Source organism: Halichoerus grypus, chromosome 15, assembly GCF_964656455.1.
Source record: "Halichoerus grypus chromosome 15, mHalGry1.hap1.1, whole genome shotgun sequence".
NCBI lineage: Eukaryota > Metazoa > Chordata > Mammalia > Carnivora > Phocidae > Halichoerus > Halichoerus grypus.
The window spans coordinates 25,925,528-26,156,834 of NC_135726.1; the positions used below are offsets into that span (position 1 = coordinate 25,925,528).

General features: G+C 53.0%; 6 protein-coding genes across 13 annotated transcripts in view; 3 read left to right on the forward strand and 3 right to left on the reverse strand.

Annotated features, from left to right (window-relative positions):
• Positions 1–9,551, forward strand: part of CFAP20 (cilia and flagella associated protein 20) — a 12,937-nt gene extending 3,386 nt beyond the window's left edge. Inside the window, exons 2-6 of the mRNA XM_036124278.2 lie at positions 6,249–6,328; positions 7,057–7,168; positions 7,964–8,152; positions 8,503–8,613; positions 9,112–9,551. Coding sequence (XP_035980171.1) covers positions 6,249–6,328; positions 7,057–7,168; positions 7,964–8,152; positions 8,503–8,613; positions 9,112–9,117 — 498 coding nt within the window. The 3' untranslated portion in view covers positions 9,118–9,551. The remainder of the gene's footprint in view (positions 1–6,248; positions 6,329–7,056; positions 7,169–7,963; positions 8,153–8,502; positions 8,614–9,111) is intronic.
• Positions 9,552–44,639: 35,088 nt separating this feature from the next.
• Positions 44,640–70,142, reverse strand: MMP15 (matrix metallopeptidase 15). Its single transcript, XM_036124271.2, has 10 exons — positions 69,438–70,142; positions 58,883–59,031; positions 58,069–58,197; positions 56,469–56,776; positions 55,952–56,113; positions 54,690–54,943; positions 54,179–54,317; positions 53,138–53,288; positions 52,936–53,051; positions 44,640–51,776 (listed from the first exon to the last, which is right to left on the reverse strand). The coding sequence occupies exons 1-10, from the start codon at positions 69,597–69,599 to the stop codon at positions 51,325–51,327; spliced, it is 2,022 nt and encodes a 673-aa protein (XP_035980164.1). The 5' UTR covers positions 69,600–70,142; the 3' UTR covers positions 44,640–51,324.
• A 10,475-nt stretch (positions 70,143–80,617) lies between these two features.
• On the reverse strand, positions 80,618–94,957 carry USB1 (U6 snRNA biogenesis phosphodiesterase 1). 2 transcript variants are annotated; one of them, XM_036124275.2, is made up of 7 exons: positions 94,748–94,957; positions 93,712–93,878; positions 91,293–91,476; positions 85,119–85,172; positions 84,094–84,199; positions 82,780–82,863; positions 80,618–81,783 (listed from the first exon to the last, which is right to left on the reverse strand). In XM_036124275.2, the coding sequence occupies exons 1-7, from the start codon at positions 94,849–94,851 to the stop codon at positions 81,766–81,768; spliced, it is 717 nt and encodes a 238-aa protein (XP_035980168.1). In that variant the 5' UTR covers positions 94,852–94,957; the 3' UTR covers positions 80,618–81,765. The 2 variants fall into 2 exon arrangements, with proteins under 2 accessions (XP_035980168.1, XP_035980166.1); XM_036124273.2 differs by having other exon boundaries at positions 80,618–81,724; positions 94,748–94,954.
• A 676-nt stretch (positions 94,958–95,633) lies between these two features.
• ZNF319 (zinc finger protein 319) lies at positions 95,634–101,807 on the forward strand. The gene is made up of 2 exons (XM_078062859.1): positions 95,634–95,934; positions 97,941–101,807. Exon 2 carries the CDS (start codon positions 98,196–98,198, stop codon positions 99,966–99,968), a length of 1,773 nt encoding a protein of 590 aa, XP_077918985.1. The 5' UTR covers positions 95,634–95,934; positions 97,941–98,195; the 3' UTR covers positions 99,969–101,807.
• Positions 101,808–101,939: 132 nt separating this feature from the next.
• On the forward strand, positions 101,940–184,641 carry CNGB1 (cyclic nucleotide gated channel subunit beta 1). Of its 6 annotated transcripts, XM_078062856.1 has the most exons (38): positions 101,940–103,443; positions 103,574–103,676; positions 104,727–104,796; positions 109,079–109,158; positions 110,601–110,771; positions 111,478–111,551; positions 120,455–120,630; positions 122,615–122,672; positions 122,966–123,038; positions 123,847–123,967; positions 124,057–124,099; positions 124,298–124,334; positions 125,941–126,016; positions 126,303–126,342; positions 126,732–126,891; positions 127,692–127,767; positions 129,225–129,261; positions 134,781–134,940; positions 135,722–135,802; positions 141,707–141,794; positions 142,398–143,217; positions 148,216–148,375; positions 151,161–151,268; positions 153,543–153,700; positions 154,771–154,929; positions 156,460–156,668; positions 157,696–157,746; positions 158,015–158,101; positions 159,914–159,978; positions 160,798–160,920; positions 165,466–165,607; positions 166,343–166,502; positions 168,466–168,563; positions 168,663–168,746; positions 172,105–172,223; positions 172,488–172,634; positions 178,994–179,213; positions 181,811–184,641. In XM_078062856.1, exons 7-38 carry the CDS (start codon positions 120,463–120,465, stop codon positions 182,051–182,053), a joined length of 4,371 nt encoding a protein of 1,456 aa, XP_077918982.1. In that variant the 5' UTR covers positions 101,940–103,443; positions 103,574–103,676; positions 104,727–104,796; positions 109,079–109,158; positions 110,601–110,771; positions 111,478–111,551; positions 120,455–120,462; the 3' UTR covers positions 182,054–184,641. The 6 variants fall into 6 exon arrangements, with proteins under 6 accessions (XP_077918982.1, XP_077918979.1, XP_077918980.1 ...); XM_078062853.1 differs by having other exon boundaries at positions 104,727–109,158; positions 110,070–110,771; XM_078062854.1 differs by having other exon boundaries at positions 104,727–109,158.
• On the reverse strand, positions 108,193–114,895 carry SPMIP8 (sperm microtubule inner protein 8). Of its 2 annotated transcripts, none has more exons than XM_036124276.2 (7): positions 114,606–114,895; positions 111,026–111,087; positions 110,584–110,758; positions 110,098–110,159; positions 109,815–109,879; positions 109,429–109,461; positions 108,193–108,325 (listed from the first exon to the last, which is right to left on the reverse strand). In XM_036124276.2, exons 1-7 carry the CDS (start codon positions 114,826–114,828, stop codon positions 108,295–108,297), a joined length of 651 nt encoding a protein of 216 aa, XP_035980169.1. In that variant the 5' UTR covers positions 114,829–114,895; the 3' UTR covers positions 108,193–108,294. The 2 variants fall into 2 exon arrangements, with proteins under 2 accessions (XP_035980169.1, XP_077918986.1); XM_078062860.1 differs by having other exon boundaries at positions 109,815–109,960; positions 110,089–110,159.
• Positions 184,642–231,307: the final 46,666 nt, after the last annotated feature.

A 231,307-nucleotide genomic window follows, 5' to 3' on the forward strand; every position in this document is an offset into this window, starting at 1 on the left:
AAGTATTTTACCTTAAAACCCCAGGGCTAGAGTTGGGACAGTGTGGATTTGTGTCCTGGCTCTGCCCTCTGTCCTCTGCCGTGTAACCTTGGGCAAGTACTTACCTCCTCAGTTTTCTCATTTTGTAATGATGCCACCTCCTCCCATGGTTATGGAGATTAAATGAAGATGTATATAAAATGCTTGGCAACAGAGTTATGGCGTACAGTATTAAATAGGGTAGGAAACTGAGGAATTTGCTCAAGAGTAAATAAGTCTATACCTGATGCCTAGGAATAGGAAGTGCAGTAAAGTCAGACTTCGGAAATTAGAATAATTTTGTCATTTACCAGGGCTTTCCCAGTCCAGAAACCTTAACATGGCTCTCAGGCCACACAGCACATGGTCTGGTGCCCGCTTCACTGGTTCTCCAGGCTCACCTCCCCCAGGTTCCCCCCTCAGCAGTGACCTCCCGCTCAAGTGAAAGAGGTCATGTTCTCGAACCTTCAGCCTGCTATACCTGACGGTCCCTCTGCTGGGACTCACCCTGCCACCTCTTCTTTAGTCTCTAGGTCACAGCGCAAAGGCACTTCCTCAGTTTATGTTAGTTTATATCCACTTGCCCCTCCAGGTTAAGTTCATTTATATCCCCTTATAGAATCTCTACTTCCTTTTCATCATACTCCTCATACTTGAAATTAGCTTCTGAAAATCTCTATGCCTGGCTACACTGTAAACTTCCTGATAAAGACCTCTGTGATTTTTTTTTTAAAGACTTTATTTATTTATTTATTTGACAGAGAAATAGCAAGAACAGGAACACAAACGGGGAGTGGGAGAGGGAGAAGCAGGCTTTCTGCTGAGCAGGGAGCCTGAGGCAGGGCTCGATCCCAGGACCCTGGGATCATGACCTGAGCCAAAGGCACCCCAACTGAGCCACCCAGGCACCCCAAGACCTCTGCAATTTTTAAAAAAAATTTATTTGAGAGCACAAGAGAGGGAGGGTGGGTGGTGGGGGGAGGGACAGAGAGAGAGGGAGAGAAAGTCTCAAGCAGACTCCCCACTGAGCCAGAGGCCAAGGTGGGACTTGATTCCATGACCCTAAGATCATGACCTGAGCCAAAACCAAGAGTCAGACCTTAACCAACTGTGCCACCCAGGAGCCCCAAGGCGGCTAATTTTTCAAACCAACAGCTTAGGAGAAATTAGGGGTTTCTTGATGTTCCCTTAACTTCTGGGACCAGCAGATAATACATTTACTAAAGGACTTTTATGTTTAATACAGACATTACTTCTGGTTTGTAAAGAAAATACCAGATGGTTCTCTTCCCATCTATGCCTGTATAAAGCATAGTTTTCGTATTTCAACGTATAAGTCTAATATACTAAAAGTCTACTAGATGAGAATGTTAATTCCTACCAGCCTCTCTGCCTTTCTCGCCTCTCACCTTGTCTTTCAGCTGCTGCTGATCTTCGCCTGTTCCAAAGCTAAATATTAGAACCAGACTTTTTGTGGTTGTTGCTGGATAGTATTAGATTCCCATTCCCCCGTTCCTAATTTTATTTACTTTCCCTGTTCCCAATTTTAAAAATGAATTGTCTCCAGAAAAGTCGTTTCCACACCCTAGTTTTTAATTAGCAAACCTTATTGGTACGTTGTTAAACTGCTGTGGTTTCCAGTAGCAGAGTCGAGGGCATTTGGATGGGAAGGTAGTACAACTGTTGGTTGTTTTTTTTTTTTTTTTCCCCAGACGTTCCCTGGATCAGTCTGATGATGTTTATTATTCTGAGTAACAGCTTTTACTATAATTGGGTGAAGGCATGGGTTTTAGTTATACTTGCCCTTGCAAGGCATTGCTAGGAAGACTGGTTAGCAATGCACTTAATTGACTCGTTGGAGCCTGCAAAGCCCTAGCCTTGAGACCGAGCTATGCCCAGCTCTCCCCACAGAGGTCTCCCTCTGCTTGTTTTCAGACTTAGATCCCAGCCCCTAGCTGCGGGCAGAAACTTTCCTGCTGAAATGGACAGCTCTAATGGCTTAATGTAAATTGGAACATGTGTCATTAAGACTAGGATGCCAGATGGCTGAGGGCTCAGCTGTCTGCCAGGGTAAGTGGGTGGAGCCAGAGAAATGAAAGGTGGGGGTAGGGAATGCATACAACTCATGTGTTATTTTTAAAACACTTGAAGAAATATGGAGCATTGGCCAGCTTCCTCCCTATCCCAGGAGTACTTTTTTCCCCTCAGCTTGACCCTCCTCCCTGGAGCTTACATTGAAAAAAAAAAAAAAAAAAAAAATCAGTGTTCTTTATTAGTTGCCCCAGCAACCATGGAAAGCCTGGGAGAGTGATTGCAAGAAGGGCTTGAAGGTTCCCTTCCTGGTGTCTGCAGAGGCTGAGAACTGTTCTCATTTGTAATAGCTAGCAGCCTGGGTTCTGCAGCTCATAGCTTGGGGACGGCAGTTGGGGGGGGCGGTAGCGGGTAGGTGGGGATAGTGAGTTCATGAAAAAAAAATATAAGATTGGCTTTGTTTATTTTTTTTGTGGGAATTAAACATTTGTAACCCACACCTTGATAGTGGGAATGTGTCATGAAATAAAAAAGAATTGAAAAGTCAAAAACAATTGGCACTTTCTCATTCAGAGAGGGAAGTAAAATAAAACCCACTTCTACCATAAGCAATAAATGCTGACCAGTTCATTTTTTTCTTCATTTCAAAGCCAGGCCTGCTTAACAACCTCTGAACTAGAAGGAGCTAAGGAAAGGAAGTCCATGCTTTCTGAGGCCATGTATCTTGTTATATGTGTTTGTCAGAAGCTGGACTGAGGAGGGGGTGGCTTCCTGGAAGACCTTTACAATTTAAGGCGGTGACAGCCAGATTGCCAGGGCAGTTGGGAGGCCTTGCCCCAAATTGTCCACCCCCCTTTTCCCTTTGATCCTAGTTTTAGAGCCTAGAGAGGTTTTGGGAGGTTTCCTTTAAGTGCTCATATCTCTGGTTGATTGCGCCCCCACCCCACCCCGCTTTTCCAATGAGTTTGTAGCCCTGTGAACTTAATAAAGGAGAAAAATCATACTTCACTAACAAATCAACTTAATTTGATTTCAAAGCTCTGGCAGCTGGTGATATGAGAATACTTAAAACTCCAGACACTGGGGGGCATTCCTTTGAAAAAGCTGCCTTTTTTCCTGAGTTCTATTGTTTTATGGACTACGTTAATTAATTTTGTAGGAATTAAGTCTGAGTGTGGTGGTTGATGTGTTGTTGAGAGAAATTTCTCTTTAAGAAGTTATTGAAAGTCTAGCTAAAAATGAGCTTGCCTCTGGGGCAGAAGCAGAGGAGAATATACCAAGTCTGTTTTGGCTTCCAGTCTGTTGGCTTCTGCGTGCAGTGTAAGGCATTGTTTTCTTCTGTAAAGACTTGAATAATCGCATTTGCTGGAGTGAAGTCATCTGCTATAAACTTTGAGATGGGCAGAAGCAAGTTTCCTAACATTTCCTCCCTATGAAATCTGGCTGGGCTTTCTGGAGCTGAGAGAGAATTCTCACTGTGCTGGGAGAGACATAAGATTTGAGGCCATGCTTTCAAGCAGTGTTGGGTAAATTGCAACAAGTTGCCTTTTAGTTGTCCTTAAGCCCTTAATCTTTTCAAGTTAACCATCTGTTTGATAGTTGCATTATGTATCTTTTATTTTTATTTTATTTTTTTAAAGATTTTATTTATTTGACAGAGACAGCGAGAGAGGGAACACAAGCAGGGGGAGTGGGAGAGGGAGAAGCAGGCTTCCCACTGAGCAGGGAGCCTGATGCAGGGCTTGATCCCAGGACCCTGGGATCATGACCTGAGCCGAAGGCAGACGCTTAACGACTGAGCCACCCAGGCGCCAGCATTATGTACCTTTTAAAGAAAGAATGAAGTTTTATTAGGTATAACTATAATTATATTAGCATTATTAGCAGTATGTCATAAAATTAGTGTTTGCATCTTGTTGGAATACTGGCGGCTCTTAGCAATGTGACTGCATCCTGTTACTTGGAAATGGAAATAATTTCTCATTTGATTCCTCCTTCACCAACAAGTCTGATTTTCCCCAGCAGCTGTGGGCTAGCAAACAGAGGAGGAATATTGCCACTTCGGTCCAGAGTGTTTATATGGGGGATGAGGTGGGCAGTGTTGGCATGTGCTACACAGACCCAAAGCTTTGTGCTCTTAATCTCCCTGGGAAAGCGGCCCAGAATTCGAAGCAGGAGGGCATTGGGTATCACCAGCTTTGTTTGAGAAGCACTTCAATGTGACATTTGTGTCTTAAGAACCTAAGAAATGCTGCATTGGCAGAGATCTGGGGCCCATCCACCATGCATTCTGTCTCTGATAATGGGCACCAAAGGCTGATTTGTGGGAAAGCATTCTTCACACTGGCAGCCTCCTTGGCTTTGTGATATACCCCAGGCTCTCTGGCTTCCTATAATAGTCCATGGTGGATATGTTATCCAGGAATTTTTTAAAAATCCTCCTTGAATCTATTCATCCTTGCCAACTCTCAGGGTGACAAATTCCAGAAGTCAGCAAATATTTGAATGCTTAGTTTATGCCTAGCATAGTACCAAGCATTGTGGAAGATACAAATGATGCTTAATACTTGATCCCTACCTTTGAGCTTAAAATTTTTTTGAGGAGACAGGACTCAGTTGCATCTTGCAGAAAAAGATGGGCAGTGATATTACATATCCCATGGGAACACCAAGCACACCACAAGTGGATCAAATTCATAGTAACAGAGGTCACAGAGACTGAGGTCTAAACACAAAATGCCATATTATTAATAATCCGTTTTGAAAAATACAACTATCTGTCAGACTTGGCACTGTGCTCTCTCTTTATATGCAAGCCCAGTGGAAGGCCAAAGGATTGAGTCATTGACTATGACAGGCCGATACAGCCATTTTCACTATACCTGGAAAAAGACTGCATGCTTTTGGTGCATACTGTTCTAAAGCTGCTTGATCTTTTTCATGTGTGAATATATTCAGCCCTAATAGGCCAGCCCCGTGTCGAAAATGCCTGTGCCTATCTCTGCTCTATCCATATTAGGTGCTTCAGAGTTTAGAGCTTGAAGGTAATTCTGCTTTCCCGAATTATTTTGAGAAGGGAAATCCGTATTGAGTATTGATCCCTCCCCATATTGTACCTCCTACATAGGCAGCAGACAATACAAAACAATGTGGGATGAAGTGCTAAATTATGTCCTCTAGGCTACATGAGCCAGACAAACAAATCAGAAAGAAGAGAGGTCGGTGTGGGATGAAATGCTAAAGAAGGGCTTCTGTGTATGGCAAAGATGAGACTTGAATTCTTACTTTAGAAAGTTGAAATTTAAGAGAGTCTTAACAATAGAGAACAAACTGAGGGTTCCTAGAGGGGAGATGGGTGGGGGAGGAGCTAGATGGGTGATGGGCATTAAGGAGGGCACTTGTGATGAGCGCTGGGTGTTGTATCCCACCAATTCAGTGATTCACTGAATTCTCCTGAAACTAGTATTACACTGTGTTAACTAACTAGAATTTAATTAAAAAAAAAAAAAGAAAACTTCAAAAAACGGAAATTTAGGGAACAGAAGGTAGGGAAGCAGGAAGTAGGAGCACAGTGTGAGAAGCATTGTGGAAGATAGAAATGATGCTTCATACTCAGGGCGTTATGCTTTCATGTTTTGGTTGCCCACCTCCTCCTCAGTGGCATCCAGCGTTCAGGCTTTCTGGCCGGAGTGCATGTGGCAGCGCGGGCCATGGAAAGCCTGGTCCTTAACCCTGACTCTCAGGATCCCCATTTGCATTACCCTGGGGCAGAAGCAGAGGAGAAAAATACCACCTACATCTGAAAAATACCACCTACATCTGTAAAATACCACCTACCTTGAAGATTTTTGTTGTTGCTAGGATTAGTCAGAGAACGTATAAGAATGTCCCTGGTGAAATAAATAAAACCTTTAAAAAAAAAAAAAAAAGAATGTCTGTGGTGCACAGTGCGTACAACGTTATCCTGACGTACAGATTGCCAGGTCACCTGCAATTCCTGTTCTGGTTGATGGGACCCCGTAGAGAGGTAACATCGTGGCTTACTTCCATACAAGCTCAGTCTCCCATGTCGCAGAGATCTGTGTAATGCCCCAATGGCTACTGTGGTCTTCTTTAAATGGTCCTTTCGGCCTTCACAATCTTAACAAAGTTATTGCCAAATATTTCAGTACTGATCAGTTTCATTTTCTTCATTGTAGGTGCGGAATGGCCACATCAAAAGAATCACTGATAATGACATCCAGTCCCTGGTGCTAGAGATTGAAGGAACAAATGTCAGGTAGGCAGCCTGCCTGTTCACCCGGAGACCCCCGCACCGGCGAGGCAGTACGTTGTGGAGGCTAATAGCAGGGACTGCGGGGCCGACCACCCACTGGGGATCCAGCTCTGCTGCTCACACCTTGCCCCGGGCAAGTTGCTTAATCCCCCAGGCCTTAGTTTCCTCATCTGTAAAATAAGGATAACAGGACACCTTCCTTACGGAGTTATTGTGAAGATTGAGTAAGTGAATTGTGTATAAACACACTTAGCGCCTGCTCAGCCCATAGTAAATGCTGTGTGTTAGTTATGTTATTATACGTAACCAAGGCTTGTGGACGTGCGTGGGGGGGCGGCACTAATCATCCAGTGGGTGGCCTGGGCCACAGTGTGGTTTTCCGGGCCACAGTGGTCTTAGTTGGGGTTTTCTATCACTTGATGGCTCTCTTAGACCAGAGGGAGTCTTCTCTCACTGCAGGAAATTGCTCAGCTCACCAGCCTGGCTTTGTTTTTCAGGTATTTTCTTGTTGATATATAGTTCTGTGTGAAGCTTGTGTTTCAGAGTCCACCATTGTTTGTTTGTTGTTTTTTTTTTTTTTTTAAAGCATCCGGATTGAGGGATTATTGGATGATGTATCTGGATCTTTTAGATCTACTCTCCAATTTACCTCTTGGACCGAGTGTTTTCATGGTGTATACCACAGAGGAAAAGGCAACTGGTGTGTTTACTAGTGTCCCCTCTCTCTGCAGCACCACATATATCACGTGTCCTGCAGACCCAAAGAAGACGTTGGGGATTAAACTTCCCTTCCTCGTCATGATTATCAAAAATCTGAAGAAATATTTTACCTTTGAAGTACAGGTTAGTAGATGCACATGAATGTGTATACTCTTAGCTCTCCCAGAGGGATAGCCTGTCAACTTGCAGGAGAAAAGTAGCTCTAGGAAAGTATCCTTATCCTTTTGTGTGTCTTCTTTTCTGCCTCTGCTAGACACTTGATACGGCCATTATTATGACAACATAAATTTGGTATTAGTAATCAGACTTTCATGCCAAGTCTTTTTTTTTTTAATGTTTTATTTATTTATTCATGAGAGTCAGAGAGAGAGAGAGAGAGAGAGGCAGAGGGAGAAGCAGGCTCCCTGCTGAGCAGGGAGCCCGATGCGGTACTCGATCCCAGGACCCTGGGACCATGACCTGAGCCGAAGGCAGACGCTTAACCATCTGAGCCACCCAGGAACCCCTCATGCCAGGTCTTTAAAGCAGCAGCAAGCACCTAGGAAATCTGAATGATAGGTATCAGATTTCAAAGCTTAAAGGTTAGAGTAGTGTCCATTCAATACTGGTTATTGTTGGTCTCTGTTCTAATATTTGTGATTTTTCAAATGGGAGAACGTTTATGAAATCTTTCTATGGTCTCTGGGCCCTCGGCTGTGTCATGTGCCCTAAGAAGCTGGTGTTGTCTCAGCAACGGACAAGATAAACTTGCTACTTCCGGGCCATCTGCATCTAGTGTGACCTGTATCTGGTCTGTTTATTCTCCCTTGGGCCTCAGCCTTGGGAAACCGGGCTGTGGGAGTTCAGGCCCTTGCCTCACCAAGGTTGTTTGCTTCTTCCAAGGTAGAGTTAATGTGGCTCTTTTTCTGTGTTTCATAGGTACTAGATGACAAGAATGTGCGTCGGCGGTTTCGGGCGAGTAACTACCAGAGCACCACCCGAGTCAAACCCTTCATCTGTACCATGCCCATGAGGCTGGATGATGGCTGGAACCAGATTCAGTTCAATCTGTCAGACTTCACTAGGCGGGCATATGGCACAAATTACATCGAGACCCTGAGAGTGCAGGTACTGGCTGGCTCCTTTCCTGATGGAGCCCCCAACGGGAGAGGGAAGTCTGCTCTGCCTGTTACTGGCTTGTGGCCCTTGTGACAGAACAGTGGGGCTTTCTGGCTGAGTGCCCAGGTGACTGTCTAGAGGGCTCAGAGAGGTCCAGGCCACATCAGGTGTGTGCTCAGGTACAGTGGGAGAACATAGCCAGCAAAATATCCCTGTTGCCAGAACCCACCCCTAAGCCATGCTGAGGAGATGCCAAAGAGATGAAGCTTTGACAGCATCATGGGAGGGGCTTCATGAGAAGCAGGACAAGAGGAAGGCCAATCATATTTTGTTTCTTAAAAGAAGTCTTGCACCCACAGATCCATGCAAACTGTCGCATCCGACGGGTTTACTTCTCAGACAGACTCTACTCAGAAGATGAACTGCCAGCAGAGTTCAAACTGTATCTCCCAGTTCAGAACAAAGCAAAGGTAAGCCGGCCTTCCTCAGAGGAGTCCAGACGGTGGGTTGGGGCAGCCGGCAAGTGCGCTGTGCTGAGGCCAGCTGCGGAGCATCTCCATGTTGACCGAGGGCCGGGGTACCTTTCAGCCTAAGATCTTCCTAAGGTCTTCTTCCACCATCAGCACTGAATCAGGATTAGTCCTGTGAAATGTTCTGTTACTGCTGTCTCCACCTCCACAAGGTGGTCCTGCCCCTGCCTGCCTCCTGCTCACAGGCCTTCCTTGGAGAACGTCTTCCATCCTCTTCCATCCTCTTTAGCAGCCCCAAATTACTAGCAGCCCATCGGTCTCCTCTGACAAGATGGCGGCCGCTTACGTGCCTGACTGCTGCTGACATTACACATTTCCGCACAGCCCAGCGTCCCCTCCGGTGTCACCAGAGGTGGGAGGGGGGCGGTTAGTGGCACTGACCATCTATTTTCTGATAACTTAAACTGATACCTCTTCTGTTTGTTTCTTTTTCTCCAGCAATAACTGGAATGCAACTCAAGGGATAGCCACCGGACGTGGCTCTTAGATTAAAAAGGAAACTATCTGGAGGACAATGCAAAAAACAAATATTTCTATTAGTTTACTGTGCTGTGGTTCTTTTATCTATTACTCGGTGTCCCCTGTTGTGGACACCAGTGACCATGCCATAATGCCATAATTGCATTGTAAGTGCAGTGGGAATAAGCTGTCCTTTGGAACATGAATGCTGGAATTTATCCTGCTGCCTGCCTCAGTGTGTGGGGAGATACACTTAACCACGAACTTAACAGATTTAAAGATGTCCCATATGGCAACTTCAGACCAATATTTCTTTCTACGGTTTGTGCATTGTTTTATATATTATCTAAATATATGTATATGCTGTGTAATACTCATAATCTGGAAATGAATAAAATACTATATTCTTGGTTTGTAAATTTGTTCTTAGTTTATTTCTTTCCTTTGTGATGTGAACATAGAGCTCTTTCCAGAGAACATCCCATAAACTTACGCTATGGAATAGCTTGCAGTAAGCACTTAAAGAGCAAGACAGATCTATAGATACTGATTTAGAACAATTCCCAAGATCAACTAAATGGAAAAAAATTTGAACAGCGTTATGACCAGTAGAATCATCTTATTAGGGGTTGGGGCCCATGTTAAGCTTAAGACAAAGTGGCATCTAGTCCACTTTTTATTATTATTATTATTATTATTTATTTATTTACTTATTTAGAGAAAGTGAGAGTGGGGGGAGGGGCAGAAGGGAGAGGGTGAGAGAATCTGAAGCAGACTGAGCTGAGTGTGGGGCCCGACCTGGGGCTCGATCTCATGACCCTGAGATCACGACCTGAGCCAAAATCAGGAGTCAGATGCTCAGCCGACTGAGCCACCCAGGTACCCCCAGAATGCTCTTAAATACCTCAGGAAGTTATCCTACTGGAGCCCCACATGCCCTTCTGTAACGGCATACCCGGGGTCCCTCAGCATGGCAGCCGATCCCCATGTCCCTGTTTGAGCTCCAGATGAAGTGCTTGCCTTGAATTTAAGGACTTAGAGGAAAAGTGTTTCTTTAAACACCTAAAGCACATGAGAACTGAAACCGTACCCCGCTTTCCCTGCTCACGCTTCTTGGGCATATTCTTGGTTAGTGGAATGACCCACCCTGGCACAAATAGTTAACTTTACAAAAGTGAAACACATGATGCAACTCTCCCATATGTAACGTTTCTGGGGGAAAGCGGTCCCGGGGCAGAGAAGAGCATATGCAGATCTACCTAGGGCTTGAAGGATACAGAAGAACGAACACAGTGACGTCTAGAGAGAATGGTTATTGTATAGACTTTTTGTACGGTAAAATTTTTTTGAAAAGTAATATTTATGGGGGCGCCTGGGTGGCTCAGTCGCTGAGCGTCTGCCTTTGGCTCGGGTCATGGTCCCAGGGTCCTGGGATCGAGCCCCGCATCGGGCTCCCTGCTCGGCGGGGGGCCTGCTTCTCCCTCTCCCACTCCCCCTGCTTGTGTTCCCTCTCTCGCTGTCTCTCTCTCTCTCTCTCAAATAAATAAATAAAATCTTAGAAAAGAAAAGTAGTATTTATGTAATAAGAATTTCCAAGTCCAGGAAAGGACAAAAGGCCATCTTAGATCCCGTGCTCGCCCCAGGGAACTCCCCCGGATCTGGTTCCGTCCCACAGGGATGGCGCTGGAAATGTGCGCCCGGGCCATTTTGAACGTCGATGAGAGGTGAAAACAGCGCTGCCTTCGACGTTGCCCTTGCCGCTTTCTGTGAAGTTAAATGGCAAGAAGCAGTGTTGTCGGCCGTGGTCGTCCCCCAGAGCGCGCCGCGGGTAAGCACCGGGGCTCGGAGGCGGCCGGGGGCTGCGCGGGGGGCGGGCCGTCTGCAGGGAACCGGGCTCCCCCACTGCGTCGCGCGCCTCTCGGAGCCTCATTTCTCCCCACGGCTGCTGAGTGCCTGACACTTAGGCGGCCTCAGTCAGGACAGCTCTGCCCTTTCTTTCCCTGCTAAAGACTAGACCGGGGCCGCCTTTCTCATGGATGCTGCGCCCCCGACAGGCACCGTCCGCCCAGGTGACAGTGCCGCTTCTTTCAGGGCCGACGCCAGTCCCGGCTGAGTGTCGTCCCGCTTCTCCATCCTCAAACCTCCTGGCATTGCCGTTGTTAGACTCTACGTGCCTGTCTCCTGAGCCTTCGGGGTCACAGTACGGTCGGAATCCTCGGAAGTGGGTGGCGGTGGGGTGGCCAGGGACCTCACCAGAGCTTCCTGTCTCTGGTCACTGTACAGTGAAATCTTCCTTCCAATATGGGGTCTACTGTGGGATGAAAGATGCTTTTGTGGAGACGAGAAAACCCGGTTAACTTCCCGTCGCTCCTCAGCGCCAGGCCATCAGTGAAGTGCTCCTGGAAGTCCAGAGAAATACAGTAACACACTCTCCTCCACACAGAGCCCCTTTCACCCCGAGGCACTTGTCCGACTATGTATGGGGATTACCTCACCTCCCTCTTTGGGGTGGAAGGCGCAGCTGTTGACTTCCCAGATGCTTTACATATCCTTCCAAGCGGAAGTGAGGGGGCGTTGAGGGTGATGGGATGTATTATCTACACTGGCCCCAGGCCAGTGTGAGTTGTGGCACCAATGACTACATGGCCCCTTGCCCTCAGCCTTCCAGCTCACCAGCAAGATGGCGACAACAAGTTATGAGGCCGAGGGAAGGAGGAAGGGACAGGCCATGAGGGTTAGCGGCCTCCTTCATGGTGCTGGGGCCAGAGTGACCTTAGATTATAGAACTCGAAGCAGCCAGAGTTGCATTGTGAGGCTCCCTGCAAGGTGTGTTTTAGAAGGAATTGCCTTCCAACTGAGAGTGCTAGTTAATTGTCATGGACTCGATGGGATAGGTGTGCAACCATTCCCAGCAGGACTCATCTTGGGGGACAGTGGATCCACTATGGCCCTTATTCGCCACTGGCCCACTGAATGCTTTCCCTGTAGCCAGGCCAGCCCCCTCCTGGGGCATTTCTCAGGAAGACAGGTATGCCAGAGAACCACCTCCAAGCTGATTTCCCCAGCACCTCAGCGGCTTTAGCCCAAAGCCTCAAGGGTCAAAGAATTCACTGAGAAAGATCTTGGCACTCTCCTCGTCTAGCCCTCTGTCCCTCCATTTTACTGCTCAGGACATTGCAGCTCCAAGAGACGCGGGCTAGCCCCTCAGATAGTGGCAGGGGTGGAACAAGGACCCGGATCGCCTGACTGGAGTCCTGTGCCATCCCCATCCTCCTGGTGTCGGTGGCCTCCTGCCTCCTGTGTGGCTGGCTGTGCCCTTTTGGTAGAGGGCAGTGAGAAGTTGGAGAATCCCTCTGGGTGGCTGAACCAGGTCAGACGTTGCTGCTGGAGAGAGCTCGAGGACCAGACTCAGCTCGCCCTTGGCGGTGAGCGCTGGCCTGGTTGTCACTTCATGGTTGCATGTTAGTGGACCTTCAGCAACTGAGGCTAAAGGTACAAAGCAGTAGGGGCAAAGGTTTGTGTTTCACTAGCAGTTCACAAAAGTAACCCATGCTCACGGGGAGTTTAAACCACACAAAGAATACGAAGTAAGATGGAAGTCCCAGTTCCCATTTATGAACTGAAAGTATTTGAAGGGGCAAAGTTTTAACTGCTTCACATGCATTCGTGGTACTGCATTTTCACAGCACGGAAACAGGCCCTATTACTCTCATTTTACAGACGAGGAAACCAAGGCACAGAAATGAACGTGCCTGAGCTCACACAGTGATCCCCCCGCCGGCAGAGGCAGATTTCAAACTCAGGCTGTCGAACCGCCACGCCGGCCGGGCTCTTAAATCACTCAACATCTTTGACCCGCTGTTTCCTCCTCAACAAAAGCAGCCAGATGAGGAGACTTACCTCAGTGTTGGGCTGCAAGAGACGCCCACGAACAAGGGATCTGATCAGTTGTGTGGTTTTCACACGGCGGAATACAATACAGCCCTGAAGAGGGACACCGTGCCGCTAGGTGCAGCAAGAGTGGAAGCGTGCAAACAGCAAGGAAGCAAGGTACAGCGTGTTAGGAATGATTCCACTTCTCTCTGATTTCTAGATAAGCCAAACAGTGCACTGTTCTGGACGCACTGATGAACAACAGTCCCTAGTGACAGGCCGGGGACTCAGTATCTGTGAACTCAGGAGACTGCTTTATAGGGGTGGGGCAGGGGGACAGGAGTGATGGGAGAGGTGCTGCTAGGGACTTCTGAGGGCCACTGGGGCTTTATTTCCTAACCTGGGCAGTATTGACACACAGATGTTTGCTTCAGTACAATTTGAATTACACACACTGTTGAATATATTCTTCTGATTATACTTCTCATTTTTAAAAAGGTCAAATTTAGATTACTTAGCCCTGGCCTATTAAAATGCAGGCTCTTGGGGCCCAGCTCATTAAGATGCAGATTCTCTGGCAATAGATCTAAATCTGGCCCAGAAATCTCCATGTTAACACTTTCCCCTGGTGATTTTTGGTGTTTCTGTCACTGGAGAAGCTGCTCCAAGTTGGAGTGAGCAAGAGTTGAGTGCAGAGAGGCCAGATGCTGGGAAGAAAGGAAAGCCTAAAGCAAAGCACCCCTCGAGCTTTAAGTTCCTTTTATACAAAATTCTAGTATGTCACTTACATCTCTAACCCCTTTTCCAAAACCTGAAATATGGAGTCCTATAATGCAAACCACCAGGGCCTCTGGGCTGTGGCATGAGGCACTCCAGATCGTAAATCCACAAGGCACTGAACATCTGGATGGAACATGAGCCTTGGAAAAATTGTGCTTCTTGGTATCCATGGTGTCTGAAGCAAAGCAAAACAGTGTGCAAGGGGTGGGATATGGAAGCACACTTACGTGGATGGATCCCCTTACGAAGGGCTGGAGAATGCCACCAAGAGCTTATGCTGTTTCACCACATGAGGGGAATAAGGATGAACAGGGACTTTCATGAGTTCTCTCGTCACTTGGGTCTCCCCCAGCTCTCTTCCATCAAGTCTTCAGTTGTGAACCCTCCCGGTAGTTGGGAGGGAATAGAGTCAGTTAGGGAAATACAGGAGAATCAGTCCATTCGCACAATAGCATTTGGGTTCCAAGGAGCCCTCCGAAGCGGTCTCCCTTCCAAGACTGCTGTCATGTTCACTTGAACTCTGAAGAATAGAATCCTTTCAAGCCTCTTTTCTTGGTATTGGAAACCTACCGAAGTCAGCATGTCAGGGTCCTGGGGACTGTCAGGAGCCACCACCCGCGAGAGGTAGCGCAGAGCTGTAGTTCTCTGTCCCTCGCAGCTGGCTACCAGGCGGGGTGCCGTTCTGAAAGCACAGCCCGGACCACGGGTAGGACATTGCCCAGTAAGCAGGTGAGGAAGATTCCTGCCACCTGTTCCGAAAGCTTGGCCAAGAGTCTCTGCTCTTTTTGGGTGCATTTCCTCGGGGCGTGGGAGGATGTGTGGCAGGGGATCAAATGGGAAAGCAGGGTCACAGGGGAATCCTCTGCAGGTCTCAGGTGGCTGGGCCTGCCAAATTCTTAGGCCCCATTTTACTGGGGACGCAGGTACCTGGATAACATTTCTAGCCAGTCACGTATTTGGACTCATTTCCCCAATGAATAGGTATTTCTGAGATTCCTATATAATCACAGGGAGTAGAGATTCATTCCCAGAGTTTGTGCTCACATTGGTTGGTGTGCTGGCACAGGGGTATGGGAGGGGAGATGCTCCTTAGTAGCCCCTGCCCTGGCCCCAGGAAATCCCAGCAACCTCAAATAAGGGAATTGAAGAACCTTGAGCTTCCTTAGGCAGCAGAACCCTAGAGGGGCCATTAGCCTTTGCTGTGGGAAGTGAGCATCAGCTGTCCCATTGTGCCCCACTTGCCTGAGGAAGTCACTGGGACCTGAAGGGCACTTCGGGGCACCTCCCGTCCCCCAGAAGGCTGAGCTCACATGGTATGGGGAACCCATGGTGGCGGCCACACTCCCCTCCCACTGGGGGCTCCGTGAACCTCAGAGGCACAAACAACTGGAAGCTCTCCAAACCCCGTACTTTAGAGATTTTTATGGAGGCCTTATCATGGAGGTTAACTCAATCTCCAGGCCCTCTCCCCTCCCCAAGGGGATGGGTGTTGGCCGCTGAAAGTTCCAAGCTTCTGACCATGCTCGGTTGTTCAGGGCACCTGCCCAGGAGCCTGCCAAGAGTCACTTCATTAGAACAAAAGACACTCCTGTCACCCAGGAGACGCCAAGGGATTTAGGAGCTCTGTGTCAGGAACCAAGGTCAAAGAGCAAGTATCAGAAAAGATGCTCCTTAGCACCTTTATGGCATAGGAAATTACAAAGGTTTTAGGAGTTCTGGCCAGGAACTGGGGTCAAGCACCAAAATATATATTTCCTCTGACATCACAACATCACATTGTAACAAGGAGCTCACAGCTGTGCAAATCCCTTGGACATGAAGGGAGCCCGGCTGCAATTTTCTAGGTGTATAGACCTTTAAAAAAACGAAGTAGATTTAAAATGCGTGCTAATACAGTAACCATTAGTGACCTGTGGCCATTTAAATTAAATCTTAATTAATTTAAACGTAACTTAAAATTCAGTTCTTTTGTCATACTAGCCACATTCCCAGTGCTCTGTAGCTGGCTAATGGCTACCATATTGGGCAGTGCAGATAGATAAAGGAAATTTTAATTGGACAATGCTGTTTTAGATATTGCATTAAAATGAAATAAGACTTTATCACCGCCAAAAAAAAGGCGGGTGGGTTCAATGTAGTATAATCATGTTTTTAAGAACAGGTTCAAACAGGTTTCCCAAATGTAATTGTGCATAAGAATCATCTGGGGATCTTGTTAAAATTCAAGTTCTGATTCAGCAGGTCTGGGGTGAGACCCTAAAATCTGCATTTCTAATAAGCCCACAGGTCGTGCTAATGCTGCTGATCTTTGGGCCACCCTTGGAGCAATGAAGGATCGCTGGATTAATTAAAAACACTCAGGGTGCATTTTAAGTGAAGAGCCTTGGGAATGAGACGCATGTTCAGAATTGCATGGTGAGTGATGAGCATTATCTTCTTTCACTCCTGGCTGGATACTTCGGCCACTGTGAACCTCATTCAGACATGATGTCTCAAGCCTAAATTTCAGGCCTGTTGTAAATGTAAGGCCCAGCACATTTTCCAATGAAGGCTCATTTCCCAGAGGGCTGGGGCCTGGCATCAGCAACAGCTTCCCTACCCTCTCAGGGCCCCATCAGGCAGAAGGCCCCAACTCCCCGGGAATCAAGGAGACTTGCCATGACAGCTGCCTGGGACGGCTCCACCCAGAAGAGTAAACTGGATGCCTCCTCTCAGCCTCCCCTTTATTTCTTGTCTTTTTTCAAATGTAAAAATAGAGACGTTCAAAGCCCCCATAGTCCCACCACCCCAGATTACCACTGTTACAATCTTTCACGTACTGCTTCCAGTGTGTCCCACGTATGTTGTGACAGCCTGTGAATGCAGTGGCCTGCAATGAACGTTGCCTCCTGGTATTGACGCCTTGTGTGGTGCCGGCCCTGTGACTTGCTTTAACTACGGGGTGTTCGCAGAGGTGACGCTGTGTCCGTTCCGAGCCAAAGCCTTAAGGAGGCCTAGCAGCTTCTGCGTTTTTACTGTTGGAAACACTCTTGGCTCTCAGCTGCTCTGCTGGAGCAATCATCTCCGCGACTGTGTGGAGAGGCCCCTGGACGAGGACGGACTGGGAGGCCCAAACTATGTGCAGAAGCATGGCCTCAGTTTCCAGCTGAGTGAGGCTACGCAGGTGGCTCCCAGCAAGACCAGCCAGGGAACTGCCCAGAGAGCTCAGCGAAGGTGCAGGAACCAGGAGCAAATAAAACAGTGGTGGTTTTAAGCCAGGAAGTTCTGGGGTGGTTCCCTAGGTAGCAACGGATTACCAAAACCTAAGTGACACAGGACACAGGTAACAGAAGCACAGAACAGAAGCTGGCCCGTCCCCTTTAGTACCTATCCCTTCCCTGGGCTGCCCCCTTCTAAGACACCAAGGGCCTTCAGGCAAGGGTAGGAAAGGATAAATTAATGCACGGCACGGGGCAGATATTTATTTACTTGCTAACATATATCTCTCATCTCATTTAGTTAGGGGGTTGGGGGCAGGAGGAGGGCTTTCTGGAGGAGGACTTTGAGGGGTCAGGAGGCATGGACACCAGGCCGTTCCAAAAAGTATGAGGTGGTTTACCAAAAATACATGTAATGTAAGATTGTCTTCAAAGTTGGACGAGTATGAGGGAGAAACAGGGCAGGGGTGGAAGGGAGAAACAGGGCAGGAGGAAAAGTGCCGCCCACCAGGTGAAGGTCCGTGAGGATATGCCCGCTCTCGTGTTTGTGTGGGGTGCGGGCTCTGAACGTGGCCTTGACAACCCTTGTGACCAAGACCTGGAGGAAGAAAGCAAGGATCAGGCTGCCCTAGGAAAGGGACGGCTGGGAAGGGGTGCGCGGCAGGTGGGAGGAGCCGGCAGGTGGGAGGAGCCGGCAGGTGGGAGGAGCCGGCAGGTGGGAGGAGCCGGCAGGTGGGAGGAGCCGGCAGGTGGGAGGAGCCGGCAGGTGGGAGGAGCCGGCAGGTGGGAGGAGCCGGCAGGTGGGAGGAGCCGGCAGGTGGGAGGAGCCGGCAGGTGGGAGGAGCCGGCAGGTGGGAGGAGCCGGCAGGTGGGAGTGGGCAGAGAGAGTGGCCCCTGGGCAAGATGGCGAGTCCCGGCCAGACTCCATGTCCGGCACAGAGGCCCCACCCTGAGAGAAAGGCAGCACCCTGGAAGGTAGGGAGCTCCCTATTCCTGGTAAGGCGTGCCTGGGGCGGGCACTGCGGTGATAGAGCCCTGCCTTGGGGACTCAGCTCCCAGCTGACTCGGGGCCCACCTCAGCCCAGTCATGTCTCCCCTTGTCCTTCCGCCTGAGCTAGCCCGGGGTGAGAGGTCATTGCTCAGAGTGAGGCCTGGCCGGTCCATTTCAACAGTGGGGTCCAAAAGAGCTCCCCATCTCCTCCAGTGAAGGTGGTTCTGCCATTTCAGTGTTGTGTCAAACTTGCCAGGCATCTGTTCCTGTGAGAAATAAATACTATTAGAGACGGTGTGTGGTCAGGTAAAGGCTGTAATTTCCAGTCTTTGAATTTAGTTAGGGGGTTGGGGGCAGGAGGAGGGCTTTCTGGAGGAGGACTTTGAGGGGTCAGGAGGCATGGACACCAGGCCGTAAAGGGAAGGGCAATCCGGAGGGAACAGCAGGAGCAAAGGCCCAGAAGTGGGCACTGGGCTTCCTGTTGTAGAAAGAGCATGCAGTTCCTTCTTCCTGACTTCTGGGCAGCAACCTCAGGCTTGGAGGTCGGCCCAGTGGCCACAGGTGGGCCTGGCTGGGGTCCCGGGCTCGGGGAGGCTGCGGCCCTCCAGCTCCCTTCGTGCTTCCTGCTGGGGGGGGAGGAGGACTTTCTTCCACGGGGTAAGGCAGCCCCGGACACTGGAGTAGGCAGCCTCCTCGGCCCCACATCCACTGCCTCAGCCTCCAGCTGTGTGGGTTTGGGCCTGGGTGTAGGGCTGAGGGTGGGGGGCTCTCTGGTTCTGTTCCCCACCCCTAATCCCTTGCAGCTGTTGTCCTCCCCAGCAAAGACAGTTGTGTTGGAGGGAAGGGAAATAGTTATTTTGAGTTGGTCACTGGCTTCTGACCAGGAGACACGGCTGGCTGTGTTGGGGCCTGGCCGCAGGGTGGGCTGGAGGGGCCGGAGCTGGGCCTGACTGGAAGGGCAGCCCGCATGATTAATTACAGGGGCTGTTGGGGAGCAGGACATGGTCCTCCCTGAGACCAGGGCTGTAGAGGACCACGACAGGCCAGGAAACAGGCTGGAGATGGGGGATGCAGAACATGAAGCTAGTGTCCTGAGTGTAGTCTGGATTGGCTGGAGGGGGTGGGGAAGATGGACATAACCTCCCCATATTGGCCCCTGTGCCACTGGCAACAGTGGGGATGGAAAGGAGGTCCCTGTGACAGAGACAGGGGCTGCAGGGGAGCCGCCTGAAAGGGACTCAGCTGGCTGGGCAGCCTGTGGTCACTGCCCAGACCCCCCTCCTTCTAGTCAGACCTCCTCAGCACCTCCCTCCCAGCAGAAAGCAAGTTTGGTGGAGACAGTGCTCTCTGGTGGCACCTGCCCTTCTTGCCTATGGGGTCACTGCAGGGCAATGAGACGAACAGATGAGAGCACTCTGGGCAGGGAAGAGCCAAGTGGCCAGAGGTTACGCCCTTCCCTCTAGGACATGCCAATGCGGGCTTGAATCCTGGCTCTTACCCGCCCTGTGAACTCAGGCCATAAAGTTGACCTCCTGAGCCTTCCCATTTTACAGAAACAAGAATTACAATAGTGATAGGCACCTCATAGGACTGTGGGGATCCACTGAGAATGGATGGACTGTGCTTAGGGCAGGACCCACCGGGGTCATCAGGATTGGCCTCCCTCGAGGGCCCCAGCAGCATGTCTGCCTTCATAGAGGGTGCCAGGAGGGGTTTCATGAAGAGGAGAAAGGAAGAAATCTTCACCAGGGAGGAAGGCGGAGGTTCCCAGAAGCACAGGGAGGAGGGAGGAGCCCACTGGCCTGTAAGCCCTGAGAGGCAGGGCCCGTGTCCATTTTTCACTGCTGTATCCCTAGCACCTAGGATAGGGCCTGGCACAGATCTGGGGCTCAAAGCACATCTTTTGAATGAATGAATAGACTTTTGAGTGAGTCACTGGCTCCCTGTAGTGTCGACCAGTCTGGGCTTCTGGTGGGACTCAGCCTTCAAATCCTTGTGCCTGGAATCTGAACACGGAAATACAGAGAGGAGGGGACAATTAGCAGCAGGGGCTCAGGAAGCCAAAGTGCGAAATGGGGCCAACAGAGCAGGGGTGGAGTGGGTCCTTCTAAGGGCTAGGCAACCGAGACAGCATGGGGGAGAGTGGCCCCTGCCCCTTGCAGGCGCCCCCCAATCGCCCCAGCTACCTAAGTGGTCAGAGGAGGGAAGTGAGAGAGGGAGGAGCAAAGTGCTCCAAAGAGACCCTCCAGCATGGGGAGCTCATTCCCCTTCATCTGCAGGCCCCTCACCAAGTAAACCCTGAGTCCTGCTGTGTACAGGCCTTGGACTGGGAGCTGGAGCTGAACGACAGCCCTTCAGCGTGGCCTCTAGGGTGGGTAGGAATCCAGAGAGGGCAGGAGGAGAGGGAGCACTCCTTGGGGGAGTCCATGTCTACTGTCGGCACTGAGAATGGAAGGGTGGGACAGGGAAAAAAAAGGGCAATGACTTTCCAGGCAGGAGGAACAGCGTGGGCAAAGACCTGGAGGCTGGAGAGGGCCTGGCCAGTTTGGGGAGCTGCAGGACATTCCGTGTGGCTGGATTGTGAGTGGGGTGGGGGGTGGAGAGAGATGGGGTGAGAGGGGGCACTGGACGGGATCCCCACTCCGGATTCAGAGGCTGCCTGTGCCAGAGCATCCGACCCAGCACCAGCAGGGGCAGCCGCACTTGAACGACTTGTCCTCAGAGCAGAGCCCAGTGCCAGGCCTTGGGGCTCAGCTCTGCCGCTGGCTGGTTGTGGTGGGACCCCTTCCTGGGATGACTCCCCCATCTGCACAGGGAAGGGGCTGCCTTGCTGTTCCCTAAGGCCCTGTCCCTGGCTCAGAGGGGCCTGGGCGGGGGGGTGCACTGTGGGCTTGCGGGCCTGGGGCAGCGGGATGCAGAGGGGCATGAAGGCAGTCTGCGGGGAGGGTGCAGGCTGCCCCGTGTGGCCTTTGTCAGGAAGCTCCTTCCCAGGGACCAGCGTGGTCCAGCAGGTGCTGCCAGCGTCACTCCAGGTCGTTGGATCAGGCTCAGAAGAGACAGATTCCGACGGCTCCTGGCTGGGTGGCTTTGCTCTTCCCTGGAGAGACCCTCTCCACCTTCCCCACCCACAGAGGAGGTCTGGGTTCCATGGTGCCGGGCCCTGGGCTGCCTGGCTTTTCAGGGACGGCTCACTCACAGCTTTGGCAGTCCTGGCTCAGCCTTTTCCTCCAGCTGAGGGCTGAGGGGGACTGAGCCTTTCTCTGGCGTCCTTCCCACCCCTAGCTTCCTGTCAGCTTCAGGCCTTTGTAGATGGGGTGAGGGTCACATTTTTATCTGGGGCTTTGCTCTCCAGGAGCCCTTTCCTGCAGATTTTCACCTGTGCTCTTCATAGATGCACCTGCCAGGCAGGTGTTCCCGTCCCACCTGGGGTGTGTGTGGGGGGCACTAACGTCCCAGAGGGATCAGGAGCCCTGCCTGATGCTATATAACCGGGCAGGGTCAGACTCGCAGCTGTGAGGTGTAGAGAGCAGTCGAGCCACTCCCCGTTCTCACAGGGAGGGCGCTCTGCTGGAGGACCCCACATTGGATCCCATCCAACCTGCAGGGGAGGGATGGGGCCACTGGAACTCCAGAGCCGCTTCCCAAGGGCATCCTCAAGAACATTCCCTAAGGGCTAAGCCCTTCTGTCCTTGGGATCCCGCCAGGCAGGGGGCCTGGTGTGTGCGGGGTGCCCGCCACAGGGAAGCAGGGAGCACAGCGGTTAAAGGCATGGCTTTGGGGCTCAGCCAGCCTTGACTCTAAATCCTAATTCTACCTCTTTCTTAGTGCCTGGCTTGAGAAAGATGCCTCAGTCCCGGGCCAGAGAACCCCTGTGCCTCCCTCTCTGGGTAGGAGGAAGGGTAAATGAAAGGAAATGATCAGTTCATTCCCTCCTAGAAATATGCAGCCTGCACCCACCGTGGGTCAGGCTCGGGGGCAAGATAAAGGAAAGAAATGAACGGAAGTGCTCTCACGGAGCTTACCTTCTAGCTGGGGAGACTAACAGAAATTGCACCACGACAGAGGATAAGGGACAAGGGACGAGGCCAGCTAGAGGGCGAGCAGGTGGGGAAGGGCAGGTAGAGTGGGGAGCCGTGAGAGCAGGCTCCTGGGGAAGAACATTCTAGCTCCCCCGGGGGGATGGCCAGAAGTTCTGAAGCCTTGAAGGCTGGCTGAGTGGCTGAGGGGTAGAGCAGGTGCGAAAGCCACCAGCGAGGAGGCGGGGAGGCCGGCCCTCCCCTGTGACAGGTCCTCAGGAAGTTGCCCCTCGGCAGCTGTGGAAGGTCAGGGCCTGTGTGGACACAGAACGTGGCAGCCTTGAGACCACTTCCTAGTGCTGAGGTGGGAGTGTGTCCTTTCTCCTTTCCTGCCACCACTCGCCTCTTCCTCAGGTCCTTGGGCCCGGCGGCCTCCCCCACTGTGGCCTGTGACCCCCCCCAGGGCCGAGCACCCCCCAGCTGCCTGCCACCACCTCATGCTTGGGGCGGGCTGTGTGTCTGCTCCGGTCAGTCTCGGGGGCTCCACAAAGGCGCCTTTCACCAGAGGGCACCGTGGGGGGACTGGGCGGGGATGTGATGCCCTTCTGCCCGTGGGCATAAAGACCCCCTTTCTCTTCTGCGCCAGCCTCTCGACTAGCGGGCGGAGGGGCCAGTGCGGGGAGATTCTTGTCCTTCCCTTTTAAAGTATGGGCGAGACTGGGGCCGGGTAGACAATGGTGGTGATTTACAGTCTGCTGGGCCCCAGGGCCGCCTGCTGGGGTGGCACTGATCAGCCAGCAGCACCCCGAGAGCAAAGAACCGTGCACTGCCGGCTCTGGGGGTGCCTGCCTGGGACCCCACAGAGGGAGCCCTGACTCACCAGCTGTCAAGTGAAAGGTCTGGGCTTGTGATTTCAGAACCCCCTCCCCCAGCTGTGTTATTCTGGAGTTCTGCCTCAACTGGCCTCCCCTTGGGTCGGTGAGGGATTCCTCCTGGCTAGTGTTTCCCTGGATCTCCCACCCTTAACCCAGGTCTCTCCATGGTGGCTTTGGCCTTCTCTGCTGGGCACGTACCTGCCTTCAGAGGGAGCTGAGCTGTGAAAGCCCAGGGGGTGGGGAGGGCTCCCAGTCAGGAAGTGAGTTGGGCGGGCACATGGCTTTCCAGGTGGAGGGGACAAGTGCAAAGGCCCAGAGGAAGGACGAGCCCGTGGCCCGAGATGTGCCAGGAGTGAGTGGAGGTGCTTGGCAAGGGGGGGCAGGGCCAGCGAGTCTGGCACCAGAGAAGGGACTTGGAAGGAAGGGAAGGTAATGGGCCCTCCTCAGGGGTCTGGGACGGAGGGGAAAGAGAGAAGCCAAGAGAGGGGTCCAGGAGCAGGGGAGGTGGGAGAGAAGCCAGCAGGGACCTGCGGGTGGTGAAGAGGTGGCCAGGCCACTGCCCCGACAGAGAAATGCGAGGGAGAAAGGGGCAAGAAAGCTAAGGAGAACACAGGGAAAGGGAAAGTGAGATCTGGTGATGGAGGGAGAAGGGAGAGGAAAGAGGAAGAGCACACGCGGACCAGAAAGCAGGAGGCAGGGAGGGAGGGAGGGGCCATAGCCACTCGGAGGAGCCAGAAGCCAGAGGATGTACCCCAGTCCCTCCTGGCCTAGAGCTTCCACCGCCTCCACGCCAGGCGCCTCCAGCCCAGCCTCGCTGGCCAGGGAGGGGGGCAGGGACAAGGCAGGGCCCGGTCTGGTCTCCAACTCACAGAGGAGGAAACGGGGATGATCCAGTTGGAAATAAGCAGCAACTTCTTGATTACACAACAGAGCAGGCCCGCAAGGGAAGTGGCCCCGCTTCGGACCCCTGGCATTCCCAAGGCAGGGGACTGGTCGCCATGACCCGTCGAAGGTCATGGACTGAACCGTGTTCCTCTGGGTTGACAGGACTCAGTCATGGAGGGAGGTGGTTTTCGGCTGTCTGCCTCGGTTTCCCTCCATGAGGCAGAGATGTACTTAGGAGCCTGGGTTCGCTGATGGGGTGGGGGCAGGGGCTTTGGAGCCCACACTGGGCCGGTGGTGTGACTGCCTGTGCAGCCAGGTGGGCCTTGGGACCTTCATTCCAGGAAAAGGAGAGGGGTGGAGGGCAGGCCTCCATGGAGTGTTTCCAGGGAAAAACTGATCCTTCCATAGAATAGGCAGCCAGTGCCGCCTACCCCCACTTCACCCGTCCACCCCCATCCCACTCCCCTCCCATTCCTTCCTCCCTCACTTTCTGGCAGAAGGAGCCCAGCAGCTGGAAAAACCATGCTCTGCTCCCGGCTCCCACCCTTAGCTCTGCTGAGCCCAGGGCAGCCCTGCAGAGGGGGCAGGGGCGTGTGTGTGTGTGTGTGTGTGTGGTGCAGCCCGAGTGCAGGTGGGAAATGGAGGCGCCTGGCCATCCCCATGCGTAGCCATGGGTGTGCGAGAGGCAGGGTGCATCAGTGCGGGAAAGAGGCAAGCCTGAGCTCACCACCCAGAGCGTCAGTCTTGTCATCTGAGACATGGGCATGACACCTGCTCTGCTTTCCTAACAGGGCTGATGTGAGGATCACAGAAGCCAAGGTGGGAAGGGCAGGAACATGTCCCTGAGCTCCCTGGATTATTGGCTGTCCTCAGACCAACCCTTGAGGCAGGTGCTGTTCCTGTCCTCGTTTGCCAGTGAGGATGCCACATTGGAACAAGATTGCAAGGCACACCTGGGGCAGCGCTGGGATTCCAGTTTCCTGCCTGGTGGTCTGTGTGGTGGCCTGTTTTTCTCTCTTCCTTCCTCCAAGCATGAACTGAGCCGATTCCTGGAGGAGCTGTCAACACAGGCACACTTCCCTTCCTCTCTGTCTTCTACCTGGCCCAAACCCTACCGCTATTTCCCTGCCATCCGCAAATAGGTTGCTCAGTGAGCTAGGAATGCTGAGTGAGGCTTCTGGACACCCCTCCAGCCCCTACCCTTTTTATGGGCATGGGCCCCTCCTCCTGTAGGTTGCTCAAAGGGACCCAGCCCTTCCCCAGACGCCCCTCTCTGCACCCTGACCCCCTCATCCCAGTGTAAATACCATTGCCACGTGGCTGGATGACCTAGGTCCTTGAGATCAGCCCCTGGGTTGGTCAGGCTGGAGACCTGACCACCACCAACAGGGGGCAGGAAGCAGCAAGACCAGTATCACCTTTTTCCTGACCAGTTCACCTCTCCCCTTCTCCAGAGATCTGTGAATCCTTATCTCCTCCTCCCTCCATACTGATATGCCTCCCAAATTGTGGGCTTGGGGTGCCCTAAGAATAAGTAAGGAATCCCAATTCTGCCATTTATTTGTGACCATGAGCAGGTAGCACTACCTCTTGGAACCCCATTTTCTCTATTTGTAAAGCAGGTACTTACCCATTCACTCACATCTACCCATTCAGCCATCCACCCACCCACCTACCCATCTACCCAGCTACTCAGCCACCCAACTACCCAGCCAGCTACCCAACTATCCACCCATCCATCCGTCTACCCACCCACCCACCCTCCCATCTACCTAACTACCCAACTACCCATCCATCCACTGATACGTACTCAGTGCCAGGTCCTGGTGCAGGTTGTGGGGTGTTAAGTGAGCACATGAAGTATAGATTTGTTATCATTTAGTCCCCATTTCCATAATTAACCTTATTTCTGAATGTTGGAGACCTTGATTTCAAATAAGCACAATGAGCATAGAAAGGCGAAGCTGAGGCCAATACATATACTCACTTCACGTCATGCAGCCTGTCAACAGTCGGCCACCCGCGCAAGCCCATGATAACCAACCAGCACCACACTGAGGGTATCAGAGGACTGTGGGGACACTGCTGCCACCCCCTGACACAGGTCATCATGGGCCGGCACGGCCACCACAACCCAGGCAGGCTGGCTTCACAAGCTTGCACCACTACAGCAGGTCTGTCTCTGTGGAGGCATGATTGGAGAACTGGGTGATGTAAAAAAAAAAAACTCCTTTTAGAAAGGCCATTTTGGAGCTTCTAATATTTAGGCTCTTGCACAAACCATCTTCTATCATGTAAATCCCAAAGTTGTCTTTAGGGTGGGGAGTGGAGCTGAGAGGCCCCTTGGCTGGGCTGGGCAAGTCTGGGGAGGCTTCCAGGAGGAGGCAGCATTTGGGATCCTACTTGCCAGGCTAGAGGTGACCTGTGTAGGGATGATGCCTGGGCCTGAGAGAGGAGTAGAAGGTGGACAAGGCTGGGGACAAGCCCAGAACATCCTCTACACAGAGGCTTATGGCCTTCCCGAGAGCCTCCTCAACATATAGCCAGGCTGAGTAACACAACCAAGGGGAGGGAAGTGGGACACAACCAGAAGGAGATGGGGCCCAGGGGCATAGACACTAGTCCTGCTGAGAAGGCACTGGGGCTCAGGCCGTGGACTCAGCCAGTATCAGCCCTAAGCTGCTGCCCTTTCTGGGCTCAGCTTTGTCTATTGGATGCTAAGTGCTCTCAGGTGCCCAGTTCTGAGCTCCACGGTGCCCCCGACACCATGCTATGGGCAGCTCACGCATGGTGGGGGCGCTGGACACTCCCAGAGGCAGGTGCTGTTCATGGCCACCCAGATCCCAAGGCTGGTGCCCCTTCCCTCGGCCGCCCTGCTGTAGGCTGCTCTCTGCCCACCCCCATCCGAGGCTGCCCTTGGCTGATGGGCGCTGCATTCCCTGGAGATGGCCTGGAGGTTATGAGCAATGACAGACGCGGGCATAGAGCAGTCCAGTCCCCATGCCTCCGGGGTCCACACATTCTTTGGTGCCGTTCATGCTCTGGAGTTCCCGGGGCATCCGGTTGATGCAAGATTTCTCCTGAAACCACATCTTGCTCAGCTTCTGCCTCTGCCCTAGTCTGTTTCCCTCACTTTCCTATGGATTGAGGCTTTCAGTAAACCTCTTGCACAAGAATTCCCACCTTAGACTCTGCTTCTAGGGAGCTTGACCTAAGATGCCCACAAAATTGATCTGGTGATCTCTCCTTTAGAATGGTCTCAGGGCTGGGTGGGTTATGTGGCCCCATCTTGGGGGCATAGGAGAGCCTTCCAGAAGAAGCAACCTTTGAATTGGGGTCTTGAAGGTTGAGTAAGAACTGTTGAACTAAACAGCTAACTGGGGCTGAAAGTTCCATTTGATAAATCTTGCCTGATTTAATTGCTCGGGGTGAGGGAGGATGCAAGAGGCCAGAGGAGCAATACGAGCAAAGGCCCTGGGGCAGGAAAAGGCAGGGCATGTTCAAAGGAGAGCAGACCTGGGGCTGGAGGGGAGGAGCATGGAAGGGAGGTAGGAGATGAGACTCGAAGGGAAGTTGGGCCAGAGCAGAGGGTTGCTGTCACCAGGCTATAAGCTCATGTCACTCAGCACCACATAGTGGTCATGATGGATGGACTGTCATACTCTCTCTTGCTGAGTCCAGATAGAGCCTCAGAATCCTCACCCTGCGCCTGGCAGTCTCCATCAATCTACTGAATCTGCATCTGAGGTGACACCCGTTTACTGTCCTTGCCCCAGGGCAAGCCCAGGCTGGGTCTGGGTTGTGACACGTTGGCCAAGTCCAGAGGCTCGAGGAGGATGGGCCCAAGTACAGTAGGGGCCTCCCCAGGGAAGCAGCCATTGTGGCCCATAAATAGGTTAGGCGGTCAGGAAACGGGACATCCTGACAACACAATGAGGCCTAGGGCACAGGGGTTTCCTCCAGGCTGAGGGCTGGACAGAGGCTGCATCTTGGGCCAAGAGCCCTGCTGAAGCAAGACTCCTTGATGGCTGGCCCCCATACCCGGCTCTTCCCACAGTCCTCAGGGGGACTCAGGGCCCTGCCAGGGCAGCTCAGGACAGGGAGGACAAGCCAGGACAGGCAGCAGAACCCTGAGGGGACAGCAATTATGGGCTCGGCTCCCAGTGGAGCCTGGCAGCAGGCAGCGGGGGCTGCTGGGGCAGCCAGGCCAGGGGCCAGGGGAATGGGTTGCCCCCCCCAGAATTAGTGGGTGCTTGTGCCAGGCTCTCTGACCCCAGGAGCCTGCACACCTCTAACATCTGGGGCGGCCGGCCTGTCCCTGCCCAGGGCTCCCCAAGGGCGTAGCAAGTAGCAGGCTGACCCTACCTGGACCCCAACTATGGAAAAATCATGTGGTTCCTCATTAAAGAAGAACCCGACAGCCTGGAAAGCCACATCCCAGAAGAATTTTAAGAAAATCGAATAATAAAACACGATGTCCTATAGGATCCCAATTTTGTTCAAATGCACACAAACATAAAAATCTGTGAATGTGTGCATGTGTGCCCAGATATATGCACAGAAGAGGCAGGGAGGGGGCCGACAAAACGTCCGAGTGGGAGGTTTTCGGGGGATTTTTATTTTCTTCTTTGTTCTTTTATGTATATTCTAATTTTTCTACAGTGAACTTTGTCATCATCAAAAACCAAACAAAACAAACCCAAACACCCAAATCCTGCAATGCCTCTTTTCTTTTAAGTACAGTGTTTACAAAGATTGTTTAAAGAAGTTGGGGAATGTTGATAATCTAATGCTGAGAAAACAGGATACGACACTGTATACATTGTATGTAAAGGACCAGCGACTCAGGGAAGGAAGGGGACAGGAAGGAAGCACGTGAGGCATCAAGGCCAATGGCTTTGGCAGGGGTTCTGTGACAGACCCATCCATCTAGAGTATATGAGAATCCCCACACCCTCGCAGACACTGAGTATCACTAGTCTTGAACGTTTTTGGCAATCCAGTGCTTGGAAGATAGAGTCTCATTGTATTTTGATCCAATAGGTGGAAGATAGAGTCTCATAATTTGCACCTCCCTGATCACTGATCCTCTTTGCCCCCAGAACCATTTAATTATGACAATTTCAGCATACGGAAAAGTAGAAAGAATTGTACAAGGAGCACCCATTTACCCACCACGTAGATTCTGCGATTAACATTTTACCAGACTTGCTTTAGCACATATTGATCTATCCATCCATCGATTCTTATTTTTTTGACACATTTCAGAGTAAGTTACAGACATCAGTACACTTCATCTCTAAACACTGGAACATGCATATCATTAACTGGAGTTCAATATTTGCTTATGATTCTTTTTTTTTTGCTTTATATAAAATTTACACATGGTAATGCAAAAATCTTTTTTTTTTTTTTTTTAAGATTTTATTTATTAGAGAGAGAGCACACAGGAGAAGGACAAGCAGATTCCATCCTGAGCGCAGAGCCTGACACGGTGCTCCATCCCAGGACCCTGAGATCATCACCTGAGCCGAAATCAAGAGGTGGATGCTTAACCGACTGAGCCACCCAGGCGCCCCGGTAAGGCAAAAATCTTAAGTGTATCATTTGATTAGTTGTGACTTTGCATACATTTGTGTAACCCAGATCTCTATCATGATACAGAACATGACCCCCAGAAGATTCCTTCTTGTCCCTACCTAGTCAATCTCTGCCTCATCCTTCAGCGGCAATCACGGTTCTTATGTTTTCCTCACGGATTAGTTTTGTCTGTTCTGGAACTTCCTATAAATGGGGTCAGACAGTTTGTACTTGTTTGTGTCTGGCTTCTTTCATTCCATATTTCTGTGAGACTGATTTACGTCATGGCAATAGTTAATTGTGATGTTGAGGAGTGTGGAATAAATCCAACATCCATTGCTTTATCTTTAGTGTATTGAATATCCATTGTATGGTATCCATTGTATGGATACACAAATATACATTCTCTTGGTGATGAAAACCTGGGCTGCTTAAGTTTTTATTTATGAATAAAGCTGCTGTGAACATTCATAGGCAAGTCTTTTTTGTGAACCCATGCTTTCATTTCTCTTGGATGAATACCAAGGAATGCAACTGAGCCAGTCTCTTTCTATGTTGGCTAAACTTGAATTTTCCTTTTGCCTATCTTTTGGTCTTTTTCTTACTGATTTGTAGGCCAAGAAAAGCCAGGACAGGCATTAAGGTTGAACCCTTGGGATGCAAAAAAATGTTAAGACACAGAACCTATCCTCAGGTTGCCCACGGTTTAGCAGCATAGACAGACATAGACATAACTGGGATGGGATAGAGTGGCTGCTGTGCATTCATTTATTCCTTCGTGCATTTAAGCTGTAAGTCAATCATGTCACTCCTCTGCTCAAACCCTCTCTTGGCTCCAACAAGGCCCTACATGATCTCATGATCGAGTCCCCTAAACCTCTGACCTCATCTCCCACCGAGCTGCCCCATTCAATGTGCTCCAGCTGCTCTGGCCCCTTGGTCTTCTATAAACCCAAGTCTGGTCCCTGCCTCAGAGTCTTTGTCCTTGAGATTCTCTCTTCCTGGAACATTCTTCCCCAGATTCCCACATGATTTATATCCTGTATTCATTTCCTAGGGCTGCTATAACAAGTTGCCACAAACTTGGTGGTCCAACAACAGAAATTCCTTCTCTAACACTTCTGCAAAAACCCTCTTCCCAAATAAGGTTACATCCATAAGTGCTGGGGCCTAGGACGTGGACATATATTCTGGGGGCCACCAATCTACTATACTTCCCAGTCCCCCTTCAGGCCTTTGCTCAAATGCTATGTTCTCAGAAAGACTTTCTCTGGCCACATTCCAGCTCTCTCTATCCTCTTTCCCTGCTTGATTTTTCTTTCTAGTACTTACTCAGATATACCACGTGTGGTTTCCTGATTCATTGATTTTTATTGTCTGTTCCCCTATTAGATTGTAAGCTCCAGGAAGATTGATTTTTGTCTGTATTGTCCTTTGCTATATTCCTAATGCACAAAAGCACAGAAGATGCTCGGAAAATAACTGTTGTAAAAATGAGTGAATGAATGATCATACTGAGCACCATGCTCTGCTTTAAATAGGACAGAAACAGTAGGAGCACAGGAGGAGGAAAAAAAGGCATTCTCTTTGGAGTCTGGTCCAGGCCAGCCTTACAAAGAGGGTATTTTTGAGCCGGCTGGGGTGGCAATGGGGAGGTATGGGGATCCCCAGAGGCAGGAAGGACAGGACCAAGATCCAGAGTGTGAGTGAGAAAGGGTGAGGAGCCTGGTGTGGCCAGGGTGTGGAGAAGGAAGGAGAGAGCAGCGAAAGCATGGTGCACGTGAGGCTGGAGCCTCTTTAGCCTCTATCTCCCACCTTTGCTGCCCTGGTTTCCATGATGAGGAAAATATCCCCTGTCTCCCACAGGGAGACCCAGACTAATGGTCTGCCCCCAAAATGTATGGGCAAGGGAAGCCCCACAATTATTCTCAATGACCACATTTGTCAAGGTGCTTTGGTGCACTGGTTAGCGCTCCATCGGCTGTAAGCAACAGAAGCCCATCTCAAGCTGGCTTAAGCTAAAAAGGACACTTAATTTGCCCTGGTATCTGAACGGTCGGAGGTGGACCTCGCTTTAGGCTTGACTGCATCCAGGGTCAAGGGGTCGCCAATAATCAGTCTCCACTTCCCTGCTGGGTTTTCCCTGAGTGGCTCTCAGGCAGCAACCACCAACACGCAGACACCTCCTGATGACACGAGAGTGGCCCGCAGCTCCACACCCAACAAGCCCAGGCGGAGAAGAGCCCCGTCTTCCCAGTAGCAGTGGCCGAAGTCTAGGGAAGACCTTAGATGGGGCTACTTGGATTATTTGATTATCTCTGAACCAATCACAATGCCCAGCAGCATGATGGTATCTCCTGATTGGTCAGGTCAGAATCCTGTGACCAGCCCATATCTGTGGGGCGGGGCCAACTCCACCCCAACTCCAGGGACAGAGGATGGGACATCGGCTGTGATTCCTCCAAGGAAAATCCAGAAGCTGGTATGAGGAGAAGGCAGAATGAGTTCTGGAAAGCCACAAGGCCTGTGGCTACAGCGAGATGAGCTGCTGGGGTGCAGATTTTCCTGCACCAGTTGCAGCTCTTCCTTTGTCTTACTCACTCAAGAAGACACAACAGGGAGACACAATTATAGGGTGTAGCAGAGGCTCTCAGCCCCCAGGCCTTTACTGGTCTAGGCAGGCTTGTTCAACTTGCAGCTGCCACCTCTGCGTTTCTGGTACTGCCCATGCACATAGTCAGCCAAAGGTGCCAGAGAATGAACATCCCAGAGCAGCCCCCAACCAGTTGATGGGTGTTGGTGCATAGCGCCCCAGCTCCCCACCTCTCAGGCGGGATGGCGGATGCGTGTGCTACCCCACCCTCCAGAGTCCTCCAGGGGGATAAGGTCTGGTTTCCCACGTTGGTAACAAGTTTGATAACATGCCGTTTATTCTGTCTTCCTTTCCCCTATCACTTTCTTGCTCTTGTTCCTGGATCACCAGTGATAAACTACAGTATTTCCCTGGAATCCCTGTCTCAGGCTCATTTCTGGGGGAACCCAAAGTGAGACACAGGGGTCCCCTTGCAGCTGCTTTCATTGGTTTTCAAAAGCAAATCGCTGGCAAATTCCTGTTGAGACACCACACAACTACGTGTGACGTGGAGCCCCCAGAGAGTTCCAAGCTTGGGGAGTGACTGTTTGAGAAAAATCCTTTGGGCTGCCTCTGTGGAGGGTAGGAGAGGATACTCGGGAGGGGAGTACTCTCTCCCGATACTCTCCCAATACACTCTCTTTCTGTGTCAAATAAATAAATACATAAAATCTTAAAAAAAAAAAAAAAGCACACATCCTCTGATCCAGAAATTTCACGTTTGGGAATTTAACCCTGAGATAGGCATGCTTGCACATGTATATTAATAACAGCATATTGCCCTTATATATGACGATCTTCTATTTCCCAAAGAGATCAAAAACAGAAACAAAAGCAATGGAACATCTATTAGGCTATCATCAAAACCCAGAAAATGACACGTGTTGGAGAAGATGTGGAGAAATCAGAACCCTGTGCCTTGTTGGTGGGAATGTAAATTGGTGCTGCCGACGTGAAAACAGGGTGGGGTTCCTCCATAAGTTAACGATGGAGTTACCATATGACCCAGCAATTCCACTTCTGGGTAGGCACCCCAAATAATTGAAAGCAGGGTCTCAAAGAGAACACCCATGTTCATAGCAGCATTGATCATAATAGCTAAAATGTGGAAGCAACTCAAGTGTCCATTAATGGATGAATGCATAAGCAAGATGCAATATATCCATACAATGGAATGTAATTCAGCTTTTCAAAAGAAGGGGATTTGGACACATGCTACAATATGGTTGAAAGTTGAGAACATAAGTGAACTAAGCTAGTCACAAAAAGACGTTGACTATATGGTTACAATCAAATCCATAGAGACAGAAGGTACAATGGTGGTGGCCAGGGGCTGGGGGGAGGGGGAGTTACTGGGTAATGGACATAGAGTTTCAGTTTTGCAAGGGGAACAGAGTTCTGGGGATAGATGGCAGCGACGGTTGCACAACAGTGTGAATGTACTTAATACCACTGCACTGCACACTTAAAATGGTTACGGTGGTCAATTTTATGCTATGTGTATTTTACTGCAATTTAAAATCATAAAAAAACAAAAACAAGCCAACAACACATTTGTGGGCCAGCTTGGCTCTAGAACTTTCAGGTACCTCGGTTAAATATTCAGATACTTCAGATATTTAATGTATTGACTTAGCTACACACAGATATTTTAAAATCACATATTAGCTAAAACAATACACCACTTTAGAAGTGTAGCTTTGTCTGCTTTGTCATATTTCATTAAATAATGATGTTCTGGGGCGCCTGGGTGGCTCAGTGGTTAAGCGTCCTCCTTTGGCTCAGGTCATGATCCCAGGGTCCTGGGATCGAGCCCCGCATCGGGCTCCCGGCTCAGCGGGAAGCCTGCTTCTCCCTCTCCCACTCCCCCTGCTTGTGTTCCCTCTCTCTCTGTCTCTCTGTCAAAAAAAAAAAGTGGTGTTCTACTTTCTGCATTACACTCCGCCCACACGCCTCTTCATCACTGTCACTGTGATCACTCTCTGAGTGTCCCCCTCCACTTTCCAGTGTGACTACCATCTAAAAGTGTTTGCAACAGGCACCTAAGACGCTGTCCCCGAAATTTAACCCAGGTCCCAATTAGCCATCTGCCAAATACTAGATGGTGCAGGTCCGTTTCATCTCTTCATATGCATGCAGAAAAACACACAAATATTTTGATGAATTTTTCACAAACAGAACCCATCCATGTAACCAGCATCTAGATCAGGAGAAAGAACATGCCCAGCTCGCCAGAATCCACCCTCACTCCAGATTCCCTCCTGGCCACTATCCCTCACCCAAGTGGAACCACTGGCCTGATTTCTAACACCACAGGTTGGTTTGACCTGGGTTTGTTTGTTTTTTTTTTTAATCCCTCCTCTTGACTTCATTTCTTTATTTGCAATATAGGGATCTTTTTTAAAAATGTTATTTATTGTGGTAACTCATATATTATTAAAAAGTTGCCACCGAAACCATTTTTAGTTTTACATTTAGTGACATTAATTATATTCACAACATTGTGCGACCGTCATCACTGTTTCCAAAGCTTTTCCATCACCCCAGATGGACCCTTTAAGCATAAAGCAATAATTCCTTATTTCCCCATCACCCGGACCCTGGTAACCTCTAATCTACTCTGTCTCCAGATATTTCATATAAATGGAATCATCCAGTGTTTGTCCTTTTGTGACTGGCTTATTTCACTTGGCATCATGGTTTCAAAATTTATCCACATTGCAGCAGGGGTCAGAACTCCATTTCCTTTTATGGCAAATAATATTCCATATAAGGATAGATATATGGATATACCGCATTTTGTTTATCTGTTCCTCTATTGTTCCCACCTGTTGGCTAGCTTAGCCTGCTTTTGAATTTTATATAAATGCAGTCATAGGGCGCCTGGGTGGCTCAGTCGGTTAAGCAACTGCCTTCGCCTCAGGTCATGATCCTGGAGTCCCGGGATCGAGTCCCGCATCGGGCTCCCTGCTCGGCGGGGAGTCTGCTTCTCCCTCTGACCCTCCTCCCTCTCATGCTCTCTGTCTCTCATTCTCTCTCTCAAATAAATAAATAAAATCTTTAAAAATAAATAAATAAATAAATAAATAAATAAATAAATAAATGCAGTCATACAGCCTTTACTCCTTTATGTCCCTTCCTTGACTCATGTTTTTGAGATTCTTCTGTGCCATTACCGGCAGTTATAGTCTGTTCATTTCCAATACTCTGTAGTATGTGTATGTTTATACCACAGTTATCCATTGTCCTGTTGAGGGACACTTGGTTTGTTTGGCTATCACAGGTAGCACTTAAAAGAGTACTTAATAGTACTAATGCTGCTATGTGTTTTGTCCCACATCGCAAAGCAATTAACTCAATTCTGACATCATCTACCTGGAGATAACATTGGAGCCCACAGGTTAAGGGCTCGGTCCTGCACGACTGCCCTCCCCCACCCGCTCAGATGCCCGTAGCAAGTCCAGGCTGTTACCTGTGCTTTGGATCCACAGGCCGTAGATCAGAGGTTCTAACGGCCCCTTCCTTGGGTTGGATTATTTTGCTAGAGTCACTTAACAGACCTCAGAGAAACATTTTCCTTCCTAGATTCTCAGTTTATTATAAAAGGATCTAACTCTGAAACTGATGGAAGAGATGCACAGGGCAAGGCATGGGGAAGGGGTGAACCTTTACAGGTTCAACAACCAGGAAGCTCTCAGAACCCTGTCCTTCTGGGGTTTTATGGAGACTTCATTACACAGGTGTGGTCCATTAAATCATGGGCAGGGGGTGATTGAACGCAATCGCTAGCCCCTCTTCCTTTCTGGAGGTGTGGGGTGGGTGGGGGACTAAACTTTCCAAGTCTCTAATCACTGATTGGTATCCCTGGCAACAAGCCCCCATCCATAGGTAACCTGGGGGTTTGCCAAACATCACCTTGTTAACATAACAAAAGACACCTTATAGCTCCCATCACTTAGGAAATTCCAAGGGTCTTAGAAGTCATGTGCCAGGAACCTTGAAGAAGACCAAATTTTTATTTCTTATTAGAAATCACAATAACACAGTGCTGCTATGAATATTCATACACATGCCTTTTCGTGAACAGGTGTATGCATATTTGCCGAGTCTACATCGAGGAGTGAAGCTGCTGGGTCAGGGAGTGTGGGTATGTTCAGCTCTCACAGATGATACCAGACAGTTTTCCAAAGTTTTGCCCTTTGTATTCCCATCAACAGGGTGTGAGAGTTCTGGTTGCTCCACATCCTTGTCAGCGCTTGATAGTGGTTTTCTTCTTTTCTTTTCTTTTTCATTTCAGCCCTTCTGGTGGGTTAATAGTGGTATTGCATTGTTCTAATCTGAATTTCCGTAACGGTTAATGGAGTGTATTTTCATACGTTTGTTGGTCATTGGGGTATCCTTTTTTAATGAAGTGCTGACCAAGTCATGTATCCATTTTCCTTTTGGATCATCTGCTTTTTTGTCTCATTGTTCTGTGGGATGTCTTTGTATATTTTGGATACAAGTCTTTAGTTGGACGTGTGGATTGCAAGTATCTTCCACTCTGTGGCTTCCTGTTTATTCTCTTAATGGTGTCTGGTGAATGGGTGCTCTTAATTTTTAAAGCATTGCTTTCTAAGGTAATTTTTGAAAGGTTTGTTTACAGTGTTCTTTAACACTTGAAATTGTGAAGTCATATCCCCAGGAAAAATACTTAATCTGTGTTAAATGTCTTTGCCTCCTTTTCTCCCCCCAACTTGTTCTGCTGGGTGTCCGCCATAAACATCCAAAATTAGAATTCACTGAGGTCATTTCAGGCTATTGTGTCTTCTGCAAATAGTACTTCCTTGTTTAAAATAAAGGAATCAGAAAGCTTCAGGTAATGGGAGAGACTTTATCACAACTTGTATAGAAAGAGACTCCTTTTCGGAGAGATTTGTTTGGAAGGAAGGAAAAAATGTATTCTAGCATGGCTGGTCTGTACAGAAGTGTTCATGGTTCCATGGTTGGAATAGAATACTGAAAATACCCAAATGTCCTAATTATGGTATCTTCATTCAGTGGAATACCAAAGAGCTATTCAACAAAGACAAGCTGCATTTATGCATAAGAATATAGACTTAAGGGGCGCCTGGGTGGCTCAGTTGGTTTAACGTCTGCTTCTGGCTCAGGTCATGATCCTGGGGTCCTGGGATCCAGCCCTGCGTCTTCCCAGCCCTGCGTCTTCCCAGCCCTGCGTCTTCCTCTCCCTCTGACCCTCCTCCCCGCTCCTGCTCTTGCTCTCTTGCTCTCTCTCTCTCTGAACAAATAAAAAATCTTAAAAAAATTAAAAAAGAATATAGACGTAAGGAGGGAGAGGCCGGGAGTGGGACAGTGTGTGTGATAAACCCTGTGCATGCGTCCCTTCTTGTATATGCAGTCTGCTGGGAAAGAAATCACACCGGTGGCAGCAAGGGGGTGGGGATGCAGAGGTGGAAGGGAGAGTCACATTCCTTTGCAAATTATTTGGGACATTCAAAATATTTTTTAACCCACGGCCATCTATTATTTAGTCCAAAAAAAAAAAAACTATTTAAAAATTTGAAAAATACAAAATATGGAAACTTGAAAAGAAATAAATACTTTTTTTCAAAGATTTTATTTATTTATTAGAGAGAGACAGCGCACAAGGAGGGGGGAGGGGGCAAAGGGAGAGGGAGAAGCAGGAGCAGGGAGCCCGATGAAGGGCTTGATTCCAGGACCCTGAGATCATGGCCTGAGCCAAAGGCAGACGCTTAACTGACTGAGCCACCCAGGTGTCCCATGAAATACTTTCATCCTAAGAAATATATGCAGTCATTTTCTCTGAGCCCTGAATGGTTCCCTTCCAACCCATCAAACTTCTCCCTGCCCCCTTACTATTGGAGTAAGGACCAAGGTGAGGGCTAACCATAGGGATGTCTCCCTTTGGGACTTTACTCTGAGCAACAGGGGACCCAAAGTGTGGCAAACTCAGGGCCGATTTCTCCATGAGGCAGAATGGGTGCAGTGCCTAGGATCCACAGTTGTTCTACAGGCCCATGGAAATGTTTTAATTAATTTAAAATCACAAGAAAGGAGCACCTGGGTGGCTCAGTCGGTTAAGCGTCTGCCTTCAGCTCAGGTCATGATCACGGGGTCCTGGGATTGAGCCCCACATCGGGCTCCCTGCTCAGAGGAAAGTCTGCTTCTCCCTCTGTTCCTCCCCTCACTCGTGCTCTCTCTCTCTCTCAAATAAATAAATAAATAAATAAATAATCTTTAAAAAATAAATAAATAAAATCACTAGAAAAAAAGAGAATACAATCCAGCCTGGATTATATTTGTCTTCATACCAATTCAGTCATAAAATACAATTTTATACAACTATGGGTATATATATTTTTTTACAAGGAAGGGGCTTGTGATGGCATAAACATGCCTAGAAAGTCATAACGTGGCCCTAGCTACATAGTAAATACTTTAGGTTTGGGGACCATGTGGTCTCTGATGTGACTGAACCCTGCACAGTAATACCCCCACCCCTTATCTGCGGGGGGATGCATGAAATCACGGATAGAAGTGAACCTGTATCTACTGTGTTTTTTCCTATAAATACATGCCTACAATAACATTGCTGTTGTTGTCGTTGTTAAAGATTTTATTTGACAGAAAGAGCACAAGCAGGGGGAGCGGCAGGCAGAGGGAGAAGCAGGCTCCCTGCTGAGCAAGGAGCCCGATGCGGGGCTCGATCCCAGGACTTAAAGTTTTGTTTTGTTTTTTTTTTAAGATTTAAAAAAAAATTTTTTAAGTAATCTCTACACCCAGTGTGGGGCTCGAACTCACCATGCCGAGATCAAGAGAAGCATTCCATCGACTTAGCCAGCCAGGCGCCCCCAAGTTTAATTTATACATCGGGCACAGTAAGAGATGAACAACAATAACTGATGATAAAATAGAGCAATTATAACAAGATACTGTAGTACAAGTTAGGTGACTGTGGTGTCGTCTCTCTCTCTCTCTCTCGTCTTACTGGGCTGTGCGCACCCTTCTTCTTGCAATGATGCTGGGTGATAAAACACCTGTGTGAGGAGATGGGGTGAGGCCAATGACACAGGCATTGAGACGCCGCAGCATCGGGCTGCCGTTGACCTTCTAACAAGTCCAGAGGGAGGATCATGTACTTCCGGACCGCGGTTGACCTCGGGTAACTGAGGCTGCGGAAAGCGAACCGCGGATAAGGGGGGACGGCTGTGCACAGCCGGTGTGGAATGGCGGCGATCCAACAAAACTTTATTTACAAAAACAGGTGGGGGCAGGGTTTGGTCAAGGGCCAACCCTCTGCTGTGAGGGCCGGTCCGTTTCTGCACTTGTTAATGAGTAAAAGGACTGGGAGAGGGGGATTGCCACGAGGCCTGGTCCCTCTGGTGGTTGAGTTGGGGTGGGTGGGTGGGGTAGGGTCCTGGGCTGGGGGGCACTTTGCATGTCACCCCAGCCCCTAACCTGTGTAGGGGCCTTGAGCCAGCTGCCGTCCCCTGCCGGGCGTCGGCTCCCTGTCTGTCAGATGGAGGCAGTCCCTTCCATTTGCTGGACTATGAGGAGACAGTGAAATGGCACAGGGTACATGGAAGGGCCTGGAATAGGAACAGGAGATTCCCACCGAGCAGCTCAGGGCAGGAGCGGCCAGCTTCCCGGAGGCCTGGAAGCCCAGGGAACACACTTTGGCAGAGGAAAGAAAGAGGTGAGGGCAGCCAACAACGTGACCCGAAACACAAACAGTCCCCAAAGAGGGGCCGAAACTCTTAGGTTGGTGAAAACACGCTTGTCAGGTTTTTGTCCTGCCTTGGAGCAGGATGGGAGGGTGTGGGGGGGAAGGTGCGGCAGGCCGGTCTCCGTCGGCAGGGGCCTGGGCACGGGTCCAGACGGGTTCCCCGGGCGCACCCGTGTGCAGTGGGTGGTCAGCCAGGACGCCGGCTCCGAAACTGCAGCTTGCACCTCAGGAGCCAGACGCCCAGCCTCAGGGAGGGAGCCCCACGTTCCTGTCTCTCCCAGGGCTGCGCCGCGGTCTGGTCAGGCCGTTCAGGTCAGGTGGTCTACCGTGACCTGGAAGGGCGGTTTGGAAGCGTGTATTAAGATAGACAAGACGCATTTCCAGGGGTCTGGGGATTTGACCTTCTCTCTAGTGTAACGAACGGAGCCCTGGCAGGATACTGAATTCACTCCAGGCAGGCCAAGTAAAACATGGAGTTTTCATGACTTACACGGGTGTCGTCAGGGGTCACTGGACGCCACGAGGGAAGCTGAGAGACTAGACTAGCCCAGAGGTCAAGGCGAGGGAGAGCATCACCTGAGCCCATTTCGAGGGTCTGCCTGCGGGGAACTGTTTACCACTGCCAGAGACTCTGTGAGGTGAAGCCAAGTGGGGCTAGGGTGAGGTGGGGAAGGTGCCCAGCCCTCCTCCTCTTCTGCCCTACAGACAACGGCAGGCACCTTCTATTAGTGGGACAGAGGCCGGAGGGCGAGCGAGCCTGCCGGGAAGTGTAGTTGCAGGGCCAGGCTCCCAGGGCAGGTGGAGCAGAGCAGAGATGCATGGTCGGGGGCGCATGGAGAAACGCCTGGAGAAGTGCTCTCCAGCATGCACAGGGAGGTGGGTACGGGAACAGCAAACTGCACCGGGGTCTGTAATATGAACACGTTGGGAGCAGCCTATCGGTGGAGGGAATTGTTTTGAAAATCGATTACACCCAGACTGCGTGGGTCAGCCAGGCCCCGGGCGCCCTTAAGCTGCAGAGCTGACTTTACCCTGACATCGGCATGATTTAACACACACAGTTGTGTTTTGCTTCGCCTACGTGTCCAGTGCAGGTGAGGGTTGGGGGAAGGCGAGTCTTCTGCTCCACGCAGTCACTCGAGGAGGGACTCAGGCTGAGGCAGTCTCTGCCGTCGTAGAGGGCACCCCCTTCTCCACAAGAGGCTTCAGGGATCAGCCCTCCAGGGGGAGGGAAAGAGGGTTGAAACTGTTCTGTGTGAGCTGCCTCTCACCAAAAGTCCCACCTGCCGCTTCTACTGACAGCCCTATGTACGAAGGAGGTGGGGCCGCCTTCCTGTACACTCAGGACGGGGAACTTGCCATACTTATCCCTAGTGATCTCTTCTACACAAAATGTAGAGCAATGAAAAGGAACGAGGTCGATCTGTCTGTGCTGACATGGAAAGGTGTCCAGGACATAATATTGGGTGAAAACACATGCTGCAGAACACTGCACACAATATGGTAACATTTATGTTAAGCGAACAAATCGGTCATAAAACAAATACTACCTCAATGATGAATATATAGATATCGTCTATAAATGCACGGAAGTGTTCGGAAATGACCAACACCACACTGAAGGCGCAGTTACCTCTGAGCAGTAAGAAGGTTCTGGATTGTAGCCTTACCTGCAGTGTTTTCACTTTCTACATAGAGAATGGATGCCTATAGTGCAGGCGAGTAATTGAGTGAGGGCTGGGACCACCTTCCTCCAGGGACCAGGTCTGAGTCCAAATCTGCCACCAACTTTCTCTGGGACCCTGGGCAAACCATGGTGCCTTTTTGGACCTCAGTTTCCCCAATAGGAAATAGACCAGATGCACTTGAAGGCCCCTTTATGATACACTATGGTGCTAATTTCCCTTCTCCTCTGGCCTCTGTCCCCTGTGGTCCCCAGCAGAGCCCTCCCCCACTGCCCCTCCCCCACACACACTGCCCCTCCGTGGCCGGATTCCATGCTGCCGCATGGACAATTTCCAGAATCACCATCTATGTAAACATGCTTGCATGCTGTTCCATCAAAGAATATGCTGCATCTTACTTAACAAATGTCCTGTTATTGGATCCTTTGGTTGCTTCCAGTTACTCCCACTGCAAATAAAGGTGAATGAACATTTTTGCACACAAAGGTCTTCTCATGTTTTGAAAATAGACTTCCTTCGTATTGGTTCCCAAACGGCTCGATGCATTTATGAAACTGAACAAGATCATGTGTTTGCAAAGCCTTCTGTTAACTTGCAAGTTCACCTGGCCGTGAGGGAAAGTGAGTGGGGCTGTGCGTCGTGCGACCTAGCAGACCTTGGTGAGCAGGGCACTGTTGCTGGGGACGGTGTGTCTGGGCTTCTAGAGCTGTCACTCTGCTCCCAAGTTGTATGTGACCTGAAGCAAGTCTGTTCTCACTGAGCCCCAGACTGGTGAAGAAGAACTGGATTAAGTGATGGTTGTGTTTGGCTGTATTTTTCTCAGTTACAAATCACAGAAATTCCAACTTAAATGATTGACTGAAGACAGTATTTATTGGCTCCTGCAAAAAAGTAAGGGTATTGACGTCAGGTCTGGCTATATCCAGGGGCTCAAACAATGTCATCTTTCTGTCTCGTGTGTCTGTTCCTTTATATGCTGCTCGCTTTCCATGCAGGCTCTTCCCACGTATGGGCAAAGGCCAGAGATGCCTTGCATCACTGCCCAACCCTAGAAGGAATGCAGGAAGGGCTAGGGGACTCACTCCACCTGGTTCTCACCTGTCCTTACAGCTGTGGTGGGGGGGAAGGGCAGCCTTTCTGCAGGTCATCAAATGAGAGTGGGAGAGGGCTGGCTCTCTAGAGGAAAATCAAGGTGTGCAGCCAAGAAACAGGTGGATGGGTGCTGGGTGGGCAACACCACTGACGCCGCTGCAGTAAGTGGGGCCTCGTATTTGCCCAAATTTAAGTCCGCTGTTTAACTGAATCCCCATCTTACGGCAAGGGCTGATTGCTCATGGAAGGGGCCAGAGCTGGGCTCTAACCCTGAATTTCTGAGCCCTGATCCAGGACTTTTTCTGATTCATCCCACTACCCCTTCTCTGATGCCCCTTGCAAATGTTCTAAAGTCTGCTCCTGTCGTGTGGGGTGTGGGGTGTCTGTGTGGCCAGCCTCCCAATCAAATGGTGTGTCCCCTCCTGGTATCTGGGGACAAGGGGAGGACAGGAGCACAGCCCCCTCCCCCCCACACCCCACTCCACCCAGGAAACTAAATTCTGTTCTCTGGGACCCATTCTTTCGTGGGTGACATCACCTGCACACACAGCCCCTTGTCTACAGAATGGTTTCCTCTCCATTAGGAACTGAGTCAGAGGCTCCAGTGGGGAGTTGGGGGTGGAGACAGGGAAAGAACCTTATACACATCAGGAGGGGCTGGAGGGGGATTCTCACTGGGCAATGAACACAGCTGGCATGGACGTCCTCCTGGAACTAGCATGGCTCCAGAGAACTCAGAGCACTGACTAGGGCCAGTACCCAGTTTTGTTTAGGCCTCACTTTGCCCATCTGTACACAAGGGGCTTGGGCTGAGAACTTTGTAGCTCTAAAACTCATTGCTTAACAAAAGGCCAATTTCCACACAATAAAAAGAGTTCCTACAAATCAATAAGAAGAAACACCCTGAAAGAAAACTGGGCAGTGGGCATGAGCAGGCAATCCTCTCTTCCCTAAAAAATTCCCAAATTCTGCAAATTCAGCAGCAATCAAAGGACTGTAGGTAAAACCAACAAAGCAACATTACTTTCACCAATCATGTTGATAAAAATGATCTCATGGGGCGCCTGGGTGGCTCAGTTGGTTAAGCATCTGCCTTCGGCTCAGATCATGATCCCAGGACCCTGGGATCGAGCCCTGTGTCGGGCTCCCTGCTCAGTGGGGAGCTTCCTTCTCCCTCTCCCTCTGCTCTTCTCTCTCTCTCAAATAAATGAATAAAATCTTTAAAAAAACAAACAACAAAAAAGTGACCTCATACCTAGTGTGTGTTGTGGGGGTGGAGATGGGGATGGGCACTTAGTCACTAGAGAGAAGTGCTACTTTCTTTCTGGAGAGTAATTTGTCAGTATGTAATAAAAGTCTTAGAACATCCTGGGCTGGTGATTTCACTTCTAGGACTCTCTCTGAAGGCAGGAGTCCTGGATGTTTGCAAAGGGAGCTTATCAAAATATATAGTAGCCAGAGAAATATTTTGAAATCAGAGATCATGCCACCTCCCTCCTAACTCCTTAAAATTCTCTAAAGCCTTCTTGTCAGGCTTAGAATAAATCCAACACTTGACTCCATTGCTTGGACCTGCCCCCACTCACTCTATCCTCACCACCTCCCCTTTGTCATGCTGCTTGTCTCCTTTCTTCCTTAAACACTCCAGGCCTGGTCCAGCCTCAGGATCTTTGCACAGCCTATTCCCTCTGCCTGGGATGCCTGTCTCCTTCAAATGTGAGCCCCGTGAGGGAAGGTCTCTGTGTTATTCACTGCTGGATCCTTGGTCTGACTCCTGACATCAGCAGATGTTTATTGAATAAATGAACAGTCAAGAGCATGAGCTTTGGGGTCAGAAGCAGATGTGGGCTTGAGTTCGCCACTGATTAGCTGTGTGACCTTGAGCAAATTCCTTCACCTCTCTGAGCCTTGTGCTCTTCTGGTATGAAGTGGAAACAGAAGAACTACCCTGTGAAGTTCTTATCAAGATCAACTATAGTAAAGCATATAATGGCTGGTGCAGAGTGAGCCCTTGAGAACTATTAGCAATAATTATGGATGTTTCTAAAATATTATCTGTAATTGCCGTGGGTTGAGGAAACTCCTCTGGGACATCCATAGAATGCATTCATCAAAAGGATGTTGTAGAAAATAACCTGTGGACACAAAAAGGGGTTAAAGGTTTACCATTTACTCACTTCTTTCATCATTATGGGCATATAATGCATGCTCAAAAAAATGCAAGCAACTGATAAAGTGAAAGTTTTCTCCATCGTATGTTTCTCATCCAAAGCTCATGCTATATTAAATGGGAAAGACAGGTAAAAAAACAACATGCCTGGTATGAACTCACTTTTTAAACATAAACTATGTTAATATATACTCATAAGGGGAAGCCTGTGGGTTTACATTCAAATGTTAGGGCTGTTTGGCGGGAGAGTAGAAGTTGTTGGCATAGTTCGTCGTCATCTTTGCCTTTTCTATGGTTTCCTGATTGTCCTCGATGGCTTTGTATTACCTTTTGCAACCTGGAAAAGCCAGGGAACAGTTAACTGAGCCTCCCCAACTCCCCACACCTGCCACCATCTGGCTCCTTGATTTCCAGGGCCTCGTGGGAAGACTCAGGTGTCCCATGTTGTCTTAGGCAGCATTACTGAGGCTGGGGGGTTGTGTCAGGGACCCGAGAGAGAGGCCTGGTTCTCAGTAAACATTCAAGGGTTGAAGAGATGCGTGCCTTGTGGTCATGGGGTTTGGCGTTATCCTGTGAAGAGTCCTAGGTGGGCAAAAAGAAAGCGTTAAGCTAAGCACAAGTTTGGAACCCTGGGCATCAGTCAGGACAAAAATCTAAGAAGCCAAGACCCAAACCAATAACAGCCCACACTGGCTTAGGAAATAAAGGGAGTTTATTGGTACATGACACTGAAAGCCTAGGGCCCTAGAGCTTCAGGCATTGCTGGATCCAGGTACTCCAGTGGTGCCTTCCAGAATCTTCAAGGCTCTGTGTTTCCCTCTGTGCTGTCTCTGCTCTGAGGCAGGCTGTCTACACGTGATGTCAGGATAACCCACTGGCTCCTGCTCCAGTAGCTCAGCAGTCTTTGCAGGCACAGGGCTTCTCTCTCCCAGGGACTCCAGAAGAAGTCCTAGGGAGGCCCTGATTGGCCCGGCATGGGTTTTCGGCCCACCTCTGAACCATGAGCTGGGGTGCTGATTGGCTAGTCCTGGGTCACAAGATCATCTGGCCACCAAAGGAATGGGGTCAGCTCTACCAGAATCCGAGGCCTGAGAGGGAGGGAGGGGTTGTTCCCACAGGACAATGGGGGGCTATTTGCAGAGGGCAGAGCTCCTCTCCACGATCTGTGCTCTGTGAAACACAGACATGCCCTTTATCAGGAGGGCAGGATTAATCACAGCACCCTGCCCTCAGCTCTCCAAAGAGCAGAAGAGGGAGGTTCCCATGTGGGGATGGGGGTGGGGAGGGGAGTAAAAGACTTCGGGGAGGGGGGGTGGGGGGTGGGAGGGGAGAAGGGGGGTGGAAGAGAGTCCTGCCTAAGACCAGAAGACTGTTTCAGGGTCAGCAAGGGACTGACCTCAGTCAGTCAGACTGACCCTTCCAGACCTCAGTATCCCCATCTGTACAGAGAGGTTGATCTGACTGGAGCCGGCGGGTTTTAGGATGGTGCTGTGTGTTTTTGATGAAATGATTGGGGTATAGCTGCCTCTCCCTTTCCAGTGACTCGGAATGATTTCTTAATGGAATCCAGTTTATTGCTGTGATCCATGCTGACAGGGGACTGATACCGTTTTTTCCAGGAGGGGCCTTTTAGCCTGGCTGGAAATGAAGGGGGGTTTGGAGGCTATTTCTGGCAGATGGAGGTGGGTGAACAGTGTGGGGGTGGGAGGTATCAGGGGCCCCTGGGGGGAAACCTGAGTCAGGGTCTGGGAAGAAGGGCTGGTGCCGAGGGCGAGGGCGAGGAGGGGCTCGGCAGCTGGGAGGGGAGCTGGTGGGACAGGAATGTCCCTCCTCCTGGCACCTGTCCCCAGGCTCCTCGACCTTTGACCACATCCCACAAACACTCCCGGGGAGAAAGGCCAGGAGGTAAGCTTCAGTGCAGTCAGGTACACCCACACCTAAAATAGAGGTATTAGTAACAAACTGTTTAGAGTCTGACACGGGCCAGGGACTGTTCCAAGTGTTCACAAGGCTTCACTCGGTCAAGCCTCCCAAGCGTATGAGCTATGCATGCTCTTAGCCCCATTCGACAGATGGGGAATCTGGGCTCAGAGACATGAAGTGCCCTGCTCAAGGACACACAGCTCCTGAGCAGTGGGGCCCCTGGGTGCCTGTAAGGATGGGCGGGCTACCACTTGCAATGACATGGGTGGCGATAGGGTGTATTACGCTAAGTGAAATAAGTCAGTCAGAGAAAGACAAATACCATATGATCTCACTCATATGTGGACTTTGAGAAAGAAAACAGATGAACATATGGGAAGGGGGAAAAGAAAAAAAGGAGAGAGGGAAACAAGCCATAAGAGACTCTTAACAACAGAGAACAAACTGAGGGTTGCTGGAGGAGAGGGAGGTGGGGGATGGGCTAGATGGGTGACGGGCATTAAGGAGGGCACTTGTTGGGATGAGCACTGGGTGTTGTGTGTAAGTGATAAATCACTGAGTTCTACTCCTGAAACCAATATTGCACTGTATGTTAACTAACTAGAATTTAAATTAAAAAAGAAAAAAAAAGGATGGGTAGGCTAGGCTTGGAGACAAGGAATGGTCAGGACACGAGTGCTGGGTGAGCCAGAGGAGGAAGGAAACTCAACTATCTTGAGGAGGGAGGGTGGGAATCTGGAAAAGGCAAGCCTTCATCTGGGCCTTGAAGGATCGACACAATTGAGACAGCATGAAATGTGCAGGGAAGGGTTTTCCGGTAGGAGGGAACAGCATAAACCGAGGCATAGAGGCAAGCCAGGGCAGGGGACAGTTGGGACAGGGCAAGCAGCCTGGCAGGGGTCTCTACCAGTGCTTTGTGGGTCACAAGGCACTTTCTGCCCTGAAAGTGCCTTGAGGCCTGGAATCTCCGGCATTTTCTGGGAGGGCCGAGGGGTGGCTGACCCCTACCCTCTCTTGTGGTTTCACGAGGTGGAAGGTAAAGCCTGGCAGCCTTGGGCCCCAGATGCAGGACTGGACATTGTGGAGGCACAGAGAGCCCTGTTCCTCTCGGACCTACGTGGAGGAGTCCACTGCAGTCTGGGACGCTGTGGATGGACAGGAAGCTGGCCATTCCTTCCCGTGAGCCAGAGAATGGCCTCTGTGTGAGCCACAACAAAAAGGCTTTTCTGCCAAGTCGGAGGGGGAGGAAGCGGCCAGCTTGGCCCCTGCCCCAGCCTGAAAGGGGGCTCTGTTGGTGGCCCTGGGGTCTTCAGCGCCTAGAATGTGTGGGGAGGGAAGACCAGGGTGTGCAGGGGCCTCCTCATCGCTGTCTCTATTCTCCAGCAGCACCAGGGTAAGCTGGGGCTAAGCTGCTGTGCAAGTCAGTCTGTCTGGGTTCTTCTCCCAGCGTGGCCGTGTCCTGGCTGTGTGACCTTGGCCAAGTCACTTGACCTCGCTGAGCCCCACTTTTCTCATGAATAAAATGTAAGTGGAGGAGTGTGCAAGTCGTCACTGAGCACCTGCCATGTGCCCGGCACCGTGACGGCTGGCGCTGTACAGCCGCCCATCCTCCGTTCACCCCCCAGGGGCCCGTGCAGAGGTCGCGTTACCCCCTCCGTGGAGATGTAAGCACCCAGGGTGTCGGGCCGAAGCCCAGGATGTTTTAGACTCTAAAACTCCAAGCTGTGCAAATGCGAGGGAAAAAAGGCTGGAAGAAACACACCAAACTGTCAACACTGGCCTGGGGAGAGATGACTTAGATTTTGCTGCTTTTTGTGTATCTATTAAGTCTTAATTATCTTACTTAGGAATTAGCAAGACAGGTGCTGTGGGGCCCATGGTGAATTTAGGTGCAGCCACAATAAACAAAACCAATTTAAAGATGCAGGTTCCTGTTAATCCTGGGGGAGGGGGAGGGGGAGGGGGTGGGGGAGGGGGTGTCAAGTTGTGAGGCACGGCTGAGGCCTGACACCATACCTCAGAGACCTTCACACCCATGGGCTCACCAGATGACCTGTTCCTTCAGCCACGGGGTGGTTTTGAGATTTTACCAGAGAGTTTGGGGGTAGAAGTCTCCTCAGGAGATTTCCTGAGAAGCCGAGGCCTCCTCTGCCAAGTCTCTTCCCTGGCCTGGGTTCTAAGGAAGAGCTCGGTGAGAGGTCTCGCGTCCTCTCCTTTTTCGTCCCTGTGCCCCCACTTGCCTGGTGACCTCTGGGCTTCAGGCAGAAGGCAGACCTGGGGGGGGCCCTGTGGCTTCTGCCACAAGAAAGCTGATAAGATGGTGTCTGCCCTGGACCCCCATGCTGCCCGCCAAGGCCCCTGTGGTGGGGGTGGTTCACGGGCCATTTCCTAGCTGAGCCTGAGAGGCCTTTGGGGCTTCCTCAGCCAGTTTTCAACACAAAGAGAGGAAAGGGTGGGATCAAGGGGGGCTGGGAGGAGGTGTGCAGCCGAGGGGAGGGTGGGGCCTGGAACAGGTTGAAGGACCCTGCCCCAGCTATTGTGGAGGCCTGGCCTGGTCCATGGTTGGGGTGGAACCCCACTACAGCAGACCATTGCATTTCTGGGGGTGCAGGCCAGTGCCCAGTAGCTTGGCCCAGAGGATGGATGTGGGGTCCAAGGCTTGCCAGCCATGCCCAGACCCCAGGGGCGGTAAAGCTTCAGTCTCGTACTCTCTTGGGCCTCGTCTGCAGGCTGCCCAGGGTGAGTATCTCCTGCTTTTTCAAAGATGACAAGGCAGATCTTGGGTGCCCCACCCCACCCCCAGCCTTTGAGCAGAGCATGTGGTAAGGAGAACTTTCTAGATCCAAAGCGGTACCACTTCCCATCTCTTGCCTCCAAGCTGGGTCTTCAGGCTGCCCAGAACCCAGTCTGGATGGGTGGAAGAAAGGCGGGGGGGCGTGGCCTGGCATTCCCACCCCTCCTAGACACACACTGCGTGTGGGAAGCTGGGACGCCCTTTCTCACTGTGAATGAATGTCCAGTAAATTCTGCACTCTTTCTCTGCACCACCCCAGCAGGGCCAACCCCAGTCCCCTGCCCCACCTGCTTCTGGTGCCCTCACTCTTCCTCTGAGCTCTGCCCCTCCCAGGGCTACTGGGAAGGAACCCCGGAGAACTGGGAACAAGGTGTCTTCCGCATGGAGGGCAAGTGCCCTAATCGCGGCCTGGACTCCTGTCACCCACAGCCCCACTGGCCCGGGGCCTCTTACGATGAGGCCACACTTGCCGGCCGTACAATTTAATCAGTGCAGAGTATTTACAGAAAGAAATGTATGGGGGTGGACACTGCCCTCCACCCCCCATCCCTTGGCTGGCTCTCTGGTTCTGAGGATGGAGGGGGGAGTAAGCTGCCAGACCCGACCTCCAGGCCAGTCCATGAGGTGCGTCTCCCTCCAGGGGCCTCAGGGGTCTGGGTGGCAGACCCGCTTGCTCAGGGCTGAGGGGAAGCAGAGGGAATGGAGCCGGCGTACAGTACCATTTCCACAGCAGCCTTGCCTCCTGCTTACTTGGGGAAGGAAAAGGAGGAGGAAGCGTCCCTGCCCTTAGGGCTGAGCCTAGGAGAAGGGGAGTCTCCGGGCCACAGTGGGCTCCTTTGGGGGCTCCACAGCCGCATCCCGCAAGTCTGTGTGAGGGCCTGAGCTGCTGGCCTCTCTCCACCAGTGTCCCTCCTCCCAGTGCCCTGGGGGACAGGGAGCTGGAGGGGAGGAACCCCCAAGCCGGGTGCATGGTGGGCTGTGGGCGCCCATCAGCCCCCTATCTTCCTGGGACAGCTGGGAGCCTGGCAGCTGGTGCCTGAGGCTGGTGGGGTTCCGAGACCCCTGAGGACGGTGGTGTGGGTGAGGGAGAGTGGAAGCCCAGGGAAGGAGCCCAGATGGGTCATAGCTCAGAGAGGAGTGGACAGGGGCTGGAAGCCCAGCCTGGGGGGGGTGAGGCCCCTGGGTGGAGGGGCCTTGGCAGACCCCCTTTGGTCCGTGGTAAGGCAGGCCCAGGGCCTCTTCTGCAGAGAGGGGAGGAGGTGTAGGCTCAAGGGGTATGTGGGAGCTGGGGAGTATGGGCCCCTCGGCTGGCCAGGGCCAGGGTAGGTGTTGGTAACGGGTTGACAGGGGTAGGCGGGGAAGGAATCAAAACTCCACAGGACTCAGGGCCAGTAGGCCACCTCACCCTTCTGTCCCCTGTGGCCAGGGGCTGCCCCTGGGTGAAAACTCTTCTAAGGCAGAGATTCAGGTGGGTGGAGACCAGTCAGGCCCCAGTCAGGCCCCACCCGTCTCCAAAGCGAGCCCAGGCTGAGGAGGGCCCAGGGCGGGAAGGAGCCTCAGAAACCCTTTAGCCACTTTCCAGCTGGCCTTCTGACCCTCTGCTCCCCTGGCTGTGGCCAAGCCAGAGGTCGGGGGTGGGGGGGCCGAGGGGCTCACTCCCTGTCCGGAGCAGGACTCCATTTAGAAAGCTCTAACCCCTGCCCGGAGGGACCGCTGCCCCTGGTCAGCAAAGTAGAAACAAATACTCAATTAGTGTGCAAAAAAAAAAAAAATCACAAACCACCACCACCAAAACCCGGGCATAAATAAACAACGGGGCGGGGCCGGCAGGGACGGCGGAGGGCCTGGAGGACCCCCCAGGGGCTGAGGGAGCCCTGGAAGGCTGCGGGCTCGGTGCCCAGCAGCCCCGCCCCCGCAGCGCGGAGAGGGGCAGGGGGGCGGGGCGCGGCGCGTCAGACCCACTCCTGCAGGGAGCGCTTGCAGTAGAGGAGCGCGCGCGGCGCGCCCTTGCGCTGCATCCGCACCAGGGCGTAGCTGAGGCCCAGGACAGACAGGAGCAGCAGCAGCGGCGGCACCAGCACCAGCGCCACGCTCCCCGTCCGCGGGACGTCCTCCATCTGCACCACCACGCGGCTGCCCCCGTCCTCGCCTGTCCCCTCCCCGCCGCCCGCGCCGGCCTCGCGGCCCTCCTCGCCCTCCTCGTCGTCCCCGCCCGCCCCGGGCTCTGCACCCCCGTCGGGGTTGAAGGGCGGACGGGCCACATCGGGCCATCGGGGTCCCGGCTCCACGTGCTCTTGGCAGCCCATGAAGTCCCGCAGGATGGATTTGGGGTAGCCCGGCTCCATCCGCAGGCGCTCGTTGTCGAACTTCCAGTACTTGGTGCCCTTGTAGAAGTATGTGTAGGCTGCGGGGGGGGGGGGGGGGGGCAAGCGGGGATGAGTGGTGTCAGGCCGCGCCCCACCCACCCGAGACCCTCAAAGAAGACCAGGACATGCTGAAGGCGCCCCAGCTTTAAAGTACCCCCCCCACTTGCTGGCCTGACTACTTTCAAATCTGCCCCTTCCCAACATACAGAAGCCAGACCGGGCTCAGAGACCCGCGGGTTTGGGTCAAGGGCCTGACTATGCTTCGGTGCTTCCTGGCTGGGCTGACATTGACCGGGGTGGGACCCGGAAGGGTCTTGCAGCCCGCTGCGTCCGGGGCTACAGTCAGGCGGCCCTGCTACCCTGTCCCAGGACTGGCTCCAGCCCACACCTGAGAGGCCAGTGTCTTGCTCAGGGCCACACAGCCAGCCTGCAGCTTGGGCTGGAACAGAGCCCAACGCTGCCTTGGACAAGCTCTGCAGCCTTGGGCACCTTGCCCACATGCCTTCAGCCCCAGGAAGGGTCAAGTCTGAACTGTGGGTGAGTCTATATTCTGCTGGACACAATGAGATCAGAGCGGCTGCAGAGTGATGCCATCATACACAGACGCCATGTGACCTGCCTAAGCACCGGCAAAGCCAGCAGGGTCTCCCCTGAGCTCAAGAACCGGGAACCTGAGAACCAAGACTAACGGTTTTTCTTAAGGTCGCCGGAGACCCCGCTGGAGAAATAAAAGCCACAGCTCCCTGTTGCTCAGTTATAGTGACAGAGGTCAAGCTTCCTTTCCAGGTGGGAAAGTGGGCACCCTGGGAGGACCCTTGCCCCCCATTGACCTGAGCCAAGCTCACCCCCCTCAGGATTCAGGCTCCCAGTGGGCTGCCCAGGCCCCGCTGGACTCTGCAGGGAGCAAGGCCATCCCGAGTGCCAGCTCTGGACACAGGCAGACCTGGGTTGGACTCTTGACTCCCCAACTCCCTTGTGGTAGGACTTGGGGCCCTTTACTCAAACTCGCTGGTTCAGTTTGACTGTCTGTAAAAAGGGGATGGAGACAATGCAGGAAGGATCAGGAGAGTCATGCTTTGGAAGCCCCTGGCCCAGGGCCTGACATAGTGTCCCCCATACCTGCCATCGCAATGCTGGGTGAATCCTGGGTGTGGAGGAGGGGGGATGGTGAGTGCTAGGCGGACTGCAGGGGGTTACCTGCATCATTGCTCAGGAAGGCCCCTTTGGGAGAGGTAGGGATCCCTTGCCAGACACTAATGGGCTTGGGGTAGCCGGGGTCTCCACGCTGCGTCTCCTCATTGAAGCGCCAGTACCTGTGACCAAAAGCACCGGGCTGTGGGTTTTCTTTGGGGGGGGGCTTGGACTGGGGCCTTCTCGCTTTGGGGAAGGGGGTGCTCACCTGTCCTCCTGGAAGAAGAAGGTGTGACCTGTGGGTTCCCACCAGATGGCCGTGTCGATGTGGTCATAGGGGATGCCCAGGCCATAGCTGGTCAGTGGCTGTGGGTAGCCAGGCTCCAGGTTCGCTTCTCGGAAGAGCCAGTAGCGGTCACCTGCAGGAGTGGGGGATGGGCGAGGACAGGCCTGGGGCTGAGGGGGCTGTGTGGGGAGGGGACTCGGGGAATGCGATCCTGGGCCCACAAATCCATTCACATCCATGGCCACACTCACACACACACTCTCTCTCTCTCTCTCACCACACATACACATACACACAATCATACCCCTACACATACCCAAGACAACACACAGTGCAACTCACTTGCATGTCACACGCACTTGGCACTCATGGGCACCTGCGACATACTCATACACATACAAGTCACTCACTCACACCTACACACACCACACATCACACTATAAATGGCCTGCATTACTGCGTGAACATCTGCCCCACCCCCAGACACAGTTCTGGTACAGAGAGAGGAAAGAGGGGGAGCCCTGCTTGGCCTCTGCGCCCGGGGGCTTTTAGCATGAGCTGAGGCCGGCAGGGGGCTGGGGACACAGCTAGTCCCTCGGGGGGTAGTGCCCTTGAGGCCCTCCCAAGGGGGGTAAGGCCCTGAGGGAGAGCTGGTGGTAGGGAGCTCCGTTGTCGCTGCTGGCAGACCCCGGAAATCCTGCCCGAGTGGGCTTGGGGGATCTGTTCTTACGAGGAGGGGCTGCGGAGGCACAAGAGGCCAGGAAGGAGGGAACTGATGCGGAGCCCCCATGATGCGGAGGAGGGACTCTCACCTCTAATAGGAGCAGCCTCTGGCCCTCAGGGGCTCGGGTGTCTCCTGGTTTCCGTCTACCTCCCCCACCCCTGCCTTGACTTGTCTCCCCCCACAGTGGACAACAGGATGACACATGCAATGTAGCCCTTTGCTCTCTTCCTCCCTCAGGCCCGCTGGGTCAGAGGCCAGGGCAGGAAGGCTGCCCAGGCCTCCCACCTGCCCCAACTTACCTTTAAAGAAGACAAAACGCCCATCTTGGCGCTCGTAGGCAGCACTGATGTCACTGGGCAGACCACGCCAGAAGTGCCCGATGGGCATGGGATAGTTGTCCAGGACACGGTTGTGTCGAACCCGCCAGAACCAGCGGCCCTGGGGAAGGCGTGTGTGTGAGTGGGCAGAGCAAGCCTCCTGCTGGGAGAGGCATCTGCTTGATCCACCCCTTCCCAGGTCAGGGAGATCTGGAGGGGTAGCTCGGAAGGCCAGGGCGGCCCCGGGGAGGGAGCCCTGGGTGGGGCATAGGCCCCTGCAGGTCTATGTCACCCTGGTCAAGCCCCTTGTCCCTCAGGCTGGTTTCTTCTTGGTCTAGGGTCTGATGGCTCCCCATAGGCTGCTCAGTGAAGGAGGGGTGGGGTTGCCTGGGCAGCCAGGTGGGGAAAGGCTCCAGGGAGTGGGATGTGGGGCTTGCTCTCCTGCTCTGAGACGGGGCCAAGGGGCTAGGGGAGGCATGGGCAGGGGCCAGACCTTGAACACGAACATCTCCCCACGCAGCATGGCTACTGTGTCAAAGTCCCCGTCGCAGATGTTGGGGCCATACTGGTCAGGCCGTTCCGTGGCTCGGGGCTGGGCTGGGGGGCCTGGCTTTGGGGGCCGCTCCGGCTTCCCACCTGGGGGTGGTGCCTGGGGGGGCCTGGGGGGCCGATGATCTGGCCGGCCTGGTCGCCGGGGAGTCACGGTGGGGAGAGGCTGGGTGGGCTGTGGCTGGCCATCCGGGGTGCCTGCAGAGTGGGGTGGGGGGAGTGGGAAGTCAGCAGGTAGCCCCAGAACCCAGCCAGAATGCCAGGTTCTCCTACTCAGAACCAGGGGACCCTGGGGCCCCCAGCCCGGAGGGACATTTGCCTCGGTGGTAGGCCTAGCCAGGTGCAAGTCCCTGTTTGTCCACAGTAGACCCCTCCCCCATACCAGCTATCACCCTCAGGACCTCCATCCTCCCCCATACAGCCCCCTCCTCGACCTCCCCACACTGGACGTGGGTCACTGTGCCCCTGAGGCTGCCCCTGACTCCACGTTCCCTTGGGGACAGTCCCCTCAGGACACTAGCCTGCTTCAGTGGACCAGGAAGTAGGGACACATGCAGAGGAGACAACACGGCCCTGTGACCTCTGCCGAGGGCCCATCTCATTGCCAGGTTGCCAGGGTGTCTGGAGGGGACTGTCTGCCATGTGCCCCGCAGGGCAGGTACCGCCAGCCCTAACAAGGGGCTCAGTGGGGCACCGGGCACAGGCCCTGACCCACAGTCCTGGTCCTCAGGAGACCTTCCCACTGGAGGCCTTCTTGGGTGGGGCCTGAGTGGGGGGTACCACCTGCCTCAAAGCCACTGGGCAGTGCTAAGCCAACAACACTCACTGGAGAGCCTGGGACAGGCTGGGCTTGGGAGCGAGAGTGGGAGGAACGGGGTCTGGGACCCCAGGGGCATTCCCAGTCTAATAAGAATACCACTGACCCTGAGGAGGAAAGGAGGGGTCAGTGAGGGGCTTTGGGGACCCCAGCCTGGAGCCCCCATGAAGGCCCTGGGGGAGGGCCAGGCCCTAGAGTCGGTCAGCCCTGGGTGTGATTTCTAGCCCCATCAGTTACTCACTGAGTGATGTGGACAAGTCACTAATCCTCTCTGGACCCGTTTCCTCATCTACGAAACAGGGTTAGCGGGGCTACCTATGCCTCGTCGGGCTGGGAGTTGAGAGCCGGCGTGCAGAGCCCCCCCAGCCGTACGCACGCTGCCCGCTCACCGTAGAGCTGCTGGATGCCCCGGAGGTCGTCCTCGGGCAGCTGGAAGGTGTCGGTGTCCATCCACTGGTAGAACGGCGCCATGATGGCACTGGGGTTGCTAGAGTGCTCCAGCCCTAGTGCGTGGCCCAGCTCATGCACTGCCACCAGGAAGAGGCTGTTCCCTGCGGTGGGGGCGGGCAGCACAGTCAGGCCTGGCCTAGGACCCGGCCACCACAGGCCCTGTGGGCTGACGCTATCAGAGAGCTGGCCCTTCTGCCAATCTTAGGAGAGGCTGAGCTGCTCTTGACTGCTGGGCCTCAAGCTTCCCCACCTGGGAAATGGGTACGATGATCCCTTCCCTTCTCTACCACCCTTTAGAGATCATGGGACGATAGACTGAGATGGAGGGTCAGTGTTCCAGAGAAATGCACAAGGGAAGCTCTCCCCTCCCAACCCTGTAACTGCTGAACCGGCTCAGAGGGCAATGCCCAGGGCCGGCTGTGCCTCCCCTCCCCTGCCCTGGCCAGGTGTCCTCACCATGCAGGTCAGTGCTGGAGAAGGTCCAGGGCTCATCTGCATCAAAATGGGTATCCCCGCCCAGACCAGGGCCAGGGAAGTAGGCGTGAGCCAGAAAGCCCCCCGTGCCATCAAATGGTGAGCTGTCGCCGTGGAAACCAGAGGCAAAGAGTACCATGATGTCAGCCTCCTTCTGCCGCCGCAGTCGGATGTCCTCGTAGGGCACCTCCTGGAAGACCAGGGGTGTGGCCTGCTCCCACACACGGAAGGCCCTTCGCACCGCCTCCAGTGAGTGGTACCATCCCAGCTTCTCTGTGTAGTTCTGGATGCTGCAGGTGGGCAGGGAGACAACGAGTGAACCCAGGGCCTACTGGGTTCCACTGTCCACTGCTAGCACCCACTGGGTGGGGGTGAAGACACATGGTCCCAAGAGACATGCCTAAGATCTGAGCTGGTTCACCGACAGTGCCCATCAATACCAACCATTAGTTTATTCTGATGTGAATTTGAGAAGGAGAACTAACACTTCAAACAAACCCGGGAGTTCATGAGGATATCACTAAATAAGGTTGCATGGCGCCCAATTAGCTTAAATAAGAAAACCATGAAGCAAATAAAAGAACGGGTGCTATGTAGCTAAGAGAAAGAACTAGATGGTTTGGAGACAAACGGCTGAGGTTTAGGAAACACGGGCCAAGCGGTTCTGATTATTGGACTGTAGGGTCAGGCTGTCCCGAGTTCAAGGCCGGGCTCTGACATGATTTATATGACCTTGGGCAAGCGACTTCGTCTTTCTGTATTTCAGTTTCTGCATCTGTAAAATGGGAAAAGGAGAGTCCTGCTCTCATCTTGGGGAGCTGGGAGGATGACGTGAATGAGCTCATGGAGAACACGGGCCCCGAGTCTGCACGTGATAAAGGCAGGAGGAGGCCTGGTATTACCCACATAAATCAGATTAAGCTTCTGTGTGCTGGACAGATCTCCTCCATTAAAAGCTGGTTGGGCCATGACTTCGCTCTGGGGGCCTGGGGTCTAAGTGGCCGCAGGAGCCGCTCTTCCTCGGGAGATAGAGCTGCGGGTGGGGCCGTGGCTGGACTAAAACAGGAAGGGGATCCCTTGGGGACTGCCACGTGGCTGGGCAGCAGAGGGGGGGGATTCTTGCCAAAGGAGGAGGGTGCCTGGACCAGGGTTTTTGCAGGGGACTTGCTGTCTGCCCACTTGACAGATGCCTGGATTCCAACACCTTGCCACCCCCCCACCCCTTAGATGCCTGAAGCCCCGTGTGCCAGGCACTGCGGAGGCCCCCATCTGTGCGGCCAGCCCCCCAGCTGCTGGCGGGTGGGGCGGGGAGCCGGGAGGGAAGGAGGACAGAGCGGAAGCAGCTCCAAGGGTCCTGACCTTCGCTGGGGGAAGACTGCCTAGGATATGCGGCTGATCTTGTCAGCGTGGGAGCGGGTCGGGCGGTCTATGCTGGGCACCCTGGGGTGGGCTTCTGGGAAAGGAAGCCTTCCAGACAAGCCCCCTGGGAAGCCCAAGGCCTCGGCCCAGGTGGGGAGGGGAGCGGGCAGTGTCCGGCCGATGCCGTGGGAGGGCTGCTGCCCTGGACAGCCGAGGTCCCTACCTGAAGGTCAGCTGGTAGCTGCTCCACCTCCTCCCCGTGAGGGCATAGCGTTTCCGCCGCCGTCGCAGGTTGGCTTTCACACGCACCCCAAACTGGTCTGGCACCCCGCAGCGGGGTCGCTTCATCCACCTGCATCACGGGCACAGGGCGTTAAGCCCAGACCCTCCCTCCCGATGCCTGCCTGCTTTGGCTCTGCCTCTTCCAGGCAGTCCACCTTCTTCCATCCTTTTGCCTTTGGCCTCCAGCTGCCCTTTGTATGGGTGTCGTGGGGGTGGGACTCGCTCTGCCCTTCAGTTTCGTCATCGGAGAAACAGGCACGTTGACTCAGACTGGAAGACCGAGTGCCCAGCAGGGGCTCCACGAAGGTGAGCCCCCTTTCACCGGTATCACCCAGGAATGGGAGAGTTACTCCTGAGGCCCTCCGTCCGTGATACGTTATGCTCAGCGCGTGCTCAAGGATGCAATTTTGGGTCCCGTCACCTCGGTCAGACTCAGCGCGGCGCCAAATGTCCCAGCCGGGGCCCAGGGCCCGCGTGCTGCTTCCCCCCATCCCCCGTGCCTGTGGCAGACATCACTAATCAATCCCATGCTCCTTGCTGCCCAGCCCGATTCGCCTCAGGAGCTTCCTCCACACAAAGCTTCAGGCCGCCTCTCCCAGCCAGTGAGAACGAGCACGGGGAAGACCCAGCCATCTGCCATTTCTTATCTAAGCCTCTCTGTTCTGGAAACTCCACCTGCCAAACCCCTGTCCAAGCAGGCCAGGAGGAGGGCAGGTGCCACTGGGGCCTGGGAAGGGCCCGACGGAGGGACTCACGCCTTGGTTTCTTCGTCGAGCACGCCCGTGACGGGAATCCCATAGAAGCGCTGCATCTCGGCCAGGGCTGAGGCCAGGATCTGGGCGGAGCGCATGGTGGACATGTGACGGCTCGGCTGGGGCAGGTAGCCGTAGAGCCTCAGCCAGTTCTGCAAAGGAGAGGCCAGCCCTGGCTCAGCATGACTGGCCCCGCTACCTCTGAACACACGCAGCCTGCACCCGACGACCGCCTGCCACGGCCACCATCGCCCTGCCAGGGCTGCCACCCCCTCCTGCTGCTGGTGACCGTGTGAGCCTTTGTACTGCTCTCCCCGTGTCCACTCCTACGGTCTGTTCTCACACAAGAGCCAGAACAAAAGGCCTTTACAAGTCAGGTCTGGTCAATCTTCCGCTTCTGCTGAGAATCCTCCAAAGCCTTCCCAGCTCAGAGAAAAAGCCAGTTCTTACAGGAGCTGCCAGGCCCTCCTTACCTGCCCCCTGCCTCAGCCCTCAGCCCTCACTCCTACCCGCCTCCCCGATGGTCACACTCCTGCCTCAGGGCCTTTGCACTTGCTGTTCCTGCTGCCCAAATACTCTCTCTCAGGCATCTGTATGCCTCCCACCCCCATTTTCCTCGGTCTCTGCTTTCACCTCACCTTGTTGGAGGGGTCTTCTCTGACAACACAATGTTAAAAGAAGACCCCCATGTGCATACTCTGCATTCTCTCTTGTCCTTCCCTGTACTTGTGGTCTAACACATTATATATTTCACTTTGCTGTTTATTGTTTGTCTTCCCCCATTAGGATGGGAACTGTGTCCGTGAGGACAGTCCACAGTAGCTGTCCTTATTATTGTACTGGCCGCTCCAGGGCGGGCCCCCTACCATTCCTGGCAGACTGCTGGGGACCCTGAAGGGTTCAGAACCTCTTGAGGTCTCACCAAGTAGGAAAACCAGCCCTTTGGTGCTGCTCCCCTGCAGACTGTAAGTCTCTCGGAAGAAGAGCAGATGGATTAGGCCAGCCCACCCAGGCCCAATAGAGTGGGACAGGAGACCTGAAGTTCAGTCCCTGCTTTGCCACAAACGCTTTGTTCTCACAGGACCTGAGTTTTCTCAGGGAACAATGGGGCAGCCCTGGGAAAAGCGGCTGGCACACAACGGGGGTGCCGTCCCCTTCCAGAGCTTGCTGGGCAAGTCTCCTCCTCCATCTATCCATCTGTCCATGCATCCACCGCCCCCCCACCTCCTGCCAAGTGTTTCTGTGGCGCCCTCTCCGTGCCAGACGCCGTATCAGCTGGAGGCTGTGGAGGACCATGGGAGAGGTGTGCTGACCTCCAGGGGCTTCCAGGCCCCCTGGGGAGACCAGGTGTTCCCGCAGAGGGAGGGCTTCACGCCTGCGAGTCTGCAAGCAGACATGACTGTCACAGTCGCAACTGGAGGATGGGATCCCCGATGAGCCAAGCTGAATTGTGCTAAGAATCCATCCTGGCCGTGACAGCATGGTGACAGCCACGCGAGGCTGCTGGTGAGCACAGAGGCCGGGGACTGCTATGGGCTCTGGCCACATGGAAGTGTCCTTTGTACCTTTCCTGGCCCACCCTGGGTCTCTGGGGGCCCCCCAGGGTGAGGGCACCTGAGGCCTGCTCTCTGGGAGGCTCTGGAAGGTTAAGGCTGCACATCAAAGTCCTATAAGGCAGGGTGATGGCCAGATATGGTGGTTGCTGTGGACCAAAAGCCCTGTGTCAGCTGGCCAGGGCCACGCCCATGTCTGCCACCAGCATCACATCCAAGTCCTCAAGGACTTGCTCCCTGAGTGCCACCTGCCAGCCTCCCGGCATGGCTCGGCGGCCCACCCAGCCGGCTCAGCAGTGCCCAGGTGGCCGCTGGAGGGCGTGGCTGCTGAGCGAAAGAGGGTGACATGGACAGGTGCCCGGCCGTAGCTTCCAGGCCTCTCAGGCCCTGGGAAACAGCCATCAGCTCTGGTGACAGAGCTGGGGACAGATTCTGGCCCAGCCACTTCTGAGGTGTGGCTGCATGCCTCCTGTGTTTTAGGCTGTCGTCAGACTAAAGACCGCCACGTTTTTATTTATTTCCAGGTGCACAAGTTAGTGCTGTTAAAAAAAAAAAAAATCAGACATCTACTCATCAAGTGCTGTATTTACTGAAAACCATGTCAGGCCGAAAAGGAGGCAGGAGAGGACCACAGAGCCCCGGCCATTCAGAGGGGAGCTTCTGTCGCCAAGCAGCTCCCCTGCCCTGGGACGGTGGCTGGAGCAGCGGAGCTGGGGGCACCGGGAGGGGTCAGCAGGCCGGCTGGCCCCGGGCACTGCCCTCCAGGAGGCACTGGGGAGGAACTTGCAGAGGTAAAAAAAAAGCCCACTTACGGGGCGGGCCAGACCAGGACCTGCCTCATCGCACAGGTTTCTTTCTTTTTTTTTTTTTTAAGATTTTATTTATTTATTTGACAGAGAGAGACACAGAGAGAGGGAACACAAGCAGGGGGAGTGGGAGAGGGAGAAGCAGGCTTCCCGCGGAGCAGGGATCCAGATGTGGGGCTCGATCCCAGGACCCTGGGATCATGACCTGAGCCGAAGGCAGACGCTTAAAGACTGAGCCACCCAGGTGCCCCTCGCACAGGTTTCTGTGAGGATTCGATGGGGGGTCCTCACCACTGCATGGCAATGTGCCGCGTAGGGAAAGGTGCTCAGTAAATGTATTATTAATGACAAAGGCCTATCTGGTTGTCCCTGGAACGGCAGCCTTTTGCCTCTCCTGAGAGTTGAAGGGTTTGGTCTCCCACAGGGCCTGAGCGCCAGGTGGCCTCAGGTGAGGGCAAAGCAGCAGGGAGAGGCCCTGAGGCACCCCCCCCCAACTGACCCTGCACGCCCCTCTGGCCCAGGGCTCCTTCCCTGTTCTTCCCAAGCACGGGAAACCTCTCCTGAGGCTCTGTGTGTATGGGAGGGGCAGAGTGGGAAGTCCACTGCCCGTAATGGGCAGTTTCCCAAAGAAGCCGGGGCGGACACAGAAGGCAAGGCGGAGATGCGAGGCCAGCTCTGACAGTGAGAGGGGGTGGCGGGAGAGGTGGGGCTGCCTGCTGACAGAGGAGGGCGCCTCTACATCACCTATTTGCATAAGGTAAAAATATCTCAGGGAGCGCAATCACAGGCCACCAAGGGGCTGATTAGTGGTGTCTGCAGTGACAGGGGGAGGCTCAGGCTGGGGCCCTGGGGAGGGAAAGGGAGGGGAGCTGGGCCTGTCTGCAGTGAAGAGCTCCAGAGCCCAGCAGGGCCGACGGGAATGAGAGGCCCTTCGCTCCTAGGGGCAGCTCAGGGGCTGCCAGGAAGGTCCCATGGGTGCCTGTGGACCCTCCTTCCCACAGACAAGCACCGTTGGGGTCTTAGGGAGGCCAAGAGCTTCCATCTCAGCATCAGCCAAGCCTTGAGCCCTCAGTCTCCTGGTGACCAATGCCCTTGGCCACCGCCAGGATGAGAAGCCAGGCCGGGGAGCAATGGCACGTGAGGGAGGAGAGCAGATACGCGGCCTGGGCCGAGCAGCCGAGCCCCAGAGCAAGGGCGGAGAAGCTGCCGGAGCCTGCCTGACTCTGGCAAACTTGTGCTCAGGGCTGACTGCCAAGTGCCCATGAGTCTACAACACCCGTAGGGCTGTGTGGGCTTTTCCTGTCCCGTGTGTCTGGGAGGATGTTTCTCTCCAACCTACTGCTGGACTGAGTGTGACAAACCCAGAAGGTGAGGACGCGGAGGGAAAAGAGCATGGGATCGGGGTGCACAGGTGTGTGACGGGCTGCTTGTACCCCTAAAGTCCCAGCTTGCTGAAATGCTCTGCTTCCATGGGCCAAAAGGGGGTCGTGATTCCCAAGGTCATGACCAACCTCCTAGTCTCAAACTTGAGGAGGAGCTCCTGCTCCTATTGGTGACTGTAAAGTCTGTCCTTTACAAAAGTAGCCTCCTTTTCTTCCTTGTTACCTAGAGTCCCATAGGTGGGGTAATGCTAAGCAGGTGAAACTTTGTTTCTCAGGTGGGGAAACTGAGGCACAGATGGGTCAGGAAGCAGCAAAGTAGGGAGGAGCTCCTCTATGAGAGCCACTGTCCAGGGGGAGGCAGGGAAGGTTGAAAAGAGCTCTAGGGCCCATGCAAAGAGAACCTACTCACCTGGCTTCTTCCAGCCATTTCTTTCCTGAGCTCTAGAGCCCATCCCATAAGTATGTATAGATGTGGGGCACCTGGGTGGCTCGGTAGGTTAAGCGGCTGCTTTCAGCTCAGGTCATGATCTCAAGGTCCTGGGATCGAGCCCCAGGCGTCAGGCTCCCTGCTCAGTCGGGAATCTGCTTCTCCCTCTGCCTCTGCCCCTCACCCCGCTCATGGTTTCTCTCAAATAAGTAAATAAAATCTAAAAAAAAAAAGTATGTATAAATGCTTCAGGTGAGTGGCTAACCCCAGGTAAGGAAACGTGGGGCCATCAGGAGTCTGAGGAGAGATTCCTGGCCCCCCGGCCCCTGGGAGAGGCCACGAACACCGTAGCAGAAGGCTGAGAACCTGCCGCGGGCCAGGCAGTTTACCCTCATCCCATTTAACGCTCACAAGTACCCCGTCCCCATTATACAGACAGTGAGGTTCAGAGAGGGCGAGTGGCCCACCCAGGATCACACAGCTGTCTGGCTAGAACTGGAGCCTACAAGCAGCGCTCCTGGGCCAGGCCGCTTGTGAAGTAGCACCAGCTCCCGAGGAGCAGAGCCAGCACAGCACTGGGGGAGGGCATCTAGTCCTCCCCACGCCCCACCTCTCCGGCTGGGTCTGGGCGCTGGGCCGTGTCAGCAGGGCTGCCCCCCAGAATTGCTGAGACAATGCCAAGGCAGGCCCACGGGCAGGGTATGTCTGAGAAGGAGCTGCGGATCGATACTGTGCATGAAGCGGCTGTGGGGGGCGGGGGGAGGGGAGCACCCCTGCTGCCACCACCGCCAGCTCCCCAGCTGCCGGCCTCAGAGTGCGGGGGCCCCTCCCACCGCCTTATCGGACCAGCTCTCTGCAGTCCAAGCACGCCCTGGCAGGGTTGCCGGTCAGGCATAAAAGGCATCTGGTCAGGGCTGCCGGTGACGGACCCGGACCTTCCATGGTGTGAAGTCCCTGTTGTGCTGTCTCCCTTACTCTGTATCTTGGTCCGTGGGCTCTTGGGAGCAGGCCAAGGCCTTGCCTGCCTCTGCACTCCCAGTCTTGGCCGGCACAGAGCCGGTGCGAAAGAGATTAGTAATCCCGGGAAGCCACAGACCTGCAGATGCAGAGCATGCACCCCGGGGCCACTGGGCCCACCCTCTCCAGGGGATCTGAGCCAGGAGCCCATTCACCAGCGAGGTGACCCGACCTAGCCCTAGACTCATCCAGCCTCAGTCTGCAGAAGACCTCAAGGCCGTCGAATCCAGCTACCTCGCTGAAGCCTCTATGGACCATTGCGGGGCCCAGGACTCTTCCAGCTGCACCCCTGCAGAGATGGGGTGCCCACTGCCACCAAGGTAGCCCATTCTGTCTTTGGGCATCAATGACTGTTGGAAAGCTGCTCCTCAGGCTGAGCAGAAACCTGCCTCCCAGGGACACCTGCCCCTGGGTCCCGACTGCTTGTCTGCCAAACAGGCCTTCGAGTGATGGAGGGGGGCTAATTAAGCTTCTTTGAGCCCCCTGTTCCTTCCTTGCAAAGCAGAGTCAGTATTATCACTCCCTTCCCACCACACAGGGATGATAGCACAGATGACCTAGATCAAGGCCAGTGAGGAGAGGGGGCATCAAGCCAGGCCCCCTGTCCTTGGTGGATCCTTTACCTTTCGAGGCAGCACGGTCCATATTTTAGCAGTTCCAGAAGAACGCACTTGCTTATTTGGGGCTCAAGCTGCCCTCCCCCACTATGTTACAGTTGCAGCTAGGGAAGGGGCTCTGGGTGGCAGGGGGAGTAGGACGGGTGGGGGATGTCCAGCCAGGGAAGCAGGAAGGAGGTGGTTGCCTGAGTTCCTGGGTTTCTTTACCCTGCCCCCTACCAGCCTGCTCCTGCAATCCTTAACCTGGAGGGGAAAACAGATGGGTCCTTTGGCCAGTGGGGCGGGGTGAAAGTGTCCTGTTTGCTAGTGGTTTCAGGCTGAGAGCCAGGCCTTGAGGCCTCACCTGGAAACTCTCCTGTAGGTGTTATCATTGTTGATAGGGCTACTCACGGGGCAAAGCCTGGGTGGCTGGATAGGTTGGGGGACGGCCAAGGGCAGCTCTGCCCCACCCCTACAACCTCCTTCCCACCTGGCTCCAGCCCCGCAGGCTCCCCACAGGTTGGCACCCTGCAGCCTTTTGCCCAGCATGCAACAGCAAATGCTACTTGCTGCTCATTGTCACTGTGCTTGGCCACCATTTGCAGGTGCTTCCTGTGTACCCAGTGCCATGCTCCAAAATGCTCAACGTGAAGCTGGGCTCTCACCCCTCCAGGGCGGCAGTCAGTCCTGGGAGGACAAGGTAGTTCTCAGGGCTAAGGGCCAGCCCTGGAAAGCTGCTCCACACCCTGGCCTCCCGGCTCTGGCAGCTCGACCATCAGATGGCAGTAGGATGGGAAGCATCTCTACAGGCTGGATGATGGCTGGCACCTAGGTCCTCATCTGTCTGTCCAGCTGTCAATTGAGTTGGGTCTTCTTATTACCTGCTGTTCCCACCAGGGTCGTAGGATCTGGTAAGAGGCGCCCTTCTTTGTCTCTCTGATCCAAGCCCAGCTTGTGTACCTATGCTGTTCTTGCCTGGGGATGCAGCATCTGGGCTACCTCCCCCAAAGGGCCCAGTCCACAGCCACTGGTCTCCAGGCATCCCCGGAACTGGTGTCCTTCTGGGGAGGAGCCTCACAGGAGCCCTGACTCAGGGGGGCTCCTCCAGCTCGAAGGCACCTATGGGCTGCCGCAGGCTCGGGGTGTTCTACCACCTGCACGGCCCAGGTCCTCACATTCATCTGTGGGGTCCTGCCAGGACCTTGTGTGGTGGAGGGCATCTGAGCAGACAGCCCCCGACCCCTCTCTGCTTGTGCTGCCTCAGAGACCACATCTCCAGGTCGGAAAGCAGAGCTGGCCATGGGGCTCGGCCCCGGCCTGAGTGGTCAGCTGTGTGGGCCACATCAACCTTGGGATGACATGGGAGATGCCAAATGTCTTAAGTCTGTCCGGGCCGCAATAACAAAAATACCATAAACTGGGCAGCTTATAACATGCGTTGCACACAGTTCTAGAGGCCCCGGCTGTCCAAGATGAGGGTGGCAGCATGGCTGGGTTCTGGGGAGGGCTCTCTTCTGGGGTGCAGACTACCTACTTCTTGCTGTGCCCTCACATGGCGGAAGGGGCAAGGGAGCTTTCTCGGGCAGCTTTTATAAGGGCACCAATCTCATTCAAGAGGGCTCCATCCTCATGACCTAATCACCTCTCAAAGGCCCACCTCCTAATACCATTGCCTCGGGAGTCAGGTTTCAACCTATGAATTTGGGAGAGTATGCCAAATTCAGTCTTATAATCCGAGGTGGGGGGCAGTGGTGACCACAGCAACCCCCATAGCTGGCCTCAGGCAGAAGTCCAAATCCCAGCTGGGCAGAGGTGAGGATAGCAGGGAGCATCTGGTCAAGGCCCAAAGGGGCCGGAACCGGGCGCTCGGCAGGGCGGGGCTCTCCCAGGGCTGCGGTGTTGCCATTCTGAGTTGGCCTCAGAGCACAGGCCATGAGTGCTGGGGGGTCTGGAGAAAGTCTCCTGTGGGGGATCTGGGTGTGTTTCTGGGTCGTTTCTTCTGCTCCTTGGGGTGGGACAAAGGAAGGCATTTTCATCCAGGGGTCAGAATGGGCAGGTCAGGCAGATAGGCTGTTCAAACAAGCACACGCCTCTGGGCTGTTCTCTGCGTGGAGGCAGCTGACCGCCTGGAGCTTGGACCTTGGGGCAGCCCCAGCACTGGGACCTGGCAGAGGACTGAGCGGGAAGGGCAGGACCCAATGGGACGCCAGGTCCCTGGCTGCGCCAATCAGCCCAGTTCTCTCTGGGTTTTGAAACAGACTATGGAGAGGAGTGGTCTGTGAGTAGAGAAGAGAATGAAAAGTGGAGCGAAGACGAAACTTATGCAGGTTCCGGGTGACCTGATTCCTTAGTCTGGTGAAACTGTCCTGGGAGGAGGAAGAGGGAAGGGAGAGGGGCTGGCCTTGACTCAGTTGTCGGGCCACTCAGAGAAGGTCCCAGCCATGGCCCGACCTTAAGTCTGGAGCTATGGGGTTTCGGGGGTGAGGGCCAGGCCTAGGGGTCTCTGATGCTGGTCCTTGGCTAGCACGGGCCTGGGGACAGTTCTCCCATGGCCTCCTGGCTGGTTGCTAAAGCTGTTTGACTTTTTGGGCCCAAATCTGGACAGACTTGACAGACTCCAAAGAACAGCCTGTGCCCCAAAGCCAACTGTAGTTGCTGGGATAGTCCACCTGTCTCTACTCCTCTGTCTACCTTGGCTTCCAACATCAAGGGTCCTTCTACCTTCCAGAGTCTCCTCCAGCAATGCCCCAACCCAGGATTTCCCCCAGGAGACAGCCTGCAGGCCAGTCACAAATCTCTAGCCAGATCCACCACAGCCTTAGGGCCCTGGTCTGTGGGTACTCAGGGCTGACGGTGCAGGCCCTGGGCTATGGGTACTCCCTCAGCTGGGAGAGGAGGGGAGTGATGGAGGAACAGAAGCAAAGGAAAGAGAGTAAAGCCCCTCCAACTATAGGTCCCAGCGCCCCATCCATCCAGGATGCCAGTTCACAGGCATGGCCACCAAATTCCAGCTTGATCCATAATTGCTTCCTGTGCAGAGATGCCATTCTTTTTTTTTTAATAAAGATTTTATTTATTTGAGAGACAAAACGAGAGAGAGCACAAGCATGGGGGGGGGGGTCAGAGGGAGAAGCAGACTCCCTGCTCAGCTGGGAGTCTGATAAGGATGCGATCCTGTGACTCCAGGATCATCACCTGAGCCGAAGGCCTTCACTTAACGAACTGAGTCACCCAGGTGCCCCCAGAGATGCCATTCTTAAATAGATTGTAAACTCCTCAAGGGTGGGTCTATGACTTGCAGCCCTTGGCTCCGCCTCTCCAGAGTAGCAGGTGGGCCTAATAAGCACTCTCTACCCAGTACCTGGATAGGAGTCCCCACCAGCAGGAGCTCCCTATAAGCCCCTGCCTGACCGCTGGTGTGAAATGAGGGGGCAGCTGGACTGGGCATGGGCTGGGCTCCCACTCCACCTCCTGCCAAGGCCTGGCTCCCCGCAGCTTTCCCTGGCCAGGCCAGGGAGGGAGGGCAGAGCAGGTGGGGAACTGGCTGGGAGGTGTAACTTGAGCCGGGAGGAATTCCCTGCCCTTCCTCCATGCTTTTATTAAAGTAGGGCGGGGAAGGGCAGGCTTCCATCGGAAAAATCTCCCAGGCTGCCGGGGGAGGTGGGGAAGCCGCCGGGGGGCTGGGAGGGAGCACCGGCCCGGCTGCAAATAGAAGGCACTGAGGCCCACAGCCCGGGCTGCGGGAGGCTCCAGGCCGGCCAAGGGCACCGAGGCCCGAGCCTACCGCGGTTGGCACAGAGGCGCGTCTCTCCTCCCACCCCCTCACTCCTGCCCAGTCCCACCCCTCTCCTAGTCCGGGGCAGGGAGTCGGGTCTTAGAAGTCTGGACAGAAGGGATCCAGCTTTTACTGGGGCAACGAAGCTAGCGTCCTCACTGTCCGTGCTCGGGAGGACCGCGCTGGGCGACCCCGTGGGAGGCGGCGTGTGGTGGTGGGGATGCTGGTTGGACCCCACTCTGCGCCCAGGAGGCCGCGCCTGGTCACCAGCGGGACCCATCCGGAGATGGGGCTCCGGAGGGACGTCAGGCGGGCTCCTGATAACACGTTCGGAGTGTGCTCTCTCCGACCCAGGCCTCGCGTAGGGGCGCTAGTGGAAGAAAGCGCCGGGGGGAGACAGGATCTTTCTCGGACCCACCTGGCCATGGGGCGGCTTCCGCGCAAGAGCCCAAGGAAGTCGCCAAAGCGCCCCGCAACCCGAGACTGCTCTCTCGGAGGTCCGCACCCCTTCCCCCGCTCCCGGCCCGCCGCGCGCGGCTCGCTGTCACCCAGACCAGAGGCTACCGAGGCGGGAGAGCTGCCCGCTCCGCCCGTGGTCCCCCCAGGGCAGCCCCCTCCCCACTCGCAGAGAACGTCACGGCGCGCCCGCAGGACTCTCGAGGAATCAGCCGCGCAGGGAGAGGGAAGGAGGGGAGCGAGGGCTGGGGGCAGAGAAGCGACTCCCGGGACCCGGGCTGGGGCGGATCACTGACCGGGGCAGGGCCGTAGGGGTCGAGTGGGCGCGAGTCCTACACCCTCCAGGATTTGGGATGAGGTGCGCCGCAGAGGGCGAGCTGGGGAGGGCAGCTAGGTGGCCCCTTTCTTCCCTGCCCCCCATCTCTCGGACAGGGGCTCGTCTCCGCGCCCTCCACCCCTCGCCCTAGGCCGCGGGCGTGGCTCCCTCCCGCCCCCCCGCCTCAAGCCCCCAGCCCGCCGCGGAGGAGCCGGGCGGGGGGTCCTTACCTCGGCATTGACTTCTGCGTCCTCCGCCGCCGCGCCGCGGCCCAGGAAGCCCAGAAGCACCAGGAGCAGCGGCAGCAGTCGCGGCCGCGCCGCCGCCTCCCGGCCGCCGAGGAGTCTGCCCACCCAGCCGGGCCGTCCGGGCGCGCTCGGGTCGCTGCCCATGCTCTCGGCGCCTAGCCCGGCCGGGCGCGCTACACGCAGGGCTCGCCCGCGGGCCGGCGCCGGGGCCCCGCACGCGGCTCGGAAACTTGCGACGCTCCCTGGCTCCCTGCTGGGCGGGCGCGCGGCAGACCTCTCGGTCCTTGTCCCCGCCCGAGCCGCTTAGGTCCCCTCGGCAAATTCCCACGCCCGAGGAGAAGCCGGCAGGGCAGGTCCGGGCGCGCGGAGCCGGCCCGCGGGGGGAGGTGGCCGGCCGGAGCCGCCCGCCGCGGGGTCCCGCAGCCTCGGCGCCCGGGGCCCGGCTCCCGAAAGCTAGCGCAACTCCTGAGCCTTTGTCTGGCTCAGCGCTCCGGCCGCCCGGTCCCGCGGCGCCCCCTGCGCGCCCAGCTCCCTCTGTCCATGCCCGGGGCCGGGTGCTGCCCAGAGCGCGCACCTCCCGCCCGGGGACTCTGCTCGCCCCGCGCCCGCCCGGGGCCGGGTCCCCGCGCAGTCCCGGGAGGAGGCGCAGGGAGCCGGTCGGAGCGAGTGAGCGAGCCAGGGAGCCGGCGCCCGACCTCCCCCGCGAGTTCGGCGCAGCTCAGGGCGCTCCCAGCCCTCCTCCCCGCGCGCCGCTCTTAAAGGGCCAGTGCTCGCTCCGCGCGCCGGCCCGGCCGGGGGCCAGCGGCGGTACCTCAGCGGGAGGGCTTCTCGGTAGCAGGTGCCGGCGGTGCCTTCCGACTGAGCGGCCCTTTTACTCTTCCCAGAAGGAGGGCATCCTTGCCAGCTCGCCCCCGTCACTCCCACGGTGCTTGTGGAGAGAAGGTTTGACTCCCGCCCCTTCCTAGCAACCCCCTAGAGAGGGAGGGAGCAAGGAGGAAGAAAGACTCTGCTTTCTCCCACCTGGGGGGTGTGTAGGGATACTAAGGCAGCGGAGGGCAGGAAGGGAAGCTGAGGGAAGAGGGACCCAAGTGTCCGTCTTGGGGGAAAAAAAGATAAAAATCTAGCGGCTTGTTGGCCCCAGGGGCCTTTTCCAAAGCCTCGGGATGTCACTGGTCCTTGAGTGACTCTCCTCAGTTGCCCAGTGAGGTTGGGCACCTTGCACGGGCAAGAGCACAGGTTTCAGAGGGAGGCCGTTGCACTTTTTGCCACTTACCTGCCGCCTCCAGTATGCTTCTGCTGTCTCGACACTTTGGCTGTCCAAGCAGAGGACATTGTTTTGTGCAAGTGAAATGTAACAGTGCAGTTCCACAAGGTGATGAGCCAGTGGGCAAAACTTCCACAGAGCTGAGCTGAAAGTGCTAGATTTAACCCTATTACAGCAGCAGCTTAAGATCCCTCTGTGTGGATGCAGACGGCCTGGGGTGGTGGTGGTGGGGGGGTCGGTCTAAAGTCCGCAGAGGCTGTGAATCCAGATGGACAGCAGTCCTGGCCCCACAGACTGGCCCCAGGGTTGCAAGGTGAAGACCCGGTGGGGAGGGCAGGAGGGTGGAGACCTTTCCTTTCCTCTGCCACTTCCCAGCACTGGGAATGGGAACTTTCCCTACCTGAGGGCAGTTTCTCTAGAGTAAGCCCTGGGGTGGCCCAGCCAGCCTCACCTCCTGGAAGTCAGCAGAGATCTGGCTGAGCTTGGAAATGGCATGTTCAGAGACCTGGCAGGTAAGGAAAAAGACCACTGCGAAAGAAAACAGAAGTTAGACTTTATTCAAAAAAACTATTGCAGTAGGGGAAGACAGATTCCACTATAGAACTGGACCCAATTCCAAATACGACCTGAACAGGGGTGATTTATAGCCAAGAAGCAAGTGGAGTGGGAGGTGGGGATGGGGGGGTTGGTTCTGGCTGAAGGTGGACCAGGGAGATCAGATATCACCTGTGGGGGCTGGGGGTTGTAGGGATGCCTAGCGTGATAAGATCTCAGGGTGGGAAATTCTGAATAAACTGATTTAGCAGGATTCTTATTAAACTGGATTCTAGAAGGAAGTACACAGAAGGGCCTCCTTGGGGAGAAGGTTCAGGGGGATCCTGACTAAAGTTTGGTCAAGCAAAGAATCTTTGTCAGTCTCCCCCCTTGCTCAAGTGAAGAAAAGAAATTCTTCTTTCCTCTGAACAACATAAGTCTATTCCTTATGTGGTTGGTGACAATAGATAATTGCTGTTCTGTGTGACACACAAGACCTTTAATGAGAGGAATACCTTGAAGAAAAGTAGACGAACACTTAGAGATGGAATCAATATGTGTACCCAACTTCACAGACCTTCAGAGATCTACCAAAAGTCCTGGGACCTGTTATCCTTCCTTGGCGGTGTGAGTTAGAACGGCAGTGAAATGTTTTCTTCATTCACCTCTCGAACCTTCCTGGTTATGGCAAAGATGTCTGGGAGATTGTTGGGGTTGAAGATGCACTAGTTACTTCTGACCACTGGGCAAGTGCCCCCTTCTGTAACCAGGGTCATATGGAGAATGGCTCGCTGGGTTTCTTGTAGTTGGCTAGTCACTGATTCGAAGCCCATGGTGATATTATCCAGGGACAAGGTGAATGGCTTCAGCAATGAATAGATAATTCTGTTGTGGAATCTAACTTCTTGAGCCAGGTGATAAATTCCTAGGGATGGTACCCAAAAAAGTGGCAAACTTTTCCCCCAAAAGTCGAGAGGTCCTGGATGGAACGCAGGCCCAGTTCTGTGGCTGTTTTTTCTACCTCACCTTCCCAGGAACAGAGATCACCATTCGGAGGATCTGGGATGTCGTGGATACCTCTTGTTCTTACAGTGAGAGCGAGGTGACCCTGAGGGAGGGGGGAGGTTGTTTTAGAGAGAATTTAAGAATGCAAGAAGATTACAGGAAATAGAGTAAGATGAAGAGATTTGGTAAGATTGACGAGGTAGCAAGAGCTGGTCCAGTTGGCAGGGGACAGCCAAGAAGCGTGGGTTCCCCAGACAAAGTCAGAACCATCGGGAATTAGCCAGGGGTCATAGAAATAACCATCTGATGGCTGAGGATAACCAGAGAATGCTAATTTTGAGGATGGGGGAGAAGCTGTGTCTGGAGGTGGTTTCTGTGTGGTTGGGCTGGGTCTGAGAAACCAGGTAGGAGGTGCCGTGGGGACATTTTCGTTCCCATGAGGGATCTCCAGGGAACCCTGTCGTGGCTTGGGGCTTTTATGTTGGATTTAGTGCCAGTTAGGTAAGTGTGACGATAAATGCTCATTCTCAGAAAAGGGCCTGTGGTAAAATTACAATGGAAAAGACGAGACCCTTGTGAGGATGGACTGGAATAGTGCGGGGTTTTCTCGCAAGGGGTAAGTATCTGGGTTGACATGGTGGAGGCCGAGCTGATTTCCTTCCTTGCTGCACCTTTATGGTTTTTCCAGCCTTCTGTTTCTGGTCGTTGAGGCAAGGGGCAACCGCTTGGTCCAAATAAAAGCCAAAGAGTCCAAACTACCGTTTGTCTCCTATATCCTGCATTTTGTCCTTTTCCATGGGAGTCGTGTTGAATAAGCCCCACACTCTAGAGATGAACTTGGGGACTGTGGAGCAGCCATCTTGGTGTTTCCAAAGTCTATCTGAATGGCTTAAACCTCCAGCTTTCCCCATCCAGTTCTTCCTGAGTCTGAAGCTACCATTTGGGCCATGTGGATTTCTTTTATGATTGCCTGAGGAGTCGTCCTAAAATAGTGCTCTCTCAGGGGCAGGTGAATAATCTCACCAGGGGTCTAGGCCCTGAAAGCAGGATGCAAGGGCGTAGTCCTAAGGCTTGTAAACCCTTGGATTTCTGGGGTGGGCAGGGAGGAGGCTGCCGATGTAGCATACTTACCAGTCAGTTTGTTTCTTTAGGTCGCGTCTGAATTTGTTGTGCCGTGTCCCTCAGTTTTTACCATAGTAGTCTACTGGGATAATAACAGTGCCTCTAGAAGTTCTGCGATTTGGGGTCTGTTTTTGACTGGGGGGACTGGCTGCTGTCAGAATCCTCTCTGTTTTACGTGCCCGAGTCACGTTCTACCCCAAAGGCATAGCAGCTTCAGTATATACGTTAACCTTTATTCCTTCTGCTCTTACCGGAAGCCCAAGTAAGAGCAATCAACTCAGCAACCAGGGCTGATTTGACATTTGGCAGGGCTCAGTATTCTAGAGGTTTGTGTCGATCAGTGGTGGCATACCCATCCTAGAAGGCTCCATCCTCCTTTCAGAGGTAGGAGCCGTGGACATGAAGAGTGAGGTCAGTGTGTGGGGGGGTGAGGTGAGGTGAGGGGTGGGGGGTTCTGATGAATCTAGCCTAAGACAGGATCGTGGACTAGTGTTAGGGACACAATGGTGGGGCATCCCATTAGTGGGTAAGGGAAGCAAGGTGGCAGGGTTTTGACAGTGACATACGGCGATGTGAGGGGGGAGAGTAGTAAGATTTCATGAGACGTAAGTCAAGATGCAGAAAAGTACTATGTGTTTCCATCAAGCAATAGGGTCTGTAGAGCAGATAACCTAATGCTAAAGCAGAGGCGGCTGGGACAAGTTCGGTGGTTGTAGCCATGGCTCATGCGCAAGGGGGATCATGCCTTAGCCACGGGGCTGAGATCTCCGGTGACCAATAAGCTTCTGAGAGCATGACCCTTGTGTTCATGCACAAAGAAAAAGGCAGGGGGTAATTGGTCAGTCTAAGTGTGGGAAGTGAAAGTGGAGAGAGAGCCCTTAAGGTTCTCAAAAGCATCTTCGGATAGGGGGCCCCAGATTCCCGCATCTGGGGAGGCCTCCTTAGTCATGGCACAGAGGGGTGAGGCAATCAGAGAGAATGTAGGTCTAGCCACATCCTACAATATCCTCCAAGACCCCAAATGCCTATCGGTCATCCTCTTCTTTCAGGGAGGGAAAAATGTCAAACAGGGGAGCCTTGGTCTGTGAAGATAGTTTTACGTGCAGCCGAAGTACCGTGACCCAGATATCAGACACACAGCTTAGCTGAATTTTGTCTTCGGCCACTTTGTGGCCCTTTCTTGCTAAAAAGCCTTAGGAAGGTAGTCCGTGTCCAAGAGAAGTTGCCATAACTGTCAGAACATAGAAGAAGGTCATCTACGCATCAGATTAAAGTGGAGTCTCCTGGGAATTTTAAGCCCCTCAAGCTGACATTTAGGGTGTGTGGGAAGTGCCTCAGTGAAGCCTGGGGGTAGGGCAGTGCAGATGTGTTGGTGGTTATCCCAGGGGAGGAGGACACGTACTGGGATTCCTTATGAAGGGGAATTCTACACAAGGTGAAACACAGATGGAGGACTGGGAAGTACTGGGGTTGGAAGGAGTGGCAGACAAGATAGTGTTAGGATTAGGTGCCAAGGCAAGTCTGGATTTAATAATTTTGTTAACAGATTCTCAGATCTTGGGCTGATGTTTTTGCCCGTTTGGTTTTTTTAATGGCCAAAATGGGAGTATTGCATGGATTAGAAGTCTAATGTCTAATCCATGTCTAATAAACCTTGGATTATCGGGTGGGGCCCCTCCAGTCCTTCTGGCTTTAAATGATCCTGAGAAATCCTGGGGAGGCGCATGGAAACATCTATTTATACCTTAAGGGGTTCTGTATCTCTGTGTGTCCATATTAGTGGAGGTTTTTTTGTCCGTAAAGAAGAGGGAATCCTGTCTAATAGTTGATTTAAATATTCAGTGAGGAAGGTGTTAATTGAAGGGGGCAGAGGACCCCAGGGAAGTCAGAGCCGTTAGGGGAGGTAGATGTGGAGGGGAGGAGTCAGGGACCTGGAGAAGGAGACTTTCCAGGGCATGATAAACTTTTATCTCCTACTCATGGGAAGATTCCTTCCAAACAGGCTTCTGGATCAGCAGAACTGGCAAGGAAGTTGCGCTGAGCTTCAAGAGGTCCCATGGAAATATTAAGGGGTGGAAACAGAGGCAGGCAGATCATGAAGTAAATTATCAAAACTCACCACTGGTAAAGTTCAGTGATTCGAGGAAGGGGGCCAGGAAACAAGGTGGGGCTAAGGGTAGAACACATTGCCCTGGAGTCAGTGAGAAGCGTGGTGGGGTGCCCTTGAAAAGTGTAAGGTTATTTCCCCTTGAGAATTTGGCGGCAGTTGAGGGCACTGGACACTTATTCCTAGGAGGAGAGTCAAGAATTTTCTGGTGAGGACGCGACTCAGGTTTTTTCCCTCCTCTTGAGGCCTGGCACTCCCAGGCCCAACATCCTTCTTTCTTCAATTTCAGCAAGTGTCTCGATTGATGGAAGACGGTGATTTTGGAATTTGCCATAGATGAAAATTCTCAGGTCCTCCTAGCTGTTTTAATTGCAATGCCATTAGCTTGCATTCTTTATTCCCAATGGTTTTGAAATACCATCTTCGTAACGCTGGGCTAATGCCTGGCGCTTAAACATGTCTGCGTTTTGCCAGTTAATATTATTTCTCTGGAATGTGTCAGGAAGCTCTGCTCTGAGACCATTTCCAAAGCTTGTGGCCAGAGCTGCGGCTGTTTGGAAGGTCAGTTCCAGCCCCGAGAGCTCCTTCCTGTTGTCTCTAATTGATGGTGATCATTAGACACATTTCATCTTTGTTTTTAATTTTGAATCCATGAGCAATCAGTTTTGGTGAGAGAGACCTAAAGAGTGGCTTCTAGTCATTTTTCTTTTTTTCCTTATTTCCCTCATTTTCTAATGGGAGTTAGACGTAGTCTGATACCCTTGAGGGTCTTAAGGTATGGTGATCCTTTGACCTTTCCAAACCGAAGGGACGCATCCCCAAGGCCAAACCATAGGTGGAGAAGTTGATCTAAATCAGGGAATCTGGAGAGCATGCTCCCAGAACAATCCTAGAGTATCTAATAAATCTTTTCCTTTTCTTTCAGGAGTCAGGAAAGTCCTCGATGGTGACATGTTAATTCTGACTGAGACCAGGGTTTAAATGGCATCTCTTCTGTCAGCCTGGCTTGAGAACGGGTAGGGGTCACACCCTGGGCTTCATCTGCAAGAGATGGGGGTCTGGTGCACCTTCTAGTTGCAGGGAGTTGAGGGGCTGGGCGTGGTGTTGGTGCAGGACATTTTGGGAGAGAGAGATGGATATGAAGGAGAACTGCGAGGGGAAAATGGGGTGCTATGAAGGGTTCTAGGGGGCTTACTGAGTCAGAACAGTTTCTCTGAAGACATTGTTTAAGAACTTCTATAGTTTGAATGAGGTTTGAATCATTTAGTTGCTTTTTGGTTTCTTCATACCGAGTGAACAAAGCAGAGCATTGTGCATCAGAGAATTTTGTTCCTTTTGGCCCGAGGGCTCCCCTTAGGTGGACTAATTTGGGCATATCCCAAGAGCCCCCCAGAGGGCCCACTGTAAAGAGAGTTTTTAGTAAAGTTTTGCTAATGAGAAAGAAAGTGGACAGCATTTGACCTTAGAAGGATATAGTCAGCAGGAGTTTGAGGAGAGCTTTCAGTGGGTTGAAAAGCTCCCATGTTCTTGACTAACAGTACCTTTATACTTATGAATAGAAATATCTGGGACTCTAACCGAGCCTCTCTTCCTTACAGAGACTAGCCTCTTTGAATCAGAAAAGCCTAAGACTCACCTGGCCTCTGTTTACCCAGGACTCTAACACAGCTTCTTAAAAACAGCTGCTTGCTTGGGGCTCTGACCCAGCTTCTAGAGTATACTTAGAATCCTAAGGATCGAAATCCTCACTGTGTTTCAGGGGACATTTATTCAGAGCAATGGGCTCTGGAGTCGGATTCATCATCGGATACCCAAGCCCCAGCAAAGAGACTGGAGACAGAAGGTCTAGGTGCACACCGCGAAGCCTGGTTGTCATGTCGCTGAGTCCGATGGTGGTTCCGGTTCAGCTCTGGGTCACAGCACCAAAAACCATTAAGGAGAAACAGAGTCAGAGAGAAGTTAAAGCAGTGAGGATAGATTTTACCGAAAACAAACAAACAAAAAAACCCCACCAAAAAACAAAACAAAAAACCCCCCAAAACCCACACAAACTATTGCAATAGGGAAAGAGACTCCAGTAGAGACCTGGGCTCAATACCCAATACAACCAGAGCAAGGGGGAATTTGTAGCCAAGGAGCCGGCTAGGGGGTGGGGTGGGGGAGGCAGGCCAGGGCAGTTGGGTATCACCTGGGGGGTAGTGGGGATGGGGAGTTTGATCAGATTTATCAGGGGTGGGGATTTCTCGCTAAACTGATTTAGCAGGTTTCTTGCTAAAACTAGATTCTAGCAGCAAGTATGCAGAGGGGCCTCAGCTCTTCAGGGAAAAGGTTGGGACAATTTTATCCATTTCCACTACCTTTTCTGTGGGACCCCTCATTTGAGAAATGGATTTCTAAAATTTTTTAAAAAAGGGAAGTGTAGATGACAACACAGTGTTATATTAGCCTAGGGTGTAGAGCGCAGGGATTCAACAATTCCATGCATTCACTGGTGCTCACTGTGATGAGCGGGGTAGACTTCTAAAGTTTTTACTCTGAAATGTATACTGGGTGTCAGAAATGGACAACAGGCTCGTCTTGGCTTAACTGAACACACTGCAATATTTCACGATATTTAGCGCCAATTGGTCAATTTAAAAAGAAGGATTTGAGGGGTGCCTGGCTGGCCTGGGACTCAGGGTTGTTAGTTCCAGCCCCACGTTGCATGTAGAGATTACTTTAAAAAAAAAAATCTTAAAAAAAAAAAAAGAAGAGTTTGAGTTTAGGAGGTTTCTAGTCAAGAGAGGGACCCAGGAACCATGAGTAATGCTCTTAGAGGCCTGTGGTCAGCTTGGTAATTATTTTCTCTCTGTTAGAGGTTCCTCTTCTGGGGTAAATCCTACTTAAAGAGGAGGCATCCCTTGTGACCTGAACTTGAAGCTCCCAATATTTGGGTTCTGGCCCCTGCAGGCACCTCTGGGCTCCCAGGTGGGTTTGTACACCCATCCATCACGGGGGTCTGTGGCTCTGGGGGTCTGGCCAGCACCCAAGGCCTCAGGGTACTGGCAGGACAGCTGCTGTGGGCCCTAGCCTTCAGCCACCCTGCATTAAACCTTACCCAGTTTCGCTAATATCATTTCATCTAGAACCTCCCCCAACCCCGCCCCTCTTGTTTTCTTGGAGCCTTTTTGAATCAAAGCACAGATGCGTGGTTGCATAGCCCAGCTTCGCTCTGAGCCCCTGAGGTGTTGTGAGGGGTTGTAGAAACAGGTGGGGATTAGAAGCAGGCCTGGAGAGGGGGAGGGGGCCTGCCTCAGCACTGACTTACAGGACAATCTGGAGCAAATTGTTTGCCCTCTTTGGGTTTGCCTCTTCGTTGGTAAAAGGAGGGTTCTGGCTCAGGTAGGGGCCGAGGTCCCTCATAAAGGCCAGGCGCTGTGAGTTGGAACCAGGCCCAGGGCCCCCACCCCCATCCTTGGCTGCCACCCACCCACCCACCCCACCCCCATGGGCCCCTCAGGCTCCTGGTACCAAGACAAGGAATAAACAAACAAGCCTAGGGAATGTCCCTCTTCACTGGAAACAAAGCTGGGGTGGTCTGGAGAGGCGTGTGGAGAGTCAAGAGTGCCAGGTGGAAAGGGGCCAAGGCGGCCTCGAAGATCACTTCCCTGCCCTGCCGGGAACATCTGAGGACACCCGGGCCACAAGTGTGGATTTTGTGCTCTCTTTGGTGTGATAAAATCCCCATCAGGAGCATCTCTCTCTTCCAAGCCAAGCCTGCCAAGGGGTGGACCCCGGCCTGTGCTGGGCTTGTCTTCTGTCTTCCGATCACATCTCCTCTTATGGAAGAGTCCCAGCTGCTTCTGCTCTGTCAGCGGAGCGCTGGGGAGCGGGCGGCCCGGCTCCGGCTGCACACTCAGGGTCTGGGCTCCCGCCAGGCCCCCGCCGCCCAGCCTGCCCAGCCTGCCCAGCCTGCCCAGCCTCCCCCCTCAGCAACTCTCCGGCTTCCCTCCTCTGTCGCCACCTGCCATTCCCCACTGATGAGCCCCTTATTGATCTTGGCCCATTTCTTAAAGTTGCCACACTGTAATTCCATCCGGGCCACATCCTCCGCTGGGACTGGCCTGGCCAGTCCGCCTAGGTCTGTTCATGGTGGTGCTGCCCTCCTGGGGAGAGCCAGTGCCCCTGATGAGGAAAATCGGGTGGTCTGGGCCGACAGAGCGGGCCTTGGTGGAGGCTGGCTTCCCTGCTGAGGTTGGAACCTGCAGGAGATTGGGTGACATTTTCTTGAGTTGGGGATGGGGATCCTTCTCTGCACGCCCTGCCTGCCTCCCCCGCCCCGTCCCCAAGCATCCCGACACAGAGCTGGTGGCCCTCAGTGCTGGCTGCACGGCACATTTGCTGTGTTCCTTGCATGCTAGGAAGGAGGCCAGGCTTCCTTTCCCTTTCCAGCGTGACCTCAAAATCCATAGGCACCGCCGACTGCCCGGTTGGAGTTGAATCAGCAGATGCGTGCAGTGGGGCTGGGGAACCAGGTACGAACGTGATTTCCTGTGTCTTTGGGCGGTGACTGGGAGCTTGCCTCGGAGAGCGCAGAGGTGCGGGAAGCAGAAGTGGGAGCCAGAGTGACAGGTCCCCTTTCCTCAGGCCTGGGGTGAGGCGGGGGATGGCTGTCCTGACCGGGAGCCCCAGGGCAGGACTGAGGTCAGGGTGGACCAGAGAGAGAAGGCATTTAAGCTGTTCTTCTGCACAAGTGGAATACTCATTCCTCCCCAGTTTACTTTTCAGGGGGGGTTACTGGGAGGACAGATGAGATGGTTCTAGAAAGTGCTCTGGACGTGTTATAGCAATGTCAGGTCTGAATGTCTGCGCTTACACCGATGAGGAGTCAGGGTTCCCCCCCACCCCCCGCCACAGGCCCTGCCCTGGGCTAGATGTGGTCTGTGCCACTTGTCTGGGGTGCAGGCCTGGCAGGCCGGTGACCCCACCGTCATTTTGCTGAGGCACCATTAATGCCGCTCAAGGCCTCAGAAGCCATAACGGGGACTCCCAAGAGTCCCCCCCTCCCCCCACTGTGAGGTACGCGGGAGAAGGTGCGGGCAGAGGACAGTCATCTTGTCACCTAGCTGAACAGCAGTCCCAAACAAAATCCAAAATTAAAACCACAATTTTTATTTGAACATAATTGAAACCTGTAACATAAAAATATCTTTCTGTCACTAGAGATGCAGATGACAACTGGAGGGGACTGGTCTTTTGCTCTGGTGAAGGCCTGACGGAAAATAAAAGCCCTGGGCACCCCCTGGCCCGTCCTCCGAGCCCCGCTCAGAATGCCCACGGCAGGTGGCTGGAGGCGGAGGAAAGAGAAGTGGGGGGAAGGCCTTGCCTCTCCGCCTCTTTGGGAAAGCCGATGAGAAGCCAGAGGTCACAGAGCATTGGAGGGCTGCCTTAGAGCCGCCACCAGCCAGGCCAAAATGAAACATCTGCTCCCGGCTCCCCAGGCACATGGCTGGGTGTGAGTGGGAGGCAGGGGTGGAGAAAACTGAGGCAGAAACACAAATGAGCACTCTGCACCTTGGCCCTGAGATGGCCTCTGTTGGTACTGGAGGGGGAGACCAAAAAGAAATAAATAAAAGCGATGCGCTTCAGGGAGGGAGGGCGACAGACCCATTAAAACACCGTATGTCCAGCGCGAGTGGGGAAGAGCCAGGGCATGAGGGTTTAAAGAACCCTGATGGAGGCCAATGGCCTCCAAATGTAAATAGCTGATGGGGGGAGGGTGTGGGGGAGGGGCAGTTTGTTGGAGGGGCTACAGTGGGGGTGCTGGCTGAGTCTGGGTGGGCTCGCTGGGGTGACCCTGACGTTCTTTTGTGTGTGGCATGACCACAGACCACAGATCTAGAACTAGGAAGCCCAGGCCGCCCTCTACTGGTGATTCCTGACAATGACCACACACCGCAGGGCCGGACCTGCAGCCCAAACCGGCCAGGAGCGAACCAGCCTGAACCAGCCCCCAGGGAGGACGGGCAGTGGCTGCGCTCCAGACCAGGCCTCCCAGTGCACTGGGAGGCTGAGAGCCTCCCCAGGGCTTGGGGCAGGCTTCTCCATCTCTGCCTCGCCTGCAGAGGGGCCTGGGCTGAGAGTCTCTGGTGCTCACTTCAAAGGCATCGAGAAGAACTTGTTCCCGGACTTGCAGCGGACCAGCTCGGCGTGCGCGCGCAGCACCATCTCGGGGTCTTCAAACTCATCCACGATGTTCTTCCACCGGGAGCCGAGAAAGGACAGTCGCATTAGGGGAATCAGGGACCCAGAGGGCACTGCGAACCAGACCAGCCTACTAAAATCCTTCAGGGGTTAGGCCCCATGCAGGGAGGCTGAGGGCCCTGCAGGCCCTAGACTCTGCACTTCGGTGTCTTGTCCCATCAGCTCTGCCATCTGGGCAGGTGGGTCCTATCATCCCAACTTTGCAGAGGAGGAAATGGACACTCAGAACCCGATAAAACTGGGATGGGGTCTGCTGGAGCCCGAAACCAGGGCTCTTTGCCCCCATAGCATGATTAGGCCAAGAGCAGAAGTGGCTGCTTGCTGATGGCCCAGGGCCTCTATCCTCCTGCACACACTTTGCTTGGCTTGCAACATGTTTTAAAAAAAAATTCACATTAGTGCTAACATTTGAAAATGAGAGACTGCACATAAAAATCTGGATTTCTGGTCTCCCTTGAAAAACAGAAGTGCTAGCAACACTTGGTCCACAGTCCTACACGGCAACATTCCCCATGCTAAACTCCCAGCGGTGGAGGAGTATCAGCTCCTCGGAAGGCACTGACGGGAAAGTGAACCGTCTCATCTGCTTATCAGAACAGGAAGGCTACGGGGTGGATGCGCCTTACGCCTGGCATGTTTCACTCATTTCCAACACCTGCCGGGCCCTGCTGGGCACCCGAGCCTTCGACCTCTGGGCGAAGGGCTAGGACTTCAAGAGAAGCCTACAGCATTCTCTCAGATCAGTGGTGTAGGGCAGTGCTTCTCAAATTTTAACGTGCACACAAATCCCTAGAGATCTTGTTAAAATGCAATTTTGATTTCTTAGGTCTGGGTTGGGGCCAAAGAGTCTGGATTGCTAATAGGCTCCCGGGGGCTGTGGCCATGGGCCTGCCCTTTGAGTAGCAAGGTAAGGCGATCGGGGTCTCCTCCCCCAGATTCTGGTTTGCATGCATAATCCTCAGGGCCTGCCGGCATCCCTCCCCCTCCGCAACATGTGGCCCATCACTCCAGGCGTTGGGCACCCTCCGTGCTCCCGCCTGGGAATTTACCTGTAGTTCCCGTAGGCACCGCCCTTCTAGGGGGAGACGCGCGTCACCCACACACCAGGCCAGACTGACGTGGAATGAAGGGTCCTGTGGAGGAACAGCAGGGAGGCAGGCGGTCACCTGGATGCCTTGGCCCGTCCAGACGTGACAGGAGGTCTGTGATCCTTGTCACGGTATCCCTGCTGGAGCCCTGGCCTGCTCCAGGAGAGACTAGACCCTCAGTGCTGATCAGTGTCGATCCCAGGCGCCCTCCGCAGATAGAATAGCTCTGGGTTGGCACCGACTATGGACTGAATTGTGTCCATAACCTGTCCCCCTCCCCACCTGCCAGATGCCTATGTTGAAGCCTCAATTCCCAATGCAGTGGTATTTGGAGACGGGGCCTCTGGGAGATAATTAGGGTTAGAGGAGCTTATCAAAGCGGGGGCCCTCGTGTTGGGATTCATGGCTGTATAAGAGATGGCAGAAAGCTGGCTTCCTCTCTTTCCACCATGAGGACACAGTCAGGAAGGGAGTCCGAGCCAGAAACGGACCATGATGGCACCTTGATCTTGGATTTCTAGGCTCCAGAATTGTGAGAAAAGAAATTTCTGCTGTTTAAAGCACTCCATCTAGGGTATTTCGTTATGGTGGACTCAGATGACTAAGACAGTCCTGCTTCCAGAGGCTTTCCCTTAACAGTCATTAAATCTGGGACGTGGATGAGAACGCAGGCTCTATTTTCTGATCTAGAACATTTCAACAGATGACATACTTTCTAAGATGAAATGAACAAAACCAAAATGTCTAAAATTATGAGTAATAATTTCCACTGAAACTCACACTCCTATGCCTCAGCAAGGCTTTAAAAGAATGTATCAAGCAAAACCAAGGGCCCTTTAAGGACCTGATACTCAGTTTGGAGTCAAATACCCCCGGAGGGCATGGGGGGGGCGAGGTGCAGGAAGGTTTGGGAAGCTACCGCTCCTCTTGGTGTGTCAATTTTACTAAAAAAAATTTGGGAGAACTACTACTTCTTAAAAAAGAGATGAACATGGATCCATATGGAGCAGAATGAGTCAATCTTGTGCATACTGAAGATGAAATGAGATTTCTATGAAGCGTCGGACTTCCGATGGGCTGCACCTGACTCCGCCACGGGCCCCTCTACTCCCCTCTCTCCTGGAGGCGTGTGTCCTCCGAAGGCTGGTGTTCGGGACACTTCACGGGGGCAAGTTCTGGAGGGCTCTTCAGTTTGTCTCTAACAAAGGGCTCCTTCGAGGATGGTTTGATTCCACTTTTAGGCGGGCCAATGGAGAGGAAGAGGCTGTTTGTTACCTGGTAGAAAGTGGTGAGGTCAAATTCCTCCATGACTCTGTCTACCTCCGAGACCAGGTCCAGGAACTGGGCGTGCCCAGAGGTGACCTCGAGCCCAACAAAGGTCCTGGGGAAGGCAGAAGTGGAGACAAGGTGAGCATGAGATGCAGCCCCTGAGAACCTAAACCATCTGCCCTGAGGGCAGGGGAGGACAAAGGAAGCAGTCAGGTCAGGGGGCCTTGGTTCTCCCCGCTCTCCTGGTTGCCTCGCTTGCCTGCCCTCTGAGCTAGCTCTTTCCTCTGTCCCTAAACCTTCCTTCCCCAGTCCTAACCACACATCTCTCCTCCTTCCCGGGGGGCTCATGACCCTTGAGGAACTTCTTCATGTGCCCCTGCCACGTGTCTACAACCCCCAAGCTTCTGCGGCCCTGCTCTCCAGGGTCGCATGACTCCTGAGTCTGGACCGTTTCTCTCGGGGACGTGGCTCCTGGGCACCGGCCACCCTCCCCTCAGCTCTCAAACACACTCCCTCATCTTTAAAAACCCTCCTGTGAGCCCACATCTTCAGCCAGACACCCTCCTGGTCTCAGTGAAACTTATCAGATGACTTGCCCACTGTCACTATCTCTAATCCCTCACCTCCCAGCTTCAGCCCACTCCACTACTTCTGGAACATGCTGGGCTCATTGGCGCCTCACGACTGCCCAGTGATGGACCTATCAAGGGCAGGTGTGTGACAGCGTGTAAATGAGAGGTCACGGAGGGGACAGAGCTGGGCAGGGGCCCATGGTTTCTTCCAGTGGCAGGCTTTTGTTCACTTCACTGGGATGTTTTTCTCTACCTCTGCCCCCCTCGCCCCATCTTCCTCTAGTTATTTTTCTTAACGAAAGGTTCAGATTTGGGAATAGCTGCTTTTGTAGCCATAGAGTTGGTTAAAACACAAACAAAGAAAAAAATGCGGCAGACAAGGCTGGAAGCAAAGCACCCTTTCAGTCTTTACTCCAGAGAATCTTCTGGAAGCAACTGGGGGCAGATGGGGAGACTCACCTGGTTTTCTCTTGATTGGTATAAATCTTTACCCGGTTGGCAGTAAAGAAGAATCTGGAATTTAGAAGAGGAAAGACCACGTTTCAGGAAGAGTAATAAGAGGAAAAAAATCCAAAAAAAGTTTATATTAAAAAGGAGGATTTTGAAAATACAGTTAACTCACTGCACACTTCGTTACCCTATTATACAGGTGGTATAACTGAACCCTAAAATATTGGAGCTGGACAAGGCCTGACATAATCACCCAGTTGCAGTAACACATAGCTTCATTCAGATGCTAGCAAAATTTTTATTAATAGCAGTTCATCCCAATGAACAATTTGAGACTATTTCAATTTTACTGATGGGAACTGAGAAAGTCTTCTTCATCAAGGAGGTGATAACAGATGAACATTTCCCATGTGCCAGGGGCTGAGCTGAGGGCATCCTCACGTGACTCTGTGATGCAGACACTTTAACTATGCCCATTTTACAGACACGGAAGCTGAGGTTAGGTGAAGTTGAATTTGGTGAGCCACAATCTTAACCTCAGTCTGTCTGATTCCAAAGCCCTTGCTGTCACCTATGATGCTTTAATGAGGGGAAGTGGGTCTCTGTTGGTGTGGAAATGGGGCAGAAACACCTGCCCACCCATGTACCCACCCATCCTCAGATCAGTTACACAGGGCCCATCAAGTTCAGTCAGGTAACTGCTTTCATTCTGGCTGGTTCCGGTTTGTGTCTGTCTCTGAGACACTAGGAGATCTCAGAGGGACCAACTCGGCAAATCCCATTGCAGGAAATGATCACTGACGGTCTCCGGGCCAAGGTTCCGTATGATGGAACACAACACCCAGCATGCTGGGTAGAATCTCACAACTTGTCCAGGGGCTCAGACTCAGTCAAATTGGGCTTCCCTGTCAGTCTTCGGCCTCCTAATGCATCCCTTTTGGGGAAAATGTAAGGGATGACAGAACCAGCAGGAGCTTGGTCAAGTGTCGAGTTTACCCAGAGTTCTGTAAGGGACCTGACAAACATCCTGAAGTGGACATTGGAGGTTTGTGCCCAACTGTGAGGGTTAATTTTATGTGTCAACTTGACTGGGCTGAAGGATGCCCAAAGGGCTGGTAAAACATTATCTCTGTTTGTGAGGATGTTTCTGGAAAAGATTGGCATTTGAATTGGTGAACGGCATAAAGCAAATGGCCCTCCCCAATTTGGGTGGGCATCATTCAATCCATTGAGGGCCTGGACAGAACAAAAAGGCAAAGAAAGGGCAAATTGGCACTCCTACTCTCTGCTTGAGTGGAGACATTCATCTTCTCCTGCCCTTGGACACTGGACGTTGACTTTCCTGGTTCTTAGGCTTTTAGGCTCTATCGGGACTTACACCATCAGTCATCTCCCCCCCCACCCCCATTCTCAGGCTTTTGGACTCAGACTGAATGATACCACCGGCTTTCCTGGTTCCCCAGCTTGAGGATGGCAGATTGTAGGATTTCTCGACTTTCATTACTGTGTGAGCCAATTCCTATAATAAATCTCTCTGTATCTCTATCTCTGTCTCTATTTCTATCCTATTGGTTCTGTTTCTCTGGAGAACCCCAACACAGATTTTGGTACCGAGAGTGGTTCTAAACCAGGATTTTAAGATTGAGTCTTCTGAACTGGTTCTGGAAGCTTCCGGAATTGGCTCTCTGATTAGATTCAAAGATACTACTGACTCTGTTTCTAGTAGTAAAGTGAGCACTGGTAGTGCCCGTGGGAACCGATTATAGAGATGCACTGCATAATCCCAGTCAACCATTTATTAGAAGGAGCTAAGTGACTGCATGATACTTTCAAACAATTTGGGGGAAACTATGGAATATAATGACATTGGTTGGTTGCTCTTGATGTCGCTGGACAAAGTGGTAAAAGAAAAACATGAGCTCGGGGATTCGAATTCCCAACTCAAGCAGCATCAAGGACCTAGGAACCTCTAGATGTGCCCTAAGGGAGCGCCTCCTGCCCTGTAGCCTCAGGGCTGTAACTGCAGAAACTCAAAGGCAGAGGCGCATCCTGTGATCCGCTGAATTAAACCAGTTGAACTAGCTGAGCAGCTGCTGCAGCTCAAGGAAGGACACTGCCTGGGAAAGACTGGGATCCTTTGGGACGGGGACGCGTGGGAAGCCCGGATGAAGCTGGGACACTGAGCCCCTCAATTCTCACGAGCTTTCTTTCCCAGTGGTTTGGGCCTTTCCACCTCCACCCGAGGGGACTCACCTGGCACTGAGGCAGCTGCCCGGCAGGAGGATGGTGAGTCTCCTCAGGAGCCACCCCCACTACCCCTCTTTGCTTCTATTTTTCTTTAAAAGCTGTTTTATTTTATTTTATTATTATTTTTATTTTATTTTATTTTTTAAAGATTTTATTTATTTGACAGAGAGAGAGCGCACGTGCAAGCAGGAGCAGGGGGAAGGGACAGAGGCAGAGGGAGAGGCAGGCTCCTGGCTGAACAGAGAGCCCGACGCTGGACTCGATCCCAGGACCCCAGGATCATGACCTGAGCCCAAGACAGACGCTTAACGGACTGAGCCACCCAGGCGCGCACCCTGCTTTTGCTTCTAGACCTATAAAGTCCCGGCAGACCCCTTAAGGTGAGGTACAAAGTGTGACTCGTGAGGAGATGTGCCATGCTCCGAACTACTACCTGAGTTTTCTAATCTACATGAGCAGAAATCCACGGAACGTGTGTGGGGATGGATTTTAAAGGTGTGTTGCAAGCATCGTAGAGTTGGATCAGGCCGAATTTCATGATATGGGCTCACTAAGTAGAGATCCAGCGTGAATGCCACAGCTCGGGGAGTTAGGAAGGGGATCTCACAGTTTGCTGGGTTAGTTGCCTGAAACGTGGACCAAGAGGTGGCTCCGGTGAGGGAGCTGGAAACACCCGAGCTGAGACGTGGGTGTAGTTACCATGGTAGACAGCAGAGTCTCGGGCAGGCCTAGGGCACTGGCTAATTGTCGCAGTGTTTCTAGAAGTGAACTAGACAGGAAGCCTACTAAACTCTTACTTCATCTGTACAAGCAGAAACGTTCTAGGCCAAGTGAACAAAGTCTAACCCGAATCATAAAAAGAAAGTCATGGACCCTCAATTTCCAGACTTGAGCCAGTTTATGGACCTAAGACCCCTTGAATGAAGGGGAGGGTGGGTCCCTTTGAGGAAGGACCCTGGTACACTACTAAAATTTTATAGTTCATCTTTCTCCTAGCCTTCTCAAAAGGGATCTTCGGCCTTTTGCCGGGTAATTGTGCATTAGAGAAAAGGAAATAATCAGGCCTGTTGGGAACTAGCAGATAATGGCTGTGAACTAATTCCAGGAGGCCAAAACGTGACTGTGGCCCTCTAGTCAGGGTGGGGGCTCATGGAGGCCAGGTGACCAACGGAGTTTCAGCTTAGTCTCGGTGGGCCCCCACCCTGTGGTTATTTCTCCAGCTCTGAGTGTGTAACTGGGATACGCACCCAGCTGCTGGCAGAACCCCCACATTGCTTCCAACCCGTGCAGCGAGGGTGATTATGGTAGGAGAGCCCACCAGAAGCCACCAGAACTGCCGCCACCTAGGAAAGTAGTGAATCAGAAGCAGTACTCTGTCCCTGGAGGGATCGCAGAGATCAGTGTCACCACCGAGGACTCGAAAGACGCAGGGGTGGGGATTCCCACATCTCCACTCTACTCTCGTATCTGGCCTTTGCGGAAGGCAGACGGTCTTGGAGAACGACGGCAGGTTAGAAGCAGTTTAACCAAGAGGTGACTCCCATTGCAGCTGGTGTTCTAGATGTGGTTTTATTGCTCAAGCGGGATCAACATAGCCCCTGGTTCCTGGAATGTGGCTACTGGCCTGGCAAATTCATTTTTCTCCAGCCCCGTCCACGAGGCCCAGGGTTAGTGGGCTTTCAGCAGGCAAGGCCAGCGACACGCTTCACTGCCCTGCCGCTTGGGTAGATCATCTCCAGCCCTACGCCATCATTTATTTTGCAGGGTCTCATCACCTTTTGCTTACACAAGACACTACACTGGTCCATGACACTGATGTTGACACTGTTGATCGGACCTAGTGAGAGGGATGTAGCCACTACTCGAGACTTCACAGAACCCTGGCTAAGACACCAACCAACCCCCTTCTCCCAGGAATCTTGTATTGGAGGGCTGCTCCCCCCATTTTGTGCTGGGGGAGGGGTCTCTACCCCGCTGCCCCGGGGAGGGGGGGCACACCTGACCCAGGCCTGGCCAATCAGAACACAGCATTCCCTCGGCTGCAGCAACAGAATCGAAGGTGTGCTGCTGCCCACTCTTGGTCACGGGCTCAACCAAACAAACCTGAAGAGGCCACCTAGTCCGGCTTCCTCCAGGACACAGGGGAGGAGACACGTGCACTAGCAGGGGAACATCAAGAAAGCCAGCTTGGTGATCTAGGCGCTGCTCTCTGGTCCCACAGAGAGCAAGAGCATGAGCTACATCTGCGCTCCCCAGGGACCATTATCTCTAGCAATGGCCCGTGGGCAAAGTTTACAGAGGTCCCAGCAAGGGACTTGTCCAGTCAAAGGACCACTGCACGCCGAGGAGACCAGAGCCATGGCTTCCCGCCAGAGGTTTCGTTCTCGCGTGGTCTTTGCAGCCCAGATGCATGCAGTGCGATGATAAGTCATTTTTACCAAAGTCAGGTGGCCCCCCACACAGCTGACACCCCACCTTTACCCAGAGAACAGAGCTGGAAGCCGGTAACTGAAACATCCTCAAGGAAAGGGTTCTGCCAACTGGACTCACAGACGGGAGCACATTAGCCAAGTCAGACCGATCGAAGTCGTTCCTGTGACTTTTGCTGAAGCTATGAGAAAAGAGGGCTGGCTTCCCAGGCTGGTGGACCGGCAGCCCCAAGTTGCCGGTGGCCTTCTTTGTCTTTGTGAGAAGGAAGCCCACACAGAGGGGCACCGAGCTAAGAGACGGTGAGAGTCAGGTGCCATCTTCTGGTCACCCCAATCCACTCATGCAGGAAGCCAGCGTGACTTCTGAACTTTTAGTTATACCAGCCTATGAATTCCCCCTCAGTTTAAGCCACTTTGGGTTGGATCTCTGGTATCTGTGACCAAGGGAGTCCTGACTAATATACATATTGCTCAGTCAATTTGGTAGCAATGATAAAAAAACGGGAGTGGTGGGGCGGGATGGGCACTGAATGAGGTGCAGAGATAAGTGTTAGTCCTGATTCTCCAACTGACTGAACTGGAGCAAATCCCTTCCTCTACTGGCCCCCAGAAAGGGCTGAACCGAATGGGCAGTTCCCTACCTGGGCAGAGTGCGTCTATGGAATTCTTGGGCCTGAGGCCTCCTGCACTGTGGGAGTGGGGCTTGTGCTCTGGAAGACTTCCGTTTTTCTCCTACACATCTACACATCCAGGCTTTTGGGTAACACCTCATTTGAAGCACGGGCTCTGCAAATAAAACCACCACCTGGATGGCTTCTTGGGCTCCTTCTGGAACTAACACTCAGAGGATCCCTCTCTCCTGCTCAATTGTTCAACAAACATCCATTTGATGCCTATAGTCAGCAAAGCATCTGGAGAAGACACGTGGGGTGTTCAGAGAGAAGTCACATTCCTGGGCCTGCGGGCGCTTGGCTCCAAAGGGGCCAAGGACTGGATATGAATGAAATGAGCACGAGGGTATAAACTGCCCCAGCATGGGATGATCCCCAGGACTGAGGAACTCTGGGGGAGATGCCAAATCGGAGAGCCTCAAGGAAGGGGCAGGGCTTCGATCTGGCCAAGTGTAGGAGGAAAGGCACTCTGGTAGGAAGAAGAAGTCCTAGGCTGGCAGACCAAACCAGAGGCAGGGTCCAGTTCCCATCCTTCGCCAAGCAGGGGCCTGCATGACCTCATTTCACTCTCCATAGGTCCCCTTGGAGGCGGCTACCATGACCTGCCCGCAGGTAAGGACGCAAGGTTTCCAGAGCTTCTGTGGCCTGTCCAAAGTCGCCCAAGATGGGGTATATGGCAGGCAGGTCCAGGACATGTTCAGTGTTCTAACCTCCAGGTCTGGCCTGCTGGCTGGGGAAGCACACCCCACACCTACACCCCCACAGTAGCTTAGGACAGGAAGAGGAGCCAAGGGGAGGAGAAGAGGGGCGAGGCAGAGGAAGAGCCGGGCACTCACCGCGGGAAGGAGGCCATGCGGTCTTTCAGAGCCTGCACGAACGGGAGGATCCAGTGATGCCGCAGCACCACGCTCTGGGACAGGCTGACGTGGAACGCCTCCATCTGCACCAGCCGGGGGACACAGGTCTGGGCGTGGGACAGCAGCATGTCCAGCAGGTCCAGGAACTCCTCCCTGGTCTCATCTGGAGGGGGAGTGGAGAGGGCGGGCCATTCTCTTAGCCAGGGCCGTGTGGCTGAATGAAGAACCCCAGACGGCCGAGAAAGGCCTTCGCTACTCGGGATTTTGGGGGAAAATTACTTTGAGAGCAGCCTAGCTCTATCTATTTTAACATGATTTTGTGGTTATAGAAGTAACACACATATGCTCATTGTAAAGAATTCAAGTAAAAAAAGGAAATATGCCAAGGAGAGAGCAGGGCCCCCCAAAATCCTATCACCTAGAGCATTGAGCAGTCTCCAAACTATTGTGATCACCTGGGCCATTAGTCAAACAAACTTGCACGCATATGTGCAACTAACGTGTATTTATTTATAAGTTACAAATGTGCATGTTACAAAATTATGTCCATTGTAAAAGGTATACTCTCGAGAATGGAAATTTTATTTTATTTAATTAATTTATTTAAAGTCTATTTATTTTTTGGTAATCTCCACACCCAATGTGGGGCTCGCACTCATCACCCCGAGATAGAGTCGCATGCCCTTCCGACTGAGCCAGCCAGGTACCCCAAGAACAGAAACTTTAAAAAGATGAGATGGGGCGCCTGGGTGGCTCAGTCGTTAAGCGTCTGCCTTCGGCTCAGGTCATGATCCCAGGTCCTGGGATCGAGCCCCCGCATCGGGCTCCCTGCTCCGAGGGAAGCCTGCTTCTCCCTCTCCCACTCCGCCTGCTTGTGTTCCCTCTCTCGCTGTGTCTCTCTCTGTCAAACAAATAAATAAAATCTCTAAAAAATAAAAAAATAAAAAATAAATTAAAAGATGAGATAAAAAGGGATATATAAAGAAGTTCTAATACTTTTCTTCCAGATGGATCATCTTGACCTCTCCCCTAGGGGGCATACACCCTACTTCCAAGACTGTCAGAGATGGATGCCTATCTCCCCAGCCTCTTCTCGGTGCATATCCTCGTGTATACATTTTATTTGTTGAAAAAATGAGAGTGTACCATTCAAACTGTTCTTCCACTGGCTTTTTTCTTTCTTTCTTTCTTTCTTTTTTTTAAAGATTTTATTTATTTATTGGTCAGAGACAGAGAGAGAGCATGAGCAGGGGGAGCAGCAAGCAGAGGGAGAAGCAGACTCCCCGTGGAGCAGGGAGCCCGATGCGGGGCTCAATCCCAGGACCCTGGGATCATGACCTGAGTCGAAGGCAGACGCTTAACCAACTGAGCCACCCAGGTGTCCCTTCCACTGGCTTTCTTTATGTAACACTACATGTTGGATAGCTTCCTCTCAGTGCAGGGGACAAGCTGATCACAGGTTCACAGTAATCCATAATCACCAACAGCACTTCCTTTATCAGTCACCTATGAGACGTTTAGAATCTCCTGATAAATGTTTAGAATGCTCCTAATTTTTCACAAAGACGAAGAACACTACAATGACCACCACTGTATGTTCACATATTCTTCTTCTTTTTTTTTTAACCAAATGTGGGACTGGAGCTGCATGGGTAACGGTCTGCTCACACCCAGTCTGTTAGTCAATTTGTTCCAATGCCCTGGCGGATAGGCAGTATAGAGAATCATTCTCATTCTGTGGATGGGGAAATGGAGGCTCTAAGAGTTGACCTGATCGAACACAAAATACTAAGAGCCACCACCTACTCTGTGTATTGTGTTAAGAGCCTGACATAAATGATCTGATTTAATCTTCACAACAGTCCTAGGAGATAGGATTTCTATAATCCCCATTTTAGAGATAAGGAAACTGGAGCTCTGGGAAGTCCAGTAACTTACTAAAGGGTGCCCAGAGTACTGGGTAGTGAAGGGAGGTCTGACTCCGACGCCTGGGCATTTTTTGCCTGCCACTTACTCATGGGGGCTGGTGGGGGCGGGAGGGGGACCTGCCCCAGCACATCCAGGGCCCTCTCAGCAATAAACTGCCAGCTGCAGCCGCACTCCGGGATGGCCCTGACACTGCCCTAGACCCTCCCTTGGGCACCTCCTCATGAGTGGGAAAACATTATACCCAGGGTTAATTAAAAAAATATTTCAGGCAACGAATTCGAAACTTTTTGAAAACAGGTTTACAGAAAAACTCCCCAATTCTTGAAACTCATTCTGTCTCTGCTAAGTCCATCTCTCTCCTACCATCCATGTCAGAGGTTTCTGGCTTGTTCCTCCTGGTTGGGGCCAGCTTCCTCCCATCAAGAGGCACCTATCAGTCTCAGTCACTCGCCCTTTACATGTTACTCACATGGCACATAGACGTGCGTGGCCCAGTTGCCCCGCTCGTGGGGGAAGGTGCGCACCCGGCCCCCATGTTTTTCCCGGTCATCCTCGGGCTCCTCCTCGGTGTCTAGGAACATGTGTAGCACACTGTCGGGGACCGGCAACCGCTGGCTGGGAAGGGGGCTCTGGGCACTGCAAGAGAGAAAGGAAACGAGCACACTTAGCCTCCTGGCATTCTCCACCTCTGCACCCACAGCAAAAGTCGTAACCCCTTATCCAGGGTGACTGAGCGCATCAATTTCCCACCAGGGGCTGGAAGCAGCTTTTAGATAACCACAAAGCTCTTTCCCCAGTACTGTCTCACTGGGGTCTCCCCACAGCCCCAGGAGGCCGACTTTAGCTGGGAGCATGGGAAACAACTGGGCAGGCAGCAGTGTGTGGTTCAGAGGTCACATTCCCTGAACAGTGGACAAGCCTGAACTGGAGTAGTGCTTCCTAGCTTTGGGGTCTTGAGCAGGTCATGTGTACGCTGTGGGCCTCAGTCTCCTCATCTGTAAAGTGTACTTCTACCTGACAGAGCTATTGTGAGATCAGCAGAGATACTACTGCTTGAAAGGCACTCTTCAAAGCACCAGGGGTGACACTTGAGAACTGAAGCTCCACGAAGTCAGACTTCGACCGTTTCGTTCATTGCCGAGTGTCCCAGCCTGGCGCAGAGCGGGTGCTCCATGAGCATTTACTGGATGGATGGAAACACTCTCCGTATGTGGAAACAGACCTAGGGTGGTGCTGTGGTGCGCGCCAGTAGATCCCGGCGGCGGCCAGCGCTGGAGGCTGGACCCGAGCCCACGTTTCCTGCCTCCTAACCTTGGCCTAGCCAGGTGGGGGCACTCTGGGGCTGTGTCCAGGGCTGTCCTCCGGGCCCTCCTTTTCCGTTGTGCCCCTCTTCCTTCCCTGGAGAGCCGCTCCGCACCATCGCCCCTTTCCCCCCAGACGCTCGGGTCCCGTCGGGGTGTCGCGCGAACCAGCACCCTCCCCAGAAAGATCTCCTCGCTCCTTACCGCCGGCAGCCTCCAGTCTCCGGCCGCGCCTGGGCCCCGGCCTCGGCCTCATCCTCATCCTCCGAACCGCTGCTGCTGTAGCCCACCAGGGGCGCCGAACTCATGGGGCCTCCTCCACGACTGCAGTCGGTATCCGCGAGCGATCGCACCCGGAATTCCGCCGCGCCGGAAGTGCCCTCCCGGGGGCGGGGCCCGGAGAAGTACCGCCTCGGGGCGGGGCCTGAAGGGGCGGGGCCCCGCCGGACTCGGGCGGGACTCTACACCCAGACCACGCTGCCTGCCAGCTCGCAGCGCCTTGACGGCTACCTGGAGCCTCCCGGAACCCCACCCCTAGCCTCTGTGTGCCCATTTCACAGATCGCTCTGGGCCCTGACCTCTCTGTTCCCTCCTCTGTCAGCAGCCATCCGAGACCAGACCTCCTAGCCACGGACGGTCCCTGGGTCAGCGGTCAGCGCCCTAGACCCAGCGGAGATCCCTGCCCTCGAGGCCCGGACGGGATCAGAGGTCCGGGAGCCCCCTCCTCAAGCCGGTCCAGAGCCCGAGCTCCAGGGGTCCGTCTCCTAAGAGCAAGCTGAGCAGTCAGAAGCGGGTCAGTTCCAGATCAGAGGGTCTAGGAGGCCCCTCCTCTCAAGCGCGGGCGTCGGGTCGCAGGTCGGGTCGCGGGAGCCCCCTCCCCCAAGGCCGAGCAGGTTGGTCGGAAGCCGGGCGCCCTCCCTGGGTCCGCTGAGGCGTGCAGGTCAGGCAACTGGAGAGCCACCCCGCACGCCCGACTGTCCGACCCGGCCCGGCCGCGGGGTCCCCGGCAGGGGGCGGCCTCGCTCCGTGCCGCCCGCTCCTCCCGCAGCCGCCGCCGCCCCGGCTGCCGCTCCTCCCCCGGCCCCGCCTCCCTGGCCCCCGCGCCGCCCGCCTGTCCGCCGGTCTCTGCAAGGCCGTCGGTCCGTCCGCCCGCCCTCCCGGCGCTCCTCCGCCCTGGCCCCGCTATCCCGGCCACGCACGTCGCTTCCTCGGTTCCGGCCGCCGCTAGCCCGTTCCCCGCCCCCGGGCCGGCCGCCGCCGCTACTCGAGGCCGGGGATTGGCAGTGCGCGTAGGCCGCGCCGCCGCCGCTGGAGCCGGAATAAAGGGGCGGCCGAGAGAGCAGCCGGTCGCCACTCGCCCGGCGCCTGACCCCGCGGGCGGCCTGGAGCAGGTGAGCGGCGGGGCGCCCGGGGCTGCGTCTGGGGGCCACTCCCGCGCCCGCCGCACCCCTTCCCCAGCCGGCCCGCCCGCCACCACCACCACCTCCCCCCCCTTCCACCTCCGGCCCGACCCGGCGGCCTCCTGAGCTCTGGGGCGGCCCCAGGCCAGCCGGGGCGCGTAGCTACTAACCGGGCCCAGCCTGCGGCCCTGGGGCCTTCCTCGGGCCCAATCGCCCGCGGGGCCGGCGCTCCGGCCCGTAGCGGCCTGGCCGTTCCTGGTGAGGGCTGACAGGAGGCAGCCCAGCCGGGCTGGCGGGCAGTGCCGGCGGGGAGGTGATCGCCTTTCATTCGGGTTCCCAGGGAGGAGGAAGGGCTGGCGTGGGGCGCAGGTGGGGGCCTCCCTTTGCCTCCGTTACCCAAGTCTCTCCTCTTTGCGGAATGATCAGAGAGGCCTCCGGGTCGCACCTTCCTGGAAGTGGGCAGGGGTGGGCAGCTGAGCTGGGGGCCCAGGATCCGGGACCCTGGTTCTGGCAGCCATTCATGCCGGAAAAAAAAAAAAAATTCATCTGGGTTGGCTCATCCGGACCTAGACTGCGCTCAGAGTAGCCCCTCTTCCCTCTTTCCTGGGGAGGCTTCCTACCTGCTTGTTCATGCAACCTGCTGCGTCCACCACGAGCAGCGGCTCCTTTCCTTCTTTCCTACCCGGAAGATGCTGTGGGTGACAGTTTTTCGCCTGACTCTTAGGTTTCTTTGGCAGAACAGTTAGAGGCAGGGCTGGCCTGTGAAGGCATCCCCTTTTTTTCTCCTCTTTCCCTCAGGAGAAAACTTAGAAACTTTTCAATGTTTGAGGCAGAGGAGCTGGAAACCTGAAAGTGGGTTGCATGTAATTCTAAAAGTTCCTCCCTCTCGCTCTCATTACCTTCTGCTGCCACAAAGTGGTGAGTTAGAGATTTGCCTGGGCTGGGTGGTCTTTCCCTTCCATGGATTACCCAAAATGTTAGAGACTTGGAGCAAGGGAATGGAGTTGCCTCTGGAAAGGTTGTCTTTTCCAGGTTGTCCTGGGAAGAGGAGAAATGCTCTGTGCTTAGCATGCTACTTCCCACATTGCCGAGGCAAACTCCCGATTGCCCACTTTTTCCTGCGGGCCTTGGCACTGTCAGATTCAGAGGATTTAGGAGTTTTGGGTGCTCTGGGAGATAACTAGAGCGGGGATGTTCTGCTGTGGAGCCCTCTAGGCTGGCTGGGTCTATGGACCTATCATCGTTACCCCATCATATATTGGCTCAGGTCTCTGCAAGGCCATCCTAACTGTTGGGTGGAGGAAGAACAGGCACGTGGTCAGGATAGAGGGCCTAGCGGATAGTTGAGAGGGATGTGGGTCAGCCCCTCACAAAATCAGTTTTTTGAGATGGTCCTCGGTTGCTGTAGTTGTTTTAAATATTGGCTGCCTGAGGCCATTTGCTCTTGGGCCCTCAGGTCTGGGAGGCCTGGCTCTCGGTCTCAGCAGGCTGTTGTTACCCTGAGCAGGGATGTCCTGGGTTGAGATTCAGGGCAGCCAGGGGAAAAGAGCTCGAAGGCCTCGGGGCATCCTCCACCAGTGCCTCTCTGCTTCTATCTAATAACATATTGGGCTTCCAAGTAAGAATTTTGTTTACAAAAAAAGTTACGCTGCTGAAATCGGTTTGGACGCCATGGGCCTCCCTCTTCCTTTGGAGCATGAGCAGAATTTATGACTTCTTTGTATTATGCGCAGATCATCCCAGACCCTTATCTGTGAGACAGCTGGCTACAGAGGGCTGGCGGTAGGCTGGGGAGCCCGGAGGCTCTCTTTGCTGGAGGGGCTGAGCCGCCAGCAGACTTCTTTGGTCCTGTGTGAAGAGAGCGGGTCTTCCAGCCCTGAACCCCTCTCTTCCCTGATGTGGCAGCAGTGTGGCGAGTGTGGGCCGAACGGGGAGAGGGGCCCAGGGACCAGCCGCGGATCTCGGCGTCAAGCTGACCCTTTTTCTCTTCCCTCCAGAACCAGTCATCGGGGAAGGCAGAGCCCCTCTGGCCTCGCCCCCCGGCACCCTGCCCTCGAGAGCCCCGCGTCCCGTAGGCAGAGCCTGGCAGTCCGTCTTGGTTAATGCCGCCGGCCGTCTGACCAGTCCCCCTTGTGTGCCTCCTCTGAGGTCTTTGCCCATCCCTGATCCTGGGCAGCTTCTCTCTGGGCTGGATCACCTTCGGCGGGAAACTGAAGCCCTTACTCTCCAAGCCCTGTTTCGTCTTCCCAAGCATGTCAGAAAGCTGGCAGCAGCCCCCGCAGACGCAGCCCCAGCACCACGCCGAGCCACCACCCGCCCTGGCCGAGCACGCGCTGCCCCCGGGCTCGGCCGAGAACCCCCTGGGCTGTGCCGTCTACGGCATCCTCCTGCAGCCGGACCCGGGCCTCCAGCCCCCGCAGCACGCGCCCCTGCAGGCGGCCGGCGAGCCGGGCCCCAAGTGCGGCGTGTGTGGTCACGACCTGGCGCACCTGTCCAGCCCGCACGAGCACCAGTGCCTGGCGGGCCACGACCGCTCCTTCCAGTGCACGCAGTGTCTCAAGATCTTCCATCAGGCCACAGACCTGCTGGAACACCAGTGTGTGCAGGCCGAACAGAAGCCTTTCGTCTGCGGCGTCTGCAAGATGGGCTTCTCGCTGCTCACCTCGCTGGCGCAGCACCACAGCGCGCACAGCGGCGCCAGCGGCCTGGTGAAATGCTCCATCTGCGAGAAGACCTACAAGCCGGCCGAGGCGGCCGAGCCGGCGGCCACCGCCGCCGCCGCTGCGGCCACCTCCCTGCCCCCGGCCCCCGCGCCGCCGCCGCCGCCCCCGCCGCCCCCGCCGCCGGCTGTGGCCCCCGCGGAGCAAGCCGACAAGCCGTACAGCTGCCCCATCTGCCAGAAGCCCTTCAAGCACCTGTCGGAGCTGTCGCGGCACGAGCGCATCCACACCGGGGAGAAGCCGTACAAGTGCACGCTGTGTGACAAGAGCTTCAGCCAGTCCTCGCACCTGGTGCACCACAAGCGCACGCACAGCTCCGAGCGGCCGTACAAGTGCGCCGTGTGCGAGAAGACCTTCAAGCACCGCTCGCACCTGGTGCGCCACATGTACGCGCACTCGGGCGAGCACCACCTCTTCCGCTGCAACGTGTGCGAGCTGCACTTCAAGGAGTCGTCGGAGCTGCTGCAGCACCCGTGCACGCCGAGCGGGGAGCGGCCGTTCCGCTGCGGCGAGTGCCAGAAGGCCTTCAAGCGCCCGTCGGACCTGCGGCAGCACGAGCGCACGCACAGCGCCGAGCGGCCCTTCAAGTGCGACCTGTGCCCCATGGGCTTCAAGCAGCAGTACGCGCTCATGCGGCACCGGCGCACGCACAAGCCCGAGGAGCCCTTCAAGTGCGGCCTCTGCGAGAAGGGCTTCGGGCAGCCCAGCCACCTGCTCTACCACCAGCACGTGCACACCCTCGAGACCCTCTTCAAGTGCCCCGTGTGCCAGAAGGGCTTCGACCAGTCGGCCGAGCTGCTGCGGCACAAGTGCCTGCCGGGCGCGGCCGAGCGGCCCTTCAAGTGCCCCGTGTGCACCAAGGCCTACAAGCGGGCGTCGGCCCTGCAGAAGCACCAGCTGGCGCACTGCTCGGCCGCCGAGAAGCCCCTGCGCTGCACCCTGTGCGAGCGCCGCTTCTTCTCGTCCTCGGAGTTCGTGCAGCACCGCTGCGACCCGGCGCGCGAGAAGCCGCTCAAGTGCCCGGACTGCGAGAAGCGCTTCAAGTACGCGTCAGACCTGCAGCGGCACCGGCGGGTGCACACGGGCGAGAAGCCCTACAAGTGCCCCAGCTGTGACAAGGCCTTCAAGCAGCGCGAGCATCTCAACAAGCACCAGGGCGTGCACGCCCGCGAGCAGCAGTTCAAGTGCGTGTGGTGCGGCGAGCGCTTCCTGGACGTGGCCCTGCTGCAGGAGCACAGCGCCCAGCACAGCGCCGCCGCGGCCGCCGCCGAGGGCGCCTACCAGGTGGCCGCCTGCCTGCCCTGAGTGCGCGCCTCCGAGCGGTCCCCACCGGGCCCTCCCCCGCCCGGCTGGGTGGTCTGAGGACCGAGGGCGCCCGGGCAGCCGGGGGGTGGGGCTGGGGGGGCCTGGCGCTCCCGGTACCGGCCTGGAGGGAGGGGTGGGGGGAGCCAGATCGCTGTGGCTGGCCCTGATCCCACAAACCTCTTTCCCATTACAGGATTCCTTTACTTGAGAGCCATCAGCCTCCCTTGTCTCTGGAGGCCTGGAACCAGGCTGGAAGTCAAGTGGCCTCCCTCCACCCCAAGGAGGGACTGTTGCCAGCTCCACCTTCCCAAACTTTTCAGCCTAATTAGAAACCAGATGGGTTAGGAAAGAGGATGGTCATGGGCGGGCCTGGGAGAAGGGCTGGATCCCACAGGTGGGCTGGATGTAGGGCATCTTCCTTCAGGTCGCCGTCTGAGGGAGCCCGCCAGCTTTGTGATGTAGTCCTGGGGCCCAGGAGGGCAGACGGTGAGCCTGAGCCGCAGGCCTCTCTGTCTGCTCCAGGTGGGGGCCGTGTGGCCCCCCGGGTTCCCCCAGGGAGACATACAGGACGGCTGCACATCTGTGAGCTGGGTGTGTCTGCAGAGAATCGGCCCAGCTAGAGGGGAGGAGGCAGAGAAGCTCTCCCGGGACACACTCAGCCAGGGACAGTGCCCTCCACAGGGAAGGGAGGAACGGCGGCTTTTGTTCTGAGGCCTAATCCTGCTGTTCGGAAAGTGCCCCTCCTACCTTTGCAGCATGGTTCCAAGCTCTGGGGAATGTGTTCTCGGCCAGACCGAACTACTGATGAGAAAGAAGGGGATTGTTAGACCACCTTGGTGCCTGGGAGGAAGCAGGGCCAAGTCCACGGTCTTACCAGTGGATGCAAACAAGTGTCCTCCTCCTTGAATGTGTGAACCAAAGTGTCAAGGGCGTGGCTCCAAACAGCTTGCGCCTGCTCTCCTTCAGGGCCAAGACTGGGCCTGGCACCCAGGGTGGGGGTGGGGTGTGAAAGGACTCTGACTCCACAGTGCTCTCCCAGCCCCTGGGAACCTTCCCCGTCAGTCTGGCTCCTGGGCTGGACCCCGGGGGTCTTGCGCTGCCAAGATGCCCTGGACATTATCCAGTGACTTCCAAGGCCAGAGATTCTGGGGTCCTCCCGGGGTCCCTGTAGGTCTCTGCCTGCCCACCGGGGCTCATGGAGTCAAGGGTGTCCAGGGCAATAGGGAGCAGGCCAGGGCAGAGGGTTGTTAAGGGAGCTGGTAGGTGCCTGGAGTTGACTGAGATCACTGGCCAGTGGGGGCCCTCCTGGGGAAGCCCGAAGGACCTTTATTATCAAAATGATTCTTGTGAACCCAGCTGTGCCCCTGCCCCGCCCTCTTCCAGCCCTCCTTGGGCGTGGGTCTGGAAAGACTTTAATCAGTGCTTGCACCAAGGGCCCAGAGGAGCAGGGAGGCCCGCCTTGTCTCGCTCCCACCTTGAGAAGGCTGAACAGCCCGCATCCGCCTCCTCTATGGGACCAGGCTCCCTTCCTGTGCCTGCAGAGAGGGGCCGGTCCTTCCCCTCGGTGCTGGCTCTCAGTCACAATGCCTCAAAAGACATGGAACCCGGGCCGACAACAGGCCCAACTGCAAAATTTTCCCTTTCCTTTTGCTTTCTAAAAGCAGTTGTTATACTGTTCATAACATTGTATAGTTTAATTTCACGTCATTTTGGATCTTATATAAAAATGTGAAAATTTGGATTTTTAAAAAGAATGACTCCATTTTAGATAGCCCCTTTTGATGTTAATATATAGTGAGTCCAATGTATGCTTTAGAAGTAAAGACATTGACCATCACAGACCAAAGCTCTGCTTGTTCTGGTCATTCTTCCCCTGGGGGATGATGGGGCATGGAGAGAGACAGAGGGGTGCAGCCTCGGGTGGCAGGCTTGGAATCGGGACGTGAGGCTGGGTTCGAATCCTGAGTTTTGAATGTTCTGGTCATGTGACTTTGGGCACGTCACTCAACCTCTTTGGGACTCAGTTGCCTCCCTTGCCTTGCTTAATTGCTGTGAGGATTCATGACGTCCCCTATGGAGGCCCTGGGCTTGGGGGGAAAGCTGCGAAGGTGCTGACAGTCCTCGGGGCCCTAAGGGATAGGCTTGCGGCCTCCTGACCTGCTGGAGGTCTAACTGCAGCCCCAGCGGAGGGAGCTGGGCTGGGAGGGACACGCAGCTTGTGGATGGTAAGAAGCCGGGAGCCCGGCCTGGTAAGCATGAGTGCTTGCTCCGCGCCCGTGGGAAACCAGGGCTTGCCCGAAGCAGCAGTGGCCCCAGCCAGGTGCCCTGCCGCAGAGGGCTGCCTGCTCTCAGCCCACTTGTACTCACCCCATCCTGTGGCCATCCATCTGCGTGTCCAGCCAGCTGCCTCCCTCCTTGGCCTTCCAACCCACCTTTCTGTTCCCTGCCCCAGGCCCCCAGTGGGCCAGCTGTGACTCAGGCTCCTTCCATTTTCTCAAAGGCAGGGGTGGAGGTGGGGAGAGAGGGAGAAACAGCCTCCCCAGGCTAGGGGAGGGTGGTCAGCACCTTGCCCCGGAGGTGGGGGTGGGGAGAGTAGAAAGTCAAGAGGACAAGGAGCTGCCCATGCCACAGGGGGGCTCAAAACTGGGTGCAGACAGCTAGTGGAAAGGCTAAGGAGGACCCCAGAGGTGACCCAGACCCCAAACCCCTTACTTCCTCTGTGTGTGCCCCTGGGAGGTCCTCCCTTGAGGAGCCGTGTGGTCCCTTCCTGCAGGTGTCCACTTGTGAGCCAGAGGACGCCCAGGGCCCCTCGTGTCCGTGCCAGGCTTCACTCCTGCCTTCCTTGCTAGCTGAGTGACCTTAGGCAAAACCCACACACCTTGCAGAGACTCCTGGAAAGCACTGGCATGTGTTTGGTGCTTTATAGCTTCAGGTTGCCCTTCCTGAATGTTCGATGGTCTTCGTGTGCGTGGGCAGGAGGAGCCCTGGCGGGGCTGAGCTCACACAGAGCCTACAGCGAGGTGCTTTTGCTCTGTCTCCATCCTCTTCTTACAAAGCTACGCGCCCCCCCGCCCCTCCGGCCCTCTGCCTCTGGGCTCCAGCCTGCGCCCAAACCAGGGCAGTGAGTGGAGCCTGGATGTTCAGGTTCAAGTCCTAGCCTTTTGATAAAAAGTGACCCCAGGCACTTGTTATCTGCCCCTCTTGGGGGCCTCAGTTCCCCATCTGAAGCAGAGCTCTTGACCCTGATCTCTAAGGGCCCTTAGAGACCTGACACTCTGATTCTGGGAGGGTGACAGGATCAACCTCTGTCCTCTTCCTCTCCCTGCCTCTGCTGGCTTCCAGCCTGCAGTCTTCCTGTGTCAGTCTGGCTTCAGCTGTAAGCGACAGAAACGGCGCAGACAGGCTTGAGCAGCTGACCACACCGCCCACCCACCCGCCCAGGAGCCCCCACAACCTCCTGCGTCCCATGGCTGATGTGAGTCTCCCCCTTGTAGAGCAGAGCATTTTCACCAGGGGACCTGGGACACTGTGATGCGGGGCGTAAACTAATACTCCCTCCTTCAGTCTGGGGAATCATGCGCTTTGCCCCAACCACTGACACGTAGGAAGAAGGTGGTACCTTGGGGTGAGCCGTGACATCGGGACGACAGCCAGAGCTGGGGAGGATCAAGAGACAGAGGCGGACAGAAGCCTCCCGCTTCGGAGCTGGTAATTCGGGAGGATGAGGGTGCAGTGCAATGGCCTTTGTGGAGGGTTGGGCACGTCGTGGCCACTCGGGAGAGCAGAACAGTCGGAGGTCAGAGGCCGGAGGGGGCTGCCCTAACGCTTCCCTCTGAATGTCGGGGCTCTCCCCACCCCCACCCTGACACCCCATTCATAAGCCCTGTCCCCTCTGCCCGCTGGTCAGAGCCTCCTACCAAGAGGGCAGGGCAGGGCAGACGTGAGTATTCCCTTTGGGCTGACGCCTGAGAAGTCCTGGGGCTGCCCAAGGCCACGCATTTGGTGGTGAAGGAGGCCTGGAATCGGGGAGGCTGGCCTGGTGGGGAACAGACAGAGGGGATGGGTCAGCCCTGGGCTCTGAACGTCCCAGGCCCCCAGCTCCGGCCGCTGAGGCCTGGGGCTCTGGTTCCAACCCACTTTTTGCGGGCCAGGAAGCTGGGCACAATGGCTGGGCCCGGTGCCGGCACCCGGTCCAGCCAGGGGACAGGAAAGCCTTTCACCAGCTGGCAGAGGGAGCGGCCAGCCCTCCGGTGGGCCCTCGACTCCTTGAGGGATTAAAGCCGCCAGGCTCTGTCTCCCCATCTGTGCAGAGGCGGCTCCAGGAAGAGCCTAGACCTCCTCAGACGCCTTTGTGGAAGTTTTCTGTCTGTCTCCAGTCCTCCATCCTGACCTCCCGCCTCCCTACCTCATTCCCTCCTCCAGAGCAGGCCTCAGTCAGGCCCGCGGGCTGCTCCGGCCTTGGACGTTGTCCCGGGGCCTCCCAGGCTGGGCCAGGCTGGCCTGTGATAAGCTCCACATCCCATCCTCAAACGGGGGATTTCTTTGTTCCTTGAAGGTCATGCCTCCAGGAAAAGCCTTGGCTGCTATTGATTGTCACAAATGTATAAAGATTCCAGGCCCGGAATGCCCAGTCCTCCTCAGGTCCCTGAAAAGGAGGTCAACAGGAGGGGTGGGAATAGGGGGTGCCCGCGGGGGTCTCCCTCTTGCCTGTGTGTGTTTCCCCAACCTAGGTCTGCATTCCTGCCTTTGTTCATCCAGGAGCTGGTGCGGCGGGGCATGCAGCTAAAACTTCAGAGGAGAGAGGTTTGAGCTTTTCATGTATCAAAAGGTAAGGTCAGAAATGTCAAAGCTTCTGATTTTTAGCACAAAAGGTTACATGTGAGTCCTCCCTGACCCTCACCTCACCCCTGATCCATCCCTGTTGCCAGTCCCAGGCCCTGGGTGAGGATGTATTTGGTGTGTTACTTTGTCATGAACACAACTGTTACTTTGTAGTAGTTGTTTCATTTAGTCTAGATCTGTGTGTGGGTTCTGCGTGGCCCCAGGCCCCATTCCTGAGCCCCTGTGTTCACTCAGAGAGGTAAAGGGAGCCTCCAAGTGCAGTATTTCCTTAGAGCCAACTGTGGGCCAGAGGCTAGGAGTTTGTTCTGTAGGATCGGGGAAGACTGGGGGGCCGGGGGGAGGGAGCACTTGAGAGGGGCCTGCCTGGGAGAAATGGTGGGATTTGGGTTGGAAGTGATGGGAAAGGCATTTCAGGTGGGAGGAAGGCTTTGAAAGGTGAGGAGGCAGACAAGAGCCTGGGTGTTCAGAATAGCAAGGAGGCTGGTGGGGAGGTTTGTGCGGGGCAATGCATTGAGGCCCAGGGCCAGGGATGTGGACTGGGGCACTGACCAGGAAGACCTGTGGGTGAGGCCATGGAGGCTGGACTGTCCCCAAGGTAGTGGCCATAGGGAGGATTTCTAATGATCTATTTATGATGAGTAAAGAGTCCTCCCCTGAGGCTGAGGGGACTTTGAGGCCAGGAGACAGTGGCCCAGGCTAGGTGGGAGTGGGGCTTCTTCCCATCTCTTGGCCTCTGGGTGGGATTATCAGATGTCCCCACCCCCAGGAAGCCCCCTCTGGTTTCCTCCCCACTCTTGGCTTGTATCTCTCTCATAGCAGGAAGGCAGTGGAATGTGGTGGCTATGCAAGCTCAAGGGTCAGGTAGGCTGGCTTCAATTCCCAGCTCTGCCAATCACCAGCAGTGTGACCTTGGGCCAGGCACTTAACCTCCATTTCATCACCCATAAAATGGGCCTAAAATTACCCACCTCATGGTGTCTGCAAAGTGTTTAATACATTATCTTACGCTTAAAAAATAGAAAGTGGTAGGGTGCCTGGCTGTCTCAGTCGGAAGAGCATGGGACTCTTGATCTTGGGGTCCTGAGTTCCAGCCCCGTTTTGGGCGTAGAGATTAATTAAAAATAAATTAATTAATAATAAAAAAAGAAGGTACAAACTGAATCAGGCTTGTTAATGCTCATCCACTCTGCATTTCCTTTATTCTTGGACACACATTTTTAGGTCTATGGAATCAGGATTCAGTGTACAATTGGTGAGCAAGAACCTAATTACATTGCTGGTGTGGGTTACCGTACCTTTCAGTGTCTTGGGCTCGAAGAACGTGGTGTGGTTTAGGTGTGCCCACATTCTCACCTTCTGCTTTCAAGTTTGAATCAGCTGGGCCTGCCTTTCTCCTCCTGTACTGGGAGCACCTCCCAGGCAGGGAGGGCGTCTGGTCTGTGTCCTTCCTGCACCCTGCATGGGGCCGGGTAAGCCTCAAATGTCCCCTGGGCCAAATTCCCGGAGGGCCTTGCCCAGTCATTCAGCGTCAAGGAAGCAGGGCCAGGAAGAAAGCCCCAGGCACTTGATTCCCTCTGGTACATTGAAGCCTGCTCTCTGGCTGTCCCAGGCCCACACAGGCCAGGACTCCAGCATCCCTGCTGTGATGGGAGCCTTGGGCGGATCTATCCCTTTTCTGAGCTGTCGTGTTGGGGGAGGCACTCAGGTTTGCAGAATGTGGCTCTGACGCCCCAAGAGGTTCTGCCAGGGGCTTCCTGAGGTTCAAGCCAGGTGGACTGCCCGCTGGGCTGGGAGGAAAGGGTTTCTTCCTGCATGAAATGGCAGGAAGCTGGGGACCTTCTCGATAGGCCCCCAAGGAAGAAGGGGCTCCGTGATCTGTTTACCACTCCCCGTCTGCTCCTCCCCATGCTCCTGCTCTGTTGTCAGCAGAACCCCACCCTTGAGGACAGACAGACAGACACCATGGTCCCTCACCTCCGTATGAGGATAGTAACCATCACCTCCACCCCTAAAAGAAATTAAAGTCAGCCTAGAGTCTGTAAGGCAGGCTCTGTCTGCATTATCAGATGACAATGACAAAGCTGTCTCGTTTTTTACCCAAGATTGAACAAAAGACCTCCCATTCTGGGACATAATTTATTCTACGACATTGAGCGCAAACTGTATGTGAACACTGTGTCGAGTGCTGGGACTTGCTCTGAGTCCTGAGTTCCGGGTGTGGCCGAAGTGAACTACTTCCTGATCTGGGCCTCAGTTTTCCCATCTGTGATATAGGATAGCATTCGTTCTGGTCACTTTTCAGAGTGTTTATGGGATATGAGGCATGGAGGAGATAATAAGTCACATGACAGTGTGTTCTGAATAGCGTAACATTGAGTCCAGAAATAAGAGCCTGGTATTATTCTTTAAATTCCTTCCACCTGAGACCTAGCTTGTATGCAGTAGGTGCTCAGTAATTATTAGTGGAAGGGGATGGGGAGGGTGTAAGTCAGGGTTTCCTAACCTTTGTGGGCACTGACTCTCCTGAGAATCAGATGAAAACAAGGGGTCTCTCCATGGGAAAATGTATATGGGGGGGCACATACAGTTTTGCTCATGATTTCAGAAGTTTCAAGGATCCCTGAGGCCCCAGACCCTAGCCGCAGCGCTCCTGTTCAGATAGTCTTAGAGCTTGGTGGCTATTTATCCTGGTTGGGATCTGTCCTTGCAGACTGCCCACAAGTGGGATGCGGGTGGGCTATCTGGAAGGGAGCTGGCTCTCCCTAACCATGCCAGAGACACTCTTCCTTAGCCCTTCGAGTGCGGTTATTCCGGACCTGGCCCACGAGAGCCCATGGCTATCCCCAGGACATGCTTTCCTTTCTGTAGTTTGGTGGACAGATGTGAGGGCTAGTCCTGAAGCTACGTGGAGGGAGTAGGTGATTCTTGCTCCACGCCCGGAGGCTGCCTTGAGCCCACCAGAGCCTGCCAGACCCAGGGAAGCCCCCAGAGTATACTGGTATGGTAAAAGCTTCTGAGAGAGGTATCTAAAATTCCTTTTGAACCTCCTCTTTTCTTTTTAGGGCCCAAGTTCAAAGTCTGAGGTGGAGGGGGCCCGGTTGTGGGGCTGCAAGCAGGGGACAGGGGCACAGGGAAAACCCAATTCCCAGGCTAACTCTACACCTCACCCCTGGCTGAGCCTTGGGGCTTAGACCCTGACTCTTTACCTGGGGTCACGAAACATCTTTCTCCAGCCCCCCACCAGTCCTCCAGGAGTTGGCAGGGGGCAGGTAAAGGTAAGACAGCATCCTGAGGTACTGACGTCTCTCCCAGTCCCTGCAACACACACACACACACACAGACCTGGTTTATTATTACGAGATTTATTTCCAGTCAGGCTGACCTCGTAGGGAAATGAGTGGTGCCACCATACACCCCCCTGTCCTGCTGGAGAACCTGAGGTGCCAGAGTCCAGCAGCCTGAGGGTCAGCTTCCTTTTCACAGATTAATGCCAGGGGGTCAGATAGTTGACACGACTGTGGAGAGAAATAGGGTTGAGGCAGGGGCTTCCAGGGTGTCCTGGGGAAAATCAAGCTGTCCTTCTGTAGGCCTGCCCCCCAAACCCAACTTCCTGTCCTCAAAGCTCTGAAAACACAGCTTCCATCCTATCTCTCTATGGCTCAAGAGCCTTCAGTGGCTCCCTATTTCCTTTCAATTATATATTTTCAGAGACTCTGCTTGACTTTCAATCACCCCCTTCCAGTTTGCCTCATCTTTGTTTCTCATTGATCCCCAGTCCTGCCGTGCTTTACTCATTTTTCAAACATTTAGTGCACTTACCCTGGCAGGCATTATATAATAGTATATAATAGTAAAATATCCGAAAGCGTTCCCCTGTGTGTGGACAGGGTGGGTGAGAGAAGGCAAACTTTCCATCAATAATTATAACGCAATAGTCTATGTGCTATCAGATAGGGATGCATCTGTGGTGACCAGCCCGAGGGGGTTTGAGCTGGAGGGGAGAGGCTTCAAGGGAGCCTCAGGGAAGACCAAGGAGGATGGGACATCTAGGCTGGGCTTTCAAGAGTGAGGAGGAATTTTCCAGGCAGAGAAGGAAGGATCACCTAGGCCCTGAAACAGCAAAAGTGTGGCGTGCTTGGTTGTGCTGGTGCTTTGGGGGACACCCAGGAGTGTGGTACTGCTGCGGTGGAGGAAAGGGGGCCTGGTAGTTGGGAGAGGGCTAAAAGATGAAGATGCTTGAATACCTTCCACCTTCCTGCTGGAAACAGGAGCCTCAGCCCTTCCCACCTCTCCGGATCCTGGAAGGCAGACTCTCGGTTCTTTCCATCAGCCCTTGCTCTCCTCCCTGGTAAGCCCCCCTCCTTTTGGCCTAGTCTGAGCCAAATCGGGTGGGACATGCACTCTGCTCCCCCCATCTCCCAGTAGGCTGCGCTTTCTCCTGGCGCGGATCTCTCCAGAGGGAAGCAGATCGGGCCCTGATATCACCCGGAGGGTACCAATCCCTTGGCTCGAGGCGGGGTGGAGAGGGGTCTGAGAGTCGCCTGAGCCCAGAGGTGGCCAGGACACAGCCCCACGGAGGAGTGGCCGGTTGTGGAGCAGGAGGGGGTCATTCCCCTACCTGTAGATTGAGCCGAAGTGTCGGAAGGCGTTCCTGCCAAAAAGGGAGGAGGAAGGTGAGCCCGAGGTGGGGAAGGGTGACCCTCTGGGGGCACCTCACTCCCATCTCGGGAGGCGCTCCCACCAGAAGGATTACATTCCACCCTGGTGCCACCTAATGCCTCCACTCCGAAAGGTGGGGTTGCCAGGGACTGGACGACAGGATGCTCCGTTTGATTAAACATCTGTTCAGTTTGGAACTGCAATTTCCTTGTGGTGTATTGGAACCCAGCAGTTTTCCCGGGTCTCACACTTTCAAGAGTCACTAAAGGTGCTCGGAGGAAAGCGGCCAAGACCCCATCCTCCCTCCTCCGGGTATGGGGTCCCGGGGCCTGTGGCGTCACTTACAAGGAGTCGAAAGGCAGGGGTTTCTGTCCGTAGCGGTCCAGGCTGGGGTTCTGGTTGAGACAGTACTGGCGCGGGCCAGAGGAATGGGGGATCCGTGAGCCGAGGGGGGGACACTGACACCCCCGCCCCCCCGGCCCGCCACAGCGCTCTCTGCCAGAGATCTTGGCCCTGGGGACCGGGAAACCCTGCTCTGGGTGCCCTCTCCCCACCCCGCCCCGCGTATTAGCTTCTCCTCCCCGACCCCCTGGTCCCCAGGGACAGGTCAGCGCGCAGCCCTCCTTACCCGCCAATTCTGGGTCACCTCCGGCTTCAAGTGCCGCACCGCGTAGCCACTGAAACTCTCGACTGCGGAGAGACCGCCCTTCTCCAGCCCCCAGGCCGCCCCGAACAAGCCCCGCCCCCGCCCTTACCTGAGCCCCGCCCCTGGACCGAACCACGCCCACACCCGTTGGGTGAGCCAGTCCCGCCTGCCCCGCCCGGCCAGGACGAGCCCCTCTTCTAGACCCTGCTCCGCCCGTCCCAGAACCCGCCCCGCGCTCAGCCTCCGCCCAATGGCTCCCTCGGGCCGGGACCTGGCCCCTGCCCCCTCCCTAAGACGAGCCCCACGTCTTTGTCCCTCAGCCTGTCTCGGTCCTGCCCGCTCCAAGTGCCCCAGCTGCTCCTCGGTTTCCCCGCCGTCCTTGTCGCAGCCCCCCCGATGCCCCTCGCCCGCAGGTGGCGCTCCGGGTCTCTCCCGCCCTAGGGCATCCTCCGGGCCCAGTAGACTGACCCCTCTTGCTCGGGCAGGGCAGCTTGAACTCGCCGGCGGAAGACACGAAGCGGGACCAGTCCTCAATGGCGCGTGTGAAGCAGGGCCAGTCGACCCGGTTGATGCCCGGCACGATGGGTACCAGCTTTCCCTCGCGGCACCTGTTGCGGAGTCTCTGGCCCGTCGCCGTGACGTCCTGCCAGGGTGATGTGAGTCAGGGCGTAGTGGTAGGTGCAGAAGCCTGGGGGGCCGACCCAGACCAGCCCGTAGCCTGGGCCTGACAACTTGGCCCTTCCGGCCCAGGCGCTTGGCGGAGAGCCTGAAGCCCCCTAAAGGAGATGGGAAGGGGGCAGGGGCCCAAGCAGGCAGCTGAAGAACCCGAGGTACTTGGGGCTGGGAGCAGGCAGGACCTTCACACCCTCTCCCCTGAGCAAACCCGGGGCCAGGAGCAAAGGACACTCACCAAGCACTGCAGGGGTTTGTTGGGGACACCCAAAAGTGTGAAGTGGGCGTTGTCGAAGTCATCTGAAGAAGAGAGGGAGAGAGGGAGAAGAGGTGTCTCCTCCACCAGCCATCATGGGCCCCCTCAGGAGCCCTTTCTCCAAAAGTTCCTGGAAATATTTGACAACTTAAAAAAAACCCAAGATAGAATAGATTTTTACTTTTACAACAGGATGAACTCCAAGTAGATCAAAGATTTCAATGTAAAAAACACAAAACCATAAAAACCCTAGAGGAAAACGTGTAAATTCCCTTATAACCTTAGGGTGGGGAAGGCCATATCAACTCATTCACAATCTGATAGCCATAAAGGGAAGACTGATGACTTTGACTACAAAAAGCAAACTTCTGCTTGGCAAAACTGACAGGAGTCAAAGGGCAAATGGGAAAAAAATATTTCCACTTATTTTACAGATGAGGTGCAATTTCCCTGAAGAGTTCCTAGAAATCAAGACAAGAAAGGAAGAATGAGCCAGCTGTATGCATAGGTAATTCACACACAAACACAAGGAATGCTGGTGGTCCCTAAAACATATGAAAAGACACTCAGCCTCATTCACAATAAGATGAATGCATCTTCAAACTACATTAAGATGCCAATATTTGCCTATCAGATTGGAAACAATCCAAAAGTTAGTGCAGTTATTGGAAACAGGGCCACTGCTGTAATATTGCCGGAGGGGGTATTAATTGGTTCCAGCCTATGGAAAACAATTGGCATTAACTATCAGAAGTATAAATACACATACCTTCGGACCCTCTGGTCCTACTTCTGGGAATTTATCCCACATTACAGGTGTACAACTGGGAAATGATGTGGGTAAAAGATCTACCCATTTCAGCATTGCTGGGAGCAGAGAATGATGGAGCAGCTCAAGTGTCTGTCATTAAAGGACTCGTTAAATACACTGTGATATGTCCTCACTAGGCAGCTACTTAAAATAAATAGAGGCAGTTCTCCATACGAAACCTCCAAGGTGTCCAAGAGTATATGCTGTATGCTCCCTTTTGCTTTAACGCCTAAAACTGAGGCAATTGGAGGCAGAGAAGAAGATACATTCAGGTCACCACCTTAACCAAGTCATCAAACCTCACATCACGAACAGCAGGGTAATGACATTACGTGTCTCCCACTGAAGCATTAGGGCAAACATGGCAACCATCCCCTGTGCAAGATTCTGGCCACCAATGTTTTATCTGGCTAACCAAGCCTCTACACCTAGTTTCTAGTTTACAGAAAACAATCAAGGTAAACAACATTGTAAGGAAATACTCAGATTCACAACGTAGGACTATCTACAACATAAGTATTTTGAACTCTAAAAAGCCAATATTAAAATTGGAAATTTTCCAATTGGAAAATGGAAAGTGGGTGGACTATTTCAGACTAAAACAAGATACATAGCAACCAGTTACAATGTGCAATCCTAGATTGCAGCCTGGTTCTGGAAGGATTTTAAAACTGAGACATCTTTAGGGGTCATTTGGGACATTTCAATATAGACTGAAGAGTAGGTGTTATGGAATTATTGTTAACTTTCCTAGATGTGATCATATAGTATCGTGTCATATAGGAGGTTGTTGTCACTGGGAACTGTTTGCTGAAGTGTGTGTGAGAGTTGTGAGTGTGTGTGTGTGTGTGTATGTGTGTTAGAGAATAATCAAATATGGTAATGGATTAACTGAAGCAGGTGGAAGGCACTGGGTGTCCATAGTATTATCCTTTCAACTTTTTTCTATGTTTGAATATCTTCATAACAAAAAGTTGGGGAGCAAAAGAATTTATGTTTGTATTTGCATTAGTAAACAGTGGAAGGATACATTGGAAACTGGCAGGTTACCTGTAAGTCAGTAGAAGTGGGGGATGGCAGAGGGAGATGTTAAGATCTACATTGTTACAGCATTTGAATTTTGAACCTGTGACTCTATTACTTTTATTAACGGCATAAACTTGCAATAAAAATACATATCTAAATCAAAAGCTGTCCCTAAAAACCTAGATTCCTGGCTTCCAAGAGAACCCAGGAAATTGGGAGAAACGTGCTGAGCCTGCCCACGCAGCAGTTAGCCGGAGCCCCATGGCGGCTGCCCCTTAGAAGGCCAGGTGTGGGGGCCTCCCTCCTCACTGCTTCCCTACCCACCTCCGGCATTTCCCATCTAGGCCCTACAGGGCTCTGCATGGGGCCTCTGGAAATTTCCATGCAGTCTCTGACACCTTCGTCCCACTTGTCACCTGAGCTGGAAACTGGGTATCATTCCAGACTTCCCACTCTTGCCCCTCACCACACTGGTACCAAATCCTGTTACTTCATCTCCTAAATACCTTCCCAACCCCTCTCCAGTGGCTGAAACACTGTTACTCCTTCCTGAAGACTGTGGTCCTTCCCAGTGTCATACCCCCCCCCCAGCCCCCATCCACCTCTGGTCCCTCTGAGCCATCCTCCACCCCCTCCCCACCCCTAGAATGCTCAGACCTCTTTTCTGCTTCAAGTCTTCAGAGGGTCCCCTTTGCCTCCAAAGCTCCCTGAGCTTAGTAACAGTGCCCTGGTCCCCAACCCCAGCTCCTGCTGCTGCCCCAACCTTGTCCTTCAGCCCAACCAAACCCCTCAAGTTCCCCCAACACCTGGGGCAGTTTTTCCCCTCCAGGGCCCTGCACATGCTATCTTCTCTGTTTCCCTCCCTCTGGGGCAGCATCAGGCACAAAGCAAGTGCTTAATACATGTGCTGAAATGAACGTGTATTCATTCATTCATTCATTCATTCATTCACAGGCACCCCCATCTCCACACCCAAGCTTCTCAATCGATGAAGAGCTATTCCTTGGGTGCATGTGGCCTTTTCACCCCAAAGACTCTCCTGTCCACCTCTCATTCATGGGGAGTGTGAGGAGGGTCTTTCTCTTCCTTTTCCACGTGGAGAGCAGATTGGGCAGAAGCTGTCACTGTCGCTTTATGATCACTCCTACTACACGACTTCTGCACACTTCTCTCTCCATTAGTAACCACCGTCATGTTATTGTTGGGCGCGTGCTCTGTGCTAGGCACGACTTTAAGTGCTTCTCTTAGCTTGTTATTTATTTATTTATTTAAATTCAATTAATTAACATAGAGTGTATTATTAGTCTCAGAGGTGGAGTTCAGTGATTCGTGGGTTGTATGTAACACCCAGTGCTCATCACATCAGGTGCCCTCCTCAATGCCCCTCACCCAGGTCCCCCACCCCCCCACCTCCCTCCCCTCCAGCAACCCTCAGTTTATTTCCTGTGATTAAGAGTCTCTTATGTTGTCTCGCTCTCTGATTTCGCCTTGTTTTATTTTTCCCTCCCTTCCCCTATTCTCCCAGCTCGTTTTAATCTCAGCATAATATGAGGCAGGCCCTGTTACCCAATTTTCCTGATAAGGAAGCGGAGGCTGAGACCTGGGCAGGTCCCCACCCCCAACCCCCAACCCCGCCCCCCTCCTGGCTTTTCTCCCCCCCCACCCCCACCTCTGCCCCGCAAGGCCCGGAGCGGCCGGTGGCCAGCGGCAGCCCGGTGGCCGGACCTCTGCGGCAGTAGGTGGTGGACCGGCAGTGCTCGTCGGAAAGGCAGGCCCTGACCGAGTCCATGTCCATGCGGCGCAGGCTGGGCAGGGCCGGGTGGTAGAGCTGCTGCTTCACGCCCGCCAGCTGGTTGCGTGGCGGCTCCAGCGGCAGCAGGATGGCAGGGGATGCGAACGCGTGCGTGGAGCAGTTGTCCCAGGGCACCAGGTCGATGATGCGGGTCATGGCTGGGGGAGCAGAGACACCCCGACCCAACACCCTTTTATGGGGTGACACAACCTTGGCCGGGGCTGATTTCTCTACTCGTCCAACACTACTACCCAGACCTGGGGGCATCGCCTGCGGAGTCAGGGACATTCAGACTCACCCGCGCGCGCGTGCTCAGGGCTCTGACAGGTCAGGAGAGGGTGTGTGTGGCTCAGAACGGTCTAAAAGCGGCCGCATGGGAGTCTGTTTTTAAATCGGGATGGGGAAGCAGCAGCTGCAGATGGGTTCAGAAATGAGCTCCGTTTGCCTCTGGGTAGCTAATTATGGACTTCTGGCCTTAGCTAAAGTATCTGGCATTTACTCAAAATTCTACAGGGAGACACAGGCAAGTTTTAAAGAGGGGGCGAGGCATGAGAGATATGAACTAGAACAGCATTGCTGGTTGCTCGGTGCCTCCTTTTAAAGAGTGGCTATTCCCACGGCTTGTCGGTCATTGAAACTTTCGGGAGAATTTGTTGAGTCTGCTTGCTTTCTGCGTGACCCCGTTAGATGTGCGAGGCGGAGGTGAGTGGGAGGTGCGCAGGAGGAGCGAGGACCTTGGACCGTGGAGGAGCAGGGACAGGCTAAGGGGACTGGCCCTAGGGAAGCTGTCTCAGGCTGTGGGCCTTCCCAGGGAGGACGGGGACGTGGGGCAGGGGGAAGAGGGGAGAAAGGACTCCTTGCTCCTTACCGCCCCCCCCCCCCCACCGACAGCGGCTACCTGGTCTGCAGGTACACAGGCCTGTGAGGGTTTCCTGCTCTTCTGACGGCTCAGTGGGGAGAAGAGGCAGGGAGATGGACTGACCCCAGTGCCTTATACAGTAGGAGAATAAAGGAACATTCTGCAGAGAGACAACGCCCATTGCTGCCTGATTGTGAGGGCGCCCACTCCTCGGCAACCCTGGCAACTGTCGGTTCTGAGGAGAGGAGCCAGCTACCTGGGGTGTTGCTCACTGGCTCCCACTTTTGGCTTTCCTGAAGGTTGCTGTCTCCCGGGCGTTAGCATAAGCCACCCTGGAGGTGGCCATGCCACGGCAAGCCAGGGCATGCTGTGTGATCCTGGGCTAGTCGCTGTCTCTCTCTGGGCCTCAAGGCTCTATGTTAGGCAAGACCCTAGGCCCTGCCATGTAGGGAGACTGTGAGCCGTCCTGCAGACTTGAGAGAAGAGGGCACTACCCTGCCTCCCAGACCTTGGGTCTCCAAGGGTGGCGATTAGCAGTTGGCTAGTATCCAGGGTCAGCATAAAGGGATCAGGGAGAGTGGTGGCCTCAGCAGGCTAGGGATTAGCAGGTGATATTCTAGCCCTGGCCCCCTGCAGGCCTGCAGCCTCCCTCCCTCCCTCCCAGGAAAGAGAGGTCATGAGTGCCTAAGCCCAGCACCCGAAAGCCCTGGGGCCTGCCCGCCACCCCGGTCACAACCACTGGCGTTGGGCCCCACAGGTGAGGCGACCTGGGGAGAGTCTAACTTCTATGTCTGTACTGGGATATGCTCCGCAGACACCTGCCCAGGTGCTGAGACTGCTGGGTCCTGGGAGACCTCCTGGGAGGCTCATGCAGAATCTGGCTCCCTCGCTGTTCCACCTCCGGGGCTCCAGGCAGCCCCCCCAGACAGCACCCCTGAGCCCCGCCCCTTAGAGAAAACTCTCCCAGAGTTGCCTCTACGCACCACCCCACCCCCGATTTGTTTTTAAGTCTTTTAAAGTTATAAAATACAACAAAATACAGCAAGTGCATAAACATATAATGTAACTAATAATTTCTAAGGCGAGAACCCACGTTCTCTTATTCAGGCCAAGACAAGAGGTACTACTTTGCAAAACAGATTAGCAGTTTCTTAAAACACAGCACATAAAATTATCACAGAACGCAGCAATTTTATCCCTAGGAATCTTCCCAAGCATACTGAAAATATATATGTCCACACAAAAGCTGGCGCACAAATCTTCACAGCAGCATGATTTCAAATAGCCGATAGGTGGGAACAACCCAAGTGTCCGACTAGTGAGTAGATTCATAGACTGTGGTATATCCTCCCCCATGGAATATTCAGGAATTTAAAGGAAACGAAGTCCTGATACGTGGTTCCATGTGGGTGATCCTCAAAAACATTATGCTAAATGAAAGAAATCAGACACAAAAACACTCCACATGTTGTATGATCCATTATAGAAAATGTCCAGAAAAGGCCCATTTGGGGGGCCGGAGAGCATACTGGTGGTTGTCCGGAGCTATGGCTGAGGATGGGAGTGATTCCCACCAAGCATGAAGGGTCTCATCGGGGCGATGGCAATGGTCTAAAACTGGGTGGTGCAAATTGCCTAGCTCAGTCACTTTATTAAAAATGGGTGAATTTTATGGCATAGAAATTATACCTCGTAAGTTGTTTTTAAAAATTGATGCCAGCTAAAGAAAGCAAGAAACAGGGAGGGCTCTGCCAGCCCCTAGAAGCTTCCACATACCCCTTCCCCAGCTCAACCCCCTGCAGAGGTAACCGCTCTCTGGCTATAAAACATCACCACTGATTTGCCTGGTCGTTTTACTACGTATGTTTGCAGCCAGACAAGACAGGCTAGTTTTGCCCCTTGTGAGCTTTGTCTATGTGGCTCATCAGGGTCTTTTGAGTCTGGCTTCTTTCTCTCCATATATAAGCACATGAGGGTCATCCCAACTGGTGTATGGCCAAAGTTTGTTCATTTTCCTTGCCCTAGAGCCCCTTCCTCTTCCCCCAGGCACATCTGACTTTGCCCACTCCCCAGGGGCTCTGCTACCTCCAGGCTGCTCAGCCCAGGGAGGGGGGCATAAGCCAAGTCTCACTCATGCAGGGCCCCATGTGATCACTCCCCTGCCAGCACCTCACTCCCCTCACACAGGGACACAAAGCTGTTATTCTCCCACCGGCCACTCTGTGGCTTGGCCAAGGTGTGTGGTACCCTGGGTCCCATGGCAACTCATGCTGCTCCAACCAGGGCCAAGCAGGGCTCCTTCCCTGGGACCTCGATCCCTGCTGGCCCCTGGATGGCCCAGGTTGTCCCTGGCTGCCTGGCCACGGAGCTCCTGTCTTCCACCGTCACCTCCCCACCCCTGTTGGGCACCTTCTAATCCCTTGCACACGGCCCGCTGCTGCCAGCTAATCCCCCCATTGTGTCTGAGAGACCAGCAGCCAGGGGCGGGGAGAAGGTGATTCCTGCCTGGTGGTCAGCATCTGAGCAGGTAAGTCAGGATGACGTGGTGGCTCGGTGGGACCTCTGGTGGGACCCCCATGCTCTCCTTCTAGCAAGGCATTTAGGATAGGGCAAGGCTGGAGCCCTGGAGCCTCCCTCTCCGCCTGTGGGGCTCCAACCCCAGTGAATCCTCAAGGCAGCTTGCGACACGCAGATTCCAGGTCCCGCAGAGGGTTGAGAGGAGCCTAGAAATCTGTTTTCACCAGCTGCCCAGAAGATTCTGAAAGGCTGGTGGTCCCAGCACCATGGTGACCCTGGGCTCTCAGCTCCCCCTTCTTGTCTTCGCCTCCCTTATCCAATGTGGAATCAGCAGGGATGTGCAAATATATCCATGTGGGAGGAAATGATTGGGTCTGGGGGAAGAAGAAAAATTGGGAATGGGAAAGGCTTCCCTGGTCATTTCCAGAAGGTTCAGAACACAAACCAGAAGTGCTGCCCACTGGGAAAGGGTCTGCAGGACTGGCCTGCAGAAGCCAACCCTGAGCACATGTGAATACCATGGGGAGAGATGAGGGACATCTGGAGGTCAGCAGACCTGAGTGTGACTCAGCTTGGCCACTTACCGGCTGTGTGGCGTTGGGCAAGTCTACTGATCTCTCTGTGCCTCTGTTTCCTTAGCTGTAAAGTGGTAGTGCTAATCTTCCTGAGGCTGGTGGGCGGTGGGGAGAATGAGGATGAGTGTGATCTGGGGTGGAGGACACTTAGCTCTGCTTGGGCTCATGGGGCTGCCTGGGGCTGGCCGCGTCGGTGGACTCTGCCTTCCTAAACATATGATCTTGTGCTCTCCCAACCTTGGCAATCACTGTGTCTCTGCCCCCACCCAACAGGGAATGGAAGACCCAAGGGGTTCATGTCTGGCTCAGGTTCACCTTTTTGGACGCTGAGTCAGGGATCTGATTTCCCACCCAGAGCTCTGCCCCTCACCACGGCCTCTCCCAGGAGAGCTGGGCGGCTGAGGCCTGAGCAGGGACGGAAGTCAGGGCTGTGAGTAGAAGGACAGGCAGCATGGCCGGGGGCTGTGGGGAGCTGGGCACTGGGGCAGGGATCCTGGGCCTTCTGCCTATCCTTTTCAGCGTGGGGCCAGGGTCCCTGGCAGAGGAGGGACAGAGAGGCCCTCTGTCATGTTGGGCATCACCTCAGAAGGACCCTTTCGAGGGGGAGAGTTTGCACATACTAACCTGTGTGGTGCCCGCTGGGCCGGGCCAGCCCGCAAGGATTTAGTCAGAAGGGCAGAGGCCCCCCATCCCCAGAAGGGAAATGATGCCAGAAACTGGACCCAAATAAGGTAGGACAATACATCTTGAAAAGGGGATGTGACTGTCATCTTAAATATTTTTAAATCATGAAAATAGGTTAATGTCTTTGTTAAAATATTTTCCATTCATATGCTATTCATAATGTATTTTTTAAAATTTATCTTGGGATCATGCTGAACATGATACATTCTACAATTGGTGTTTTTTGCTTGACACCAAATAATAGTCATAGCCAACATTTATTAAGCTTCCAGTGTGTGCCCGTCACGTTCGTATTGGTTTATTTTTTTTATTTTTTTTTTAAAGATTTTATTTATTTATTTGAGAGAGAGAGAATGAGAGAGAGCACATGAGAGGGGTTAGGGTCAGAGGGAGAAGCAGACTCCCTGCCGAGCAGGGAGCCTGTTGCGGGACTCGATCCAGGGACTCCAGGATCATGACCTGAGCCGAAGGCAGTCGCTTAATCAACTGAGCCACCCAGGCACCCTCGTATTGGTTTATTTTATCCTCACAATCCTCTCCACAAGATAGGTTCTGTAACATCCCCATTTTACAGACAAGCACACTGAGGCACAGAGTTTAACTGATTCGGTCATGACTGGCGTCCAGCGCATGTACATCTTCCTGGACTGGTTCAAATAGAGCCACTTTTTTTTTTTATGGCTCCATAGTATTCCATTATTGGATGTATTGTAATTTAATACATGTCTCTCTTACAGATGAACATTTAGGTATTTTCTAATAACCAGGGTCCTACTGATGAATATTTGGACGCTTTTCATTTTTTGCTATAACACTGTGACGACCAGCCTCTTTATACACGTTTTTGGCTTGAGTATTTCTTTTCTCTCTTTTTTTTCTTTTCTTTTCTTTTCTTTTCTTTTCTTTTCTTTTCTTTTCTTTTCTTTTCTTTTCTTTTCTTTTCTTTTCTTTCCTTTCCTTTCCTTTCCTTTCTTTTCTCTTTTGCCTGAGTATTTCTATCAAGTGAGTTCCTGGAGGTATAATTTGTAGAAATGTTTTGAAAGATGAATGAGAGAAAAGGGAAATGTGTGACCCACAAAAGTGGCCCCCCAGTGGTGGGAGCAAATGTGGGTGCTCTGGGGAGGCCTAAGGACTCTGTGTCCTGCAGGTGTCAGGATGTTGAGCTGGGTTCAGAGGGTGCTGCCTCAGCCCCCGGGGACCCCTCAGAAGACCAAGATGGAGGAGGAGGAGGAGGGGGCAGAACCAGAGCCAGAGGTGGTGCCGGAACCAGAGCCGGAGACTGAAACCGCCCCCAAGGAGGCTGAGCGAGGCGACGAATCCCTGGTAAGAGACTGAGGCTGAGGGAGGGCATGCGGGCCTAGCGGCTCAGGGGATTCCCAGTGTGGGTCAGCTGCCCCCCAGGGACCTTCCACGGGGGGGACTCCAGCTCATCCAAACTTGCCAGTTCTGCATCCCATCCATTCAGGAGCCTGATGACAACTAATCCAGAAGCTCAATTACACAGATTTGATTTAGCTTCTAATTGATGCCAGGCCTGGGTGCTGTGCTGGGAGCATGATGATGAATAAGGCATCGCCCCCAGGGCTTAGCAGACAAGTACCGGCCAGGTCATTCTACCAGCAGACAGGGGCGATGAGGAAATGCAGGGACCTCCAACACTGGGCTCAGCTCTACCCTCCCGGGAGGGCCAAACAAGTGTATCAGACAGAACTATGGGAGCTCAGAGGAGGGAGAGAATCATCCTAAGTTTGGAGAGTGGAAGCTGGTGGGGGAGTGCCTCCCAGACACGGTGGGCTGGGCCCGGTGTTACTGGAGATGAAGCAGTGGGGCGTGCCGGGCAGAGGAAGGGCGAGTCCTGGGCAGCGCGGGGCACGTTCAGGAAACAGTGACTACCCCGGTATGGGGTTTGTGTGCATAGTGTTCGCATGCGCACACATGTGTGCACGTATGTGCATGCCCTGGGTCCTTAGTGGTATGTCTGCGTGTGCATACGCATTAGCAAACTGTGTGCATGCGAACACACACGGTTTGCATGCATGTGCGTGCGTGCATGTACACATACATGTACATGCGTGCGCACACATGCATTGGTGTCCCTGTAGTTCCATGTACATGTGGGGCATGCTGTGTGTAAGTGTGTGTATGCAAATGTTTCTGAGTCTGTGAATGTATTCATGTGTTTGTGCGTGCACATGTTTGTGTATCTGCGCATGTAAGTGTGTATGGACACACTTGTATGTGTCTGCACGTTTGTGTATGTACATATTTTGGACATCCGTGCATGTCTGCTCATCGGTGCATGTTCACATGCAGAACTGCGTGTGCAGGCGTACGTGCATATGTATGTTCGTCTATGTGTGTGCTCGTGTGTTGATGCACACATGAAAGGATGTGCTCGTGAATACGTGTGTCAGTGTGTGTGTACGTGTGTGTATGTCTATGTGAGGGAGCATATATACGCGCGTGTGTGTACACGCAGGCATCTGTATGTATCTGCAAGTGTGTGTGTGCATATGCACACATTTGTGTGTGTCTGATACTTGCAGGTATCTGCACGTGTACGTCTGCATGTGTGCACATGTCCGTATGAATATGTCTGCATGTGCCCGTGTGCACACGCACATGTGGTGGGGTGTGCATGCACAAGCAAGTGTACACGCACGTGTGTTTTGTGTCTTGCACGTACACATGCACGGGTGGGCATACACTTGGTTTCTGTCTGTTTATGTGTGTACACACCATCTCCGGGTTACTGCACATGTGTGCGCATGCATGCACGCGTCTGTGCGTATGCGGAAGTTTACGTGAGCTCGTACACGTCACGCTGAGCGTGCACATACACACACGTGTGCGCACGTGGCAGGAGCGGCAGGTGCTGCGCTGAATGCCCTCCCAGCTGCTGGAGGGGGATGGAAGGTCTGGCCCAGAGGAGAGGGAGAGCTCTGGCGGGGGCTAGGTTGGGGGGTCCTCTCACCTCCCTCTCCCCGTCAGTTTGCTCCAGTCTTCCTCCCTGTTCTCAGCCCACTGGAGTGGGGCAGTTTCCTGGGGGGTGTGATAGGCCCAGGGGCTACCTTGGTGGGGGGGGGCGGTGAGGGCCCAACCCTGGAGGAGGGATCCCTGGGGTCGTGAGGAAGGGAGCGTCCCAAGCCGGAGGTGAGCTGCCGGGATTTACAGGGACGGTTGTGAGAACAGAGCTGCTTGGTCCTGTGGGGTGAGGGGGTCCGTCGCGAGGTGGGTCAGGCGCTGCCCCTGCCTGAACCAGGCTGGGCTCACTGACGGCTTACGTGGTCCTGCTTGAACCTTCCAGCCACCTGAAGAGCCGTTGGAGGGGAAGGAATTGGCTGCAGCTGACCCAGACCCTCAGGGTGAGTGCCGGAAGCCCAGGTTGGCGGGCGGGGTGCCGGGGAGGAGTGTGTTCCCCTCAGGACCTTGCCGCGTCCACAGGCTGGCGGGCCCATTTCACAGACAAGAAACCGAGGCTCAGAGAAGTTGAGGCCTGGGCTCCTGGGGAATTTTTAGCTGAGCTGAGCTGGAACCCTGGCCTTCTGACTTCTTTGGGGCTCTCCCCTTTCCCCTGCCTCTGCCTTGACTTTCCTAGCAGGGTAGAAATGGGCAACTCTGAGGTTCCAGATCTAAAGTATGAGGGACTGTTTTCCAGAAATCCGGGAGGCTGTCCCTACTCTGTCTACATCCCTCCAGGCCCAGGTTGCCGTGGTTCCCGAAGTGAACAGGTACCACACCACCCTCCCCTCTCCTGGGGGCCAGCCCCCCTACCCCCAAAAACTAGGGAGCCACTTGGGGGTGGGGACTAGCCTTGCTCTCAGGTCGCTAGTCGTTCACAGACAACTGCCCAGATGCCCAGAACATCCTGGGAACTGGCTGAAGGGAGCCTCATGCAATGGACAGGGATCTCCTGGGCCAAATGGACAATGGGACCAAGAGAAACAGCGAGTAGGGGCCAGAGTGTTCTCAGTGCTTGGGAGAAATGCAGATCCAGTGTGGCCAGAGCTTCCCATTTTCCTAACTCAGCCAGAAATCCAGACTTTTAGATGACATCTCAAAGTTGGCTCATTTTAGACCATTAGCGCTTATCCAAGTGAGCCTACCTGTGGGGGGCTAGCCTCAGGCAGTGAGTCTGTGACCCTCCCATTGAGGCTGCCCAGCCTCAGCCACAAGGAAACACCCCACAAGAAACCCTCAACCCTTCTGGAGCACAGGATGTGTGCCAAGTATAAGAGGGGACCCCTGGAGCCAGGCTCAGGGGGAAGCAGGATGCTTCCCTGGCTGCTTTATACCCAGCATCTGATGGGGGTGGGCTCAGGATAGCCCTGGGCATACCTGGCCTCTCCAAGGGTCGGTGTTCCCCATTTTCCAGAGTTGGACACAAGACTCGGGGGGAAAGTGGCATATCTGAAGTCTCACAGTGGGGAGATAGACGTTTGGGATTCACACCGATTTCTTTAGGACACTGGGGAGGGCCCCCTTGGACCAGGGAGGGGCTGGGGACCTCGCGGGTGAGTCTGTATCTCTGTCCCTCAGCAGTTCCAGCGGGTGGGTGCTGAGCTGGCTCAAGAAGGGCATGGAGAAGGTCGTCCCACAGCCCGTCCCCAGCAGCGGGCCAGCCCAGAGCACTGCTGCCGGCTCGGAGGCCCCTGCTCAGGTACTTCCGGGGCCGGGAGCCGAGGTGGGCGGGGTGGGAGGCCATCGCATCTGGGCTCTCCGTCCTCATCTGCCCATCTGTCCTGGCAGGCCGGAGCACAGACGTCTGGGCAGTGCAGCACTGGGGGCTCAGGTAAGGCCAGGAGGCAGGACCGCTTTTCGGGGATGGGACTGGGGGAGCTTGGGATGGGCCCTGCCCCTGCAGAGAGCCCACGGGCGGGGGACTCTCATCAGACTGGCCCCGGATTCCAGGCTCGGTTTGAGTGAGGATGACCGGAGGAGGGGGTCCAGGCGGGCTTCTTGCTGCTCACCACCCTCCTCTCTCCTGCAGGTGGACTCGGGGAGGCCCCTGGGGCCCAGGACACCAGGTGAGTCCCCATCCCTGAGCACTGGTTTGGGAACCATGTGTAGTGTGTGAGTTGGGGGGAGCAGTGTGCCCAGAGCTGAGGGTCTTGGGTTCAGAAGCAGGTTCCACTACCACCTCAGTGTGTGACATTGGACTTGCCTCTCATCTCTTCTGGACCTCCCTGTTCTCATCCATAAAATGGAGCCAAAGGGCCCTGTCCGTCCCATGGTTTGTTGTGCTGATTTCTGGGAGATCCCAGAAGCAATAGCTTCGGACTTCTCAGACTTGACCAAGGTGGGCAGCTGCCTTGCCAGGGAGGGAAGCGAGCTGGGTGAGGGCTATGGCAAACAGGGGAGCCCACGTCCTTGTCCAGGAGGGTCCCTGCTCAGCTCCCGCTGCCTCTGCCTCAGAGGAGTCCAGGCCCAAAGTGGCCAATCCTCCAGTTTTTCAAGAGAAGCTAGAAATTTAGGTTTTTATGTAATCCTTGATTTTTAGCTGTTGCCAACTAATTGAAAAGTTTTTTGAACCCTGTGGACCCCCAAAATAAGCCCGAAGCCTCCAGTTTGCAGTCTCTGCATTCATCTTTATTCACCCCATTCATTCCTTCCTTCCCTTATTCATTTGTTAGACTGTTGGGTTCTTGAGGGCAGAGGTTTTTGTCTCGTCGCTGTTGAACCCCTGGCGCCCAGCACCATAAGGAGAGGACTCAGCACGGAAGGGATGAATGAATGAACGTACTCTATTCATTCACTCATTGTTCTAGCTCACAGTCTATTTCTTTTTGTCTCCTGGAGGCAAATCCCCAGAGGATTTGCCAGCTTTCTTTTGGGCCAAACCTGGGGGGATGGGTTCCCCTGGGAACATGGAGCTTCCCTGAAGATGGAGGGGCTGCCTGGAGGCCAGATGGATCTGGGACCCATTTGCCCCAGGACCAGCTATGTAATTTACGGGGCCCAGTGCAAAATTAAAAGGCAGGACTCCTTTAAAAAAATTAATAAGAGTTTGGGGTGTCTGGGTGGCAGAGTCGGTTGAGCGTCTGACTCTTAGTTTTGGCTCAGGTCGTGATCTCAGGGTCGTAGGATCGAGCCCTGCGTCAGGCTCCACACTTAGAGGGGACTTTGCTTGAGAGTCTCTCTCCTTCTGCCTCTGCCCCTCATGCTTATGCTCTCTCTCTCTCTCTCTCTCAAATAAATAAATAAATAATTCTTTTTAAAAAATTTAAGTTTAAGATTGTGATAAGTGCATGATACCCAAACTGGGCCCTTCTAAGTATCGGGCCCTGTGTGACTGCCCTGCTCCCAGACCCATGGAGCCAGACCCTGTCTGGGCCAGACACGGGGAGCCCCCCATGCTGCACTCACGTTCCCAGGCAGCCCCTATTCCTCACCTGCTGCCCAGGTGGCCAGGGCGGGGCCTGTAGTTCTGGGCCTGGTCCAGCCATGGGTCAGAATTTGAGGCTGGCCGAAGTTTCCCCCCTTACCTGAGGCCCTTCCAGAGTATCCAGTACAAGGTCTCCACTATGCACAATGGGACCAGAGGTGAGGAAGGGCTGGTTGAAGCCTGGGACTCCAACAGACGTTCAGGTCAGTGTGACTAGGCTGTTCCACTGACCGCTGGCCCCCTTGCAGGTCTGGGCCCTGGCTGCTCAGGTGGTTTGAGCAGAATCTGGAGAAAGTGCTGCCTCAGCCCCCAGAAACCTCCAAGGTAAGTCAAGGGAAAGGGGAAGCAGGCAGATGACCACCTGGGAGGCTTTCTGGGGCCCCAGGAAGGACCCAGCAGGCTATCCCCACCCCCTGGGACACATAGAGGGGGTATTCTCCTCCCTGGAGGGTTTTTGATGGAGAGGAGTGACTGCAAAAAGTAAGGGGGTTCATAGGGACAGATGAAGCCCCCTGTCACCTGCCCTACCTGCCCTGGGCACAGCCGGCCAGGGGAGAGAATGCACAGGGCTCGCTTTGTTCCATGACCCGACTCCCTGTTTCTGCTCTAGGACTGGAGAGATGAGCCTACAGATGCTGCCTTGGGCCCAGGTACAGGGAGGGGACCTGGGAAGGGCTGCCCGGCATGGTCACAGGCTGGGCTGGGGGTGCAACTGGGGCCTGAGGGATCCTGGGGGAGGACCTTAGCCGTCACCCAGGCTCACTGGGAGTGGGCTGTTGTGGTGGGCCTTGGAACCCCTCCCCAGTCCAGGTTGGAAAGCCAGTGGTGTGGGACGGTCTTGTGAGGTCTTAGATAAGCGCCTTGAGCTTCCTGGGTCTCGATTCCATGTCTGTCTGATGAGAGGGGTTGTTGGAGTGGGCTCAAGGGGCTCCCTACTCAGTCATGTGTTGGTGCCTCGAATCTGGCCCCCAGTGCCCATGAGGGGTCGCATGGAGCCCTGCCTTGTCCTCTTTAGACTCTTGCTCTCCCCACTGCGTAGAGCCCCCAGAACCCACCTTGGAAACGGAGACTGTGCCGCAGGCCCCGGAGAGCCCCTGCCTCCCCACGACTGGCCCCCTGGAAGCCAAGGAGGAGCTGACCTCAGAACCCCAGCCCAGCTCCCAGGCTTCCTCCCTGCTGCCCCCCAGCGACCCCGCCAGGTGAGCTCCCCAAATGCTACACCTTTCCTGGGGAGCAGGATCAGTACTTCGCCCCAGCCCCACACCCAACACTTCACCAAACTAGTTTTTTTAAAATTAAACATATGCCCCCAGGGGGAAATTTAAAGGGATTCCCAGTGGCCCTTCCCCGGGCAGCCCCGTCAGCCACTGTCCCCCCACATGTTCTGTATGCACACACAAGCCGGGGAATCCATTTCTCCTTTAGCCAAACACATGTGCCAGACAACAGCAAGATCTCTATACTGCTCCGCAGCTTGCTTTTTTCACCAAAAAGTGTCTCTTAGAGGTGGTTTTATACACATGGGCCTGCTTCATTCTTTCAGCAGCTGCCGAGTGCCCCATGATGTGGCTGCACCAGCTTTTCCTTAGCCATTTGCTGGCCATTTAGGTTCGTTTCTACTCTTGCTATGCTCGGTGGCCTTGTGCAGTAAATCTGTGGGGGTAAATCCGAGGAACTGGAGTTGCTGAGCCAAAAGATGCTGCCTTAAAAATCAGGATATGTGTCCCCAAATGCTCCTGGCCTGGCAATGTGGCAGAGACCTGCATGCACCTCCAGGGTGGGGTGGGGGGCCGCTGAGCTACCTGCTGGGGTCTGAGCGGTACCCAGAGGTTGGCCTAGGGAGGCCAGGGAGGAGGGCAATGGTCTTTGGGGCTGGAGACCTGGGTTCTGGTCTGCCTTCCGGTGGGCTTGCTGTCTGCCGTGGGAGGGACCTGACTCTGGTCTCAGTTTCCCCACAAGCCCCGCCGCTGAGACATGGCCTGTTCTCTCCCCCATGCAGGTTGATGGCTTGGCTCCTGCACAGGCTGGAGATGGCCTTGCCGCAGCCCGTGCTCCACGGGAAGGCTGGGGAGCAGGTCTGTGCTGGGCTGGGGGAGTGCGGCATTGGTCTTGGAGCTCAGACAAGGCTGGGTGGTCTGGGGGCAGAGCACAGAAGGAAGAAGGGAGCCTGTCGTGGGAGCATAGCCTGCCCATCTGCTCAGCTCACACTTCTTCCACACACTCGCTGAGGCACCTTGGCCACAGGGCTGCATCGGCTTGTTAACTGCAGGTCACAGTCAGTGGGGGAGATGCTTCCATGGAGGGAAGAGAGGATGTGGGGTGCAGAGGAGGAGCTCCCAGGAGCATGAAGGAAGGCTTCCCGATGGAGGTGGCTTGCAAGCTGAGACCTGAGGGAGAAGTAGGATGGGGGTGGGTAAAAGTGAAGGGGGGTGGTATAGGAAGAGCCCTTCAGGCAAAGGATCAGCATATGCAAAGGCCCAGAGATAAGAGAGGCCTGGAATGTTCTGGAAAGAAGTGGGGCTTGCAGGAAAGCAGAGGGCCCTGTGTGCATTTCTGAGAACCTAGAACTCCAACAAGGGTGGGTGAGGGAGCAAGACCTCTGTCACCTCTTTCTCTCCTCCAAGAACCTGGCACCTGGGGGTGCTTGGGTGGCTTATTTGGTTTAGAGGCCAACTCTTGATTTCGGCTGGGGTCATGATCTCAGGGTCATGGGATTGAGCCCCGCTTCACTTGGGGGTCTGAGCTCAGCAGGTAGTCTGCTTCAGATTCTCTCTCTCCCTCCCCCCTGCTCATGCTTCTCTCTCTAAATAAATAAATAAAATCTTTATAAAAAAAAAGAAAAAAGGACCTGGCACCTGGCCGTTCTCCCTTGGAGACAATTGTATATCTTGACAGTAGCACCTGGAACTGGGAGGCGGGAGGCCTGGGGCCCAGTCCTGGTTGCAACAGGAGGTGGACAAGAAGCCTCAGGGCCCCCTTCTCTGCAGGCCGAGCCCTCAGGCTCCGTGTCCAAGTGGCCTCTGCGGGTGGCAGAGGAAACGCAGCTTTGGAGTTTTCCAAGACGAGGAGAGAGGGGCCTGGTGGCAGGAACACTGTGTCCACGAACATGCCCTCACAGGGAGGAGGGGCTCCTGAGGACGGGGCTGGGGCAGGGGAAGGTGTGGTGCTGGCGGGGAGAGGTCTCGCCTGCAGACAGAGCTTTGAGGCAACCCCCCAGGAAGGCTGGGAGGAGGTTTTCCCCACACACAGAGTGGGAGGTAGGCAGGCCTCTCAGGCAGGGGGCCCAGCCCAGGCAGAGGAGCTGGGTGGGGGGACCCAGTGGTGATCCAGGGAGGGGAGAGCCTGGAGCAGGGGGTAAGCTCTGAGGCAGGAGGGGAGAAACAGGCCAGAGAGGAGCTGGGAGCAACGGGACCTTCTGTGGGTGTCCTGGTAGGGGATGAGGAAAACCCTCTTGCTTCTGTGTGTGCTGGGGGTGGTGGGAGCAGGGAGGCTGGTGAGGAGACACGTCATTTCCCCCTTTTTCCCCATGCAGGAGCCTGACTCCCCTGGAACATGTGCCGTGCAGACGAGTAAGTGACAACTTAGTGGGTCCTCATGGGCATCTCGGGAGGGTTGCTTGGTCTGAGTGCACAGTGGGCTGGTCGCTGGCCAGGCCTAGACTTGCTTAGGGGGTTCAGTCAGGGCCTCCTGACCTGGAGCTGAGAGAGCCCATGCCCTGCAGACTTCCCCTCAGGTCAGCCTGGCCCAGGGCCAGATGGTGGCTGGAGGCCCCTCCTAGGGGCTGAGGAGAGACGTGGTGGGGGACCAGGCTTGCAGAGAAAACAGTTCTGAGGCCAAGTTGGATGGACCCCCTTCCTCTGGGAGCACCCAGAGAGAGCCCCCCACTGCTTCCCTGGGCCAGTGGGTTGGGCTAAGCAGAGTCCCTGGATGAGGGGGGAGGGGAGAGGCATGGGGTTTCCCTGGGGGAACTAGGCCCCATAAACTCCGGCTGTCTTGAGCCAGGAGGGTTCCCCTCATCTGTGGGTGGGATGGGGAGCTGTGTGCTGCCTTTTATCCTAGCCCCGCACTAGTATCAGGGGACGGACGGAGGCCGGGAGGGGAAGGCCAGGGTCCCAAATCTGCCCTCCCTTCATTTCATGGCCTCAGGAAAAGCATGTGGCATGCAGGGCTTTTGTTCATTCACAGAGGTCACAGAGGGCCTGCTACTTGCCAGGCCTGTGATACGTTCTAGAAGTGAGCAGAGCGGAGTTCAGGGCCTGTGGGCGGTGGCCCTACTCCACCCTGGACATGGGCCCTCAGACCCTGGGCCTTAGGTGTCCTCCGGCTGTCCACCCTAGCTCCACTAGGCTGATGGTGGTCTTTCCGAGCACCCTGCGGGTGAGGATGGCCGCCGCAGCCTGGAGCGCAGCCGGGCCGGCCACCGCGGAGCTGGGGTCTGGCCGCAGGGCCCCGGGGCCGCGGGAAGAGATGGGATTTGTATGATGCTGAGATGTTGTGGGGGGCAGGCCTCAGCGCAGGGCGTGCTTAGTCTCGTGGAGACCCTGCGTAGAGCAGTGAGCCCCATATGGCTGTTGGGGCCGGCAGAAGCACAGGGATGTGCCCAAGGTCACAGAACGAGTTGTCACAGTGTGGCGACGAGTGTCCATGTGGCCTGGTAGCCGTTGTGGAGAAAATGTTCCCTGGAGCAGGGGCCCTGGAGAGCTCCAAAGACGGAAGCCCTGGCCCCCTCTTCTCCTCTCTGCTCCCCTGGAAGGAGTTCGGGTGCTCAGCCAGCTGTCGACGGGGCCTACCCACGAGCGCGGAGCGTGTGGGGCGTGGGTGGGCGCGGGGCTCCAGGGCCAGGAGCCCGGTGTGTTGGCGCCCCAGGGCTGCCGGAGCAAAGGACCGCAAACCCGGCGCCTGCAAACAGCAGAAACGCGTTCTCCCACCGCTCAGGACCCAGAGGCCCAAACTCGAAGCCTTGGCTGGGTTGGTTCCTGCTGCCCTGGGGAGAAACCATCCCGGGCCTCTCTCCTGGCTTCTGGTGGCAATGCTCCGTGTCCTACCGGCTTCCGGCTGGCCTCTGGTCTCTGCCTTTTCCTATCTGTCCAATCTCCTCTCCTTTCTCTTGTAAAGACCCCAGCCAGGGATGTAAGGCCCACCCTAAATCCAGGCTGAGCTCATCTTGAGATGCTTAACTAATGACATCTGCAAAGACCCTGTTTCTAAACGAGGTCACCTTCACATGTCACAGGGAGTAGGACTGAATATATGTTTTTGGGGGGGACACTGTTCAACCCATGCTACAGGAAAAGCCCAAGGGGCTGGGGGCTGAGTGCCCTCCCCGGCTGCCGGCTCTGCCCCCAGCCTCCCTGCCCATTCCCTCACTCATATACCTGCTCATTCATTCCCTCCGCCTGCCCACCCAGCCCCCCACCTTTCTGTCTTGTTTCAGGCGTGGCGGCAGCGGGTGGCCTCTGAAACAAGACAGAAGGGGTCCTGGGAGAGCGCAGATGGACAAACGGATGGATGGATGGAAGGAAAGAAGGGTGCCCTGAAGACCTGCAGGGGAGGGGAAGAGGAGGCTGTCGACCCCGCACCCTGCTTGAACAGTGACCCCCCTGCTGCTCCCCACGCTCTCAGGCAAGGCGAGGGGAGCCAGTCCCAGAGCCGCCTCTCCGAGACAAAGGCCGGCCCCTTTCCACGGAAGCAAGGAGAAGGATGGCCAAGGGCAGCCGGTGGGATTCAGGCTAGACAGCAGGAGGACTTCCCACCAGAAGGCTGTGGGAAAGCCCGCGGAGGACTCTCTTTGAGAGGTCGCTGGCACAGCCTTCAGCGTGGGGCCGGGCACCCAGCTGGTGCCCCCACGGGACACACTTTTTCCCAGCAGAGGATCCCCTTAGGCTTGGCTGTGTTCTCTCCCTCGAAGAGTTGGAGTCCACCAGTGGACAGCAACACATGCCTTTGCTGACATTAAAAAGCATAAATTGGCACATCACAGCTGTGATTGCATGATGTCCTTGCTTCGCGTGAAGCTAATATGAGTACTGAGGTTCGAAAGATGGGCGGGTTAATGTGGCAGGTGGTGCGGGGGGAGCAGGGAGGAGGAGTTTGCTAGGGATCCCGAGCCGGTTGCCCTGGGCCCTAGCGGGTTCACAGATGTCTATGTTTGGGGCACAGAAGGATTTTCAATATTAGAATTAGTTGCCAACATCTAAAAATGAGGTGGCATTGCAGAGGAAAAGTCTGGTTTCTCTCAAAAACGGGGACTATCCAGCTATGATGGACCTGCGCCATGCTTGTGAGGACAGTCTGATCAGCAGCTGCCTCCTGACGGCCGGGAGCACGCTCCCCCTCACCCACATACACTGTCTCCCTGGCCACACGGGCCTTTGACTTGGAGACCCCTGAGGTCCCAAACTGGCGGCGAGGGGAGGGCAACGCGGGAGAGGGAATAAAGTGAGCAAATGCCTGGAGGTGGGAGAAGGAGAGTAGTGGGTACTTCCGTGAATCCTGAGTTCTTGACGCAGAAGGTAAAACTAGAAGAGCTGGGCCCTGATTTTAGGGGACTAGGTTGTAGGCAATGGGGAGCCATTGAAGGTGGTTGAGCAGGGGAAGGACTTCACAGAGACTACTCTGAGGCTGAGCAAGCGTTGGAGGCAGAGGAAGCAATCGAAGCAAAGGTTCTTGATATCTGGGCCACATCCAAAGCATCTAGGACCCAGGCCTGCCAGGGAGGATAAGCCAGAGCTTGGGCTTTGCCAGCAACCCAGGCCTTGGCCTAAGATCCATGCCCCCAGCCCCCTGTTTGCTGATCCTGGAAACAGGAGCTCCTTCCCCAGATGCACCTGATGACCTGCACTGCTGGAATCAGAACCCTATTCAGTTGCCCTGAGGGACATCCGAGGCTGGCAGAGAGGATGCCGGCCAGGAGGTGGTGTGCCAGTGAGGGACTTCAGGAGCAAAGTTTCAGCCCAGGATGGAGCAGGGGTTTCCCCATGGGAGCTTGAGCACCCACAGTGCTTCGGTGGCCCCATCTGTGACCCAAGGGTGGGGCCCTGGAAAAGCCAGGAGAGCTATGAATCAATCGGATGCCGACAGAGAGGGTCTCGGAACCCCCCCCGGGTCAGCATGGCAGAGAACCCTGTGCCCGCCCCTCCTGCCCAGTGCCGTGGCCACCATCCTCTTCCCAGAGCCACAGAATCTTTGGCTGTAACGTGGGGACAGTACAGGGCACGGCTCACAGGCCTGGCACAGCCATGGAAGGAGGAAAATCTTGTAAAATGCTTACTCACTAAAGAGTACCCAAAAAGAAAGGGTTGAAAAAGAAAGCAAGGATGTAAACAAAGATGGCATTGACTCTTCAGAACCCAAATGCTGGGCTCCTCCAGTGCCCGTTACGGAGAGGCCCCCATGCCAGGGAGACACTCATGGGACATGTTCATCGCCTGGGATAGCACACCAGGGAATCGGGAGTCAGGGGACTTGGCAATGCCTGATGCCCCGTGTGGCCTTGGACAAGTCACTCAGCCTCTCTGAGCTGGCCCTGTGGCTTATCAAATGGCGAGAGTACTGTTCTCCCCATGCAGGGTTGCTGTGAAAGCTAATGAGCTCACGGGCCAGAGGTTGTCCTGTCCCCCGGATGTTCCCTGCTATGTCAGGTGGGGACTTGCACCCCAAGTGGCTGCTCAAGGCAGAGATGCTGCACCATGACCGGACGATGTTCTAGAATGACGTGTATGGTGTGCCTCCCACTGGATTCAGGGCCACGCTTGGAAGACCCTCCCTGGTCAGACCCCAGGGGTGTTTGTAGGGCTGGAGGAGCCAGGACCAGCATGGAAAAGGCTAGTTAGTTCAAGATGTGTGGCTGGGGGGTGCGGGGGACTCTCCTGGAGGGCAGGCTGACCCTTCCTCTGTGAGGCAGGATAATGTCTGTACTTGGGAGCTGGAGGTGGGAGCAGGACGATGCAGCTCTCAGAAAGCAGACAACCCTGAGCCGGGCACAGGGGAAGCACCCTGCAAAGGAAGGTGTTAACCTGGGTCTCAGTTTGCTCGTCTGTAAAATGGGGAATAACATAAAAGAGGGAAAATAAAATGGGGAGTAACAATTATTCCCAACTCAAAAGGTTAGTGCGAGGACTCATTGAGTTAATCCATGTATGTCACTAAGTACAGGGCCAGGCACATAGTAAGTGCTCAATAAATGTAGCTGCCATTATATTATTATTATTATTATTATTATTATTATTTCTACACCATGAGCAATAATTCCCAGTCACAGAATAAGGTGTGAGACCAACTCCCATTTAAAGTCGCTGTTCATAATTTCATGCTTGGTTGAAGGGCCAGCCAAGACCTGGAGCTTTTTGGGAATGCCTGGGATCCAGGCAAATCTCCCCACTTCCCCCCTTTCTCTTGCTTGTTGGGGGGCTTAGGTTCCTGATGAGACTCCCCTATGCCCACTTCTGGCGAGCTCACAGCCCCACACTGTTTGCATTGTCAGGGACCTGGGTACATGGACAAAGAGTGAAAATGACCAATTCCTATCTGAAGGTTGGACCACCTCTACCAGAAAGTCAATCCTCTTGGAAGCTGGAGCCTCTAGGCCCAGGAGGGAAAGACTCCTGGAAGCGGGAGCTGAGGTTAGGAGCATGTAGTATGCTGTCACCAGTGGGCGGCATCTAGAGAACAGGCTGGGGGCAGGCTCTCTCTGCATCCCCCGGGACAGTCCAGGCCACCTTGCATCTGCACGTGCCAAGGCGGACCCCGAGCCTGGATCTTTCATATCACCTGCAATGCTGTGGTTCTGCTTTTGCACAAAACTCCAAGAAGGAGGCCCAAGGGGACACAGAGGCTAACCGTAATTGAAGCTCTATCTCAAGGGGAAAAAGAGGGGAAAGACGACTGGAAGGAGACAAGGTGAATGATCATGTGCTTCAGCCTGTCACTTTAGCACTGGTCTGGTTGCTGAGGTTCCCCGGATAATGGTGTTATTTCTGCTGCTTGGCTGAGAGCTGGCTCATGGCGGTTGATGGCCAAGGCCCCCCATGCGGTCCCTGGGACTCAGAGGCCCAAGCCCACTCTCCCCCGCGCCCTGTGTCTCCTGCAGTCTGCATCCTCCCCAGAGGCCAAAAGGAGCCTGATCTCATCCTAGAAGAGGTTGACCCTCACTGGGAGGAGGACGAGCATCAGGACGGTGGCACCAGCCCGCAGGGCTCAGAGGCAGCTCCAGCTTATGAAGAGGAGAACGAGGCTGTGGAGATGCCCAGGTGGGAGCCAGAGAAAGCCCCGGAAAAAATGATTGGGGAGATAACAGGCACACGGTAGAGAATCCCAAAGGTACCAAAGGGCATAGAACAGGATTCAAACCTGCCTCCACTCCTTCTCCTAGCTGCACCTTGCTCTATTCTTTCAACAATATACTTTGAGTTCTTTCCACCTTCAGTGCATAGAGAGATCTTCCATTGTGTGAATGTGCCAGAATTGATCTAATCTGCCCACTGTGGGTGGACATTTATGATTCTGAAATTGTGTTATAAACAATTTTGCAGCACTCTGGCACGGATGTCCTTACACAGCCATGTGAGTAGGTGTGCAGGAGAAATTTCCAGAAGGGGGGGCTACAGGGTCATGGGTCACTGGAACGTGTGACAGTGGTAATGGTTGCCCACTTGCCCTCCATAGGGACATCATGATCTTTGTTCCCACTAGTGATCTTGGCGATAGCCTCTCGAGCTGGGAGGTCTCAGGTCCTCAGGCCCATGGCCTATGTTGTAAAGGTGGGGAGACTGAGGCCCAGAGAGGCTCAGGGGCTGACCCAGGGTTGCCACTAGGACGGCGGGGGCTGGGCCGGGCCCCTGGTGCCGTGAAGAGGCCTTGCTGCCGGAGGGAGCCCAAGGCTGCTCAGGTGGGGTTCCCCGGGTCAAGTCTTGGTTGAGAAGTTCAGCTCTGGTGTCGGGTTGCGGGACATCTTCCTGAAAATGGGGACAGGAGCTGGACTCGGGGTGGAGCTGCAGGTGGGCTTACCTCCTGCTTCTGACCTCAACTCAGGGAACTGCCTGGGATTCAAGAGGAGAGAGAAGCTGAGGAGGAGGCTGGAGAGGAGGAGGAGGAAGAAGAGGCGGAGCCAAAGTAAGGCGCTGTGTGTTCTCCGTCTTCCCCCCAAGGATGACCTGGGGAGGGGCTACAGTGAGGGGCAGCGGGCTTCTGGGGTGGGGGTACTCCTTCCTTTGTTCTGTGGTGTGTGTTGCTGGGCACTGACCAAAGAGGCTGGGGAGGCTGGGGGTCCCCCCGTGCTCAAAATGACCTGGGACTCATATGGCCCACGACTTCACAGCCTCCCACACCCCTGCACACACACACACACACACACACACACACACACACACACACACACACACACTAGAACACAGCCTCCTTGGGGGTGGGGGGTTTTGTCTGTTGCGCTCACTCCCATGTCCCTAGATCCTAGGCGCCAAGTAAATGTCGGCTGAATGCATGGCTGGAGGAGTGAAGGGGCCCCTGCAGTGGGCTCACAGCCCTGTCTTGAACAGAGCCAGGGCATAGGGCTGTGTCCCCCTCCACCCCGCCCACAGCGGTCCCATGGGGGCTTTTGACACCATGTAGGCCACCCTGGATTCTGTCCTGCTCATGAATGGTTGATTCTCCACCCCGATCCATAAGGATTTCACATGAACACACAGAGAAGTCAGTTAAGATAATGGTTAAAGAATGGCGATCAGAAACCACTAAAAGTTATAATCATCAAACTTGCTAAGAGACTAGATCTTAATTATTCCAGCCACTAAAAAGAAATGATAATTATGTGACATGATAGATTGTCACCATGGTGGCAATCATATTATAATCAATAAACGCATCAAATCAATGTGTTTTCAATGTGTAAATCAAATTTACACAATGTTCTATGTCAAACATTTCAATAATAATACAAAAGACCACTAAGAGGGAGAAGATTTTTAGCAATGTGGGATGGACAGAAGGACAGACAGAGAGGGGGACCCACGGGGAGATGGAGAGCAGGCAGCTGGACCTGAGTGTGGAGCTGGGGGTGAGAGGTTGGAGATGTAAAGGCAGGAGTCTGGTCGTGTAGACAGAACTGGAAACCAGGGGGCTGGAGGAGATCCTGGGGGAGCCAGCGTGGAGAGAGGAGAGGCCCAAAGGCCAGATCAGAGCCAGGGAGTTTTGAGGAACCAGAAAGGCCTGAGGAGGAGGTGCCAAAGAGGGGAGTGGGAGATGAGAACTGGGGGTTTCGAAGAGAGCCTCAAAAGCAGCCCTCATGTCCGGGGACAGTGACAATGCACCTGGTGGACATGGGGGGAGATGGTGCTTCAGAGGCAGGGGGCCAGGTTGTGAAGGCCTTGGACTTGCTTTCCCGGGAGCAATGGGGAGCCACTGAAGGTTCATGAGCAGGGGAGTGGTGTGATCTGGCAGCTGCACTGTGGGGAGACTGAGGCAGGGGGAGCTCGAGGAGGCTGTTATCAGGGGCAGGCCAGACTGATTTAATCTGTCCCTTGCTTTATTCCCTGTCCATGTCACTGGGCCCTCTGTGGTGTCCCCTGGCCCACACCATTCCTCCCTGGCCTGAGACACGGGCTCTGCTCCTCCTGGCAGAGTGACCTGGGCAGGTGCATACCACACAGAGCTTCTGCCTCCACGTCCGAGGAATGGGGACACTCACAGCCCCTGCAGGGTGGTGGCAGGGCCAGCTGTGTAGTGGGCATATTAGGGCCTGGCCTGCAGTGGGCGCCCCATCAAAGGTCGTTGATGTTCTCATCTGCACTGAGGGTCACTTCCAGTCCCAGGCAGGAAATCGTTACACCATGAGACCAACACAGGACTTCCGGGCCGGAGCCCTGCTCAGTGGCTTCTGCTTTTAGTCCATCTTTCCCTAGTTCACATACAATTTTTTTCATCCTTAGCAGGAGGCCACATAGTTACTTGCTTGCCTCCAGTGACAGGGAGCTCACAACCTCTTGAGGGCTGTCCATCCCATCCTTATACACCTCTGACTTATGAAAGTATTTCTTCCACCAAAAATAAGCATGTTTCCTTATGGTTTCTGTAACACAGTCCGATTCTGCCCTGTGGGTCCCCCAGAGCCAGGCTGCTCTCGCTGACAGTGACACCCCTTCTCCTGGGTGAAGACTTAGGTGAGGCCCAGCCTCGTTAGTGCAACCCTATCTGCCGTCTGCTTTCCACCTCGGAGGCCAGGGAGTTAGTGTGCTCACGCACATGCACACGCACCGCCTGCACACGTGTTCTCTGCACAGTACACGCATCTGCACCATACGTACACACCAGCACACAGGTCCTGACACACACGCTGGGTCACGTGCACACAGTTACACCCACACGCAGCCTGCGCACATGCACACGCACACACCACACGCGCATCCACATGTGCGCACACGTGCACACACAGGCACGCTGATACACGCACGTGCGCACGCTACGCCCTACGCACATGCTCACGCACACGGCACATGTATATAGTTACAAATGCTGCAGACACACACATATTCACATACATGTTTATCCAGAGTTTCAAACTCAGGGAACTTCTGGGCCCAGGGCCCTAGGTCGGGACGAGGGCCCTGGGTGAGAGAGTGAGAGATGCCCGGGCCGGGGCCAGAGGGCGTCAGGCGCGGGCAGGTGGACTGGGCTGTCACTGGCTCCGGGGGAGGCTCTGGGCCGGCTTGGGGTTACTGATGACGCGCGCGGGCCCTGGTAACAGGCAGACGGTCGCCTAGCGACCTGGTCTCTGCCGGCAACAGCTCGGCTTTTCCTAGCAACCGCAGCCTTTTGGTCCCCACCTGGCCTCCCTGGGGACATTTCTGCAGAGTTCCCTGCACATCCCCTCAATCTGATTAGAAGCAGGAAGGATCAGTGGCTCATCGGCGACCCGAGCCACACTTGCTCCAGAGCTGGCCTGGCAGGCTTGGGGCTGGGCTGGGGCTCTCCCAATTGTCTCCCTGTGTGCACCCGACCCAGGGCTTGGGATGAATGTCACCGCCCCCAGCTGACCTCCTGCATCATGGGTGTTCTTGTCGGCAAAGACGGCGAGACCCAAGTAGGTGGCTGCTTCTTCCTAAGGGCTCCCCTTCTTTCTTTCAGGGTTGGGGTGCCTGGTGAGGAGCGTGCTGAGGACCTTAGCTTAGGGGTGTAGCCTGCTAGGTGATCTGGGGGACAAGGAGCGGGATGGCCACCTCTTGGCTACTCCCTGAACCTTTAACTCGGATAGCCAGCTGGGGAGGTCCTCCGGGATGCCCACCTCAGCCCATCTGTCTGATCCTCTGCTTGGAAATCCCTGGAATTGGGGAGGTTTCCAGAAGTGGCTGGCCTGCGACTTCTGGGCTGGGCAAGACGGGGCCTTGGGCACATTGCCGACCAGGGACAACATGACGTTGGGTACGCAGCTCCCAAAGCAGCCCCTGGTGTTGCTGACAGGGCCATGGTAGGGCTCGTTAGGTGTCTTGATAGCTGGAGATGTTTGTGCAAGATGTTCCCCAATCCACATGGGTGATTCATAACCCGGCAGGATGCGACCTCCTCTACTATTAGTAATAATAATGACGAGAGCAATCATGACAACAGTGGCCATTTGCGTAGCACCCGGTGTCCATGCCAGCCTCTGGGCACCGGTTATTCATCCCGTTTCACAGACGAGAGAACTGGGGCTCAGACACGGTCCCCCGCACGTCCAGGGCTGCGCTGCCGCCAAGCGCGGAGCTGGGAGTAAAGCAAACCCTCGGTGCCCCACACAAGGAGAACTGCTTCTCAGTGTTGAGAGATGGAGGATCAAGAATGACACCAGACATGGGAAGTCTTTTTTGACTTTTTCATGAGATTCTCACCGGCCCTTCTGACCTCCCTCAAATAAGTCCGGCTGGACAGGCTGAGCAAGTCCCACCCATTTGACAGATGGGCAAACAGAGGCAGCCCGAGGGCTTCCCAGTGACGTGCTCAGGGCCATCCAGAGATGTCGTGGCCTGATTGTGGAACGAGCAAGGCCCTAGGCAGCCCCAGACAGGGCTGCAGATGTTCATGCCCTGGGCCTTTGTGCTTTGAGAACTGGGAAGGGCCTTCAAGCACATTTTAATTTCTTTTAACGTCAGACCCCAAAATGAACTTTTCGATGGAAGAGAATATATATACTATTGAATCTTATATAAATGCAGTCACAGAATCTAATATTTATTTTTAAAGACAAAGGGGCCCACGAAGGCTAAAGCACGCAGGCCCCCGGAAAGTCATCATGTGCCCTTGCTTTTGTGACTTGAATCTTTTTTTTTTTTTTTTAAAGATTTTATTTATTTATTTGAGAGAGAGAGAATGAGAGACAGAGAGCATGAGAGGGAGGAGGGTCAGAGGGAGAAGCAGACTCCCTGCCGAGCAGGGAGCCCGATGCGGGACTCGATCCCGGGACTCCAAGATCATGACCTGAGCCGAAGGCAGTCACTTAACCAACTGAGCCACCCAGGCGCCCTTGTGACTTGAATCTCTTTATGAAAATCTGTTTCTTCCTGGGCAGGGTGGGGACTGTGACCCTGACAGCTGAGGCCCCTTATGGTGGAAATAGCTACGTGATGATGAAGGGAAATGAAGAAGGTTGGGTGCTCGGGTCCTCAGGACACTTGCCTCACTCCCCCGTGTCACATGGGGCCGTGTAGATGCTTGGAGACAGGAAGCCAAGTACTGCGGACATGGCCTTGGGGTCAGAGATACCCGTGTTTTACCCAGGCTTGCCTTGTGCCAGCCGTGTGACCGTGGCCGGGCCATCTATGCCTTCGATCGCTGAGATGGAATGGGACTGGCCGCAGCCCTGGGCTCTCAGGGTGGTTTAGGTGAGGAGGGGGCCTGCTGTGACCATGTGATCACCAACTGAGTCCTGCTCCCAGGCCACTGGCTCCACACTGACCAGGGCTGCAATTCTGTCCCCACCTCCTCACCCACCTTGGGAGGGCTGAAGCTTGGCCCTCTGGGTAGGAGATGGGGAATCCGGGTTTTCTGGACGGTAGACATTGCGGAGCACCCTCCGTGAGCCTCGCTGACAGAGGTCTGTGGGGCGGGGTGGGCCACTAGGACCCAGGATCGATTTCTAACTACATAAGTCCCATTGGCCCCTGGTTCTGAGTCACCATTTTAACCCAGAGGCTGCACACGGGCATCGAAGGGCCCAATTTAACCTATAGACAGGCTCTTCTGATTATCTACATATTGCTATGAGTCTATTAACTTGGATTAATTATCAGCATCTAAAGATTGGAGATTCCACCTTTAAAACATGTAGTTCAGGCTCCTCTTGAAAATCAGATTTTTCCAAGCCAAGTGGGGTTGCCGACTCAGATGGGTACACGTTCTCTAATTGGCCATAGTCCTCTCTGCACCTCTGGTCCCTGTCACCTGTGTATGTCTGCAGCCTGGGCCAGGGACCCCTGAAACCTTCAGCGGCCAAAGCGTGGCTCTGATCTTGTGGCCTGGAAAGAACCAGGGCCTGCATTCGAGATCTATGTGGTGTCAGACAATCTGCTGTGTGACTTTGGCCAGGTCAGGTCACCTCTCTGGGCCTCATTTTTCTCGTACTCCCTGCCCTGACTGTGTCACCAGCGTCGCTTGGAGGCTCGCAGAGGGGAAATGCTGGGAGTACATTTTGAACACTATCCAGTGCTCTTTGGTCCCACCCCCCAGAGGACGGTTCCTCGAACCATCCACCACACTTTCCTTTGTACATGCTATTCCCTTGTCCTGGACACCGTTCCTCACCTAATGCCTCATGGTCAACTCATCGTCCCTGAGGTCCCACCCAGAGGCCACCTCCTCTGGGCAGGCCTTCTTCCTAGACACAGTTGTGGTCTGCCTGCCCCTGCAAGGAGCCTCCTGAGGGTGAGGACCTATTCTTGGCCACTTTTGTGCACCAGCTCCCAACACATGGGCTGGCTCTCGGCAGACGGGGCTCAGGAAATGTCTAACACCCTTAACACTGCTCTTTCCTCCTCCCCCTTGGGGTCACAGTGTCCTGCTGGATAGCTGTCTGGCGGCGCAGGCTGGCGAGGACCTGAGCGAAGTAGGCAGGAGCCAGCCCCAGAGGGCCTCGCCCCAGGTATGAGCACACTACCTCTGAGGCCTGGGTAGGCTTCGTGTACTTTGTCTACAGGGGGATTTTCAGCTGGCAAGATGTCCACTGGACAGAGGAGAGTAGCGTGGTGGGTACTGCAGGACCTGGCTTATACCAGGGCTCAGGTGGGCTCAGGGAGGGCCTGGGGTGACACGGCCATTGCGGGGCAGAGCAGCTTGTCCTGCAGGCCAGCCTTCACATGGCTGTGTGGCCCTGGATGAGTCACCTCCCCACTCTGGGCCTCTGTGGCCACCTTTGTAAAATGGGGCTGAAAACCCCTCCCCAGGGTGTCCCACACAGTTATGCACGGCGCCCAGGTGGGGAGAGTTACATGAGAACACACCCCCCTTAACTGTGTCAAGTCCGGGTGCTGGGCTCCTGGGTGTCCTCCCCTCTGCACGGTGGGGGCCACCTCCCTGGGTGCCCCAGCAGGTGGGGGGGCAGGGCCCGAGCAGTCAGGCAGGGCAAGGAGTAGAATCGGGGCCTGGGAGGACTCTTGAAGACAGATCTCCCAACAGGGTCTGGGCTGGCCTGGGGCGAGGAGGAGGCTTGATGATCCAGCTTCTGTTTCCACCTTCCTGTCTGTAGGAGCTGCAGGAGCTGCAGGAAGTGCAGGAGCTGCAGGAAGTGCAGGAGCTACAGGAGCCGCAGGAGCCGCAGGAGGTGCAGGAGCCGCAGGAGCTGCAGGAAGTGCAGGAGCCACAGGAGCCGCAGGAGCTGCAGGAGGTGCAGGAGCCACAGGAGCTACAGGAGCCGCAGGAGCCACAGGAGGTGCAGGAAGTGAAGGAGCTACAGGAGCCACAGGAGCCGCAGGAGGTGCAGGAGCTGCAGGAGCCACAGGAGCCGCAGGAGCCGCAGGAAGTGCAGGAGCTGCAGGAGCCACAGGAGGTGCAGGAAGTGAAGGAGCTGCAGGAGGTGCAGGAGCCGCAGGAGCCACAGGAGGTGCAGGAGCCGCAGGAGCCGCAGGAGCTGCAGGAGCCGCAGGAGCTGCAGGAGGTGCAGGAGCCGCAGGAGCCGCAGGAGCCACAGGAGGTGCAGGAGCCGCAGGAGCCGCAGGAGGTGCAGGAGCCGCAGGAGCCGCAGGAGCCGCAGGAGGTGCAGGAGCCACAGGAGGTGCAGGAGGTGCAGGAGGTGCAGGAGCCGCAGGAGCCGCAGGAGCTACAGGAGCTGCAGGAGCCACAGGAGCCGCAGGAGGTGCAGGAGCCGCAGGAGCCGCAGGAGGTGCAGGAGCCGCAGGAGCCACAGGAGCCGCAGGAGCCACAGGAGGTGCAGGAGCCGCAGGAGCCGCAGGAGCTACAGGAGCCGCAGGAGCCACAGGAGGTGCAGGAGCCGCAGGAGCCGCAGGAGCTACAGGAGCCGCAGGAGCCACAGGAGCCGCAGGAGGAGGCCGTGACTGCCAGCCCAGAAGGTAGGTGTGTGGTGGCGGGGGGAGCACAGAGCATTGAGGCTACTTTCAGGCTGGGGGCAGCCTGGGGACAAGGGCACTCAGCCCATTTCCCTTCCTTCCTACCACCCCCACACCCCTACACCTGCCTCATCCTCGGGCGAAACCCATCCTCTGCGTCTTGGGGCCACATTGTCAGAGCTTGGTGATGTATTTCAAGGCCCCAGGGGAATTGCGGGAGGCTCCTGGGACTCCATTAGGCCTGTGCAAACCCCACTCCCGGTCAGCCCCTCCTGCCACTCCTCTCTGGGAGTGCAGCTCTCTGGACTACCATCTGGGGACGGTTTGGCTGAAATGTAAGCTTCTCTGAGTGAAAATCGGAACCCGAGCTTGCTGAGGGCCCATCCTAGACCCCACGTGTCATAAGGAGCTTTTCCTTACTGCCCAGATCCCCACGCTGTACCCAGCACACGCACTTTGCTATTATTTACCACCTCCAACCCCAAACCCGAGAACTCCAGGGTTGGTGCGGCAGAGGCTGGGGGAGCTGAGGATAGCCAGGCTGGGGAGCCTGAGCCAGACAGACACGGAGCCCTGGCCTTTTGGGCCTCCATGCTCCTCAAGCCACCCTCTGAGGCAGGCAGACCATTTTATAGTTGAGGAACCTGGAGCTCCAAGTGGGCAGGATATGGCTGAGCGGTCAAGGGCACAGACCTGCATTTCACTCTTGGTTCCTCCCTCCTCCTTCCTCTGGGACCTGGAGCCAGGCGTGTGACCTCTCTTAATTGTGCCTCCCAAATCCAGAAAGACAGGGCAATAGTCGTGCCTGCCGCATAGGGCATGGGCCAGAGTAGGAGGGGACAGTGTGTCAAAGGTACCCAATACCGCGTGGCACTGAGGCAGGAGGCCATACTGGGGACCATGATGCTCATGTCCCAGCCAGCCGGTGACTGACACAGGACTGGATGCAGGTGTCCTGACCCCAGGTGTCCCAACCTTGCTCCCCACCTGGTCTTTGAAAAGCACCTTTTTTTTTTTTTTTTTTAAGATTTTTATTTATTTATTTGTCAGAGAGAGAGAGAGAGCACAAGCAGGGGGAGTGGCAGGCAGAGGGAGAAGCAGACTCCCCACTGAGCAGGGAGCCCGATGCGGGGCTCGATCCCAGGACCCTGGGATCATGACCTGAGCCAAAGGCAGATGCTAAACCAACTGAGCCACCCAGGCGTCCCTGATTCTAACTTTTTCTGTCTGAGGTGGGAAATGCTACCGGTGGTTGGTTAACAGAGAAAGCACAAGAAGTTGGGGGGCCCGGTGCTGTCCCTCAGAGCTGCCAAGTAGGCCAGCCAACATGACGTGATGATGCTTTCGATGTTGACCCCAGGGACACGAATGACGTTTGGGCTTTGGGTGCAGCCGCTGCAAGTGCGGGCGGGCACCGGGCTGGTCCGAGTGGGTGCTAGTGGGGAGGAGCCCACCTCCCCTGCCTCCCCCCAACCCTCTGTTCCTGGTTGCAGTCCCCAGGATCCCACATCTGCCTGACCCCCACTGGCCCCAGCAGCATGGCTCAACCAGGCCAGGACGTGGAGCTGAATCGCCTGGTCCAGGACCAGCCACCTGGCCAGGTGGCCCCAGGGCTTGCTCCCCCAGCTCTGGCGGAGCACCTCCCCAATGTGCCCAGCTACCGCCCCTCAATCACCCGCATCCCTGTCCTCATCTCCCGGAGGACGGCCTTGTCCAACTCCAGCTTCGCCAAGGAGACCAGAAGTTCCATCCGTCGCCTAGGTAGTGTGATCTTGTGCACCCAACATGCTTGCGCCTGTGGTGTGGACTTCTGCATGGCTCGGGCTGCTCCTCGCATGGGTGCCATGGTCAAGGTGTGGGACTACGAGTTGAACTCCTGGAAAACCAACCCCCTTCCTCTGTTGGTCAATGCCTTCATCTTGCTTTGTGGTGACTTAAGGGATATTAGTCCCCTTATCTCTGTGCCTAAAATGCCACAATTAGCAATTAATTTCTTTGGGTAAAACATTGCATTCTGCAGATCATCTTTTTTTTTTTTTTTTTTTTTTTACAGGTAGTCAATCACACCCTAGCTTAAACAAATTACTAAGATCACTAGGCCAAGAGACTTGGGTGGGGGAAGAGAATAAATTGAGGGGAATGGGGCAGAAGAGGAATGTGGGGACCCATTTCAGACAGAATCCTAGACCTTGAGGATTTTCTGGGAGCTGGACTTTGTGGGGATTGTTGATATCTGCCCAGCAAATCCCATTTCAGGAAAGGAGAGGCCCCCAGGTGTCTGCAGGCAGACCAGGAGGAGGGATAGCCTTAGGGGCCAGTGAAGAAGGAGGGCCTTTCTGGATCCATTTAGTTGTGACAAGGTCCCTGTGACAGTCTTTGGGTTCCTGCTGCTTGCTTCCTGATGACAAAGTACTCGGGGACAGCGGAGTGCTCTGGACTAACCCCTATCACTATCTGCCTTAACTCAAGCCAGACCCACTCGCTTTCCCTTTTCATTTGTTTATTTTGGGGGGTAGTGGACAAGGGTGCTTGTGAAGTCAGTAGACGGGCAGAACTGAACGTTTCATGAGAACAGATCCACCGCTGTCCTCTCTTCCCAGCTTGCAATAGGCACAGAGTGGGGGTGATCGGCCCTACCACAAGGGTGGACACCCCCAGGCCTGGTCTTCTGGGAAGCCCTACATCTACTCACTCCCAAGCATCCCCCAATTTCCACCCCCCCACAGATCCCTTCTCAAGTTTTGCTGTATCCTATACCAATTCTACCTTTATTGGCTTGCCATTTTTCTTTCAGTGGATTCATTTTTTACATTTAATTAAGTTTATTCAATCAGGAAGCTTTACCATACTATTCCAGTGGGAAACCAGCATCGCTTGCCATAAATAGAAGGCATGAACAGAGATAACCGCAAATGAACTGAAAACAAAGTTGTGCTGATCGTTTCAGCGAAGGGTGAGGACCTGCTGAAGGCTCCCGGCGGAGACCTGCCCTCTTAGCCCCAAAGGGGAATTAGGCTGTGTCCGAGATGCGTTAGGGCCCAGGGACTTCGTCTCTGTGCATTCAGGATCTAGAGAGGATTGAAATGGGAGGAATGTTCTCGTCCCACGTTTCCTTTGCCTTGTCTGTGCCGTCTTGTGTCCTCCCAGGTCCCCAGGAGCCCCACACTTGGGGAAATAGTCCCACGGCCACGTTGGGACAGTGGGCTGATCCAGCCGCGGTGGTATGAGCGGCGGTGATGTGAGATGCTGCGGATAAGGCAGGACAGCATGTAGGAAGAACACCATCGCATTTCAGTGATGCTGCTTGGCCCCGAGTGAGGTTTTGTTTAAACGGAGGCCTCTTTGCGAGCCGGTCACCAACCTCAGGACGAAGGAAGAGGCTAAGTGCTAGAGCTGGGCTGCCTGGGTCCAAATCCTGGCTCTGCAGCCAGTTCCTTCATCTTTCTGTGCTTCAGTTTATCCACAAAATGGGGACAGTGATAACAGCGGCCTTCTAGAAGGGCTGGGAAGGGGGAACGAATTAATCTATATAAAGCACTAAGAGTTTGGTGAAACGAATGGAAGGCGGGCACATAGGACGTGCTCTACGTAAATGTGACTCTTCTCTCAGCCAATGTAGTCATGCCGTGTTACTCGATTTTTCATAATATTATTCTCATTCTATAGAAATGAAACACCAGGCTTAGGGGTTTTCCTTCTTTCCTGGGGGGATGGAGGTTGCAGAGTCTTGCTCAGGGTGAGGCAGGGTGGGGGAGCAGCTGCCCCCTCGCAGGCTCCCCGAGACGGCCTCACAGAGGCTCCGGGGGCCACACTGGGGGCAGTCTGGGGCGCTGAGCTCACCCTGCCCCGGGAAGCAGGGTGAGGGCCCCGGTGCCTCACGCTCTCTCCTGCTTTCCACAGCCTGGGGGTATCTCTCTTGTTAGTCTGGCAACACTTGTTCCTTAAATGTTTAGAAACTTCTCCATTCCTGCTCATCCTCTTCCTCTGCAGGCTTAAGGCTTAGTACAACAAATGCTCAAAGGTCTTGCTTAGGTTCCCTCTGCCACATTTTGCGAAGTGCTGGCTTTTTCCCCATGGTGGCCCTTTAAAAAGAAAGTCGCATCTCCGAGGGCTTCAGAATGCTCCCTCTCCTCATTTTGGGTGCGTTGGGCCCGGCTGTTAGTGGGTGGTCCCACCCCGGTGTGGCCGGGAGAGGGAGCCCTGTCTCGGCCCCTCAGCATCCTCTGAGCGTCGCCTCAGGCAGGCCTGTCCCCACAGCCCCTGGGGTGGGTGATGAAGCCTGAGGCAGGGCCACCCCAGACTGGCCAGGGAGGACCTGGTCCTTGGGACGTGGGACCCGGCACCGGGCTTCTCAGAGGTCAGGAGAGGAGTTGGGTTGATGGATTTGAGGGGCTCCCAGCAGGTCCAGAAATAAGGAGACACCCAAACAGATTCCCAAACAGGGGTGACACACACTCCAAGGACAGGCTGTTATCCTTGGTTGCAAGAAACTGCCCAATGTCTCCATTTGAGGCCCTTCAAGAGTGTGAGGCCGTGTGCCTTTGTCACCCCTGCCTTGGGATGGGGAAACTGAGGCCCAGCGAGGGGAAGCAGTGAGGCTGTGCTAGGCCAGGCCCTCGGACTTGGACTCTCCCAGCCTCCCCCCTCCCCCACTCCCATCAAACCCCAGGTCCTTGAGGCTTCACTAGGCCCGGGGAGACCAGAGCTTGGGCAAGCTGGACTCCAGGCTGTGCTCAGGAGCTTCCGTGGCCTCAGTGGTGTGATGGCTTCTTTTGCAGCCCCTGGGCTGGGGTCTGGGGCAGCCGAGGCCCTCAGAGGCCCCCGGGCTCTGCATTCTTGCACCCCCTGCATGGAGCTCTCCCGTGGGGCCCACTGGGAGGTGGGGCTGCCAGAGGCCCCTCCAGACATGCTTTCTGTGGCTTTATCAAGAACGGAGCAAGGCCCTTGGGACCCGGCTTTTCTCTCTCTCTCTCTGACTGTCCTCTCCTTCCTCTCTCCAAGTGCCTACTACAAAAGAGCATCCGGAAGTGCAGGTGGAAGATGCTGATGTGGACAGCCACCCCCTCATCGTGGAGAATCCACCCTCACCCGAGCTGCCACCACCTTCTCCTGCCAAATCCGACACCTTTGCGGTCCTGGGATCTGCCGCAGAGACTGAAAGGTCACCTTTTATGCTTCTCTTGGGCTTTTCACAGCACCGTGCCATCTGTCCATTTGCCCGAAGGGGAGCCTGAGGCCAGAGTGGGAAAGCAGCTGGCCCAAGGTCACTCGGTGACCTGGTGTCAGTCAGATCTGGGACTATGGCCCCACTTCCTCATCCTCAACTCTGGTTTAGGACTCTATAAAGAGTTCTCCAAGGAAGTCCTCTCCCAAGTACCCTCAACTATAGGATAGGAGGGGGGTAGTAAATGTGAAAAGGCTAATTTCCACCCCCTTGTTTTATTATTAAAATAATGGAATGGAGATACCAAAAAACACTAGAAAAATAAGCATCCCCTTTCCCACCACACTAGGTAGTGATTTCATTTTACTGCCTTCTCTTCTACACCTTGTCTATGGGCCCAGGCTTTTGTGTGGTTTTAACTGGAGGGGTGATTTGGATCACATTTCATTTGAGACCACATCTGACATTTCATTTGAGACCACATCCTCCAGCTCCATGTGCCAGAATGAACTTAACAAATACTTTCTTTTTGGGCACTGTCCATAATGGAGCTATGGACATCTCTTTGGGCTTCTCTCTGTCCTTGGGCTCCTTTCTCAAAAGTGGGAATCCTGGTCAAGGTTGTGCACATTTTTATGCTTCTTGATATAAATTTGTTGCATGATTAGAGTTGGTTTTGAACAACCTGAGCCAAGTAACAGAGAGGTCTTGCATACAGCTGTAGGCAAACTGTGAAGTGTGGTGCATTGCTTTGTGAATGACTGCATTTAAGCTGCAGGGGAGCTGCCAGTGCTTCTCCTGAGGTGGTTGGATTGGGAGATAGTTCCTTTTTCTTGATTAATCTTTGCTCTCATCCATGTGTCCTTGAGGACTTTCTCAGCCAAGGTAAAAAGGCTGTTGTAACAGAGATAGCTAGATGTGGCCAACTGAAGGCTCTCTGATTTTAATGTGAAGAAAAGAGTCATAATCTCATCTAGCCTTGCAACATAGCTCACTATTCCATCAATCCTCTTGTTTCATTCATTGAACCATGCAGAACACAGCAGAAAAAATGGAGCCAGTATTGTTGCAGACATCTGGTCTACCTCTCCCTGTTCTCTTTATACAGGCTGGGTTGGGGGTGGATATCTGGGCACAGAGAGGGGGAGTAGGCTCCCTTGGGGATAGAATCCAAGCCCTCTGCCTTCTGTTTATGGGCAAGGCTCCTCTTGTCCTTATCATTCATTCACTCACTCACTCACTCACTCATTCACTCATTCATTCATTCACAAACATTTCTTGAACAACTTTATGTGTCAGACTCTGCTCTGGGTGCTGGGGATACATCAAGGAGAAGTCTGACAGGGGCCTACTCTCATGGAGCTGATGTTCTCATGGGGCTGAGGCAGACAATGAACAAGGAATTAAATAAACAAACAAGACTGTCCCAGAGAGCTCTAAGTTGAACATGACTTTGAGAAACCAGGGGAACCTCTACCTGAGCCTCCTTGGCCCTGAGAGGGGAGAATTCTGATACCTGACTTGGGAAGCCAATGGGGCTGCCTATGGTCAGGGTTGGAATGAGCATTGTGAGCAACTGATAGGCACCAAAAAGCCATGGAAACCACAGACCCTGACAGAGGGGCACATGGGCTAGGTTTGCTTAAACCTTAAAAAGCTTAAAGCCTTGGTTTGGGGTGAATCCCAGCTCACCACTTACCGATGTGAGGCTCGAGGCAAGCCAATGAACACTCCTAGTCCTCCATGTTCCTACTGTAAGATGGGGATAGACACACCACCTGTTACTAGACTGCTAGAAGAATTCAATGAGCTAATTCGTGCAAGGTGCTCAGCACAGGGCTGCACGCGAAGCAGGGCTGCAGGAGTCTAGCTGCTGATGGAGTTCCACATTCTGGTGTCTTGGGCAGGAGATGGCACCTGACTCAGGAGAGGGCACCAGGCTGGGCACAAGAGGACTGAGTTGCGTCCTCCACCTGTGCAAATTCTGGTCTCTGTGTTCACGGGTGGGAATTTTAATTAGTGTGAAGGAGGTGAATCTGCAAGTGTTGCCATCCTCAGCGAGCAGGCAGAAGGTCATAGGATAGTTTCAGAGCCTTCTGGAATAAAGGCTACGCATCCCTCCATCTGTATCCTTCTAGAAGCCTCTGGGATCCTGAGTTGCGATGGTTTAGGATGGGAAGAATGACAAGTGGATTCCCACCCAGACATCATCAGCCAGGACTCCAATGGCTCCAAACGCACAGCCCTGGGGCAGACATGCACTGAATGACAGGGGAGCCCCGGGAGGATTTGGTCTTCCTTCCTCAGATAGGGAGCCTGGAGGGGTGTGCTGGGGACTGGGAGGGGAAAGCAGAACATTTAAGCTGAGGCCCCACTGAGTCCTGAGTATCTCATTGAGTTGAGTAAATCTAGTCCCATTTTACAGACGGGAAAACTGAGGTGGCTCAGAGAGTTTAAGCCACTTGCCAAGATCATACACTAGTAGGGAGTAGGACTGGGATGCAAACTCCGCTTTGCCTGATACCAAGTCAGTGTTGTTACTTTTACGCTAGGCCATTGAACAGATGTGGAGACTGAGGTCCAGAGAGCGGCTGTGTCCCTCTCTTCTCCCTTTTTGTCTCCCTGCAGGCAAGTGAGGACCCTTTGCAGCACCAACACCCCCTGTCCCATTCCCCACCCCCCAGGGTTCAGCTCTGAGTGATCTGCAGGGGTCAAGGTCGGCTCACTTCCCCCTGTGGCCTCTGCCCTCGCTGAAGGCCCCTCCATGTCTGTGTCCTTGCAGGAAGAGGCTGCCTCCCCAAGATGATGAGGCTGAAGAGCTCAAGGCACTGTCACCAGCTGAGTCCCCCATGGTCCCCTGGTTGGACCCGGCCAGCCCACAGGGCACTGAGTGAGTGGGGACCACCTCTGGGGTCTCAGAGAGTTGGAAGTCTGGGTGGGGATGAGCAGGCAAGGGGAGGGGGTTGGGGTTGAGGGGGAGAGCACGGACGTTTCTAGAACCCTCCGCCACAACTTTGCCAGCAGCCTCTGAGCATTAAGACAGGGCTGGGTCTCCTGTCCAGGCTGCTTCTGCAGAATGCACAGAGGCTTTGTTGTAAAGGAGAGGCTCCTGGCCCATAGGCAGAGGTTGGCTCCTGGCTCTAAACCCCTGAGAGGGTCAGCAGGGGGAGTGAGGAAAACAAGGATCACCAGGGGTCTGAACCCAGGGAGCTTGTTAAAAATACAGATTCCCATCTGCCAGCCCAGACCCGCTGGATCAGGACTTCAGACAGTGGGCCCTGGGGGATTCACATCTTTACAAGCCTCTGGCTGGTTCTGATGCAACTGGTCTGTGGGACAATGTTTAGAGGCCACAGTGAGGGCATTGGGACCTGGAGCTCTGACATCTAACTATTCCAAGGGCTGGGCCAATGGAAGATGTTTTCCAGAAGAGTCTGAGATGTTTGGTTGATGGTGACTCCCTGGCCCCAGGCTCTGGCCTGGGATCCTCATCCTATTCTCAGCCTCAGCTCCTGGAGTGGTCACAGGAGGCGCTGGGCTTTCCTTCTAGCCTTTTCTCCCCCCTACCCATAATTTTATGGAGTTTGTTTTACAGAGTTGTGGAAAGTCCAGAAAAGTTGAAGGAGAAAGAAAAAAATCCAAACCTCACCCCTAGTTCAGTGGTCCATTTGATTATACAGCGGAATCCTATCTTATACAGTAGGGTAGGGATAGGGTCAGAGTTTAGTATCAGAAAACAAGGCAGAAATCAGTTATAATAATAAAAATTCCCTTGGGGCACCTGGGTGGCTCAGTCGTTAAGCTTCTGCCTTCGGCTCAGGTCATGATCCCAGGGTCCTGGGATCGAGCCCTGCGTCGGGCTCCCTGCTCAGCAGGAGGCCTGCTTCTCCCTCTCCCACTCCCCCTGCTTCTGTTCCCTCTCTCACTGTGTCTTTCTCTGTCAAATAAATAAAATCTTAAAAAAATAAAAATAAAAAATAAATAAATAAAAATTACCCTTGAAGCCTCTTAAGGAGTTCCGCGTGGGGGTCCATGCATTAGCGAGGTAGGCTCAGCTGCTGTAACAAATAGACCCCACAGATTCAGTGGCTTAAGCAACAAGATGTCTCATGTGTCACAATCATGTCACTGTTTCAGGTCAGTGGAGGGTTCTGCCCTATGCAGTCACTGAGGGACCCTGCAGACAGCAGCTCTGCCACCTTTGTGTGGCTTCCAAGCCCCCGCTGGTCACCCCTAGAAGGGGAGAACGCCAGACAAGGGGCCCAGAGATGCATGTAGCAAGTCCACTCATGTTCCCCTGCTGGGAGCCCGCCCGGCCACCCTCGCTGGGTGTCTGCGTCCCAGCGGCCACTCCCCATGGGAGGGAGCAGATGTGGGTAAGCAGCTAGCGTCTCCACCATATCTGTGTGCCCTTTCTTGTTGGGACCCCCATACTGCTTGTCTCCAGCCCACTTCGTCAAGTGAGCACCAGGGGAGTAGCTGGCTTGAGTTCCGGTGCCCCCGTGTCTGAAAACAAACAGATGTGAAAACACTAGTATGCACTCAGCTCAGCACGATGGTCAGAGTGACGCTGCTCAGAGGACAGCCTGTCCCAGCCCACCCAGGGCACTTGCCCTATGAGTGGAGCGCCGGGCAGACTCACATTCATTCTCTCTCTCTGTCCGTCTCTCTATCCATCTGTCTCTCTCGCTGCGAGTGCATACGGTTTAAATTCCTATAATTTAAAAGGATATAGAATGTATCTGCACTATTTTTTTCCATCAGCTATTTCCTGAGCCAGAAGCGTAGCCCTGTCTGCTCTTTGATCTGTCCCAGACACGAATCTCATGGGAACCCCAAACTGGGGCTAACAGTCCTGACCTGAGTTCCAAGAGTTTCCCCCTAAATCGCCAATGGGATCAAAGTTTTCTCAGAACTGTCCATCTGAATCAGATCCTGCGTGGTACATTTTCTAAAAGCTGGGCCCCCAGGTGTGAGCCCCAGACTGAATTTCCTCCTAGGAGCTTTTAAAGTGGGTTTGATGTTTCTGGTGTCCGAAGGAAACTGGGGCAGCTTTTGCCTCCTTCGGGCCGGGTGGGATATGGATGCTGTTCGGTTCTGGCCTGGGGGGCACAGGGGTCCCGTCGCATCCAGCCCCCCTCAGCGCCGGGTGGTGTGTCCACAGTGGCCAGGACCGCGCAGTGTCCGTGGCCAGCCAGAACAGCACCATCATCAACAACCGGCTCCAGGAGCTGGTGAAGCTTTTCAAGGAACGGACAGAGAAGGTGAAGGAGAAGCTCATCGACCCTGAAGTCACCTCCGATGAGGAGAGCCCTAAGCCCTGTGAGTCCAGAGCTGGGATGATTCACCCCGCCAGAAATGGGTCCCCTAAAGCCCCTTGTAAACTCATGGTGACGGTACCCCCAAGGAAATGGTTGGGGTGCTTGGGAAAAGCCCAGATCCCCACTGTCTGGATTTTTGGGTCCTGTGTGTACAGGTTTAGCTATGGAACCAGGGAAGGGAATAAGGTCAAAGTTCTGACTGATGATCCGATCTTACTTGGCTCCCGCTCCCATAGGGCATGTACCCTCCTCGACCCTTCTGGCCCTTTCCCACTAGCAGGCAGGTGGTCCAGCCTGGAAGGCATCTCATGGCCTTACACACAGATGGCGTCCACACCCCACTTTTTTTTTTAGTCTTATTTTTCGGAGGCCTCATTGGCTGTAGTCTCATGGGGCTACCTGACAGTTTCCTGCTTTCAAGATTCCAAGAGGAAATGAGAGAAGTGCTCTCCTGCCAGGGAGGGTTTCCAAAGGAGGACTGGGCCTCAGAGTCCAGGGCGCCAACAATGGACCTAGCAGGGTCTGGACCCACAGTCCTAAAGCTAGAAACACAACCGTATTGAACCTACAAAAGTCGAACTGTAGGTCACCAACACCATCGCCTCTGATGCACAGAGAAGCTGTGGTCCCCTTCAGTGTCTTGTTGCAGAGATGAAGGAGCTCAGGTTCCTGCTCTGAGAAACCCAGAGCAAGGTTTCCCTGGTTCCTGGCCCTCGGTGGCAGGGGTCTGGGGTAGGAAACGCCCCCAGCCCTCCCGAGAGAACCAAGGGGGTCCAAACACAGACGCACAAACAGACTTTTGGAAACACCTAACTTGCCCAGAAACACTTCATTCTGGGCAGCTCCTGAGAAGCAGTTCCAGACCGGTAGCTGGTAAGAGTGTCCGGCCGGGTGCCGTGGGGTTTGCTGCGGAGAGCACCCCAGTTTCCGCACGCAGAGCTGACTGCAGCTTTGGGGGTGGCGCCAGGGTCCCCTCGGCTCCGGCTGCAGAGTGTGTAGTCGGTTGGCCTCTCTGTAGCCTCTGCCCGAGCCTCAGGCCTGGGTCAGATGGTCACCGGTGTCATCCCGCAGCCCCGGCCAAGAAAGCCCCAGAGCCGGCCCCGGCAGTGAAGCCGGCCGGGCCGGGCCAGGCCGAGGAGGAGGAGCACTATTGCGACATGCTCTGCTGCAAGTTCAAGCGCCGCCCGTGGAAGACGTACCGGTTTCCCCAGAGCATCGACCCGCTGACCAGTGAGTCCTGCGTGGGCCCGGCCTTGCCCCCGCCGCGTACTGTTGCGAGGGCAGGAGACCGAGCGGGAGAAGCGGGGGGAGTGCAAGGGCACGTCAGGAGCGAACAAACCAAAGCCCCCGACTAGGAACCTACCATCACCCCCACCTTACAGACAAGGAAACTGAGGCACGACTAGTTAGTGGCAGACCCGGGAGCCCTGCCTCTTCGCCAAGGCTGCCTTCTACTCTGCTCTTGAGGGCCCCTTCCTGGAGCTGCTGCTCTGAGCAGAAAAGGGCAGAAAGTCTTGTGACATCTAAAGTGAATTCCCCTCACACGTTCTATTCCTCGGGAACGACAACCCGTCCTATGGGCACGGCACTTTACAGTTGACGAAGAACCTCCCAGCCTTTCTTAGCTGACCTCTCCTGTGCCTTCCCCAGGGAGGAAGGGTAGGCGCCAGAGAGAGACCTTCCTGTGTCACACAGGTCCTGGGGGGACAGGACGCCAACCCTGGTGTCCACTGGGCCTCTAAAATGACCACGTGACCCACGACATCCACCCATCCATCCCTCCACCCACCTCTGTGTGTCCATCTTCTATGCGTTATTTACTATTGCGTATTTACTAAAGCAGGAAAGACATTGTTGGAACTATTTCAATAAGAATGAGAGCAAAAGTGTTTTCTAGTTAGCTGCCTATTATCTAATAATGCCCGCATCGTGCCCCCTGCTGAGGACTCTGGTTTATTAGGGCCTGGCAGGGATTTGTTTTTAAATCAGAGATAGTTTTACACACACACACAGGCACACATGCACACACACACACAAGTGCACACACACACGCAGAAGCACACGCACACTCACAGGCACATGCACACACAGGCATATGCACACAGGCACACACAAACACATGCACACACAGGCACATGCACACGTGGACACGCACACACAGGCACACACATACAGACAAGCACACATGCACGCGCACACACAGGCACACACGCGTGCACACACAGGCACACACATACACACAGGCACATACACACACAAAGGTGCACACGCATACACACAGGCACGCACACACACGCACACGCACACACATACGTGCACACATGCGCACATGCACACACATACATGCACACACACGCACACGCACACACAGGCACAGGCACACGCACGCACACATGCTCACACATACGTGTACACGCGTGCACACGCAGGCACACATGCAGGCACACATACACACAGGCACACGCACACACACGCAGGCACACATACACACAGGCACATGCACACACATATGCACACGCAGGCGCACACATACGTACACACACGCACATGCACACACATACGTGCACACACAGGCACACACACGTGCACACACAGGCACACGTACACGCACACGCAGGCACACACATACCCCCGTTACAGAAGTGCCACATCTAGGAAGAGACTAGCGGAAAGAAGGAAGCCCTACCCTGATGCTCCTGAGAGGAGCCCTCCTCCGACGGCCGTTCTAGCGCGTTCCTGCCCCTTCGCTCCCTCCCGCAGACCTGATGTACATCCTGTGGCTGTTCTTCGTGGTGCTGGCCTGGAACTGGAACTGCTGGCTGATTCCTGTGCGCTGGGCCTTCCCCTACCAGACGCCAGACAACATCCTCCTCTGGCTGCTGATGGACTATCTGTGCGACCTCATCTACCTCCTGGACATCACCGTGTTCCAGCCTCGCCTGCAGTTTGTCAGAGGGGGAGACATCATTGTGAGTCCCGGGCAGGTGGCGGGGCCGGGGGGGCAGGCCCTGCAGCAGGACCTTCGGGAGTCTGACCCCAGCTGCTGCTCTGATAGACAAGACAAGGGAACAAGATCTCGGGCAGGTGTGCCCATCCTTGTTCAAATTACACCCACGAATATTGCTCATGGGTCAAATGGCTCCTGCAGGACCTGACAGAATTAAAGATGGAAAGAAGACCAGAGAACGACCCTTAGGTGGACCTGGTTCAAATCCCAGCTCTACCACCACTAGCTGCAGCCCCCCCCCCCGAGCCTCAGTTTTCTCATCTGTAAAATGGGGGAAGTCATTGTTCCCACCTCATAGCGTTGCAGTGAGGGTGGATTGAGATGGTGTCCACAGAGCGGTCAGCACGGGAGCTGTGGGCGAACGGCATTTCCTGGGGTGGGGGGTCTTGCAAAGAGCACGCTGCTTGGACCAGCATCGGACCCTGTGCCCTGGTGCAGGCCCCACTTCCCGGGGAGGAAACTGAGTCCTGATTTTGACTTGGCGAAGGCAGAGGGCCCAGTCCCTATCTCTCCGTGCAGGTCACTTTCCAAAATGCCACACTGGTGGGAACTGCTCCTCTGTGTGCAGGAGGGCTGGGGTTGTGTCTCTTAAACAATTTAAAGGAAAAAGAGTTCCCTGGGCAGCCTCTTTCCCCAGCCTGATCAGAGCAGGAGGCGGTTCCTCAGTAAGCCAGGTTGCGAATGGTCCAGGTAAGACCCACGTGCTAAGAGAATGAGCCTAATATTGACTTTCCAGCTAGGAAACCGGAATCTAGCCAGATGACCTTGGACAACTCCCCCCCTCCCCCAGGAGGTCCAGCCTCCTCTCCCAGAGGTCCAGCCTCACTGCCTGCAGACCCTGAGTCTTTCTTTCCCCAAAGCTCCGCTGGTCCCCGGGGCTGTTACTCTGATAGGAAGGTGGAAACTCTGCAGGGATGTCCAAGCTGCTCCCACGGGGTCAGGGATTAAGCTCTCAGGCCGTTTCACGGTCAGTATTCCATTTCTTTCAGATGGACAAGAAGGAGATGCGCGATAACTACCTGAAATCTCATCGCTTTAAGGTGTGTGCCAAGGGTGCAAGCTTCCGCCGGGGCTTGGAAGGTGGTGTTGCTGGGGGCCCTGGGTGCTTTGGGGCTGGTGCGATGTGATTCCCCCCAGAATGACACTGGGTAGGCAAACGGAGGCTTGTGGGTAAAATGCTCTCTGCCCGCTGCTGGGGCATTCTGACCTCACCCTTCCAGGGAAGGTAGAGACCCTGTCACTCCCCTTACCTCCCAACTCCCTGGGGTGGCCTGTTTTATACACTGCGGTGTCCCACTGGGATTTCAGATGGACATGCTCTGCCTCCTGCCCTTGGACTTGCTCTACCTGAAGTTCGGTGTGAATCCCCTCTTGCGCTTGCCCCGCTGTTTGAAGGTAGGCTTCCCATCCAGGGCCTTCAGCTCCCCCGTGCTCTGCGCTGGCATCTTGATGTCTGCCCTGAGCAGCACTGGGGAGCGGGGGCGGGGTGGGGGGGCATCAGGGTGGCCCCAGGGGGGATGGGAAGTTCCTTAAAAGTGTTAGAGCTTCTTCGTTGTGCTGTGTGTTAGGGATTATTCCGGAAGCTTTAAAAAGTACGTACTCCTCAACCCCACAATTTAACAGAGATGAGTGTTGTTAATAGCATTTTACCAGAGAGGTTAAGTAACTTGCCTTAGGTCACACAGGTAGGAAGGAATGGATTCCGGGTTTAAACCCAGGCAGTCTGCCTCCACGGTCCATGCTTTCAGTAATTATAGAAACACAACAGAGGGACTTCTGCTTTATGATGGTCTGCGTCTAAAAGATGGGGACACGGAGGCTTGAAAAGCTTGGGTGACTTGGCCAAGGTCACAGGAGCCAGGAAGTACCCGGGATAGATTTGGACGTGCGGCCCGATACCTGTTCTCATTGTTGGTTGTTGCTCGGTGTCATGACAGCTATCTTTCCTGCCGCTGGGGCAGAGCCGGTGTCCCCGTGAAGGTGACACAGGGTAAAGGAGAGACCAGGCAGTGGTCCTTTTAATGTGACCAGGGTCGACAGCCAGTTGGAGCACTTGGGATCCCCCAAATGGGTTTTCCTGGCAGACCAATTGTGGACCCACAAGCCGAGTTTTACTGCCTCCCCCCCACCGCCCCCCCGTAGCAATGGGATCCGTATCTGGTGTTTAACATGACTCAGGACACAACTCTGAGCCTCAGTGGAGGGAGATCCAAGCCCACAGCCCCCTGCATCCGATGTAAACCCTGGAGAGACTTCAGAAGGACCCCCTGGAGGACGACCAGCCCATGGCTCGGGGAACTTCCCTCACGGTCGTTCTCCAATGTCCAACAACACGTGTGCGGTGTGTTGCCGCTTTGAGTGTCCTCTGGGTTCGAATCCTGCCTCTGTCACTTAGCAGCTGTGTGCTTTGAGCAGGTGACTCAACGTCACGAAGTGCCAATGTCCTCTCTGTAAAAGGAGAATGCTACCTCGTACCTCACGTGTAAATAAGCAAGAAGGTAATGAATATAAAATGCAGTCATCAAAGGTGTTCAGTAAAGAAAAGCAGCTACTATTGGGGCGCCTGGGTGGCTCAGGCGTTAAGCGTCTGCCTTCGGCTCAGGTCGTGATCCCAGGGTCCTGGGATCGAGCCCCACATCGGGCTCCCTGCTCCGCGGGGAGGCCTGCTTCTCCCTCTCCCACTCCCCCTGCTTGTGTTCCCTCTCTCGCTATGTCTCTCTCTGTCAAATAAATAAATAAAATCTTAAAAAAAAAAAAAAAAGAGCAGCTACTATTATACTTTTATTATTATAGACAAGCCTTTGAAGGATCTAAGTAAGGGGTGGTAGGGATGCTGTTTCTTTATAAAATGGTTTCCTTTATAAGTAAACGTTGCAAACAGGGTCCTTAACCTGAGATGTGTGCACCCCTGAAAATGTCATGCTAGGCTTCGGGAGGTCTAGGAGTCCCCTTACACATCGGCAAACTGCGAGAACAGGACTAGGTGTAATTTCTATGGGAAGAGGGGTCACGGTTTCCCGCGGATTGGTAAATGGAGTTTCTGGCCCCCACCCCTCAGAGGGCTACGGACCTCTGATGTTGAATGCTCACTGTCCAGCCTCCTCTGGGGGGCGCTGCAGAAAGAGCCCTCCGCACTGGGGGACAGGGGAGGGTAGCACCCCATCCCACCGACGGCGGGCTGTCCTGATGCTTTGCTCTTCCTCCCAGTACATGGCCTTCTTCGAGTTTAACAGCCGTCTGGAATCCATCCTCAGCAAAGCCTATATTTACAGGTGAGAAACACACGCACACACGACACGGGCCTTTCGCAGTAACAACGGAGCAAGGCGTTCTCTACTCATATTTCTTCCCCTTTCAAGCTCCTCTGGCCCCGCAGGCCCCAGTGCTACCGGAAGCCAGGCCTCTTCCTGGCCCTTCTCTGAAGGGATGTTTGTTTTTTTAGAGAGCCAGGAATGTCCCATTTCCCCCAATTGTGCGGAGGGCACACAGAGGTTCGTATGCATGGCTCACCGCTATTTCCAGGGAGCCGGGTGTCATTTTGATCTCAGCGCAGGGAACTGGGCCCCTCAATCCAGCTCGAACACAGGGGGGGTGTTTGTAAGGACAGTGGGCCATCTCTTGATGTCGGAGAGTGGGGCACAAGCCCAGCCGGGCCACACGCAGGGACAAAGCTTCTCCATGTCGCTCACAGAGGGGCCCTTCCCTGCACGCGTCCGTCCCTTCCCCGCCCCTCTCCAAGGATACAGCCTCCGCTGTCCTTCCCTGTCCTTCACTCCCCCAGCACTGTCTGCACACAGAACTCAGGGCCATCCCAGCCCCTGACCTGGACAACTCGCTGTTCATACGCCACCATCCCTAGCTGGCGAAGTCTCCGACGAGCATGCGGTTGGCCCAGTCCATCCGGCCAGGTGTCTGCCAGGTGTCCATCCTGCCAGGCAGCGGGCCAGGGCCGTGACGCTCCACCAGGGGCATGTCCAAGGCGGGTGTCAGGGGAGGTGAAGGTGGGCTTGTTCCCTGCAGTTCCTACCCTTGGGGTGAGAGGTCATGGCCGCCCCCCTGCCGCTCTGTTCATGCGTTTCCTTCTCGTGCAGGGTGATCAGGACCACGGCTTACCTGCTCTACAGCCTACACCTGAACTCATGTCTGTATTACTGGGCATCAGCCTATGAGGGCATCGGCTCCACTCACTGGGTTTACGATGGCGTGGGAAACAGGTGAGCCACACTCTTCCTCCTGGGGCTGTGATTCCCTGAGAGTCCCAGAAAGACATGCCATTGCTGCCATGTTGTTGAGGCTGTCTTGCTCCCGAGGAACCACTGACATGAGGAAGTTTGAGGACCGTGTCTCTGTGTCCTCACTGAGCTAACCTTTCCTGAGCCCCCGCCATGTGCCAGGCACAGAGGGGCACAGACAGGAACAAGACTTGCTAGAAAGATCCTTTCAGCCTCCTAAAGCCTAGTAGAGTTGGCACCTTCGCTTCCCATGTGCCTCTACTCCTCTCTCCCATGGACACGGCCAAGTGGGAAGGAGGCCAGAACCACCTCTCAGCATAGCTCCCTGGGCATCACTAGCCACGCGGGAGCTGGAAAACAAGGTGAAACCTGCTTGCCAACCCAGACAGCTGCCATACGTTGTGGACATGCTCGAGTAAGGACAATGACAATGGTATTACTACTGATCATAGCAGCAAGCACTTAGAGCAGAGAACGCTTATTCTGTACTAGCCCTGCTTTAACTACTTAACACAGTAACTTTATCCTTCCAGTCATCACTCGAGATAGGCACTATCATCATTCCCGTCGTATAGAGGAGGTAACAGATGGGAAGTCACTTCCCAGGGTCACACAGTTAGCTCATAAGTTCCAGAGCTGGGATTTGAACCCAGGGCTGCATTCTTAACCAGCATAAGCTCTGCCTGGTGCTGGAGAGGCGTGGGGAAGGTGGCACTGGACAGTCAATTCCAAAAAGCCACCTTTGATTTTGGCCTTGGTCGGTGGAGAGAAGGGGCAGAGAAAGCTGTGGGGGAGGGAGCAGCCGGAAGAAAGGCGCAGAGTTGTAAAATGGCAGAGTCAGGGCTCTGGGAGCCATCTTGGATGGTGGCGGGGACTATCCGATACGGTGGCGCTAGCCACAGGGGGCCACCAAGTGCTTGAAACGCAGCGTGACTGAGATGTGAAATACAGGTTCAGAAGATATGAAGAAACATGTCAACTGCCTTATTACTGACGCCTAAAATACTGGTTACGTGTTGAAATGATATTAATGTTGATATTTTGGGTCACTAAAAAAATGATTGTTTTTGAGATTAATTTCACCTGTTTCTTTTGACTTTGCGAAAATGTAGCAACTAGAAGATTTTAAATTACGTAGGTGGGTCGCATCGTATTTTTATGGGATAACAGCGTTGTTCTAGGCAATGGGGAGCCAGGACGGGGTTCTTTTTTGCTGTTCTTTGTTTCATATCTATTTATTCTGATTACTGAAGAAGTATCAGAAACAGTCTTCACTATATTTCTTTGCTTCTAAGATGCAGTTCCTTCTATGACACATTGAGTCAATGCAGCTTTTTGGAAAAAAAAAAAGAAATATTAACAATAAATGGACACATAGATTGTAAGATCCATCCCAATGTTAGAAATGTGAAAATGTGGAAAAATATGTCACCCACAGGGATATAGAATAACATGATATCGTGCATATTTGCCCATCATTAATTTTTTTTAAAAAACCACGATACTGATGCCCTCCCCATGCAGAGAGGCCAGTGTTTATTTAATTATGGCCTCATCCCTGGGCACTGAAGGGTCTCCAGTTCCTCAGTCCGACGTGTGACACTGCAGTGAACATCTTTGTATCTGAATCTTTGTCCTCTGGCCTGATTGTTTCCTCACGATAAATTCCTAAAGGGGGATGGCCTGGCCAAGGATATGAACATTTTTAAGATTTTAAAAAAATTTAAAAAATTATTATTCTTATCATTAGTACACTATTTTTTTAGAGCAGTTCCAGGTTTCCAGAAGAGTCGGTGGGAAAGTGCAGGATGTTCCCGTAGGCTGCCATAGTTTTAAAGGTCGGATGGATATGGAAAGATAACCCAGCTCCCCTCTGACCTCTTGCCTCCAAACCTTGGAAGCAGGAAGATGACAGGACCCAGAGGGGTCTCAGAAAGATGACTCTGCTGGTGATGGTTGAGGGGAGGAGGGCCTGGGGGGACGGGGCGGGGGGGGGGGAAGCCGAGGAACCAGTTATGGGGAGCAACAGACAAAGGGTTGGTGTGGTCAGGGGGAGGGAGGGCAGTGCGGGAAGGGCAGCAGAAGCACCTGGGGTCCAGGTCAGAGGTGTGAGCCTGGAGAGCCAGGGCATAGGCTTCAGGGACAGGAGTCCTGGGAAGGGAAGAACTTGCTCTGTGACCTTGGCTGAGGCCCTTCCCCTTTCTGAGACTTAGTTTCTCCTCTACAACCTGAGCATAGTATTACATTCAGATTTCTTGCGAGGAATGAGAAACTCATGTATGTAGCATGTGGACAGGAGTCAGTGACCATTTCCTAGCTATGGTCATTCTTATGGGGAAGCCAGCGTACCAGGAGAGGGGTTCCTAAGCTGGGATCCAGAGATGGATGGGGGTCCCACCACCACCCTCCTGGAAATTGGAGCTAAATTTTGAGGACATGCTGGCTTCCCTAAGGAGAAGGTTTCTAGCTTTCCTTAGATTCTCAAAGAGGTTTGTGCCCCAACAAGCTGAGAACCCTGGTCCCAGGACTGGGCCTGGCACACCCATCACGGGCAGGCCTGCGGTGGAAGGGCAAGCAGGGAAGGGGAGGACAGGGACTTCCTTCTGCAGCGACTTGGAAGGGGGACGCTGTCTTAGCAGTCCTATTCTTCTCCAGATGAAAATCCTACAGGGAACCCCCAATATGTGCAAAAAAGCACAAAGAGTGAAGGATCCATCCAGAAGTCCAATATCACGGGTAATAATCACTTTCAAAATAGTGACCATTTGTTGAGTGTCTGCTCTGGCCCAGGGGCTTGAGGACCCAAGTTCCCACATATCTGGGTCCCTCATCCTGTTCTGCTTCTGCCTGGCCTGGAGCATGCGGGGTGTCCCCACAGGCCCAGTAGCGTGGAAGACACGAGGACTTCAGGGAGGACCCTAAGACGTGCCATGCTAATAGAATATCTCCAACCAGAAAGAGTTTGGGGGAAGGTTTGGGGACATTGTTCCTGTCCCCTTTCTGTTGGGGGTCCAGGAGCACCCACTCTGCTCCCAGACAGAGCTCAGCTCAGTCCCTGCTTAGGGCTGCTTTGCACGCCCTCTGGTGGCCAGGAACAGCATGATGGGGGTCTTTATGGGGGAGGCCCATGTTGTCCTGTTTCTATGCACCAGGTGGGAATGAGGTGCAGGGTGGTCCAGCGCCCAGCCCCAGGCCCCCCAGCTAGTAGTCAGGGGCAGAGCCCCAACAACCTCTGCCTCCCCCCCCAGTGCTCTCTGCACGATTTCTTGCTTGTCCCCACTAGATGGTGAGCTTCTTGAGGACACAGGTGAGTCTGTTGTTCCCTAACTGCAGACATGTGGCAGGTACCAGCGACAGAGAAGGTGGTGGCTGACATTGACTGAGAGCCCGTCATGTGCCAGGCGTTCTTCTAGGACCTCATTTTGTCCTCACGATCCCCCATGAAGGATGTGCTACTGCCATGTCCATTTTAGGAGAAAGAAGCCAAGACTTGCTGAGATTAGTAATTTGTCCACGTTAGGCGGTGAATAAGTGGCAGAGCTGAGCGTGAGCCCAGGCAGTCCCATCTAGAGCCCATGTTCTAACTATGACTCTGCATAAATAGCGGTGAACAGAGCCCAGGCGAGGACCCGTTTGGGGTCGTCCCCAGACTAGATGATTTGCCAGCCGGATGATGGTCTTGATTTTGGAGCTGAGCAAGGACCTCAGAAGTGCGGGTGTATCAGGACACTGGGGCCAGCGCAGGCTCTGGACGCCTCCTGCGTGCCCAGGTGGGAAGACAGGAAGGCACAGGAAAGCCCGCTGGGATTGTCCTGTCGTTGAGCCCTGGTGACCTCACTCATTGCTGACCCCTGGGAGGGCCCAGCCTCAAGGTGTGAACAGATGTATGAGGGACTCTTACTTCTCTGTGATAATGAGATGAGCTCGGGGCATTTCCTGTGCCCATGCCTCCCTTCCCTGGTTCCTGCGCCCATGGAACGACATTACCAACTGTGGGTGACAACTCAGAGAAGCAGATGACAGACTGAATTCTAATCCCAGCTCTGGACCTGGCCCACTGGTGACCATGAGTGCTTCTTTTGCCTTCTGGGGCCTCAGTTTCCCTGTCTGGGCAAGGGATGGGCAAGGGAGAGGGTCAGAAAACGTAGTCCTCGAGATGTCTTCCAAGTTCAATGTCACTCTTGCTTTCCATGAACCAACATGGTGGGATGACAAAGGGAAGTTAGTGGAAATTGAAAGAATATTGAGGGAGCCCAGACATCAGAAGTCAGAAGACCCTGGGCTTCCCTCCTGCCAAGTCTTTCTAGCAATCTCCTGGAGCCTCGGTTTCCACATCTGTAAATGGAGGTGACAACATGTCTCTGCATCTATGAATACAGTCTGCAGACCGCATGCTCTGTGGGTGGGAGGCTGTTTTCCTTGCACGTAGAAACAGATGTGCATATTGCACATCTGTTAGAGCGGGCCACCCAGGCTCAGCGGGGGGGGCCTTTGCTGACTGAGGTCTCTTTCCTATTCCCTCTCTAGTTACATTCGCTGTTACTACTGGGCTGTGAAGACCCTCATCACCATTGGTGGGCTGCCTGACCCCAGAACGGTCTTTGAAATCATCTTCCAGGGGCTGAACTATTTCATGGGTGTCTTCGCTTTCTCTGTGATGATCGGACAGGTAGCTGGGTCACTAGTCTGACTTGCCACCCACCGGCCTGCAGGACCCCCTCCCTCCCACTGCTGCCAGAAATGTCATCATCTGTGGCCATTCATTTTGGACTAAGTCCAGGAAACACCACGGGACCTGGACTCAGGAGCCTGGAGCTCTGGGACCTGCTAGGTGAAGGGGATGGGGGTGGAGGTCTAGGTCCCATTCTTTTCTACGGTTGCTTCCACTGGAAAGGTTGGTCCCTTTGGGATGTCTTTGGAGAGCTGGGCTGAATGGCTTTCTGCAAAGGCTGGGGATTTGGGCTGTTCCCTCGGAGAGAAACCCCTGGGGATGTCTAATGTGCAGGGGTACGTCTCCTATTCTAATCAGTGCATGAAGCCACGGTCAGGGGGCTTCAGAATTGGGTCCTGCCCTGAGGAGCAGTACACCGGGTTCACATTTCCTGCAGTGAGGTCAAAGTGGCCTCTGGCACCGAGGGGCCAGGTCGTACCAGAATCAGCCCAGCCCAGCGAGGCATTTCCTCCTAGCGGGTGGCTGCACTCAGCAGCCTCACTCCTCCCGTCCCGTGTCCACCCTGGGGGCAGAATTTCTCCCATCGGCAACCTTCTCTGTGTGTGGACGTGGGTCTCCCTTGCTCCTGATCCCACTTCTCGCATACCTCTGGTCCGAATAGAGTACATGTGCTTGTGACACCCCCCTCCCAACGCCCCACTCTGCCCTTTGACACTTCCTCCTTGCGCCTAGATGAGAGACGTGGTGGGGGCCGCCACAGCTGGGCAGACCTACTACCGCAACTGCATGGACAGCACTGTGAAGTACATGAACTTCTACAAGATCCCCAGGTCCGTGCAGAACCGGGTCAAGACCTGGTACGAGTACACCTGGCAGTCCCAAGGCATGCTGGGTAAGACAGGTGCCACGGCTGCCACCAGCTATCCTCTGGCCCCCTCCTCCCAGGGCCCTGCCTCTGACCCATGTCCCTGAGGTCCTGAGCACTGGGGCCTCTTGGCTGTGGCCCCAACATATTCAAGTGAGGGGCACCCAGGGAGGCCCATGCGGTGCCCCAAGCTGGGCCGTCAGGAGACCCCTGAAGGCTTGAGAGCCTTGTCTTCTGGACACCCTGCCTCCCCTCCCTTCCCCTGCCTTGAAATGCATCCCCATCAGAGATGGAAGTACAGCTGAAATCAGGACAGAAGGAAGACCCTCTCTCTCCTTCTCTTTCCATAGACACACATACACACACACATATATTTAAAGATTTTATTTATTTATTTGAGAGAGAGAGAGAACACAAGCAGGAGAGTGGCAGGCAGAGGGAGAAGCAGGCTCCCCACTGAGCAAGGAGCCCGATGTGGGACTCGATCCCAGGACCCTGGGATCATGACGTGAGCCGAAGGCAGACGCTTAACCGACTGAGCCACCCACGTGCCCATACACATAAAGTTTTTGTAAATTTGTTGATGTTATGCTTTTCTTCTGAAATTCTTTGGCCGCAACAGTGCGTTTAACTCCCCACTGTTTCTGCTTTCTTGTCAATGATGGGGTGCGCTCAGTAATTCCTGCGAAGTGGGAGAATCTTACCTGTGCACTGTTTTCAAATGTAGTGACGTTTTCCTGAATTCTAAATGGAACCCTTAATGAAATGTGAATATGCTACTTATATGTTAATTAAGTCACAATTTCCGCCCCCCCCCCCGCCCCAGTCTCTCTCTTTTTTTTATCTTTGGGAGCTAGTACTTTTGTTTTCAGAACTTAGACATCATTCCGGGGGCCCCTGACAAGCCGGGGGCCACTGGCACTGTGTCTTAGGACCCCTCAATGCTCTCAGCTAATTCAAGGGCCCGCCTGCTTCCAGGGGTTCCCTCTGGCCCCGAAGAAGCCACACTTGAGCTCCAAGTTCTCCTGAGCTGAGGGGGTTTCACAACTGTGGACAGCCGAGGGGTCGAGGTGTCCTTGGTATCCTCTGCTGGCTCACTCACTCTGTACAAGGCATGGTCCCCCGTCCATCACCTCATTCCGTTCCAGGAACAGACCTGTGACATCTGAATCATTGCCCCCTTCCACAGAGGCACAATGAAGGACCAGAGAGGGCTTCCACCTGCCCAGGGTCGTGCAGATCCACACTTGAGCCCATAAACGATTGTGGTGCAGTGGGAGAGGCATTGGGAGTGGGGGTCAAGTTAGTGCATTTCCTGTCCCTAGTACCGACATTCATTCCATGCCAGGCTCTCTGCTGGGCACTGCAGACCCCATCACGGACAAAACAGACTCAGCCCCTGCTATTCTGGGACAGGCCCTGGAGCCCCATGGCCCGGGTGGGATACTGACTCCATTCCTCTTGGGCTATGAGGCTATGGGCAAGTCCCTGCCCTCCCGAGCCTCCCTTTCCGTAAAGTGGGCATTATAGTAGTGGGCACCTGTCGGGTTGTTGGGAGGATTTAATACAACCGTCTTTGTAAAGCGCTCTGTAAAAACAGTGTTCGATATACTCTAGTCCCTGCTAACATTCTGAGAGCGTGAGAAGCGCGGACTAGCACGAACAAACCATTGCCATAAGGGGTGTGATCAGCACAGAGACTGCCGAACCTAATAGCTGGTGTGCGGGTCTCAAAGGAAGGCTTCTTGGAGGAGGTGACATTAGTACTGGGTTCTGAAGCATGGGTAGAAGTTAACCAGGGAAGTACACGAGGGTGTTCCCTGGCAGAGGGAATAGCATCCGAAAAGCCCGGAGTGGGGGACTCTCGCAATACAGCGTGGCTCTGGAGGGACAGAAGAGTGGTGCGGCCAGGGCCCCGTGTGTGCGTGTGTAGGGGTGGGGGGTGGAGGCCGGGATGTGCCTCTGATCATTGTCAGCGTCTCCTTTGCAGACGAGTCAGAATTGATGGTGCAGCTTCCAGACAAGATGCGTTTGGACCTCGCCATCGACGTGAACTATAACATCGTCAGCAAAGTGGCTCTCTTCCAGGTACAGCCCACCCAGCACCCCTGCCCCCGGGGTTCTGGGGACCCCCAAGCCCCCACCCTCCTCTAAACGGGCATTCTTTCCCCCTCCTCTTGGGGACAGGGCTGTGACCGACAGTTGATCTTTGACATGCTGAAGAGGCTCCGTTCTGTCGTCTACCTGCCCAACGACTACGTGTGCAAGAAGGTGGGTGGCCCCAGGCAGCTGCAAGGCCGTCTGGGATTTGCAGCGCACCTGCCGGCCAGGAGCTGGGCTGAAGCGGGTGCCTCTGAAGGCCCAGGGAGAGCAGACTTGCTGAGGAGGGAGAGGAGATGCTGCCCCCGTGAGCTGCCCCCAGGGCTCCCGGCTTGTTTGGCACGAGGAGCTTTGTCCAGCTCCAGGCATTGCACTCGGGTGCGCATCAGGCTTTGCTCCCTTGACATAGGACCAGGGGAGCCAGGGTGAGGAGCCCCACCTTCCAGAAGAGGAAAGTGAGGAGCCTCGCGAGAGGTGGGGCCTTGACTGTGTTGCTGGAACTGTTTCCAGGGTCTTGGTCTTCCTATCAGGAAAATGGAGCGGAGGAAGGGCTGGGATAGGTCAGAGGTTGCAAACCGATGGCCTTCGCATAGGGGCCAGCCCGTGCACTGTTTCGTGGTTTTTTAGGTGTTTTTCTTTTTTTCCTAATCTTAAAAAAAATGTTGAAGTAGTCCCCCACCTTTAAAAATTTGAAGGTTTCACGTAAAAATCCAGGTTTCTGGTTGAAAACAGAGCTCCACTTTCCCAAATAGCAAGAGTGGGTGGAGAAGGGGCTGCCCCTGAAGGGGGACGTCGCCCTCCCTCCTGATGCCACAGGCCCCACCCCTCCCCACTGCCCCATACCAGACTCCCTTCAGTCTTTAAACTGCCCATCTGATCCTGGAAAACATTTGCATTTGAACCTGGGGCTACAAAGTGTCGAGGGCCCTTTCTGCTCCCATTCCCTGGGACTCAAGGTGAGACCAGGGTCACCTGGAGTGAGTGGTTTGGGCGGAACGTCAAGAACTCAGATTTCAGTCCCCTTGTTACTGAGCTGTTGAGGCTGGGTGTGTGTATAGGGGTGAAAATAATGCCCAAGCAACCCCTGTGAGACTCAGGAAAGTTCAGCCCAAGAAGGCCCCCATCTCCAAGTTGTATGCTATATAGCAGTGAAGTTTCTGGAAGCAGAGAGCCCAGAGAAGTGGGGAAACAAGGCTACAGATGGTTGAAAACTTAAAGCTGCAGTCCTAGAGGCCAACAGGGGTTTAGGAGCAATAGAATGATTTGTCTGACACTGGGGCTTTTTCCTCGCTGTGCAGCCTTGGGGCAGTGGCTTGCCCTCTCTGAGTCTCTTCTCATGGGTAAAGTCGGGATGTTGCTGGTACTTCCTCATGGGGTGGTTGTGAAAACTGAATCAGCTGTGCCTACAGAGTCAGGTGCCATTGTTGCTGTTACTATCCCTGGGGGTACGTAGAACTTGCTGGCAAATGAGGAAGACTGGACCAGGTGGTGGGAGTTGGCAGGGGGATGTTGAAGTGAGCACTTGATGAGCAACTGTGAATGGCGCCCTCTGCTGTCCAGTTTTGCTCAGCGATGATCTTGCTGAGACACCCTTGGGACGCCCCCCGCCGCCCACCCCAAGGCTGCTTAGTGAGGCAAGGGTGAGCTCTCTAGACCCTTCAGCCCCGTGTCAAATTGGACAGAGAAACAGGGGCATGGAACTTTCTTCCTGTTTGTTAAGAAGCTCATGCCTGTGTGAGGTGCCCAGGAAACGTTTGTCGAATGAATCCAGTGTCATCAATTTACCTATCCTTGCTCTTTCTCCTTTTAAACATGCCAGATATGGGGCGCCTGGGTGGCTCAGTTGGTTAAGCGGCTGCCTTTGGCTCAGGTCATGATCCCAGGGTCCTGGGATTCAGTCCCTGCATTGGGCTCCTTGCTCGGGGCTCTTTGCTTAGTGGGGAGCCTGCTTCTCCCTCTCCCTCTGCCTGCCACTCCCCCTGCTTGTGCTCTCTCTCTCTCACTATCTCTCAGTCTGTGTCAAATAGATAAATAAAATCTTAAAAAAAAAAAACAACATAAACATGCCAGATGTGATGGACAGGGAGCCGGGGGCTTGTGAGGGCACGAGGATTGGAAGGTGCATGGCAGACTGGGTATTTTTTTTCTTTCTCTTTTTCTTTTTTAAAAGATTTTATTTATTTATTTAAAATTTTTTATTTATTTTATTTATTTTTAAAAGAAAGAGTGAGAGAGAGGGCATGAGCAAGGGGCAGAGGGAGAGGGAGAAGCAGACTCCCCGCTGAGCAGGAGTGAGATGTGGGGCTCAGTCCCAGGGCCCTGGGATCATGACCTGAGCCGAAGGCAGACGCTTAACTGACTGAGCCACCCAGGCGCCCCAGACTGGGTATTTCTGATTGCAGTCCAAAGCAAGCCATTCATGCATGCATGCATGCATGCATTCATTCGTTCGTTTGCTTTAACTTGGGATTAAGACCATTGCATTAGTCTGCTGCAGCTGCTCTGACAAAGGACCAGAGACTGGGTGGCTTAAGCACCAGAAATGCATTGTCTCTCAGTTCTGGAGGCTGGAAGTCCAAGATCAAGGTGTTGGTAGGGTTGGTTCCTTCTCGGGGCTGTGAGGGAAGGATCTGCTCCTCTCTCCTTGGTGTATGGATGGCTGTCCTCTCCCTGTGTCACTTCATCTCGTCTTCTCGGTATGCCCGTCTCTGTGTCCAAATGTCCCTTTAATAGGGACACCAGTCATACTGGATTAGGGGCTCACCCAACTCCAGTACGACCTCATCTTAATTTAACGAATGACATCTACGGTGACCCTATTTCCAAAGAAGGTCACATTCTGAGCACCTAGGGGTGAGGACTTCAACATATGGGTTTGGGAGGGACAGCATTCAACCCACAGCAACCATGAGGTCTGGAACCAGACTGTCTGGGCTCAAATCCCTGCTCTCCCGTGGCCTAGCTTTGCGACCTCGGGCCAAGAGTTCCTACCCCAGAGCTGTGGAGGATTAAGCAGGCCCAGCACTTAGAGCAATGCCTCGCACAGAAAAATGTCGCACAACAGCTGGACTTCATTATCGACGTTGTCACCACTCCTGTTTCAGCTAGCAAACGCTTAGCTCCCGAAGTGACATGCGCTAGGCACAGGTACCAATTTATTGTATGAACCATTGTTAATTTTGTCCATGCCCCCGGCCCTCCATTGGCGTGTATAGTTGGGAATTTCCAGAATGCCATTACAGCTGTGCCTTCTAGCTTACCTAGTACTTTCTTCTCCATCACACCACTAACTCCCCACAGAATCCTGTCAGTTAGGCAGGCCAGGGGTGGCCACTCTCCCCAATCCACAGATGGGGAGACTGAGGCCCCAGAGGGGAAGTGACAGCTCCACACCACACACCGTGTCAGTGGTGGGGCTGGACACCAGCCCAGGTTCCTCTGAGCTGCACCAGCAGCCTCCGGGCCCAGCCCTGCCACCTTTGTGGTCACTTTTGGCGATGGCAGGGGGCTCACCCCTTCTCTGTTTCAGGGGGAGATAGGCCGAGAGATGTACATCATCCAGGCGGGACAGGTGCAGGTCTTGGGTGGCCCCGACGGGAAGACTGTGCTGGTGACGCTGAAGCCTGGATCTGTGTTTGGAGAAATAAGGTCAGGGGAGAGCTGGGGTGAAATGAGCGGACCTGGGCCCAAGCTGGGGGGGAGGTGGCCAGTGGGGGAGGGGACAACCTCATCCTCAAGGGCCCTTTGGTGGGTCTGAGTAAGCCTCTGTGGATGCTGACATATGCAGGGTGGGCCCCGGCTCTCACCCGTGTGGGGCCGCCACTGTGCTCTGGGCAAGGGGTGGAAAGGGACATTTTAGTGGGATCCCAACCCCAGCCTGCCAGCTCTCACCTCCTCCCTTCCCTGCCCCAGCTTGCTGGCTGTTGGGGGCGGGAATCGGCGCACGGCCAATGTGGTTGCCCACGGGTTTACCAACCTCTTCATTCTGGACAAGAAGGACCTCAGTGAAATTTTGGTGCATTATCCAGAGTCTCAGAAGTTACTCCGGAAGAAGGCCAGGTACATTTTTTTATTTAAAAAAAAAAAATCCACATATATGTCAGTGCACATTTCTTAAGGACTAAACCTTTATCTTATCTACCATAGTACCTTTATCACAATCAGGAAATTCAGTATTGAAATGATGCTATTATTCCCAGTCCGTCTTCAAATTTGGCCAGTTGTCCCAATCATGCCTTTTATAGCCTTTCCTGTCTTCTTTTCCACTCCTGGATCCAGTGTCGGACCCCCTGTTTCATTACATAGCCTCGTATCTTCAGTCTCCTTGGATCTGGGATGGCGCCTCAGCCTTTTTCTATCTTCAGTGACTTGGATTTCTTTGAAGAGGACTGGCCGGTTATTTTGTAGAATGTCCCTTCACTTAGGGTTAGCTGATGTTCTGATGTTTTCTCATGATTACCTTCAGGTTCTGCATGGGGGCAGGAATTTCTCAGAAGTGATGTTGGGGGGGCGCCTGGCTGGCTCCGTTGGTAGGGCATGCAACTCGTTATCTCAGGGTTGTGAGTTCAAGCCCCATGTTGGGCATGGAGCCTAGTTTTTAAAAAAAAGTGATGTTGTGTTCTTCTTAGTACAGCGTACCGAGAGGCACGGGATGCTGGCTTCTCCTAGGATTGATGATTTTCCCTTTGATCACTTGGTTTAGGTTTTTGCATGCTGAAGTTAACATTTTTCTCCTTGTAATTAATAAGTAATAAGCAGGGAGTCAGTCTGAGGCTATCTAGACCTCCTGTTTCCCATCAAACTTTCACTTGCTATGTTCAGCATCCACTGAGGGCTCCTTGCTAAATCAGTGATTGCCATCATGGTTGCAAAATGGTGATTTTTCTGATTTCATCATGCCTTCTACATTTATTAGGAGCATTCTACTGTGAGGAAGAGCTTTCTCTTCTCTCCCATGTATTTGTTTATTCATTTATCTATATCAATGTGGATTTGTTTTGTTCCATAATAATGTTATAATCATTATTTTGATGCTCAAATTGTTCCAGATTTAGCCAGCAGGGACCTCTTTAGGCTGGCCCTGTAGCTCTTTGTTATGTACCCAGACCATTTTAGCACTTCCTTGCTTACAAGCACAATAAGATGCTCCAGGCTCATCTTGTGTCTTTCCTGCCACATCCCTGGGAATGGCCGTTTCTCCAAGGAGCCCGATTCCTTGCAGGTGGGAATGGTTTTTAGAAACCAACATCTGAGCACTATGTGTGCTCATGGCTACTAGGGTGCTATTAGGCTCCCAAGTGGACAGAGCTGGGAAACACACCTGCATGCCCCTCTATATATACAAATGCAAATATACATATATACACTCATATAAGTATATATATCTCAACATCTATTTTTTCCATCTGTATCTATCTAACAATTTCAGTCTAATACCACAGAGTTCTTTCAAATCTTCTCCTTTTCCCTATTTTGTAAATTCCTTCTCCAACACTGAGAGATTTGGATCTCTTTGCCCTCATTGCATTCACTCATTTATTCAGTCCTACAATACAGACAAAGCAATTTCAGAATTGCTATCCCAAAGCACTGGGGTGGTGGGGAAGCCTTCTCAGCAGAATTTAATATTTGGTGCTGTTCTTTTTGTCTTTAGCCTAAGTACCTATGAGGTAAGTGTGTGTTCAGAGTCAATTGGATTTGTTTTCTTTTGCCTCCCTTGAGTGTGGTTGTTTGTTCATTTGAAATGTACCCAGGCTCGTGTGTTTTGGTTTGCACTCCATTTTTTTAATGATTCCTCCTGCCTCAATCCTTGTTGATTTTTTGTTGTTTTGAATATGTCATGCATTAACATGGTACCAAAAGTCATAATGCAACAGAATGGTGTGCCCGGAGAAGTGTCCCAGCTTCCCCCACTTGTTACCCCCGGCTCTACAAGAGCCCAGTCTCATTAGTTTCTGCTGCTTCCTTAATGTGTTTCCTTTTGCAAAAATAGGCAGATCGGTGAATATTTTATTTTCCCTGTCTTACACAAAACGTAGCATACTGTAGATTTTCTTTTGCACTTTGCTTTTTTTCACATGACAACCAGTCCTGGAAAACATTCTCTCTCAGTCCATAGACCCATCAGTTTCCTCATTCCTCTGACAGTTGCAGAGTGTTCCTGTGAATGGGCAGTTAGATTTCTAATATTTTGCAATTATAAACAGTGCCACAGCGAATAACCTTGTGCATCTGTATTTTGTACTGTTGAAGAGTGGGTAACTTTTTAGAGAAGCAGGCTTTTGCTTTCTGACCCTTAGGATCAGGTTTCAAGCTGAGTGACAGAGGCAGCATGGTTGTGGTAGAAAAAGCACAACAGGCTCGGGAAGCTGATGGGGCTCACACCCTATCTGTGTGAGGTACTGGCTGTGTGGCTTTGGAAAAGTTACTTAACTTCTCTGGTCTCAGTTTTCTGCAATTCTGTAAAATAAGGGTATTTTAACCCCTTACTTTGTTGTTGGGAAAATTAAATAAAATAGCGTGTGTGTGAATGTCTCCAGCAGGGTACCGGCAGGTGGGAGAGCTCAATGAATATTCACAATCATAATTGTTCCTCTTTATCCGTTAAATCCTCTCTGTAATTTTCCCACTGGATGAAGCCTTTTAAATCTACATATCTGGATTTTCCTCCATGCCTTTTACCCCATATTCCTATCTTCTACCTCATTCTATGAAATGACACCATAAATAAACTGCACAGAGAGAGGTCATGATAAAGGGCACAAACTTACAACATCCGCTCATCGCGCACAATCATTTATTGAGTACATAGTTCTAGGCCCCAGGGACACAGCAGGGACCAAATAAAGCTGGCATTCTAATAGGGGAGGCTGACTGTGGAGAGATGAATGATTCTGTGATGTGTCAGCTGGGGACAGGGCTACAAGGAAACAAAAAGCCACATTGAGGAGACGGAGGTGATGGAGGGAGTTCCTTGAGAGAGGTTGGTCAGGAAAAGCCATTCTTAGGATGTGGCATTTCAGCTGAGACCTGCACAGAATGAAAGAGTGAGTGGGACTGCTTGCAGGGAAGAGCATTCCAGCCAGAGGGAACAGCAGGTGGAAAGGCTCTGTGGGGGAGTAGGCTCAGTGTGTGTGTGCAGACCAGCCAGAAAATAAGTGTAGCTTGATTTGGGATGGGAGAAGTCAAGGGGATGAGAGTGGGCAGGGCCTTGTAGGTAAAGCCTTGCAGTGACTTTGGGTTTTGCTCTGAGGGTGATGGAAGCTATGTAGGGTTTTACACAGACTGGTGACTTGAGGTGACTTAGGTTTTCACAGGATCCCTTTGGCAACCCCAGGTGAGTGGATGCTGTGTTGAGGTTAGAGCATAATACACACAGGATGCTGGGGTCCCCTGAGGAAGGAAGCTGCCCCATAACTCAACTTACCTGTTTGCTCTTAAGGAAGCTACTGGGCCCTTCCAAAGACTGGTCTGTTCTGAACTTCTCCCACAAACTCTGCCCACTTCCCCTGACTCTCCCGAGGAGCAGGGAAGTATTGTCAATCCTCATGATTCACATAGTTACAATTCTGTATCTGCAATTCACCTACTCACTAAAATGTATTTGGAACCCCCAAATCAGCACTCCTGGGCATCCCCAGTAATTCGCGGACGTGCACAGAGACAGCAGTGGGAAGTTTGAGTTGCCCTAAGTGCACGTTCCCAGCAGAAGTTGACCAAGGTGACGCTCCACTTTATTGTTTCAGCTCAGAAGCATCTGAACACTTGTCAACAAGAATCTGTTCGTGGTCTATTTAGTACCGCATTTTTCACATTTCTGTGATTGTCACTGGCGATTTCCCTATTTAAAATGGCCCCGAAGTGTGGTGCTGAGGTGCTGTGTACGTTCCCGAGGGCCAGGAGGCTGGAATGTCCCTTACAGAGAAGACATGTGGCTTAGATAAGCTTCGCTCAGGCATGACTCATAGAGCTGTGGGTCGTGAGTTCGATGTCAATGAATCAACTGTATATTAAATCAGATGTCTTTAAACAGAAACACACACAAGTATTGATCAGCAGCTGAAATGTTGTCAATGAGAGGCTCACCAGAAACCTAACTGTATTTCCGCCAGAAGCAATGGTTTCGGTACTCACTAATTCAGTATTTGCAGGGACTCCATAGAACGACACTACCACGAATACTGAGAATTGACTGTTCCTGTCTGAGAGCACGGGCCAGTTTTCCCTGCCCTCCCTTCCTCCCCCTGCATGAGGAGCAAGGCCCAAGAAAGCCACGCTTGTAGCCACCACCCACTCCTTTGGCTAGGTTAGGTGACGGGTTGGCAAATCAGCTAGGATCCCGCCGAGGCTGCTGACCATGCTCGGTGAGCCGGTGGCCAGGCGCTGGAGAAGGTGAGGAAAGAGGAGGAGCCCCCGGGTCCTGCAGCACAGAGGCCCTGAGGCCAGCGCTCTAGCATGATTCATCAGAGAGCCAGGTTCCCTGGACAGGCAAGCTTCAGGACAGAGGCAGGGAAATATGCGGGAGCTCTGCCCATCAAAGGGAAGACGTGGTCTGAGAACCACAGGGCCTGGGGACGTCTGAGCTGGTGAAAGCCACGTGTGGGATTCTGTCTCAACTCCTCACTTTACAGATGGGGGATCTGGGGCCCCAGAGACGTGAAGGGCTCAGCTCTCTGTCTTGGCCACTCCAAGAAATGGGGCAAAAAGGTTCCACGCGTGCCACTCTCTTCAGGGATGAACGTGTGATCCTGCTTATAGGAAACCACGTCATCTGAAAGTGAGGCTGGATTTCCTGAATCTGGAAATGTCCCAGAAGCCAGCATAATGTTTCAGAAGAGGGATGGCCATTAGTCATCAGCCAAGGTCCCACAGAATTCTTTTGTGTCATTTTTGTACCACGCTGAGCCTTCCCACAGACTGTCATGCTGTGAATTATGGACTGAATAACACAGGTGATGGTGCCAGGCATGAAGAGGCCTCTGATGAATTATCATGTTTGTGCTCTCCTGGGGGAGGCCCAGCCAGAAAATGCAAGTCTTGGCCAATTAATATCAATATGCACAATTTAAATCCATTGCCTCTGATTAGATAAGCAGCCAATAATGTCCTCATTTTTAAACAAACAAGTTTTGTTGGAGCCCTGATGAATGAATTTGCCAATTAGGAGTCTAGGCCCACTAGACTGCAGACGAAATTCATTTGTTCTTGAGCCAAACCACGCATCACATATCTGTAGCATGAACAATTCACTATCAAAGGCTGGGGCTCTGTCTGATGGAAGATTCTAGCCTCATTTACAGAGCAGGGTAGCATACTGCCTTTAGATCTGAGTTTTAATTCTGCACCCACCACTTCCTAACTGTGTAACCTTGGGAAAATTACTTACCCCTTCTGGTCTTCCATATCTTTATTTGAAATGAGGGAGAAAAATAGGGGCCTCCCTCTAAGGATTCTGTGGGATTTAAATGACAAAGTGTGTATCGGTTGTCTGTTGCATAATAATATTACTACATGTTAGGTAGCTTCTATGGGTCAAAAGTCTGGGATGGCTTAGGTCTGCTCCAAAGCCATCATCAAGGTGCTGGCCAGAGCTGAGTCTCATCTCAAGTCTCCCCTGGGGAAGGACCTGCTTCCAAGGTCACGTGGTGGTCACCCGAATTCAGTTCCCTATGGTTGTAGGACTGGGGGCCTCCATTCCCAACTAACTGTTGACTGGTGGCTGCCCTTGGTTCTTGCGGCATGGGCCTCCCCCAACATGGCCCCTGGCTGCATGAAAGCCAGGAAGGGAGAGTCTCCTTGCAAGACAGAGATCACAATCCCATGTGACATGTTCACAAAGGGGATAGCTCATCACCCTTGCTGTATTCTACTGGTCGAAAGCAAGTCACACGTCCCCCTCACCCCTGAGGGGAGAGGATCACACGGAGGCACAGACACTAGGAAGAGGGACCCCCAGGGGCCACCAGACTGCCTGTAAAGGACCGAGCCCAAGGCCTGACACGTATAGACACTCATTAAGTGTTGACAGAGGTGATGGTGAGGATAGTGACATGACAAGAAAGCAAAAGGAAGAGAAGAAAAGCTTTGGGTCTTTTTTCATCTGGGCATCCCGTTTCTGAGTCCATCTGTTATAGTATCATTCAGTATTTCCTGTGTGACCTCACAGAAGTGACTCAACCCCTCTGAGCCTCCGTTCCCTCCTCTATAAGGGTCCAGACAGTAAGACCCATGTCATTGGGGTTGTTCCGATCCGTCACTGAGATGCTGTGCATAAAGCACCCAACGCTGTGCTTGCTCCCAGCCTGTTAGCCAGAACGACCACCCCCCGCACGCAGCTCCAGCAGAGGGTCCTCCACAGACGGGCCTCTCTTCTCTCCCAGAGCACGCTTGTGACGTGCATGGGCGCTGCTTTCTTTCAGGCAAATGCTGAGAAATAACAACAAGCCCAGGGAGCCGAAGAGCGTGCTCATCCTGCCCCCCCGGACAGGCACGCCCAAGCTCTTCAATGCCACCCTGGCCGTAGCAGGAAAGGTGGGCGGCAAGGGGACCAAAGCCGGCAAGCTTGCCCACCTGAGGGCCCGGCTCAAGGAGCTCGCTGTGCTGGAGGCAGCTGCGAGGGAGCAACGATTGCTGGAACAGGTAACGCGATGGGGAACCGGCCCCCCCTCATTTCAACTTCATGCCAGAGCCCGGACTGCGCACTTTTCATTGCAGGGAATGTCTCCCCCTCCTTCCTATCAGTCGGGACGCCTTTGGTGGCAAGTGACAAATGCAGGTCACCGTGCCAGCTCAAGTTAGCTTAAGGGAACAGGGAATCGATTGGGCCAAGTAGCTGCAAAGTCCAGGCAAGGCTGGATCCAAAAGCTCAGATATTGCCAGTGGGACTCGTTTTGCCGTCCTGTCATGTCCGCTTCCCTCGAGGATGGCTTCAGATCGCAAGAGCACTAGGACTGCCGCCTCCTGGTTTAGCAACTCCCACCGGAAGCCCCTCTTGCCCCGTGATTCCAGCAAAAGTCCCAGGGCTCGCTGTCATTGGACAGAATCGGATCTCGTGTCACTTCCGGAGCCATTCACTGTGGAGCCCTGGGAGAGGCCAGGCTCCCATGCCCGTCCCTGGGCTGAGGGGGGCCAGTCCCCCGAGGGGAGTCCCTGCTGTTGCAGGGGTGGGAGCAGTGCGCGTGGGCAGGGAAGGTCTCTCCCCAGATGGCCGTGATGTTCTCATATTTAATCTTTGTGTCTGGGACAATTTAGGAGATTTGAAGAGAAAAAACCCTGCCGGCCGGCACAGTGCCAACTGTCCCCACCCTCGGAAATCTGAAGGGAATTTTAAAATTAGTTCTGGGACTCTTTTCTGTGACTAATGCCAAAAATGCCAATTAGAATGATTGCACTAATTATGACTATTCATGACTGTCCTTCAGGGAGGCTGCTAGGAAGGGGGGCGGTGAGTAGGCAGGAGCTCAGTGGCAGGGAGGGTGCTGCAGCCTACACGACAGAATTCACAGGAGCCCAGGGAACTCAGTCTCAATCCAGGCTGGTGTCAGAGTCCAGGGGACCCATCTGATCGTTTGACATCTGGAGTCTGGGAGGTGACATCAAAGCTACCCAGGGTTCCAAGATATTCTCAAGATACAGCCACCCGTGGCCCCAGACAGAGGACAGACAGGATTGCCTGGCTCACCAAGTGCCAGGGTCAAGGTCGAGCCAGCAAGTTGGGGTCTTTAGTGCCGGCTGCTACATGGGAATAAGCATACATGAACTCCAAGACTGTTCTCAGGACGGTGAAAGGCTTTATCTGAAACGGGGCTTATTTCTCCTGAGTATTAGCTCTCCACCCAGGCAGCTTGGAGAGGTGAATTAAATTTGCATGAGAGTTCTAATAAAAAGCAATTTCAGAACAATCAGGGCAGAATGGCAGAGTGCAAGGAGCTCTGAAATAACAATCCAAAGACACGGGTCTAAACCCCAGCTCTGTCACGGCCAGCTCTGTGACCTGGGGAAGCTCCTCATGCTTTCTGAGACCCAGATTACTCATGGTTGCCCCATGGGGCTGTAGAGATGAAGCAGGATACCTTGGATATCTTTTTAAAAGCCTTTTGAACTTGGCAAAGCCCTGACCAACCTCCCCATGATTCTTCTGGTTCTGTTCATAGCAGGATGCTTCTGGAAGTCCCATATGGGCACCTGCCCTGGAAGTGTGTTGTCAGAGTTTAGGACAGACAGGGAAAGGCAGAACAGGTGCACCAGGACATGCAGGAACACAGAAACAGAGGGAGGGACAGGTCCCCAGAGCTGCCCTGGGTTCTATGAGTGGGGTTCCCCACCCCACTTCCCTTCCTTCAACACCCTATGATTTGAGCAAACTTCAGGGGGTCTTTGTTCCTCAGAAGCATGCTGACCGCTCTCATTTTAAATTCACTACCACTATCTCAAGTGGGTCTCGGATAGTTATGGACCATTCAGATCTCCTCCTCTGGGGGCCACTCCCTCCCATTTATGTCCAGGCAGAGGTGGGTCAGACAGGGCAGGACAGGCCACGGGTATCCACGAAGGCTTGGGTTTTTACTGATACACAGACTACAGCCAGTGTCCACAGGAACCCAGAAGCCTGGAGGCTGGAAGTCCCCACCAAGTCCACAAACAGGGGGGCTCAGCCCAGCCGAATGCCAGTGGTACCCTGCCCATTCTCCTGGGGCATGGGGGTGGGCGTGGCGGTCTCCACCTTTGAGACCTTCCAGAAAGGGCGCCAGGCTGCTTCTGCCATCTCAGCCTTTGTCTTGTTTGCTTAGAATGTTTCTATTCACCCAGGAGCATCCAGCCCTGGTATCGGGGTGGACGGGCCAGCCCGGGTGGACCCGGCAGCTGGCTCAGCTTTGCAAAGTCCTCGCTGGCGCCCCCTCCTGGTCACAGCCGCTCCTCTCTCCATAGCTCAGGGGCAGGCTTGAACCTGCAACTTCACTTGGTTTCTAGCCCCGCCAATCAACGGAGACGGAAAATATCCACCAAATCCAACCCTAAACTTTTAATCCCTAAACTTCCCCAAAATATACTCTGTTTCTACCGAATAATCCTGATGCCGCTCCGATCCCCCACTTCCCATCCGTTAGATTGCACTCCTGGGCCCTCTGCCATCCTCCTCCTTGGGGGTCCGAGAAAGGGAATGGGAAGGTGTTCAAGACCCCTCCAAGATCTCTCAGACGTTCTTTGCCTCACCAATCCCCCTTTGCGGATTTCAGGCCAAGAGCTCGCAAGACACTGCGGGAGAGGCGGGCCCGGCCGCCCCGGAGCAGCCCGCATCGCCGGAGCCCCCGGCCCCGCGCTCTCCGCCACCTGCCTCCCCTGGGAAGCCCGAGGAAGGCGGGGAGGGGGAGGCCAGGCCCGAGGAGCCCTCGATGCGGATCTGCATGAGCCCGGGCCCGGATCCCGGTGAGCAGATCCTGTCGGTGGAGATCCCGAAGGAGAAGAAGGAGGCCGAGTGAGGCGGCCCCCAGCGCGCCACTCCCGGCAGGGCGGGTGCAGGCGCGTCCTCCCCGCGCCCCAGGCCGGTCCCCAGCCCCGCGCCGGCTTGCGCAGGCCCAGACTCCCCGGGGAACAGAGAGTCTGTCATTCCTGCCCCCCGGCATCGGCTTCTGCCGGGGCTGGTCTTCAAGTCTACAAATGTAGTGTTCCTGTCCCCAAGTTCCCACCGTCATCTGAGAACCCTACCTCTCCCAACTATGATTTTTAAGAACAAAATTCTTTTCTGTTTTAAAAGTTTATAGGCAGAGCAGAGAACGGGGCTCCAACACCTGGGAAGCTCTGTTGGCCGCTAAAGGGTTATTACTGGATGTTTGAATTTCATCTCCCACATTTCAAGGATAGAAAACTTGCTAGCAGATGGGGCACCTGGCTGGCTCAGTCCCACGGGGAATACGACTCTTGATTGCAGGGTCCTGAGTGCAAGCCCCACGTTCGGTGTAGAGATTACTTTTTTAAAAAACCTTGTCAGCCAAAAGGACAGTTGTGCTGTTCATCTGACTAAATGGGAATTACGGCTCACCTGACCTGATGGTCCATGCCCGGCAGTCGCATTAGGGATCTTGGGCTGGTTGGGGTGGTTAGCAAGGATCTTCCCCAGGCTGGATTCAGTTCCGAGTCCGATGCCAGTCAGTATCTCAGAACAGATAAAATGGAAGTGGGCTTACTGGCCACGGTAACTGTGAGCGATTCTGGGCACCCCTACGGGTCCCTCAGGTCTGGTCTGCAGGGCTTGATGTTTGCTTGCTTTTGACACCCTTGCTATAGAGATGATGGTAGCAACTTCCATTACTCCTAGGAGACAGAAATCACCGCTGACACCACTGACATTCCTGAAGGTTCTCCAGATCAAGTCATGTTGCTGTAATGATTCAAGATAAAAGGGGGGTGGGGTGGGGAGGAGTCATTCAGTCACTGAATATTGGGAGGATTTTATTTGCATACCTATTGGCTCTTGGGGCAGTGGGTGATTAACAACAAAAACTAGTGTTGGACTATTTGTTTCCACCAGCAACAATGAACACAAAAGGCCCGGAATTCCAATAGATACTGCCCACTTTATATAAAATCACAGGACCTTGTGCGCGGCAACAGGGGCCTTTGAGGGCTTGCAAATGTTGTGTATTTGTCCATCAGACTAAAAGCAGAACATTCATTCCCCCTGTGAAAAAATGACACAATATGGGAGTTGCCAGGCTGCTCTAAACATTTCCAAATCCCAGGGTAATAGATTTATCTAGTTGATGACATGCCACATGATCTGAGTAATCACCACATTGAATATAATGATGAGCGGCACGATTATAGCCGTTTAAAAAGCTTTTATTAATTTACTTTAATAGCTAATAACATATTTTCATGGGTACAAAAGGCTACCCAGTTAAAATGATCTCTCCTACCCCTGGTGGCCAACGTCCGTGGTCCCCTTCCTGGAAGCAAACCACTACATCAGTTCCTTGTACCCTTCCTTTTTTCTTCTTTTTTTTTTTTTCTTTTCACAAATAGTAACATACTAGAGCTGCTGTTGTTTTGCATTTGATTTAATTTGAAGATCCTCCCTTAGTACATCAAGGGCGTGCTAATTTTTCATGCCTGCAATCTGGTCCATTGTATGCAAAGACCATAATGTTGAATTGCTCTCCACGGACAGGCATTTGCAATGTTTCCAATCTCATGCTGTTAAAAAAAAAATAATAATAATGCTGCAATACACAAAAATCTTATACATAATTTCATACAGTAAGCACTGTTTTTAAATAGGGGAAGTCTGGAAGTTTGGGCTAATTTTTGTCTTCACCATCCCCATTTAGCATACTCATATTTGCACTACGTATTCTAAGATCCAAGCATAGAGAATGCTTCCATCTTTAGCCAAGGATTTCAGATATATCAATAAAGTTCATGTATTACCCTGCAGTAGATGGCAAAATATTTCAAAGGCACCTTTACTGTGAGATCCTATTTTATAAGGAATCTTTTTTTTTATATGAACACACTCATTCTTTTAGATGTCAACCCTTGAATATATACTGCTTATTATATGAAGCGAGAGATTCTTGAGGTTCCCAAGAATTGTCCCAGAAAGAAAATTGATTTTGAAATGAGATTAGCGGTGTCTTAATTTCACTGTGATATTTCATTAAACTTGATGCTTTCATGAAAGTTGGACTGTAGATAAATTGAATTTGAGGCTAGCGTTATTCTCCAAATAGAATTGGACTGGTTTGTCACCAAGGTATGAACGGTGCAGCTCAGAAGACTAATTTTGCAGCTGAAACAGAATCTTTATTTATGTGTTTGAATCTGTACCGATTTCAAATGTCTCCACGTTTCCTGTACTGTGGTAGAAAATGAATAGCAAACTATTTTTTTTAACTATATAAATATTTTAAATAAGATTAAAACCAAGAAGCTGTGTAACATTTCATTATCAAAATGTGTTTGGCTACCTGGAATATTTTCATCTGTTTTCTTAGCAAACATGAACACTGTTCTTAGATGCTGGCTTTCATCCTATTACAATGCATTTTAATTAAAGTGTTTAGACAAATGTTCCTGGCTTGTGGATTCATTTCAGAAATTGACCATGTGTGACAGACCCTTTGGTGAGGAAAACTAAGTTTGTTTCCTGGTTCAGGCTCCTCTTATCTGCAAGTGACGTCCTTGGGGCTGTCATCCATCCTGCATTCCTGTTGCTGGAAGGACATCCTTGTGGCACACCTCTCCATGGGCCCTGGGACTCGAAGACCCTCAAAAACAGCCCCCTTATGTCTGGTCAAACCCTATTGGTCTCACCAAGCCAACTGCTTATGATGACCCAACTCCATTAGACTTGTCCAATGATGTAGTGTGCTGATGAACATGGACTCTGGATTCAGACTGCCCAGCTTCCAATCCTAGCTTGACCATGGACCACAGATGACCATGAACCTCTCTGAGCCCCAACAACCTCATCTAGAAGACCCAGATGATACACTGCACTGCCCATGGCCACAGTGATGATCAAATAATAGACAGGCATCGCCAGGTCTGAATGGGCATGAGGGGTAAAGCTGACTTGCCATCCCCCTTACTCTGCTGTGACTGGGGTACAGTGGAAGCTCCCTGAGAACTCGGTCTGCCCTGAATTCTGCCTCTGCCCAGGGGTATACACACAGAAGAGGTGTGATCACCCCTTTCTTTGCTCTTTAACTGAGAGTTTGCACAAACACCTGGACATATGTGAATTATAACAGTATAAATCACAGCCTTCCCCACCATCCACGAATGTATTTCATCCAATTGCATACAAAAACAGACCCTACCTAAGGCTTACCACATGTGTTCAGAAGAGTCCCATATTTGTTTCATGCTCTGCTGCCCCCATCTTGAAATTCTTAATAATTTCTGAATAAGGCATTCCTGCATTTTTATTTGTACTTGGTCCCACAAATTATAGAGCCTGTCCTTGCTAGGCTGGAATCCCCTCTGATATCTGGAAAAGCCAAAGGACAGGGAGGTAGAGACACGTCCTTTTGGCACCCAGCTTTCATCTCCCTTCTTCCAGCCACAGGATCCTGCTCCTTCTTGAGATAGTACCTTTCAGTCATGCATTGGGACTCAGACATGGTGACCCAAGCTAGGCACATTGGCTCTTTCCAGGGGATCTGAATCATGAGAACCCCTGCCCCTTCCTCCTGGCTAACAGAGCCCTGATTTAGTTTTGTGCAGCAATATGTCCAACCCCAGGAGATGAAGCCCTGGTGTAAGCCAGTCACTGCTCTTCTGATCACTTATGCCAGAAGCTCACATTCCCAGCATTCCTTGTGGCTAGGGGTGGCCATGGGACCCAGTTCCAACTAAAGAATTATAAAGGGAAGGGTGATGGGAGGCCTCCTTAATAAAAAGGGACATCCCTATTTCTGCGACACATCTTTCTTCCTGCTTGCAATACTGGGGGGAGAATATATCTGGAGCGGCAGCGGCCATTTTGTGATAGAACAGCCAAAGAATCAGCGATGTAGACCATGACATCGACCCCAGACCACTCATCTCCAGAATACTTGTTCCGTGAGACAATGAAATACCTTTTTTAAAAAAGATTTTACTTATTTGTCAGAGAGAGAGAGAATGAGCAGGGGGAGAAGCAAGACAGAGGGAGAGGGAGAAGCAGGCTCCCCACTGAGCAGAGAACCTGATGCAGGACTCGATCCCAGGACCCCGGGATCATGACCTGAGCCGAAGGCAGTCGCTTAACCAACTGAGCCACCCAGGTGCCCCTGAAATACCTTTATTATTAAGCCATTCTTAGCCATGATCTCTTGCCTGCAGCTGAAAACAACCAGCTGGGATGGTGATGAGATGGGGAGGGAAAGAAAGAAAGTGGGAGCAGATGCATCACAGGCCCGACACCCTGGCCGCACCCGTTCATTCCTGTTGCTCAGGTCTTTGTGACTATCTGCGTTCCTGTCCTTTCTGGCCCGCTCTTCAGCTCTTCCTTAATTACACGGGCTACCTTGTTTTTTTTTAAATAAATTCACCTGAAGTCGGCCCGAGTTAGCTTCTGTTGTTCACTGAGGCAGACAAAAGCACTTCTGGGAGCTTCCTGGTTGTTTAAAATTCAAGATCTAGGCCACCCACTCTGGGTGTGATTCTTTGGTCCCCGAACCTGTGGTTGCTAAATTCAAACATCGGGAAGAGAACTTCAGAGGAAGAAACGGAGGACAGAGGAGGCCGTTTGGACCAAGATCAAATTCAAATGTTTCTCTGGGGATGGGAAACCCAGTGGGAGGCAGTGGTTTACCCCACAAGGAGCACGTGGGCCTCGAGGGGCATTTCCCCACAGGCTCATCCGGCGTCCTCCCCTGTCCTGCAGAAGGACACAACAGCAAAGAGCCCTGGGACAGACCCTCCTCTTGAATGATCCTCTAGACTGGTCTGCCTCTCACTGCTTTCTTTTACAGGTAAGGCTCAGAACACAGGGGATCGGGCTCTATGGTTTTCAGAGAGCTTTCCCCATTCAACTAGTTGCGTCCACCGTCCTGCTGTGAGCTGATCAGGATGGGAATTAGTAAACCCAGATTAGAGACGAGGAAATCCAAACTACACTGGCAAAGGGACTTATCCTCAGGGACCCGGCATCCCTGGGTTAGAGACAGAAACAGCCAAGAGAAAGGAGCCCGGAGGCCACTGTCCCGCCTCGGCCACAGACGCACGCATGGTGTCACCTCAGCTGGGTAACTTTCATTAAATATTTCTTTTTTTAAGATTTTATTTACTTATTTTGACAGAGACACAGCGAGAGAGGGAACACAAGCAGGGGGAGTGGGGGAGGGAGAAGCAGGCTTCCCACCAAGCAGAGAGCCCAATGCGGGGCTCGATCCCAGGACCCTGGGATCATGACCTGAGCCGAAGGCAGACACTCAATGACTGAGCCACCCAGGCGCCCCTCATTAAATATTTAAAAATTTTTTTTCTATGTGCTGAGCACTGTTCTACCGTTTCCCAGGCCCTGGGAGTTGTATCTCTGAGCCGGGAGAAATAACCACCACCCGCCCCGCCGCGCAGGGTGGTTGTGGGAAGATTCAGTGGAGGCTTCAGAAGCTAACTGTGGCCGTGGTGCTTTCGTCGGCTCAGGCCGCCATAACAAACGCGGACTGGGCGGCTTACAGGACAGACATCATTTTCTCACAGCTCTGGCAGCTGGAAAGTCTGAGATCACAGGGTTGGTTTCTGGTGAGAGCTGTCTTTCTAGCGCGCAGGTAGCTGCTTCCCGCCGTCCTTGCGAGGCCTGCCTTCTGTGCGTGTGGAGAGAGAGCTCGAGCCCTCTGCTGTCTCTTCTTTGAAGGTCACTCCTCCTATTGGCTCAGGGGGCCACCCGTACGGCCTCATTTAGCCTTAATTATGTCCCCAGAGGCCTCCTCTCCAAACACAGCCACACGGGGCGGGCTTAGGCCTTCACAGGAACTGGTGGGGAGACACATTCAGCCCATAATTCTGGATGTCAACATTGACCAGATTCAGTATCTGAGCACAATGTCCTCTAACATCCCTCAGAAACGAAGAGAAAGGCCCCCTTCGTGAAAAGGGCCCTTTTAAATTTATTCATTTAATGGACATGAGTTGTTGGCAACTCTAGGAGGTCACTGTCATCATGGTAGAGTGCGAAATTTAGCAAATAAAAGTACAGGATGTCCAGTTAAATTTCAATTTCAGATGAAGAATGAATGAAGGATTTTTTTTAAAGCATACGTATGGCCCATGCAGTATTTGGGATATACTTATGCTATTATTATTTATCCAAAATTCCCATTTAACCGGAGGTCCTATATCTTATCTGGCAATCCGCTCAGTGCAGACCAAATGCACCAGAGGGCTGTAGGCTCTGCTGCTGACCTCGGGCACCCGCCAGCCTGGAAAGGCAGGACTAGGCTTTTGACTGGACACCTTACTCCCTCCCTTCTCCACCTCTGGTCGTGACTGGTGAAGAAGGAGGGAAAGGACCCACCCCAGTCTGATCACCCAGTCTGTCAGTGTTTGGTTTTTCATGTTCATTATTATCAATTGTATCTTGAATGTACAGACAAGGTGTTCTGGATTGGAGACAGATTTCTTATTAACTGCCTTAAATAGAAATAAGTATATCACCTCCACCCCCACATCCCTCAGATCTTACTGCTGGCCAGGGGTCAAATGTCCTATGCAAGGAAAAAACAATGCTTCTTTGCTAATAAAGAGGAAGGAGGCAGATAGTCCCCTTCCTTCTTGAAAGACTGCTTGGATACCGAATGGGTTTGAAACCTGACTCCATCCTTTTGCTATGTAAATAGTCTCTCCAAGAGCTAGACGGACCCCCAGGGTCTCTGCTTTTACCCCCTCATAGAGTCTGCAAGTTCAGGGACTTCATTCCTTCTGATATGAATACCTACCTACAGAGAGCACTGCAGAGTTCCGGCACCTTGGGGCTTCACCTAGGGCCCTAGGTCCGGCTGGAACCATTTGGCCCTCTCCCTCCCTGAGATAAGAGGAGCTTCATGTCCTTTCAGAGAAGAGCAATTAGGTAGATAAATGACCACAGGTCTAATTATCATGGCGTGTGAAGGGTCTCCGGAGGCGAGGGCTTTTACCAGAACACGGAGAAATCCAGGGAAGTTGAATTCCCCCATAGGCAATGTATATAGAAATGTGCGTATAGACTGTGGTGGTCAACCCCACCTTTCACCAAATTTCTGAAACCAAAACGTTTCACTCATTAAAGAAGGGGAAAAAAAGAACTTGAAGTGTTTCCAGATAGGTCCAAAAGAATAATTCAGGCAAGACTGAAAACTTCCACAGATAAGCCTAAAGTATTTAAAAGGTTTTAAAATCAGATTGACCTCAGTTCTACGGAGAAAAATGTATTGCTGACTTTGGGCAAATTTATAATGAACAGCACTTACCAGGGAAGAAACCTGCCAGGAAGGAGTACGGGCCACAACTGTTTGTACCAAAAAATAATACTTTGCATTCTCTCAGAAACTACATTTACTTGAAAGGCCAGAACTGAAGATACAGCTAGATCCCCTTTTAAATTACCCCTCAGGAACATTACATGATAGCCATGGAGAAGAAATTTTTGAAGACTAACAAGGAGATTAGAAACTTTGTATGATTCAGGTTTGAATTATCCATTGTAACCTGGGGTAATTCTTCCAGGTGTGAGTAATGCCCCCGAAGACAGTAAGCTGAAACCAGGAATAAGGCTTACTGAATCACAGAATTTCTCAGACTGGCTTGCCAGGAAACCAAAGGGCACCCACCCACTGGAAACAGCAGGAGCCTAATAGTATCTGCATGAGGTTGCTAATATGAAAGAAAATAAGAATATTCCTCTTAATTTGTCAGCAAACGGTAGGACACTGAATGGTACAACTTAGCAAGCAGTACTCAGTGCTCTGTGTGCTTGTAGATTTGGAGTTGTTCTCCTTGGCAATTTCTTTCTGGTGCTTGTGGAATATCTAGCAGAAGAGACAGTTGCTCTTTTAGAACAGTGTAACAAAATAACAAAGTGGTCAGCTACAGAGACTTTATGGATTTCTCTAAGGTTTTATTTTAGCATAAACTTTGGTTACTGCCGAAAGCATGTGTAAATCTCTTCACACCACCTGTAAGCTGTGTATTTGCAGTATCTTCAAGGAGCATTCTTCTATTGTATTCAGTTGAGGGTCTTATTACTTATACTTAGTGCAGAACCGCTATACTCAAAGTCATTCGAATGTCTGTGAATGACATCCTCGACGCCCCTATGCTGTCCTCAGTTCTTTATTGGGTTTTTTGACTGTTAGTCTTGATGTTGCTCAAATTTGGTATGTATAGGACCTAGATGTCCCTGCTGCATCCCAGTCCTCTAGCTCTTGAGCTTGGCCAGGCTGATCCAGCCTCCGCCAGCCCTGTGTTTACTTTCCATGAGATGCTCTGTCTAGCTGTCTTGGCTCAAGGCTTACATTCCCTTTCTTATTATTTAAGAACATTTTAGATTTTTATAGTTATGTACCCTACTCTACTCCTTGTTTGAGACCTACATTTTATATTTCTATCCCCCAGACATTGAAAGAAAGTGTTTTTTTTGCTTTCCTTCTTTCATTGGGGCCCCAGCATGGCATCTGGTACTTTTCTTTACTTATAGTGTGGAAAACATTGAGTTAGTCCACTGTTTTATAACTTGGGGACTGCTGGTTTTCATAATCCCCTTGAAATTTATTCTACCCAGACAGTTACATAATTTTTCAAGAATATTGTCTATCTAGGTGTGCCTGGCTGGTTCAGTCGTTAGAGCATGTGACTCTTGATCATGTTGGGTATAGAGATTACTTAAAAATAAAATCTTTTAGGGGTGCCTGGGTGGCTCAGTCATTAAGCGTCTGCCTTCGGCTCAGGTCATGATCCCAGGGTCCGGGGATTGAGTCCAGGCTCTTTGCTCAGCGGGAAGCCTGCTTCTCCCTCTCCCACACCCCCTGCTTGTGTTCCCTCTCTTGCTGTGTTTCCCTCTGTCAAATAAATAAATAAAATCTTTTTAAAAAATAAAATCTTTTAGAAAAAATAAAAATAATATTGTCTATCTAGAAATGGAGTTGCCCATACTTCTGCTCCTTTATAATGCGAGAGCTCTGATTCCTGCACTGAAATGGAATCCAACAACAGAAAAGCACATGGAAAAATCGACTTTCAAAGCATACAGCTTTAATTTTAACTGATTCCATGTCTTTGACTTACTAAGCAGAATAATTTCATTTAAGGACTTGATTTTCTTTTTCCTCCCAAGCAACTCTGTTCTTGCAAGACTTTAACTCCAGGCAGAATGGAGGAAATAAAAAAAGAAAAATGAATGTTGTTTATGCTGATCTATACATTGATTTAAATGGTTAGGTAGCAGTTCAGCCGACAGGAGTGAAAAAATAGAAAAAGAACCCCCCCCCCCGCCCCCGTCCTATGAAGCCCATTGTTTGAACAAAAGAAATTTTTCCTATTGCATTAAATAATTCAATTATCTACTTTAACGGAGCTTCCCTTATGATTAACCAAACCCAAAATGAAATCCTAGGGACGTCCGGTTGGTGCACAAACGCTTGTACACCAGAAGTGCTTGGACAACCAGGATAAGAAGTGACATTTTTCAGGCTGAGCCTTTGTGGTATGATAGCCCCTGATTGAGCTGACAGGTCCATTAATCAAGGGACACTTACATCCAGCAAGCTGAAAAGACAGGCTTGAATCGCTGAGTATTCATTACAGGAAAGATAACTCTTATAAAAACCTCTAAGCAGAGCATGCTTATCAACAAAGAAAGAGGTAATGACGGTGACATCTGAGGATATACACTGTTTCCAAATGGAGTATCGGGAGGAAAACAATGGGGGCGTTTGGAGAATAAAGAACACATTTACATTTCAAAGGGTGCCTGTCCGGAAGGTAACATTCACAATCACCTAATATATGTTAAATCCCCATGAAATTAATTGCAAGGGTTTCCCTTATTTGGAATTTATGAGGAAGCTGATGATGGCACCGAGCTAATGGACCTTCCTCCCTCCTTCCCATGCTCTGGGCACCCATTTGGGCACTATTAGAATTTAAAATATTTATTTGGAGTCTGTTTTCCAAGCCTCTATGTGTGAAACTCTTTTTGAATGTCAGGTAAACTTGAGCTGATCCAAGTAGAACACATCCCCTTTAATGCAACTGTATTAGAAATAAAAGAGGTACTTCTAGTGAGCTTACAGGTTAGGGCGTATATTCAATGGCAGGTAGAATACAAAAGTCAGGCCCAGACCTGCCTCCTGAGTCCATCACTCCTGTTACGTTCCTTTATGTTGCTAATGCCTGAACCAGCTGCGCCCAGCCACTCACCCCTTTTCTTCAAAGCTGCCTCCAAATCCTACCCGTTCCATCCTGATTCCTGTCAGAAGGCCAACTCGGTTTTCTGTGTGCCATTTTTGCCTTTTCCAGACACTTCTAGATGATACATTTCCCAAGGAGGGACCCAGAGGTGAGATGTACCCGCAGCCCCGGCCTCCCCTCTGCATCTGTGTGCACACACGTCCCTGTCCTTGCTAGTGGCCTCGGTTTGGGTTTGGAAAGTACAGTCACCACGGTGGAATGGCCGGGGTTCAACGTCATACGATATGGATCCTGGGGGTCATGTAATACTCATCATTGCGTATCCATGAGGTAAGTAGGTACCAGTCAATAAGCAGTGAGTGGGCTTCCACCAAACCCCATTGAGGGAAGATGTGTAAGAACAGGCTTCTAGAATCAGGCGCTCTGCAGATGTTGGTTATTTTTTGCGAATGTGATTACGCCCTCCAATGGGCTCTGCCTTCAAGCTGTTTTAAATGTAGGGCTGATGAGACTTGCTCCCCACTCAAAGGCCCTGTTTCCCTCACGTGTCCATAAAGCAGCTTTTTACAGTTTGCTTTGCCCCGAAGGCTGTCTGGGGAGCCCGGCCGCGGGGACAGAGCCTACAGCAAAGATTCAGCGTCATCTTCCATCAGTCAGGTTTCTTTTTTTTTTTTTAACTGTGTTTATTTGTTCAGTTGGTTGGTTGAGTCTTGCTCTTGATGACCAGGAGGTAATTTGGAAAACAAAGATCAGGTTGGTGAAATGTTGCGGTGAGTTCTAAGGGAATTTGTGCACGAGCATGACGTTCGTTCGTACTGTTGTTCTTGTGATTGTTTTGCTTCTCTCAGAATTGTCTTTAATATTTTCTATAATGTTAGTTGGCCATATTTGGATTTTTAACATTTTTTTTTGAGATTTTACTGTTAGAACGCGTGCATGCACGTGCACACACAAGCAGGGGGTGAGGGGCAGAGGAAGAAGCAGGCTCCCCGCTGAGCAGGGAGCCCCATGTGGGGCTCGATCCCAGGACCCTGGCATCATGACCTGAGCCGAAGGCAGTCGCTTAACCAACTAAGCCACCCAGGCGCCCCTCACATTTCTTATCACACTCTGATGAAGGTAAAACACATTTGAAAAATACATGCAAACTCTTAATTGAATAATTTGTATTTTTATTGGGGTTTTTAGAGTTCCACACCATAGGTTCTTCAAAAGTACTTTTCCTGCCAAGGCAAAGATTTAATTGGGACAGCAAGCAGTAACTTAATAAAAAGAACAAGAGGACCCTAGCCCACAGGAGTTGTTTTGTTGCCTTGTTCATGTTTGAAGGATCCTGATTGGCTGCTTCTCACATGTTCCGAGGCTTATTGATGATCCCATCACCAGGGGAAAGGACTCAAAGTTAGGCCTCTTGGTTTAACTCCACATTTGACTTAATTTCTTGCTGCCTCCTAAAATATTTAAGCTCAGGGTTTCCTTCTCGTGCCTGTATGGTCCCCATTCCCCAGCCTTCCTCCCCACTGCTACTGGGCCTGTTTATCACTAGATGGTGCTAAGACTCGGGTTATAGCTGCCAGGACTCAGGGAAACTGTGGTTCCTGGAGCCCTGCCAGCTGGAATTTGAGAACTGGAAGATTCCTTCAGAGCTCACCCGGGCAACACTTGTGTTTCACAAATGAGGAAACAGAAACTCAGTGCAAATAAGTAATTTGTCAGAGTCCCCTCGACGTCTCCCCTTCTGCGGCTACTTCGTTTTTGTTTGTTTTGTTTGCTTCTTGTTTGTTAATAGCTCCCTTGTAAACTCATCACCAGAGGAGGAGCCCGGGCTCAGAGAGAGAGGCGGTGGGGTTCGCTTTGCAGAAAGAGCACTGTGGCCCCTGCAGGGTTCCATCCACTCCCTCACTCGTTCATCCAGGAAGAAGCTACTGCATACTTACCTTTTGCTTTGCACAGTGCTAGGCACTGGGAATTAAAAAAAAAAAAAAAAAATGAGACAAGGTTTCTAGGAACTCACATTCTCTTACGAAATACAGAAATGAAATAAAAAAAGCATACCCTAAATCTAAGATGCTATAATAGAGGGGATTGTAGTACACTCGGGTCACTTGGAGGAATTTGCAACCAGCTGCTTAAGGAATGTAAAGGAAAGATTTGGGGGGTGCCTGGGTGGCTGAGTCCGTTAAGCCTCTGCCTTCAGCTCAGGTCATGATCTCAGGGTCCTGGGATCAAGCCCCATGGAGGGTAGGGGGTGCTCCCTGCTCAGCGGGGAGTCTGCTTCTCCCTCTCCCTCTGCCCCTCCCGCCTGCTCATCTCTCTCTCTCTCTCTCTCTCTCAAGTAAATAAATAAACTCTTAAAAAAAAAAAAAGGAAGATTTTGGTGACATTACCTTTGAGGCTGAAGGACGCGGGGGCTTGTAGGCTGAGAAAATGGGAGGCAGAACCTTCCAGACAGGGAAGAGCATGGGGGAAGGTGGAGAGGCTTGCTGGAGAGCTGCAGGTTGTGGCTGAGCCCAGAGGGCATGGGGCAATGGCTGGCAATCCTGGAAGCAGGGGACACACTCTGAAGGCCTTGTCCCAGGTGTTATGCTTAGAATGTGCCCTTGATCCTGGAGGCGGTGGGACAGCCCAGGAAGGACTATAGCCCAGGGAATGGCTGGGACAGATCTGCTTTTCACAAGGAGCCCCCTGGCAGCTGCATGGGGGGTCGGAGGCCAGGAAACCCGGAGTCACAGGGCAGTGCCAGGTGGTGGCCTGACTGGGGACCGCAGCGAGGACGGGAGGGGAAGGCGTGTTGGAGAGAGGTCTTGGGCGTGGAACCCACGGTCTTCTCTTTGGATAATGGTGATCCAGGTTGTAACCAATATCCTTAGAGGGTTGTTACAAGTCTAGTGCTTGAATTACTTACAAAGCATTGACAAAATTAAGTTTTAATTAAATGCACGTACTACTTAGATGACATCTTTGAAATTATTTTTAAAATGCAATTTATTTAGGGGCACCTGGGTGGCTCAGTTGGTTAAGGGTCTGCCTTCGGCTCAGGTTATGATCTCAGGGTCCTGGGATTGAGCCCCACGGGGGCAGGGGCAGGCTCCCTGCTCAGCGGGGAGTCTGCTCCTCCCTCTCCTTCTACCGCTCCCCCCTGCTCATGCTCTCTCTCTCTCAAATCTTTTTAAAAACACAATTTATTTAAAAATTTAATTTTTCTTTCTTTCTTTTTTTTTTTTTTTAAATAATCTATATACCCAACGTGGGGCTTGAACTCCCAACCCTGAGATCAAGAGTCACATGCTTTTCCAACTGAGCCAGCCAGGTGCCCCTGAAAGGCAATTTAATGGCATTCCAAGTTAAAGCACAGAAAATCTTCCTGTAGAGAGTCCCCCCACCCCCAATAAAAGGGATCAAGAACCCCATCCCCCCCTCCCAACACTGCCTGATTAGAACTGGGGACAGACAGACTTCTCCAGGCCACCTTTGTCCTCTCCTTCCTTTTCTGGAACATGCCACTGATGTTTTCCTTTTAGTTGTCCAAATTCTGCTTCCACCAAAGCTTTTTTCTTCTGGCTACCACCACCACCAATGGCTGAGGACATTATTTCTCTCTCCTGGACCCATCGCCACCAAGACCAGCCTGAACTGGCCCACGTGGTGGGTGGCAGGGCCTTTCCCTGTAGCTGGAGGGGCAGAACTTTCGGGGCAATTGATGGGGACCGCTCTGAGGAGGCTCTGAGCTGCCGCTTTCTCCCGGAGGGGCTTTTTAAAGACTCTTTTTTAAAAGAGTATCTCCATGTCTAGAACCGTCCTGTTTTCCTTTGGTCCTCCTCCAGCACTAATTATATTTATGATTACTATTAACATCACTTGGCACCCCAAATTAGAAGTTTTGTGAACGGAATTGTATCTCAAATGTGTCCAGGGGGTGAGAATGGGGGTGGGAGATGCTGTGCGTAGAAAGAGGAGAAGCAGAGTCCTGGGTAAAATGAGGACCCTTGAGATGTTCTAATCACAAGATAATTTCTTTGTTTCAGTTGCATAGATTTCCAAGCTCAGGGTTTCCTTTAAGAGGTAATAAAGGCTCCTATTAATCTTATCAAGGGCTTATTCCATGTTAGCTATTTTTAGTATTTTGTCTCTAATCCTCTCGGATCCTCTCCTGCCAGGAAAGTTCACCTCGGCTCCCCTCTTTGGCTCCCCACTGCACCCCCCAGAGCCCCTCTCTGAGCCAGCACATCATGGGGGCTCAGTGAAGGTCTGTGGAGAACATTGGCTCTCCCCATGACAAAGGAGGAAACTCAGCTCAGGTGTGGGCTCTGTTTCTTTATTCCTGCGTGCATTAACGAAGTTCTTAGTTTAGAAAGAGAGGTTAAGGAAGGTCTCTCTGAGAAGGTGACACAGAAGGAATAACAGAAGAGCTCCCAGACAGAGGCCCTCTGAGAAAACCCAACCTGCGAGGATTTGCACCCAAGAAGCTCGTCCTCACTCTTTGATGGTCTGTACGTGCCAGTACTCCAATGCCCCAAGCTTGAGACGATTTTACCTGTAGGAAAAGGTTATGTGGCTCCCACGGCACCCTTCTGCTCTCCCGCCCCTCCAGACCACATGATTGCTGCTGTCATCAGTATCCGCTGGGGAGGTGCCAACTCCCTGGTCCACAGTTCTTTGAGCTTCCAGGCCAGGTCAACCCCATGTGATGTAGGAGACTGACAAACTAGTTGTGGGAGGTTTCATGGTGATAGAATCAGAGGGAGGGGCATTGAGATAGAAGGTGGATCATGGTGATGAGTGCTAATGCCTAGCTGATTTTCTACACTTTCCTCTGTCTTTATGTAATTTTCTTGGAAGGCATGAGGAGCCCTCATCTGCCACACTCGTGGCTGGTTTGTTTGTTGTTTTGTGGGTCATGTGTTTTGAAATGAAACCAGTAGTTCAGGGTTTTTAGTTACCTACACAGCTTCCCTCCCATCGTCATTGTCTATTACTCAGGGGGTGTGGGAGGGGAACTGGATGAGGGGATTTCTAAGGCCAGCGTAGACCACATAATCTTGGGGTCTATGGCAGCTCAGTGGGGAGGGATGAGCCCTCTGGTGGAGTTTCTGAAAGCTTGGTGAGAAGATAATTTGTACCTCTTCACTACTACCCTTTTTACTCCCAACTAAAATCATTCATGCCATTTTAACAGCAAAACCGAATTTTGGGGGAAGGGAGGGCAAGACTTTTCACAAACCTGGAAGTGGAAGCAGGGAAAATAAGCAGAGAGAATGCATGAGTAAACTATTTTGGGTGTGTGGAAAGTAAGTGTCTTCAGTGAAGACCTTTCTGGAAAGGCTTTGTCTCTCCTCTTTGGATCTTTCCTGCCCACCGCAGTAGAAAATTGTAGTGTAGCCATGGCTTGAAGGAAATCTAACTGGGAGGTGGTCATGGTCCTATATATTATTTTAAAACTGTAAGAACGCAAAGTAAAAGTGTTTTTTTGTTATCTTCTTTTTCATAAAGCCAAAGAATACTTCGTAAATTTTTTAATGCATTTGTTTGTCTTGATACAAATGGACATTAAGTCTGTTTTGAGAATCCAATTATATTCTTTTTCTTAAAATTTTCAAGGGAGAGGTAAAAAAAGGTGTGCTTGTGAACTAGTAAACAATAGAAAATAAGCGGCAGAACCCCAGAGAAAGACAAGGCTGGCTGCATGCATTTCAAAGCTCTGTTCTTAGATGCCTATACATTTAGGATTGTTATGTCTTTTTGGTGAGTTGACCCTCTTATCATTATGTAATGTCCATCTTCTTTATCCCTGGTAATTTCCTTGCTCTGAAATTTACTTTGTCTGATATTGTTATAGCCACTCCAGCTTTTTGTTAGCATGGTATATATTTTTCCATCTTGATGCTTTTCATATACCCATACCACCATACATAAAGTAGGTTTCTATAGGCAGCATATCACTGGATCTTTTTAAAACTCCAATTTAGCAATTTCTGTTTTTTAATCGGTATGTTGAGACTATTTACATTTAAGATAATTATTAATATCTTTGAATTTAGGTCTACCATTTTATTACCTGCTTTCTGTTTGTCCTCTCCATTTTTTCTTTATTTGCCCTTCCTTGCCTTCTTTTAGGTTATTTGGACATTTTTCTTATACTATTTCAATTTATCTATTGGGTGTTTCATTATATTTCTTTGTATAGTTCTTCCATACAAAGAGATTTTTTTATTTATATACTAGGACATACTAGTTTTAGTTCTATACAAAAAAGTTCTAGTTTTCTATTCAAGGAACTATTCTACAAATTTTTTAAAAAATTGCTCAGGGACTACAATATATTTATCTAACTTAGCGCAGTCTACTTAGAATCGCTATTCCACCACTCCAAGTGGAATGTAGACATCTTTTTGGCACATGTGTTTTCTTTACTCTTTCCCACTTGGGCTCACTGGAGCTGATGGAGCAATTATTGCTTCTAATATATGTGCTTTGCACTAATCCTCTCAAAGTAAAATAGGAATGTGTCGGACTTCTAGTTAAGCATGAAGTCTTCAGCATACACATTTATTTTCATCCCTTCCTGAACCCGAATGAAATGACTGTAAAGGGGACACCTGGGTGGGTCAGTCGGCTAAGCGTCTGCCTTCAGCTCAGGTCATGATCCGCGGGGAGCTTGCTTCTCCTTCTCCCTCTGCCATTCCGCCGGCTTGTGCTCACTGACTCTATCAAATAAATAAAATCTTTGGAAAAAAAAAAAAAGAAAGAAATGACTGTAAAGGGTTTAAAAAGTAAAAACCGATAAGGATAAAAATAATAGAAGAGGAAAAACATCAGACAAAAGGCGTCAAAAAATCTGGACGTAGAAAGACCTGGTGTGGAGGTGTGGGCTGATGAGCTCGGAACCCCAAACGGGGACTAAGTCCAACTCTGACTCAGAGCAATGAGAGCTCTGGCCTCTTTCTTGTAGGTCTCTAAATATTGGCAGTCGGGATTATACCCAACCTTAGTGGGAGAGAGGACTATTCACTTGTGGGGAAACTGACCAGTTCAAGAGAAAGGACCTAGTAAAACCTGAAGTGAAGGCTTTCCAGTGAAATGTCTGGGTCCCACTCCATCCCCTGGGCAGGAAATCCACCACAAGCTCCACCCACACAAGCAATTTCCAATTGCCTTTGTAGTGCCCCATCCTTAAATATGAACAGAAAGTCAAGAATAATCTAATAGGAAGGCTCTAGCTGAAAAATAGATACCAACACAAAGCAAACAGGGAAAAAGAAAGAGAAAACAGGCAATTCAGACAGCAGAAGAGAAAGGAAGAAAAAAACCCAGACCCTATCATTAGTAGTCCCAGAGAGATGAGATGCAATTGCACACTTGGAATGCTGTTTAATAAATAAATATTCAAAAACAAGAAAAATCTCTGGGGAATTAAAAATATAATGTGAGGGGGGAAATCAATAGGTGGGACTGGAAGGTACAGTTGAGGAAATTTCTCAGGAGCTAGAACAAAAAGATAGAAATGATACCTAGAAGAGAAAAGAAAGAGAATCAAATTAGGAATTCCAAAAAACGGATCCAAAGGAATTCCGGAGAGAACCAAGACAATGGAGGGAAGGACAATATTAGAGAAATAACAGGAAATTTCCCAAAACCAAAGCACATGAATTTCTAGATCAAAAATGCCTTGCTGCGTGCCCGCACAACAGATGACTCATTCTTAAAAGAAGTCCCGAATCTCAGGTGTGTCCTGGTATTTTCCCAGGGTGTTTTACTCAGAGATTTTCATCACTAAGCGAAGGAGGAAAATAAATTTCTCTTTCCTTTAATGAAGTTTCCCCCTTTAAAAATTGCCCATTACAAACAGGAGTGAACCATTGGAAATCTTTGGAATTTTAACATCGTGCCGTGAAGGAACATGAAAACCTCATTCCACCCACCTCTACCCAGCATCTTCTATTCCAGAAGCATCAATTTTGTGTCCTTCACAAAACAAAGGGTAGTAACTGTAGTTTAAAAGACTATACTGACTTTCAGATTCTTGAAGTACCACCACGTACCCACTGAGCATGTTAGTAAGTGCTTTAAAATAATTCCCTCAGTAACCGAAAAGTCAATGCCTTCACAGATACACACAGAGAAATTTATCTCAGTTGATTGGGTGTAAGTTTGCATTGTCGTTATTTATAAGGTAATTTATCTCAATGAAACTGATCCGTAGGGAATCACTTGATGAGTGAAAACGGGGTTTCATTTCTGTGCTTATTTACAATTTATCCTTTCTGCTGGGACCACCAATTACCAAGGAAATGTCACAGTAGTTGCCTTGAATTGGTTAACCGGGTTCCTGTCTCCACCGATAGGGGACCCCGTTTCAGACTAATGGAGCTGCAGGTATAAACCTCTCAAGCTCATGGCTAACCTCTCTGCTAATCCCTTGTACCATCTGATCACTCAGTACTATTGTTTTCTGCTTGTTACAAAGCAGATAAAAAGTGGGTTACTTATCATGACATCTGAGGGGAGAACAATTTGGGATTTGGGGATTAATGTTTCATCGAGGGGAAAAAAAAGAAGCGAAATGAAATCATCACAGAACCTCTCTCACAGAGCTTAATTTTATGTGACTGTTTTCCTCACACAAAACAAAGTTTAAGATCACTGCCTCCAGGGAATCTAAATTCTTTAGATTTTTTCTTTTTTTTTTTTTAAGATTTTATTTATTTATTTGAGAGAGCAATAGTGAGAGGGGGTAGAGACAAAGGGAGAGGGAGAAGCAGGCTCACTGCTGAGCAGGGGGGGTGCCCCCCATGAAGGGCTTAATCCCAGGACCCTGAGATCATGACCTGAGCGGAAGGCAGACACTTAACAGACTGAGCCACCCAGGTGCCCCTAGATTTTTTTCTTTTCTAACCAAATTTTCACAAACTTGAAAAATTGCATCTGAACCTCCATAGATTTTTTTTTTTTTAAGCCTGCCTGAAAATATCACAAGCATAAAGTTCTAAGGTATGGTACATCTTTTTGTTAAAAATGCTACGGAGTGATTCTTAGGGCTTCTGTTTAGTAAGAGAGATGCTTTGGTGGTCTGCACACAGAATAGAAAATGAGATTCACGAGGCGTCTTGACACTGGTCCTGAATTTCATCTCTCTGTGTGGTCCTGCTTCAATCAGATAAATCACACCTTGTTTACTTCCAGCTTTATACTAAAGAAAACAATGACTAAGTAACAATGACTCCGAGACACCTCTTACTTCCCAAGGGCGTCATAATAACACATGAACACCCAAGTGGACAAAATGAGCTGATAGCTTTAATCGACTCCCCCAAATGCATGGCTATTTCAAGCCATTAGATATAAAATAATGACTTAATATTAAAACTTTGGCTTCCGGTTTATTTTTAATCCTTTTCCAGAGTATTTCAAAATTGCTTTGCCAAGGACTCTTCTAGCATCTGGCCTTAATCTAAAAGTATATACTCTTGAACGATAAGATGAAGGAAAGAAGCCTTTAATCTTCTCTCATACACTCACATCTTCGGCAGACCCCCTTACAGGACGCACCTCCCCTGCCTACAACAGAAAATTGGGCAAGCCCTGTGTGAGTTGGACACGCACAGACTCTGTCTGGATTCACAAAGGAGAACAAACTCATTCTTGTCATTGATCATTTCTTTGTTTTGCTCATAAAAGAGTTACCCCAGGTCATAGTCGGGCTCATGAAATTCATCTAAGTAGAAGATTTCTGGAAACCCCACACCTGAGTGTCTGGGGAAGGAAATTGGACCTGTCGGCACGGAACGACGGTGGACCGATGGTGCAGCTTTGAGCCAGCCACAGGAGTGACATTTCTAATCTGCTTTTCGACTTAACACCCAGACGGAGAGGGAGAGAGCGGAGGGAGCCCGGCTGTCTGTGACCAGATTCATTAAAGAGTTGGGACCAGGCTGGGTTTGACAAGAGAAGGGGCTGCAGCGTCTTGGATGGCTACGATTCCCAGCAGGACACTGCCTTCCAGCATCTGCAGAGAGCTCACTTCTCTTAGGATCACTCTGTATCATTCTCTTTCTTCAGCAATCAACATTTTTATTTAGAAAGCTGAGCGCCTGGAAGGCCTGGCGTCCAGGTTGGAGGCGGCCGGGAGGCCACAGGTAGGGAAAGATGAACCCTACAGCTCTGTCTGCTTCTCCCAGCCTGATCTGGGGTTTGGAGCCAGGAGTCCGGCCAGCTGAGGACCCAGTGAGTGGGTGGGGGTCCTCCACTGCCCAGCCCCACCCAGGGACAGGGGTGAAGCTCTCCCTGCACCTAGCTGGGGGGGCCGGGGGGCCCTCTAGAGGTCAAGGGCCTCCCTTCTCTGTTGGGGTAGGGATAGGCCTAGGCTCGCAAGTCGCTGTGTGTGGGGGAGGGTCCCTACCTGGTCTCCAGCCCCTCCCCCACTCCCTCTACCCCTTCTAAGCTCCGTGAGGGGCTGGAAAACAAAAACATTTCCTCTGTGCTTTCTCATCCTGGTTTGACAGAAATTCTGTGCCTCGAAGGGTCTCCCCTTCATTTCCCATCTTTCCTGAGCCCCCTCCACGTGCCAGGCTCTGTCCAGCTGTCTGACCTACACTGGCAAACAGAATAGATCAAGATCCCCACCCGGTAGGGCTTACTCCCCTCATAGAGGAGAACAGATACGGAATAATAGGCACAACCAATAAGTACATCATTTAGCATGCTGGGGGTGTGGAGTGCTAGGCAGGGGGAAAGAAAAACTAGGGCACGGTGGGGAGGGCAGAGGTGGAAGATGGGGGGCGGGGTGAGGAATGAGCTGTCATTTTCAATAAGGCGGTCAGGGTGCACCTCCTTGAGCAAAGACATCTGAGCAAGTGTGAAGGTGGGGAGAGTGGAAGCCATGTGGGTATCTGGGGAAAGAGCATCCAGGTCATGGAAACAGCCATTGCAAAGGCCCGAAGGGAGCCTGGCCAGTGGTGGCAGGTTCGGAGCAGAGAGGCCTCGAGTGCCGCTGTAAGACTGGGGCTTTGACTCCGAGGGCTTTGGAAGCCACCAGACGCTCTGCGCAGGACTGAGTTGATTCAACTCTGACATAAGCAGGACATGCTGGCTGCTGAGTTGAGAAGTAACCGAAGCCGGTCAGAGTCAGGGGCTGGAGCGGGGAGACTGCTGGAAGCTCCTACTGCAGGTGCCAGGCAGAGACGGTGGGAGCTGCCCGAGGCCGTGCACACGGCCAGATTCTGGAGAATACTCGAAGGTGGGGCCCACAGGAGGTGTGGCGGATAGGATGTGGGGTGTGCAAGAGAGGAAGAGTCCACAAGTCATGGGAGGGATGCGGCTCCTCTTAGCTGGGACGGGAAGGCTGGGGGTGAAGCAGGATTTGGGGGGAGAGGAAAATCAAGGTTCAGTTGTGGACATCTTGAGGTCCCACCTGGAAGTCAGGAGAGCCAAATTAATTTTATTCTTGCCCCCTATTCTGTCACAATTCCAACTCTGCTCAAAATCGAATGGACCGCAGAGGAGACACACAGGCTAGAAAACCCAGAAGACCGTATTTCTAGCTGACGACCTGGAAGCCGAAGGAGAGCCTGCCCTCAAAGCCTTTTAATTGCTGGACTACAGGCTGAATGGCCGCCTTGTTCAGCACCAAAGCCACGTCGGGACCAGCTAGGAATTGGTGAACCAAGCAGAAAATTCCAGGGCACCGGCCATTATAGGCTCCGGTTTGGAGGCTTCTTCTCCCACAGCCTGACTGAGGGAGCTGGGCCACAGGCTGCCATGTTTGTGGTTCCGATCCTGGTGTGGCTGAGCTCCAAGAGCTGGGTCCTGCGGAGGGGGCAGCGAGGAGAGGGGGACAGAGACCCCAGCCCAGGCCAGGAGGAGGCCCCTGGCTGTCACGGCGGGCACTGGCCTGGCCCCCACATCTCCAACAGAGTTCTTGCCAAACTCCAAGCCCTCTCCCTAGGAAGTAAGACTCTCCTGGTCTCAGAGACAACGGGCCACAGCTTACAGGTAAGGAACAAAGGGATGACTACCAGACATTGCCAAGGGGCTTATATCTTTAGATAAAGGCAAGAACCTTCTCCAGGAAGGAGTAGGGATGTTTTCCTTCCAGTCCTGCAAACATGTCTCAAGGTTGCCAGATTCAGGCATTTCTAGTATCTTCTGTACTCAGAAACTCCTGCCAACTGACCAGATTTAACACAGAGTACTAGGTTTTTCCTGTGGTATCTCCGAAGTCAGCATTGCCTTCAGCACCCAGCTCCGTCACTTCCTGGCCATAGGACCTTGAGCAAGTTACTTGCTCACTCCAAGCCTCAGTTTGCTCATTTGTAAAGTGGGGATAATAATACATAGTGATGAGGTCATGCATGTGAGGTCATAGCCTGGTTGAGAGGGAGCACTCAATAAAGTGGTTTATATCACATTCTGACACACTATGGTTGGATCTCTGCCAAGTAGTTCAGAATTCATTGAAAACCCTTTTATCTGAAACAACTCCGTTTGCCTCTGAGATTATCTTTGAAACTTTTTCTTACAGGGTTTCTTGTACACAATAAGTGCCCTATGATGTTTATTTGAGAGGAATTTGAATACAATTGTGTGGCCTGGTTGTGAAGGTGTTGGCTCTGCCCTTTACTGGCTGTGTGACCTTGGGCAAGTCACAAAACCTCTGTGACACCTCAGTGATTGGACCTTTTCAAACGAGAAGAATGGACCATCTCTCACTGGGTTGTCACGAGATGAAGAGAGATGGTAAATGCTGAGGGCTTTGAATAAATGCCCAAGTATAAGTGTTATTGCACTGTTTTTAGGGAATCGAATTATGAGATGGAATTATTGAATTGTTTTTATTACTATTGTTGTTGTTGTCTTAATGATGATAAAATGGCAGAGCTTGAGACGGGGGTTGATTAGTTTTTGAGTGATGCCCTATTTGCTGCCCTGATCACATTAATTATTTACAAGTTCGTTAACTAGTTCTACTTGGTTGATTGATTGCTTCATTCAGCAAATATGTATTGAACGTTTGCTCTGAACCAGGCCCTGTTCCAGGCTGTGAACGGGCCAGCATGATTCTTTCTTGGAGCTTGCATTCCCCATAGCTGAGGCAGACAGGAAAGAGTTTCAGATGGTGACAAGAGCCTCGATGAGAATAAAACACAGGAAGAAGGTGGGTAATGGGAGTCTGGAGTGGTCAGGGAAGCCCTCTCCAAGGAAGTGACATCTCCAAGACCTGGGGATGGGCAGGAGCCAGGCTTGAGAAAAGGAGAATGAAGGACAGGCGTGTGTGCAGGGCAGGGGGGAGGTGGTGGCCCGGATGGGAGAGAACCCAGAGCAAATTTCTACATTTCACTCTTTAACTTGGGTGCTTGTCCCCTGCAAGTTCTAGCAAGGTCAAGAAATTGCTAGAACTGTGCTGGCCCAGAGTAAGTGTGCAAATATTTGTCAAATGCGAGTCTGAATAAAGTGACATGTTGTAGGTTATGTTTTTACCAGGTCACTCTGACTGCCTCGTGGAGGGAGGCCTGGGGACACAGGGGGCTGGTGAGGGGACTTTGGGAGCCCTCTAGGATGAGGATGGTGGGAGGTGGTCCGGTTTGACATTATCTGGCATGCAGGTACCACTGGACTTGCTAACAGCTGGGGTGTGGGTTTGAGTAATGATGACTTGCTTCAGGATTTTGATTTGAGCAACTGTGACCATTTACTGAAACCTGGAAGGCTGAGGGGACATAGATCCGGGAGGGGGCATCTGGCCAGGGAAGTCAAATTGAGACATCTGTAAGACAGTTAAGAGGACGTTGTGGGTGGAATAAGAGGGTGAGGAGCAAGAAAGTGCTTAAAACCGTGGAGAAACTGCCCAACGGACAAATGGGTGTTACTCAAGTATCATGCAATTTTAGATCCAAAAAAAAAAAAAAATCCCAAACCTAGATCTAAGTAAGTTTGGGTACATAAACCTGACACTTTGATCACATTCGAGTACAAAGCATCAAATAATAATATTAGCCAAAATGTCTACATTTTCCAGTCACAGGAAGTGCTTAAAATAAATTTCAATGGAATTTAAGATAAAATAAGGGAATGTTAAGGGAGAGGTCTCCAATTTATAGTGTTTCTTTTTTTTTTTTTTTTTTTTGCCTTTCGGTTATAGAGACAATTACAAATAACCTGTAATATTTTAGGAGAGGGGTACCACCCAGAATAAGGGTTATTTCCCAGAATGCTCCTCTTAGTTTTTAGGTAAGCTCTAGGCCGGATGTGGGGCTTGAACTCACGACCCTGAGATCAAGAGTCACGTGCTCTACCGACTGGGCCAGCCAGGCACCCGTGCTCTCAGTTTTTAGGAGGAGCCTCACTGAGTTTTTCAGGCCACCCCCACATTTCCCAGGGGCCACTTTAACTGAAGTCACCCATCCCGCCAAGTGCTTCACGCATCTGCCTGCCGCGGTGCCTTTTTGTTGTTTGGTTTTCAAACAACAGTATCGACGCTACGGATCTCTTTATGATGAGATTTTGCAGTAACTATAAAGTGCAGGAGTGGTTCCAGCGGCCAGGAAAATGACGCCAAAGGAAGAATGAATTAAGCCAAGGAATGGATTAAGCCAAGGTACAATGCAGTCCAACCTGGAGGGGCTTCTCGAAAACATTTTGCTTTTTTGGAAAATGGAAGCCACAGCAACCTTGGCAATTTCAGCCGGTTCTTTCCCTACGGGGACGTCATCAGAGCAATATTTTCCACCTGAAGATGTTCCTGCCCCCACGAAGATGATCTTCTGACGGCTTCTCTTTTCCCACAAGGAGCTGAGCTTTGCGAACACCGTCTCCAGATGCTCGGGAACAGATCGGCGTGAGCCTCGCCCCGGAGAGCAATTGCTGCAGACAGGCGCGGGCAGGGCCGGAGCCAGGTGGCCGCGTCGGGACTCCCGGGTGGGTTTAGTATTCCGTGTGCGTGGAGGCTGCGAGGACCCAGCCGGGGCCGCCTCGAGGATTGCTGTGTGCAGCTTGCAGAGCACGTGCACTCCGCGTCTCACAGCCTGCCGGGAGGAGGTTTGTAGGCAAAACAGCAGCTGCTCTTGCAGGTGAATCCGCCTTTCACTCTGTCTCCGATGGCTGAGCTCAAGGATGCTCCCATGTCTGCCTTCTTTGTTCCCTGGCAGCGATTTCTGGTAATGCATCATCTGGTGCGGAAAATATAAAAAACGTGGTCCTGTTCTGTCGATGGGTTTAGGCTGTGCCGTGCTGCTTCCTTGCCTTGCGTTTCCCCCCAACCCCTCCTAATTGACCCTGGTTCAGCAAGCCAATGTGGAACAGCCACCAGGGGTCGGTGGACCTGAGTCTGCACCAGGCTCTGCGTGCACCGCTCTGTGTGATCCTCCGCCTGAGCCTCAGCGTCGCATCCACGCAACGAAGAACTTCGAGTACCATCGCCTCCACCTTTGTGACATGGTGATGATGCTCTGTCTGGCATGGATGCTCAGAGACACAGGGTTCTCCGTGTACGGACTGTCCAAGACCCCAATGCCAAGGACCTTATCTGGGGGCGGTACCAGCCCCCCAATTATGCACCCTGACCTCGGCAAACGGGCACACCCTCATCCTCGCCCATCCCCGAGGACACCTGTCTGCCCACACCTGCCCAGAACAAATGCTGGGAAAATGAAAATGTCCATTTTTCAATGTTGTGACGGTTTCTTTCCTACGGAGTTGAGCGAAGTCCTCAGTTGTTGCCTGCTTCCCTGACTCTGTCACCCTCTCCAAACACGCACACACTCACAAGTACTCACCATGCACACCCAGATGACGTATCTTTAAAGGGCTGAGAGGAAAGCCAGGAGAATGCTTTTGGAGCAAGAGTACACATTTTTGTGAACTTTCTGTGCCTTTTTGGGGTAGTTTAATGAGACAGAGTTTTCAGCCCAAGAATAGAAAACTCTACCACGAATTCCTTTTTTGACTTTGCATGAGTTCAACTGTTTGAGCGGGAGGTTTAGCTCTATATCAAGAAAAAAGAGTGCTCTTAGCCCTACCAGAGGGGCTCTGTCCACAACCTTTGTGTTCCCCAGGGAGGAATGACCTGCCCATGGGTCTGGGCTGGGTCGCACCCTGGTGTCCAGAGCGGCCCGGGTGCCTGGGTTGGAATCGTGTTTTATTAGCCACAAAACTTTGAGCTTGGGCACTTCATTCATTCATTCATTTATTTTACTTATTTGACAGAGAGAGACACAGTGAGAAAGGGAACACAAGCAGGGGGAGTGGGAGAGGGAGAAGCAGGCTTCCCGTGGAGCAAGGAGCCTGATGCAGGGCTCGATCCCAGGACCCCAGTATCATGACCCGAGCCGAAGGCAGACGCTTAACGACTGAGCCACCCAGGCGCCCAGAGCTTGGGCACTTCTTCTGTTAGCATAAAACAGGCTGAGTAGTGCCACCTCATTGGGCTGTTCTCAGAATTTAAGGAAAGGCCATAGAAAATGCTGGCATGTAGTCAGTACCCAGTCGATGATAGTTCTTATTACATTCATGCTGGGGACTTCAGAAAACCCACTGTCATCGTTGGAAGATACGCACTTTGACTTTCCATACGCGTGTTCTTCACTGCTCTGTGGAATGTGTTCAGCGTCCTCTTTCAGAACAGGCTGGGATGCAATAAACAAACTTTTTCCCCCCTCCCTCCTTGTTGATAAAGCAACTCATGTGATTTTGATATTTTTAAATTTTGTTTTGTTTTTAAAAGATGTGGGTTGTTTTTTTTCTGTTGCCAAAACCTTCTGATGATGAAATTGCCTATCATCTACTCAGATACTGCTGCGAGAGTGCCTTCAGGAAAGAGGCAGCATTTCTCCCATGACTGTGTGGCTAGAACAAAAGAGGGAATCTTCCTCTATCTTACTCACAGGGCGGAGGGGCCCTGCAGGGATCCAGTCGGTCCTGGCAAAGAGGAGAGGAAAGAGGACGCTTTTCTGTTGCCTTTTTTTTTTTTTTTTTAATCCTCCTGAGCTTTACTATCACAGGCAGGTACCTCCTACTGTTTCCTAGATGGACTTCCTTGGGGAAGAACAGGAGGCCGTGGAGGCCCAAGCATTGCTAATGAGCCGCTGTTCGTGCAGAGCGCAGTGCCGTCCGGAGACAGCAGAAGGGAACGGCCGGCTCGATGGCACCTTAGGGGTATTCTGCTGTCATGGGGATTTCAGAATTTTAACCCTTAAAAAAAAAAAGGATCAAGGTGATGGCTTCACTGAATAATGAATGAACTGTATGGTGTGCATAAGCTTTGCTTTATTCATTGCCTCATTCACTCATTCATTCACTCATTCGTTCCTATGTTTATATAACGTCGGGGAGTGCAGTTTGCTCACGAGCAACTAAACTGGTGGTGTAGAATAGTTGAAATGAGGAGAGCTCCACCGAGACACGGCGCTGAGAGATTAGTTTAACAGATGGTAACCTTCAGCGATTTTTTTTTTTATCAAACGGTATAGTCAATAATAGGTTTCTAAGCCACAGTTCACTTCTCGCTTTAAAAAGTAAAATGGTAACTGCTTTCTTAAATATTGAGTATCATTAAACTAAGTCTGTGCCGGGGGGGTATGAAACCACTTTAAAAATTATACACAGGGGCACCCGGCTGGCTTAGCTGGAAGAGCATGCAACTCTTGATCTCCGGGTCCTGAGTTTGAGTCCCACATTGGGTGTAGAGATTACTAAAAAAAAAAATACATTTAAAAAAAAAAAGAATTAAACATCGTCATTGATGGTTTCTAATTCTGTCCCCCAGCTCCCTTGGAGAGGGGTGGCCTTAAATTCCTTTCCGATAACTTTAGAGGCCCTCCCTCTTCCAGGTGTCTCCAGAGCAGGAACTCCACCAGAGCCAAGGGCAGGGGCTCTGTACGTCTATGTCGTCATTTCTGACGCTGGCATCATAACCATCCCAGGCTTTTGGTCCTCTGGGAGGGTGGGGGGTCCATGGGGGCTGCTTCCAGGTGCAGCGAGCTTGCGGCCGGGGAGCCTAGGATGTGGCTGGAAGCTTCTCTCTGAGCCTCAGCCCGTGCACAGCCTTTCTCCCCAGTGCAGGGAATCCCCTACGGTGCTTGGCCCCAGCGTCCCCAGAGTGCTGTGGCTGAGATATGTTCAGGAATTAGGGACAGGTCCTGGTGGAGTTGATAGGGAGGCTGAAGGCCCCGAACTCCCCTGTGGCACCATCACTACCTGCCCGGTACAGATGGGAACGGGGAGCCACTGTCCCCTCCCCCATTCTGGGCCTCTGGGCTTACATATGTTTTAAGATTTTTAAAAATATTTATTTGAGAGGGAGAGCATGGGGTGGGGGGCAAGGGGCAGAGGGAGAAGGAGAAGCAGACTGAGCAGGGAGCCCATGCAGGGCTCTATCCCAGGATCCTGAGATCATGACCTGAGCCCAAGGCAGACGCTTAGCCAGCTCAGCCACCCAGGCACCCCTATATATATTTTAAGATTTTATTTTTAAGTAATCTCTACACCCAAAGTGGGACTTGAACCCACAACCCCAAGATCAAGAGTTGCATGCTTCATTGACGGAGCCAGCCAGGTGCCCCTGGACTTAGTTTTTTATAAAAGAAAAGAAAAGCCACTCCAAGATGATTCTGCAAAAAATCCCTCTTTAAAAATACTTTTCCATAAGCATGAACAGGGGAGTCCTAAGGGTGGGGGGAGGGTTAGGAGCAGGAGTGATAGCAGAGGGTTTGGCTTTATCCAGAGCCTTTTCTTTTCTTTTTTTTTTTTTTTTAAAGGGAAGAGCTTCATTTTTTTTTTTTTTTTCTTAGATTTTATTTATTTGACAGAGAGGACACAAGCAGAGGGAGAGAGAGGGAGAAGCAGGCTCCCTGCTGAGCAAGGAGCCCCATGTGGGACTCGATCCCAGGACCCTGGGATCATGACCTGAGCCGAAGGCAGCCGCTTAACCGACTGAGCCACCCAGGCGTCCCCAGAGCCTTTTCTTTTTAAAAGGAAAGCATCTGACTACTCCAACTAGTTGTAATTTTAAAATCTCTGTGGCAAGATAGCACCAAAGGGTCTTGTTCCCTGAAATGGGTGTGTGTGTGTTGGGAAGTGGGTTTGCTGAAAGGGTGAAAATGAACCAACCATTCAATTAATTATCCTGCCACAGATGTTTCTATTTAATTTATCTTATACCCCATCCCCCACCAAAAAAATGAAATCATGCGGATCTAGTTTATAGTAGTGCAGCTGGTTCCTCGAATGCCAAGTTCTGGAGCACAGAGTGCTCAGGGCTCCCTGGTCTAGCACATGGAGGGCAGCCCCGGAGGAAGGTCTTGCCCTCGTGCATCAGCATCACCTGGGAGCTGGTCAGAGATGCAGAATCTCAAGCCCCACTGAATCTTAAGCTGCATTTTAACAACATCCCAGGTGATTCGAGTGCAATTTGAGAAGCACCACTCTGGGGGAGGGGGCTGGGGGGTGTTGTCATTGGAGGAGGGTGCCTTTGGGCTTTGGGGACAACTGGAGGAGCTCCCTTGTTGGGTTAGCAGGGTTCAGCCTCCCTGATGTTCCAGATGCCTTTCTAACTATAGCACCACGCTGGGTGTAAGACAGGCTCACCTGCTGGGCAACAATGCTGCTCATCTGGAAGGAAGCCCCAGGTCTGCTCATTATTCAAACCTCTGTTCTGTTTCATGGTTTCTGCCTGACATTGTGTAACCCTGGACTCGCAAGGCTCAAGTGTGGCATAAGTCACCGGGGCTGATGAATTTCCAACTCTGGTGACGCTTTAATTGGAGGTGACACTCCTCTTTTGTTAGCAAGGTGACTATCTCCTGTCTAAACCTTCCCCTCAAAGACTTCGAGGGAAAATGAGGCTGATCTCATAGTAATGGCAGCTTTGCTGGCTTCTCCAAATAAATCAATGTCTTGAGCAAGCCCACAGCATACCAATTACCCAAGGCCCTAGGGATGTTGGGGTCAATTTTTTTCTTTCCCCCCAAAATAAATATTCCTCTGGCTTTTAGTTGCAACTGCTTTTCTATACGGCAAGCATTTTCTATACAGGAAGCATTCTCACTGCAACCCTGTGGGGATGGAGGGTTGTTCCTATTACCATTTTCCAGAAGGGAAGTCAGAGTCAGAGAGGTAAAGCAACTTTCTCAAGGTCACACAGCAAACTAAGTGACAGAGTGGGAACCAGAATCCAGGTCTGCGTGACTCCAAAGCTAAAGCTCTCTGTCCACCTGGGCTATACCTGGACTTTCAGAGACAGAATTTCTACCCTTGGTCCAGGCTTTTGTTTTGTTTTCTGTCAGGTAAAGAAGAAAAGCTAGAATGTTCTTCTGGATGATCTTCGTCATTCTTCTCCTGCTTCTCCCAGGCAGGAACCTCCAGGGGATCACCTTGTTCCTCACCTTCTCCTTATGAATGACTTGCCCCTGAGAAGTGATTCTTCTGCTCCTCGGTTTCCTGCCGGGAGTTGAGCCGGGGGAAGCTTGCCCACAAGGGATAGTGGCCAGTGGAGTCCATGGACATCCCGGCCCTGTCCTGACTAAGGCCCTCCCAGGGACAGGATTACCCTGGGTGCTGCTCCTTTGACACCAGGAGAGAGGCTGGGGCATTTCTTTGACAGCTCTGGCCTTGGGAGGGCAACAGATCTGGGTTCAAGGACTGCTTACCCAGAGCGCCATGATGACTTTCATGAGCTCTAGGCATTTTTGCCTTTTTGGGTCCCTTTCTCCATCAAAAAGAAAAATCTAAAAATACATCCACTACCACGGGATATAAAGATGAATATATTACTGTTATACTTTAAGACATTTATCCCGAAAGCTATTTTTTCCTACTGATTTTTAACTGAAATTAAAATATCTTCATGGGCCTCCTGAAAAGTACTGTGGTCCCTGAGCACGGTGCCCACTGGCTCTAGTGGATAAGTCGGCCTCGGGCTTACTGGGTTTGTGGTGACCTTGAGCAAGTTGTTTGACTTTCCTGAGTCTCGGTTTCCTCATCCATAAAATGGGTGTAGCAACAGTGTCTGCTTTAATTCATAGCAAGTAGCTTGCATAGAGGCTGCCCTATGGCCCCTGGTGTCTGGTTGGTGCTCAGAGGCGCTTGCTGTCCCTGCCCTCTGCTGTGGGGCTTGCTGTGGGGGGGTGCTGAGTCATAACCCTGGGGGGTGGGCTGCTTTTCAGGCATTCCCTGAAAGGCTACCATGTGTAAGGGTTTATGCGGTCCACCCTGCTTCCCGCTCCCGCATCACAAAATATTAGAGCCAGGAGGGTCGGCAGAGCCTGCCCTCCGCCCAGCCCCGGGAAGAGGCTGGATCTGTCCGGGCAGGGCTGGGATGAGAACCCAGGCTTGGACCCCAGCCCAGAGGCATTGGGCCCCACCCGAGGCTGTCTGTTCAGGGTGCCACCCTCAGATAGACAATTACCAGCACATCTTCTTGGCAGAGACATAGACAAGACTTTGCAAACCTCCCTCCTGCCGCCCACGATGCCTCCTTGGCCATCCTCCCCCGTCCCCCACTCACTGCATTTCCTCACGGCCATGTCTGCACGTGGGCTGCCTCGTGCTGTGCCCAGCGAGGGCCTGGCCTTGAAAGATGGTGCAGCCCTGAGCCAGATCCTGACTCTACCACCGAGTTGCTGGGCAGGTTGCTTCATGTCAGCTTCCTCCCCTGGGACGGGGACATAACCATACTTCCTACCTCACAGGGCAGCTGCAGAAGCGACCTGAAATGACGCAGGTAAAGCCCTTGCTCAGTGACGGGCACAGGTGGGGGCTCCATCATGAGGACGAAGGTAACAGGAGGAGGGAGGGACACAGAACTGCTTTCTCCTCCATTCTCCTTAAAAGGCTGCTCCCGGGAAAGGCCCTGAGGGGGTCCACGGGCAAAGTGGTAGGCCCTACAACTTGCCAGGAGTGTGACATCGAGCAAGTACTTCACCTTTCTGTGCCTCAGTTTCCTACCTCAAAAATGAAATATTCCTAGAACTTACTTTGCGGGGCTATCAGGAGGGGATAAATGAGTTAATGCGTCTGAGATGCTTACATTGCTATCTGGTATGTAGCGAGTGCTCAGGAGATGTTAGGTATTTTGTTGTTGTCGGTACACAAGCCACAGAAGACAGAATGGCTTTCGCCTTCAGGATGGAACTTTCTAGAACTTATGTGGGGTTCCAGAAATGACAGTTCTCGGTTCCTTCCGCTCCAAAGTATGAAAGACACGTTCTCTGCCCACAGGAGGGTTGATAGCTCAGGGAATGGAGGGGAGTTTCTGACCACCCATGGCCTCATCGTTGCTAAGATCCTCAGCCTCCAAAAACGGCCACGTTACCGGGGAGGCTGCTGACACGAACATTCCAGGGAGGTGTTGTACAGGCAGTGGGAGGCTCTGGAGAGGCGGGCTCGAGGCACTTCGAGGGGAAGGAGCAAGGAAGGGGAGAGAGAACAGGTGTCGAGTGTCTCCTCGCTGTCAGGCATGGAGTGGTGCTTTGGCTCGGCTCCGGGTTTGCGGCTACGGCCCCGTGTGGGGGGAGCGGCCGGGCGCCATCAGTCAGGGTCCTCGGCTCTCGGGCTTCAGCACCTGCCGGCCCGTCGCTGCGGGTAGCGCGCCCCGGTGCGGAGCCAGCTGGCCCCCGAGCTGCGGCCCGCGGTCACTGCCCACGGGAAGCTCCCGCCTCCCGAGCGCCCCGAAGTGCGCCCCGAGCACGCGGACACGGGACTGCCACCTGCCACAGGCTCTTCTCGGTGCCGCCTCCCTTCCGCTTTTCCCTGCTTCCGTCTGCTGTGGGCCCTGACCCAGAGACAACGCGGCGTGTGCCCTCTGCACGGGGCTTGCCCGAGACACTGTGGTTACCCCAAGTCCTTACTGGCTGCCGCCATCAAATATTCATACCTGACTGAGCGTGTGAGCTCCAGAGCCTTCCAGACGCGGGGTCTGGTTTCACAGCCCCGAGGCGGCGGCTGTGGGCAGCAAGGCCCGGGGCCCCAGGGGGCCGCTGTGGGGAGCAGCCCCCGCCCCGCTCCCTGGCTCGGCAGCTGCGGTCTGGAAATCTGAGGTCAGGGAGCAGGACGACCGTGGGAGGTATGTACCCTGGCGAACAGAGCAAGGTAAAGAATCTGACTTCTGGAATCTGAGCTGAACTGTGCTAGCTGTCTAAGCAGCTGTCGGCAAAACAGGTTGCTTCCTGTATAATGACCCAATCAAAGCGCGTGTGCACACACACACACACACACACAGAGGTGGTGGTCAGAAGCAATGCACACACACACACACACACACACAGAGGTGGTGGTCAGAAGCAATGCACACACACACACACACAGAGGTGGTGGTCAGAAGCAATGCACACACACACACACACACAGAGGTGGTGGTCAGAAGCAATGCACACACACACACACACACAGAGGTGGTGGTCAGAGGCAATGCACACACACACACACACACAGAGGTGGTGGTCAGAAGCAATGCACACACACACACACACGCACACAGAGGCGGTGGTCAGAAGCAATGCACACACACACACACACAGAGGCGGTGGTCAGAGGCAATTTTCTTACACATCTTCCTTTCCCCTGTACCAAGACTTCTTAATGTGGGGTCTGTGAGCTTCCCTCCAGAAATTTGATGCAAAATAACTGCATAGGTTTTTTTTTTGTTTTTTTTTTCCCCTGGAGAGAGGAGTCTTCTTTTTCATCAGATTCGCAAAGGGGTTGCTGGTTCCTACCCCAAATTTTAAAATGCTAGCAGTTCCACCCCTAGGAATACCCCAAGGAATACTCCTTATGGGAGCAAAGATCCAGTACAAGGACATTCCCTTCGGAAGCACTGTTTGTGGTTGTAAAAGACTAGAAATAACTCCATCACCCATCAATAGAGACTGGTTAAATCAGTTGGGTCCGTTCGCCCTTTGGGAGATACACAGCCCTAGGGGGGGCCAGTCTCTGTGGGATGTGGAAGACTCTCCAGAAGGGTTAAGTGAGAAAAGCAAAGTCTGTGTGTGGGTTTTTTTCTTTCTTTCCCGCACACAGAGCGAAACGTGTGCTGTGCTGACATTTGTGGGAGAGAGGGGCATTTCTTCGTGTGAGCTTGTGCATCGGAACTATCCCGGGCAGGGACCCCCCAGCCTGGTTGCAGTGATGGTCTCAGAGGAGCCCGATGCGGGGGGACAGAGGCCAGGGGTGAGGGGGACTCTTACTGTTCACCGGAGTTCGTGCTGTCTGAACCTGTGTGGCAGTTATTAAAGCAGTCCAACGAGAATACAACCCCACCGTTGGGCAACGTGCCAACTTGGCCTTCAAAAGAACCTGAGCAGAGAGAGGCGAGTGAACGGCGGACTCCAGGCCGGACGAGGGGCGGCTCATTTGGGTGGGCAGCTACTGTTGCTCTAAATTAAGCAGGTGGCCGAGGTCAAAGCCTGACTCACAGCGGGCTCCGCGGCGGCCGAGGGAGCTAAGCGGAGTGGCGTCCTCCCTACACCGCCTTTAACAGCCTGTTGCACGCAAGCTCGTATCCTGGTCTTAATCACAGCATCTGGGCTTCCATGGCCGGGGCTCAACGCTGGTGCACAAACCCCACTTCCCCTCCTCGGAGCCCTTCGAGGCTGGCGGGCCACAGCACAGGCGCTCGGCATCTGCCAGGGAAGGAAGGACAGGAAGGAGGGGACAGCCTTGTGATTCTTCAGGACTGACAGTGGCATCTTTGCCCCGCCTCCCTCAGGTGGAAAGTCCCCGGGAGGTCATCTGTGGGGGAGCAGTCTGGGATGGCCACGGGGCCAGCCCCAGGCAGCCGTCAACCTGCCAGGCAGGCCGGGCTGGGGTGGACTGTGCTGTAGGCCACATTCCTCAGCCATGAGGTGCCCTGTTGACAGGGCCGGAGCCCCGGCTCCTGACGGCCATCCATCCTTCACAGGGGGGTTCCGGCTGGTGCCAGTGACAGGGGAGCAGGCTTCAGATGCAGGCCATCTGCCTGAGGCTGAGCGAGGGCCTGGCCAAGAGGCGTCAAGTGGGGCAGGCCTGGCCTCCCCGTAGGCTTCAGTCTACTCTTGGGGCCTCGGTTGTGATCCAGGCAAAGGGCGATACGGCCACTCTGAGATCTTGTTGTGACGCGAAACCCCTGATTTTACCAGTGAGTCTCTGGCCCAGCTCTTGTTGGATGAGACGCGCCGTCGGGCCTGCGATCTGTCCACCCACAGCCACCAAGCCCCTGGCTGCAGATCCTGCCTCAGGGCCCCCGCGGCTGCAGGGAGGCTCACGGGACCCGCAGAGAGGCTCGTCATGTGCCCACGGTATTCAGCCACAAGGTTGGCCCGGAAACAGGATGACCCCTGCTCCCCATCGCAGTTCACACAGGACGGAGGGATTTCCCAGGATGCTAAAGCCGGGACAGTCCCCAGCAGTCCCGGATGGCTGGTCGCCCTCCCTGGAAGCCTGCCACCAGAGGGACATGCTCTCCTCTGGCAGGGGAATATGCCAGAACCATGCATCCTTTCAAGGGCAAGGACCGTGCATTTCTTCTTCTTCTTTTCCTTTCATAATTAGAGACTTTACAGAAGGGCTGCAAGAATAATCCAAATAAATCTGAGGTATCCTCCACCTAGATCCCATGGGTGTTAACATTTTACATTTGCTTTATCCTTTTCTCTCTCTTTCTCGGAAATTTAAGAGAAAGTTGCTGACATAACACCTGTTTATCTCTAAATACTTCAGTGTATAGTTCCTAAAAACAAGAAATTCTCTTTTATAACCACTGTATGTTGATCACAACCAGCCAATTAATGCTGAGACAATACTACAAGTCTAATCTACAGCCTGTATTGGGGTTTTGTCAATTGTCCCAATAATGCCCTTTATGGCCAAGGGAAATCAAGCTCGGGTGTGCCCTTCAGCGGCCAGGTCCCTTGAGTCTCCTTTCGATCCCTAATAATTCCAGAGTTTTTCTTTGTATTTCATGACATTGACATTTTTGAAGAGGATAAGCCAGTTATTTTGTAGAATGAAGGATCCTCTAGTGATGCCTGGGCACATCATTGGCCCTGTATAAGTGCTACCATGTATTGAGCACCTACTGTGTACCAGGCTCATCATATACATGATCTCATTCATCTCTTCAACAACCCTTTGAAAGACTATCCCCATTTGGAGCAAAAGGAAACAGGCTCAGGGAGGTTTAGGGGCTCGCCTGAGGTCATTCAGCTGGTGAGGGGTGGACCCACATTTTAACCCCAGAGCCCATGTTTCTAACCACTGGGCTATCGTACTCTGGGGGAATTTTCTCTATTTTTTATTTGCCGATGTTGTTTTTGTTTAACTTCTGGAGCAATGAAGTCAGCAAGTTATTGTCAAGATCCTCAGCCATCCCCTACCTAGAACCCTCCCCCACGCATCTACAGAGATAGGAAGGCTGACCCTTGAACTTCCCCCACATCCCCCAGGCCTACAAAACACAAGGGAGCAATTAGCTTTCAGAGCCTTGGAGAGATTGCAGGCAGAGGAGTGCAGAGGATTCCAGGGTGAAAGTTCACCTTTGAGTCTAAACAAGTCCTGATCCAAGTCCTCCTGCCCAGCTGGAGGAGGGCCAGGACTAAGGAACCCTCCCTGGCCGGGTCTCCGTGTCTGTGGCTAGAGCTAGAGCAGTAGGGGGACACCTGGCCCCCCTTCCTGCAGCTGCCTCTGCCCAGAGCTGCAACGTCTCAGGGGCTCTGGTCACTCTCCTCCGGGAAGTCCTCCCGGCTCAAGGCCCAGCAGCCCCGGGCGTCCCGGACCTCCTCCTTTACCCTCCTTTACCCTGTCCCAGTCCCTGCCTCCTCCACCCACTGCCCCTCGCAGAGCGGCTCTCCTCACGGGCAGCACCTGGTAGGTGTTTGATCCTCATGGACAAATGAATGAGTAAAACAGGGCAGCATGCCTTGGGGCCTACCTTTTGCTTGTCACCGTGACAAGTAACCTTTAAACTCTTACCAGACTCTCCGTGGTCTCCTCTGCCCGCTGGTTGGCCACGAGTCTGGTCTGCACTGCTTTTGAGAAAACAGCCTCCTTTCTGCCCATTTCTGCCCTTGTTTGCAGCCAGGCGGCCCCTCGTGGCTCATACACTCCTCACCTCCCCAGGATTTCCCCAGCAGCTTCTGCTCAGGCCTTGGCCTCACGGGTCACTCCCGGGCCCTCCCCACTACCAGTCTGGTCTTTTCCCAGGCTTTCTTCGGATGCTCTGTCTGTGGCTTTATTTCTCTGCTGAATTCATTCATTTATTCATTTGACAAATAGCCACTGAGCACCTGCACAGGAAGCACTGGGGTCAGCAGGGAACAAGACAAAGTCCTTACCTTGAGGGGAAAAAGACAATTAAGGAGTGTACAATAAATAAACAGGACGACGGCAGGTTGCATGAAGTACTATGAAAGAAAGATAATGGGGAGATTACCTAGACAATAACGGGATCTTTGATGCTGGATTGGTGGCCATGGAAGGCCACCCTGAGGAGGGCACAGCAGAGCTGAGGTTCTAAGGATGAGGAGCCAGCATGCACAGAGTTGGCAGAATGGCATTCTAGGCAGAGGGAACAGTAAGTGCAAAGGCCCGGTGGCATGCTTGGGGAGTAAGAAGGAAGCCTATGCAGCTAGAGCTGAGCTGAGCTGAAGGAGGTCAACGGAGCTAGCCCTGCAGGGTCTTGTTGACCACAGGAAGGAGTCTGGATCTGTTGTGAGCTCCATGGGAAGCCACTGGGGTTTTTAAAGTCAGAAGGCGATGTGGTCTGCTTTTCATGTTAGGACCTCTCTGGCTGTCATGGTGGATCAGAGGAGAGGCCTCCCAGGCTCCCACGTCCCTGCCTGTGCCAAGCTGTGTCCTCCCCCTTGCCCTGCATGGCCCAGAGCGCACTGGCTAGCCCGGCCTGCTGGTCCCCAATCTGTCCTCCCTCTCTCAAATCGTCCCCCAGTCCCTCTGCATCACTTGCATTCTCTAAGGTGCTCCCCTCACAGTGGCCACACTCGCAGCCTTGAACGGCCCCTGAGAGCACTTTCTGCAGAGACAAGACAGGGCTCTGGACTCAGGCGGGCCTGGGACCGAGTCCTGGCATGGCCACTCGCCAGCAGAGTGAGCTTCCTCTGAGCCTCCGTCTCTTCCTCCGGGAAAATCGGGGAACCAGTAGTGCCTACATCGTGGGGCATTTGTGAGGATTATCAGAAAGTGCTAGACTGTGCCTGGAGCAGTGCCTGGCATGGGGCCAACAGCGGGCTGTGTTGGTGTCGCGACGCCCCTTCGTCTGGGAGATACTGGGGGGACGGCGCGCACTGCGTTGGTATCTGTTGTGGGCTGTGAGGCCCTTCTGTGGTCTTGACCTGGTTTTCCTCCTCTTGGTAACCACTCCAACAGCTGGCCTTGCGGGTGGCAGAGAACAGTCCGGGACGAGGGGCTGAAACCCGAGGAGGTGAATTTAAGCCACAGATTTACAATCCCTTTTATGGGCTTGGCAAGTGTGGCTGAAATAAACACAGCGTGGGCATTGATCACGCTAGGTAAATACCTCCACTGGCTTGGCAAAGCCTTGGAATGTTCCCGTTAGACCCCCACTTGGAGCCTCTCTAGTGGAGTGTGCTAGGCCTGCCTCGGGGTCAAGAGATCTGCCACCCTTTAGCTGTGCGGCCTTGGTCAAGTTAACTAAGGGAGTCTTCGTTGCCTTTGTAAACTGTAAGCCAGGGCCCTCAGGGCTGTGGCAGGAAGAAAGTGTGGTGACGGCCAGGAGAAGCTTTGTTCCCACTGAACTGTTGGGACCCAGTGAGGAGTCGGTGATGAGGATGACATCTGGCGCAGTATGGTGTGAGTTGTAGAATCAGAGAGACTGGGTTCCAGCCCTGGCTGTGTGACCTTGGGCCAGTTGCTTAACCTCTCTGAGCCTCAATTTTATTACCTGTAAGATGGTGGTAAGAGCAGTATCGGGGTTGTTGGGAGAATTATGTGTGATGTACTGGGTTGAACTGTCTCCTACAAATTCATGTCCCTTTGGAACCGTGAATGTGACCTTCTTTAAAGAAATAGGGTCTTTGCAGAGGTAATCAAGTTAAGATGAGATTATACTAGATTAGAACGGGCCCTAATCCAATATGACTGATGCCTTTAAAAGAAAAGACAAATTTGGACAAAGACAAAGACGCACAAAGAGGAGAACAGCATTGTAGACAGAGACGGAGATTGAAGTGGTCCCTATATAAGCCGAGATACCCCAACAGCTGCAAGAGGCCAGGAAGGATTCTTCCCTAAAGCCTTCCGAGGAGGTGTGGCTCTACCAACGCCTTGAATTTGGACCTCTAGTCTCTAGAACTATGAGGGACTACATTGCTGTTGTTCAAGCCATTCAGATTGTGATAATTTGTTACAGCAACCACCGGGAAATCCATACAGGTGACAATCCAGAAAAAAGTGTCCAGGGCAGTCCCTGGCATCTGGGCAAAGTATTATCGTTATCATGCTCATCATTTCTGTAGTAATGGTTCAAGAAAGGTTCTGTGCTGGCTACAGACTTGATTGGGGGAGACCCTGCCACCCCTCTGCCCTCCAGCCTTGGGTGGGGTGGGGTGGTTGTGCAGCCCACGGTCCCCGAAAGCCCTTGCCTGGATGGGTTGGCTGCCCGTGGGGGGCAGGGGTGGCTGGCTCCCGCGCATCTTGGGGGTTATGCCGAGGTTTGGGGGTGGGTCTCCCTGAGCGCTTGTTGTGGGGAGGGGTGGTGGCTGCCCGGTGGCCGAGGCCTCCTGGGAGCCACCTGGTGTGGCAAGAGCCCAGGTCTGGTTTCTGGAGCCCAGCTCGGCAGATGCCTCATGAACCTGTCTGGCAACAACATTCTTCCGACAGACCGAGCAGTCGGCTGTCACTCCGCAGCCCCTTGTGGTTTTATAACTCGTAGACGAAGAATGTCAGCTGTGACTCACTGAGCCCAGAGGTTCCCCCGTGGCAGGCAGAACCCTTGCCTTCTGCCCAGCTTCTGTTCAGTGACTGAAGGCGGCTCCTCTGAGGCCTCCTTCGGGGGGAATCAGGGTGAGACAGGCCTCTGGGATGAGGACCCTGCCTTCCCCGGGGGCCAGGCGTGGCTTCTGAGTTCAGGGCAAGGAGAGTCAGGCTTTGGGTTTCAGGTGGGCAGGGGAGAGAAGTGGCCTCAGAATGCCTGGTTCTGGCACTTTCCTTGGACTGGGCCCTTTATCTTTTAGGGCCTCAGTTTTCTCACCTATAAATGGGGATGTTTTGAGGACTCGAGGAGCTATGGGAAGTGGCGGGCGCCCTCCCTCCCCTCTGCCCCACAGTGCCAAGCACATCTACAAATGACTATTAGTAGCAGCTCAAATGGCTGGTGTCAGAGTATGACCACCTCCTTCCTGTTTGTGTCCAGTCATTTACATCGGGGCGGGGGGGTCGCGGGGCTCGGAGGCCCCAGGGGAAGAAGGGACAGGACTCTTGACCACCCCAATTGAAGTTCAAGGATGTAAAAGCCAGTCTGCTGGGCAGGGGCAGCCCTGTCGAGTCTGTCACATGAATGGACGCCCAGGCCCCAGGGACACAGACTTAACCTAGGCGCCAAGCCCTGCCTGTGTACCCCGGTGGGGGAAGTGAGGACAGGGGGTGGGGGTCTTGGGGGTGTTTGCGGTAAGCCAGAGCTGTGACGCCATGAACCCAGGCAGCCCTGCTGTGGACAAGCCAGGCCGGGCATCGTGGAGACAGCAGACAATTTCCCCTTCTTCCCTGCGGCAAATGGAGTGTTTCTTCGGAGTGAGCGCCTCACTTTCACTTTGGGAGCTGGTGTTTCCAGCATCAGGGGCAGCACCCATTTTGGGGGGCACCCCCAGCTTCTCCGGGGAGGGGGTTCAGGCGTGTGTGTTGGACAGCCAGGCCGGGAGCCTGATGTGGTCGCCGCTCACCCAGTGGGAGTGAAGGGCAAAGACCCTTGCAAAGTAGCCCCGAGGCCTTCTGAGAAATGTTGGGGGGGTGGGTCCTAGAATTCACTGGGGGGTTTGAGCTTGGAGCACGAAAACCACCCCAGGTCCCCAGCCTTCCTTGTCTGGGGTGTCAGCTTCCAAAGATGGTATCGCCCAGCCAGGACAGGGCCAGGCCTGAGCGCTCTGGAGTGCGTGCAGGGTGCCGTTTCTGCTGGAACTCTCTTCTATCCAAGTCCCCTCCCAGTTTCACCACATCGGAATTTAAGGAACAGGATTTGAGCATCTGCTACGTGCTAGGCTTTGGGACAAAGTTAACAGTGGTGATCCGGACAACAGTGATGGTTTCTGCATCTGTAAAATGGGCAAGTAGTAGCCACCTCCCAGGGTGCTTGTAAGGATTACATGAGCTCATGTACATAAAGTACTTAGCACATAGTGCCTGGAACACAATAAGTGCTTAATTAATATTAGCCATAATGGCTGCCATTTATGAGGACATCGAGGCTCAGAGAGGTCAAATGCTTTATGCAAGGTCACCCAGCATGGGAGCCTGAATCTGGGAGCTCCATTCTAATGGAGGAGACTGGTAAGTCCCCCACAAACTCCAGCCCAGGGTACTAAGTGAGTTAAGGGAAGGGTCAGTGGTCCTGGGGGGGTTCTGGCTGGGTAGAGTCAGGAAGGCCCAATGGAGGAGTCTTTCCATTGAGCCTCCCGAGGAGAATGAGCTGTCCTCATGGAGGTACAAAGGTGGGAATGCACAGACGCATGGTAGACTGAAGGAACAGAGACAGGTGCCTTGGGGGGCATGACTGAGAGAGAAGGCTGGGCAGGTCAGCAGCCAGTGGGGACTGAAGAGCGTTGACTGCATGCTGAGAGTGACCAGGACCCCATTGGCGGTCCCCTTGAGAAGCAGTATGGTGCAGTGGTTCAAGACCTGGACTCTAGAGCCAGCCTGCCTGGGGTCAACGCTACAGAGTGGGGCCAATAACACATGCACCCCTAGTAGAAAGAAGGCAAGAGCCCTCGTCTGGAGCTGGGGTGTATCCCCTCAGCCTCTGCCAGCCTGTATGCCAGGGAAGCATTCGGGTCTCTTCCCTGTGAAGAAGTCCACTGCAGAGGACTGAGCCCACCCGGGCGAGAGGTTCCCAGCGGCCAGGAGCTTCTGGTCATGAGCAGGATGCCCGGCTGGAGGTCTGCTTCAGAGCAGAGCAAAGTCCTAATTCTTGACAAGCAGGTGCTTGGCAGGCACGCGGGTTTGACCTGAAGGCTAGGACTCAGAAGGTGGTTATAGTCTCCGAGAGGTAGCTTCCTTGGTTCCCTTAGGGTTGGGCAGTCCAGTGCCATTTGCCCCAGGGGGCTTGAGTGAAGAGGATGTGCGCTGGGTGAGGTTTGTCTGGGAGAGGCGCTTGCAAGGGAGAGATTTCGACAGGGAGGCCGTGCCTCCCAGACCCTCTGGGAGTCTCCTCTTTCAACAGTAAGTTGCCCTAACAGCAGGAGTGGATTGAGCTCCTGCTTCGTACAGGCCAGTTTGGCCCTCATTTTAGGTCCCCTGCACCTGTGCACCTGGCTTGGGGTCAAGTCTGGGCTGACGTGGCCTCTGGGACAGCTGCATCTGTCTGTGTCCCCCACTGCTGACAAGAAGACAGCTGTACCAGTTTGCGGGGGAAGGGGGGCCCTCAGGGGTGGCAGGGATTTCTTGTGCGGGCACTCTGGAGTGCCACAATGTCTCTAAGCAACCGAGAGAGCCCCTGGCTGGCAAACAAAGCCAGGGGCAGCACTGGGCCGCAGCTCAGGGCCTCCTCCGGGACGCTGCCCCTGCTTTGGCCTTCATCCCTTTTCTTGCCACCCCCACCCCCTCTTCCCCATTCCTCCGGGCCCACACCTGCTTTTTGATTCCTGGGCCCTTCGGCCTTCAAGGACACCAGGAGCTCCTGACACTTCTGGTCAGAATTTGGAGCCATCGCCTGCCACTTCTGTGTCTTCCCAGACACCCTCCCTAGGCTCTGGGAGAAGAGCTTGGGTGGGTGCTTGGAGGAGAGAGAATCAGCCAAGGGCTGGGTGCCAAGGGTCCCACTCCCAGGAGGCAAATCCCAAAGGCAGCTCTGACCCAAGGTTTATGCAGGTCTCCCTCCCTCCCTCCCTCCCTCCTTCCCTCTTCCCTCCTTCCCTCTCCCTCCTTCCCTCCCTCCCTCTTTCCTTTTCTTCCTTCCTACTTTCCTTTCCCTCTTAAACAGCTTTATTGAGATATAATTAACATACCATAACATTTACCCATTTATAGTGTACAACTTGGGGCACGTGGGGATCCGACTTCCAGTTTTGGCTCTGGTTGTGATCTTGGGCTTGTGGGACTGAGCCCCACGGCGGGCTCCACACTCAGCCCAGAGTCTGCTTCTCTCTCCCTCTCCCTCTGCCCCTCTTGCTCATGCTCTCTCTCTCTCCAAAATGGATAGATACATCTTAAAAAAAAAAAAAAAAAGTGTACAACTCAATGGTTTGTAGTATATTTGCAGAATTGTGCAACCATAACCATAATCTAATTATAGAATATTTCATCATCCCAAAAAAGAAACCCCATTAGCAGTCACTCCCAATCCCCACCCCTGCCCCCAACCACTAATCTCCTTACTTTTGCCCCACTCGTTTGTGACATGACTCGTGAACAGTGAAGCCAGAGCCTCAGGCTGGAATTACCCCCTCCTGGCCCAGGCCTTCAGCAGGCAGAATCTCAAGAGTCATCCCTTCCATATTGTCCACTCACTCCCTCGTGGCTTTGGTGCTGGAAAGGTCGCCAGGCCACCCTCCTCATTTACTCAGGGAGGGGCAGGAGACCCAGAGAGAGGAAGACATCTGCGAAAGGTCACTCAGGGGTTGGGAACAGGGCTCCTGGCCCGGAGCACCTGCCTTTTCCAATACCCCAAAGCCATCTGCCCACAGCTGCCCCCTACTCATTCAGGGGCCTCCGCCTAGCCGTTCTTAAAACATAGTACCTCAGTTTCTCCATCTGTAAAATGGGATTATAACATTGCACATGTGGTTGAGAAGATTAAATAAAACCCAAGGCAACCAACCCTGCCTGTAAAGAGTTAGCCCAGTGCTTGGCACTGTTAAAAAACAAAATTCATCTGAGTAAATGCAAAGATCAAAGAGGCTTTATTTAATGATCTATAAATCGGGCAGCATCCCGTCTAGCAAATAGAAACGAACTCTGTCGAGCTACAGATAAGAAAGGTTTTTAAAGGCAGAGAAGGAATGAGAAAAAAGGAAATGATTAGCAAAGAACACCGTTTTAGGCAAGGTCACCCTCTGTACACCTCAGAAGGGGTCTATCAGCAAATCTCGGGCCGACCAGGAAATTCCCACATTGACTGGTTAAAGATTACATTCTTGGGTGCGAGGGTCGAAACTACAGGTCGATCAGGTTTAGGTCTTGGTTTACTGATCTAGGGCCCCTGACATGAGTGACTACATCGTGGGCCTGTCGTTTTCGTTTTAATCGCACATAGCTGTCTCTCAGCCAAGGCAAGCTAAATCAAATTATTTTAAATTCCTGCTGTGGCATTCAGGCCCTGTGTGGATTTCCACTCGTTTGGGATGGGTGGAGGTTCTCTCCCCCTCCACCCCCGCCCCCAAGATGACGGATGGAAGCCACTGAAACTAGTGAGCTCCTAGTCACTTCTTCCCCGTCACCTGGAAGCTGGTGATGTCGGCCGGGCAGGCGGAAGGTTGAGACTTGCCACAATGACTAAGAACTCAGAGCCGTGGGAGTCTGGTTAATCAGCCGCGTCAAAACTTCCCGTGGCTGTTTGCAAACAAGGGCCACCCCCAGAGGAGGAGGGCCAGAGTCAAGGGGGCACGGGGAGGGGCCTCGGGGCTGCCACAGCACCTGGGTGAGTGACGCAGGCAGTGCTAAGAGGCTGGCAGGGTGGTCCAGAGCCGCGGCTGCGGACCTGGAGGCTGCCCTGTACCCCCCTGCCTCCCCCCCACCCCAGGAACAGAAAGCCGACTATAGATGCCAGAGCCTCTTGAGGGATTCTCTTTCCAGGAGTGACTGATTGACTTACTGCAAGAAGCCGGAATGAAGTGCCAGGCTGGTGTCAGAGCAGGGATAACCTTAGGAACACTAATGGTCACCGGAAGAGAATCTTCCAGGGTTGTGGAATGTTCCAGAACCCACCTGGGAAGGTGTCTGGGGGCCAAAGAGCAGGCAAGGAGAGGGCGCACTGATTCAGTGCTCCCAGCCCCACCCGGCCCAGCCCAGTCGACAGAAACACCGACAAACAAAACCAGACACTCCTCCCTCTTCTCTTGACAGCCATCGTTCAGACTCTCTTTTTATACGCCTCCTGCTGAGCAGGGGAGCCAGCCGGGCCCGGATTCTAGATCCAAGAGAAAAACTGTAAATCAGCGCAAGAAGTCGTTCTCGTCAAATTGCTACCGACGACAGTGTAAAGTGTAAATTTGGTACAGCCCTTCTGATGGCAATCTGGCAACATGTTTGGAGAGTGTAAAAAAAATGCTCAGATTCTTTATTCAGAAAGAATTTATGAAATTAACGACATCCCCGTCCCCTGGGAACGAACAGGCTGCGTGTGGGGAGATGTCAACAGCCATGTTGTTTATAAAAGTGAAGAAACGGGACCTATGCATATATCAGACCTCTTCGAATGGTCAGCTCAGGGCAGAGCCGTTTAAAATGATTATTCTTTTGGGGCTCCTGGCTGGCTCGGTTGGTAGAGCCTGTGACTCTTGATTTTGGGGTCGTGAGTTTGAGCCCCACGTTGGGTGGAAGGAAGGAAGGAAGGGAGGGAGGGAGGGAGGGAGGGAGGGAGGAAGGAAGGAAGGAAGGAAGGAAGGAAGGAAGGAAGGAAGGAAGGAAGGAAGGAAGGAAAGAAAAAAGGAGGATGATTATTCTTTCCAGTAATTTTTACTCAGTGCTGGATGTGTCCCCGGATACTGGGATCCCAAAGCTGAGTGGGACCTGGCTTTATCCTCAGTCTGGGGCCTACAGTTCAGAAAAGAACAGGACACGGCAGAAAAAAGTAACTTGGAAAAATGCTTATTATACAATTTAAAGTGAGAAAAGGCAGAGTCGAAAATTGCATTCACTCTCTGCCTCCCACCACACCCAAGCTAGTGTTTGGGGATGACCAACCCTGTGCTGGATGCTGAGCTCATATTTATCTCTCACAGTGACCCAATGGGTTAGGTACTAAGGCTACTCCCATTGTCAGAGGAAGAAACTGAGGCACGGAGGAAGTGATTTGAGCCAAGGTTCAAACCTAGGATCACTTGACCCCTAAACCCAGTTTCAACCGTTGTCCTACACTATCTCTCCTTAATTATAGAAATCATGTCTGTTCAAGGTCAAATACTGAAAGGAAAATCTGGGCCAGGGACAGTAAGATAAGGGTGGTGGGATCTGGGTTTTGGTTTTTTCCCCCTCTTTTGGTTTCTACTACATTTGTGCAGGAAAAAAAATTGAACTTAAAAAAAAAAAAAAAACCCAGCCACCTAGAATTTGCAGCAGATGGGTAGAAATGAATGGGGAAGTTGAAAAAAAGTGGGAACGATGTTAATAATGCATGCCTTGGCTTAGAACAAGGAGATAGAATGATTTAGGAGTAAGAAGTGAAGCCGGGGAGGGAGCGTTTGGGTGAAGGAGCCCAGGCGGCTTCTGGATGGCAGGCTGGGGGGACGCTCTGACTCAGGGAGGAGGGGCAGGGGTAGGGCTTATCTCCCATGGCCGTTCTTACTAAATCTTTTTATTACCTGGTGCCTGAGTACGTATCTTCCCAGTGTTTGCATTCCTCTCATTTTTTAGACTACAGGAAATGATAACAGGGGGGGGAAAAAAACCCCTCTGCTTGCTACCCAGGAGTGCTAGGAGCGCCATCTGCCAAATTCTTTCTCAGGTCATGAAGAGATTTCAGGTTTCCCTCACCTGAAAGCCTGGGGAAGCACTGCTGAGTCCAATCTTCCTGGCAAATGCCGAAAGGTAGTCACTGTCTAGAGATTTTAGGGCAAGGTGGTTTTTTTGAGGGGAGGGTTGTTTGGTTCCCTGCAGAGACCTTTGTAAATAGGAGAACTGTTTCCCCTGTTAATACAGCTTTTAGAAAGGAGGCAGGCACCCTTGGGCAGGGATGGGGAAGGCACAGAGGGAAGGGAGAGGAGAGAGAAAGGTATCTTTTGTTCATTTAACTGCTGAGCACCTAGCACTTGGAAGAGCGCAGTGTGTAGCAGATGAGAATGACAGGAACTTACAGACGAGCCAAGGGTTGTCCGAGATCCCACCCCTTCATGTCCACTGCAGAGTGTGGTTTCCTGAAAGCTGGCAGGTGTGAGCCAAGAGCCAATGCCCCTCCTTCCTTCCCACCCCCAATACACTCAGAGGTTTAGCTGCCAAGTTCTGCAGCTGGGAGTCAAACGCACGCTTGCAGGGCTGAGTTCAGAATCCTGCCTGTTCCCTCCATGGGATCCTCCCCAGCTCTTTCTGCACTGTCCATAATCAACTATTTCAGGAGTACTGCAGTATGTGGATTCAAAACAGTGGCTAATTGAGTCAGGATTACTTAACATTCGACTCCTACCCCCAGAATGTTGCTCTCCAACTTCAAGAAACTGTTACCCAGCGTACCCCCAGAATGTTGCTCTCCAACTTCAAGAAACTGTTACCCAGCGTCGTGCAAGGATATATAGTTTTCACGACTGCAGGGTGCTCCTTACTGACCACATTTGAAATAATTGCTTTTTAAAAAAAATATTTATTTATCTGACAGAGAGAGACACAGCGAGAGAGGGAACACAAGCAGGGGGAATGGGGGAGAGAGAAGCAGGCTTCCCACCAAGCAGGGAGCCCGATGAGAGGCTCGATCCCAGGACCCTGGGATCATGACCTGAGCTGAAGGCAGATGCTCAACGACTGAGCCAGCCAGGCGCCCCTGAAATAATTGCTTAAGGATCTGTTTCTTACCTCCTTTTGATAAGAATTATCACTAACTTACACAAGAAGAAAATCTGTTTGGGGGCTCCTGGGTGGCTCAGTTGGTTAAGCGTCTGCGTCAGCTCAGGTCATGATCTCAGGGTCCTGGGATCGAGCCCCGCGGTGAGCTCCCTGCTCAGCATGGAGTCTGCTTCTCCCTCTCCCTCTGCCCCTCCCCACTGCTCATGCTCTCTCTCTCTCTCTCTCTCTCAAATAAATAAATAAAATCTTAAAAAAAAAAAAAGAAGAAAGTCTGTTTGGATATGCTTTAATGTACCTGTTCTTCCCCCTGTGAATTATACATGATCTATTTATTTAGTCAATGGAAACTTACATGATACTGGGCACTTGCAGAGGATTTTCTTGTGATTAAGGCAGGAAAGTGCCCTGCCCTCCAAGAGCTATTGGTGTAGACAGGAGAGGCCATTATAATCCAGTGTGGGGGTGTGTGTGGGGGAGGAAGAAATGGTGCCTGGGAGGGTCAAGGAGCATGACCTCTAAGCTTGAAGGACTTGAAGAACAAGCAGGAGTCAGCCAGGTAAATGTGGGTGGAGGCAGGTGGGAGAGGGGGAAGGAGAGAGGCTTTCTGGGCAGGGAGAACAGCATTGCAAAGGCCTGGAGGTGATCGGATCTCAAGTTAAATCATTAAAACTGGAAAATCATGTAAATCTTATGTGGTGCTTTACTCTAGGTTACTGTGAGAATCAGATCAAACACAATCCGTGTTATTCCCCCCTCTTTACTTCCCTTTGGGTGATAGACCTCTTGGGCCCCTGGCTACCTCTCAGATGGACGCCTGAAAGTGAAGGGGTTTCAGGCTCTTTGAACCCCCGCCTGGAGGACAGGGTGGATATGGATATGGAGCTGCAATGTTCTGGCCACTGCCTCTTGTGTGGCTCTCCCTACATTTCTATATTTCTGCCAGAAGGTGGGCAAAAGGTCAAGGCCAAAGGCTGAACCCAAGAGTCCTCACTTATGGATTCAGGACC

Bases quoted from the DNA above. Each gene is read 5' to 3' on its own strand.
- MMP15 (XM_036124271.2), bottom strand. From the start codon at position 69,599: ATGGGCAGCGACCCGAGCGCGCCCGGACGGCCCGGCTGGGTGGGCAGA. The intron at 58,198-58,882 runs GTGAGTCCCTCC...CCCGTGATGCAG, and splicing joins CTCGACGAAGAAACCAAGGC to GTGGATGAAGCGACCCCGCT. The intron at 53,052-53,137 runs GTGAGCACCCCC...TTTTGGTCACAG, and splicing joins TTCTTCTTCCAGGAGGACAG to GTACTGGCGCTTCAATGAGG.
- USB1 (XM_036124273.2), bottom strand. From the start codon at position 94,851: ATGAGTTCGGCGCCCCTGGTGGGCTACAGCAGCAGCGGTTCGGAGGAT. The intron at 91,477-93,711 runs GTGAGTAACATG...CTCCCCCTCCAG, and splicing joins CACGCACGTCTATGTGCCAT to ATGAGACCAGGGAGGAGTTC. The intron at 85,173-91,292 runs GTGAGTGCCCGG...TCTAAATTCCAG, and splicing joins CGCATGGCCTCCTTCCCGCG to ATTCTTCTTTACTGCCAACC.
- ZNF319 (XM_078062859.1), top strand. From the start codon at position 98,196: ATGTCAGAAAGCTGGCAGCAGCCCCCGCAGACGCAGCCCCAGCACCAC.
- SPMIP8 (XM_078062860.1), bottom strand. From the start codon at position 114,828: ATGACCCGCATCATCGACCTGGTGCCCTGGGACAACTGCTCCACGCAC. The intron at 109,961-110,088 runs GCTGCGCGCTGA...TCTGGCAGAGAG, and splicing joins AGAATTGGCGGGTAAGGAGG to CGCTGTGGCGGGCCGGGGGG. The intron at 109,462-109,814 runs GTAAGTGACGCC...CCTTTTTGGCAG, and splicing joins CCCCTGCCTTTCGACTCCTT to GAACGCCTTCCGACACTTCG.
- CNGB1 (XM_078062853.1), top strand. From the start codon at position 120,463: ATGTTGAGCTGGGTTCAGAGGGTGCTGCCTCAGCCCCCGGGGACCCCT. The intron at 127,768-129,224 runs GTCTGTGCTGGG...TTCCCCATGCAG, and splicing joins ACGGGAAGGCTGGGGAGCAG to GAGCCTGACTCCCCTGGAAC. The intron at 153,701-154,770 runs GTGAGTCCAGAG...GTCATCCCGCAG, and splicing joins TGAGGAGAGCCCTAAGCCCT to CCCCGGCCAAGAAAGCCCCA.